The 286,450-nt window shown below is 44.7% G+C and overlaps 6 protein-coding genes, 2 long non-coding RNA genes and 2 other non-coding genes across 47 annotated transcripts; 4 read left to right on the top strand and 6 right to left on the bottom strand.

Annotated features, from left to right (window-relative positions):
* Positions 1-54,502: 54,502 nt before the first annotated feature.
* ISG20 (interferon stimulated exonuclease gene 20) lies at positions 54,503-74,236 on the bottom strand. 9 transcript variants are annotated; one of them, XM_077937820.1, is made up of 5 exons: positions 74,168-74,236; positions 73,571-73,696; positions 70,269-70,520; positions 57,717-57,917; positions 54,503-54,738 (listed from the first exon to the last, which is right to left on the bottom strand). In XM_077937820.1, exons 3-5 carry the CDS (start codon positions 70,494-70,496, stop codon positions 54,622-54,624), a joined length of 546 nt encoding a protein of 181 aa, XP_077793946.1. In that variant the 5' UTR covers positions 70,497-70,520; positions 73,571-73,696; positions 74,168-74,236; the 3' UTR covers positions 54,503-54,621.
* Positions 65,264-70,843, top strand: LOC144330089 (uncharacterized). Its single transcript, XR_013395958.1, has 3 exons — positions 65,264-65,322; positions 68,139-68,788; positions 68,961-70,843. It is a non-coding gene; the product is annotated as an uncharacterized LOC144330089 (long non-coding RNA).
* Positions 74,237-79,354: 5,118 nt separating the features above from the next.
* AEN (apoptosis enhancing nuclease) lies at positions 79,355-105,243 on the bottom strand. Of its 7 annotated transcripts, XM_077940239.1 has the most exons (6): positions 105,167-105,243; positions 104,783-104,946; positions 101,086-101,202; positions 83,411-84,014; positions 80,745-80,945; positions 79,368-80,114 (listed from the first exon to the last, which is right to left on the bottom strand). In XM_077940239.1, the coding sequence occupies exons 4-6, from the start codon at positions 83,948-83,950 to the stop codon at positions 79,878-79,880; spliced, it is 978 nt and encodes a 325-aa protein (XP_077796365.1). In that variant the 5' UTR covers positions 83,951-84,014; positions 101,086-101,202; positions 104,783-104,946; positions 105,167-105,243; the 3' UTR covers positions 79,368-79,877. The 7 variants fall into 7 exon arrangements, with proteins under 7 accessions (XP_077796364.1, XP_014998453.2, XP_077796365.1 ...); XM_077940240.1 differs by lacking the exon at positions 104,783-104,946; XM_077940238.1 differs by lacking the exons at positions 101,086-101,202; positions 104,783-104,946; positions 105,167-105,243 and adding an exon at positions 88,537-88,826 and having other exon boundaries at positions 79,355-80,114.
* On the bottom strand, positions 97,986-98,095 carry MIR7-2 (microRNA mir-7-2). The gene has a single exon (NR_032364.1). It is a non-coding gene; the product is annotated as a microRNA mir-7-2 (primary transcript).
* MIR1179 (microRNA mir-1179) lies at positions 101,715-101,825 on the bottom strand. The gene has a single exon (NR_128294.1). It is a non-coding gene; the product is annotated as a microRNA mir-1179 (primary transcript).
* LOC106999277 (uncharacterized) lies at positions 103,702-147,412 on the top strand. 6 transcript variants are annotated; one of them, XR_013395954.1, is made up of 6 exons: positions 105,448-105,563; positions 106,495-106,581; positions 120,091-120,383; positions 142,601-142,727; positions 146,423-146,529; positions 146,977-147,149. XR_013395954.1 is itself a non-coding variant. In XM_077940242.1 (5 exons), exons 1-4 carry the CDS (start codon positions 105,209-105,211, stop codon positions 146,479-146,481), a joined length of 399 nt encoding a protein of 132 aa, XP_077796368.1. In that variant the 5' UTR covers positions 103,702-105,208; the 3' UTR covers positions 146,482-146,529; positions 147,192-147,412. The 6 variants fall into 6 exon arrangements, 2 of the variants coding, with proteins under 2 accessions (XP_077796368.1, XP_077796367.1); XM_077940242.1 differs by lacking the exons at positions 105,448-105,563; positions 120,091-120,383; positions 146,977-147,149 and adding exons at positions 103,702-105,334; positions 147,192-147,412; XM_077940241.1 differs by lacking the exons at positions 105,448-105,563; positions 120,091-120,383; positions 146,977-147,149 and adding an exon at positions 103,702-105,334 and having other exon boundaries at positions 146,423-146,603.
* Positions 147,381-191,163, top strand: DET1 (DET1 partner of COP1 E3 ubiquitin ligase). 16 transcript variants are annotated; one of them, XM_077937814.1, is made up of 8 exons: positions 147,381-147,524; positions 149,571-149,640; positions 154,165-154,271; positions 154,407-155,257; positions 158,378-158,565; positions 167,713-167,904; positions 168,425-168,536; positions 171,223-171,883. In XM_077937814.1, the coding sequence occupies exons 2-7, from the start codon at positions 149,618-149,620 to the stop codon at positions 168,519-168,521; spliced, it is 1,458 nt and encodes a 485-aa protein (XP_077793940.1). In that variant the 5' UTR covers positions 147,381-147,524; positions 149,571-149,617; the 3' UTR covers positions 168,522-168,536; positions 171,223-171,883.
* Positions 191,164-203,972: 12,809 nt separating this feature from the next.
* On the bottom strand, positions 203,973-206,154 carry LOC144330086 (uncharacterized). The gene is made up of 2 exons (XR_013395951.1): positions 206,006-206,154; positions 203,973-204,286 (listed from the first exon to the last, which is right to left on the bottom strand). It is a non-coding gene; the product is annotated as an uncharacterized LOC144330086 (long non-coding RNA).
* A 618-nt stretch (positions 206,155-206,772) lies between these two features.
* MRPS11 (mitochondrial ribosomal protein S11) lies at positions 206,773-217,641 on the bottom strand. Of its 4 annotated transcripts, none has more exons than XM_015142939.3 (6): positions 217,564-217,638; positions 216,196-217,435; positions 212,295-212,393; positions 209,789-209,918; positions 207,980-208,045; positions 206,773-207,166 (listed from the first exon to the last, which is right to left on the bottom strand). In XM_015142939.3, the coding sequence occupies exons 2-6, from the start codon at positions 216,270-216,272 to the stop codon at positions 207,059-207,061; spliced, it is 480 nt and encodes a 159-aa protein (XP_014998425.1). In that variant the 5' UTR covers positions 216,273-217,435; positions 217,564-217,638; the 3' UTR covers positions 206,773-207,058.
* Positions 217,642-217,957: 316 nt separating this feature from the next.
* MRPL46 (mitochondrial ribosomal protein L46) lies at positions 217,958-225,715 on the top strand. Its single transcript, XM_001088970.5, has 4 exons — positions 217,958-218,196; positions 219,570-219,756; positions 220,480-220,653; positions 225,319-225,715. The coding sequence occupies exons 1-4, from the start codon at positions 217,969-217,971 to the stop codon at positions 225,567-225,569; spliced, it is 840 nt and encodes a 279-aa protein (XP_001088970.3). The 5' UTR covers positions 217,958-217,968; the 3' UTR covers positions 225,570-225,715.
* The last annotated feature ends 60,735 nt before the right edge of the window (positions 225,716-286,450 follow it).

The following is a 286,450-nucleotide window of genomic DNA, read 5'->3' as shown; positions in this document are numbered from 1 at the left end:
TGAACATTCACTGAGCACCCACTAGGTCCTGGAGACACGGAAGTGGTGGGATCCCCTCCTTGAACTCACAGACTAGAATGGGAGCGCAGCCTGTAGATCAAATGGGAGAGTGCTGAGTATTAAGGTCTAGGGCAGTGGTCCATCAGGGGGCCGTGAGGACAAGAAGTTTCCACAACATCTGATGTTCCTCAACTGACGCTCACTCGCTCTGGACCCAGAGTATAGGCATATCTCTGGGGGGTACCTTAAGCACTTTAGAGATGATCTCTTCACTCCTGAGCTAAGGTAAGTCAGCCAAGGTCATGAAGAGCAAGCAAGTGGGGAAACTGGAACCAAACCCAGAGACCTTAAGTGTTATCAAGTTGGTGATTCTTACCTTGACAACAGCATACAAAGTTAGTAAGGCTCAGGACCCTAAAATAAGATGGGGTGAGACAAGCACTTGGGCCTTATTGTAGAATTCTAGTGCCAACATCATTGTCTATTTCAACCTCCTTTTGGCAGGCAAGGAAACTAAGGCATAGCCTGTTCAAGTCAGTTGCCCAGGGTTTCTCAGCAAGGAAGAGGCTGAGCTAAGAGAGTGCCCAGGTCTCCTGAGTCCAGTCTAGTAACTGGGAGGCTCTGGTTCAAGCACAGTGTTGTTACTGCATACATCTCCACTTCCTAGAACTTTTCCTGGGAGGTCTTCAGCCAGACTGCCTGGCTGCAGAAAATGCTGCTGTGCTAGCAGACGGGGGTGAGCTCATCCCCTGAGGTGACGTGGCAAGAACGTGGTGGCAGCCAGGGCTTCAGCTCCCGCCTGAAATCATGGATGAAAATAGCTTGCCTGCGGTCTATTGATACCCAATACTCTATCATCAGATTGAGGAAGTCAATTAAGTGTCTGGTTTTCCTCCAGGGGCCTGAGAATTGCACAAAGGCCAGAGAACAGTGGACAACAGAAACAGGGTTTTGGTTTCCCATTCACAACTCCCCCAAAATCAGAGGCTGCCGGCTGCACTTGCCGGTCTGCAGGCAGCATTAGATGGCTCCCTGGGACTGGTGACAAGAAGCCAGCTCTCCAGTTTGAAGAACAGGCTCAGACTCAGATTGCAGAAACATCTGGCCCTCCTGGAGAAAGCACAGGAAACAGCTCAGGATGGGAGGGTCCTGGGATTGCCCTGGAACTTCCTGTGGGGAAAGGAGCAGAGGCCAGAGGACCAGGCTGGTATGAGTCGGGAGTGACTGTGGCTGATGCCAAATGAGACCTCAGGGACATCGGTTAATGTTCAGACCAGGGCAGAGGTAGGAGTGCCCAGGGAAATGCAGACTCCTCTCCTGCCACATATGAAAGGCAAGAATATGGACCATCTCCTCCCCAGCTCAATGCTGACCCAAGTCAACCAGCAAGAGACAGAATGCCTGGTGCTCCAAGCCTCCAGCCCTACCCTGCCTGCAGTCAAACTGTGCCCCTGTCCATGGAGAGTCTGGCCCTCTGTGGACTTATGTCTCATGCAGGCCACCTCATTACTCAGCCAGCTCTCCTTTCACCTTTGCCCCCATTGTCCTTTGGGGACCTAATTTTCTGGGCTGCGTGGTGATAACTGTGACAGCTCAGGCACAATATGCTGGGCCAGAAGTTTTCCATCTTGAGAATCCAACATCAGAATCACCCGGATGGCTTTTAAAATGGCCAACTAACATGAAAAAATGCTCAACATCATGAATCATCAGGGAAATGCAAATTAAAACCACAATGAGATATCATCTTATCCCAGCCAGAATGGTCAATATTAAAAACTCAGAAAACAATAGATGTTGGCATGGATGTGGTGAAAAGGGCACATCTATGCACCGCAGGTAGGAATTAAATTAGTACAAACCCTTTGAAAAACAGTATGGAGGATTCTTAAAGAACTAAAAGTGGACCTACCATTTGATCCAGCAATCCCACCACTGGGTACCTACCCAAAGGAAAAGAAGTCATTATATCCAAAAGACACCTGCACACATATGTTTATTGCAGCACAATTCACAATTGCAAATATATGGAACCAACATAAGTGCCCATCAACCAATAAGTGGGTAAAGAAAATGGTATTCCATGGTATATATACACCATGGAATGCTATTCAGTCACGAAAAGGAATGAAATAATGTCTTTTGCAGCAACTCGGATGGAGCTGGAGGCCATTATCCTAAGCGAGGTAATTCAGGAACGGAAAACTGAATACCGTGTGTTCTCACAAGTGGGAGCTAAGCTATGGGTATGCAAAGGCATACAGAATGGCATAACGGACTTTAGAGATTCAGAAGAGGGAGAGTGGTAGGGGACGTGGGATAAAAAAACTATATACTGTCCATTTTGGGTGTGTTGTACAAAATTTTTTTTAAAAAACACTACATATTGGGTACAAGGTATACTATTTGGGTGAAGGGTGGACTAAAATCTCAGACTTCACCACTATGAAGTCCATCCATGTAACAAAAACCACATGGACCCCAAATGCTATTGAAATTTTTTTAAATTAAAAAATAAAAATAGGCTGGGTGCAGTGGCTCACGCCTGTAATCCTAGCACTTTGGGAGGCTGAGGTGGGCAGATCATCTGAGGTCAGGAGTTTGAGACCAGCCTGGCCAACATGGTGAAACCCTGTCTCTACTAAAAATGCAAAATTAGCCAGGCGTGGTGGTGCATGCCTGTAATCCCAGCTACTCAGGAGGCTGAGGCAGGAGAATGGTTTGAACCTGAGAGGCGGAGATTGCAGTGAGCTGAGATCCACGCCACTGCCCTCCAGCCTGGGTGACAAGAGCAAAACTCCATCTGAAAAATAAATAAATATAAGTAAATAAATAAATAAAAGGGCTCCACATAGTTTCTGACTTGGTAAATCTGCCCTGGGGCCTGAGTATCTGAATTTCTACTAAATCTCTGGGGGATGCAGATGCTGCTTGTTCAAGTAACTGCACTCTGAGACCCATGTGTAGGCATGACTGGATGAGGCAGGGACAGCCGCCGCTAGCAGCCAGAAACGGCCTCCCTGAGGAGGCCACATTCAGCTCAGGCCTGAACGACAAGAAGGAGCCAGCCGTGCAAACATCTAGGAGTTCCTAAACTCTTCTGGGCCTGGGGTGCCAGGGCAGTCTGGTGAAGCCTATGCATCCCTTCCCAGAAGGATGTTTGTAATTGCATTAAATTAATATACATGGAGTTACACAAGAAAATCATTATCTTGAAACCCAGCTCAATCCATGGAACACCTGGTTTAAAAAAACAAAAACAAAAACAAAAACAAAAACAAAACAAAACAAAACCCTGGGAAAAGAGTATTTGAGGAAGAGGGAACCTTAAGTGCGAAGTCCCTGGGGTGGGTGAATTCAGCAGGTTGGGGGAAAAAATGCTGAGGGCTGAGCTCAATGCGTAGAGGGAATGAAGCAGAGGCTAGATCCTGTGGTGCCTGTGCTTTGGTGATGGCTGTAGTCTGTATTCCCAGTGTGCTGAACACCAACAAGGCTTTCAAATTTGCTTACCACGCCATCGGGGCAGGGTGGTGAGCAGATTCCTATTCTAAACCATCACTGTGGCTGCTGGATGGACAATGGGATGTTAGGGGGACGAGAAGGGAGGCAGGAGACCCTTGGGAGCTACTGCAGGCCTCCAGGGCATACACATAGGACGAGCGAGACCTTTGACGCAGGGCAGGGAGAGGAGCCTTCCGGGTCAAGGGGGACCTTGGAGGTATAACTGAGTGAAGCACCTATATATTGGACACAGGCAAGGAAGGACAGGTATTTGGGGTTAGTGTCTACTGCTGACTCTGTTACTAATTCACCACGTGTCCTAGGCTTAATCGCTCCGGGTCTCCGCGTCTCAGGCTCTAGTGGGTAAAAGGGGGGCTTGGACTAAGCTCCACAGTCAGAGTGCAGAGGCTTCAGTGCAGGCCCCGCGAACCCTCTGGCTGGAAGTGCTGTTTGCCCGGGAAGGGCGATGATGCCCACCGCCGTGGGCGCCCGAGTGGCTGCCCAGTCGGGTCTGCAGGCCTCGTCGACTGCGGAGGGGGTGGCGTGGAGACCTGGCGGCCGCAGCGAGGCGGCAAGGCGCCTGGGTCCTGCTACCAGCGGCCGGGGTAAATGAGAGCCCGAGGGAGCCCGGGCGGCGCGCGGCGGGCGGGATTGGCGCCGGATCCGGTCCATTCCTTCCCCTCACCTCCCCTCCTCCTCCTGTCTCCTCTCCTCCCCAGCCTTGCCCTCCTCTCCCCTCCCATCCCTCCTTTCCCCTCCCGACTCCTCCTCTCCCCTCCCTTTTCCTCCCCTCCGCCTTCCTCATCTCTTACCCCGCACTCGGCTCCTCTTGGCAAAACTGCTGGAAAAAAGGGCCGGGCAGAGGGGGAGACGGCGGCGGGCCGGCTCCGCGCCGCCAGCCCGGGCAGCGAACACTCTGGAGGAAAAGCTGCGGCCCCGTCACCCTCCCCGCCCCTGCTCGCGGGGTCCAGGGCTCCGACACCCGGTGGAGGGGGCTCCCCACACCCATTGGACACCTGTTGGCCCCCTGCAGGGAAAATGCTTTTTCCCTCTTCACTCCCACCGACCCTCAATCATGCTGACCTCCCTGAAATGGCAGACTAGCCAGGGCCTCTGAGAGGTTTCGTTATTTAATCAACAAAGTGTATTGAAAAACTGCTCCTCGCTGGCCCTATACTGGGTGGGCCCTGGGGGCGACACATATTCGGACCCTGTTCCTGTCCTGGAAGAGTACCCAGTCTAGTGGTGGAGACAGATATATAGGAGCATGAAATAAGCACCCACTGTTTGCCAGATCTTTGAAACACATGATCTATAATCCTTATGCTAAAGCCTCAAGTAGTAGTAACTCCATTTTACAGGTGAGGAGACAAAGACTATGGACTAAGATAATAGATGGATGAAATTTATATTCACAACATGTAAAACCCACAAGAGATGACTGTTTTAAAATACACGAGGATTCCTGTAAAACCACCAAAATGGCTACAGTTTAAAAGACTGAAAATATCAAGTATTAATGAGGATGAGGAGCAACTGGAATTTTCATACGCTGCTGGTAGGAGTGTAAATTGGTGCAACCACTTTAGAAGAATGTTCAGTAGTGGAGATTAAAGGCAAACATTCAAAATTCCCATGATGAACCAATTCCACTACCAACAGAATTGAGTGCTTATAGCCCCCAAAAGACACGTTCAAACATGTCCATAGAAACTTTATTCATAGTAACACCAAACTGGAAACAACCCAAATGTCCATCAACAAGAAAAAGGGTAAATAAATTCTGCATAGGCATACAATGGATTATTACACAGCAATGGAAAAGAATGACCTAACACACAACCACCTAGATAAATCCGAAAGATGCCAGATACAAAAGAGAACTTACTGCATGATTCTGTTTATATACAGATTTTTAAGAGCGAAACCAATCTAAGGTGTAAAGGTCAAAATAGTAGTTGCCTTGAAAGGTAAATGGAGGGGACACAAGAGCCTTTGAGGAGCTGGAAAGCTCTAAATCTTAACCTGGGTGGAGGTTACACCGGTATGTCCACGTGTAAAAATGAATCAAGCTCCACAGTTAATATCTTGTGCATCATGTGTAGATTATACCTTAATTCAAACAAAGCAAAACCAAGAGCTCCTTCCACTCAACAAGGAAATGATAGGAAATACAAATGTTTAATGGGCAAAGGACACACATTGGCAATTTACGGAAAGAAAAGTCCTAATAGGTAGCGAGTATGTGAAAAGATGCTCAATCTCATTAGTAACTGGCAAATATACATTGAAACAAAATACTACTTGACACCCATCAGGTTAGTAAAGCAGATGGTACCATGTGTTGACCAGGGGATGTAGGAGATGGCGGCTGGAGTACAGATGGGTGCTGGAAGCAGTTGGGCTAGCAGCCCCTGGTGATAAAGTGAGTGCACACCTTGGGACTCAGTTCCAACTCTCTGTGCTTGTGCTGGTGAGCAAGGGGACCAGTACAAGGATATGTTCACTTGGTATTATTTATGGGAGTGCTAAGTTGAAGACAACCTTGAAGTTAATCTGGGGAGGATTCAGTGAAATGTGGGAGGGTCACACTATGGGATGCTGTGCAGCAGTCAGAAGCAACAAATTTCTAATGACATATGTGCATAGATGGATCTCTAAAACACAGAGACATGGCTGGGCTCAGTGGCTCATGCCTATAATCCCAGCACTCTAGGAGGCCAAGGCAGGAGGATTGCTTGAGCCCAGGAATTGGAGACCAGCCTGGGAAATATGGTGAGACCCCCATCTCTACAAAAATATATATATATATGTTTTTTAAAATTAGGTGGGCATGGTGATGTGCCTGTAGTCCCAGCTACTCAGGAGGCTGAAGCAAGGGAATCACTTGAACCTGGGAGGTCGAGGCTGCAGTGAGCTGTGATTGCATCACTGCACTACAGCCTGTGTGACAGCGTGAGATGCTGTTACACACCCACACACACACACACACCCCCCCACCACCACCATAGAAACGTGGAACAAGTAAGTAACAGAACTAAACTGACAGCATAGTACATATATGTAAGTTACCCCATCACATACACACACAAGTTCTGTACATTTTATAAAGATATGTATATATGCAAAGGTATACATTAAACATCTGAATGTGTGCTTAAGAGAGGGAGATTGGAGATGCAGGAGAAAAATAAGGTAAAACAAAATATGATCCCATCATTCTACTTCAAGAGAGAAATGATAATATATGTCTATACCTAGATTTGTATTTGGATGTTCAAAGCAGTTTTATTTTTAATGGTTAAAAACTGGAAACAACTCAAATGTCCCTCAACAGATAAATGGATGAATGAATTACAGTATAACCGTACCACAGAGTGGCACTCCGTAATGAAAAGGAAAAACTACTGATACATGCAACAATATAGATAACTTTCCAAGTAATTACAGTTGAATGAAGAATCTAGATTGTATGATTTCATTTATAGAAACTTGTAGGAAATGCAAACTAATCTATAATGACAGAAAGCAGAAAGCAGATGAGTAGTTACCTCTGGAGTAGGGAGGGGCAGGAGGGAGGAATTATCAAGGAGTAGAAGGAAACCTTTATATGAATGCTACATTCATTACCGTGATTATGGTGATGGTTTCTCAGGTGTAAAACTCATCAAACTGCAGCCTTTAAATATGTGCAGTTTATTTATTGTATGTTAGGTAAATCCATAAAAAAAGAAAATAAGAGGAGGGCTTTGCATAACTAATGATTATAACATACCTGAACTGAAGGGTATAATTAACCCTTTCTAAGGATAGGATATAATTATATCAAAAGGATATAATTAACTTTCTGTACCTGAAAATTAATAACTAACCAAAAACAAAAAAAAAAGCCCAAGCAAATAAAGCAAAAATCAAGGCTTAGATGATGAAGTGACTTGCCCAGGCTTCACAGCTGAGATACTGGCTTCTAGAACATGGTTCTAGGAGCCTCTGCAAGACTCAGGGCTTGCATTCATTTAAAGTGCTCTACAGGCAACAACATGAGAGAAATTACCTGTACTTAGTGGGGGCAGAGATGACCACATTCACCTAATCCTTACGGGCTGTCCCTGGAAAAGCACCAAGGACTCAGAGATTGTGGTGGGGGCAAGTTCTCTCTAGGTCCTCTGCATTCAGTCTTGAAGAGAGACACCTGGACAGATAGTCACAAGGCTGGGTGAAATCAGGGAAAGCTTCCTGTAAGAAGTGATACACAAGTTCACACATGTGTTTGGCCCAGAGCAAGCCTTCCCTAAATTTTATCTATTTATTATAACTGTGCCCTCACAATATTAGAGAGAGAAGAGTGGAAAGGAACCAGGTGTTCCCACCAGAGGGAGCTGTACCATCAAAGGCAGGGGGTTATGGTGGAGAGTCACAGATGCTTTGGCTTGGCTGTGACGGGAGTGGGGCAAAGTAGAGGGTAAGTCCTGTCAGGGCTGGTTGACATTCTCCTGAACGCAAACCTCCCAGGTGACACAGGGGCATAGGACATTTTAGGACAGGGGTGATAGAGGAGTCAGAGAGTGCTGGGAAGCTCCCCCAACTATGCAGTTGACCTAGAGTCTGGACCTTGCCAAGTCTAATCTGCAGATGGCTTTAATCCATTAAGGGTTGTCCTCAATGGGTCTCTTGGCTTGCCTGACACATAGTAGGAGGCTGATATTAGATTTATCTCTTGCTTCCGCCTTTCCCAGGACACTTACAGGCTCTGCCCAATACCCACCCACAGGGCCACTGTCCATACCGAGCCATGACCAAAAAAGTGGGCAGGCAGGGCTGGGCTGGGTCAAGTGGACCCTGAGTCCTAGGAAGGAGCCAGCCAGGGACAGGCACCCCCTGGGCCAGGTGGAGGGAGGAGGCTGCTCCTGATGCCCGCCCATGAAGAAGCCACATTGTAGGGTCTTTGGGGGAGAATATATTTATTTTGTTTCCTGAGCTGTGTGAACAGTGCATGGTGCCGCCTGGATTCAGTGGGCTCCACGTGGCTGGGGAGGGATTACATCCCCTCCCAGGTGGTGTGATATAAAAAGGCCCCATTCAGCACCGGCCTGGAGGCCCACAGGCAGCCCTAGGCTCCTGTACCTTTCCTGAGAGCAGCCTGGCTCCCCCCATCTCCCTGAGGCACAGGGCCTGGGGCTGTGTGGGGGGGACATAGCCACCCTGCCTGCTTGCCTATACCTCTTCGGGTGGCGGATGCAGGGACAGCTGTTTGAGACCTGTTCTCTGAGGGTCCCTGCTCACCTTCAAGTGGGATTCCTCAGGCTGCACACTCAGGAAAGGAACCAGCCAAGGGGGTGGGCATGGGACACAAGAGAGCCACTTTGTCCCAGCCTCTCATTCTCAAAGGGCCTCACATTTAAACTGTGATGTTACCTCTGAGGGAGGTTTCACATCCAGCCACAGAGACTGGCTGAAGGAGACCTTCATCAGGTAACTTTAAATTCATGTTCATTGCTAGGCCACATCGCCTGTGGGGTCTCTGAATTAATATTTATACAATTCCTATGATGATTTTGTGAATAGCACAGTTATGTTTCCTTATGTTTTGTGTGAGTGAGTGGGAGTGTGTGCATTTGTGTGTGTGCAGAATATTAATGTATTCATGGGAAATATTTTAAAGGCACCCTGATTTTTGTAACCCTGTTTTGACATTTCCTTGTTTGTCAGTGCTCTGGGATTTTCTGGACCTCCAAGGGCCCTTGGCAAAGACTTCCTGCATCCTCAGCATGTCTGGACCCAATAGGTATAGGCAAGCAGGCAGGGTGGCTGTGTCCCTGGCAGCCATCAGCAGGCGGTGGGACTGCATCCTGGCCAGGCATCCCCGGAGTCAGCAGAGAGGCCAGGAAGGGGTCCTCTCTCAAAACTGGCTGGCTTCCCAGATGATCAGGTCCCTGGTAGCGAACACGAAGTCAAGTTCTTTCTGGGCTATTCCTTGCCTCTCCTGTGTGTCAGGCCCCCAGCGCCAAGCATGGGCTGCCTCTCACTGGATTTGCTACACCCTCTCAGCCCTTCCTTCCTCACCTTCAGAGCAGAGCTTCTCTGAGCCCAATTTGGAGGGGTTGGGAAGCCCCAGAAACCCTGGCTGCCATGGGGTCTTGGTCTCAGTGGGAGTGAGCTCACTGCAGCTATCCCAGCCCGTGGTTGGCCCTCTGCCTTCTAGTTCAGCGCTGCCTCTGCCTCCCTGAGTCACCTTGAGAAATCACTGAACCTTGGCTCTCCTATCTGCACAATGGTAGATTGCATTGGTTGGTTTTTGAGGGTCTTCTCAGTTCAGACTTTCTGGAAAATCCAGGAACCTGGATGCAGATATTAATATAACTGAGTTCAGACTGACAAACTTGACACCGGCACGTGATTATGCTGGGATGCTGGTCACTCCACATGCCCCAATGCTGTCTAAAAGGAGTTTTCTCCTGGGCATTTGCATCCATCCTCCTGGGGAGGCGAATGATGTTGGGCTGATCTATAGCCCCCTCATCCTTTCCCCTCTTTGAAAAGAACCGTAGAGGAGGCCTTGGTGCCAACATTTGGGGTAGAGGTAGGGGGTGGGGAGGTGAGGCTAAGGAGGAAGGAGTTGGGAATGGATTGCATGGGCAGGGGGTGGAGGGTGCTCAGCTCTGGAGAGCCCTGAGCTCCCAGTTGTCCATTGTAAAACTGGATCTGATTTCAGGTTATGGCACAATGTGTCACAGGAGAGAGAGGACCCATCCTGGAGGAGAAAGAGTGCCATTTGCTCCCCAGCAAGGGGAGAGCTCTTTGTGTGCCAGCATGGCCCAGCACTTGCTGTTGGTCATGATCTTGTGCTTACTGGTGAAAGAAGGGTGGGCAAGGAGTGGGGGGTGGTCTTTGAGAGGCCTGGAATACCCAGGCTGGGCATGGCTGCCTGTGCCAGCAAGCTTAGCTGAGATATGATCTTATTCTGGGCTTGAGAACAGGGCTCTGGCTTCCCTGGAACATGACCTACTCATCCCAGAGTAAGGTGGAGTGTTCTGGAAAGGATGGAAGGAGGGATGGAAGGATAAAATTAAACTGATCTGAGGGAAGAATCCCTAGTGACTTTTTCTAGATGACTAACTTATATAGTCATCTATATATAAGATGTTACCCTCAAATCTTGTGGAGCTCAAAGGGAAGGAAAATGGAAAAAAGCAAACTGGACTTGCTGTCTGGTGAATCCCAGGAGAGAATTTTGGTAAACTGTTGACAAGGGGAAGTCATGATTGAAGGGACTAAGGAAGGATTGTCTATGTTCCCTCTAGATTGTTGAGGCATCTTGCTTTGCACGGGTGAAACATTGATCCTATCCAGCCATCACATTTGCCACTTATAGTCACGTAGCCTGAAATGTCTAAATAGAGAAATAGAGCACGGGTTCTATCATGTACCATGTATCACTTACTAGTGATAGTAGGAAAGAATTGTGTGCTATATGTTAGAAGATCTAGTTTCTGGTTCTTGCTCTGGTGCTAACCAGCTGGATCATTCAACCAGAGCTCTTTATCCAACATTAGTGAGTTACTTACCACTCCTTATCTTGTACTGCTGTTTCCATTGGACTCTCCCTAACTCAACATTATCTTATACATAGTAGCTGCTCAATAAACACATTTGCTGAGAGGATGGACAGATGAATGGCTAAGTGGATGAATGACAGGTTCTGGAGTTCAGTTGCCCACCTATAAACCAAGGGATATGAAGTCAAGCTTCCATACATTTCCTCCCACCTCAAATCATCTGTGGCTATGCTGTTTTGATCTAAGCAGACTTCTTCCAAAGTTGCTTAGAACCTGCACACCTGGGCCAATCAGGCTTTTGTAGATTATTGAATGCAATATCCTTCCGAGTCATTGTCACATCTCCATGGCCTTTCCTTTATGATCGGTGAGACGATCTTAGAAGATTAGAAGACGATCTTAGAAGATACTAAGTATTTGTTGAATGAGAAAGAAATCATTTCCAATTATAATCTGACACATTTAAGGATCTGTGGCATGTGGGTCTCATGGTAGACAACACGCCACAGTGTTTGCCAGCTGTTTGAAGATTATCCTCCACAACGGGGCAGGATGTATTCCCATAGCCAGTTTCTGGTGTGACATCTGAATGTGGCTTTGCAGCTTTGGGCTTGGGCGTGTCCTTACATCGGTCAGGCCATCAACACAGCACTCGGAAGCATCATGTCTGGGCCCCTGCCACAGTGTAAGAGAGAAGCTGACAATTTGGAACATGCCCAGAGGCAAGTGGCCAGGATGGTGAAGGGTCTGGAAATGTCACAGGGGAGGAGTGGGAAAAGAACCAAGGGAATTCGCCAGAAGAGAGAGACACATGATAGCTGCCTGCAAAGACCTGAAGGGTTGTAACAAAGGGTGTGTCCAAGCTAACCTAGACTAGGGTTTGGCTTTTTCCCTACATGGGCCTCCTGAGAACGGACCTGCCAGTGGAGGATATAAGTTACAGAGAGGCCAATTTCAGCTCAGTCTAAGAACTTAAGCAGATTTTTTTCAACTGAGTTATAACAACATAGAATTGAAGGAGAGAATGGATGAGTATTGCCAGGACTGAAGGAAAGGAGATCTCATCGAATGGGTAGTTGGTCTAGATGAATTTTCAGAGCTCTTGCAGTGTGGAGCCTCCAGAATTCTAAATAATTTAGCACATTAGTATAAAGAGAAAGCTCCTTGCTTTGTCAATTTAGAAATCGTCTGCTGGTCTTCACTGTGGTTCATCTAATTCCTGGTTGGTCTCCTCTAAACACATTTCTCTATTCAGTGGTTTCGGCTTCCCAACTGAAATGACTGTAAGCCTCTCTCTTCTGTGTGTTTAACAAAAAAAATATATTTTTAATTCTTTTTTTTCAAATAAAGAGCTTAGGAGGTCTCAGGAAGACTGTACCCAAATGGAGAAATTCCATAAGAAACAAACAAACAAACAAATAAGCCTCCAAGCCAAAATTATATGGCCGTGAAAGCCAAACCCCCCCCAAGATTCAGTTTGCCTGGCTGTCCAGAAAATAGAACTTTGTCTGCCTCCAAGATCTCTTCAGGGACGATGGATTTGCCTCACCCATGACTGGACCCATTAAATTTAAATCTGGGGGCAGGGTAGGTGGGAAACCCTGCGAAGTTCACACCTCCTGAAGGTGGATGGAGAGGGAGAAACATCGTCTCCACAACAACCAGGGGCCCCACCGTAACAACCTCCCTTATACCTGGAGCCAAGTCTTCCCATAGCGACTGGGCCTGAGGGTTGCACGTCTGGGACCTCCTATCTGGTGGTTGGTGATGTCAGTGGAGCCTCTGATACAGTGATTTTCTTGGAATTATGCAGAAAGTATGGCCCATAAAATAGAAATTAATCTATCAGCTGCAAGGCTTAAAATAAAAACTGATTCACAACCGCTTTATTTGTGACCACACCACTGCCAACCAGAAGTAGCCCTCAGCTCCCACACCCGGGGCTCCATCGGTTTTTCTTTTCACAGTGGCATAAACCGTCAGAGCCAGAATGGCTCTCTGGGATCGTCCAACCCCCTCATTTTACAGATGAGGTTTCGTTTGAAGCTTAGTTCCAAGTGGACTTGGCGTCCAACAGGAAAGCGTTAACATTTTCCAGAAGCAGGCCTCGCCTCTCAGCTGAAGGCTGCTTTAACATGAAAGTCCACGTCTTGTTTGAATTAGCGCGGGTGCTCTGGGCATGATTACCAGAAAGGGGGTGAGCTGCGGGCGGCGGGGCGGGCAGTGATGTCACTGGAGACCCCAGGTAAAAGCCGTGGGACATGACGACAGTCACAAGCAGAGCCCTGTCTTGCTTAGGCAGACATTGGAGGGAGAAATGGGGCAGCTTCTTCTGGAGCCGCTGGTTCTAGGTGTCAGCCACGGCTATCAGAGGCTACACCAGAGAGGCCCCTTGGTGAGGGGCTCAGGTAGACATAGGAGCATGTCTCCACCATGTTGGGTGACAGACACAAGGGTGCTGCCTACTGGCCCTGGAGGCCAAGGGCGCTCTCTCCATCCAATGTGGGCAAAGAACTATGTCTGGCATAATTTGGGGGGCCACTTTTGCAGGGACTTGAGCCCTTTGAGGAGGAACCTCTTCTCCAGCCACATCCCCAACTCCAACAACACTGGCTCCACCACCTGCTGCATCTTGTAGGGAAACTGGAACCTACCACACAGAATAGGTGTCTAGAGGAAGGGCTCAAATTCCCTGGGATCCTGGGCTCTCTATAAACCCATAGAAGACCTCACCCGCTCAGGTTTCTTTTCTAACACTGCGCGCGTGCATGGTGTTAGGGGAAGGGAGGGGGGAATGTGGGAAGTTGTGCTGACAATTGCAAGTCTGTTCTGGAGCCCAGAGGAAAAAGTTAGTACAGACCTAAGTAAGAGAAAGAAAATTTCAGGGTTTCCAAGAATACTTAAATAATTGCTGCTATTCCGGCCCTCAGATTGGTGGTTTGTTTGAGTAATAGCTCTGGCATGAACCCTTTATACCACACTTTGTCCTGGAGGCCAGGCTGGCTCTGTCATGTCTGCAAGGGATACCCCAGGGTGCACCATATTCTGGGGGCACTCTACAGTGAGGCAAAGGAACAAAACATTGGGTCATAAGGCAAGGTGGTGAAGGTGGCATTTCGCTGTCAAGGGATGTGCTCATGGACTTACAGAGATACAGAGGCCTTCCATGGGATCTTCTCTGAGGTGTGAATTCTCTACCATACAAATGCCTGACCTATCTTATTACCCCATCAGATCTCAGTGCATATAAAGAGGGTACATATGTCATTATTTGGGGGCACTCTCACCTCGCATTAAATTTCCCAGGGCTGAGCTGGATGCCGGCTGCTTGCAGGATCCTTGTGTATTTATTCTGCCCATTGTATCTTGAGTGTGCACTGTCTTTGCATGTGTGGTTAGGTTGTGCTATGTTAGCCGTGATCTGCTCAGGCACCTCTTTCCTACCCTAGCAGAGGGAAAGATCTTTTCCAGGGTTCTCATAGGTGCAAAAGTAGGAGGAGTTCTGGGTTCTGGAGGTCAGGTTCTGGTCCTGGCTTTGCTTGGCAGTATGCTCTTGAGCAAGTCACCTAATCCCGCCAAAAAAGATGAGAACAGGACTCAGCTTGTGTCATCAAACATTGCAGATTGTGGCCCATTAGCCAGGGGCTGTGCAATCAATTTGGGCAGAGCAAATGCTCAGAGATATCTCAGGCAACCAGCATCCAGCTCAGCCCAGTGAAATCTAATGCAAGGTGAGAGTGTCCCCAAATATTAAGGACATTTGTCGCTTCTTGCAACTCTTACTCAATGTGGGACCCATTCTTGGTTTAGGCACCTCAAGGGACAGGGAGCTCACTACTTAACAGGAAAGATGTTTTCCTTGCAATAAAATAACAACTATGACTACGACGATGATGATGGCTAGCGAATATTAAGGTTTTGCTTAGTGGCAGGCATGATGCCGTTATTCATCTGTGAGACTTCATTTAATCCTCACAACAATTCTTCCTATGAGATAAGTACTATTATTATTATTATCTCATTTTATAAATAAAGAGACTGAGATTCAGATAGGTTACGAATGCCCCAAATCCCACAGTCAGGATTTGAACCTGGGCACATTTGACCCCAGAGCCTAGACTTGTAAACTCCACATGATTCTGCCCTTTTCTTACTGGGAGAGGGTCTTTCTGCCTCCTCCTGGTAGTCACACACCTGCGGAACCCTGTCACCTTCAGCATGGGCTGTATTTAGCAAATGCTTCTAACACATAGAAGGTGCCTGAAGTGAAGGGATGTCACTCCAGAGATGAGGTTACAAAAGATTGACTTCCTATTCTCTCTCTCACACTCGCTATCTCTCTGGAAGCAAGCAGCCCTACGGAGAGCCCACAAGGCCAACAGCCACGAGAGTGAGGTAGGAACCATTAAGCCTTAAGATGGCGGCAGCCCCAGCCGACACCTCAATTGTGATCTCATAGCAGATGGCATCCAACTAAACTGCACCCCAATTCCTGATTCATAGAAATTCTGAAATAACAAACGCTATTTGAAGCCATTGAGTTTTAGAGTAATTTGTTACCCTGCAATAGGTGGCTTAGCCACCTCCCGTAACATCCATCCTGGTGCCACCATTCTGAGAAACACAGACTATATTGACCTCCTCTCCTTCTTCACATGCCCTCTTGGAATGTTTTCTTTTCCAGTTTCTCATGTGTCCCTCAAGGATACCAGATGGTTTCTAGGATCTCCACCTTCTCTGGCAAATATGAGCATGTTAACATTCTCCTTAGGTGGGGCCAGACCGGTACCAGTAGTGGCGGCACCGTCACCCCCCCGGCTTCGCTATTCCTGTTTGAAGATTCCTCCTTCACTCGCCAGCTGTGTGACTTCGTGTAACTTATTAAACTTATCTAGGCTTCCATTTCCTCATCTGTGAAATTAGGATAAGATATTCCCTCTCTCACAGGGCTACCGTGAGTGAGGATTAAAAGAGATAATGTAGGCTGAGTGCTTAAAATAGTGCCCAGCATGTAGTGGGCGCTTAATAAATGCAGCTGCCACATCATTGGTTAGCATTTAGCCCCTCTGTGTTCTGTTCAAACTACTACAACAAATGTGCAAGGACAGTTGGGGTCACAGAAGAGGGAAAAGGCACTCCCTGTTTGCTACTCCTTATTCTGCAGAACACTCCACGTTTCTCACCCATCTACAGGGGCCATTTCTCCACCTCACACAAGGATTGTGGCCCCTCCTCTCCTCTGCCTCACAGTCATTGTGAAGTTAAAATGGGCAACTCATTTCTTAGGTTGGACCTACTGACAACAGACATATCACCTGGTTACAGTAGAAGTGTGTTTGCTACCGCAGTGAGTGACTAGAGATAAAAAATTATAAAAAGAAAAGAAAAAAAAAGTGTTGGAGTTCAAGTTCCCCCTCTCACTTTCTGGAACACCCCTGATTGGAATCTGCCACTTTCCAATACTGGGAGAAACTCTTGTTACTTTCCTGATTACAACTCAACAATGGCTTCCCACTAAGTCCCAGATGCTTACTGCAGTGTACCGGGCCGGGATGCCTTGTCCCTGCCGGATTCTGTGCCTTGATGGCTCCCGCTCTCTGTCTACACAGACATGACTCACTTCTCCCTGTCCCTTGCTGCTTGTTGCGGCAAGTTACCCCCACCCTCCAGCAGGCCCTGGGTCAGGAAGGAACCTCTCACTTCTTCAGGGTGCACACACCAGATCACAGTCAACTCTCTGGAAAGGGTTTTAATCTGCATATTGGAGAATACAATAGCAATCCACCTTCCCAAAGGTTTCAATAGTCACTTTCCATGTAGGGTCATACAATGGGGTTCCAAAACTACTTGAGTCATATAAACAAAAGGGGACCATGATGATGAATGTCGGGTGTCACTGTCGGGACTCAGACTCGTTGGCCATGCCCCAAGGGAATCCTCTTTCCTTTTAGAAGCCTCTGGTACTGGGGCAGTACTGCACATGTAAGCCCTGAGAGTGAGATAAGTTTACTCACCTGTTTACCTACACCTAAGATGTATGTTTTGCAGGTAATTTTCTCCAGTCTCTGGCTTGTTTATTCATCTTCTTAGAAGTGTATTTTGCCCGGGCGCTGTGGCTCATGCCTATAATTCCAGCACTTTGGGAGGCCGAGGCGGACAGATCACTTGAGGTCGGGAGTTCAAGACCAGCCTGACCAGCATGGCAAAACCCTGTCTCTACTAAAAATACAAAAATTAGCCGGGCGTGGTGGCGTGCACCTGTAATCCCAGCTACTCAAGAGGCTGAGGTGGGAGGATGACTTGAGCCAGGAGGCAGAGGTTGCAGTGAGTTGAGATCACGCCACTGTACTCCAGCCTGGGCAATAGAGCAAGACTCTGTCTTAACTTTTTTTTTTTTTTTAACTGCCTTTTTATGAGCAGAAGCTTTTAATTTTAATGAAATGTAATGTATCTTTTTTTCTGTTAGGGTTATTGCTGTCTGTGTCCTCTGCCTACTCTCGAATCATTAATATATTCTTGTGTATTTCTTCTGGAAATTTTACAATTTTAACATTTACATTTAGGGCTATAATCCATCTTGAACTAATTTGTGTGCATGGTATGTGGTATGGGTCAAGGTTTATTTTTTCGCCATGTGGATATTCAGTTCCAGCAACATTTGTTGAAAAGACTCCTCTTTCCTCACTGGATTGCATGGACAACTTTGTTGAAAATCAGTCGACCAAAAAAAAAAAAAAAAAAAAAGAAAATCAGTCGACCACATAAGTGTGAGTCCTATCCAATACTATTGTTTCATTATGATTGCAGAATGACAGAAAGATATGACTGTAATAGCGATTCTCTATAGCAACTGTCTAAACACACACTTTCAATGGACAATATGTACAGTTTTGTAATTATTCTGTTTGTTCGTGTTATTTTTGTTTTGGTTTTATTTATTGAAATGTAATTTTTTTTTTTTGTGACAGGGTCTCACTCTGTCATCCAGCTGGAGTGCAGTGGCGTGATCATAGCTCACTGCAGCCTCAACCTCCCAGGCTCAGGGATCTGTACTTTTGGTAGAAACAGGGTTTCACCATGTTGCCTAGGCTGGTCTCAAATTCCTGGGCCCAAGGAATCTGCCCACCTCAGCCTCCCAAAGTTCTGGGATATCAGGCATGAGCCACCGTACCCAGCCAGAAATGTATTTCTTATGTTCATTAAATCTAATAAAAATCTGGATTTGTATTTCAGGTCTTTATTTTTCCTAGTAATTCATGTTTGTCTTATTTTAAGAAAGTATAGGTTTATAACAGATGAAAAACAAACAAAACCCTGATCCTTCACCACAGACAGTTTGAGAAGCTCTGCTCTGTATCATACAAGGCCTACAGGATATTTAGATATTAATAAGCATTAGGTATAAAGGAATTCCATAGAAAAATACTTCTGAGAAACATTGGGCTAAAAAGTTAAGCAGGTTTTTGTATTGCAGGACTCTCTGGGATCTCAAGTGCATTATCAAATTACCAAAAGGAGAATATAGCAGGATGTGTTTCTCAGACGTATATGATCAGGGAACTCTTTCTTCATGAAGCCTCTTGAGAGACCAGTGTTCCATGGAACAACCTTTGAGAACCATCAGTCCACAACATCCCTCATGAATGGTCACCAGAGTAGGCTTGGAAGCCTCCAACAACATTACCTTGCATGGCAGCCCATCTCGTTTTCAGGCAACTTTCATCCCTGGGGGTGCTCCTCCTCTCTGGAGTGGCACAGAAGCAAACCCAATCTGTTTTATACCAGAGAGTCCTCTGCAGAGCTTGGGTCTCCTCCTCTCACATTCTCTAGACTAAGTGTCTCTGCATTAAGCTAGGTGCTCCTTAAGAGCAGGAGCTGGGCTTGGCTTGTTGAGTCTCTAATGCTTGGCACACAGTAAGCCCTTGGTAAATGGTTGTTTAATCAATGAATAAATAAAGCCTCCCTCGGTTCATACCTCAAGTTTGCCTCCATCTCCAGACCTTTCGCTGTCTTGGTTGCCTATCACTGGTGAACCATGGAGCCACACATATTGGGCTCACTCACTTCCTGTCACATTTGATCACCGATACTCATTGTTTCCTTGGATACACTTAGCTCTCCGAATCCCACAGCTCTCTTCCACATGGCCAGCTCATTCCCTCCTCAAAGCTTTTGCACAAGCTGTTCCCTCTGCTTGGGAAATAGCCACCTCTTTCTTGCCCTTCTGTTCTCAGCTGAAATGTCACCTCTACAGAGGGCCCTTCCAAAGTAACAGCCTCCTACCACTCTCCATCCCAAGACCCTGTTTTGTTTCCCCTGTAGTGCTTATCACCACCCAAAGTTACCTTGCTCTGGTGCTTGTTGATGTGTTTGTCATCTGGCACCTGGTTTCTGCACTCATCACTGGGTCTCTAGGGCTAGAACAGTCCCTGGCAGAGCATGGACACAACAGAGTTGTTTGAATGTATAACTTAAATCAGTAATCATGGAAGGGGGAATCTGTCACTCAAGACAACACAGATTCCCCTGCCATGTGTCATCATCCTATATGCTGCTGCCTCTGTTCAATCAGATGCCCTGGGGCAGAGCAAGGCTTCAAGCGACTGACCTTCGAACATAGGCTGATTCATGGAGAGCTCCCTCCAGCCGCCCAGCCTGCTCAGTGCAGCTGGGGCCTGTGAAAGAAGCCCTTGTCACCTTTCACTGTGTGGTCATTCACCGGGATTGGCTCGCCTGTCAGAGAATTTTAATTTTTTGAAAAAATTCAAACCATCTTGAAACATACAAGCCAAGCACCCAGGCACAGGTAGGAGAAGGATGAATACATTTATTTGAGGAGGCCCCTCCAGGAGACCGCAGAAAGCGGGAGCCAAGTCCTCCTCTCTGAAGCCTCAGCTTGTGTAGCCTTTCTTAGACTTCCTGCCCAAAGCACTCAGTGTATCGGTGCTCCGAGGGTAAATGAGGAGGGGTTGGGGGTGCTGGGAGCACCCAGGAGGGGCCCTGAGGATGGTTAAGGGAGCAGGAGAGAGAAGTAAGGCTGCGGTTGCTCTTGGGAGGTTTGAATGTCTGGCATTCTTGGCCCCTCCACACCATCAAGACTTTTGGATGTTTGCTTCCTGAGGATTTCATAAATCTGCCCCCACCCTCCATCCCCGAACTGCCATTGCTCAAGGCCCACCATCACACACCTGGATTGTAAAACTGCCCCCAAACTGGCCACCCAGGTTCTTGGCTGTTTTCCTGTTTTCCAGCAGGCAGAATGACAGTTCAAAAGTGAACATCTGATGGAATGACCCTCCACATCCCAATCTTAAATAACTTCAATGAAGTAGCTTCACCCACAGCAGAAATCTGACTTCTTCCCTGGCATTCAGGCCCTCCAGGTTGACCCTATCTGCTGCTCCTTCATTGCCTCCCTTTCTCCTTGCCTCACTTTTATTCTTGGGAAGATCGAGGAGCTTGTGGTATCCTGGCCACACCATGCCAATCCACGGCAGGGTAAAGGATCAGAAGTGTGAATCTGGAAGCAATGGGAGATGGAGCTGGTGGAATCTGGGAAGGCTTCCTGGAGGATGTGATATTGGAGTTATCACCTTAAAGGAAAAGTTAGAGTTAACAAAGCAAAAAAAAAGGGGAAGGAGCTTTTGGATTAAATTATTTACTCAAGGATCCCATAGATTATAAATGGAAGAGTTGATGTTACTGATGCTTGAGTAAGGTGTGAGGGGGACAGGTGGGAGGGAGAACTGAGCCTGGCATTCTAGAGGTGAGGTCTTTATGCCCACGTGGGTCAGGAAATGTGGCTTCAGGATGGCATGAAGCAAGAAGCTGGAGCAGAGACACTTCTGTAAAGCCAGGACCACAGGAGTCTGCAGCCTCAGAGCAAAGCTAGATGAGGAAAAATCAGGCCTATCAGCAATAGGAGATGACAGGGCTGCATATTCATCCTCACATGATATTTGGATTAAAAAAAACAAAAACAACACAAGTCTCCACAGGAGAAATCAAAATCTTAGGACTGCTCTTTCAAAATGTACATAAAATCTGAGGTCCAACAATCCCCAGCTTGATGTAGAGGATCGGTTAGAGTGGTAGAAGAAGCTATAGGGAAAGGAGCAGGCCTTCTGAAAGGTTGGAAGGCTTTGCAAAGCTTCGGGGGAGAATAAGCTGAAGGCAGCTGTTCTCTTACCCTGAGGCAGAGGGTGAGGAGTAGGTACAAGGGAGTGGGGGAATTTATCTAAATAGGCTTGTTTACTCATGTTCCAGAAACCCACTTTTGACCATCGGTGTGTGACTGCTCCCTGTAAGGGGGAAAAGTAATGTTAATTACCCACAGATTGTATTGGCTCCAGGTTTTGGTATTATGTCTATACTGAATAAAAGCAAGCAGCTTTAGCTTATCGGGACTGCTCACTCTTTGGCAGTCCCCTAGCCACTCTTACACTGCATACTTGTGTCTGAGTACTCCTTTCATCTGTCGCTCGGCCAGGGTCTGCGAGATGGACCCAGCAACTAATAAAATGAGTACCCAACAGGTGATTGGCCCAGAGTGCCCTGCAATGGGAGGAGATGCAAACGTACTCTGGATGGATGCTCCAAAAACCCAGGCAGCAAGGAATTCTCATGGGAAAGAGGAGTTCTGCTAAAACTGAATGACACTATCCATGAGGAAGTGGTCCACTGAGTGAGGGTCGGAGGACGAGAGCTAAAGACCTCTGATGAACAGAACGCCAATCTCTGAGAGACAGCAAAACCAAAGCCAAAAAAACTTAATATGATTAAACATACTAGAATAAGACACCACACACACACACAAAAAAAACAGATTCGAAAGGGGGAACTATAGTGCGTTGAATAGTGTGCCCCCAAAATTGATGTCTACTGAGAAACTCAGAATGTGGCCTTATTTAGTGTCTTTGCAGATGTTATAAGTTAAGGATCTCAAGATGAAATCATCCTGGATTTAAGGTCCACCCTAAATTCAAGAATCAATGTCTTTATAAAAGAAAAGAGAGAGCGATTAAGAGATAAGAGATTTGGACACAGAGAGATGAAGAAAAGAAGGCCATGTGAAGAAGGAGGCAGAGACTGGAATTACACAGCCACAGGGCAAAGAGTTTCTAGAAGCTAAAAGAGGCAGAAAGAATTCTCCCCTAGATCCTGAGAGAGAGAGCATGGCCCTGCCAACACCTTGATTTCAGACTTCTGGCCTCCAGAATTATGAGAGAACAAATTTCTGTGTTTTTTTGTTTTGTTTTGTTTTGTTTTTAGACAAAGAGTCTTGTTTTGTCACCCAGGCTGGAGTGCAATGGTGCAATCTCAGCTCACTGCAACCTCTGCCTCCCAGGTTCAAGTGATTCTCCTGCCTCAGCCTCCCAAGTAGCTGGAATTACAGGCGTGTGCCACCACCCCAGCTAATTTTTCTATTTTTTTTTTCTTTCTTTACTAGAGATGGGGGTTTCGCTATGTTGGCCAGGGTGGTCTCGAACTCCTGACCTCAAGTGATCCACTCACCTCGGCCTCCCAAAGTGCAGAGAAACAGGTGTGAACCACCGTGCCTGGCCATAAATTTCTGTTGCAGCATCCCTAGGAAACCAAGATGAATTTCTAGAAGTGAAAAATATAGTATTTTTATTTTTTATTTTGAGACAGGGTCTTCCTCTGTCACCCAGGCTGGAGTGCAGTGGCAAGATCATAGCTCATTGTAGCCTTGACCTCCCGGACTCAAGTGATCTACCTGTCTCAGTCTCCTGAGTTGCCTGGGGTCACCCAGCTAGTAAGCGATGGAGCTGGATCAAACTCAGAGCTGCCTCCCTTCAAAGCTTTTCTCCATGCCCCTGGCTTCCTTGTAACACTAAGCTTTCCACCTCACCTCCTCCTTCTCTGCCCATCTCGTACCTCTTCCATCTTTTCTTTTCCCCTCCTTTATCATCCGGCTCGTTTATCCTGAGTCCAACATGCGAAGTTGCTGGGCAGGTAAGACTCATCCACATCTGGGATGTACTTTAATGGGAATATCATTTATATGCTCACATATTAAAATGGAAAACGGACTATTAGAGAAGCCCAGGGAACCCTCCTGCTTTAGTCAGGAAATACAGGCGCAGAGGCTGGGAGCGGTGGCTCACACCTGTAATCCCAGCACTTTCAGAGGCTGAGACGGGCAGATCACTTGAGGTCAGGGGTTCAAGACCAGTCTGATCAACATGGTGAAACCTTGTCTCTACTACTAGTAAAAATACAAAGGTTAGCTGGGTGTGGTGGTGTATGCCTGTAATCCCAGCTACTTGGGAGGTTGAGACACGAGAATCACTTGAACCTAAATGGCGGAGGTTGCAGTGAGCCAAGATTGTATCACTGCATTCCAGCCTGGACGACAGAGCAAGACTGTCAAAAAAAAAAAAAAAAAAAAAAAAAAAAAAAAAAAAAAAAGTGAAGGCCCTGAGAGTGTACATGCCTTACCCAGAATCACCCAGCTGAAATTCCCATGCCTCTCCTCTAGACCCCTTCTCTGTGGCATTAACTGGATCCCAAGTTGTCTTTTAGCCTTATCTAGAAATCACAGGGTGAGGTCAGGGAAGTTGTAGGGAACAAACTGGGAGATGGACAGTGTGACACCCCCAAACCTCTGTCATAACCAGTGTCCTGCACCCCACGCCCTGGCAGTGGCCACTGGGAGGCCAGGCAGCTCCAGGGCTGCAGCCACAATGGGAAGCTGATGGAGCCTTACGAGTTCCTGGCCTTGGGACTTGCTGTGTGTTTCTCTTTCCAGCCACACTTCCCAAGGTTATTATTAGCAAAAGGAACAAAGCCCTTAATGACTGGAGGCTGGCCCAGGCTCAGGAAGCTGACCCTTAAGCTCTGTGGGTGCCTCTTCACAAACAGTTCCTCTAAACAGGGCAGATCAACCTGAGGAGGGGGCAGGCTAAGGGAGGTGCTATTGTCCTCCACCCCCACTTTTGGGACCCCTTGAGGAGGTCTGGCCCTAACTGTACCCCTCAATGGTGAACTGTCTTGGGCAAGGGACCTGGGATATTCTGTGAGTTCCAAAGGAAGGTCTCTGTCAGTCTTGTTGTGATGTCCTCTGCTACAGCTTCGAAACCCCTTCATAAAGGACCCTGGTTCTTCCTCTCTCTGTTACATTCCAGGCCCTCCCCATAGCATGGGGAAGGTTGGCTACACTCCCACATCCCTCCTGGATCACAAGATGCTGGTGGGCTGCCTTGGGGCCTCTCTGACTGATTCCCCACCAGCCATCTCCACTCTGCTGCCCCTGACTCCACCCCCGTCCTGGGTGCATCCTCAGGGTTGCTGCTTCCCAGAGATCCTGCTATAGGTGCCCTCCTCTTTCATATCCTGCCCTTAAAACGGGACCCATCATCCCTCCATGCCCCCTCCCCTAGGATGCAAAGATAGTTTCCCACGTCGGCATCCAGCCACAGCTCCATTGTTCATTTCCAACTTCCGTTACCTCCCCAGCCCGGAAGCTACTAACCACTCACCCTGTCCAGAAAAATCCCCACCCAGGTAGCAGCACTGCTCCTAGATCTTTCCAGATTTGCACTAGGATGACAGCTTTGAAACTTAAAAGCCAAAGTTTATCCTGATTTATTCTGTGGACCGTCCATGATGCTATACCTTGGAGCAATGATGGGTCCGTGTCTCCCTTCCCAAATGAAGTAGGGTCTTATGTTAAGGCCAAATTGGGGTTTGTGGAGGTGGCTGCTCCCTCTCTCCCTGCCCAAGGGGGATTAAGGGTTATTTGTCACAAACCCAAAGCCCAGGTCCAGTCCCCTCACTTTGGAGCTCAAAAGAAAGTTTAAAAACCTCACTGAGGGCCGGGCGCGGTGGCTCAAGCCTGTAATTCCAGCACTTTGGGAGGCCAAGGCGGGCGGATCACGAAGTCAGGAGATCGAGACCATCCTGGCTAACACGGTGAAACCACGTCTCTACTAAAAATACAAAAAATTAGCCAGGCGAGGTGGCGGGTGCCTGTAGTCCCAGCTACTCGGGAGGCTGGGGCAGGAGAATGGCCTGAACCCAGGAGGCGGAGCTTGCAGCGAGCCGAGATGCCACTGCACTCCAGCCTGGGAGACAGAGCAAGACTCTGTCTCAAAAAAAAAAAAAACCTCACTGAGTCCAATCCACTCACTATGGAGAAAGTGAAGCTGGACGCCAGGAAGGTGGCATGCCTTGTCCAGAGTCACCCTGTGTGCGGCAGAGTCAAAGTTGGGACCCAGGTTTCCTGGTTCCCAGGCTGGCTGTGCTTCCACTGTGGAGCTCTGCTTATTACAAGGTTGGAATCAGCATCCTCGGGGCTGGGATTACATCATATCCATCCTGAATCTACTGCAAACCTGCCTCGTTACCCCCAAGGAGGTCACTTTACCACTGGTGGGTCAGATTCCTCATCTACAAGTTGCGAGTAGGTGGTGGCGGAGACCCCCAGTTCCCCCAAAGCCCCATATTCCTTGTGTCCCTGGACTATGCCAGTCTTGGAGATTCTGTCTTTCAGATGCAAATTGGCCCCGCTTCTCCTCTCTGCTTGTTTACCTCTTGGCCTGCTGAGATCCTGTTTATTGGTTAAATCCTTCCGAATTAGACAGGCTCTCCCTCTGCCCCAGCCTTTGCCTGGCGGAAAACATATTTCTCTTTCATAAAATGTATTTCCTCAGTAACTTAGTCACTTACCAGTTGTAAAACTCCCCAGTGATTCTTTTTTTTTATTTTTTAATTTTTTTATTGATACATGATAGGTGTGTATATGTTCAGGGTCTCTAGTAATTCTTTTCACAAACAGATTGCTTGCACGTGTCTCCAAAGTCTGAGGTCTCTTGGACTTTATTATCCCTACACATTCTTGACTTTCCATTTCCTAAAAGTCAGCTCAGCAGCAGCAGCCCTCATTGTCTCACCCAGTTTGGGCAGCTCATCTTTCCTTTTGCAAACTCAAAGCCCTTTCTTTTGGGAGTGTGAAGCCACTGACCCCAAGCAGTGGAAGAGGAAATGAAAGCCCAGAGTGGGAGAGAGGCAGATCCAAGATCTTCAGCTGGTTGCATGGCTGGATCTACATTTAAGTCTGTGACTGGGGGCCAGGCGCAGTGGCTCACACTTATAAGCCTAGCACTTCGGGAGGCCGAGGAGGGTGTATCACCTGAGGTGAGGAGTTTGAGACCAGCCTGGCTGACATAGTGAAACCGCATCTCTACTAAAAATACAAAAATTAGTTGGGCAAATACAAAAATTAGCTGGGCATGGTGGTACATGCCTGTAATCTCAGCTACTTGGGAGGCTAAGGCAGGAGAATGGCTTGAACCCAGGAGGTGGAGGTTGCAGTGAGCCAAGATCGTGCCATTGCACTCCAGCCTAGGCGACAAGAGCAAAACTCTGTCTCAAAAATAAATAAATAAATAAATAAATAAATAAATAAATAAATAAATCTGTGGCTGGGTGCATGGCTGGGTCTATGGCTGTGGTGACTTCTAGGTCCACACCTGGGTCTGTGGGCGAGTCTATGGCTAGGTTCATGGCTAGGTCTATGAGTGTCTATGACTCAAGAGCTATAGGTGTCTATGGCTTATGTGGCTGGGTCCACAGCTGGATTCATGGCTGAGTCTATGGGTGAGTATATGGCTAGATCCATTGCTGAGTCCATGGCTCAGCCCATGCCTAGGTCTATGGATAGGTCCACAGCTGAGTCCCTGGCTGGGTCTATGGCTGGGAGTGTGGCTGGGTCTATGAGTGAGTCTATAGCTGGGTCTATAGTTGAGTGTATGGCTGGGTCTGTGGGTGAGTCTATAGCTGAGTCTATGGTTGGGTGCATGGCTGGGTCTATGAGTGAATATATGGCTGGGTCTATTACTGGGTATATGGCTGGGTCCGTAGGTGAGTCTATGGCTGGGTCAGTGGCTAGGTCCATGGCTGGGTCCACAGTAAGACCTGCCTTTGACTCTAGTCAACTGACCCCAGAGCCCTGGCCTGGGACTCCTGAGGATGAAATATGTATAGTGTGTTGAGTAGAGCCCAGGTGATCTTGTTCGTAGCTCCAGTTCTGCTGCAGGCTAACCTTGTGGCCTCAGATCAGTCTTGTTCCTGTTCTGAGTCTTGGTTTCCCATTTATACAATGAGCCAATGGGGCTAAGATTATAGTTTTTACTGTGTTTCATGGAGCCCTAGGATTCCGATGAAGTGTTTCCAAGACCTGGCAGGGATGGTGGAGGTTGCAAGTTGCTCCTCTAACCAGAACAGCTTGGCATCAATCAAGCTCCCTCACAAGACTTCATTTAAAAATAAAATTGGAAATTAAAAATAAAATTGGAAAGACTGGAAACCAACCATGTGTTCATCTCTAAAATCTGGCTAGCAAATTATCATACAGCCACAAAATGGAATACAATATAGTTGGCAAAATGAAGGTGCTCTCAAAATTGATTTAAAAAAAAATGTCTCCAGTATATAGCAAATTTAAAAAGCAAGATATGGAAGGATATCTAGTGTGCTAATTGTTTTGTTTTGTTTTTGTTTTTGCTTTTTGAGACGGAGTTTCACTCTGGTTGCCCAGCCTGGAGTTCAATGGCGTGATCTTGGCTCACCGCAACCTCCGCCTCCTGGGTTCAAGCGATTCTTCTGCCTCAGCCTCCCGAGTAGCTGGGATTACAGGCATGTGCCACCACACCCAGCTAATTTTGTATTTTTAGTAGAAACGGGGTTTCTCCGTGTTGGTCAGGCTGGTCTCGAACTCCCAACCTCGGGTGATCCGTCTGCCTCGGCCTCCCAAAGTGCTGGGATTACAGGCATGAGCCATCGCACCGGGTCTAGTATGCTAACTTTTACATAATAAAAAGTTAGAACTAAAAATAAATATCTGTATGTTTGATTTGCATACAGAAGCCCTGGAAGGATGCATACGAAGCTAATGTGTACCTTCCTGTGCTATCAGGTGGGGTGGGGGTGGCCAGGGGGAGAGTAGATGAAGCTGCAGGTGGAAATGAAATTTCTCAATGTATACCTTTTTATAGCACTTTGATATTCGAATCATGCACATATATTACCTTTTCAAAAAACTAAAACTTAAATTTTAAAAATATACCAAGTGAGAAAAAAGGGACAGGGGAAAATAAGCTGGCCAGGTGATCTCTAAATTCCCTTGTTGCTTTGATGAGCAGGCTGGTGGGGGAGGTAAGGAATGCCTACACATACCTGTCAACAAAGGCAGATGGGGAAGGGAGAGGCCTTGGGTCCAGGAACTGGGGAGGAGAAGCTGTGCCCTCAGGTCTGTGTGCGGGGTCTCTGGGGCTTCTGCCAGTCCTGCTGCATAAACAGCCAATGCAGATGGCCCCTGGTGCCCAAGCCTCAGGCCCTGTGCTCCCTCCCCTGACTGCCCTGGGCTCCCTCTCTCCCGGGAGTGAAGGCCAACGGCTGCCCCTCATCAGCCTGCCAGCTGGGAGTGGCCCCACCACTGGCCAGTGGGACAGAGCCTCCTCCACACAGGGCTGTCTCCAGCTGACGCCAGCCCCAGACTGTGGCCTGAGCCTCGTCCAGGGCAGAGCCCAGGGCACAGATGTTCCCATTCTCTGGCTCTGGATGAGCTTCTTGGAAAAATCATGGAGCCAGCCTTCCTCAATCCACCTTTGAGTGGAGAGAAGAGGGGCCCTTCTCTCCTGCAGCCACTGGCACCTGGCTGCCCGCCCTCGGGGGCCGGCCGCAGGCTGCTGATCCATGCGGCCCTTGTCTGTGTGGCTGGCTCCTGTCCGAAGGTCACTGCAGGGAGGCAGTCCGGCTGGAGAGCGGGCGGCAGAGGCTCCCATCAGCCCCGTCTAAAGTTCTTCATGCTCTTTCTGGCTTTTTCTGGGTGGCTCACCAACAGGAAGTGGTCTGGCTAAGACGAAGGGCAGCTGCTGCAGGACCCCTGAGTGGGACATTGCAGCCAGACCAGGACTGACATGAGTCCAGGAGGAGGGAGAAGGGGCTCTGTGTTTATTGTGGTACTGTTATGTTGCCAAGCTTTGCAGTGGGACAGACTTGCATTCAAATCCAGGTTCTGCCACAGAGTAACTGTGAAGTTATGTAGTGTACTCTCTGAGCCTCAGTTTCACCATCTATAAAATGGGGGAAGGTAAAATGAAATAGGGGTAATAAATCACCTAGTCAGACAGTTGTTGCTGAAAAAATACTGCCTATTCTTTCCCTCTGGGGTGTAAGATACAAGGTCAATGCCAGACAGGGTTTAAGACCCTGAAGCCAACTGCCGGGATTCAAATCCTAGCTTTGCCTAGGGCACCTAATTCACAAGACTGCTGGGAGGAACAAAGGAATTGAGAGTGGTGCTTGGCATGCAGTGAGTGTTATATGTTACTTCTTTTTATCATTGTTATGTCAACAACTGCCCACTTTAATCCAAACCCTTATAGGTCCTTGTGTGAGCTGGAATCCCAGGGCCTCTTCTGTCACCAGGCTGGACTGCTGAGGGTTCGTTCACCAGTTGGCCTTTTCTGGGTCAGCTTCTGAACAGGGGTTGGGAAGGGGGTGGGGAAAGCTCAGTTCAACCCTATCCCCTCAGGGTAGGGACCACAATTCCCCTCACCCGCACTTCAACCAGCATCTGTTTTTCATAAACTCCTATAGTCTTATGCCTGGGAAGGAGAGTGAATTTCCTTAGGCAACAAAGCCCTCCAAAACCACCCATCATGGGATAGGCGGATCCCGCTGGGCCTCCTTCCCACTCTGCATCTGGCCCTGCAAACCCTAGGGCCATCGCCACCTCTCAGCCCCTCTGCCAAGGGAGGTTGCTTCCCTTGTCCAGGCCACAGCCTGCCCACCCCTCCGGCTCCTGGCTTGCCACTGCTGCCAGCCGCATGCCATCTCTTAGGCTGCCTGATGACTGTGGCCCGCAAGTCCCTGCTGAGCTCAGAGCCAGTGGCCCCCCAACCCAGAACTGCCGCCACCCAGTGGCACTCTCAGTGCCAGCCTGGGACTGCTCTTTAAGAGAACCCCTTAAAAGAAAGAGCATGTGATCCTTCCTAGTGCCTCAGGCAGAAGGACGGACTTCCAGAGTATTCTGCTCCTGGCCCCTGACAGAGGCTGGCAGGGCCCCATCTTCCCATTATCCATCACCTCCTGCCCCTTCCCATGAGCTTTCTGTTCGTTCCTTCCATAAACTCAGTTTAAGCTTTGTTCTCGGGGTCAATGAAAACTTGCTCAAATATAGGTACATAAAAAAACAGTTTTCCATCTCTTCAAACAAATAAGGCAAGGCAACCACCAGCTCACTGTGTCTCTACCATTTTGGTAGGAAGCCATTACTTTTGTATTAAAACAAGACTTCATATGTTATGAGTATATTGTTATGGTCCCATTAGGGAATAGAATGAAATCGTCTGCACGCATTTCCAAGCAAAACATGAGACTCCAAAGATAAACGCTAGAATAGAAATCCACCACAGTAAGGGTTTTGTCTGTTTTGCTGACTGATGTATTCCCAGTGCTGAGAAGAGGACTTGCCACATGGAAGGAGCTTCATAAATGTTTGTCAAATAAATGTAACACAAGCTTGCAGCCTGAGCCTACAGGCTGGACATCCAGATGAGGATACATTCTATTCTTCTCCCTTTAGGAGAAATGTCTGAGAATCACTTAGCCATACATCATCTCATTTCATCCTCCTACCAAACCAACAGTGCTGTGTAAGGGGACATCTTCATGGAGGGTGACTATTGAGCACCTGAACTCACCCCCACCCCTTGATATTGAGAATGTCCCCATCGTGCAAGTCTTGGTGAAAGACTGGGCCTCACTTTCAGTACAGAAGCTTAAAAGACCAGATTAATTTTTTTTTTTTTTTTTTTTTTTTTTAAAGACAGAGTCTCGCTTTCACTCTGTCACCCAGGCTGGAGTGCAGCGGTGTGATCTCGGCTCACTGCAACATCTGCCTCCCTGGTTCAAGTGATTCTCCTGCCTCAGCCTCCCAAATAAGGTGCCTGCCACCACGCCTGGCTAATTTTTGTATTTTTAGTAGAGATGGGGTTTCACTCTGTTGGTCGGGCTAGTCTTGAACTCCTGAGCTTAGGTGATCCACCCAGCTTGGCCTCCCAAAGTGCTGGGATTACACCGTGCCCAGCCTGCAGGACCAGATAAATATTTGGCCTGCTCCCTGCAAGCAGGGCCTAAACACATACCAAGGAGCAAGTGACACACAGATACAAGCTTGGGTCAGACCCACAGTGATGTCCAATGTGCACTGCCAATGGCGTGGGACCTGAACTGGGCTGCTCAGTGCCTCTCCTTCCTGCCTGTGTTCTGAGCCTGGCCCCTCCCTGACAGATAATTCTCCAAGCCAACCAGCATTCTTCCAGTAGAGCTGCTTTCTGCTTAGGTTCGTAGAGATGTTTTCCATAGGTCATAAGAACCTTGATGTCTAAGAGTAGATGCTATTATTCTATTTTCTAGATGAAGAAACTGAGGCTTAGGGTGGCACTTATTGAGCACCTACTGTTGGCCAGGTTGTGGAGGGTTAAACATGTGAAGAGGCAGTTTCAGCACATAATAGAGGGGTGTACAAGGGGCCATGGAAAGCTGGAGTGTCTGCGGATGGCAAGGGAGGCTTCATGGAGAAAGTGGCACAAGTTGAGACTTTAAGGAGGAGGAGACCAGGTGCGGTGGCCCACGCCTATAATCCCAGCATTTTGGGAGGCCGAGGCAGGTGGATCACTTGAGGTCAGGAGTTCAAGACCAGCGTGGCCAACATGGCAAACCCTGTCTCTACTAAAAATACAAAAAGTAGCCAGACCTGGTGACGCATGCCTGTAATCCCGGCTACCCGGGAGGCTGAGACAGGAGAGTCGCTTGAACCCAGGAAGCAGAGGTTGCAGTGAGCCAAGATTGTGCCCTGCACTCCAACCAGCCTGGGCAACAGAGTGAGACCTTAAGACCTTATTTAAAAAAAAAAAAAAAAAAAAAAAAGAGGAGGAAGGAGGAAAGGAGAGAATTTTTTTTTTCTTTTCTTTTCTTTCTTTTTTTTTTTTTTTTTGAGATGGAGTCTTGCTCTATCTCAGTGGCATGATCTCAGCTTGGCGTGATCTCGGCTCACTGCAACCTCTGCCTCCCAGGTTCAATCGATTCTCCTGCCTCAGTCTCCCAAGAAGCTGGGGTTACAGGCACCCGCCACCATGCCCGGCTAATTTTTATATTTTTAGCAGAGACAGGGTTTCACCATCTTGGCCAGGCTGGTCTCGAACTCCTGACCTCGTGATGTGCCCAGCTCGGCCTCCCAAAGTGCTGGGATTATAGGCGTGAGCCACCACGCCCAGCCGGGAATCTTCTTAACATGATATGTTAGGGGTACAGCATGTTATTCTAGAGGCTAGAGTGAATGGTGCAGGGGGGCCATGACCACGGATCATGCTGGAGGAGAGGGTGGAGGCCAATTACTGAGGGGCTTTGCTTACCTTATGAATGGATCTAAATTTTGCAACCAGGCTTCCTAGTTGTAAGCAACAAAAATAGATTTTGGCTAATATCATCAGAAAAGGCTTCTATCTGAAGAGTATCTGGGAACTCACAGAACTGGGGGGGAAAAAAAAAGGCTAATTAATTGGGCTTAGAAAAGAACAGGAACCAGGAAAGCAACAATCGTTTAGTGAATGAGAACTGCTGGTTTGTCGATGTGCTGCTGCTGCAATAAGAGCAATATTTTTGCATCCTTGACTCAACCTACACAAGACTCAAAGTCTTTGGAGACAGAGACCAGTTGGTCTAGTGTAAGAAGGCCAGGAGCTCTTGATTTATGATTCCGTCATGTCTGCACACTGTAGAGAAGGAGCAGATCTCAAAGATATATTGAAGTCTTATTTCGAAAGAAAGAGAGGCCGGGCGCGGTGGCTCAAGCCTGTAATCCCAGCACTTTGGAAGGCCGAGATGGGCGGATCATGAGGTCAGGAGATCGAGACCATCCTGGCTAACACGGTGAAACTCCATCTCTACTAAAAAATACAAAAACCTAGCCGGGCGTAGTGGCGGGCGCCTGTAGTCCCGGCTACTCAGGAGGCTGAGGCAGGAGAATGGTGTAAACCCGGGAGGCGGAGCTTGCAGTGAGCTAAGATCTGACCACTACGCTCCAGCCTGGGCGATAGAGCGAGACTCTTTCTCAAAAAAAAAAAAAAAAAGAAAGAAAGAAAGAGAAATTAATACTGTGCAACAAATAGCCAACAGACTTTATCATGAAAGATATGTTTAACAAGGGAATGAGAAGTTTTTGACTTCTAAGAAAGCAGTTTAAAATAAACAATGAGGGAAGGCAAGATTGTAGGTAGAGGGCCAGTGGAAGAAAACTTCGATAATCCAGGAGAGCAATGATGAGGTCATGAGCTAAGGCAATGAAGATGAGAGCAGAAGTGAATGCAGGAGATATCTGGGAAATGGAAGCTTTAGGATTTGGAGGATAATTAGATGTGGGAGGCGAAAGGGAGAAGAGCCAAAGAAAGCTCTGGTTTCTGGCTTGAATGACTTGGGTGGATGAGGAAGTCCTGAAGTCAAGATAGAAATACGTGAGAAGGGTAAAATGGGAGTGGTGAGGCTGCATAAGAGTATGGGACATGTTGAGTTTGAAATGCCTGCAGACTGTCCAGTTGAAAAAATTAGAACTTAGGAAAGAGACTGGTGGATCATCAGCTAAAGGAGTAATTGAAGTTATAGACTTCAATAAAATTTCCCAGTGAGACAAGGCAGAGTGAGAAACAGAGATGACTGAGAAGGAAGTGCTAAGAAGAAAACGCTGACATTTAAGTGGCAGGCAGAAGAGGGATCTACGAAAGGGTAGACAGTGAGCTGGAAAGAATGAGGAGAGGCTGGTTATACAAAAAATAATAATAATAAAAGAGAGTTCCAGGAGATTGTGGCCGACATTAATATATGCTGCGGAGAAATCACACAGGATAAGCACTGGAAAGTGTTCATTGGATTTGAACATTGGAAGGTCATTGGGAACGCAGGTTAGAGCAGTTTCAGTGAAGTTCTGAGGACAGACACCAGGACATTCAGAAGGAGAAGAAAAGACAATACAGTAAATACAGGCTTCCCTGGGGTAAAGTTTGACTGTGAGGGGAAGGAGAGATACGGCAGTAGCTGGAGAGGAGCTGGAGTGATGGGAACATATGAAAGTTAAGAGTGTGCTGAGAGTGGCACTTACTGTTTCTTGACCTCAATCCAATGGAACATCCAAATATTGACTCAGGGTCCTAAAGGGGAAAATATTTTTTAATCCCTAAAACATGATAAAACGTGAGTCATGATGACAGTGAATGAAATCAGTTGTGTCTGGCTGGGCACGGTGGCTCACACCTGTTAATCCTAGCATTTTGGGAGGCCAAGGTGGGTGGATCACCTGAGGTCAGGAGTTCAAGACCAGCCTGACCAACATAGTGAAACCCCATCTCTACTAAAAACACAGAAATTAGCTGGGCATGGTGGCACATGCCTGTAATTCCAGCTACTTTGGAGGCTGAGGCAGGAGAATTGCTCGAACCTGGGAGGCAGAGGTTGCAGTGAGCCAAGATTGTGCCACTGCACTCCAACCTGGCCAACAGAGCAAGACTGTTTCAAAATAAATAAATAAATTAAATTAAAAAGGAATATGTCCATTTGTTATTAAACTATAAACAGTGCAAATTCCGGGGTCAAAATAGGAAATAAAAACAAAGACAATAAAGGTTATTATTGTGGAGGAATCTGCCAATACCAAATCAGAGTTATCTTTCTGATTTGCTTAGTCTGTTCACTTCTGAGAGGAGTATATTACTATCTTCAACTATTATTGTTTCCTTATTTAGTTCTATTCATGATTCTTCCAACTGTTGTTTCATCAAGACTGTCCAATGTAGTAGGTAGTAGGCACATGTGGCTATTTACATTTTAATTGGCAGGGCACAGTGGCTCATGCCTGTATTCCCAGCACATTGGGAGTCCAATGTAGGAGAATCACTTGATCCCAGGAGTTTGAGACCAGCCTGGATAACATAGTGAGACCTGCAAACAATTTTAAAAAAATTAGTCGGGCATGGTGATGCATGCCTATAGTCCCAACTACTTGAGAGGCTGAGGCAGGAGAATTGCTTGAGTCCAGGAGGTGGAGGCTACAGTGAGCCATGATCACACCACTGGGTGATAAAGGAAGACCCTGTCTCAAAAAATAAAAAAAAGTTTTAATTAATTAAAATTAAATCTTCAATTCCTGAGTCACAGTAGCCATATTTCAAGTGTTCAGTAGCCACATGTTGTTAGTGGTTACTGTAATGGACAATGCAGATATAGAACATTTCTGTCACTGCAGAAAGTTATTTGAGACTGCCTGGCTTTATATAATCCTGGGCTATATTGTTAGCTGCATATATGTTTTTGTTTATGTCTTCTTGGTCTATGTTCCTTTTATTAATCCATAAAATGCCTCTTTGTCCCTTATGATGTTTGTTACTTGAAATTCTATTTGTCAGAATTTAAATTTGCAACCCAAGCTTTAATTGGTTTATATTTACTCAATGCATTTTTCTCCATGTCTCTTTTTACCTGCCACACCTAAAATCTACAAATTTGTTAATAAAATGTTTCCATTTTCTTGCTGATCAAAGTGATAAAGGAATCACAGAAAATAAAAAGATATTTGGTACAAAATCACAGAAAATAAAAAGACATTTGAGCTTGTTGAAAAAAATTCACATTAAAAAATTCACGTTGGTTGATTCAGATCTATCTGATTGTTATTCAGCAACCATTTTTCTGCTTTTGTGGGCTTCTTACTGAATTTCTCCTGGGAAGTAATACAAAAAAAATTCATTTCTTTAAATCCAATCTCTTTCTGTGTAAGCTGAAAAATGGTCCACCAAAAGATATCCACATCAAATGCCTGGAACCTATGAATGTTACCTTATTTGGAAGAAGGAACTTTGTCAATGTTATTAAATTAAGCACCTTGAAATGAGGAGCTAATCTTGGATTATCTGAGTGGGTCCTAAATGCTATCACAAGTGTCCTCATGAAAGAGAGGCTGAAGGAGATTATATGTCACCAGATGCAGAAAGGGCTATGTGAAGATGGAGGCAGGCTTTGCAATGATGCTGCTATAAGCCAAAGACCCCATGGAATGCCAGCAGCCACCAGAAGCTAGAAGAGGCAAGGAATGGATTCTCCCCAGAGCCTGCAGAGAGGGGCTGGCCTCGCCAACACGTTGATTTTAGATCTGGCCTTCAGAACGGTGAAAGAATATATTTCTGTTGTTTTAAGCCCTCAAGGTTGTGATATTTGTTACAACAGCCCTAGGGAACAAATATATTCCCATAACTTCCCTATCTTCAGCCAGAACTTCAACTCTATTTTCTGCCAACGAGAAGTTGAGAAATTTCTCAACTTCTTCCAACTACAATTCAAAATATCTCTCTAGCCACCTTTTCTAACCCCTCTCCCATTGGTATGGTCAGAACTGTTCTTCCTTCCTTTTCCCCAGGCTGACGTCTGCATTCAGGATCTGTCCCATCTTTTATATTCCATGACCCTGGGCCTTCAGTCACCTTCTCTGAATAGCACTGCTTTGCTGTTGCTGTTTAAAAATAATTATATATTGGATATGTGACATGCATATAAATAATATACCAAACATCTGTATACCTATCACCTAATAAACCATTATTAATATAGTTGAAGCCTCCCATGTATTACTCCTCAATACCATTCACCCATCTCCCCCATTGCATTTTATTTGATTTTATTTTTCTATAGAAATAATACCTAAACAATTTTTCTAAAAATTAAATATCACAAGGATTATAATAAAAAACAGTGGCCTCCTGGCCAAATGCTCCACATCACACATAACTGCTACCCAAAAGTAAGCATTTTCAAACCATTTAGCTTTTTCTTCCTGTAGTTAGTTCTAATTTCTAAACAGTACCCATATGTTGATATTTCTTTGTCATCCTATTTGGAATATTACGTACTTCTTATGAAATAGGACTTCTTCCTATGAAATATGAAGAAATGGTCGGGCAAGGTGGCTCACACCTGTACTCCTAGCACTGTGGGAGGCCAAGGTGGGTGGATCATCTGAGGTCAGGAGTTCAAGACCAGCCCGGCCATCATGGCAACATAGTGAAGCTCCATCTCTATTAAAAATACAAAAATCAGCCAGGCATGGTGGTGTGCACCTGTAGTCTCAGCTACTCAGGAGGCTGAGGCAGGAGAATCACTTGAACCCAGGGGGCGGAGGTTGCAGTGAGCCAAGATCATACCACTTCACTCCAGCCTGGGCCAAAAAGCAAAACTCAGTCTCAAAAAAAAAAAAAAAAAAAAAAAAAAAGAACCTGACATCAGGAGTTTGAGACCAGCCTGGCTAACATGGTGAAATCTCATCTGTACTAAAAATACATAAATTAGCCAGGCGTGGTGACATGCACCTGTAATCTCAGCTACTCAGGAGGCTGAGGCAGGAGAATCGCTTGAATTGGGGAGGTGGAGGTTGCAATGAGCCAAGATAGCGCCATTGCACTCCAGCCTGGGCAACAAGAGCGAAACTCCGCCTCAAAAAAAAAAAGATGGAACACAAATCTCTCTTTCTTCACCCTTCCAAAATAGTCACATCATTATTTTGGGGAATTAAATCAATATTCAGTGTTTCTATTGTTATTATTATGTAAATTATGACAAAAGGGCAACATACCTACTACTTTTGTACATTTTCTCATTCTTGTTACTAGTAATTGTCTCTCTTTTTAACTTAGTTTACTATATGCCTACTATTAATTTATCTCAAACTAATAGAACCTGCTTTTGGTATGATTCCCTTTTGTTATTGACAGATATTCAGGACCCCCCTCTGCACTCTAGGTTGGCTCCTCTCTGGGCTCAATACACAGCTGTCACCTGGAGACATCCTGTCCTCATCTTCCCTGGAATATCTTACACCTTTCTCTTCTCCTGGAGTTCCTCTTTTTCGGATTCCTCCTCCATTTGGGTGGAGCATATCTTCCAATAGCTTCTTTTAAAAGACACGTGGAAGATAAATACTTGAAGGTGTAGATTTCTTTTTTTTTTTTTTTTGAGACAGTCTCGCTCTGTCACCCAGGCTGGAGTGCAGTGGCCGGATCTCAGCTCACTACAAGCTCTGCCTCCCAGGTTTACGCCATTCTCCTGCCTCGGCCTCCCGAGTAGCTGGGACTACAGGCGCCTGCCACCTCGCCCGGCTAGTTTTTTGTATTTTTAGTAGAGACGGGGTTTCACCGTGTTAGCCAGGCTGGTCTCGATCTCCTGACCTCGTGATCCGCCCGTCTCGGCCTCCCAAAGTGCTGGGATTACAGGCTTGAGCCACCGTGCCCGGCCAAAGGTGTAGATTTCTTAAAGCATCACTTTATTTTGTTTTCATATTTGATCTGTAGTTTGCTTGGGTATAGAGTTTTAGGTTACAAGTCATGTTCCTCACTTGATGCTTTTCGATGATGTAAAAATAATTTTGTTTAAAAAAAGAAATCACTTTCCCTCGGAAGTTTGAGGCATTACATCACTGTCTTCGGTCTTCTAAAGAAGTCTGGTGCCTTTCTGACTCCTGGACCTTACTGCATGCCCCATTACTCTTCTCTGGAGGCTTCTAGGGTCTTCCTCTTGTCCTCAGTGACTTTATTTCCACAGTGATGTCCCTTGGTATGGGTCTTCCTTTAGTCATCTTGTTGAGCCTCTAGGGAGCCCTTTGTCTTAGATGATCCATATACTTCAGTTCTGATCAATTTTCCGCCTCCCTGTTTTCTCTCTTCTCTTTCTAGAATTCCTATTCATCAGATATTAAATTTCTAGGTGAAACCTCTAATTTTCTTGTGTGTTCTGTCCCATTTTCTTTTTTTCTTTTAAATTTCTGTAGGTATATAGTAGGCATGTATGTTTATGGGGTACCTGGGATATTTTGATACAGGCACACAATGCATGTCAGGGTACTGGGGTATCTGCCACCTCAAGCATTTATCCTTTGTGTTACAATCAATCCAGTTATACTCTTTTACTTATTTAAAAATGTATAATAAATTATTGTTGACCATAGTCACTCTGTTGTACTATCAAATACTATTCATTCTAACTATATTTTTGTACCCATCAACCATCGCTCCTTCCTCCCCACTCCCCACAACCCTTCTCAGCCTCTGGTAACCAACCTTCTACTCTCTATCTCTCATGAGTTTAGTTGTTTTAATTTTTAACTCCCACAAATAAGTGAGGACATGCAAATAAGTGGAATTTGTCTTTCCATACCTCACTTATTTCATTTAATATAATGACCTCCAGTTCTATCCATGTTGTTGCAAATGACAGGATCTCTTTCTTTTGATGACTGAATAGTACTCCATTGTGTATATGTACCAGATTTTCTTTTTCCATTTGTCTGTTGATGGACACTTAGGTTGCTTCCAAATCTTGGCTATTGTGAATAGTGCTGCAGTGAACATGGAAGTCTGACTATCTCTTCAATATACTGCTTTCCTTTCTTTTGGATATATACCTACCAGTGAGATTGCTGGATTATCTGATAGTTCTATTTTGAGTTTTTTAAAAGAATCTCCAAACGGTTCTACATAGTGGTTCTACTAATTTACATTCCAACAACAGTGTACAAAGGTTCCCCTTTCTCCACATCCTTGCCAGCATTTGTTATTACCTGTTTTTTAAATAAAAGCCATTTTAACTGTGGTGAGATGATATCTCATTGTAGTTTTGATTTGCATTTCTCTGATGGTCAATGATAATGAGCACCTTTTCATATACCTGTTTGCCATTTGGATGTCTTCTTTTGAGGGATGCCTATTCAGCTCTTTTGCCCATTTAAAAATCAGTTTATTAGATTTTTTTCCCATAGAGTTGTTTGATTCCTTATATATTCTGGTTAATAATCCCTTGTCAGATGAATAGTTTGCAAGTATTTTTTCTCATTCTGTGGGTTGTCTCTTCACTTTGTTGTTTATTTTCTTTGCTGTGCAGACACTTTTAAACTTGATATGATCCCATTTGTCCATTTTTGCTTTGGTTGCCTGTGTGTGTTGGTATTACTCAGGAAATCTCTGCCTAATACAATGTTCTGGAGAGTTTCCCCAATGTTTTCTTTTAGTAGTTTCATAGTGTGAGGTCTTAGATTTAAATCTTTAATCCATTTTGAATTAATTTTTATATATGGCAAGAGATAGTCTAGTTTGATTTTTCTGCATATTGATATCCAGTTTTGCTACCACCGTTTATTGAAGAGACTCTCCTTTCTCCAGTGTATGTTCTTAGAATGTTTGCTGAAAATGAGCCCATTGTAACAAAAAATAAATAAAATAAAAAAGAAAGAAAATGAGTTTATTGTAGATATATGGATTGGTTTCTGGGTTCTCTGTTCTGTTCCATTGGTCTACATGTCTGTTTTTATGCCAGTACCATGATGTTTTGGTTACTATTGCTTCGTATTATAATTTGAAATCAGGTAATGTGATTCCACTAATTTTGATCTTTTTCTCGGGATAACTTTGGCTATTCTCGATCATTTGTGGTTCCATATAAATTTTAGGATTATTTTTTCTATTTCTGTGGACACTCTCATTGGCGTTTTGTTAAGGATTGCTTTGAATCTGTAGATTCATTGGGTAGTATGGACATTTTAACAATATTGATTCTTCCAATCCATGAACATGGAATATCTTTCCATATTTTGGTGTCCTCTCCAATTTCTTTCATCAATGTTTCATAATTTTCATTGTAAAGATATTTTACTTCTTCTGTTAATTCCTAGGTATTTCATTTGTAGCTACTGTATATTACTTTCTTGGTTTCTTTTTTAGAGTGTTCACTGTTGGCATATAGAAACGCTATTGATTTTTGTATGCTGATTTTGCATCCTGCAACTTTACTGAACTTATCAGTTCTCATAGTTTTTTGGTAGAGTTTTTAGGTTTTTCCAAATATAAGATCATATCATCTACAAACAAGGATAATTTGAGTTCTTCCTTTTCAATTTGGATGCACTTTATTTCTTTCTCTTGTCTGATTGCTCCAGCTAGGACTTCCAGCACTAGGTTGAATAACAGTGGTGAAAGTGGGCATCCTCATTGTTCTAGACCTTAGATGAAAGGCTTCCAGTTTTCCTCCATTTAGTGTAATATTAGCTATGGGTCTGTCACATATTGCTTTTATTGTGTTAAGATATGTTCCTGGTATATCCCATTTTTTGATGGTTTTTATCATGAAGGGATGTTGAATTTTATCAAATGCTTTTTCAGCATCAATTGAAATGATCATTTTTTGTCGTTATTCTATTGATATGATGTATCACATTGATTGATTTGCATATGTTGAATTATCCTTGCATCCCTAGGATAAATCCCACTTGGTCTTGATGAATGATCTTTTTATTGCTGAATTCAGTTTGCTAGTAATTTGTAGAAGATTTTTGCATAAATGTTCATCAGGGATATTGGTTTGTAGTTTTCTTTCTTTTCTTTTTTTAATGTGTCTTTGTATTAGAGTAATACTGACCTTGTAAAATGAGTTTGGAAGTATTCCCTCCTCCTCTATTTTTTGGAATATTTTGAGTAAGCTTGGTATTTGTTCTTCTTCAAATGTTTGGTAAAGTTCAGCAGTAAAGCCATTTGGTCCCAGGCTTTTCTTTGCTGGAAGACTTGTTATCACAGCTTCAATCTCCTTACTTGTTGGTCTATTCCGGTTTTGGATTTCTTCATGGTTCAGTTTTGGTAGGTTGTGTGTGTCTAGGAATGCATTAATTTCTTCTAGGTCTTCCAATTTATTGACATATTGCTTATAGTAGCCTCTAATGATCCTTTGCATTTCTGTGGCATCAGTTGTAATAGCTCCTTTTTCACCTCTGATTTTATTAATTTTGTTCTTGTCTTCTTTTCTTAGTCTGGCTAAAGGTTTGTTGATTTTGTTTATCTTTTCAAAAAACTAACTTTTCTTTTCATTGATCTTTTGTATTTTTTCTTCACTACTATTTCATGTATTTCTGATCTGATTTTTATTATTTCCTTTCTTCTACTAATTTTGGGTTTCGTTTGCTCTTGCTTTTCTAGTTCTTTAAGATGCATCAGCTGGGTACAGTGGCTCACACCTGAAGTCCCAGATACTTGGCAGGCGGAGGTGGGAGGATCACTTGAGCCCGAGAGGCAGAGGTTGCAGTGAGCTTAGATCATGCCACTGTACTCTAGCCTGGGGAGACAGAGTGAGAGTCAGTCTCTCTCTCTCTCTCTCTCTCTCTCTCACACACACACACACACACACACAGATGCATCATTAGGTTGTTTACTTAAAATTTTTCTACCTTTCTACTTTTTTTTGTTTTTTGTTTTTTGTTGAGACAGGGTCTCACTCTGTCACCCAACCTGGAGTGCAGTGGTTCCATCTCGGCTTACTGCAACCTCTGCTTCCCAGGTTCAAGCGATTCTCATGCCTCAGTCTCCCAAGTAACTGAGACTACAGGCATGCACCACCACACCTGGTTAATTTTGGGCATTTTTAGTAGAGATGGGGTTCATCATGTTGGCCAGGCTGGCCTTGAACTCCTGGCTCAAGTGACCTGCCCACCGTGGCCTCCCAAAGTGCTGGGATTATAGGTGCCAGCCACTGCACCTGGCCTGAAATTGTTCTACTTTTTTGATGTAGGTGCTTACAGCTGTAAACATTCCTCTTAGTATTTCTTTCACTGTAGCCAATAGGTTTTGGTATGTTGTGTTTCCGTTATCATTTGTTTCAAGATTTTTTTTTTCTTAGACAAGACAGCATGAGCAAAAAATAAAATAAAATAAAGGATTTAAAAATTTTCCTTCTTAATTTCTCATTGACCCACTGGTCATTCAGGAGCATATTGTTTAATTTCCATGTGTTTGTATAGTTTCCAAAATGCCTCTTGTTATTGATTTCTAGTTTTATTCCATGGTGATCAGAGAAGATACTTGATACCATCTCAATTTTTTTGACTTTTTTAAGACTTGTTTTGTCTTAACATATGGTCTGTCTTTGAGAATGTTCCCTGTGCTGAGAAGAATGTGTATTCTGCAGCCATTGGATAAAATATTCTGCAAATATCCATTAGGTCCATTTGGTCTGTAGTGCAGAGTAAGTCCAGTGTTTCTTTGTTGATTTTCTGCCTGGATGATCTGTCCAATGCTGAAAGCAGAGTGTTGAAGTCTCCAGTTATTATTGTATTGGGGTGTATCTCTCTCTTTAGCTCTAATAATGTTCGCTTTATATATCTGGGTGTTCCAATGTTGGGTGCATATATATTTACAATTGTTAAATCCTCTTAGTGAATTAACTCTTTTATCATTATATAATGACCTTTGGTTTTTGTCTTGGAATTTATTTTGTCTGATGTAAGTATAGCTACTCCTGCTTTTTTTTGGTTTCCATTTACATGGAATGTATTTTTCCATCCCTTTATTCCCAGTTTATGTGTGTCATTATAGGTGAAGTGTGTTTCTTACAGGCAACAGATCATTGGGTTTTTGTTTTTTATTTTTTTAAAAATCTATTTAGCCACTCTGTGTCTCTTGATTGGGGAGTTTAGTCCATTTACATTCAGTGTTGTTTGTTGTTGTTGTTGTTGTTGTTGTTGTTACTGAGACAGGGTCTTGCTCTGTTACCCAGGCTGGGAAGCAGTGGCATGGTCATGGTTCACTGAAGTCTTGACCTCCTGGGCTTAAGCGCTCCTCCTACCTCAGCCTCCTGAGTAGCTGGGACCACAGGTATGTACCACCATGCCCAGCTAATTAAAATAATTTTTTGGCTGGGTGCAGTGGCTCATCCCTGTAATGGCACCACTTTGGGAGACCGAGGCAGGTGGATCACCTGAGATCAGGAGTTCAAGACCAGCCTGGCCAACATGGTGAAACCCCATCTCTACTAAAAAAATAAAAATTAGCCGGGCGTGGTGGCAGGCACCTGTAATCCCAGCTACTCAGGAGGCTGAGGCATGAGAATCACTTGAACCCAGGAGGTAGGGGCTGCAGTGAGCCAAGGTTGTGTCATTGCACTCCAGCCTGGGCAACAAGAGTGAAACTCCATCTCAAAAAAAAAAAAAAAAAATTGTAGAACAGCAACATAAGACAGGGTGAGAAATAAAAATAAAAAATATAAATTTATTTATTTATTTATTCATTTATTTTCTATAGAGACTGGGACTTACTATGTTGTCTGGGTTGGTCTCAAACTCCTGGGCTCAAGCAATCCTCTCACCTTGGCCTCCCAATGTGCTGGAATTACAGGCGTGAGTCACTGTGCCCAGCCCAATGTTACTGTCAATAAGTAAGTACTTACTCTTGCCATTTTGTTATTTATTTTCTGGTTGTTTTGTGGTCTTTTCTTCTTTATTTTCTTCCTTTTAGTGAAGTGATTTTCTCTGGTGGTATGTTTTAATTTCTTGCTTTTTATTTTCTGTGTGTCTGTTGTAGGTTTTTTGTTTGTTTTGTTTTTCTGTTTTGAAACAGGTTTTCACTGTCACCCAGACTGGAGTGCAGTGGAAAAATCATAGGTCACTGAAGCCTCTACTTCCTGGGCTCAGGCATTCCTCCCACCTCAGCCTCTCAAATAGCAGGGACTACAGGCATGCGCCATCATACTTGGCTAATTTGTTTTCTATTTCTTTGTAGAGGCAGGGTCTCACTATGTTGCCTAGGCTGGTCTTGAGCTCCTGGGCTCAAGCAAACCTCCCATCTTGGCCTCCCAAAGTGTTGCGATTATAGGCGTGAGCCAACATGCCAGACCTGTTGTAGGTTTTTTGATTTGAGATTACCATGAGGCTTGCAAATAATACCTTACAACTTATTATTTTAAACTGATGACAACTTAACACTGATTGTATAAACAAACTAACAGAAAAAGAGAAAACTAATAAAAACGCTACACTTCAACTTTCTTTGTTTCTACTTCATCTTTGAAGGGTATTTGCTTTGCATATACTTTTCTAGGATAAAAGTTTTTTTCCTTCAGCACTGTAAATATGTCCTGCCACTCTCTCCTGGCCTATAAAGTTTTCACTGAAAAGTCTGCTGCCAGATGTGTTGGAGCTCCATTGTATGTTATTAGTTTCTTTTCTCTTGCTTTTAGGATCCTTTCTTTATCCTTGACTTTTCAGAGTTTGATTATTATATGTCTCGAGTTAGTCTTATTTGGGTTAAATCTGTTTAGTATTCTAGAACTTTCTTGCACTTGAATATTGATACCTCTTCCCCTAGGTTTGGGAAGTTATCAGTTATCATCCCTTTGAATAAACTTTGAATAAACTTTCTATCCCTCTCTCTCTCCCTCTCTTTACACCCTCTTTAAGGCCAATAACTCTTAGATTTTTTTTTTGAGGCTATTTTCTAGATCCTGTAGGCATGTTTCATTGTTTTTTATTCTTTATTCTCTTGTCTCCTCTGACTGTGTATTTTCAAATAGCCTGGCTTTAAGCTCACTAATTCTTTCTTCTGATTGACCAGTTCTGATGGTGAGAGACTCTGGTGCATTCTTCAGTATGCCAATTGCATTTTTCTACTCCAGAATATCTGCTTGAGTCTTTTTAATTACTTTAGTATCTTTGTTAAATTTATCTGATAGGATTCTGAATTCCTTCTCTGTGTTTTCTTAAATTTCATTGAGTTTCCTCAAAGCAGCTCTTTTGAATTATCAGTCTGAAAGGTCACATATCTCTGACCCTCCAGATTGGTCACTGGTGACTTATTTAGTTCGTTTGGTGAGGTCATGTTTTCCGGGATGGTCTTGATGCTTGTGGATGCTCATTGGCATATGGGCATTGAAGTATTTATTGTAGTTTTTGCAGTCTGGGCTTGTTTATACCCATCTTTCTTAGGAAGGTTTCCCAGGCATTTGAAGGGACTTGAGTGTTGTGATCTAAGTTTTCGGTCACTGCATCCATACATGAATTAGGGGGCACCCCAAACCCAGTAATACTGTGGCTCATACAGACTCACAGGGGTACTGCCTTGGCAGTCTTGAATAAGATCTGGAAGAGTTCTCTGGATTACCAGGCAGAGGTTCTTGTTCTCTTCCCTTACTTTCCCCCAAACAAATAGAGCCTCTTTGTCTGTGCCAAGCTGCCTGTGTGACACAGCACCTCTGTAGCTACTACCACTGAGACTGCACTGGGACAGATCTGAAGCCAACACAGCACTGGGTCTCACCTAAGGCCTGTGGTAATCACTGCCTGTTTGCTCAAGGCCCTAGTGCTCTATAATCAGCAAGTGGTAAAGCCAGCTAGGCTTGTGTCCTTCCCTTTAGGATGGTGAGCTCCTCTTGGCCCTGGGCAGGTCTAGAGATGCTCTCTGGGAGCCAGGGCCTTGAGTTGGAAACCTTAGGAATCTGCCTGGTACTCTATTCCACTGCAGCTGAGCTAGCACCCAAGCCACAAGACAAAGTCCTTCCCACCCTTTCCTTCCCATTCTACAAGTAGAGGAGTCTCTCTCCATGGCTACCATCATCCCAGGCCTGTGGTGAGTACAACTTGGCTACCACTGATATTCACTTGAGGCCCGAGAGCTCTTCAGTCAGCTTGTGGTGAATGATACCAAGCCTGAGATTCTCCCTTCAGGGCAGTGGGCTATCCTCTGGCCCAGGGCAGGTCCAGAAATATCAAGGCCCATAACGAGTATTGTCTGGGTATCTTTGTGGATTATTCAGGACCCAAGGGCTCTTTAGTAAGCAGGTGATGGATCCTGACAGGACTGGGTCCTTCCCTTCAAAGCAGCAGGTTCCCTTCTGGCCCAAGGTGTGTCTAGAAATGTTGTCCAGGAGCTAGGGCCTGGAATGAAGGCCTCAGGACTCTGCCTGGTGCCCTATCCTACTTTGGCTAAGCTAGTGTCCAAGTTGCAAAATAAAGTCCTCTTTACTCTTCCCCCTCTTCTCCTTAAGTGGAGGGAAAGAATCTCTTCCAGAGCTGCCTGCTGCACTGCCTGGGGCTGGGGTGGGTCGGGGAGTGGTGCAAGCACTTTCTTGGCTTCCCTGGCTGGTGTCTCACTAGGTCATTTGCCCTGCAAATCCACTGGTGCCAAGCCTAGCACAGTACCAAGACTTGCCCAGGAATTGCAGTCCTTGTGGCCTAGATTGTCTCTCAAGTTTATTTAGAACCCTAGAGCACTGTAGCCCACGATGGCAGGGCTTGCTGGAACTCAGGTTCCAACTGCTGGGATGGGAGATTTCCCTCTGGCTAGGGCTGGTCTACATGCTCCCGCCATGGGTGCCAGCTGAGTTCTGCCTGGTGTTGCTTTCCACTGTGACCAGGCAGCACTGAGTTCCAATGCAAAGTCCCACAATCACTGTTTCTCTCCCGCCCACAAGTGCAGATTATCTGTCTGTACCACAGTCTGCTGCGGGGGAAATGAGGAGGAGATGGCACCGGCAACTCAGGACTATCTTTCCTACCCTCTTCAGTGCCTATTTCAGTGATATGAAGTTAAAACGAGGTACTGTGATCGCTCACCTGATTTTTGGTTTTTATGAAGGTGCTTTTTTGTTCACTTTGGTGTTCCTATGGGGAGGATGAGCAGTGAAGGCTTCTACTCAGCCATCTTGCTCCACCTCCATCTGTTTTGTTTTCTCTTTAACTTTTTGGTCTATTTTCTAGAAGTTTTACACTACTTGATATTTTAATATTTTATTGCATTTAAAATCTCTGCTGTACTATTTTTACTTGTGAAGAACATTTTTTGTTCTTTTAATATTCCTTCTTAAGTAGTATTATTTACTTTTTGGATGTAATATATTTGATTTGTTTTCTGATAATATTAATTATGGTGTTTCCACCCCCCTTTCTTTCTTTAAAGTGTCCTGCCTGCTTTGTATCTATTCCATCTCAGTTTTCACCTACTCTTTTTTTGGGTAACTTTCAAGTAGAAACCGTCCTCGAAAGGCTGGTGATCCTTTGCTGGCTATTCATATTGAAGAGTGAGGCACTAAAAGCCTGATTAGGGGATCTGTCTTTGTGTGGAAAGGGCTCGTTGACTGTGGGCCTCACTGTAGGGTGATGGAGCAGAAGTCCAGCTGGTTCACTGGGAACCCCAGATAGGAATATCTATAGGTTTTTGCCATTGGCTTGATCAGTTTCCTCAGAGAGAAATTCTTTTGTCTCATGCCAGGAGGTTAGAAATTAACAGAAGCATTTTGGGGGCAGAGTGTGGGAAGTTGTACAGTTGTGAGGTCTCACTATTCAGAATGCCGTATGTGCCACCACAATCTCCTCTTCCCACCTGTAACTCCTGGGAACTACGAAACTGTTCTCCATTTTTATAATTTTGTCACTTAAGGAAAATTTTTTAAGTGGAATCATGCAATATATACCTTTTGGGACTGACTTTTACACTCAACATAATTATCTGGAGATTGATCTAAGTTGTTAGGTGTATAAATAGTTTCCCTTTATTCTAGTAGAATTACGTGGTATGGACACACCACAGTTTATTTAACCATTCACCCATTGAAGGACATCTGGGTTGTCTCCAGTTTTTTACTGTTATGAGTAAAGCAGCTATAAACATCCATATACAGATTTTTGTGTGAAATATGTTTTTGTTTCTCTGGGATAAATGCCCAGGAATGCAATTGCCGGGTTGTATGGTAGTTGCATGTTTAGTTTTTTATGAAACTCCCATTTTCCAGTATGACTGTTTTTGCATTTTAAACAAAAACTTAGTTAAACATAGATCTGCAGGTCCAAAGTTCTTTTCCTTCTACTCTTTGAAGATGTTATTCCATTTCCCTGCATTCAGTGTTGCTGTTGAGAAGTTAGATATCAGTCTCACTCTTACTTCTTTGTAGGTGATCTTTTCCTCTCTGGAAGCTTATAGAACTTTATTAAAAAAATTTTTCCAGCCTCTACATTACAGACAAAAGAATTTCATTTTTGACTTTCAGATTTTTAAGATTCCACTGAAATGTATCTAGATGTGAATTTTTACTTACAGACTTAGTTGGGAATGCAATGGATTATTTCCATATTAACATGCATTCTTTTGTATTCTGGGAAATTCTTGGTTATTATTTTTTCAACTATTTTCTCTACTCTATTTAGTCTTTTGGGGTTTCTAGTATATAGATAGTGCATTAGTTATCTACTGTTGCATTAAAAACTACCCTAAAACTTAACGGCTTAAAACAGCATTAAGCCTTTATTATCTTTTTTTTTTTTTTTTTTTTTTTTTTTTTTTTTTTTTTTTGAGATGGAGTCTCGCTCTGTCGCCCAGGCTGGAGTGCAGTGGCCGCATCTCAGCTCACTGCAAGCTCCGCCTCCCGGGTCTATGCCATTCTCCTGCCTCAGCCTCCCGAGTAGCTGGGACTACAGGCGCCCGCCACCTCACCTGGCTAGTTTTTTGTATTTTTTAGTAGAGATGGGATGTCACCGTATTTAGCCAGGCTGGTCTCGATCTCCTGACCTTGTGATCTGCCCGTCTCGGCCTCCCAAAGTGCTGGGATTACAGGCTTGAGCCACCGCGCCCGGCCAAGCCTTTATTATCTTGTGCAATTTCTTGAGGTCAGGAATCTGGGGTGACTTAGCTGGGTGTTTCTGGCTCAGAGTCTGTCAAAGTTGGAGTCAAGATGTTGGTCAAGGCTGAAATCATCTGAAGACTCGTATTATTTGTGCCTTATGCCCTGCTAGTGTATGCACATGAACATGTTTAGGGGGGTGGAGCCGGGGCAGGTAGCAGCTTGGGGGAAACAGCCAGCTCTTCCTCTACCTTCATCCCCAGGGCCTAGTACATCCCCCAGCACACAGGAGATGCTGAGTAAATATGTATTGAGAGGAGAACAACATTAATAACAACACAATGGTTGTTATCTTTTAAGCACTTGTTGTGTGTCCCTATAACCCTACAAGCACCCTCTGAGGTAGGCACTGACATTTCCATTCTGGAGGGACCTCAAGGCTGGAGAGGGGCTCTGGCAGAACTAAGTTCAGATCTTCCCACTCTGTTCTAGCCCTAAAATTGGGAGAATGGAATAGGAGAATGAGGAGTTCAGGACATCCAGCCCTGAAAGAGGGGACCAGGTCAGTGCCCTAAAACCAAGGGTTCCAAGCAGTGTTCCCTGGGCCTCCCCACGTGCCTGGGAGCAGAGGCCTGAAGCTTCTGCCACAAGACACACATTGCTGGAAATCAGGGTGCTGGGGCCAGGCCAGCATTTGCCTTCTCCCCCACGTCTCGGCAAAGCCACTCGAGAGTCTCTCATCCCCCAGCAGGAAAAGCATATGTTCTTTCCATATAGAGGAGAAATTGTTCCACCAGTGAGTAAGCCTCTTGGCTGCAGTGCCTGGCCCAGCCCGCAGAACACTGGACAGGAAGCTGGACTTCGCTGGTTACCACTCTTGGAACTGGGACAGGGCTGGCTGACACCCTCGGAGACAACAATGGGCCTTCGGATGGGCTGGGGGACAGTGGGGAGGCAGGGGCTGGGATGTGCCCGGAGACATTTAGCAGTTCAGGGTAGGAGGAGCACGAGTACACCCCTGAATAGAAGCACTTTTCTCCATTCTGGCTGAGATGGGCTGGAAGCGGGGAGGGACAAGGGGACTGAGAGGGGTGGGGCAGCCTTTCCAGTCCCGTCACTGGGTCAGCCCAGGAGTCTGGGTCTGAGTCACAGGTGACTCAGGTGTGCTCAGCAAGGTGGGGCCGGTTTTCAGACTGTTATTTCCAGCTACCCGAAAAGTCTATTTGATGCCTGCACAGTCAGCAGGCGGTGACTCTTGTCCCTGGCACCTTCGTTCATCCCGCCAGTGCCGCAGGTCTTTCCAGCAGCCTCGGCTGGATGGTGCATGCTGCTCTTTCCCTCAGCTCACCTGGGTCCTGCTTCTCTCTCCACCTTTTCCCCATTTGTTAAGGACCCACTGAGAGTGGGGCTTGGGGAGTGTGGGGAGAGAAGGGACAAGGAAGCCAGGGTGTAGGAATGGGTAGGGGGCTGGCTGGTGGGGGGTAGAGGAGAAATCGGGAGGGGCTTCACATAAAAGGAAAACATTGAGAAATTGAGTACATTTAACCTGGAAAGTCAAAGACTCAAGGGAGAGGATGGTGACATGAAAAGCATTTGAAGATGTGTCACAGGTCACCCCATTAAAGTGGGATTGCATTTCTTGTGGGTGTGAGCTTAAGGGGGACAAACCTTGCTATACATAAATCCCGGGCCTGCACCCTCTGAGAAGTGCTTTTGAGAAGTTGATTTTCTGTCTTTGGACACATCCAGGACAAGGGTAGATGCCTCCCAGTCAGAAAGAGTCAGGAGGTGGACTGGAGTTTAGGTCTCAAACTGGTGGCCTGTGGGCCAGACGCAGCCCTTACCATGTGCACAATGGCCAGCACTTGTGCATGGCCACAGCAAGCTGGGGCTGAGTGGCAACTGCCTGCTCCAGCAAGGCACACACTCCCTGTTCCCCACAGCACAGCTGGTCTGGTTCAGTCATTCATTTTTCAGGACTGGCCCTTGAGGCATTTTCATCTGTGACCCTTGGAGTAGAGGCCCGGAATATACCCACCTTTCTCCCTCTCTAGTTGCACCCTGTAGGCTCAGCTGGGCCGGCTGCAGAAGGAGGAAGCAGTACCTGCTAAGACGCAGGCTCTCCCGTGGGCTCAGGGAACACCAGATAGCCTGAGCTGCCTGCCCTGACTGGAACCCCAGATAGGGCTGCCCATGGGCTAGACATTACCATCTCAATAAACATCGCCTTCCTTTCTCCCATCCTCAAACCTCATCGGAATAAACCCCACATTTGCAGGCATCAACTCCAAATGTGTTGAGGAGTCTAGAGGGGCAGCCCCAAGGCAGCTCTTGATTTTTATATCAGTAGTGATGGATGCTGTTTATGGGCCCCTGCCCCTCCTGCCCCCGCCTCCCGCCCAGTGCTGGGCACCTTACATACAGACTCTTAATCTTCTTTTCAGCCCTGCGTGGCAGGAAAGCCCACACAGTGGCTGGGAATACTGAGTGTCACAGAAGTAAGACACTCGTCTGCCATGACTCAAGCCGGATCCTCAGCCCAGGTCAGCTGACTCTAAAGCTGGTGCACTTTCTAGAGCGCTCATTGCCTGTGTTTTACGTGACTGCGGCACCTGCTGCTCTCTGGGGTCCTGCCTGCCTGGGAGTGGGGGTGATGGGCACCTCCCCAGTTTTCTTTCCCCCCAGGGCATCTAAGCAAATCGGGCTGGAGATTCCCTTTGAAATGCTCTGCCTTCAGGAAAACTGATTTGTGTCTCCTATCAAGGAAGCCTGAAGCCATGGACAGAACCTTGGGCCGGGAGTCAGAAAGCCTGGGCTCACCTCCCAGGCCAGGCTGCATCATGCTCCAGCCCCTCTCTGAGCCTTAGCATCTGTGGCTGACTGAAGACTGCCTAGAGGATCCCTGGAGCAGCCCCCTAGGCATTTTTGAAGACACTGTCCCTCACACCACATCCCAAAATGTTCATTATGCAGGTTCTGCCTTCGAAGCTTTCGGGAGGACAGACGGCCCAAGGCCACCACCTGGTGGCCAATCACAGCCAGACAAGGCCAATGCACCCAGCAGCCTTGAAGGCACATAAGAAATCATAAAGCTGCAGAGGGCTGGGTCATCACCTTGAAACTCTGGGGACAGGGTGGGAGAGAACCCTGTGAGAGCAGATTGCATCTCTCCCTTCTTCCAGACATGGGAGGGGGCCCTCCAGCTTCCCAGAGGTCAATGGCTCAGATGGGAGGCATTGCCATCCTAGGACAGCTGAGAGGAAAAAAACACTTGAGTTTGGGGATCGGGCAGGTCTGGATTGGAATCTCTTGGGTTCTTAACCTTGTTCGAGTCCCTCTTCTGTGCAGTGGGCTATTTGGGACCCATCTTGCCAGGCTGTGGACCTCTCTGCCTGAACAGGGAGCCAAGGGAGGTGGCATGGGGAGAGGCTGGACCTGTGACTGAGTGCACCTTGGTGGCGCCCAGCCCTGGGGCCAACTCTCAACTGTGGCTGCACATCCTAACACCTGATGCTTAGGCAGTGCTTCTCTCAAAGCATGGTCCCCGGGCCAGCAGCAGCAGCAGCAGCAGCAACAGCAGTGGGGAACTTGTTAGAATGGGGAACTTGCACATTCTCAAGCTCCACTGCAACCCACTGGGTCTCAAACGCTGGGGGTGAACCCAGCATCTGCCAGGTGATGCAGATGCTCACTGTAGTGTCAGAGGACCATGCTCAGGTGCTGGGATGGCTGAGAAAGCACCGCAGGTGACTCAAGTACCCTAGGACCAGAATCACCTGTGGAGGTTAAAAAAAGGAACAGCTTGGCCAGGTGCGGTGGCTCACGCCTGTAATCCCAGCACTTTGGGAGGCTGAGGTGGGTGGATCACTTGAGGTCAGGAGTTTGAGACCAGACTGGCCAACATGGAGAAACCCCATCTTTACTAAAAATATAAAAATTAGCTGGGTGTGATGGTGCATGCCTGTAATCCCAGCTACTTGGGAGGCTGAGACAGGAGAATCACTTGGACCCGGGAGGTGGAGGTTGCAGTGAGCCAAGATCCAGTCACTGTACTCCAGCCTGGGTGACAGAGTGAGACTCCATCTCAAAAACAAAAACCAAACCAAACCAAAACAAAACAAAACAAAAAAAAGTTGCTTGGACGCCATTCCAGTGATTTTTATTTAGTGTAAGCACTAAACTACTAATTATTATGAAAATAACAAGAATTCTGCAGTTGATTTCTGGTCCAGACCCCTCCTCCCCGTACAGTATGCCCTCCCCTCAGAGAGCCGAGCCCCAAAACAGAGTGCTGTGACTCTTCCTGAGGTACCCTAGATCTGCAGGCAGTCCAGGGAAGAACAATTACTTATCGACACCTGGTGGGTGCTTAAGCTAGGACAGGCATGGTGCTGCGGGCTTCGCATGCAATGTCTCACAAATACCCTACGAGTTGTTAGAATTCTCATTTTACAGATAGAGTAACTGAGAAGTTCAGTGAGTCACCTTAGGTCAAACAGCTACTAAATGACAAAGACAAGATTCCAACCTACTTCTCTCTGACTCCACAGTTCATTACCTTTCCTTCCTCGTTTTACAAATAAGAGGAGGGGTGACTGGCTCAAGGTTGCTGGGGTGGCACCCTTGACATTTCCTATACCTTCACTTCAAAGTCCACAAATGCTGTGGCACCAAAATCAAGAGGAGCTGAATGCCACCCCAGGAAATAACATCACCTTTCTAGGCATAAATGCACCAGGAATAGGGCTAGAATGCAACAGCAAAGGGTGGGATTAGTAATTAAGCCACATGCTACTTAGATTCCCAAGCTGCATTTTGGACCCACAGGATTCAAGATATTAAGGAAATTGACACTTGCCCACTTCCCCAGCATAAGACTTCATTCCCTCCTAACATCACACAGAAATGGGTCCTGTCTACTGTTAACCCAGCTCGGAGAGAAGAATAAGAAGAGGACCCAGTGATGGCGTAGAGAAAATATACAGCCACTTTACTATTAAAAATGTATTTTCCAAAAGCAAGGTAGTTGCTGTCCCAAAAAGCCGAAAGCCTCTAGTCCCTGGGGAATGGGCTGGATGGGGCTTCAGTCTGACACAGCCAGGCGGGGCAGCCCTCGGCGGGCTCGGATTCTCTGGGAGATTTGGTAGAGCTCCATTGTTGCCTTCGCATCTTCCACCGAGCTGTGTCCAAGCAGGCTGTTCTGCAGACACAAGTATAGAGTGGGGACTTGGGATGAAGCTGAATTCAGAGGCCCCACGATGGGGTCTTCCCTGGTCACATCCCGATTTCCAGAGTCCCCAGGTGGGTCAGTGGGTGAGAGTCTCTTGAGATCTCTGACACTCTGGACTTAGGAGATTCAGCAGGTGGCTGGAGCTGGCCTGCCTTCAGCCCTCGGGCCAGTGGCACAAAATCCAGCCTCCTGGGAACCAGGCTGTGCCTTCAAGTCACCTGCAGTCCCGCAAGGTAAGTAGAGGCTGCAGACTTGCTGTCAGACACACACAGTGGCTCCAGCAGCTCTAACAAGGAGCTTCAGGACACCGAGGAGGGAGTGAGGAACTCCAGCTAGGGACACGGGGAAGGGCTGCTCAGAGAGAACACAAGGACATCAATAAATGGAAAGGAAAGGCTGCAAGCATTTAGGAGGCAGGGAGAGCATGTGCAGCTAAAATAAGAGACCTGAGAGGGTGGGGGCAGGGGGTGTGTGAAAGATGGTGTGGGGACAGATGGTGGGCCTGGATTTATCACTGAAGGCCTTGAATGCCGAAGTCGGGAGCCTAGACTTTATGGGGTAGTGCTATGGGAGTCAGGGGGCCCTCAGTCCATTCAAGGGAGAAGCGATGACCATTTACCACGTCTTCCATGCACTAGGCTGAAGTTAAACCTCTGAGCTGGATACGATTATTCCCCCATTTTACTGATGATAAAACTGAGGCTCACACACAAGCCAGCCAGTTGTGGAGCTAAGATGTGGATCCTGCAGAGGCAAGTACGCTGGGCAAATCCTCACTGCAGTCACCTTTCATCTCCCTTTGCATCCCCGGCTCAGCCCTGGTGTCCTGGCTAGTACCCAGCATAGGAGTCAGCGGGCTGTTGGACCTGGCTGCATTTTCTTGGTGTCCCTCTGTCGAGAGAGGCCATCCTGTTCTCACAGGGGGTCCTTTTCCAGGCACTCCAGACAGGGTGTTGGGAATACCTGGTTAGGTGGCCTAGCTCAGAAAGGCTTTTTCTCGTTGCCGTTATTATGCTGTACTGTTTTATTTTTTAATGTTTATTTTTTGGCTTAGACACTCTATCACTAATCAACAAGCAGGTAGCATGGTGGTGTCGTCCACGCTGTGCCTCTGAATACCTGCCCGTCACCATCCTTGCTTGACAGATGAGGAAACTGAGGCACAGGGAGGTTATGTGCCCTACCACTCTGTTCTATAGAGAGGGAAGCCAAGAACAGAAGAAGAATGCAGCACCAGCATCCTTTATTACCAAGTGGCGAGGTGAAGAGCCCTGGACTTGGAATCAGACAAACCTAGGCTCCAATTCCCAGCTCCCCTGCTTATAAGCTCTGTGACCGTGGGCAAGCCACTTTTCCTCTCTGGGCCTCTGTTTCCTCTTCTGTGAAATGGGCCTGATTATACCTGCCTTAGAGGATGGAATGAGAGATGCCAAGTGCCCAGCATCCTCCACAGGGCTTGGTAAATGGCAGGGTCCTTCCTTTCCTATGCAGCCTAGTCTACCATGCACGCAGCTTGGCGGGGAGCCACAGGCCTGCCATTTCACCCCCTCGAGGGGCAGTAACACCACTGCCCAACTGTGACAGCTCTACCATGTTAGCTCCTTGTGTCCTGTGGGTCAGTTCTAGTCACAGTGATCAGTAGCACCACTGTCCATGTGAGGGGGCTGGAGAGCTGGTTTCTAGGGGCATCAGTGCAGGCAGGAACTGCCTGGTGGGGTACTGAGCTTCTGGAACAACCAGGCTTAATAAGCCCAGGGACAGAGCCTAGGAGAAGGCCCTGGGTCAGGCTCAAGGCCCCAGACTGAGAACCACAGAGTGACAAGGGCTCCAGGAAAACCCCAGCCTGGCCCTTATGTGCCTCACGTGCCTCAAGGCTAACAGGCCCAGACTCAGACCTGTTCCCTGCTCCGGACGTGGTTCCTGAAGTTCTTACCAGCAGGCGAGGGGCGGGCTCCATGCTCCCCAGCCCCTCACCCAGCCTCAGGCTTTGGCTCACCCGGCCCCACTCCGTATGCCTTCTGCCCTCCTTGACTAAGACCCTCCAGGCTCTGTTCAGATCTGGTCTCCTGCCCTGCCAGCCCCATCCTTCATCCTGCTCCCAGGGCACTGCCTTTCCCTCCATCAGATACTCCCTACCATGTGTGCTGATGACCTGGTTAAGGGCCACCTCCCAACCAACCAAGAGCTCAAGGACAGAGACGGGTCTTGCTCACCATGTGTCTCTAGGATCTGGCCTAAAGCATGGAGCAGGTGTTTAACAAAGAGCCGTTGACCTGAAGGGTCCCTTTGTGCAGCCCTGGCTCTTAGTGTCTGGCCCCTCTCCCTCTGCCCTTCCCACAGGGTAAACTCCCAACGCCACACATCTGCATGCCTTTTCCTGCCGGCTTTGCCCACCAGCCAGGAGTGCTGTGGAATCAGTGCCCAGAAGCAGCAGCAGCTGGAGGTTGATGGGAACTGGTGTACAAATATACCAGTTCCCTGGCTCCTGCTGTGAGACACATCCGAGGTGAGGTGTGTGTTTTACACCATTGCTCAGAGTTCTATGGTGGGAGCAAGCTTCACTTCCCACAGGGTGACTGGCTTGATTTCAACAACAAAAGCAAACCTTTGTTGGGTGTTTCTCCTTCCCTGCCCTCATCCTCACTCTACCAGCCCAGGGACCAGGGACAGCAGGACCTACCATCAATGCCTCGGGCAGGCTGCCAAGGTGTGCGAGGGCATGAGGGAGGAGGAAGAAGGGGAGGGGACAGGGAGGGAGAAGGGGAAGAAGGGGAGGAGAGCGAGGAGGTGGGGGAGGGGGAGGAGGGCAAAGGGGGAGGGTGAGGAGTAAAAGGAGGAGGGGAAGGAGGAAGAGACAGGTGAGGAGGAGGGCAAGGAGACGAGAGGGAGGAGGGGGAAGACGAGGGGGAGGAGAGGGAAGAGGGGGAGAAGGACAAGGAGGTTCTCACCTGGATGCTCTTGTGCAGGAGGCGCTCACTCAGCACCCGCAGGGAGACACGTCTGCAGTGGTCCAGCTTGGCCTCACGCCACAGCAGCATGTCGGTGGACGTGTCATAGATTGTGTAGCGGCTCATGTCCTCTTTCAGTGCCTGGAAGTCGTGCTTCAGGTCATGACCCACCACCAGCTTGCCTTTCAGGAGCTGCAGGATCTGGCCAGGAAGACATGTGCCCACCCCTACATGACCCAGCATCCTCTGGGTGGGTCTGGGGCTGGCAAGGGAGCAACCCCTCCTTGAATGGCTGTGTGACCTTGGGCAAATTACCATCCCTCCCTGGGCTTCAAATATATCATCTTTGAAAAGAAGAGATTGGACTAGGTCCCTCCTCACACTTGATAGTTTCAGTCTGTGCCAAAAGCCTACCTGGGCTCCTTCGGGAGCTGCACTGTGTAGGAGCAATGATTAGTACGTCCTGAGTATTTCCCGGGTGCCAGACATGCCTCAAAATCCATCATGCATATTATGTTGTTTAATCTTCCCAACAATTCCATTGTGGCAGGCAGAATAATGACCTCCCAAAGATGTCCACACCCTAGTCCCCAGGATCTGTGAATACATTACCCGGCAAAGAGGAATAAAAATTCCGGGCAGAATTTAGATTGCTAATCAGTGAACCTTCGAATGGGGAGATTGCCTGGCCTACCCATGTGGGCCCAACATAATCACAAGGCTCCTTACATGTGGAGGTCAGAGTGAATCCACGTGAGGAAAACAGGCTGTTGCTGGCTTTGAAGATGGAGGGAGGGGCTGTGAGTCTAGGTATTCAGGCAACCTCTAGAAGCCAGAAAGGGCAAGGAAATGGATTCTTCCCCAGAGCATCCAGAAGAAACCGAGCCCCACTGACACTGATTTTAGCCCAGTGAGACCCATGCTGAACTTGGAAACTACAGAACTGTAAGAGAATACATCTGTGTTGCTGTGAACCACTAAGTTGATGGCTTCCTTACGGCAGCCACAGAAAACTAACAGTGAGGAGGGAGCACTGCATTTAACTGAGTTTTACAAAGGAAATATCTGAAACGCAGACAAGTAACATGCCCAGGCTTACTCCGATGATTTTAAAACAAGTTTGCAAATTCCTTGATACTCTTCTTAAAAAAAGATGGAAAAAAACTCCCCTCCCTTTGCATATGGGCTGGGCTGTATGACTTCTGACTTCTGTCTGGGACAGGAATTCTATAAGAAGTCCAGCCACCAGCCAGGCATGGTGGCTCATGTCTGTAATCCCAGCACTTTGGGAGGCTGAGGCAGGCGGATCACCTGAGGCCAGGAGTTTGAGACCAGCCTGGCCAACATGGTGAGACCCTGTCTCTATTAAAAATGCAAAAACTACACGGACGCAGTGGCTAGTCCCAGTTACTCGAGAGGTTGAGGCAGGAGAATTGCTTGAACCTGGGAGGGAGATTGCAGTGAGCTGAGATTGTGCCACTGCACTCCAGCTTGGGCGACAGTGAGACTCCATCTCAAAAAAAAAAAAAAAAAAAAAAAATCTGGCCACCCCAAAGCCACCATGCTAGAGAGACCATGCGGAGAGCCACCGAGATAGTGATGTGGCCAAGGCAGGCCAGCACCAGCCACCAGACAGGTGGGTGAGCAAACCTTCCAATGGTTCCAGCCTTCAAGGTGCCTTAACTGACGGCCTGTCCTGCTGCAGGGCACCTGCCCAAATTGCAGGTGGCTGAGCGAAATAAGTATTGACATTGTTAGAAACAGTAAGTTTTGGTGTGACTTGCCAAGCACCATTTGATAACTGGGAGTCACACGGCTAGTTAGTGGCAGAGCCAGGCCTTGAAGCCAGTGGGCTGAATCCAGAGCCTGCCTGCCACTGCCACACTGAGCCAGAAGAGTGAACAACCACTCCAGGCCTCCAGCAGCCCAGAGGCCCAGCTGTGAGTGCCCCAGCCCTGCGTTCCTTGCCTCGCCTCCCACATGGACAGCCTGCTCTGCTCTGATCACACAGGCCAGTCAACTTGCTTTCACTTGACTGCCACTGGAAAGGATGGGAAGGGGACCTGAAAATAGAACAGATGCGAGCTGTATTAGGGAAAGGGGCGGCTCGTGGCTAGTTCAGGCCCACTTTGGACAGCTTTAGGACAGCCTTTGTCTCCTTCTCTGCATGCAGCCCACGATCTTAGCGTGTGCCCCAGGAAAGAGCCTTCTGGTGGCTAACACCTTCCCCACAGCCTGCTTCTCCTTCTAGATGGCCAGCGGCCTCCCAGAACATCATGTGGTCCCTTTCACACGTTCTCCCCTGGCAACCACAGAAGACTGAGGCTCAGCGAGGAGATGTGAGTTGCCCAGGGTCACGATGCGGGAAGCAGAATCTGTCCCTCCACTGTCAACAGGCAGGGTCACCGGCCTGCCCTGCCGTCCACATGGTCTGTTTGGAGGCCTTCTCTGGACAGAGCTCATGCTCAACTTAGAGGACTGGGGAGAGTGTGCTAGAGAATGAAGGGGCGCTGCTCCTGAACCACACCAGCGCTTCTCAAGCTTGAGTGCGCTAGAGGCCACCTGGGAAATGGCGATAAAACTGAGGCTTTAAAATATGACAACAGGCACACGACCTCAGAGCAGCAGCTCAAGGGAAACTGTGTAGAGGAAACTGCGTAGAGGAAACTGCCTAGCACACAGCGGCGGGCAGAAATGGCACGGGGTGTGGAGAGATGTGGGTGTGTGGGCCGCCATGGGTCACGTGTCTTTTCTTGCTAACATCCTTTGTGCTCCTGAACAATGTGGCCTGTTTTCCCCTTCTAGGGGCTTGGCTCAGGCCCAGTTCACACAAAGCCCTGAAGGAACTCATCCACCATCCCAGAGGCAGCCACAGCTGGGCCCAGACATAGAAGGAACGAGTCATCGTGATGTGGATTCCCAGGAAACTCGTCACTTCCCGAGCCTGACAGTCTGGAGAGGGGAAGTGGGGGTCTACATGAGGCACTATGGGAGTCACCATGAGACAAACAGAATAAGAGGGAGAGGACAAGCCAAGGAAGGAAGAGGAAGAAGGGAAAGAACAGAACCATCTATTTAGCAGAGAGACACCACTCTTTGGGACAAAGACTCTGGGAAGGAAGAGACGCTGGAACTTGCTGTGTGACCTCAGGGATATCAAAGACCCTCTCTGGGCTTCAGTTTTCCCATTTGTAAGGTGAGGGTCCAGACTGGTGAGGCCTGAGTGGCCCTTTAGCAGCCAAGGCTAAACAGACTGAGGCAGGTCTGAAAAGGGAAGGAGTTGGGCATCTGCTGGAGTCGAGGGGTCGGCGAAAGGCACTGGCAGGCTGGCCTTGGGGCTGTGTGACCTGCTGGCCCCAGGATCTGCCCTGAGTCAGTGTCATGAGGCAAGTGTGTCAGACTTTGCCACTTTCAAACACAGGGGGAGGAGTCTCTCAAGTTCCTGGAAAGAACTGGGGTGGGGCTGGGGGATGGGACATTTACTGATCTCTTAGCAGCCTGGCACTGTGCCAGGCACTTTCCTTACCTCGTCATGAAGCTCCTCAATGAGATTATTCTTAATTCCATTTTACAGAGGAGGGAGCCCAGAATCAGAGAGATTAAGGGGCTTGCCCAAGTCACACAGCTAGTCAGCTGAAAGCTGCAGTGCTCTGTCTGGATCCACCTGACGCCATCATTGTTACTGTAGTTGTTATTATTAGCACAAGGACCAAGGGACAGGGCACTACCAGGCACACAATGATAACCCTACATACCATCTGACCCACCAGCAAAGCGGGGCACAGGGCAGCGTGCACCCAGGTCACACGCAGGGGAGTGCCAGGCCAGGTGCTGCCTGCACACACCTTCCGCTGCGTTTCCACTCTACTCCAAGTATTTCCCAGATGTGCCTGATGCAAAAATTCTGGAGGGCCAGGCCCTACACAGACTTACTAAATTGAAATCTCCAGGGAGGGGTGTCAGCAACTGTTTCAGGGGATTCTTCCCATCTAACAAGTCTGCACTGAATCCCACTGAGCAGTCCAGAGCCTGCTGCCTCTACCATGCATTCATTCATCCATCGTACATTAGTTCATATACCGATTCATTCATTCTTGACTGCCAGGAGAGGCTATGAGTAAGGGGCTCTGAAGAATGTTGTTCTTGCAGAGGACCAGGTCCCTTACTATCACCTTCTGGAGTGGCTCCAGCCCCAGTCTTTGCTCTTGTCCCCTGCCAAGCTCCCTTGGTGTCCCTGCCCCCGGCTAGTGCCTGGTTCCCACAAGGCCGCTTATCCTGGGGCAAATCTGGATATTGAAGCCTTCCTCCTTCATCTGGCTGAGCCCCAGAAAGACCTGCCAGGTGGCAGGGCCCCAACAGGACACTCCCACCTGTGCAAGGACTACCGGACTGGCTACAGCTGAAATCTCTCCCTGTTCACAAGCTACCATGACTTCCCTTCTGTCTGCATCTGGGTCCGCAACCACGGTGCTTCCCAGGCTGGATGCCCCTCCTTATGCTGGGTTGACATTAAAAGAGCATTCAGTCACAAAAGTGATTTACAAGTTACTAAAAATTACTGTTAGACTTTTTAAAAAGGAAAAAGAAAAACATTAACTCACCAGGTGGGACCCCCGAATGTCAGCAGTGATTTGTATCATAGCTTCCTGCATGTCCTTAGGCAAATCACTGCCCCTCTCTGGATGCCAGGCTCCAGTGCATAGATTCCCTCCTGTGCTGACAGTTTCATTTGTGGGGCTCTCTATAGACCGGGGTTTCTTAGCCTCAGCACTGTTGCCATGTGGGGCCAGATATTTCTTTGTTATGTGTGCGTGGCAGGGGAGGGAGCTGCCCTGGGCATTGTGAGATGTTTGGGAGCTCTCTGGTCTCTACCCACTAGATGCCGGCCACTGTGACAACCAGAAATGTCTCCCAACATTGCTAAATATCCCCTCTATATAATGGTCAGACACAAAGATGTCAGATCATAAGGCTTTACATTATAACATAATGTCGCCACATTACAATAAATAAAAAGGGATGGAGTGGGGGGGCCTCCACTCACATCAGTGGCCTAAAGTGCTAGCACTCCTGGGTGGACTTGGGACTCCCTGGAGCCTCCTGACCACTATGGGCTACCTTATTGCTGGCTGCTGGCTGGGCACACTCACTACTCCTTACTGGGAGGAGATAGAGAGGTAAGGGGCCTTTGAAAAATGCCTGCATAGCCAGGCGCAGTGGCTCATGCCTGTAATCCCAACACTATGGGAGGCCAAGGCGGGAGAATTGCTTGAGGGCAGGAGTTCAAGACCAGCATGGCCAACATGACGAAACCCCGTCTCTACTAAAAATACAAAAATTAGCTAGGCGTGGTGGCACATGCCTGTAATCCCAGCTACTCAGGAGGCCGAAGCACAAGAATCACTTGAGACTGGGAGGCAGAGGTTGCAGTGAGCCAAGACTGTGACACTGCACTCTAGCCTGGACAACACAGCAAGACTCTGTCTCAAAAAAAAAAAAGAAAGAAAGAAAAAAATGCCTGCATGAAACCAAGGGCTGGCCAACCCTAGACTCACCTGAGAGGTGTCACCTTGTCTTGGGGGGTCTCATCAAAGGGCTGTTAGGCTTCTGCCCTTTGGGGGCTCTCGGCACATTTAGGGGCCTGTGAGCCTGATCTGTCTTTGGGATTAAAACATTACGGATGATAAATGGGATCAAACTGCCTCCGGAGCCTCCAACAAATTGATACTCAGTGTCCTCATCCACAGAGACAAATAATGACCATTACTGGTCATTATTTGTGCTATGCAGGACATCGCCCCTTACATACATTGGACACTTAGCATTTATAGAGTGCATTCACACACACTGAGCATGGGATCTGAACACCACAGCTCCAGCTCCGGAGCCAGAACCTGAGTCTCTGCTCTACCCCTTCCTTGGACAGCTTACTCAGTCTCATACTTCAGTTTCCTCATCTGTAAAATGGGAATGATGGTACTAGTTCAGGGTTGTGGGGGGGAGTATGAAACGTGCTCAGAATAGTGCCTGGGCCATGGGGCTGAATACACCTGTACTATTTAATCATCTCTGTGTTACAGAGGATCCTACTTAGGGGAGCACAAAGAGGTTCAGCAATAAGCTAGAGGACACAGCAATCCAGAGGCAAAGCTGGGATTGGATCCCCATGCAGCCCACTCTAAACACAGTGTGCTTACTCCCTGTCCGTCAGGGTGGTGCATCACCGCATCTCGACAGCAAAGGCCAACACAAGGGCAGAGACAATTTTACTCCATGCAGCTGCCAGAACTCTTTTGTATTTATGAAAATCAGTTCAACTTCAATCCCACAAACATTCTCAAGTCACCTGTGTGCAAAACACAGGTTCCAGTCTGGGGGCAGATGAAGTGTATAGTAAGAGCTGTGGAAATAGGCAGATGGTGTGGGTGAATGGACAAGCTATGAAGTGCATCAGCAACAGCAAGGAGGGCCAGAGACCAGGGATCAGTGGGGCGGGGATGGTGGGCAGGAGTGGGTAAGTGCATCATAAAGGTCTCTTCTGGCCTGAGGCTGCCAGAATGATGGTATTTCTAGGGATGGGGATAGGAGAGACTGGGAGTTGGCTGAAATGCATGGTAGGCAATGGCCGACCTATGAGAGAAAGCAAGAAAGGCAGGTAGATAGGGGTTTGGAGAGCCTGACTGCTGGGTGCTGAGCTGGGGGAACCTTAGGCAATAGGGAGCCATGGGAGATATTTGAATGGGGGAGGCGGCGATGATCTGAGCCAGGTTTTGGGAAGTTCTTGCAAACATCAGCTGTGAACCAGGCACTGCGCTTAGGGCCACAGTCCATGTCACTGCATCTGACCCGCATGAGACCAGGGAGGAGGCACTACGAGTCCTCTTCTATGATTAGGGAATGGAGTCTCAGAAAGTTCAATAACTTGCTGACAATTGCACAAACCTATAGGTGATGGAGCAGGAACTGAGAAGCCCAGATGTAGTTCCAAAGACCTGCCTGGTCTTCGAACCCCTGCCTCGTCGTTCAGTGGCTATCAAGTGCCCAGTCTGAGCAGGGTTCTATGTCACATGCTGAAAGTGTTGTACTTCGCATAGCCTCTAACTGTGAAACAAAAGCATTTCTGCACCATATCTGGATGAAGACTGAGGCATCCAGGCCCCTAGGCCAATGCTCAAGGGCGCCCAGGGAATTGTGGTTTTACAGGTCTGGATGTACAGGGACTGGGAGAGGCCCTACTCTACTGCCTCCTTTCCACCTGCTCTGGGCTCCTCTGCCCCCTTCTGTCACTCTGATGAGGAGGGAAACTGGGGACGAGGCGGAGGGAGAGGGACATACTGCCCACCCTGACTGCTCAGTGGGAATCTGAGGGTGGGGAGCTCCTCGTGGTGTCCCTGGGCCTCCCATCAGCACCTGAACAGACTCTCACCTCTTCTTCACGTTGCCCTCCCCTTTTTGGTGACACACCAAAAGTTTTCTTCCTTTCCTAACGTTTTCTTCACTCCAATTCTCTGTCTGCCAAAGATGATGCAGGCCCTTGTAACTGCTCCCTTTTTTTTTTTTTTTTTTTTTTTTTGAGACCTATTCTCACTTTGTCTCCTAGGCTGGAGTGCAGTGGCACAATCCCAGCTCACTGCAACCTCTGCCTCCTGGGTTCAAGCAATTCTCCTGCCTCAGCCTCCCAAGTAGCTGGGATTACAGGCACGTGCCACCATGCCCAGCTAATTTTGTATATTTAGTAGAGATGGGGTTTCACCATGTTAACCAGGCTGATCTCGAACTCCTGACCTCTGGTGATCTGCCCACCTTGGCCTCCCAAAGTCCTGGGATTACAGGCATAAGCCACCACGCCTGGCCTCTGACTCTTATCATCATCTTTTTTCTCACTCCCATCTATCCTGCATGGTACTCCCATTCTAGTTTTCTTGAAACTGGTCTTTATCCTCCCATGCATTGCTCAAGAATCTTCAATGGCTCCCTGTGGCCCATTTAATTGCCTACATAGACTCTCCTCCACTTCTTTCAAATACCACCAGCTTCAGAGTCTTTCCAGAACCATGATGATATACTGTGACCATCCCCAGGGTTCCCACACTATACTGTTGATACAGGTTGAGCATCCCAAATACGAATGCTCCAGAATCCTAAACGTTTTGAGTGCCAACATGACACTCAAAGGAAGTGCTCATTGGAACATTTCAAGTTTCAGATTTTCAAATGTGGGATGCTCAACCAGTAAGTATAATGCAAATATTCCAAAGTCCAAAAAAATCCAAAATCTAAAACCCTTCTGGTCCCCAGCATTTCAGATAAGGGCTACTCAATCTGTACTTCTAGAACAGTGTTGTCCAATAGAAATATAATGCAAGTCACAGATGCAATTTTTTTTTTTTTTTTTTTGAGACAGAGTCTTGCTCTGTCACCCAGGCTGGAGTGGCAGTGGCACAATCTTGGCTCACTGCAACTTCCACCTCCTGGGTTTAAGTGATTCTACTGCCTCAGCCTCCCGAGTAGCTTAGATTACAGGCACCCACCACCACGCCTGGCTAATTTTTGCATTTTCAGTAGAGACGGGGTTTCACCATGTTGGCCAGGCTGGTCTTGAACTTCTAACCCTAAGTGATCTGCCTGCCTTGGCCTCCCAAAGTGCTGAGATTACAGGTGTGAGCCACCATACCCAGCCCACAAATGTAATTTTAAATCACCCAACAGCCATATTTCAAAAGGTAAAAAGTAAACAGGTGAAATTAATTTTAATGTTTTATTTAACCTAACATATGCAAAATACTATCATTTCAACAGGTAATCAATATAAAAGTTATTGAGACATTTTATGGCTCTTTTAAATTTTTAATTATTATTATTTTTTAATAGAGACAGGGTCTCTGTCACCCAGGCTGCAGTGCAGTGGCATGATCATAGCTCGGTACAGCCTCAAAGTCCTGGGCTCAAGCAATCCTTCACGTCAGCCTCCTTGAGTAGCTGGGACTACAAGTATGCACCACCATGCCTGGCTAATTTTTATTTTATTTTATTTTATTTTATTTATTTTTTTATGTAGAGGAGGTCCCACCATCTTGCCCAGGCTGGTCTCAAACTCCTGGGCTCAAGTCATCCTGCTGCACTGGCCTCCCAAAGTGTTGGGATTACAGCCATGAACCACTGCATCTGGCCTGTCTCTTTTTTAAAAACAAGCCTTTGGCCAAATGCAGTGGCTCATGACTTAATCCCAGCACCTTGGGAGGCTGAGGTGGGTGGATCACTTGAGGCAGGAAGTTCGAGACCAGCCTGGCCAACATGGTGAAACCCCATCTCTCATGAAAATACAAAAACAGACGTGGTGCACAGCTACTTGAGAGGCTACTTGGGAGGTCAAGGCGGGAGAATCTCTTGAACCTGGGAGATGGAGGTTGTAGTGAGTGGAGATCGCACCACCATGCTCCAGCCTGGGCGATAGAGCAAGACTCCGTCTCAAAACAACAACAAAAACAACAACACAAATCCAGTGTGGACTTTACACTTACAGCACATCTCAGTTCAAACCAGCTACACTCCAGGTCTGAATTCAGCCTACTAGCAGCATATGGCTGCTGGGGACCCCATTGGACAGCATAGTTCCAGAGACTGTAAGCCTGAGTTTGGATTCCTGAGCAGTTGTCTCATATTCCAGCTATCTTAACAGCGCAAGTTATTCAGTTTATAGGTTGAAGTGTGTCCTGCTCTCTCAAATTCATATGTTAAAATCCTAACCCCCAATACCTCAGATTGTGATTTATTTGGAAACAAGGTTGTTGCAGATAGAATTAGTTCAGGTAGGATGACGTCACACTGGAGTAGGGTGGGCTCATAATCCAATATGATTGGTGTCCTTTGAAAAAGAGGAAGTTGGCCAGGCATGGTGATTCATGCCTGTAATCCCAGCACTTTGGGAGGCCAAGGCGGGCAGATCACCTGAGGTCGGTAGTTCAAGACCAGCCTGGGCAACACGGCAAAACCCTGTCTCTACTAAAAAATACAAAAATTAGCCAGGCATGGTGGCAGATGCCTGTACTACAACTCGGGAGGCTGAGGCAGGAAAATCGCTTGAACCCAAGAGGTGGAGATTGCAGTGAGCCGAGATCGTGCCACTGCAGTCCAGCCTGGGCAACAGAGTGACTGTCTCAAAAAAAAAAAAAAGAGGAAGATAACCAGGTGCGGTGGCTCATGCCTGTCATCCCAGCACTTTGGGAGGCCAAGGCAGGTGGATTGCTTCAGACCAGCCTGGCCAACATGGTGAAACCCTATCTCTACTAAAAATACAAAAATTAGCTGGGTGTGGTGGCTCGCGCCTGTAGTCCCAGCTACTCAGGAGGCTGAGGCAGGAGAATCACTTGAGCCTGGGAGGCAGAGGTTGCAGTGAGCCGATATCCTGCCACTGCACTCCAGCTTGGGCAACAGAGCGAGATTCCGTCTCAAAAATAAAAAATAAAAATAAAAAGAGGAAGTTTAGAGACACACAGAGAGAATGCCATGTGAACATAAAGGCAGAGATCTGGGTGAGGCATCTATAAGCCAAGGTACCCCAAAGCTTGCCAACAACCCCCAGAATCTGGGAGAGAGGCAGGGAACAGATTCCCACTCACAACCTTCAGAAGGAACTAACCTGGCCGACACTTGTATATCAGACTGCAGCCTCCAGAACCCAGAGACAGAACATTCCTGTTGTTTAAGCCACCCAGTGTGTGGTGCTTTGCTATGGCAGCCCTAACAAACTAATAATCAAGCGAGCCCCAGTTTCCGCATCTGTAATATGGGGATAATAAGGTAAACAATCATGGCCAGATGCGGTGGCTCACGCCTGGGACTTTGAGAGGCCGAGGTGGGCGGAGCACCTGAGGTCAGGAGTTTGAGCGAGACCAGCCTGGCCAACATGGTGAAGCTCCATCTCTACCAAAAATACAAAAAAAAAATTAGCCAGGCGTGGTGGTGGGTGCCTGTAGTCCCAGCTACTTGGGAGGCTGAGGCAGGAGAATCACTTGAATCTTGGAGGCAGAGGTTGCAGAGAGCCAAGATCGCGTCACTGCACTCCAGCCTGGGTGACAGAGTGAGACTCCGGTTAAAAAAATAATAATAAAACAGACAAACAATAAAACAATCATAATAGCTAACTTTTTTTTTTTTTCCCCTGGCTCTGTTGCCCAGGCTGGAGTGCAGTGGTGCCATCTTGGCTCACTGTAGCCTTGACCTTCTGAGCTCAAGCAATCCCAGCTGCTGGAGTAGCTGTGACCACGGGCATGTGCCACCATGCCCAGCTAATTTTTGTGGTTTTTGTTTTTGTTTTTTGTAGAGATGGGGTTTCTCCATGTTGCCCAGGCTGGTCTTGAACTCCTGAACTCAAGTCACCCACCCGCCTCCATCTCCCACCGTGCTGGGATTATAGACGTGAGCCACTGCACCCAGCCAATAGCTAACATGTTTTTGAGTACTTATTTAGGTACTCTCGCTAGACCCTTTCTCAATCCTCACAATAACCCAACGAAGTTGCTACTACTATTATCCTTCTTTTCTTTCACTAGGTGCAAAGAGGTTGAGTAACTTGCCAATGGTACCTTAGCTGTTAAGTAATGGGAGCTGAGATTGAAACTGACCCTCTTAAGTCTGCGTTAACAGTTTCTGAGAACCCGCCTGGCAGGGCTGTTTGTGAGAAGTGAATGAGCTCAGGAATGGCCAGTGCTTAGGGGAGCAGCCAGTGCATAGTGAGTGCTCAGTCAATAGTAGCTATTGTTGTCATTTCATCCCCAGCACCTGGAGCCTGGCACCGGTTGGGTGTGTGCTGCTGAGAGGAACCTGTATTCTTCTTGGACTTCCTCAAACCCCACCATGGCGTCTAGAAACTGACGAGCTCGCCTGCCCTTCTGAGATTTCCCAGGGGTGGCTAACCCTGTTGACGCCTTTTAAGTTTTGCTTTCCACTTAGTAATTCAGAGAAACAGAAAGTAAGACCTGGAGATGATCTCACAATCAGCTAAGAGCAAGACTGTAGGAAATCCCTGGACCACAAACTCAGGATTCAAACCGAGCAGACAGCCTACTCTGGGTCAGAATGCTAGCCTGGGAGCAAGGTCCACCCTCAGCCCAAGAGGCTCAGCCGGTTCTCCAGGACTGGGAGGGCCAAAGCCTCTGGCCGGGGCCTCAGCCAAGAATCCTCTCATTTCCCCACAGGTCTCACCAGTGGCAACCTGGGGTAGAGGGAAGAATGGGGAATGTAGACCCCAAGTCACTCAGTTTGGGACTAAGTGAGTCAGATGGGACTCAGTTTCCCCCATTTTAAGACCGGCAAGTTGGACCAGATCCAGATAGATGCCCCAAAGGCAGCTCCCAGATGTGAGTCTATGGTTCTCTGAAGACAGGAAGCCTTCTCCAGGATGTGATGGAGACACCACCAGCTTTCTCCCAGCAGCAGTGTGGGAAATCTTACAAGCGGGGTCACAGGTCACAGATAGGCACCGGGGGAAGGGGCCAGGGAAGTGGGAGAGGGGTGGTTTCCGTAGTCCCTGCTGGCCTGGCCTTCACTCACCTCCAGCCTGGCCACGGCAAATGGAGTGGCCCCCACCATGTGCTGAGGGGTGACCCCGCTGACCCGTGTTCTGTAATCGGTGATCTCTCCCTCAGGCCGGATGAACTTGTCGTACAGCACAGCACCGTGGACGTTCACGAGGCTGCAACGAGCCAGGCCGCTTTCCCGGTGGGGCCCCATCCCCACCATCTCGCAGTCCATGGCCACCACCTCACGGCTCCCAGCCATGTTCCTTGGGGACCCTCAGAGATGCTGGAGAGAGGGGTATGGGGGGCGGTCTCACGCTTGGGCAAACCAAGCCTCCAGGTGTCCTCAGCCAACCCCAGCTGGCCTTACCCTCCACCCTGCCCTTTGTGTCCAACACCACCTGGCCACAGTGGAAGCTGGCCTCTTGCCTTCCCCCTCCCCCTGCCTTACCCTGCCCGTGGGTCCCAGGGCCTCTGCCCAGCAGCCTGGGGACCGGGAAGTCCCCTCCCGCGGCCTCCCCAGCTGCTGCTCCAGCTCCCGCTCTCACCTGCCTGCCTCTGCGCCCTCAGCTCACGTCTGCCTCTCTGCTGCCACTGCTCAGCTACTGCAGCTGCTCTCAGCAGTGACTCATCTCTAACTCCAAGCCGGCATCCCGACCCTGTTTCAGTTTCTGGTTTGTTATCAAGTGAAGTCAGGGGCGGAAGGCCGGGCACGTGGGCTGGGCTGCTCCATCTCCTGGGCTACCGGCAGGTGGGGAGCTCAGCTCCGGGCCGGGCCGAGTCAGGGCTGACGGAGCTGGCAGACTCCATGTCAGGGTGCCCCTCCTTTGCCCCGGCCCTCCCCCTCCTCAGATGACGCATCTGACGTTCGTTCATTCGTGGAGTGGATTGCAACATCTTTGTTTCCTTTCTCACCCTCCACCCAGAGAATAAACATCCCCAGGACTGGAGCTCAGGGAATGTCCCACAACTAAGTTCTGGGGCCTGCTACCAGTCTGATACTCAGTGGTCTCTTATGGGGACACGGAAGCTGGTTCTTGGGACATACAGGCTTTTATTGGAATGGGCAGGAGAAAGTTGTGGTGGGGGTGGCTAGCCCCCACTTCCAACCCAGGGAAGGCAAGGAGCAGAGAGGGAGCCCTTATAGGCCTCCATGGGCTCCGGATGCCTCAATGAGCTCTGCCTCCAGTGGGGCTGACACTGTGAGGGTGAAGGAGAAGCAGGCCTTGGGGGAGCCCCCACCAGCCAGGGCACACTTCCCTGGGTCCACACTTTCCCAGGCTAGGACTTTGAGCTATCAGAACAGTGCCTGCCAGATAGGGAGGGCTCGGTATTTAGTGAATGACAAATGAGTTACAACTGGGGCAGAAAGAAAATCAGCTTTCAATGAGGAAAGTGCTTGTCTTTCACTGTGGTGAGATCCAACAAGAAGCTGAGCGTTCCCCACGCTTGCCTCCTACCCCAGATCTGTGCAGAATCTACATTGATTCCTCCAACCTGATTGCCTCCCAGTGTCATGAAGATCTGTGGTTTGAAAAGTAACTTCCCTAGGTCTGTGATATTTTCAGCAAGTGGGATTTGGACACCCAACTTTAACAGACCTCAAAAATAAAACCAAAGACTGAAATATGTCTTCATAAGAAAGCATTGCTCCTGCTTATTGTTCACTGGATGCAAATTTGAGGTGTTTGAGGATTTTTGGTTCCCATCCTGAATAAGCAACTTTTGCTTTACTTCAGACTGTGTGGGGACTTTTTGCTTTTCAAATGCATAAAAGTTATCCTGATTTAGGAGGAAATGAAGTAACATTCCTGTTACTTTATAGGAACATGTACTTAAAAAGTAACCCCCTAAAGATCCAATTGTAGGTTTGATTCTACAATCCCCACAGGACCCCCAAGTGCCCCGTGGTGATCCTCAGGAACATCTTGGTTGCAACCCCTCACACCTTCACCCCCGCTCACCTCCTTGGGTCTCAGACAGAGCACATCCCACTCCTCCAATATTTTCCCCATGCATCTGTGCCTGCTCTGTGTGACCTGAGCTGCCTCTAATTCTTACCCTTTCCTGTGGAAGCCCTACCCTAGTCCTCACCTGCCTGGCCCGTGTGGCTGCAGGAGTTGCTCCCGGGTCTCCCACCTCCATCTTCATGCCCTGCTCAAAATGGTCCTTTGAGTCCTACCATATTACATTTCCCAGAATCTAATCTCTTGTACTGTTCATGATTGAGGCACTGCTCAAGAAATTTAGTGATTTCCTGTTGTCCAAAAAAAAAAAAAAAAAAAAATCAAATCTCAACTCCGACAGTTTCCAGAACCTCTTCCATCAGCCCACCAGCCTTGCCAACCTCATCTTGCATCACTATCCAATCTAAGGCCTTTCTTTTAGGTTTAAACCCACATTCAGGGCTTTGGTTTATGCACATGGTGACTTCTGTCAAACTATCAGCAGGCTGTTCTGAAACCCCCTGCATCTCCCAAGGACTAGGTCTGATGGCCAGAGGGACCAGTAAGATCGGGTTTCTGCTTCAGGTGGACGAGACAGGCAGTGCTACAAAGGTAAGCCCCTCTCCTGTGCCCTTACCACTCCCACCTCCCCTACTTCCTTCCAACCACACTGGCTCTTTCTGTCTTCCTCCAACATTCTGGTCATGCTCCTGTCTCAAGGCCCGGGCATTTGCTGTCCCCTTACTCCTGAAAGGTCTTCCAATGTGGCCTGGGGGGTCACATTGCTCCCATTCCATGACGTCTTTCCATGAAGCTATCCCTGACCTCTCTATTTAAAACCGCACTTCCTGCCAGGGTGATGGGTAGTATCTATAATCCCAGTTACTCTAGGCTGAGGCGGATTTGCTTGAGGCCAGGAATACGAGACCAGCCTGAGCAACACAGGGAGATCTCATCTCTAAAATGAAAAAATAATCCATTGTGGTGACTCACACCTGTAGTCCTAGCTTCTCCAGAAACTAAGCTGGGAGGATCAATTGCACCCAGGAGTTTGAGTTTGAGGTTATGACAGTGCCAATACACTCCAGCCTGGACGGTATAGGGGGCCCTTGTCTTTAAAAACTAAGTTTACTTCCTATCCCCCTTCTCTGGCCTTTTCCTGTGGGAATTAGCACCCTCTGAAACACTATTTTACTTGTTCATTTGCTGTTCCCCCTGCCATCTGTTTAGTCCAATGCTGGGCCCCCAGCACCTAGAACCCTGCCTGGGTCCCAGCTGAACTGTTTTTCAAGTGTATTGTGTGCTCTGATGTTGGACGCCACGCACCGGTGGCTCAGCACCCAGAAAGAAGCCTGACCCCAGTCAGGATTTCCCGGTGCTGATGCTCTACCTTTAACTGGCATCACCCACTGGCAGGCTACGCCCACAGATCTTGTTGGATCAGGTGACAGCAGGTGAGTCGCTCAGGGCAAACTTGTCAGCCTTTCAAGACACACATCCAGCTACAGCTGACTACCTGTAATGGCCGTAACAGGTGCAAGTCGGCCACTCTGTGGTCCTCTCTGGATCCGCAGCACTGGCCTGGCCTCAGGCTGAGATAACTCATACTGGAGGGCGAGAGGCACCTCTCCCCACAGGGGACATGCTCTCCCAGCCCAGCCATCTCCAGTCCTGCTGGGTATGTACCCCTAAAATGTGTATGTGTATTCCTAAATTGTGGTTGGCCCTTGAACAACATGGGCTTGAACTGCACGGGTCCACTGATGTGCAGATTTTTTTTCAATAAATATATTGGAAATTTGGGGAGAGATTTTTCAACAATTTGAAAAAACTCAGATGAATTGCATAGCCTAGAAATATCAAAGAAATTAAGAAGCTAATTATGTCATGAATGTATACAATACATGTAAATACTAGTCTATTTTATCACTTACTGCCATAAAATATGCACGTCTATTATTAAAAGGTAAAATTTAACAAAACTTACCTACTTACAGACCACACATGGCACCATTCTCAGTCAAGAGAAATGTAAACAAATGTAAAGATGCAGTCTTAAACTGTAACTACATAAAATTAACTATAGTACATAGTGCACTGTTAACGTAGCCACTTCCTGTTGTTACCGTAGTGAGCTTAAGTGTTGCAAATATCTGCTTAAGACGTGTGTGACACTAATCATCCCTGCTTCAGCAGTTCACATCCAGTACATCTGGTATCCCAGTAAGATGGAAAAAGTGATTTCTTGCAGTTTTTGTGGTGTTTTTCACCATGTTTAGTGCAATACTGTAAACCTTGAATCCCACAATGGGACCCATATGAAGTGCCACTACTGATGCTGGAAGTGCTCCCAAGAAGCAGAAAAAAAGTCATGACATTACAAGAAAAAGTTGAATTGCTTGATATGTACCATAGATTGAAGTCTACAGCTGTGGTTGCTGCCACTTCAGACAGATGGTTCATCTCATATGTAAATAAAGTAAAAAACTTACAATATCAATAAATACAGTAAATATATTTTATCATCCTTATCATTTTTTCTCTCACTTACTTGATTGTAAGAATACAGTATATAATACATATAACATAAAATATGTGTTATTTGGCCGGGTGTGGTAGCTCACGTCTGTAATCCCAGCACTTTGGGAGGACGAGGCAGGCGGATCACAAGATCAGGAGATCAAGAAAATCCTGGCTAACATGGTGAAACCCTGTCTCTACTAAAAATAAAAAATTAGCCGGGTGTGGTGGCGGGCGCTGTAGTTCCAGTTACTCAGGAGGCTGAGGCAGGAGAATGGCGTGAACCCGGGAGGCGGAGCTTGCAGTGAGCCGAGATCGCGCCACTGCACTCCAGCCTAGGCAACAAAGTAAGACTCCATCTCAAAAAAAAGAAAAAAAGAAATATATATATATGTGTGTGTGTTATTTGGCTACCTGTTATCAGTAAGGCTTCTAGTCAAAAGTAGTTTATTAGTTGAATTTTTGGGGAATCAAGTTATATGCACATTTTTGACTGTATGGGGAGTCAACACCCAATTCCTATGTTGTTCAAGGTTCAACAGTATATACCAAAGGTTGAACCATAAGAAACAGTGGGGCTGGGCACAGTGGCTCACACCTGTAATCCTAGCATTTTGGGAGGCTGAGGTGGGCAGATCCCATGAGCTCAAGGGTTCAAGACCAGCCTGGGCAACACAGAAGACCTCGTCTCTATTAAAAATACAAAAAATCAGCCAGGTGTGGTGACATGCACCTGTAGTCCCAGGTATTATACTTGGGAGGCTTAGGCTGGAAGATCACTTGAGCCTGGGAGGTTGAGGTTGCAGTGAGCTAAGATTGTACCACTGTACTCCAGCTTGGGTGACAAGTGAGACCCTGTCTCAAAAACAAAAAACAAAAAGCAAAAAACTGTAGAATATTAGCAATTTCATGTGGTTTAACATATGTAAAACTATGTTAATAGATACATATTATAAAACACATGTTAAGAAAATGAGTTAAAAATGAACTGTATACCAAAAAGCATGTAAGAAGATGCTTACTAATGATTAGGGAAATGCAAATCCAAATCACATCATCTCATACCCATTAGGATGGCTGCTATGGAAAAACAGAAAACAAATGTTGGCAAGGATGTGGAGAAACTGAAACCCTTGATCACTGTTGGTGGGAATGTAAAATGGTACAGCTACTACAGAAAACAGTACAGCAGTTCCTCAGAAAAAAAACTAACTACAGGCCAGGCGCGATGGCTCACACCTGTAATCCCAGCACTTTGGGAGGCCGAGGCGGGTGGATCACCTGAGGTCAGGAGTTCAAGACCAGCCTGGCCAACATGGCGAAAACCCGCCTCTAGTAAAAGTACAAAAATTAGCCGAGTGTGGTGGCATGCGCCTGTAATCCCATCTACTTGGAAGGCTGAGACAGGAGACTAGCTTGAGCCCGGGAGACGGACATTGCAGTGAGCCAAGATCGCGCCATTGCACTCTAGCCTAGACGACACGAGTGAGGCTCCGTCTCAGAAAAAAAAAAAAAAAAAAAAAGAATTACTATATGATCCAGCAATTCCCCTACTGGGTATATATTCAAATGAATTGAAAGGGGGGTCTTCGAGAGGTATTTGTACACTTGGGAGCACTTCCAGCATGCTCATAGCTGCATTATTCACAATGGCCAAGGGGGGAAGTAACCTAAGTATTGTTGACTGACAGATGAATGGATAAACAAAGCATGGTAAATGCATACAAAGGATCATTCAGCCTTAAAAAGAAAATTCTGGTCAGGTGCAGTAGCTCACTCCTGTAATCCCAGCACACTGGGAGGCCAAAGCAGGAGGATCACTTGAGGCCAGGAATTCAAGACCAGCCTGGGCAACATAGTGAGACCCCGTCTCTAAAAAAAAAAATAATTAGTTGCCAGGCATGGGGGCACATGCCTGTAGTCCCAGCTATTTGGGAGGCTGAGACAAGAGGAAAACTTGAGCCCAGGAGTTTGAGTCCAGCCTGGGCAGCAGTCTCTTAAAAAATAAAATTCTGACACATGCCACAACATGGATGAAGACACTGTGCTAAGTGAAATAAGCTAGTCACAAAGTGACAAATACTGTATGATTCTACTTGTATGAGCTATCTAGTCAAATTCATAGAAGTAGAAAGTAGAATGGTAGTTGCCAGGGGTTGAAAAAAGGGGGAAAAGGCCAGGTGCAGTGGCTCGCACCTGTAATCCCAGCACTTTGGGAGGTTGAGGCAGGGGGATCACCTGAGGTTGGGAGTTCAAGACCAGCCTGACCAACATGGAGAAACCTTGTCTCTACTAAAAATACAAAATTAGCTGGCCGTGGTGGTGCATGCCTGTAATTCCAGCTACTCGAGAGGCTGAGGCAGGAGAATTGCTTGAACCCGGGAGGTGGAGGTTGCGGTGAGCCAAGATCGCGCCATTGCACTCCAGCCTGGGCAACAAGAGTGAAACTCCGTCTTAAGAAAAAAAAAGAAAGAAAAGAAAAAAGGGGGAAATGGAAAGTTTCAGTTTCACAAGATGAAAAAGTCTGAGATCTGTTGCACAACAATGTAGATACAGACATAACACTATTGGACTGTACACTAAAAGCAATTAACATAGTACATTTTGTTATGTGTATTTTACTACAATTAAAAACATTTAAGTGAGTACATAGCTTCAGGGAGAAACAAAAAAGTTAAAACAAATATTGCCAGGTGTGGTGGCTCCTGTTTGTAATCCCAGCACTTTGGGAGACCGAGGTGAGTGGATTGCTTCAGTCCAGGAGTTTGAGACCAGCCTGGCTAACATGGTGAAACCCCGTGTCTACTAAAAATACCAAAAAAATTAGCCAGGTGGGTAGCACATGCCTGTCATCCCAGCTACTTGGGAGGCCAACGTAGGAGGATCTCCTGAGCCTGGGAAGTCGAGGCTGCAGTGAGCCATGATTACACCCTGCACTCCAGCCCAGGCAACAGGTGTAAGACCGTCTCAAACAAAAAACAAAACACAAAGCTTGTGCTCTGTAATAGGGCAATAAGAAATAAATTATCTGAATTCTGTAGCTCTGCTATTTTCTTGCTGCAGCCCACTGCATCCTCTTGAAAACTGCCCTCTCAAAGGCCAAAGCACCCAGCAAGGCTTAGTGCCCCAGTCCCCTCCTAAACCCCCAAAGAGCCACCCTACAACCCCAGCTTGCAAATTCACATGAAGGGCCACTTAATCCACTTTTACAATTGAGTTTTATTCTAGAACAAATGGTTTTACAACAAAGCTGATCTTAAATAGTACATTTCCCCGCTGATAACAGCGCTAGCTTCCTTCAACCCCCAGACCAAGGGATCAAAGCTACTGCTCAACTGCGTTTGACACCAGCTACCGACTTTTAAGGAATCTAGAACAAAGTCCTGGAGCCAGGCCAGAAGTAGTAAAAGCCTCAGCTAGCCCCTTCCTCTGTGCTGTGCTGACTGGGAGGGAGCCAGTGACTGGACATCTATGACCCCCAAGTTTGTGGAACGTGGGGCTTCAGCTAAGGGTAGTGTGATTTCAGCAGTGTCTCTACCTCCCTGACCCCTGTGCTGCTTTGCTCTGTCGTCACCTCCCGCACAATGTCGGGACACTGACCGGAAGTCAAACCTGTGCCTGGTGACCACAGACAAGAACAGGGATAACCATGACCCTTGCTGCTGTGTCCTCACCAAGGCCAGCGCCCCACCTGCTGCAACAGCCAAGCCAGAGCAGTTCTGTCTGGGCCACAGCTACTCAGCCTGTGGACTCAGGCGTTATCCTGAAGAAGTTGCAACAAATCCTCAAAGAATAAACAACGTTGTGGCCCCTTTTTGGGCTTAAAAAAAAAAAAAAAGGGAAAACAGAAACTCACAGTGGCTGTGGCTCACCACATGCCAGGCACTGTGCCAAACACTTCACATTTAGTGCTCATTACAACCCTATGAGGTAGGCCGTACCACTATCCCCATCTTACAGATGAGGAAACAACAGGCTCAAGAGTGAAGTCCCTCGCTTGCCTAGTATCTCAAAGCTAAGTGGCAAGCAAAGATGGGGCTCCAAGGTCTGTGTGACCTGAGTTCTTGGTTACCCAATATTTCAAAACTGTCACTTAGGAAACAAGAGAACATTTTTAGAAATAGGAGAAAACCCAACAGCCACAGTGATAGTCAAAGAGCTGAGGGGGCATCAGACCAGGTTCAGGGCCACTGCTAACTGCCAATACCCTGCCCCAGCCCCAGGAGACATACAGACTCTGCTCCCCTAAACGAGTAGCCCTGCTCTTAATAAATAAATAAAGGTCAGGCACAATTCTACACAAAGGCCCCAGAATTCAAACCACTGTCTTGTTTCTCAGGCTTTTGCTTAAGAGCCCAGTACTGGGTGGACTGGGGAAGTCCCTGATTTGGGTCAAAATAAATATGCCCGTTCTCATCCAAAGCTTACCTGCCTTCCCTCCTCCCTGAGCTGTGCCTGGGGCCTTCTGTTGCCAAGCATGTTAAGGGGCCAGTTCCCCACGAGAAGCCTGTGGGCTCTGCTATTCCACTGTAGCCTAGCAGGGAGCTGACAGGCCACGCAGAGCACGGAGTTCCTACAATGGCTGTAGCCAGAGTTCCAGGTCAGGGAGGTGGGGAAGAAATGTCTCCTTTAGGACTTAACTCTTTAACTTCAGGGCATATTTATTTTGAACCCAAAATGAGTGGAGGAAGAGGTAGGCAATAAAAGGAAGATAACTTTACCCCAAGTCATTCAGTTGGGGTAAGGGAGCTCCAGGATATTGACACCCCCACCCACCAACCCCAGAGAGGGTGATATGATTCCTTTCATTAGCACAGCATGACGACTCAGGAGATCTGAGGGGTGGGGAAGGCCACGACAACCTGGTCAGTCTGTGGACACATTCTCTACTCCTGCTGGGCCCTAGAAGATGGTCCACCTGACATCTCCATGGAGTCTGTAAAGTGCCATTAGCAAAATCACAGGAGTCAGGAGAAAGAACCAACAGCCCTGGAGAGACAGAGCCCTATGCTGTGAGCAGAGGGTGTCAAGATAACAGATGACCCCAACTCCTCTGGCCCTGGGGCTGGCTCGCTGCATCCTGCCCTGCCCTGCCCAGGAAGGAGTGCCCGCTGCTCTCCTGGCCCCCACTTCCTACTGGCCACTCAGAAGCCCAGTCAGGGAGCCCCGCCCCCTTCTCAATTCCTTCTGTCCTGTGCCTCCCTGGCTCCTCCTCTGCTGCCGTGGGCAAGGTCTTCGGGCCAGTACTGGTCCTCCATGTACTGTTCCATGTCTGTGCTGCTGTCAGGTTCTCTGTCCTCAGGGCAGGTCCAGAGGCTGCGGGCCTCCTGCTGTTCCCACTGCACCTCCACCAGCCGGTAGAGCTCCATGGCTGTCATGGCATCTTCTACTGATGAGTGCCCGTGCGGGCCCACCTGCTAACAAGAGCCAACACATCACTGCCTGCAAGCCTGGTGAGAGGCCTGTTACTCCAAGAAGCAAGGCCAGTTACCCCGGGTTCTTTGTGCAGGCCCAAGAATACATATGCTCAGAATGGAGGTTCACAGAAAAGGGATGGAACCTCAACTGTACACCATAAGCCATGCAGCTTCTCCAAGCCTGTTTTCCTCAAATATAAGGCATGCTAAAAATCTCTTGCTTCAAAGGCTTGCAGACCAGATGAATAATAAATGTGAAGCCCAACAGGAGCAAGAGGTACTGGCTCCTCATCTAAGGCTATATGTCTGGTCGTAGGGGATGGGAGACCACTCTTTGGGGATACAAGAACCAAGAGTGAGGCAGGGTACAGATCTGGAAGAGATCAGCCTAGGAGAATGTGTTCTGGGAGAATCGCAGTACACACTGGGGAAGAAGGACCATGGAGAGAAACACCTGGGGCTGCCTGTACAAGAGGGAGACCCATTTATGCAAGGTCCCTGGACCTGGACTAGGGAAGAGAGAATGACAAGGAGGCTAGAGGCACAGCCCAAAGCCTTGTCTGTGGCTCAAGTGGCATGGAAGCCAGGCGGGCCTCCCTCCCTTCCAGTCATTCTCTCACCACGCACCTGGATCTTCTTGTGCAGCAGCTGCAGGGCCAGGTCCTTTAGAGAGACCCGGGCCCGGGTGTGGAGGCCAGGCTCGCTGAGGAAGTTTGGGACATAGGTGGTATCCCGGGTCTGGCTCCGAGGGTGGACATACTTGAGGGCCTGGAAGTCGTTGTGCAGCGCGTGCCCCACCACCACCTTGCCCTTCAGGAGCTTAAGGATCTGTGAGCAGAGAGAGGAGTCAGGGAGATCCCCCCACACCCCATCAGGCTGGCAGGAGACACGCCCCGAGAACCCTTGGCCAATAGGTGCATGGATCCCTGTGGAGGGAGGCAGCACAGAGTGGGGAGATCATGAGCTCCACAGTCAACCATGCTGCCCCAAGTCTGAACCCAGACCCTTCTACTGTCTATACGCAGGGGCATACCTATGTCTTCCGCACCTGTCAAAGGGGAACACTGGCAGCAGCATTCCGTGGGGTAGCTGTAAGGACTAAAGGAGGTCATGGATGGAAGTCTTCCTGTTACCAGATACAAGCAACTCTACTGCTGGCGTTGGCTTTCCTCTCAGGCTGGAAGACGTCACCAGGCCTCCACCCCACTCTCCCCCACCCCACTGTAAGGTCTGTGAGTGCAGAGACCATGTTGGACTTATTAGTGGTGCTCCAGGGAAAGCGCCACATTTATTCTTTTTTTTTAATGCCTATCTTTTTCCAGTAGCAGAAAGCATTACATTTACTGATTTATTATTTACTTATCACAGGAGGTGATCAATAAAGACCAGCTGGGTGAAGTCAACAGAACCGTGGCTGTCACTGGTAGACACACCACAGCAGCAGCTCTTATGAGCAGTAAGGGCCATAATCCCTGTCTTCAGGACTCTGCCCCCTTGCCCTGCTGTGTACCAACTCCTCCTCACCCTCTTAACCTGCTCTCTTGCTCAGCTCTGGCTGCTTGCACATTGTGTTCCTCCCCTCCCTGCTGGGTGGCCTCCTCACACATCAGGGAGGCCACGTCCAGGGCCATGGGCCAGCACCTCCCTCCAGCCCTCTTAGCTCGGCTTAGGCTCTCCTTATCACCAGCTGCTGGCCTCCACAGCCTACCTCTGCTGGCAACATATGGTTTATCCCTAAACTCAGCTTTCATGGCAGATGGATAAGATGCATTGAGACTTTATGGTAGGGACATGCCACCATGCTGGTCACTCACCATACTGCCCCTCCCCCCGGTCAGCCATGAAGTGGAAAGAGATGGAGCACACCCTACAGTGGCTCAGAGTCTGGGCAGACAAAAAGTGGTCCTGCTCTTGGGACCACCACCCACCAGGTCAATGGAAGGGACCAAGGAGCTGGAGCGTTCACCACACACCTCCCCTCTTGTTGCTACTCTTACTGATTGGCCTCCTTGATACATAAAATAACCTCCAATCATTTCAAAGGAATGCTCGGGCCACAATGTTATGTGAAAAAGTAGGACACAAGATAGTGTACACCAGTATTTCCCAACCTTGCCTAATCCCAAGAATAACCCAGAAGTCTTAAAAAGTGGTTCTGTTATAAGGCTTGTTTAGAAAATGCAGATTTGTCTCAATGCAATTGATGTATGACACATTTTGGGAACAACGCAAATTTCACCTTTGCTTATGCATAATTTCGTCCTTGAGAAACACTGAGTGAACGCAGAAAACTGCATCCAGCTGAACTGAGCCAAGAGGGCATACACAATATGCACACAGCAACCCTGGTTCACCTGTGTGATGAGCCACACCCATCCACAGCTGGTGTCACACTTCCTGTCTGACTTCAAAGAACTCTCCTTCCACCACTTCACAGAAACTCAAGCTGCAACCTTTCTGCCTCCTGTTCCCACAAGCAAGCTTTAGGACTTTTTCAAGGTAAAGTGCCATACTTATTGGTGTATTGTGCATTTCTTAACCATTTAAGATGTGTGGAATAAGGAAAAAAAAAAAAAAAGAAGAAACAAGATGTGTAAAACTGGACTACCTTTTTTATTAGGTTTCTATCTTATCTTTGGGGTACCACTGATGTCCTTTTTAATACTGTTCCCTTCCTCCATTTCCCCTTAAGCCCTGTGGCTTTATGGTGCAAGTCTGCACAGTGTGATGATTTTTTGGAACAAGGGTCAGAGCCCTCCCCAAGCCTAACGGATCAGGGTCTCTACGGGGGGAACTGAGGACAGGGATCCTGGATTGTTAAAAAGGCCTCAGGTGTTTCCTAAGGTCAAGCATGTTTGGGAATTCCTGGTACATCAGTGTGGTCCCAACCACTAATTACATTTTTCTAAGCACTAAGAAACTAACATAAGGAAATAGGCCAAAACATGCATACCTGACCATGATGCCACTGTGGGCTTTACAAATTTTATATCAACGCATACAACTTTTAAAACAGAAAGCAAACTCTAAAACGTAAGCTGTTTATCACCTTACAGTTGGTGTAGCCTTTCTATATTGTCCTGTGCAACAGGCCAGCAATCCTTATCTGGAGGCAGGTTTGGGATTTTATTTTTATTTCCCCTATTCTAAGGAGAAGGAACTTACCGTTCGGAGCAGTTAGGTGACTTTCCCAAGGTTTCTTTTCCCCAGTGAAGCAAAGTGGTGACTCAAACCTAGGGTGGCTCTTTCCAGCCCACCACACCTCCCAAACAAGTACTCAACCCTGCCCTTACCTCTTTCTGGGCCACCTGGAAGGGGACAGCCTTGCGCATGTGCTGCCGAGTGACGCCGCTCCAGCGAGTACGGTAGTCAACGATGGGCATCTCAGGCCTGATGTACTTGTCATAGAGGACATCGCCATGGTAACTCACGATGGAACAGCGGGCCAGCTCGCTCACCCGCCCTTGGGGTCCCGTGCCCACCATCTCACAGTCGATAGCCACACACTTGCTGGGCAAGGGCCCTGAGGCTCTCCTGGGAGCGGGCCTTCTGCTGCATGGGGCACTGCCAGATCCAGCCCTCAGACACTGCTTCCCACTGCTGGCAGCCTCAGTTGCTGGCACTGCCCTGAAAGAGGTGGGCAGTAGGGAGGACCCTGGTTCTGGAGGCACGCTCAGCAGCCCCTGCTCCTGCAGCAAGGCCTTCCGGGCCATGAACCGCTGGTGCTGTCGGCTCCTTCTCTTGTGCCTCTTCCGAAGCACATCCTTGGCATTTGGGATGGTGAAGGAAGGGCACAGGCACTGAGCAGACTCAGGGGCCTCCCGGGGTACCATTCCAGTTAGCTCACTGCTTGGGGCAAGGGAAGCCAGGGGAGTAATCTTCCAATGGGGCAGCAGCCTGAAGAGAGAACAGACAGGCAGAAGGGCTGGGTGAGAGTGTGCCAGGCAACCCATCCACCCTCCCTCCCTACAGCCCATCCACCATCCCCTCCTCCCCACGGTGGGGATGCCCGAGAGCCCTGCACTGTAGCTGGTGGCTCCCAGATTGAGCTGAGGACCCATTTCACTAATAAAAGCATTCATACTGTAAACACATGCAAGTCACTGTTGTAAATACTACATGGAATCACTCGATCTGTTCAATGACCTGAACAAAGTATTATTATCTTCATTTTACAGGTAAGAAACTGAGGCACAGAGGTGAAGAAACTTGCCCAATTAGTAAAGGCCAAAGGCTGATAGGAACCCAGAATCCACACCTTCAACCTCAATCAAACCATGGCTGAGTCCAATATTGTTAGCAGCAGATTTTTTTTCTGCTGTGATTTTTAGCTAAGAAGTATCAGACTTTGACAGAGGTATGGTTATAGGAAAATAAAGGTTACAGAAACTGTATAGCCCTTTTTAAGAAATCATTTTTTGAAATATGAAGGCACAGATCCTCAGAACCTGGAGAAAAAATTTCACAGGAAGCCCGCAGTAATTGAATAGCTATATTTTTTGTAATATGTTAACCAAATGTTATTTATTTATTTATTTATTTAGAGATAAGGTCTCGCTCTGTCACCCACGCTGGAGTGCAGTGGCGTGATCACAGCTCACTGCAGGGCTCAAGTGATCCTCCCACCTCAGCCTCCTGGGTAGCCGGGACTACAGGTGCACACCAGCACACCTGACTAACTTTTTTGTATTTTTAGTAGAGATGGGGTTTCATCATGTTGCCCTGCTGGTCTTAAACTGGGCTCAAGTGATCCGCCCACTTCAGCCTCCCAAAGTACTGGGATTACAGGTATGAGCCACCATGTCCAGCCTTCAAATGTAATTTCTTTACCTGACTTTGTAATTCATTAATCACCACAGCATCTACAAACATTTAAAAGTCCTGATCTGAAGTGCTTGCAGATTTCTGTGGTGGGGTCCCACCCAGCCGACTTTAAGCCCTCGTCATTGAAACCTAGGATAAGAGGTGCTCTCGCACATTGCTGCTACAGGAAATGTCTAATGTTCCTGTGAGTTTGCAAAACCCAGCATCTTCCCAACAGCTGAGGCCATAGCTTGGAAAGCCTATCTCATTTGTTATGCCAAGTCAGTCAGTACATTTTTAACAGATCAAACAAACTAGGGCTTTGAAGTCAGGCAGAGCAGGGTTTAACTCGGCTTATTTATTTATTTACTTATTGAGGCGGAGTTTCATTCTTGTTACCCAGGCTAGAGTGCAACAGCATGATCTCAGCTCACTGCAATCTCCGCCTCCCAGCTTCAAGCAATTCTCCTGCCTCAGCCTCCTGAGTAGCTGGATTACAGGCATGCGCCACCATGCGTGGCTAATTTTCGTATTTTTAATAGAGATAGCGTTTTGCCATGTTGGACAGGCTGGTCTCAAACTCCTGACCTCAGGTGATCCGCCTGCCTCGGCCTCCCAAAGTTCTGGGATTACAGGCGTGGGCCACCATGCTCGGCCTAACTCAGCTCTCTGTAAATTACCTAAACTGCTGAGTTTCAGTTTTCAGGCATGTAAACTGATCCTACCACCCCCTCTACTGTGTGAAGAGGAAATGACACAATGTATGCTGGGGTATTCCTGTATTCTAAACAGCAGGGGCTCAATAATCACTGTTCCTCCTCCCAGAGAGGTTAGACTCTAGCCTGTGGTTGGTAACCAGCTCTTCTCAAGCCAGAGCAGTGCAACCCAGTGGGATAGAGGTTTTTCCAGAAGGACTTCTGGGTGGTGGCAGACTCACAGCCCTTTTCCAAGCCACAGGCCTTCTCCTGCCTCCCTTCCCACTCACAGTCCTCCTGCTCTTTCAGACTCAGCTATTGTTCTGCCACTAGGTTGCACAGGCCAATGCCACACTGAAGCCCTCTCGTGTCTCCACTGTGCCAAGTGCTGGGCAGCTGCAAAGGTGGATCCTGGACTCCAAGAAGTTTAGTTTCATGGTGGAGCCAGAAACCAAGCACAAAGTGTGTTAAAGGCTGAATTAGAGGTGCTAGGGAGGCAAAACAGGTTGGAGGACAATTCTCTGGAGGCTTCCTGGAAGAAGCTAAATCTGTGTGCATGTAAAACAGTAACCTTCCAGGTAGAAGGGAGAAGAATCAGTGGCCATGTTAGGGGCAAAGGCTTTAAAAAAGAGTAACCCAGGGTGGAGGAAGAGGGCCCACCAGCAGCCTGAAGTCACTAGGGTGTAGAGCATAAGGCGGGTCATGCTGGAGGCACTGCTCCTCGCTCCTCTCTCCTTTGCACCATTTCATCTTCTGCTTCCCACTCTGGTGGCCCTTCCACGAGCCACCCCTACTCCAATCTGGTGTCCCCTGAATTGGTGTCTACTGGCCAAGTGAATGGGGGAGCCTCAGAGGCACCTATGGAGGTCACTGAAATAACCCATAGTAGCCCTGACTCAGGACATTAAGTCTAGCTGGGGAGCAAAGAAATTCATCCCTCTGTGCTGAGCTCTTATAGCACAATTTGAGAATTATTACACCCTTCCAAGTCCATTGGTACACACAGTCTACCTCAGAGCTATGTGAAGGCAGGTTGGAGCCTTGATTGTCTCTGTCCCTACCCCAACAGCCAGCCTAGAAGCTAGCACGTGGCAGGTCCTCTTCAGAAGGGTGTAGAAAGAGGTCTGGAGAAGATGAGAACCTGAGCAGTAGCAGCAGAGATTAAGAGAAACGGGAAGGGGGTGGGAAGTGAGGTGAATTGCCAGGTTTGATGATACCACAGCATTTCCATAAAGACTCTCCACACTCTAGGGCAGGGCACCGCATCCCGACTTGACTCATCCAGACCTGACCCGTCCTGACTCATTCACCCTGCTTGCTCATCCCATCCTTTCCAGGAGAAAAGGTCTTTTAAAAAGGTCTTAACTGTAACCAACTTCCTCATATTGACAGTCACATCTTAGAACTGACAAATTCAGAACCTCAATTTCCTTCAGTCTAGCAATGGGAGAAAAAAGCCTAAGAAGCCCAATGCCAACCCTGCTAATAACTAATTTGGGAAAGCGGGGTGGTGGATAGTCCCCTCCTTTCTCTGTGAGGGGCTGAGGCTAGGACTAGGGTGGGTGGCTTTCCTGACCCTACTGGCAAGGTTTTAAAGAAGCCAGAAATTAAGTTATCTGAGAAAAGGTCTCTATGGCCTCCTATTTCAAGAGAGGAAAGCAGTCCTTTTCCAAACACCCTGACCTTGCTTGAGAGAAGAGAGAAAGAGAGCCCCCCCTCCCACATACTGTTCTATATTATTTTATACTCAGTACCTGTTTTAATAAGAAACGAGGAAGCGAAACCAAAGGCAGGCAGCACAGCACCGCACCAGGCACCACACCGGAAACCAGGCCTGGGCCTGCCTGACCTTATAGCCTGATAGTTAAAATTCAAACTATGACCTAGCAACCGATGTTATCCATAGATTCCAGACATTGTGTGGAAGGACACTGTGAAATTTCTTGTTCTGTTCTGTTTCACTCTGATTACCGGTGCATGCAGCCCCTGTCACATATCCCCTAGATTCTCAATCAATCACAGCCCTTTCATGTAAAATCTTTAGTGTTGTGAGCCCTTCAAAGGGACAGAAATCGTGCGCTCAACAAGCTGGGATTTTGAGACACTAGTCTGCTGATGCTTCTAGGTGATTAAAAACCACTTCCTTCACTACCTGGGTGTCTGTGGGGTTTTGTCCATGGCTCCTCCTGCTACATGCTGACAAGTCAAAACCAACAGTCATCAAGGACACACCTCTTTGGGGGCCCAAATGTAGCTCAGTGAAGCTGGAGAGAAGTTCCACTCAGATAAAACAACCCTTTCAATAAGGACAAATACAAGCCTTTCTCTAGCCTGGACCCAGCGCTCTGGGAGGTCAGACACCGGGCCTTCAGGCAGGGAGGGGGTCCCTGGCCTAAAGAAAGGGTACCAGCTGCAGAGTCAATGGAGCAAAGGCCCCAAAGGAACCACGAAGTCAGAATCCTCAGTGGCATCAGAGTCACCAACCTGCTGGCTGATCAGGAAGGCAGAGGGCAGTTCTAGACCCTCCTCTGGCACTAAATAGCTAGATGATCTGGGGCAAGTCACGTCTCTTCACCATCAACCGAGGGCTGTGAATTAGATAAGGGCTTCCCAAATACAGTTAATTACCAAATGGCATCTGATAAAAGGCTGATTTTCAGGACCACTCCCACACCGTCCTAATTGCTATTTTGGGGAAAGGGGCCTGAGAATCTACAGTTTCAAAAAGAGCGCGCACGACCCCTACCCTCAAGCCACGATTCTGATAATTGCCCAAATCTGAGAAAATCTGGCTCGATAAGGTCCCCTGTGCTGCTAAAAAGTCCAAGGAACAACGACAACAACTAAAGTCTGCTATCCCGGCACGACCTCCCCGCTGGCTGGCGTTCTCCAGGCGTGACGCGTGGGAGGCCTGATCTCACCGGGAAGGACTCGGGCGTTGGTCACTTGATGGCCGCGGCTGCTGGGCCGAGTCCCAACGACCAGCGCCGCCCCCTCTGGCCCTGGACCCCTGAGCAAAGCGAGGACTGGAGACAGGCGGCGCCCGGCCTGCTTTTCTGCCGGCCGGTGGAGCACGGTCAGCCCAGCTCAGGCGACACCGCCGCAGGCCGGGGAGGACACAACGCGCGGGGCCTGCGACCCGTGACACTCGGCCTCAGCCCGCCCGACCCCGCCGCCCCGGCACAGGGTCCTAGATCTCACCTGAAGCCCCGCGCGTCTCTTCCGGTCCGCACGTGGCGTCCAGAAAGCCGGCAGCTCCCACATGCCCGGGCAAGCCCGGCTGCCACTGCCCGCCTATTGGCTCGCTGGAGGGCAGCGCCCGCCCAAAGCCTCTTCTGATTGGTCGAGCCTGCCTGGCAGCGGGGAGGCGGACGAGAGCAGAAGGGGAGGGACTCCTGAAGAGGGCGTAACTCGTGCTGCGAGTTGACCATACTGGCGGGAAACTTTAAAGAGAAGGGAGGGGAGCCCGGCCTCCTCTCATCCCTGCCCGGTCCCATCTGTGTTCCCCGGCTCCAATCCACTCCTCTACCTGGGTCGAGATGTGGGCTTCTGTGAGCCTGGGACCACCAAAGGCCGAATGACTTACTGAGTACACCCACATCTGCAGACTGGGAACATCGGCCCCTATCTCCTCGGGTGTTCTGGGATTGAAGGAAATAATATACACAATGGGCACTAAATAAAGACTGAAAGGTTTCCTCCGTCAGCGCTGCTTTTTCATTTATTCTTTTGCAACATTTGACTCCTAAGTATTAAGTTCCTACGTGGGCTTGGCAGTGGGATGCACAGAATAAACACATAAGCATCCTGAGTTGTTTATCTAACAGCAGGGAAACAGCAAGGTTAACAGAAAATTCAGTGCAGCGTGAGGCCGGGGCGCAGTGGCTCACGCCTGTAATCCCAGCACTTTGGGAGGCCGAGGCGGATGATCACCTGAGGTCAGGAATTTGAGACCAGCCTGACCAACATGATGAAACCCCATCTCTGCCAAAAATACAAAAATCAGCCAGGCGTTGACGGGCGCCTGTAATCCCAGCTACTCTGGAGGCTGAGGCAGGAGAATCGCTTGAGTCCAGGAGGCGGAGGTTGCAGTGAGCCGAGATCGCGCCATTGCACTCCAGCCTGGGCAACAAGAGCAAAACTCCGTCAAAAAGAAAAGAAAAGAAAAATTCAGTGTAACATGAGTAATAACAAGAACAATAATAAACGGTTAACATGTATTATGTGAGCACGAATGATGTGCCAGGCAAAATATTCAGTTAATTTGTACAATGACCTTACTATTATTTCAGTTTTACGACTAAGGAAATTGACACTTAAATTAAGGAGAAACACCTAGAGTCCAAAGATCCTTACCTAAGCAGGCTGACTTCCCTTAGTTCCCATTTTGCAAGCAGAAATGGTATTGGAAAGGTACCTGTGATGAGAAATAGGCTAGGAGCTGTTTCTGATGGGAGTACAAATTTGAGGGAAGCAGGACAAGGAATGAGGTCACAAGAGAGATCAATCCTTTTACCCAGGCCCCAGAAGGCTTTGGGGAGGCAGAGGGATTTAAGTCATAGATGGTTCACCAGTGGATCTGCATTTGAGAAAACTCATTCTGGCTGCAGCATAGAGAGGAATGGATGAGGACCGGAGAAAGACGAGTGGGAGAGCGGTTGTGGAAATTTGGACGATCCTGATGTCCAGAGTGGTGTGGAGGATAAAGAGCTCCCCCTAAGTAGCATTTGAAATGACAGATTCAAATGCTACTTAGGAGTCAGCGTTGATCAGAGAACACAGAGGAAGGGGTTATAGGACAGTGGTCTTCAGGCATGGAGACTGTGGGAGGTAAATCCGGGGCAAGGAGAGTTTTTTTTGTTTGTTTGTTTGTTTGTTTTTGTTTTTGTTTTTGAGATGGAGTCTCACTCTGTCACCCGGGCTGGAATGCAGTGGCATGATCTTGGCTCACCGCAACATCTGCATCCTGGGTTCAAGTGATTCTCCTGCCTCAGCCTCCGAAGCAGCTGGGATTACAGGCACGTGCCACCATGCCCAGCTAATTTTTGTATTTTTAGTAGAGATGGGGTTTCACCATGTTGGTCAGGCTGGTCTCGAACTCCTGACCTCGTGATCCGCCCACCTCGGCCTCCCAAAGTGCTGGGATTACAGGCGTGAGCCACCGCGCCCAGTCAAGGAGAGTTTTAAGAGAGTTAATATCCAGATCCTCAACTTCCATGGTGCTGGGCCTCAGTATATGCCTGGGGTCTTTGGGGTTCAGCTTCCCTCTCCTCCTATGTAACCAGCTGTCTCCCACTTTTCAAAGGCAATTCACATTGCACCTGTTCTAAATCTTGCTCTGCTGCATTACCTTGGAAAATAAAAGTCTCCAGGAGAAACAATAGGGAAAGTCTAAATAATGTATTAATTATTGTTGAAGACGGGGCTAGAAATCCTTCTACAAGTCAGGTGGTTTCTCATTCTTTGCTTTCACCAAGATCCAAGGAGGATCTAATCATGTTCTTAGGTCATTAAAAACATTTTCTTGAGACTGAGGCTGGTGGACTGCTTGAGGCCAGGAGTTTGAAACCAGCCTGGGCAACATAGCAAGATCCTGTCTCTACAAAAATAAATAAATGTGGAGGTGTGTGCCTATAGTCCCAACTACTGGGGAGGCTGAAGTGGGAGGATCCCTTGAGTCCAGGAGTTAGAGGCTACAGTGAGCTATGATTGAGCCACTGCACTCCAGCCTGGGAGACAGAGCCTGACAGACCCTGTCTCCAATAAATAAATAAATAAATAAATAAATAAATAAATAAATAAGTAAGTAAATGTTTTGAGTATAGATAATTATCAGGAATTTAAAAGAAGTGAGAGAACTGCCAGACTAAAACCCTTCCCACTTCTCTATGGTTTTAATGTAAACAACGTTTATCAGGCTTACAACTATAAAATCAAAATGACAGACTCACCCCTGTCTCATTCTTACAAAAAGTGATTTTCATCCCTGGACTCACAAATTTATGGAAAAATAACTGGCTCAATCCATCTCCTTTAAAGATATATTTTCCATGACATTTTAATGAAGATTAATTAACTTTTATGTTTGAAGAGTCTCTCATATAATGAAATGCTATGTATTTATTTTAATCATATGTACTACTAATAATTACAACAACATTTCAATCCAGAAGGAAAAATAATTAACCCTTAGAACCTCATGGTCACAGAAAATTTTTTAGAGTTAACAAGTTCAAATTTATCTACATAATTGTGTGACAGAAATGTACAATAGGGTGCTTCATAAAATATTACCAAGGATGAAAATACATTATGCTTGGATAAAACTCCATAGCAGAAGCTGAATGGGAAGGAAAAAAGAATGTTGCATATTACGTCAAATAAAAAAACAAATCCAGATTTCATAAAGAGAGATTTTATTTAAAAGGATGATTTTGGGGTGGGATGAGGGTGGTAAGACTCTCTAAACAGGGAGAACACTCAGGCCATAAATCTACAAATTCTCAAGGGGTAGGCAAAAAGGGATTTCCTTTTCTAGGGAGGAGTAAGCCAGTCTAGAAAGAACCTGGTGTAGGCAAGTGGGATGAACGAGAGTGACAGGATGGGGCAGTAGATCAGAGATTGCTTTATCCTGAGGCCAGCCTGTTCTCAAGGTTGCTGTTACAGAGGGATTTCATGCTGGTTTAGGCTGAGGGTGGGCCAAGATTCAGAGGCCTTGGGGAAGGACAAAAGCTTAACCAAAGTTTTATTAATGAGCATTTTTTTTCCAGCTGATCAATGGGCCAAGCCGTTCACCTAATCACTTATGAGGCAAATGGGAACTGGGGGTGTCTGTATCCAGTCTGGTAACAGGGTATAGTGGGGAATCGCCATAGAGGGGAATCCATGAGTTTTATCTCAGTCATATGGGGAAGGGTGTTTCTTTGCAGTGAGCCATTTCCAGAACCCGAGAGGGTGGGGTTGAGGTGAGGTTTAGGGGTGAGGGGTTAATCATTGCTTTTCTCTAGGAGCACAGTGCTTAGGTAAAACTCAACATTGTCAGAAATAGTTTTTTCATGTACTTTAAAAATGAAGGCCGGGTGCTGTGGCTCACGCCTGTAATCCCAACACTTTGGGAGGCCAAGGTGGGTGAATCACCTGAGGTCTCAAGTTTGAGACCAGCCTGGCCAACATGGTGAAACCCTGTCTCTACTAAAAACACAAAAATTACCTAGGTATAGTGGTGGTCACCTATAATCCCAGCTACTCAGGAGGCTGAGGCACGAGAATCTCCTGAACCCTGGAGATAGAGGTTGCAGTGAGCCAAGATCATGCCACTGCACTCCAGCCTGGGCAATAGCGCAAGACTCTGTCTCAATAAATAAATAAATAAATAAATAAATAAATAAATAAATAAGCTAGGCAAGGTGGCACATGCCTGTAGTTCCAGCTACTTTCGAGGCTGAGGCAGGAGGATCACTTGAGGAGAGCAGGAGTTCGAGGCCACAGTGCACTATGATTGTGCTACCCTCCAGCCTGGGCAACATAGTGAGACCCCACCTCTACAAAAAATAAATAAATGAAAATGAATAATATTTGTATCAAATCATTATGCTATTTAGAGTCCATTGCATTCATTTAATGACATATTTTTAAGATGTCCATATTTACAGATGCTCCGTGACTTAACAATGAGGCCATGTCCTGATAAACTCACTATAATTCACGAGTTGAAAATGCACTTAATCCATCTAACCTACCAAACATCTATAGCTTAGCCTGACATACCTTAGATGTACTCACAACATTTACATTGGCCTAAAAGTAGGGCAAAATCATCTAACACAAATGCTTTAATAAGGTACTGAATATGTCATATAATTTATTCAAGACTGTACTGAAAATAAAAAACAGAATGATTGCATGGGCACTTGAAGTAAGGTTTCTACTAAATGTGTATTGTTTTTGCACTATTGTAAAGTGAAAAAAATGTTAAATTAAGCCATTGTAGGTCAGGGACCATCTATACTTACACTTATCATAAAAAAATTGCTAAGTGAAAAAACTTGATGTCCCAAGTATTCAGTAAGGGTGGTCTCACGTTGGCATCTTGACTGTAGATGGTAGTACTCATACCCATTCTTTCTTAGGGAAACCACTAAACTCACCCTCCAACTTCTGCTAGCTATGTGACTTTTGGCAAGGCTCTTGACCTCGCTGAACCAAGTCAGCCCTTCCCTTCTACCCAGAGGCTGCCTCTGGATTGAGTAAAAATGTCTCCTCCTAGGCCGGGTGCGGTGGCTCACGCCTGTAATCCCAACACTTTGGGAAGCAGAGGCCAGTGGATCCCAAGGTCAGGAGTTTAAGACCACCCTGGCCAACATGGTGAAACTCCATCTCTACTAAAAATACAAAAATTAGCCGGGCTTGGTGGCATGTGCCTGTAATCTCAGCTACTCAGAAGGCTGAGGCAGGAGAATCACTTGAACCTGGGAGGCAGAGGTTGCAGTGAGCCGAGATCGTGCCACTGCACTCCAGCCTGGGTGACAGAGCAAGACTACATCTTGAAGAAAAAAAAAAAAAACAACTCCTCCTTCCACAAAGACGAGGGCTTCTCTATAACAGAGCTTGTTTAGGCTGGAGCCTGGTGGGGAAAAACCCGTGATCCAAGCTCTGACCTCACAGACCCCATCATTTCCCCCTCCGCATTTTCAATCTGTAAACACTTGAGACAGGATTTGACCTATTTTGCATTTACAAATCATCATGCTACAGTCAGAGTGCCATTCTTCCTGCCCTGTGTACTCATTTTGAGGACTTTTTGGGGTACTGTGGGGATCCCCATGGTGCTGGGCCAGGCGCAGACTTGAAAGAGAGTGTTGATCTGCTCAATTTTTAGAGCAATTGTTCTCCATGTGTCGTCCTAGCCCAGCAGCATGGGCATTTACCTGGGAGTTTGTTGGACCTACTAAATCAGAAAATCAGGGTGCGGGGCCCAGAAAGTCAGGGGATGAGGCCCAGAAAGTCAAGGGGTAGGATTAAGAATATTAGGGGGTGGGGCCCAGCATTTTAACAAGCTGATGAAATAGCTAATCCTGAGGCATGCTGAAGTTTAGGATCCATTGTGCTGGAGAGTATGAAGCTGACAACACTTCCAGTGCTAAATGTGAATAATGTACTTGTTTTATTCACACAGCTCCCCCCTCTCTTAGCTCTCTTGATCCAGCAGTAGCTGGACTTTGGACCTACCAGGACACAGCCTGGCACTGAGACAATTAAGGTACCTTTGTACCCTCCCCCAACTCCTGAGAATGTCCAGGATTCTCAGACCCAGACTAAGTCTCACATGGCTAATTTTTTAATGGAAGATGAGGGATTTGATCCAGGAGGGTTTTATTCTCTGCGGTTGCTTGCTCCATTCTAGATAGAGTTCCCTCACATATAAAATTAATCCTTCATTCAGTGGTCCCCAGTCTTGACTCAACATGCTGAACTGTAAAATACACAGATGCTTGGGGTCACACCCCAAGATTCTGATTTAACTGGTCTGGGGTGGGGCCTGAACAGGACGGTTTCTAAATCTCCCCAGGTGTTAGTAGTTTGTCGCTGAGACTGACAATTGCCGCTAAAGTGGAGTTACCTAAAGCTTCCAGCAGAGGACGCTGCCTCTCTGCCCATCCACGGAAACGTGAGCAGGGAAACCTGACAGCTGCAGTTGCGATGGGTGGGGCTGGAAATCAGGCTGCTTCCTAAACCTGGTTGATGCAGTTAAGGCGAGGAGCCAGATGCCCTGACCCTTGATTCGCCGACGCTTTTGTGTTGAGACTCCAAGAAAGTTACCTTAAAAAGTAGTAAGTTAGGGCTGGACGCTGTGGCTTGTGCTGTAATTCCAGCATTTTAGAAAGCCAAGGTGGGAGGATCACTTGAGCCCAGGAATTTAAGACCAGCCTGAGCAACACAGGGAGACTCTGTCTCTACAAAAAATACAAAGATTAGCCAGCCGTGGTGGTGGGTGTCTGTAGTCTCAGCTGATCGGGAGGCTGAGGGAGGAGGATTGCTTGAGCCCAGGAGGCTGGGGCTGCATTCAGCCTAGATCACACCACTGCACTCCAGCCTGGGTGACAAAGCCAGACCCCATTTCAATCAATCAATCAATAAAAACAGTAGTAAATTGTCTATTTTGCTGAGTGACCAAAAGATAAGTCACAACCTCTGCAGGCCTTGATTTTAGCATTTTTAAAGTGGGGAGGGATTTGATCTATATTCATTCTTTCAATATATATTGAGCCCCCTGAAATGGGCAAGATACTGATCTGGAAGGGGAAGGATACATATTTAAATGGGATAAAATTCCTACATGATAAGGGAGACTAATAGAAAGATGGTGGTTTCCATTTGTTCCTATTTCAGGATTGCAGACTTGTGGGTGCCCAAGGCTGGTGAAGAGGACAACCATGAAAACTATGAAAGAAAAGGCAGAAAAGACCAATATTGTGTATATATCTATGCCATTTTGTATTGTGACACTTCACTTGCCTACTAATCATAACAACCTAACAAGGTAGATGTGATCAATTCTGTTTTACAGTTGAGGAATCTGAGACTCAGAGATGTTAAGTGACAGACTCAAAGTCACACAGCTCGTAAGCAGTGGAGCCAGGATTGAAACTAGGATGTGTTTGACTTCAGAGCCAGGACTCCCCCCACCACTTAACACAAGCTCTCGTATCCATCCCTCAAATCAGGAATGCACCCCACTTCCCTCCCCAGATGCTTGTTTCACTGAGGCACAATCTCTCCCTGTTCCATCCCCACACCAGCCCCAGATGCTGAGGGCTGCCCAGAAGAGACTCACCTCCCCTCCTCTCCTGTTCTCCAGCTCTGCCCTTCCTGCCCAATCTGGGCTTCTCTCCCACTGTGAAGGACAGACACCTGCTGAGTGACACCAATTTGCAGACTTCTGAAGTGTAAATGAGATTTCTAATAGGACTGGCTTCCCACTGGCTTCAGGCAGGGTTAGCAGTAAAGGGAAATTTAAAAGACTGGAAGTGCAGAAGAAGAGAGCCAGTTTGGAGGAGAGGGAGCAGCAGAAGCAGAGGCAACCACAGTCTCTGGGTAGAAGTGAAGGGCTGACTTGGTTCAGAGAGGTCAAGTGCCTTGCTAAAGGTCACACAGCTAGCAACCGGAAGAGGTAGAATGAGCTCAGCTAATGGCTGCAATTTTCGCATTCCCTAAATGAGTACAATCTCCAACCCCCAACTTAAGTTTGTAATATGCTTTAGTGTCCTCTGCTGTATGGATGGAGGAGGGTGGGAATATACTTAGGAATAGGGAGGGCATTTGGATTTGTTGATTGAAAAATGAATCTCCACTGAAAGTATCATCACTGTGACTCAGTGCTCAACTTAAGGCAAGGTACCCCCCAGGCAGAGGGATCAAGAAAGGCTGGGAGGCCAGGCAAGGTGGCTGATGCCTATAATCCCAGCACTTTGGGAGGCTGAGGTGGGCAGATCACCTGAGGTCACGAGTTCGAGACCAGCCTGGCCAACATGGCAAACCCCTGTCTCTATTAAAAATACAAAAAATCAGCTAGGCTGGTAGCATTCACCTGTAATCCCAGCTAGTTGGGAGGCTGAGGCTCAAGAATCACTAGAACCTAGGAGGTGGAGGTTGCAGTGAGTCAGGACTGCACCACTGCACTCCAGCCTGGGACAGAGTAAGATTCTGTCTCAAAAAAAATAAAAATAAAAATTAAAAAAAAAAGCCTGGGAAATGCTTTTTCTGATCACTAATTCTAATTGTATTCCTACCACAGTGGGGGATGGCCCCCAAGCACTGGACTGTTTTTCTCTTGGCCATACCTCTGGATGTCGCAGCACAGAGGCATGTACTAAGACCAAGAAATTCCATATACACAAGTCCACTCCCTCAGTTGTGGGGCAGGCACCAGACAAGCTCTGAGCTCAGGTGTGCCCCCTTGCTGCCAGGTGCACCGAACATCCGGCAACCTCGGTCTCCAGTACATACCTCTTGGTACCTGCGTATACTGTGGCTGTCGGGCCACAGACAACAAGGCCCTGGGTGTGGGGTCACAAGATGCCTCCATTATAGATGCCCCAAAATGATTGTTGGGGGAATTAGTAATTAAGGAGGGTTTTTCTCCCCCTGCCCTTCAGGCAGTGGTATGGAAGCAGTCCACTGTTCCCTGAAAACAGAGACCCTGCCCCACTTCCCTGCTCACACCATAGTTTGTCCGTGTTTCTGGAAGAGTCTGCCGAGGGGTGTTCAGGGTGGTTACCAGAGATGTTTTCTAGGAAACACAAAAGATACAAAAAAGAACACGAGGAAGGATAGCAAAAAAGGGGGGCTCCCCCCATTTCCTGCACCCCGCTGCAATGGCTGGCACCATTCGGCAGACTGGGATTTGTTGTTGAGCGCAGTAAGACAACAACAAAATCACTAGTCTTCCAGACGGGGCCAGCCACTTCACTCTGTATCCAGGCCAGTTCTGCAAGGCGTTCGAGGACCACCCCCCTCCCCTTGCCACCAGGTCAGGGGTCTGGATGCTCCTTCAGGCTAGGCGTTGTCTCTGCTCCTATTACCAAATTCATCTCCTCTGAACACCTCTCCTCACCTCAAAATTCCCTGGAAAAATTATTTTATTTCTTACTTTTCCCTTTTTTCCGGAGTGTTCTACTTTCTGTAATGGACATAGTTGTTTTGTTTTGTTTTGTTGAGACAGGGTCTTGCTCTGTCACCCAGACTGTAGTGCAGTGATGCAATCATGTCTCACTCCAGCTTCGGTCTTCCAGACTCAAGTGCTCGAGTGATTCTTCCATCTCAGCCTCCCTAGTAGCTGGGACTACAGCTAATTTTTTTTTTTAGTAGAGACAAGCTCTCACTATATTGCCCAGGCTGGTCTCAAACTCCCGGCTCAAGTGATCCTCCTGCCTCAGCCTCTCAAAGTGCTGGGATTATAGATGTGAACCACTGCACCCAATTTGAGCATACTTCCTTTACAAATAGGGGAATTATTTTTAAAGAGAAGCAGGCAGGTGGCTCATTTCTCTCTTTTCTTTACTAATCATGAAGCACTGAACCACCATGGAGAAGGGAAAGTAGAGCTCGGAAATGGTGAACCCTCTCTACTGGTGCCTCCCACTTCTGGAAGCCTATGGGCATGGCCCATGGTGAAAATTCTTCCAGTGGTTACTGAGCCCTGGAAGCATTGGAAGTACAGATTCAGAATGAAGTCAGAGTGGTGGTGCTGGGGTAAGCAGAGCAGGAAGAGAGGAAAAGGGGAAGTGGTTGTGGACAGGAGGCTGGTGGAATCCTGGCCCAGTCATCCCCTTCCTGCAGGCACAATGCTGGGCTCCCTGGTTAATTTCCCTTGCAGTGTGGCCCTGGTGGAGGAGAGGCAAAGCCCCTGCTGCCTGGGCCAGCCTGTAATTGCGCTGGCAGGGCACATCCGCTCCTTAATTAGCAAAAGCCACAATATCCTGGTGGCTCAGAGAGCATGGCCCTAATTGTATTTCTGCAGCAACTGAAGGATAATTACCCTTCCCTATTGGTGCTGCTTTTAATTCTTTCTCTTTTTAATTGTGAGTGCTTCCTCTTTAGCCCACCCTTCCATCCTTGGGTTTATTCTCTCTATCCAGAATGGGGGTGGGGGCTTGCCTGGTGATGGAGACGCTCAGGAGCAAGGGCAGTTGGGGGAGACATAGAGAAGACTGGCAGTACCCAGCTCTGAGTCCCAGCCCCTTGCAGCAGTCAGCCTGAGACAGGGCACAGTTCTGCCATGGGTCTGAGAAAAACCAAGAAGTTCTTTTGTGGAAGATGTAAGGGAGAGGTGTCCCTCCCCCAGAGGCTGTTATGACCCTCTTCAGTCCATCCCCCAGTGAGGTGCTGGCTCTGAAATTCCCAGCTGCCGAAAACTGAGACCTCCTTTCCCCATCCTTTAACCTATCAAGAAACAGAGATAGATGTGTGGCGTTTAATTTCTTTTACAATGATAATAATAATAAAAAGCCCCATGTCTCTTTGCCACTGTTGAGAGAGGGTTAGTCCTTCATCCTCACATTGTTTTAGAGACAAGGACCTGAGTGTGCCATTAGAGAACAATGCTAAGGTAACCCCTTAGTTAATAGGAGAGCTTAGCACCCTAGGTATTTCTAGGAAAAATAGCCCTTTCTTAGGGAGCTGGCAAATAAACTTCAAGAAGTAATAGATAAGCTAAAATGCACCACAAAGAGAGTTTGGAGAGAACCACAGCATCTCTCTGGATGTCACCTTGCAGGACTGACTGATCTAGCTTACATGAGCAACCCTGGCTCTAAAGCCACCACCCAAACCACTGCCCTGCTAGAAGCTCACTATGAGAGCAGGGACTCTTGCTCATTATTCTTCCTGGTGCCTCGCATGCAGCCTGGCCTGTGATAAATGAAACTGGTTGGCAAAGAAGCAGAGTTCAGAGACACAGTGGGACTGTGAGGTGTGAACAGGGTAAATCCATTTTCGTTGGCTTTTTCCTTACAAAGCCAATGAAGATGAACTTGCACTGACTTGACTGTGGCCCTAGTTTTCAAAATTCTTTAATTCTGGGCTCTATCTGAATTGGGAGAACAAGCAAGCAATAAAAGAGGCTGCTATAGTCTCAAAGAAATGTATCTTGAAAAAATGACCTGCCCTTGAGCCCACCAACTTCCACTCCCCACTTCTAATTTCTTTCCTCTGAATTTAGAGCTGTTCCCTTAGCAACACTTGTTTCCATGGTTTCCTCCATTACAATGATCCCAAACCCCTCCTCTCTTTTACCTCATGACAGTAATGGATGATGGGGATCCTCAATGTGGCCACTCCATGTTACCATAGTAACAATTAACTGAGCCTTAATTTATCTTTTGTGAAGAGGGCTAGGGAATATGAAGCTTTTGATTTGGAGGGGGAGGGTCCAGGTCTAGAGCTACCATTCTCATAAAGAAGAAGTTAAGCTATTTGTCTTAATACTAGCCAGTAGGATTTAGTTCAAACATTTGTTCAGCCCTACTTTAAGCACAACTGAGTTTGAGGGAATCAAAGGGCTACAAGACATAGCTCCTAATATCGAAGGGCTTATAGTCTAGCACTAGGGCTCATGGTACTGCTGACCTCTGGCACAGATGGGGCCAATAAAGAATATGGCTCTTGACAGCACCATGATGATCAGGCATCTATCCACTCCCAGTATCCCCTCCTGCCAAGAACCAAAAAAAGACTGACTGAAGTGGTCTGTACTCACGTTAAGGCTTCTTCCAGGCTGTTATCAGAGAGTTTCTGTCCTGAAAGGGAAAGAACTTTGACTTCCCCTCTTTTTAGGGAAGTGGGGACCAATGCCAGCATCCCTGAGTAAGACTATTCGGTGCAGGAAAAAAGAGAAAAATAAACAGACTTGCCCATTGCCAATGCGACAAAGGACTGGGATAATCTCCAGTTCCAGGATCACCATCACCTACCTGCAACAAGTCTTCCTGGGAAGCGATGAGTCAGCTCTTACACTGAATTAGAGAGTCATTGTCTCCATCCATTCAGTTTTCTATTTGTCACTGAAAATTCGGGCCGAAAGCGCAGCTCTGAAGAATGAAAGTGGAAAAACAAACAAATAAAAATCAAAGTGGAGAGGACACCAAACACCAAACACAAAACACCAAAGCTGAGAGCTGAGCAGCGTGAATCCAAAAGCTGAGATATCCATTCTGCATCACACACAATGCAGCTCTTCCAACTTCTAGCTTTCCATCTTCATCTCCAAAAGTTTTCACCAAATCTCTAATAATGAGGGCCAATTATCTACTTTTAGGGGAAATCACAAAATTCTCTGGACCCTCAGTGTGCTGGTAACAATAACCTGCACTGACTTGGAAAGATGATCACAGTATCTCCTAAAATGAAGGGGAAAAAAGCCATAGGACAACGTATAAGGCAGGTACGTTGAAGTAAGCTACGAATAGATAGGTAAAAAAAGTCATCCTTGCAAGTCAGTGCAATCTGGATTAGCCAAAGTCAATTGCAGATCCTGAGTCCAGTACTCTGAGTTCTATCCTTTGCTACTGGATGGAACTAAGGCAGATTCAATCCTTCTGTGCACCCTGCTCACTCAGCTAGTCAGAAAAGGATAAATGGCATCCTCTTATTGGTTGACAAGGCAATACACACCAACCAATGAAAGAATGCTTCTTCCTTTCCAGCCAATAAGAGCTCAGTTATCTTCTTGAAAGGAAAGTAGACCCTTTGTCCATAAAGAAAATAAGCAGAAAGTGAATAATAATTTAAAAAAAAAATCAACTGTTGCTATGGGACATTACTGATGTAATCAATGATAGCTGCCACAGAGAATTCATAAAGGAAAGCACTTCTTTGGGAAGAAAAGTACAAAAAGCAGACCAGCTGTCTGGTCTGGTCTAAAGGGAAGTTTCTATAGTAACATGTGAGAGAAAAGCATTTTAATGTAAATACCCCCAAAACTATCAAGTCAGTTCACTGAGGGAATTTTTGACCTTTTAAACTTACGCTGAAATTACAATGATCAAAAATTTTTACATTAATAATAAATGAAGGAAATGGAGAGAAAAGAAGAGAACAAGATGAAAAAAGAAAAGACATGTGTGTTTACTGGTGCAGGGCATCACAGATAACCATATTATAGTTATTGCCTGAAACGGAAATATTCTCCATTCCTGTGTTGTCAAGTAATACCTCAGTTTAAAACAAAGTTCTTTTTGTTGTTGTTGTTGTTGTTTTTCGGAAAAGAGAAATTTCATGGCTCTTAAACAGACATATTTGAGGTGAAATAGTGCACAGAGCACAGGCTGTTCTGGTAACTTGCTAGCAATTTCCTCTGAAATCATTCTGAGAATGTTACAGCTGCCTTTCGAAAATTATGAGTGAAATAATTTCCTACTCAGATGTTTCAAATGAACACAGGCAAGGCAAGGCTGACAGGTGAAACATTGATTGACAGTGTTTGTCAATCAAGGGAAACAGAAAAACTCAGAGGGTTAGAAGCTTCAGGTGCTATATTTGCTAATTATGAAGGCAATGCTGGGGAGGAAGAAAAGAGGAGAGAATCTTGAGGAATCAAATGAGAGTGATGCTAGTGTCCATTTGCTAAGGGAGACACATTTCCCTCTGCCTGTGCTTTCTATGTGGTCTATGGGGCAAGGTGAGAAATGAGGGTAATCCAGAATTCAGCCCCCTCTCCCCTGAGGGGAGTGGTTTAGTGGGGGGAGGGATGACTCTTAAACCAGGGAGAAAGCTTCTCTCTATAGTAGACACCCTTGGACAATTTCCTTGTTTCCCTCCTGTTCATTCATAAAAAGCAAATTTTTTTTCTCATTTTAAGGGGGAAAAAGAGAGGGTGGGGACAGGAACTCAGCTCCTCCAGTATAAAGGACTAAATGAAAAATATAAAAGCCCAAATTGTAAATCCTGGAGAAATGAAGCCAGTGGGGTGGAGCGGGGGAGGGGAGGACTGTAGTGGTGGCAAGGTAAGTTGCTTTGCTATGCGCCTTGACTTAAAAGAAAAACAAACAAACAAACAAACAACAAACACCTTCCAGGATTTCCCCAGACGGGGCCTTATGCGGGATCAGTGCGCCTCTCACCTAGCCCGGAGAAGGCAAGGGCTCCCCAGGAGATATTTTAAATAATCTAGGTCTTCATGGATAATCAGTGGCCAAAGCCCCTCCACCCACCGTAACCAAGGCAACAGGAGGCAGAGGCTGCGATTGGTTGCCTGGTAACCATGCTAGTGCCTGAAGCCCTGTCCGTTCTCTTCCTCCTCCACCTCCGTTTGCCCTTTTGTGATAGCGTCTCTGCCTCCGCGGTTCCCCTTCTTGGTCAAACAATCATCTTTGCTCCTCATACAAAGGTCACTTTGGGCTCCTTTGGGTAAAAAACGCGTACCTTGATGTTCTTTTTGGACAGATTTCATCCACGCTTGAGTGTTGAGACCTAGATAAAATGTGCTTCTTACCTCGGCTTCAATATCTTCTCCCTCCACCCCACTCTTTCCCTTTCACTCATTCTCATTAAGGCGTACAGAGAGCGCGGGGAGGAAGGAAGGGAAAAAAGGGGAGAGAGCGAGAGGGAGCGCAGGGGAGCGCAGGATTTAAATGTGGCGATTTTTCACGGAACACCAGAGCCTGGGGCTCGCAGTAGATCCTCTGTCCCGCTTGCCCCTTTGCTCACCGCCTGCAATCGTTCCTCTGCTCCCAGCACCATTGCCTGCATTTGGCGCCAAGTTTTTCCACTGGTCGTAGCCAGGGCGAGAGAGAATGCTCTCCTAGATTCCCACACCTAAATCCCTGGAGAAATGAGGAAGATGAATCGCGCCTTCTTCCACGAACCTGTGTCACCTCCCGACCTCCTCCGCGTGGGATCAGGGCCGCGAGCGCAAGTGGCATGGGGCTGGGAGGCCGAGCCGCGCGCAGGCACAGACCATCGGCACCCTAGGGTCGGGGCGCTGTCCAGCCTCTGGTGCTGAAGCTGGAGGCTCGGATTTGCTGGGGGAGGGGCTCCAGGGACATTTAGCAGCCTGATTCTGAGCCAACTCCAAGCGGGTAGCGACTCGAAGGAGGTGCGCTTGGTCCGCCGAGTGGAAAGGCTATACACTAGGAAGCAACCGCATTAGACGCTCTCTTTCAGCAGATAGGGCTCCCCCAGGGCGCAATCCCCGGCGCCTCTCATTCCCCTTGCTGGAATTATTTGCCGCAATTGCGGTGGGTAGGAAGAAGGGCCCTTTGCACTGGGGCGATTACCCAGTGGTCTCCTGGTACTTTTCACATTTTTTCCTGCGGTTCTGGGCTCTCTGGGTGCTGTCCGGCAGAGTCCCCGGACTCCTGGCGCTCAGATTTGGTGGCAGGCAAAGCAAAGAGGAGAGGCTTGGAACGCGGAACCCAGCTGCTCTTCTGCATGCAACAAGTCAGCTGCGTCTAGAATCAGGGGCGAGAAGCGCGGGAGGAGCGGCGGCGGCGGGCTTGGGGCGGCTGGGTTGCGAGAGCCTGCTACCGCGAGGCTGTGGGACAGTCTCCTACTGGGCGCCGGACCGAGCGAAACAAACTGCAAGCCGGGTTTCCGCGTCGCCCCGGGCGGGTACTGGAACGAGACGCCCCCACACCTCTAGCCCGCCCAGCATCCCCCAGGAGCGCTGACCTGCTGGGCTCCAGAGTCGCTTTCCGTCCTCTTCATTTTGGCATGGCACATTTCGCGGGTGCCAAGCCTGGCCGCTCGCTTCCCCGGCCCTCCAGAGCAGCCTCAGGCTTAGCTTCCCGAATATCAGCTCCAGTCGGCTGCTCCTCCAGTCCCAAGCCCTTGACCTGGAGGAGAGAACTGGACGGGTGACCTCGGCTGGGATTTTACCTGGCATGGGTCGCCACGGCTAGGGAGGAAGACCACTTGCTCTCCGCTTCTTTCTGGAAGAAAGCCCCTCACAACCCAACTCTTCCCCGCAAGAGCCGCAGTGCAAGCAGCAGCGCAGTGCGGAGGAAGTGATGGGGTTTGAGGAAGCTGTTTGTGAAGTGCCCCTTGAATACTTGCCTCTCTGAGGCCGTCAGTCCTGGCCGGGCCCATAGTCCTGGCATGGTCCCCCGGGTGCAAACACAGTCGCCGCGGCTGCCGGGCCAGGGGAGAACAGCTGTTTTAAAGCCGAGACCAACCCACGGGTGGCCTGTCAGGGCCAAGGATGTTCATGACGTCATCCTGAAGGCAAGCGGAGAAAGCGAGTGTGTGTGTGTGCGTGTGTGTGTGTGTGGAGGGAGGGGAGAGTCGCGCTTCACATCAAACGTCCCCTGTGGCCATGGCAACAGCTTTGGGAGAGCGGGTGCCAGTCCTCAGGCCAGCAGCGGGCAGCCTGCCACTCCTGCCGGGGTCCAGCGCTCCGCTGGGGTAAGGTCCGGCATTGGTGCTGAATCCAGTTGCGCCCGGACCAGAAGAGGTACCAAAGCCAGTCCCGTCCCGTGCCCGGGCTGGTCATAGCGGGTGGGTGGCTGCCTGGTCCCAGAGAAGAGGCTGGGGGGACTGCAGGCGTCCGGAGGCAATTAAGAGAAACCTTCATTTTCACAGGGCCATTTTCTATTCTTCTACCACCCCACCCGGGCAGGTTAGACCCGGTTCACCTGACCGCTCACAGACGTGTTCTCACTCACACTCGACCGACGCATGCTGGAGCAGAGCACACCCAGGCAGCACCCACGCAGGACCCACCCACCTGCCCGGTTCCTCGCCTGCATACACGACAAACTGAGGCTTCAAAGCAGCCGTGAGAGCTTCAGAAAATGACAAACCCACCACGGATCCAGTGCGCATCTAGAGGGCGCAAACTGGTGACCAGCGAACTAGATGGGACACAAAAATGTTTGTGAGGTTCCCACAGTATTTTAAAAATTTGAAGTACTTGTCAAAAAGATTGGAAGAGTTCGCAGAGAAATCTGGGTTTTCCGTCTCTCTCTCCCTCTCTCTAAAACGATATCCTTGTCATGGCCTTTCCATGTCTCTTGAATAGGGGCTGGCATTCTGCATGTAGGGAGAAGCCCTGATCAGTGTACACAGGACTGGGGTCCGGGCAAACGTAGGCCCTCTTCTCCTTTTCGTCAATATCACCAAGTCCATTTATCATCAATCTTATCCTTTTACGTTTTTTTCCTACAGTAAAGAGGAAAGTGTGGCCAAGAGCAGTGACTCACGCCTGTAATCCAGGCACTTTGAGAGGTAAAGGTGGGAAGATCACTTGAGTCCAGGAGTTTGAGACCAGCCTAGGTAACACAGTGAGACCCCTGTCTCAAAAAAAAAAAAAAAAAAAAAAAAAAAAAAGAAAGAAAGAAAGAGGAAAGCAAAACTGTTTTTTGTCTCTGGCTTGTTCCCTGCAGGCCCAGCCCTGGACGGACACACAAGCATCTGTGCTGCCCACCATCCAGCCAACACAGGCAGCAGGATATTTCCTTCTAGTCAGACTGGTGAGTTTTTGTTTTGTTTTTTGTTTTTCACTTTCACATTTCAAAATATGCAAGTATTTGAGAAATATTTTTTAAAATCATAGTTTTCATTTATCACTCAGATATTTGATCATGTGGAACTTTCTTTACATTTTTTAAATGTAAGGAATAATATCTTATTCATAAATACGTGGAAAAATAAAAGAAGAAAATATTTTAATTACTCTCAGACTCACCCATTCTTATGTAAATGTAACACTGTTTTGCATTTTTCTGGTTGGCAGTCTGAATACAGCTGTAAAATACATTCTTGTGAATGCAATGAGCCAACCAACATACAAGTAAAAAGCACCACCAACTGGGTCATATAGTTGTGTCTTATGCATACTCTCACACAGTCACATTTACCAGTTCATTCATTAAATGTGCATTTTGAATATTGTACATGCAACAATATGGAAGAGGGATTATCTTTTTTTTTTTTTTTGAGACGGAGTCTTGCTCTGTCGCCCAGGCTGGAGTGCAGTGGCCTGATCTCGGCTCACTGCAAGTTCTGCCTCCCAGGTTCACGCGATTCCCCTGCCTCAGACTCCGGAGTAGCTGGGACTACAGGCACCCGCCACCATGCCAGGCTAATTTTTTGTATTTTTAGTAGAGATGGGGTTTCACCATGTTAGCCAGGATGGTCTCAATCTCCTGATTTCGTGATCTGCCTGCCTCGGCCTCCCAAAAGTGCTGGGATTACAGGCATGAGCCACCGTGCTCGGCCAGAAGTGGGGTATCTTCTTTCTCCATTATCAGTAGACTTCCCCCTAAGGAAAAACAGGTTCTTATTTATAATGCACTTGCTCTCTTAGCCAAGCGTTTATCTCTCGCTGAAAATCTGTTTGGTCTTTGGCCTGATTGGCTCCTTAACACAGGACATTTTTCTTGCAACTGTTCCATTTGTGAATCTTAGAGCTCTAGGCCGTAGAGGGAGTGTAAGTAATACTATTAATGCTCCATTCATTATCTCTATAAAGCACTTTAATTTTTCACTGAGTATTTTACATGATGTATCTCGCTTGATTCTAGAAGCTGACCATTTTATAGATAAAGAAGCAGAGTTCAGACTGTTTAATTCACCTTGAGTTCCCAGTGCTCCTTCTGCTGGAAAGACCCACTGTCTCCCTTATATGAGTCATCAAAATTATTTGGTAAATAGTTAAGACAGTTAGCTGGGTGTGGTGGTATGCATCTGTAGTCCTAGCTACTCAGAATGCTGAGGTGGGAGGATCACTTGGGCCAAGGAGTTCAAGGCTGTAGTGAGCTATGATTGCACCACTGCACTCTAGCCTGGGCAACAAAGAACTTGTCTCTTAACACACACACACACACACACACACACACACACACCCCGAAAACAAAAAATAAACAGTTAAACAGAAAATTTATAAAAGTGAAAAGCCAACATACACAAACATTTGCAATTTTTATGCTTTATTTAAAATAGAAATGTAAATTATAAAAGGTGGAGTACCATTTTCCACATACTGAATTGACAAAAAAATGTAAAAACCTACTTCCCAATGTTGGAGAGGGTATGGTGAAATAAGTGCTCATACCTATGGAGGTTTCAAGTTGGTTAAATTCACTGGAAAGCAATTTTGCAAGTTGTATCAAGGGTCATAGTGACCAGCCTGGGCAATATAGCAGGACCCTGTCTCTACAAAAAAAAAAAAAAGTCATAAACACTAATACTTTCACACCCTTTGGACCAGTTCTTCTTTGGGGTATCTTAATAAAATAATCTTGGCCTGGTGTGGTGGCTCATGCCTGTAATCCCAGCACTTTAGAAGGCCAAGATAGATGGATCACCTGAGGTCAGGAGTTCAAGATCAGCCTGACCAACAAGGAGATACCGCATCTCTACTAAAAATACAAAATTAGCAGGGCGTGGTGGTGCATGCCTGTAATACCAGCTACTTGGGAGGCTGAAGCAGAAGAATCACTTGAAACCAAGAGGCAGAGGTTGCAGTGAGCCAAGATGGCGCCATTACACTCTAGCCTGGGCAACAAGAGCGAAACTCTGTCTTAAATAAATAAATAAATAAATAAATAAATAAAATAATCTTTAATGCAGAAAATGCTAGACATGTAAAGGTGTCCATTGTCACATTAATATTTTTTAAAATGGAAGCAACGTAATATCCAACTCTAAAATTAATATTTATGTGAAACATGAGCCAAGAAAATACTCATAATGTTAAGGAAATTAGCAGAACATAGAACTGTCTTTACAGATGTCATTAAAGTAAGAGCTTTAGAAAGCATACATACAGAAAAAAGAGAACAGAAGTACATCAAAGTATGATAAAGTTTCTGTTAAAGAGATCACAGGTGACTTTTAAATGTTTTCTTTTTATCATGTTTTCCAAATTTTCTGAAACATGATTAGGTAGTTTCTATAATTAAACTATAGTATGATACAAATATGGGAGTAGATGGTATTTATTAGGCATCTATTCCTTATTTGGCACTGTTCCAGATGGGCATAATCAGGGCAGGTGTGGAGACTGGGTTTCAGACCTGTGCAGGTTGCTGCAGATCTTGCCTGGGGTATTAGGTGACCATGAGAGAGTTTGACCTTATCTGTAAAGAGCTGATAAGTGGCATTTGGTTTTTACTTGACTCAGATACATCATCAGCCCAGCTGCCCTTGTTCTCCTCCTCAATAAGCTTGCTTCTGTTCCTGATACCTACTTTCTGACCACTTCCTTCTACACATCAAATAATAATGAAAACAATAATAATATTTCTTTTACATTTTTAATAGTACTTCACATTTTTCAATGCTCTCCAACACAATGTTTTACATAACTTTATAGCAACTACTACCAACAAATCCCCACTTAAATTTAATTACCACAACTCTGTGAAATAGGTGTTATTTTCTCCAGGTTTGTTTATTCTCTGTTTAGGTGCTGTGCCAGAAGCCACACAGCTGATAAGTGGTGGATCCATCTTGAATTTGACTTCTAGACACTCCCTTTCATAAGACAGTGGGAGTTTAATCATGGATAACAATTATTCTTTGGATTAGAACTTAATTGGAGGACAGATTGGCAGCTCAGCTAACCTTACTGCCATCACCATTAGACAAATAAAGATAAATCTGTACACTACCAGTTTCCTCAATATTCTCATGCATTCATTTCTTGGAATTGACAAACCATGGACCAGATGTCAAAAGATTCTGTGAGGGTCAGGCATCTTGGAGACGTTACTGAGTTTTTAGATGGGTTGACATTTTAAAATGAAGCTTTTCTGGAAAGGAGATTGGATTACAGGTGCTAAGAAACTTGCTTGCTATAGATGGCTAAGGAGGCACCTGTCTTGTGCCAACAACCAGACACCTCAAATGTGGAATTAGAGAACAGTGCAGTGAATGAAGTCATCACACTCACTTCCCACACGTTGGGCATTCTAAGGAACTTTGGATCTCTCATCTTTCATCCCAATTGTGTCGCAAATATTTCTAAACATTTGCCAGATTACCAAGAGAGCTTTAAAATTTAATTTCAAGGACTAACCAAGCACCTGATGGATTTTGTCGTATCTGAAGACCAGAGAAGGCTGTTCTTTAAAAAGAAAACATAATTTTGGCAATAGTGACACCAGTTCAGAAAGAAGTTCTTTTAGGATTTTGACTCTACTTACCTCTAGGAAATTAAAATCCAATAATAGAGAATTATAAATATCTTTGGTTCTTGGTTCCTGGAATACTTTTAATGGCCAAAGTAACCTGGGCAATTCTAAAAGTAACACAGAGCTATTCTTAAATAATATAATCATCTTAAGAAATGATAAATTCATAATTTGCTCCAACTGTGAAAAACTGTGCACATTAGGTGATCAGGAGATTTTTTAAGGTCTCTCTTACAATTTTCCATTGAAAGTAGAGATTTTTAGACATTTAAAAATCCAGCTATACACCAATTGTGAAAGATATACATAGTCAAATGGACACAGACCTTGAATGTCAAGAGTTAAGAAAAAATTATTCTAGACATTACTACCCCAAACCAACCTTGTATAATAACTAATGTAGAATTTAAAGTGAAAAGCATTAAATAGGAACATGTTATAATAATATTAATGATAAAGAGAATAATTGGCCAGGAAGGTATAACAATTCTAAGCCTGAATACATCAAACAACACAGCATCAAAATATAAAAAACAAGGCTGGGTGCAATGCCTTGTACCTATAATTTCAACACTTTGGAAGACTGAGGTGGGAGGATTGCTTGAGACCAGGAGTTCAAAACCAGCCTGGGCAACATAGTGAGACCCCATCTCTACAGAAAGGAAGGAAGGAAGGAAGGAAGGAAGGAAGGAAGGAAGGAAGGAAGGAAGAAAGAAAGAGAGAAAGAAAAAAAAGGCAGGTTTGTATAGAGAAATAAACCAAAACCACCTACAATTAATTATATTGAGATATTTTAGTATACCTGTATCAGAAACTGACAGATGAAGCATTAAGATATTTCAAGTATTCGTATGAATATAGACAATTTTAACTATACGATCAGTAAATTGATTCCCCATCCCTCTATTTGTGTGTGTATGTGTGTGTATCTGCACTCAACAAATAAAGAACACATATCCTTTTCAGGCACACATGGAATATTTGTAAAAATTGTTAAATACTACTTCATAAAGAAAATCTCAAAAAATACCAAATAATCAATATGATTTAGATAAAATCAGAAATCAATATTAAAAGCAGAACTCAAGACTGAAAATATAAGCAAAGGTACCTCAGTGTTGTGTGGGAAACAAACAAAAAAAAATTAAATTAAAAATATAACCAAAGGAACCCATATATTTGAAAGCTAAAATAAAAATCACAAACAAAACAAAGAAATGACTAAGGAAAAACTAACAAACAAAATAAAACCCCACCTTTCTAAATACTTAAGAATAAAACAAAATTTAAAATGGAAATTTAAAAATAATTCAAACTAAAAAACAATGAGAAGAGAGAATCGCTTGAGGCCAGGAGTTCAAGACCAGCCTGGGGAACATAATGAGACCCCTCCGTATCTGAAAGAAGGAAGGAAGGAAGGAAGGAGGGAGGGAAGGAGAGATGGGAAGGGAAAGGGAAGGGAGGGGAGGGGAGGGGAGGGGAGGGGAGGAGAGGGGAGGGGAGGCGGGGGAAGGGAAGGGAAGGGAAGGGGAGAAAGAAAGAAAGAAAGAGTTGCACTATCTCTGCTCACTGCAACCTCTGCCTCCCGGGTTCAAGCAATCCTTCCATCTTAGCCTCCCGAGTAGCTGGGACTGCAGGTGTGGGCCACTCTGTCAGGCTAATTTTTAGTAGAGATGGGGTTTACCCATGTTGTCAAGGCTCGTCTTGAACTCCTGGGCTCAAGCAATCTGCCCGCCTTGACTTCCCAAAGTGTTGGAATTACAGGTGTGAGCCACTGCACACAGTAGACATAGAAAAGCTTAATAGACCTATAACAATTAAATTGGTAAATCTTAATAAAAGTATAGCACCCTCTGCCCTCAAACACACAAATTGTCATTTCAGATTGTTTTATACACAAATTCTACCATAACTTCGAGGAACAGATTATCTTTATGTTACCATACAGAAAAAGAAAAAGGAAAGAAATAGTAACAACAAACCACAATAAATATTGGAAATAAATGTATAGGCCAATCTATTTATAAACAAAAATGTAAATAATCCTAAATAAATTTTTAGTAAGCTAAATTCACATAATAAGCAAATAAGTCTTAACCTAGGATTCTAATAATTTTTAACATTTAGAAGTCTATTCGGCCGGGCGTGGTGGCTCATGCCTGTAATCCCAGCACTCTGGGAGGTCGAGGCAGGTGGATCACCTGAGGTCGGGAGTTCGAGACCAGCCTGACCGACATGGAGAAACCCCATCTCTACTAAAAATACAAAAAGTAGCCAGGTGAAGTGGTGGGCACCTGTAATCCCAGCTACTCGGGAGGCTGAGGCAGGAGAATTGCTTGAACCCAGGAGGCGGAGGTTGCGGTGAGCCGAGATCGTACCATTGCATTCCAGCTTTCGCAACAAGTGAGAAACTCTGTCTTAAAAAAAGAAAAAAAGAAAAAAGAAAAAAAGAAAAAGTAAAAGAAAAAAAAGAAATCTATTCATGTAAATTAGCTTGACTTTAATAGAGTAAAAGAAAAAATAAAAGCACTGAATAAATCTAGAAAGCATTTGCTAAGATTCAATATTGATTTAAGATAAAAACTTTAGCCAATCTGGAATGAAAGGAAATTGCCTGTCCTTAACAAAAGATATCTATTCACAGTTAGTATCACACTTAACATTGGAATATGAGAAACATTCTCTTTGAAGTCAGCAATGTGACTGTAATCAACATGCTACTGGATGTGCCCATGAAGATACCAAGTTTTCATTTCAGATAATGTGCTTTTACTAGAAAATGTAAGAAAATCTACAGATAAATGCTATAAGGTAATAAGATTTTTTTTGACAATATCAGTGTTCAAAAATCAATAGCACAATTGAGAAAATCAATGACACTGAAATTAAGTCTTCTAGTTAGACAGATCAAGACAAAAATAGAAACTTCAAATGACTTAAAATCAGGAGTGAAAGAGGAAACATTACTACCAATCTTACAAAGTAAAGGAGAATATGAATAACATTATAGGAGAATATGAATATGAATAATCGAACACTGACAGATAACCTATACAATTGGCAGATTCCTATATAACACAAAAATTACTGAAATGGACTCAAGAAGATATAGAAAATCTGAACAGATCATAACAAGTAAAGAGATTGAATAAGTAATCAAAAAACTTCCCACAAAGAAAAGCACAGGGCCAGATAGTTTCGCTGTTGCATTGTACCAAACATTTCAAAAAGAATTAACACCAATCTTTCATGAACTCTTCCAAAAAATAAAACAGTAGGAAACATTTCCAAACTCTTTCTCTGAGTTGAGTATTACCCTGATATCAAAACCAGACAAAGATATCACAAGAGGAAAATACTACAGAGCAACAGCCTTTATGAATATAAATGCAAAAGTCCTTACTGAAATACTAGAAAACTAAATCCAGAAATATATCAAAAGGATTATGCATCATGATCAAAAGCGATTTATCCCAGGAATGAAAGGTTGTTTTAAAATCTAGAAATCAATCAAAATAACACTCCATATTAATAGAATAAATGACAAAATCCAGACAATCAACTCAATCCAGACAAGAAAACAGCTTTTGACAAAATCTAACACCTTTTTGTGATAAAACACTCAATAGGCGTTAAGTGGTGACTCACACCTCTAATCCTAGCAATTTGGGAGGGTGAGGTGGGAGTATTGTTTGAGCCCAGGAGTTAAAGACCAGCCTGGGCAACATGACAAGATCCCGCCTCTATAAAAAATTTAAAAAATTAGCCATGTGTGGTGGTACATGCCTGTGGTTCCAGCTACTCTGGAAGCTGAGGCAGGAGGATTTTTTGAGCCCAGGAGGTCCAGGCTGCACTCCAACCTGGGTAACAGAGCCAGACCTTGTCTCAAAAAAAAATGAAAACAAACAAATAAACAAAACCAAACAAAAAAACAAAAAAACAAAAAAAACCCCTCAACACTCTAGGAATAGAAAGGTACTTCCTCAACCTGATAAAAGGCATCTACAAAAAATCCATAACTAACAACATATTTCAAATGGTGAAAGGCAAAGTTTCCCCTTAGATCAGGAACAAGAAAAGAATGTACATTCTCATCACCTCTATTCAATATTGTTTCGGAGGTTCTATCCAGGGTTGTTAGCCAAGGAAAATAAATAAAAGGATTTTGAAAGGAAGAAGTAAAACTTCTCTGTTTGCAGATGACATGGTTTTGTACATGGAAAATACTAAGGAATCCACAAAAGAAACTATTAGAGCTAATAAATTCAGCAAGTTTGCAGGACATATAAAATATATAAATCAGTTTTACTTCTATATACTAGCAATGGATAATCTGAAAGTGAAATCAAGAAAACAATTCCATTTGTAATAGCATCAAAAAGAATAAAATACTTAGGAATAAATTTAATGAAAGCAGTGCATGCAAGACTTGTACATTGAAAACTATAAAGCATTGCTGAAATAAATTCTTTTTTCATTAGTGTCTCAGCAAAAGATCTAAATAAATGGGAAAGGTATCCCATGTTCATGTATTGGCAAACTTATTGTTAAGATGACAATACTCCCTAGATTGACATATAGAGTGGATACAATCCTAAATCCCAACACAATATCAAAATTCCAGCTGCTTCTTGTTTTATTGTTGCACAAATTGACATGCTGGTCATAAAATTCATATAGAAATCCAAGGGACCCAGAGTAGCCAACACACTGTCTAAAATTAAAAATAAAGTTGAAGGACTCACACTTCATAATTTCAAAACTTAATGCAAAACTAGAGTAATCGAGACTGTGTGGTACTGGCAGGAGGGCAAACATATAGATCAACAGAATAAAATTGAGAGTCCTGAGATAAACTCATACATCTATAGTAATTGATTTTCAACAAAGGTACCAATTCAATCTGGTGGGAGAAGAAGAGTCTCTTCAATAAATAGTGCTGGACAACTGGATATTCATATGCAAAAGAATAAACTTGGACCCGTAGTTCACACATATACACAAATTTACTCAAAATGGATTGAAGACCTAAATATAAGAGCTAAAATCGCAGAACTCTTAGAATAAAACATAGGTATAAGTCCTTGTAAACTTGGGTTATGCAATGGTTTCTTAAATGTAACTTTTAAAGCTCAAGCAACCAAAGAAAATATTGAAATTAATAAAAATTAAAAACTTTTGTGTTTTGAGGACTCTACCAAGGAAAATGAAAAGATAACTTACAGAATGGGAAAAAGTATTTGAAAATCATATATCTGATGAGGGTCTAGGTCTAGGATCAAGGACTAACAAAGAACTCTTACAACTCAATTATACAAAGACAATCCAATTAAAATGGGCAAAGGATTTGAATATACAGTTCTCCAAATAAGATACACAAATGGCCAACAAGCACATGAAAAGATGGGCAACATCACTGTTCATTAGGGAATGCAAATCAAATCTACAATGAGATAAACCCACTAGAATGGCTATAATTTTTTAAAAAGGACAATAACAAGTGTGGGTGAAGTTGTGGAGAAACTGGAACCCTCAGATATTGCTGGTGAGAATGTAAAATGGTGTAGCCACTTTGGAAATGTTAACTCGAGTTGCCATATGACCCAATTATTCCACCCTTAGGTACACACCCAAGATAACTGAAAACATATATTATACAAAAATTTCTAAACAAATGTTCATAGCAACATTATTTATAATAGCCCAAAGTGGAAACAATTCAAATGTCCATCAGCTAATACATGGACAAGCAAATATTTATCCTGATAATGAAATATTACTCAGCCATGAGAAGGAATGAAGTTCTGATACATGCTGCAACATGGATGAACCCTGAAAGTACTATACTAAGAGAAAGAAGCCAGATGCAAAAGGCTGCATACTGTATGGTTTCATTTATGTGAAACTATTTATCAGAATAGTCAAATCTATAGGAAGAAGATAAGTGGTTTTCAGGGAGTAAGATGAAGGGGACATGGGGAATGACAGCTCGGGGTTACAGGATTTCTTTTCAGGATGACAAAAATGTACTGGAATTAGTAGTGGTGGTTGGCCAACCTTGTGAATATATTAAAAACCACTAAATTGTATACTTTAAAAGGGTGAATTTTATACCATGTTAATTATTTCTCAATTTGAAAAAATTAATAACATTCCTGAGAAACACCTAATTAAAAAGATAACTTAATAAATGAACTTACAATATCAAGAAAAAAGCCAAGGGTAGTGGCTCACGCCTGTAATCCCAGCTCTTTGGGAGGCCGAGGCAGGAGGATTGTTTGAGCCCAGGAGTTTATGATTAGCCTGGGCAACATGGTGGGACCCCGTTTCTATGAAAAAAAAAAAAAAAAACGGAAAAAAAATGAACAAACAGAAAGAAATTAGCCAGGCATGGTGGTGAATGCCTTTGGTTCCAGCTAGTTGGGAGGCTGAGGTGGCACCATTGCACTCCAGCCTGTATGACAGAGTAAGACCCTGTCAAAAATTAAGAAGGAAGGAAGGAAGGAAGGAAGGAAGGAAGGAAGGAAGGAAGGAAGGAAGGAGAAAATAACTCTTAGGTAACTAGGAATAAATCTAACAATGATTTGCTACAGATTGAGGAGATTCTAAAATTTTATTGAAGGCCATAAAAGAACTTCTAAATAAATGGAGAGGCATTGCATATTTGTGGATGATGGCAATGACATTACAATGTTAACAATAATTCATTTTATGTCTTGTTAGACACAAAAAGCACAAATAAAAATACAAATTTAATTAACATTAAACTTAAAAATTTAAGCAGAGGCAAAAGATATAAATTAAGTAAAATCAAGTTTAGGATGGGAAAAGATATTTACAAGTGTATGATCAACAAGGAATTAATATCTAGAATACCTAAAGCATTTATATAAATCAATAAGAAGAAGACAAAAATATTGAAAATTGAAAGGTTATGACCAAGAAATCCACAGAAAAGAACACTCAAGTGGCCGATAAACTAGTGATTGAAGCACAGTCTGACTAATCGTGAGGACAATGCAAGTTATTATTATTTTTTTAACCTTTCTTTCATAGGTTATTGGGGTACAGGTGGTGTTTGGTTACACAAGTAAGTTCTTTAGTGGTGATTTGTGAGATTTTGGTGCACCCACCACCCAATCAGTATACATTGCGTGCTGTATTTTTTTTTTTTTTTTTTTTTGAGACAGAGTTTTACTCTCATTGCCCAGGCTGGAGTGGAATGGCTCGTTCTCGGCTCACCGCAATCTCTGCCTCCCTGGTTCAAGCGATTCTCCTGCCTCAGCCTCCCGAGTAGCTGGGATTACAGGCATGTTCCACCACGCCTAGCTAATTTTGTATTTTTAGCAGAGATGGGGTTTCTTCATGTTGGTCAGGCTGGTCTTGAACTCCCGACCTCAGGGGATCTGCCTGCCTCAGCCTCCCAAAGTGTTGGGATTACAGGCATGAGCCACCACACCCAGCCCCCTATTTGTAATCTTTTATCCCTTGCCCCCTCCCACCCTTACCCTGCAAGTCACCTTAGTCATTGTATCATTCTTACACCTTTGCATCCTCGTAGCTTAGCTCCCACATATCAGTGAGAATATACGATGTTTGGTTTTCCATTCCTGAGTTATTTCACTTAGAATAACAGTTTCCAATCTCATCCAGGTCGCTGAAATGCTGTTAATTCATTCCTTTTATGGCTGAGTAGTATTTCATTATCCACTTGTTGATTGATGGGCATTTGGGTTGGTTCCATGATTTTGCAATTGTGAACTGTGCTGCTATAAACATGTGTGTGCAAGTATCTTTTTTGTATAATGACTTCTTTTCCTCTGGGTAGATTCTCAGTAGTGTGATTGCTGGATCAAATGGTAGTTCTACTTATAGTTCTTTAAAGAATCTCCACACGATTTCCATAGTGACTATACTAATTTACATTCCCACCAGCAGTGTAGAAGTGTTCCCTGATCACCACATCCACGCCAACATCTTCTGTTTTTTTTATTTTTTAACTACGGCCATTCTGAGCAATGCAAATTATAACAAGCAATCACACTCATCAAGTTGGGAAAATTAACAGGACTAATAATTCGCCAAATGTTGAATTTTCACCAATTGTTGGTGAAAACGTGAGGAAACAGGAATTCGTAGACATCTCTGTTGGAAGTATAAATTGCTGCCATCACTTTGGAGAATAATTTGGCAATATCTAATAAATTTCAAGGTGTGCATACCCTTCAAACAACCCAACAACTCTTTTTCTAGATACATGCCCTAAAGAAGTTTTCAGCCATGGTCACCAGGAATAATTTGCCATGAACAAGAATGTTCACTGCAACACTACTTGGAAATAGTAAGACATAGAAACAGCTCAAATATCCACTGATAAGAAAATGGATAAATAAATTATGGTTTATCTATGTAATAAAACACTATAATTCAGTGAAAAAATACATTGATCAATTAACTTGCAGCTCTACATGTATCCAGTTGGACATCTAGAAACATGTTCAGTGAGAAAAGAAAAGTTATAAAAAGATTCACAAACTATCATATGACTATACAAAAGTAAAGCAAAGTAAAGTATGATACTGATACAGATCATTATAGGTAAATACAGATGAAGTAAATTTGTTGTTATTTTTGTTTGGCTTTTTGTTGTTGTTGTTGTTGTTGTTGTTGTTGTTGTTTTGAGGCAGTCTCTCTGTCATCCAGAAGGGAGTGCAATGACTCAATCATGGCTCATTGCAGCCTTGACCTCCCAGGATCAAGTGATCCCCCACCTCAATTTTTTGATTTTTTTGTAGAGACGAGGTCTCGCTATGTTGTCCTGTCTGGTCTGGAACTGCTGGGCTCAAGCAATCCCCCTGCCTCAGCCTCCCAAAGTCCTAGGATTACAGACATGAACCACTTCACCTAGCCTGAAATAAATGTTCAATAACATGGGTTGAAGGATATGTATCAACTTCAGGAAAGTAATCACCTCTGGCAGGGAAGGGAAGAAATGGGATGGTGACAACTGTATTTGTATTGTTTTATTTTTTAATATTTATTTATTTAGAGATGTAGTTTCACTCTGTCACTCAGGCTGGAGTGCAGTGGCACGATCTCAGCCCACTGCAACCTCCGTCTCCCAGGTTCAAGTGATTCTCCTGCTTCAGCCTCTTGAGTAGCTGGGATTACAGGCATGCACCACAACACCTGGCTAATTTTTGTAGTTTTAGTAGAGACAGGGTTTCTTCATGTTAGCCAGGCTAGTCTCGAATTTTTGACCTCAAGTGATCCGCCCACCTCAGCCTCCTAAAGTGCTGGGATTACAGGTGTGAACTACTGTGCCTGGCCTGACAACTGTATTTGTATTGTTTTATCTTTTGCTAAAAAGCATCTGAAGCAAATACATTAATAGTTGTTAAAACTGAGACGTAGATATGTGGCTCTCTTTTGATATTTTCTGTATTTTATATATCTTTGAAATATTTAATAATTTATTCTAAAATGTAAATACAATCTTTGTTTTGTTTGACAGTAGAAATTGATGTTTGATACTGGGGAGTCCTTTAACCTCTCTCGCATAGGTTCTCCTTACTCAAAGGGGAACAGTGACCCTTCTTTTTCTATCTGATGGGATTTTGGTGAGAATCAAATACACTGATACACAAGAGAGCACTTTGCAAACTATAAATTCTTCTTAATGCGTGATACTTTTGTTATCACGTAAAATGAAATGGCAAAAAATAATAATAATAATGAGCTAAGAACAGATCAATCTGAGATTTACAACTACAGCTCACACTAATTTTGAATTAGGTTATAGATAAAGAAAAGGTACTCAATTTCCCCTTCATATTTCCCCAGGGTGTTCTAAACCATGCAGATAAAGGCCACTTGCCCAGGAAGGGGAAGCAAGAAGGTCCTGGTTTCACCGTGAACACAAATGACTGTTTTGGCAGTCTACCTTACTATCCACCAGACTAGTCTTTCAGAGAAAATGCCAGAGGCAGCAACTGAAAGCAGCTTGTAGGAGTCATCAGTTAGTCACCGAAGCAAATCATTTGAGATAAGATAAAGGCGAGCTCTTGACATTCCTGGGACAAGAAGACCTGCCCTGCGAGACTGTGAGCGGCTCAGCTTCTCCTACCCTGGGGAAGGTAATTGATGAGTTAATTAACATGCGCAGCAGATGCATCACTGTCAATAGAAGATGAACTGCTTCTGGTCCTCACTATCATTACTAAGATGATCTCAGCCTTTCAACTTGGTTGGGAGAAACCAATTTCCTGGGAGAAATCTCAATAAAATTGTTTTCCTATCATCAGGTGGAAATCTCGTTAAGTGCTCCAAGGACCCTTGGTTTTATGGGTTTGTTTTTACAGCCCCCAGCAGCCTTGGCTAGGATTTCATTCTAAAATAACATTTCCTCTCTGTAAAAAATGTCTTGTTGCTCCAGGCGCTGGGGCTCAGTGACCCTCATGAGTTTCTGACTGCAGGAGGCCGAGGGGTGAACTGGAGGTTTGCAATTTATGTCAAATATGCACACAGGGACACACAGTTTGATCTGTCCCTTCTGCCTCCTCTTTTTTCCTACATTACTCTCTTAGAAGATGAGATGATGACTCCTGCTGTGACTATCCTGACAGTACCCCCATTCAACAATTCAGAATTAGCAGTAGATGTATAGTAAATTTGTTTTTTTCCTTTTAAATAGACTTTATTTTTTTCTTAGAACAGTTTTAGGTTCACAGCAAACTTGAGCGGTAAGTAGAGTTTCCATTACACTCCCTACTCCAACACATGCACAGCCTTCCTCCATTGTCAACATCCTACACCCAGAGTGGTACATTTGTTACACTGATGAATCTACATGGACACATCATTATCACCTAAAGTCCATAGTTTGCATTAGGGTTCACTCTGATGTTATGCATTTTATGGATTTGGACAAATGTATAATGACATGTATCCACCATCATAGTACCCTACAAAGTAGTTTCCTGGCCTTAACAATCTGTACTCCACCTATTCATCCCCCACTCTCTTCCTAACTCCTGGCAACCACTGATCTTTTTCCTGTCTTCCTATTTCTGCTTTTTCTAGAATGTCATACAGTTGGAGTCTTACAACAGGCTACATACAAAGGCTACAGCCTTTCCAGATTGGCTTCTTTCACTTAGTAAAACACACTCAAAGTTTTTCTGTGTCTTTTCATAGCTTGATATCTCACTTCTTAGGACCTGATTATTTGGTGCAAAATCATATTCCCTTGTCTGGATCTACCACAGTTTATTTATCCTTTCACCTACTGAAGGACATCTTGGTTGCTTCCAAGTTTTGTCAATTTATCTTTGGGTAAATAGTAAGGAAAATGATTGCTGGATATATGGTAAGAATATGTTTAGTTTTGTAAGAAACTGCCAAACTCTCTTCCAAAGTGCCTGTACCATTTTGTATTAACTACCAGTAATGAATGAGAGTTCATGTTGCTCCACATCCTCACCAGCATTTGTTTTTTTCCGTGTTACGGATTTTGGTCATTCTCGTAGACATGTAGTGGTATCTCGTTGTGTTAGTTGGTACTTTCCCAATGACGTAGGATATGGAGAATCTTTCCATGTGCATATTGGGCATCTGTATGTCTACTTTGGTGAATTGTCTGTTCAGACCTTCGGCCTGTTTTTAATCAGTTTGTTTTCTTATTGTTGAGTTTTAAGAGTTCTTTGTCTATTTTGGATAACAGTCCATTATCAGATGTGTCTTTTAAAAATATTTTCTCCCAACCTGTGGCTTGTCTTCCCATTTTCTAACAGTGTTTTAGACAGAGCAGAAATTTCTAATTTTAATGAAGCCTGGCTTATCAATGATTTCTTTTCTTTCTCTCTCTTTTCTCTCTCTCTCTCTTTCCTTCTTTCCTCCTTCCCTCCCTCCCTCTCCCTCCCTCCCTCCCTCCCTCCCTCCCTCCCTCCCTCCCTTCCTTCCTTCCTTCCTTCCTTCCTTCCTTCCTTCCTTCCTTCCTTCCTTCCTTCCTTCCTTCCTTCTTTTTCCTCACTCTTGTCGTCCAGGCTGGAGTGCAATGGTGTGATCTCAGCTCACTGCAACCTCCACCTCCCGGGTTCAAGCAATTGTTCTGCCTCAGCCTCCTGAGTCACTAGGATTATAGGCGCATGCCACCATGTCTGACTAATTTTTTTGTATCTTTAGTAGAGACAGGGTTTCACCATGTTGGCTGGGCTGGTCTTGAACCCCTGACCTTGTGATCCACCTGCCTTGGCCTCCCAAAGTTCTGGGATTACAGTCGTGAGCCACTGTGCCCAACCACAATGAGATATTTTATGAATTGTGCTTTTGGTGTTGTATCTAAAATGTCATCACCATGTCCTCACCATGTCCAAGTTCATAAAGGTTTTCTACTATGTTATCTTCTAGAAGTTTTATAGTTTTGCATTTTATATTTAGGTCTGTGATATTTTTTGAGTTAATTTTTGTGAAGGCTATAAGATCTGTGTCTAAATTCACTTTTGTTTTTTTGCATGTGGATGTCCATTTTTTCCATCACCATTTGTCAAAAAGCCTATATTTGTTCCATTGTATTGCCTTTGCCCCTTTGTTAAAGGTCAGCTGACTAAATATATGCGGGTCTACTTGGGGGCTCTCTATGCTGTTCCACTGTTCTATTTGTTTATTCTTTCTCTGATACCACACTGTCTTGACTATTGCAGCATTAGAGTAAGTCTTGAAGTTGGGTAGTGTCAGTCCTCCAACTTTGTTCTTCTTTAAGATTCTGTTGGTCATTCTGGGTTTTTGGCTTCTCCATGTAATGTGACAGTTTCCCTATTATGGCCAGGTTACTTAAGGGTGTATGTCTGTTGCCTGAATCCTGAAGACCAGGTGATAAGCCAAGGCCATGGTGCCCAGCTGAGGAGCAGGTATGTCTGAGAACCCAAACATCTTGGAGAGTGTTTGAGAGCCTACTAAGGAAAATAGTCCCATCCCACATACACAGTAGGAAAAGAGTCAGAAAATTAACTTAAAAGCACCTTATGGATGGGAGTTCAGCACGAATCTCTGAAGCTGCCCTGCTGCCATCCAGGAGTGCCTCACATGTAAGTCTTGATAAACTCATCTACTCACCAAACTGGACTTTTCCAACCCATTCTTTGGTCTCTTGGCTCTCTACCAGTTTAGGGGAAGGTTTTTAAAAATATGATTTGGGGTTTTCCTTATAATACTTCATATATATATATATATATATATATATATATATATATATATATTTGAGATGGAGATTTATTTATTTATTTATTTATTTATTTATTTAGAGATGGAGTTTTGCTCTTGTCACCCAGGCTGGAGTGCAATGGCACAATCTCTGCTCACTGCAACCTCTGCCTCCTAGGTTGAAGCGATTCTCCTGCCTCAGCCTCTTGAGTAGCTGGAATTACAGGTGCCTGCCACCAAGCCCAGCTAATTTTTGTATTTTCAGTAGAGACAGGATTTTGCCATGTTGGCCAGTCTGGTCTTGAACTCCTGACCTCAGGTGATCCACCTGCCTCGGCCTCCCAAAGTGCTGGGATTACAGGTGTGAGCCACTGCACCTGGCCTCATATAAATTTTAGAATTAGTTTGTTGATATGCACAAAATAACTTGCTGGGATTTTGATTGGTATTGCATTGAATTTATAGATCTACTTGGAAAGAATTAAAATCTTGGCAATATTGAGTCTTCCTATCCATGAACATGGAATATCTTTCCGTTAATTTAGTTGTTTTGTTTTCTTTTGCTTTGTTTGTTTTGAGCCAGGGTCTGGTTCTGTCACCCAGGCTGCAGTGCACTGGTGCAGACTTGGCTTACTGTAATCTCTGCCTCCCAGGCTCAAGTCAACCTCCCACCTCAGCCTCCCAAGTAGCTGAGGCTGTAGGCATATGCCATCATGCCCAGCTAATTTTTGTATTTTTTGTAGAGATGGGGTTTTGCCATGTTGCCCAGGCTGCTCTTGAACTCCTGAGCTCAAGCCTGCCCATCTTAGCCTACCAAAGTGATGGGATTAGAGTCATGAACCACCTTGCCTGGCCTCCATTAATTTAGTTATTTTAAAAATTAATGTTTTCAGCGTTTTGCAGTTTTCCTCAAGTAGATTATATATCCTTGACATCCTTGCCTGGCTCCTGATGTTAGTGGGAAAGTTTCTGGCTTCTTATTAAGTAGAATGTCAGCTGTAGGTTTTTTTGGTAGATGTTCTTTACTGGTAGAGGTAGTTTCTCCTCTATTCCTACTTTTCTGAGAGTTTTTACCAAAGATTTTATCAAAGTATTTTACCAAAATATTTCATTTTGGGGGTGCTAATGTAAATAGGTGTTGGATTTTGCCAAATATGTTTTCTGCATCTGTCAATATGGTTGTGTGGTTTTTCTTCTTTAGCCTGTTGATTAAGTGGATTATATTAATTGATTTTTGAATGTTGAACTAGCCTTACATACCTGAGATAAATCCCATTTGGTCTTGGTGTATAATTCTTATTATATATTGCTGGATTCAGTTTGCTAACAATTTGTTGAGGATTTTTGCATCTATGTTCATAAGAGTTATTGGTATGTAGTTTTCTTTCTTAAAATGTCTGGTTTTGGCCGGGCGCGGTGGCTCAAGCCTGTAATCCCAGCACTTTGGGAGGCCGAGACGGGCGGATCACGAGGTCGGGAGATCTAGACCATCCTGGCTAACACGGTGAAACCCCGTCTCTACTAAAAAAAAAAATACAAAAAACTAGCCGGGCGAGGTGGTGGGCGCCTGTAGTCCCAGCTACTCGGGAGGCTGAGGCAGGAGAATGGCGTGAACCCGGGAGGCGGAGCTTGCAGTGAGCTGAGATCTGGCCACTGCACTCCAGCCTGGGTGACAGAGCGAGACTCTGTCTCAAAAAAAAAAAAAAAAAAAAAAAAAAAAAGTCTGGTTTTGGTATCAGAGTAATTTTGGCCTCAAAGAATGAGTTAGGAAGTACTCCTGCTGATTGTATTTTCTGAGAGAGATTTTAGAGAATTTATGCAATTTCTTCCTTAAGTGTTTGGTAGAATTCATCAGTGAACCCATCTTGGCTATTACATTTTATTAATTTATTTTTAATTCATTTTGACTAATATCATTGCTACCAACTTTGTTTAATAGTAATAGTCCCTTATAACTGTATAAAGTAATAGTACTTTATAACTCATTACCAGAGTGGGCAAAACAGGTTACATGATTTGTGGGGCCTGGTGCAAAATCAAAATGGGGCCCTTTGTTTAAAAAATATTAAGAATTTTGAGATGGCAATAATAGAGAATTACATCAAATGTAGGGCCCTTCTAAGCATGGGCCCTGCATATCTATAAAAGTCAAATGCCTTGAAGCCAACCCTGACGGTAGGGTCCAGAAAGTGAAGCCTAACAGGGATGGGAAGTCCTTTTGAACTTAGGAAGGAACTAGCATTTATTGAGCATTTACTGTGCCTGGCACATTGTCATAATAGGTGTTTAATGAGTATTTATTAAATAAATTCTAGTGAATTCTCACAACCACTCTATGAGGTGCATACTATTTCCCCAATTTTACTGATCTAGCATCTGAGGCTTGGAGAGGTAAGGAAATGTGCCTAAAGCACAATGCTAGGTACCAGCAGAGTGACAATTCAAATCAGAATTTTCTGAGTTTTAAGGCCATACCCAGGCCAAGGCAACATGCTGAAGATTGTGCCTGCAAAAGCTCAGGGGAACTTCTGCCTGTGGAAGACTCACGGAGAGCGGTGATACATCTGAAAGCTTTGGGACTAATATGGAGGTAGGTGCTGTAGGGGGATGGAAAGACCAAAGCAGGTCAGTTAAGTGGTGGAGGAAGGTGCTTACAGGTGTAGTGGAGGAAAATAGTAATCAATCTGGAAGCCACAGGACACGCTCTGTTATCTGCCGTCGCCTTCAATTTCTTCTTGGAAGAGGTGAATTGTATATTCTCTACTCATAAAGCCTCCCACCATTACAGTCTCTATCGGACCTGCCTCCAGACAACCAATATGCCCTGACATAATGTCTCCCCAAAGCAGAAATGTTCTTGGATCGAGCTCTCTAGAGGAAAGTGCTTTCGGCCTTACATCTCAAAAAGGTTGGGTTTCTTTACCCTGTCCCAAGCTCCATTCCTTTTTCCCACCCTTGGAATGGAGAACTGTTGCGACTCAAATAGAAAGGCCTTTGGTGGGGATGGTTTTGCTCTCCCTCACCTCTAGGTCTGAGTTCAGTCTTCCCGTCATATATTTCTACATCACTGTGGGATTTTCCTCCACATGGGTCACATGGTGCTTAATTTCCCTGTTTACTTGTCTGTGTTCCTAGCTGGCCTGAAGCCAGCATGACATCAGGGATTTTACGTTTTGTTCAATGTCATATTCTCAGCACATAGTCATGCCTGGCACACAGGATGCACTAATAAATGTTTGTTGGATACTGAATGAATGGGGCAAGGGACTCTCCAAAGGCTTTCCCAGCCTCATAGTCATCACTGTAGTGATTGTAGGTTCAGAACCCTGATTTCTCGGCAGGTGGCCAGCAGATCATACCTCAGATTTGGTCACATGTTAGCTGAACTCCTAGAAGCTGATGAAAATGTATGGATTTATCAGAAATATAACTTCCAAGGAGACCAGGCACAGAGATCTTCCAGTCCAAAACATTTTCTCTCTGTATGTAGTTTATATACTTGGTTGGAAAATTTTGTGTAAGACATGGAGCTTTCCATAAAGAAGTCAACATTAAGAAGTCTGAACATTTATCTCCACAATTGGATAAAACTCCCAGTAGGCTGTCATTTCCTGGAGGTAGGACATTGTTCACCAAACAGAGGTACCTAAGGCATTGTTTAATTTTGCTTTTCTGACTCTTTTCCTCTCTCTCTCTGTCTCTATTTTTTAATGTGTCACCAACCTCCCTTCTGTTAACTCTTCTTTCGCTTTTTTTTTTTTTTTTTTTTTTAGATGAAGTCTTACTCTGTTGCCCAGGCTGGGATGCAGTGGCACGATCTTGGCTCACTGCAACCTCTGCCTCCCGGGTTCAAGTGATTCTCCTGTCTCAGTCTCCCGAGTCGCTGGGATTACAGGAGCATGGCACCGCGCTTGGCTATGTTTTGTAATTTTACTAGAAACAGGGTTTAATCATGTTGGCCAGGTTGGTCTCAAACTCCTGACCTTAGGTGATCTGTCCACCTCGGCATGCCAAATTGCTGAGATTACAGGCATGAACCACCGTGTCCAATCTCTTTCACTTTTTATTCTTAAATAATTTTAGAGTTATGGAAAGTTGCAAGAATAGTAGAGAGAATTGATGTGTGTTTTTCAGTTTCCCCTAATGCCAAGTCTTTACATAACCATAGGTCAATGTTTTTTAGAAATAGAGACGGGGTCTCACTATATTGCTGAGGCTGGTCTTGAACTCCTGGGCTCAAGAGATCCTTCCACCTTGGCCTCCTAAAGTGCTGGGATTAATTACAGGCATGAACCACTGCACTCATTATTTAATTAGTCCCCTGTTGATGGATGTTTAGTTAGCTTTCCATTGTTTTGTCTCTCAATGACATGGGAATGCATTATGTCACCATAAAGGTGCAAGTATTTATTGTAGGGTAAGTTCCTGGAGGTGAAAATGCAGCCAGAGGGCATGTGCAGTAGTAATTCCCACAGATGTTAATGCCATCTCCTTATTGAAGCTTTACTAATCTGCACTCTCATCAGTAATACAAGAGGAAAGCCTTTTCCCCTTATTAACATAATGCACCATCAGATGATTTGCTCCTTGCCAACCTAATCAGTGAAAAATAATATCTCAATGTAGTACATTTAAGTAATTTTTATTGACATATAACATAAAGAAATACGGACCAGCTGGGCACGGTGGCTCACGCCTATAATCCCAGGACTTTGGGAGGCTGAGGCGGGCAGATCACGAGGTCAGGAGATCGAGACCATCCTGGCTAACACAGTGAAACCCCGTCTTTACTAAAAACACAAAAAATTAGCTGGGCGTGGTGTCGGGTGCCTGGAGTCCCAGCTACTCGGGAGGCTGAGGCAGGAGAATGGCATGAGCCTGGGGAGGCAGTGCTTGCCGTGAGCTGAAATCATGCCATTGCACTCCAGCTGGGCGACAGAGTGAGACTCCATCTCAAAAAAAAAAAAAAAAAAAAAAAGAAAGAAATATGGACCAAAAAAACCCCCAAAAAACAACAAAAAAAGAGAAATATGGACCAACAAGTATATGGCTCCATTCATTTCCACAAAGTGAATTAATCTATAACAGCACCCAGATCAAGAAATAGAATTTACCTAGCCTGGCATGGTGGCGGGAGCCTGTAATCCCAGCTACTCAGGAGGCTGAGGCAGGAGAATCGCTTAAACCCGGGAGGCAGAGGTTGCAGTGAGCTGAGATCGTGCCATTGCACTCCAGCCTGGGCAACAAGAGCAAAACTCCGTCTCAAAAAAAAAAAAAAAAAAAAAGAAGAAGAAGAAGAAATAGAATTTACCAGCACCCAGAAGTCTTCCCTTATCCTCCCACTCTCTGGCCCTCAAAATAAACACTCACCTAACCTTTAACACCTTCAATTATTTTGGCTAAAATTCCAAACTTTATGTGAATATAATCATCCATGTGTCCTCTTCTTTCACTCAATATCTCAGTGAGTTTTATTTTACAATTAAGTTTATTATGAGTGCAATTGAATATCATGTCATATGTTTTATTTTATTTTATTTTTTATTTTAAAATTATTTTTATTTATGTATTTTTTATTATACTTTTAAGTTCTAGGGTACATGTGCATAACGTGCAGGTTTGTTACATATGTATACTTGTGCCATGTTGCTGTCATATGTTTTAAAAGCCATATCTTTTTTGAGAGACAGGGTCTTGCTTTGTCCCCCAAGCTGGAGTACAGTGGTGAGATCACAGCTCACTGTGACTCATAGCCTCAAACTCCTGAGTTCAAGACATTCTCCTGCCTCAGCCTCCTGGGTAGCGGGGACTCCAGGCATGTGTCACTATGGTTTTTGTTGTTGTTATTATTTTACAGAGATGGGGTCTCACCGTATTGCCCAGGTTGTTCTCAAACTTCTGGGCTCAAGGGATCCTCTCATCTAGGCCTCCCACTGTGCTGGGATTATAGGCATGAGCCACCACACTCAGCCAAGAGCCATTTTCCTAAATTCTCTTTTCTGTGAACTCTCTATTCATATCCTTTGGCCATATTTCTCTTGGGCTGGTAGTCTATATTCTTATTGATTTATAGGAGATCTTTATATATTAGGAAATTCATCTTTTGTCTGTGATATAAGTTGTGAATATTTTTTCCTAGTTTATCATTTGCCTTTACCCATGGTGGTTTTTGCCACATTAAAAAAAATTCCTAGGTGGTTGAATGTATTAGTTGTTCGGGGTTTTTGAGGTTTGTGTCATATTTCGTAAGGCTTTTCCTATGCCAAGATTATTTTTTAACTACCTATAATTTACCTAGTTTTTGGTTTACATTTACATCTTCAAACCAATTGGTTGTCTTTCATTTCTTTCTTTTATCCTCTAGGAAAACCAGAAAAGATGACTGTTTTTCATTTCTAAGTAAATTGTAATTTTATTTTTAAATTTTCTCCTAACCTGATAGTTATTTAGGAGAATATTTTATTTTTCTAAGCAGATGATAATTTGGTTATCCTTTTAAAAACAATTACTAATCTTAAATATTATTTCAGCTGGGCGCGGTGGCTCACGCCGTTAATCCCAGCACTTTGGGAGGCCAAGGCAGGTAGATCACGAGGTCAGGAGATCAAGACCATCCCAGCAAACACGGTGAAATCCCGCCTCTACTAAAACTACAAAAAATTAGCTGAGCATGGTGGCGGGTGCCTGTAGTCCTAGCTACTTGGGAGGCTGAGGCAGGAGACTCTCTTGGACCTGGGAGGTGGAGGTTGTGGAGAGCTGAGCTGGTGCCACTGCACTCCAGCCTGGGTGACAGAGTAAGACTCTGTCTCAAAAAAAAAAAAAAAATTATTTCACTGTGTTCAGAGATTGCAGCTCTTTATGACTTTTGATTTTTATAATTTATCCAGTTTTTCTTTGTAGCCGATGGCAGAATCAACTTTTTGAGAGTGTTCTCTGTATACTGTTTGTGCGTATGCACGTAGTTTTATTGAATTTATGTGTGTTTTTGTGTGTTTATGTCATTGCCCATTCAGGCTGCTATTATTTAAAAATACCATAAACTAGGTAGCTTAAAAACAACAGAAATCTATTTCTCATAGTTCTGGAGCCTGGAAGTCCAAGATCAAGGTGCTGACAAATTCAGAGTCTGGTGAAGGCCCTCTTCCTGGTGAATAGATGGTGCCTTCTCACTGTGTCCTCATATGGTGGAAGGGGCAAAGGGGCTTTCTGGGGCCTCTTTTTAAGAACACCAGTCCCAGTAATGAGTGCTCTGCCTTCCAAAAGACTTCACCTTCCTGAGGCAGGAGAATGGCGTGAACCCGGGGGGTGGAGCTTGCAGTGAGCCGAGATAGCGCCACTGCACTCCAGCCTGGGCGACAGAGCAAGACTCCGTCTCAAAAAAAAAAAAAAAAAAAAAAGACTTCACCTCCTAATATTGTCACATTGGGGGTTGGAGTTTCAACATGCAAATTTGGTGCAAACATTCAGACTACAGCAATATATATGTATATGTGTGTTTCTATATGTATATATTGTGTGTATACATATACATATGTATATGTATATGTACATATATAATGCGATTGCAATATATATTTGTATATGATTAAGTTTGATTGTGTTATCAAATCTTTACTTATTTTTGCTTACTTGATTGATATATATATAGCAAAAATCTTCTACTATGTAGATTTATTAACTTCACTTTGTTTTTCTATGGATTTTTGCTTCACATATTTTAAGGCCGTATTCTTAAGTGCATATGGATCCATTATTTTGACATACTTTAATTTTATATACAAGTTAATACATGAACTCATTCTCATTGTTAAAATGCAAATGATACAGAAATGCAAATGAAAAATTATTACTCAGTGCTATGTACATTAAAAGAACAATGAGATGCCATTTTTCACAACAGTTGGATTGGCAACATTTTTAAAGATTGAAAATAGTCAGTGATGGTAAGTGTGCAGGAGAAGTAGATACTCTCCTGTGTCGTTAGAGTGGAGTTCTTAGAACACTACTGGCACATGGTAAAAGTGCAATAAATGTTACCTCAACACAAATGCAACTATTGGGAGGTGACATTGAAAGTTTGGTAGAGACTAGCACAGTGTTCACCTAAAAAGCTTGAGTTGCCCTACATCAAATCCATTCTGCTGTGTCCCTGTTTTGCCTCCATGTGAAGAAAGTGCAATCTAAGTCATTGTTTCCTCTCCCAGCGATCAGGGCTGTGCAGAGGTTCTGGGTTGTTTCAGATGCCAAACTACCAGGCTGGTCCCTCTGTAGCTCCACAACTCCACAGGCTTCCCTGGACTATGCACTGTGCCATCTGCATAGCTCCTTCTCACCAGGGGATTCTGTGTCACGTGTGGGTTAAGGAACACTTGGTGAGGTCAGGAGCCTAGGTGCTTACACCCATCTGACATCTCACCATCCCCTTTGGAGCACTGCCGGTCTTTTTTCTTTTTTTTCTGAGACGGAGTTTCATTCTTGTTGCCCAGGCTGGAGTGCAATGGCATGATCTCGACTCACTGCAACCCCTGCCTCCTGGGTTCAAGCAATTCTCCTGCCTCAGCCTCCCAAGTAGCTGGGATTACACACATGCGCCACCATGCCCAGCTAATTTTGTATTTTTAGTAGAGATGGGGTTTCTCCATGTTGGTCAGGCTGGTCTCGAACTCCCAACCTCAGATGATCCACCCGCCTCGGTCTCCCAAAGTGCTGGGATTACAGGTGTGAACCACTGTGCCTGGCCAGGTCTTTGAGCAGTGGAGACTCAGAGACCTCTGTCTCCTTCCTAGACCCCAGAAAATCCTGCTTCTCCAACTTCACACTTCTCTTACTCCACCTTCCAAGACTCTTCACACAATTCCTTGTTCTGTGGCTTAACATTTTACAAAAGAGGGGAAGGGCTTTGCTTACTGACTGCTTCTGCTTTCTGTCTTGTTCCAAAGTGAGGAAGGGCAAGTTCTGCCCAGCAACTAGAATTGAGGGGGCAGGAGGGAAAACTAAAGGCAAACAGATAAAGTATAATATTTCAATATATTTTCCTGCCACAGCATGTGTTATTATTATTCTACCTGAAAGAATAACACCACTTTATTCTTTCCCAGCTCCCTTTGAGTATGCCTCTCCAACACACACACACACACACACACACACACACACACACATGCACACACATGCGCACTCCCTTTAAAAAAGACTGACTAGAACTTTCTCGCACCTCTTGGTGCAGCAGGGATCATATTCAATAGCTGCTAACTAGGCTCTCTTGCCCTGTCGCTCTCGAGTTTGTCTCTCCTGTAGGATCATCAAGGTTGCCTGGCAACCACCAGCAGGTCGGCCTTTCACATGGTTTCCTTAAAGAAAATGGCAAAGCTCTCGTTCCTGTTACAGTCCAAGCAATGCCTAATTAGTGTGAACCGGGAATCAATCGGAGAGGAGAGCGGGGGCTGGTGCAGGATGGTAAAAGGGTGTGAAGCACACAGAGGAGGGCCTGTTATGGGCACTTGGGAGCCGGTGCGATAATAGCCATACTTTCCTAAGGGTCTGTGTCTGAAAATCGCCCACTGAAAAAACCGTCATTTCATCTCTTGCCACCTCCGTGATGAAAATGGTGCAGGGCCCACAGCAAAGGGTTGCTTTTTAGGCTGATATCTGAGCTACCATTGAAGGAACAGGGGATCTTTAACCTGCACGAGGCTCCCTTCGAGGATAGGGGACACGAATATCTTCAAATATTTGGATGCTGAGAGTGCAGAAAAGGTATTAGACTGCTTCTGTTTGGCATGAGAGGGAAGCAAACGTGGGCTCACTAGAAAGGAGTGATTTTGTGAATGTAGGTGGGTCATGAAGGAAAGTAAATTCACTGCAGTACAGGCAAGCATGCTGGAAAAGGGTGTGCATGGGTGAGTCTAATGCCTTTGATGTGTCCACCCAGCACAGACAGGCTCTGGAAAACCTCACCTTGGACTGGTTTGTATTCCTGAGTGGACACAAATAGCACTGGGTCTGCCCCACTGTCATAGTTCAGGCTGCTATAACAAAACACCATAAACTGGGTAGCTTATACATAACAGAAACTGATTCCTCACAGTTCTGGAGGCTGGAAGTCCAAAGTCAAGGTGTTGGCAGATCCAGTGTCTGGTGAGGGCTTAATTTCTGGTTCATAAATGGAGCCTTCTACCTGTGTCCTCGCATGGTGGAAGAGGCATAGCAGCTCTCTGAGGCCTCCGTTACAAGGGCACTAATCTCATTCATGAGGGCTCCACCTGCATGACCTAATCACCTCCCAAAGGCTTCACCTCCTAATACCATCACACTGGGGATTAGATTTCAACAAATACATTTTGGAGGGGACACAAACATTCAGACCATAGCACCCACCCATACCCTGTGCTCTAAGGAACCACCACTCCCTGGTCCCCATTGGCAAGCATTGAGTAGCTGTTGATGTCCTTTGCATGCACCATGGGAATTCCAACCCAGTGTCTCCTGAACCCACAGGTATGGTTGGGGCCATGCTGCTGCTGAGGGCATTGACTACAGAGTCAGGGTTGGGATGATCTGAAAGGATGGACAGTAGAAAGGAGTGACTTACTCTTGCTGCAGTGCCTGGCAGCAGCTTCATGGGTCAGGTCAAGGCATAAAAGCAGGACTTCTGCAGTTGAAATGAGGAGCCAAGGCCAGGTGCTGTGGCTCACACCTGTAATCCCAGCACTTTGGGAGGTCAAGGCTGGTGGATCACCTGAGGTCAGGAGTTTGAGACCAGCCTGGCCAACATGGTGAAACCCCATCTCTATTAAAAATACAAAAAATTAGCCAGGCATGGTGGTGGACACCTGTAATCCCAGCTACTTGGGAGTCTGAGGCAGGATAATCACTTCAACCCAGGAGGCAGAGGTTGCAGTGAGCTGAGATTTCACCACAGCACCCCAGCCTGGGCAACAAGCAAGACTCTGTCTCAAAAAAAAAAAAAAAAAAAAAAAAAAAATGAGCGGGAATCCTGGGGTGGGTGAGAGGAGGTGGAGGGAGAGGACTGGGTGCCAAGCAACATCAAAGTTTATTTCAGGTGCTAGGTGTGACAGGGTAAGGTGAGGACAGGGGAAGCAGGAAAAGCCAGCTATTACATGGTAATGAGCATTGCCATTTGGTGTGTGTCTTCGATGTGCCAGGTGTTGCCATTTAATCATCTTAATTGCAACAACCAGTAAGACAGGCAATATCATCCCCACTTTGCAGGTGAGGAAACTGGGGAGCGGAGAGACCAAATAACTTGCCCAGAGTGATGCAGACAGTGGCAGGGTCAAGATGCAAATACAGATGTGCCTTTCTCCAAATTCTACCTCTTTTCCGCCTTGCTGCTGCCTTGCCCTGAGCAGCCAGATATCCAGCCACTAAGGTTACAGTGTGGACGCATAGCCTGGGCCCCTTGGTTGCGAGGGTGGTGTTGCTACTTTTGAGAGTTTAGTGTCACTCAATTGTGCCTTTTGTTTTTAAAAAACAGATTTTATTTATTTATTTATTTATTTGAGACCGAGTCTTGCTCTGTTGCCCAGGCTGGAGTGCAATGGCACGATCTCTGCTAACTGCAACCTCTACCTGCCGGGTTCAAGCAATTCTCCTGCCTCAGCCTCCCAAGTAGCTGAGATTATAGGCATGCACCATCACACTCAGCTAATTTTTGTATTTTTAGTAGAGACAGGGTTTCACCATGTTGGCCAGCCTAATCTCAAACTCCTGACGTCAGGAGATCCACCCGCCTCGGCCTCCCAAAGTACTGGGATTACAGGCGTGAGTCACTGCACCCGGCCTATTTTTCTTTTAAACTTATTAATAGGATAAGGAAGAGATAGCGAGAGAGTGTGAGAGAGAGAACACGGATAAAGGACACTTAAGTGTAGAGCTTGATGGTGTTTTATAAATGTATAACCATCATCTGGGCCAGGATACAGAACATTTCCAGCAGCCCCAATTGTGTTTTTCTTAACACAAATCAGAACTCAATTGGAACAGCTAAACATATACATTAATGGGTCACGTGCTGTCAGATAGCGCCTAACAAGATCTGCTAACGTAGGTACTGTGCTTTCTCCTCAAATGCTATGGTTTCCAGAGCCCAGAAGAGGGGATGAGGTGATTGTATTGGAGATAAGATTCTGAAGCCCAGCATTTGAGATGATTAATGATCCCCGGGCTGCTGCTCCAATTTAGTCTGATATGAAGAGAAGAAAAAGCTGTGGTTAAATTTCCCTGTTCCAGCCCCACTACTACGTTGCTCTGTTATCTCAGCGAGGTCAGAATCAACCTGTGTTTAAACTCCAGGGAGCCTTAGTGGTGGCCCCTAACTCTGCTACATTGCTGCTAGGGAGCCATCTCTCAACAAAGTAAAGAAGGATTTCTGAAGTGTTAACTGGGGACCCAGAATGCTGCCTTGCAGCCCATGGGGCTTGGTGGGGGGGACACTCATTCTCCCCAGCAGGTGTTCTGGGACTCCTGCAGCCCACTGCCTTTGAGGAGGTGGGCAAAGAGGCCTGCGTGGCCTGGTCTAGAGGATAAAAGTGCCAGATGGCCGGGCAGGTGTTCCGGCTGACTTAACAACCTTATCAGATGCACTGTGGGGCCCAGCCCCCAGCAGATAGTAATAATTTGTGAAGGTGGCAGGGGAAGGCATCTGCACTGCTCCCGTCCCTCCTCCCACCTCTTCAGCTTGCCCCATGTTGGTGAGAGGGCATCCAGTGGTTCACAGCAGGTGACTGTCCCTCTGCCACTATCATGCTAGGTTTCTGGCAGAGGTTGCTGGCCACATCCCTAGAAGGACCCTGGCTGTCTGTCTCCCAAGCTTGCCACTTATAGACTGGCAGGGGAATGGATTCTGGCAAGTCACCCCATGGCTGGCCACACGGACAGGTTCCTGGGAGAGTTGCCAGGGTGATTGACCTTACTGTGGTCACACTGAATGGCACTGACATTCCCAGGTACCTATACTCTGCTCTGGCCTCATGTGCTGGACCCAGGCCTCCAGCATTTCAGTTTTGTCACATCAGAGATGCTCAATGGGGTGGAGGAAAGACAAGAATAACTCTGGGTGGCCTCACTGATAGAAGAGGTGGCCAAACTTCATGCCTAATTACTGTGGGTATTGGTAACATACCACAAACATCAACTTTCTATTCCAAATGCTCATCCTAGCCATCTTGAGACAGAGGTCAGCTGCTTTATAAATATACCTAAAATTATATCTTTTTCCTGTATCCAGCCATTGATGACTAGGAAAACGATGTCCCCAAGGCCCAGAATCTCCCCGGCACCCCTGCTCCCATAAAAGACAGAAAGGAGCTTCCAGGTCAGGATGTTACCCTAAACACATGTGGTTTCTTGCTGCCCCTCTCAAAATTGCATGGTAAAGGCATGGACATACAGAAGGAAGTGGACACATAGTGATGAGGAACACAGGAGGAGAGGTCAGAGGGCAGAAATCCATCAGTAGTACTGAGCCAAAGTAGCTGAGTGCTCTTGGTGCTGCAGAGGACATAGTTGTCACATCCCCAGAAAAGCTCCAAATTCAGAGCCAAATGAAAAGAGTGACCAGCTGCTTAGCATCTCTTCTAGGCAGAAGTGTAAGAGCTTGTCTGGAGACCAGCAGCGTGGACTCCTAGTGTGTTTGATGGTACTCTAAAGCAGTGGCTCTCAAACTTGACCACACGTTAGAATCCTCTGAAAGCTCCAGAATACCCCAAATCTATTAAATTAGCCTATCTGGGGATGGACCCAGGACTTAGTATTTTTAAAACTCCTCAGTTGAGTCCATTGGGCCGCCAAGGTTGGGAACCACTGCCCAGGGTGCATTCTTCTTTCAGGCATGAAGAGATGGTGAGTTAGCCTGTTCCCTGCCTGCCACACTTAAGAGAAGCCTGCTGGCCAATAAGAGGGGGCTCCTTGGCTGCACTTCCTGCTGTCCCTCCCCAGCCTGGCTCTCCTCCCCTGGAAACGTGGGCCAGTCTCTGGGCTCTCTCACCTTCCTGACTCCACCCTTCTTGTCTGTCCTCCCACTGCTCCTGGAATGATCTTCCTAAGAACCAAGTCTAATCCTATCACACCCTCACCTTTCACTCCCTGCAGAGCAAGTCCTAGCATAGAGACTCTCCTAAAGATTCCTAGAGTTTTCTTTCTAACCTAATTCCCTTCCTCATCCCTATATTCCAGTCAATCTGAAGACAAGGGCTCCCCTTGTTTTTGCTTATGTCTCCTTCCCTCACCCCATAGCTCCAGCATTTAGCCAGGTGACCTTCGCAGGGAAGATGTTCACATAAAGGGCTTACTGAGCTGGATTGAGTTTAGCAGAACATAATGTCTCTGGGCAGCAGAATGAAGGAAACATAATTTGTCCTCACTGAGACAATGGCCATGAATGACCTTGTTTTGAGGGAGAAGGGAAATAACAAGCAGCTTGAAAACAACATTTTTCTAAACCTACCATTTTTTTTGCTGTTATTCATGTTTTAAATTTTACATGTTTTAAAAAAATTTTTAAATTTATCTTTTAAAGATAGGGTCTTGCTCTGTTACCCAGGTTGGAGTACAGTGGTGAGATCATAACTCACTGCAGCCTCCAACTCCTGGGCTCAAGCTATCCTCCCACCTCTGCCTCCTGAGTAGCTAGGACGACAGCTGTGCACAACCATGCCCAGCCTTCATGTTTTATTTTAAATATTTTAAATATAAATATCTGTATTTATTTTTACTTTTTTTTTTTTTTTCAGACAGAGTCTCACTCTGTCACCCTGGCTGGAGTACAGTGGCACGATCTCAGCTCACCGCGACCTCCCCGTCCTGGGTTCAAGTGGTTCTTCTGCTTCAGCCTCCTGAGTAGCTAGGATTACAGGTGCACACCACACCACTACACCCGGCTAATTTTTGTATTTTAGTAGAGAAGAGGTTTCACCATGTTGGCTAGGCTGGTCTTGAACTCCTGACCTCAGGTGATCTACCTGCCCGGCCTCCCAAAGTGCTGGGATTACAGGCATGAGTGACCGCGCCCAGCCTTTTCCCAGTTATTAAAATAAGCTCATTACAATTTTTAAAAAATTGTGTATAAAGTAGAGTGAATCTCTCCCTCTTACTCCTCCCAGCAATAATCACTGTCAACAGATGAATGTATAAGCTTGCTGGCTTCTTATCACTCACATGCCATGGACTGAAGGTTTGTGCCTTCCAAAAGAAAATGGGGCCTTTGAGAAGTAATAAGGTCATGAGCGTGAAGTCCTCATCATGGGATTAGTGCCCTTATAGAAAGGGAACTTGCCCATGGGCCCTCTCACCACCACCACCACTGCACCCCACCTTGCCCCTCATGTGAGGACATAACCAGAAAGAGAAAACCTCACCAGCACTGAATATGTGGAAACCTTGATCTTGGACTTCCCAGCCTCCAGAACTATGAGAAATAGATTTCTATTGTTTAAGCTGCCCAGCCTGTGGTATCTTATGATAGCAACCTGAGCTAAAATGGCCTGTACATTTTTCCCCTTCACTTTCCTCACTTAACAACATATCATGAATAATTTTTTCCCAAACAACTCAGACTCATCTCACACATTTTAAACACTGATTGATGTTCCACCTTCAACAACTGTACCATTTCCCCTTTGGTAGATGGTTAAGTAGTTCCTATTGTTAGCTATAACATTTTTAGTTTGTAAAAATAATGTGGAAAATGTAAATCATAAAAACAATTTGAACTCCTGACCTCATGATCCACCCGCCTTGGCCTCCCAAAGTGCTGGGATTATAGGCGTGAGCCACTGCACCTGGCTAACATGGTGAAACCCCGTCTCTACTAAAAAATACAAAAATCAGCCAGGCATGGTGGTGGGTACCCATAGTCCCAGCTACTCAGGAGGCTGAGTCAGGAGAATTGCTTGAACCCAGGAGGCAGAGGTTGCAGTGAGCCAAGATTGCACCACTGCACTCCAGCCTAGGCAACAGAGCGAGACTGTCTCAAAGAAAAACAAACAAACAAACAAAAACAATTGTTTAAACAAGCAACAAAAGAAACATCAGCCACAGTCTCTTACCCAAGCATGACCATTTTGTACTATTTCATTTTGGCATGGTTCTTCCCATATGTTCTTGTTGACATTTTGTATATGTGTATTTATTTATTTATTTATTGTTTTAAACTTTTAGGTTCAGGGATACATGTGCAGGTTCATTACATAGGTAAACTTGTGTCACAGGGGTGTATCGTATGGATTATTCCGTCTCCCAGGCAGTAAGCATAGTACCTGATAGTTATTTTTCCTGATCCTCTCCCTCCTCTCACCCTGAACCCTCAAGTAGGCCCAAGTGTCTGCTGTTCCCCTCTTTGTGCCCATCTGTTCTCCTTATTTAGCTCCCACTTATAAGTGAGAACAGGTGGTTGGTTTTCTGTTCCTGCATTAGTTTGCCAAGGATAGTGGCCTCCAGCTCCATCCATGTTCCTGCAAATACCATGTTCTTTTGGTATCTGTTCAGTTTGGGTTCTACTCTGGCACTTATTTCATCATAAACTTATAAAATGTTACGCCTTAGTTTTCGCCACCATTGGCTTTAATGTCCCCTGAGGGCCTTCGTGAAGTTTCTGAGCTATTCCTGGCTGTGGGACATGTTGGTTGTGATGGCATTTTGGTATGGATGGTTCTATTCCCCTAAGTATTGTCACTGTAATTTCTTTCAGGGTAATAGTCCTTCCCCCTAAGTTGCTTTTCTTTTCTCTCTTTTATTAGAAAATAAACTTGTTTTTTAATGGGGAATGGGAGAGAGGGCGGTCTGGGTAGGAATGAGGGTAGGGTGTCCATGGGCTGAGTCAGCTTCGGACTCCTGGTTCTGATTCTGCAGCTCATGTATGGTGTCCTCGCAATCAGGCAAAGTGGCCACGCCATAGCCCACAGTGCCCAGGGCATAGCAGCTAGAGGATTCCAGGAAGTAGGCGGGCAGTCACCACAGGACCTCCCATCAGGACAAGGGCAGCTCCAGGCCCAGGGGCACCCATGGTCAGGATCAACCAGGTAGAGCCCAGGATCACTAGTTCCCAAAGCCACTGTGCTAATTTCATCATGGTCACTGTTTGCCCTGCATCTCCCCAAGTTGCTTTTCTATCTCATCAGCAACCTTCTTCAAAACCTGCCACCCTTATCTGTCATGAGATTAGAGTAAGAAATTTTTAAAAAATAGAAAAGAAAGAAAAACTTGCCTCTGAAGTGCAATGCATCTTCCAGAAGGTGCTTGTGCTTTCTCAGCTACCACCCCCTCCTACTGACTCCTCTCCCCATAGCCATGCATCAGGCCCCACTAAAGACCCCTTCTTCTTAAAGACTTTCCCAAACTGAGGAGCATCTGTGCTGGGCTTTCACCTGCTGTATGCATCCACGTGGCCCTGTGCTTCCTAACCAGCACTTTCCACATTTCATTCTGTTTCATGGTGTGAGTTACTCACCACTGTATCCTCAGCAGGTGAAAGGGAGGACATGAGGGACAGGGAAGGAGGGAATGCCCTAGCTCCTCCCAGGGCCTCTGGTGGCCTGTGGCCTGCAGGTGAAAGGGAGGTCAGTCCTGTGGTAGTCATCCTCATTAGCCTCCTGCTCTTACAGCAGGTCCAAGCTCCACCATTCTTGGGCTTCCAGACCCCAGGAGTAGGGTGGTGTCTCGGGGGAAAGCTTGTGTCTTGTAGGTGGGCAAGCTACCCCCACTCCTCTGGCTGCTCCAGCTGCCCCCATTACAGGGCAGCGCTGGTTGGGGCCAGGAGGGACTGTTTGTTCAATTCTTACAACACAGGGGCTATTACCAGCGGCGCTGGAAGGGAGGAACAGCTGTTCCATCTCCCGAGCCAGTTCCAGCCCCCCTTACCTGATCACCTCCCTAGGTTTTATCGAATCTCTGTGTCTCACAATTACCTCTAATTTCATTGCCTTCATTGCAAAGAAGAGTGCTTTTCCCTGCAGCTAAGATTTTCTTATATTACCCCGGCTTTGCCTCTTCAGCCCCCAGCCTCTTCCTTCCATTCCCAGCAAGCGACATGAGCAGTCATTTTCTGAGACTGGAGCTCTGCCGCACCCCCGCACTGGCCACTCACACCTCAGCCATGCTCCCCTGTCCTGCCCCTGAGAGCAGAAAGCAGAGAGTGGAGGCCCTACGGCAGGAGCCCCCAGTTTAAGGAAAATGCTGCACAGGGCTTTGCTCTATGGTTCAAGCAGCTACTCCCTCTGGAAAGAAGGTTTTGATGTGCTTCCTCCTTCTCGTTCCTCTCCAAAGACCCTCCTTCAACCCTATATCTCAGGCAGATCTAGGAGGTGAGGACCAGACTTCAGGACTGGCTTATTTCATTCATCCAACAAATAATTGTTAGATCTCTGATATGTGCTAGCACTGGACAATCAAAAACTACTTATTTAACACAGATTTTATTCTCAGCACAGTGTCTCATACTCATCCCCTTCCCTGAACATGAATAGGTGCCAGAGGCAGTGCGAAGAGGGTATCTGATAAAGACTGAAGGCTGCAGGGTCACCAAAGATAAAGAAAAGACCCTCCCGGGCAGTGAGCACTTAGTTGAGGGCATAAGGGGAAGGTATGTCGTCAAACAGTGGTGCTCAAAGCTGCAGTGTGCTATGATAGGGTATAACTGTAGACATGGTACCTGCCTTTGAGAAATTTCAAAACTAGGGCTGGGCACAGTGGCTTACTCCTGTAATCCTAGCACTTTGGGAGGCCGAGGCAGGCAGATCGCCTGAGCTCAGGAGTTTGAGACCAGCCCGGGCAACATGGCAAAACCCCATCTCTACTAAAAAAATTAAAAAATTAGCCAGGCGTGGTGGTGTGTGCCTGTGGTCCCAGCTATTTGGGAGGCTGAGGCAGGGGAATTGCTTGAGCCTAGGAGGCAGAGGTTGCAGTGAGCCGAGATCACACCATTGCACTCCAATCTGGGCAACAGAGTTCCAAAACTGCCTGGGCATAGAAGCAATCATGCATTGAATACCCAATCAGGTCCAGGACTGACGGAGGCAATAGTCATCCTTGCTTTAGAGATAAGAGAAATGAGCCTCAGAGGCTCTCTCCCTTTCTCCTGTTGTGGCCCACCTGACCCTCTGTGCTTCAGGAATGCCAAATTGTGCTTTGTTCTCTGCAGATACTATGCTGTTTTACATCTCACTGCCTTTTCCTGTGCAGTTCCTACTGCCTGGAACACTGTTCCTTCAGCATCTTCTACAGCATCTATTCTGGGAGTGCTAGGTTAAGTGCCCGTCCAACTGTTGGTGAGTATCTCTCAACTAGACTGCAGGCTTCTCGGAGGCAGAATCGTGACTTTGTCACACTGGTCCTGCCACACTTGGCACAGTGCCTGCTGCAGAGTCAGGGTTCTCAAATTATTGGCTGAAGAGAATAAATATATGTACAGACGCGTGTCTTAAGCAGCACAGCTAGCATGAGGCAAAATGGGTTTTGAACCATGGTTGCCCCTCACATAAGGCACCTTTGTGTGCATTAGGAAAAGACTCCCCCTCTGAGTGAGTGCACTGCAAAAAGGCAAGTCTTCTGGGCAGACCAGCTGGGAAAAGGCACTCTTCCCTTGGCTGACACAGCCAGGTCTCCGGGCTTGGCTGAGCCAGTGAGTAGATTTCAGCCCTGACTCATGCTTCTTGGGCATGATGACCCAGCTCAGGTACAGCCTGTTTGAACTCAAGTCAGCTTGATACTGAAACCCACACTTTTCTTTGCCATGTGAACAAGAGCAATGTGCCCTCAAAACATTTTCAAGCCAAGAAAAAGCTCTGTGTGTGTGTGTGTGTGTGTGTGTGTGTGAGAGAGAGAGAGAGAGAGAGAGAGAGAGATTGATTTTTGGCAAGAGATTTTTGCTATTTTTGGTAAAATAGCAAAATCCCCAAACCGCTGGTGCCATGTTACTGTGGGCTCAAATCCACATACACAAGTAAGATTCCATACATACATAAGATTCCATACATAAGTGAAATTATGTGGTATTTGTCTTTTTGCATCTGTGTAATTTCATTATAAGTATTATATCCTTAAGGTTCATCCATGTTATTGCAAATGACTGATTTTTTTTTTCCTTTTTAAAGCTGAATAGTATTCCTTTGTGTATAAATGCCACATTGTCCTTATCCATTCCTCCCATAATGGACACCTAAATTGCTTCCACATCTTAGCTATTGTGAATATTCTTTTCCCCCAAATCAAGCAGAACAATACTCATCCCTTTGCCTGAGCACAACTAGGTGCCAGAGGCAGTGGGAAGAGAGTATCTGAGAAAGACTGAAGGCTACACGGTCACCAAAGATAAAGAAAAGTCCCTCCTGGGGCAGCAAGCATTTAGTTGAGGGCATGAGGGGAAGGTATGTCTTCAGATGATGGAGTTCAAGGCTGCAGTGTGCTATGATCATGCCTGTGAATAGCCATGGCACTCCAGCCCAGGAAATATAGTGAGACCATGCCTGACTCTAAAAAATTTGGATTTGAAATCTGAAGGCTGCAGAACTGCAAGTAGAAACTGAGCATGTTTTGCAAACAGCAATAAAGGATTTAGCATGAGGAAGTGAGCCTTGCAAAGCAAGTATAGGGTAGGGGATCCACAAAAGGGTCAAGTGAAACTGTCTCAGTTTGTGTATCTGTAAAATGGGGATGACACTACCTACCTCACAGAGTCCTCACAGATGAAATTCAATAATATAGGTGAAATGAGTAGCATCTGGCATATGGTAAACATTTACTAAATGGTGATTGCAATTATTTTGATTAGCAGATTGGTGATGACAATGATGATGATAGGAGTGTAGTTGTTGGTGGTATAATATTTAGGGTAATGAATGTCTGCCACTAAATGTCAAGGTGAGAAGAGCTCTGCTAACCTCTTCTAGAAAGGGAGAAAGAACAAGAGCCTCTCATCCTGCTTTTGTTCCCATCCGCTCCTCTTGTGGCTAATGCAGATAGCGAGCAGAGTTGCTAAAAGCCTTGGCAGAAGAACCACAGGAGGACTGAAATGAGCGGAAAGAAAGCTCTCCAGTCCTTCGGCCCCCGCTGCCTGTCACTCCATCTTCCCAGTCCTTGGGGCACCCTGCATGAGAAGGATGGAGGAGGCAGGAGCATGGGGGTACAGTGGGGGACTTAGCGTTCTTCCTAGGGTGAGATGACAATGGAAGGGAGGGCGAGGAATGAGAAGTTGGGACAGTTGAGATGGATGCCAAAGGGTTGTGGAAACAAAATGTGTCCTCAGGCGTGCTTGAAGCCTATACCACTGATGCTATCCATTTGTACAGAAGATTGTTATTTAGCGTTCCACGAACATTTACTGAGTGCTTATGTACATGTCACTGTGGTAGCTTGGGGATCAGTAGTCACAAAACAGAGATGGTCTCTGTATTTGTGGAGCTGACTTAACTTTTAGCCCAATTTAAATACTTGATTACTTTTTGAACAAAAGCAGCCACAGTTACTTAGGCCAAAAACCTTGGGATATCCTTGTCTCTTTTCTTTCTCTCACACTGCTGATCTAATCCACTGGCAAGTCCTATTGGCTGTATCCTCAATATGCACCCCAAATCTGACCGTTTCTCACCACCTCCACCTCTATCACCCCAATACAAGCCACTGCCTTCTCTTGCCTAGACCATTGCTGTAGCTACTCCTCTGCTCAATGCCCTCCCTGGCTCCTTATCTTACTCTGAATTGAAGGCAAAGTCCTTGCAGTGACTCACAATGCAGTCATCATCTTGCCTCTGATTGCCCCTTTAACCCTATTGCACCATGGTAGCAATAAGAGCTGGAAAAATGAAATGAAATCCACTTCCTGGAAAAGGCAAGGAGGGAAGACAAGCTTCAGTCTCCTTTATCACTAGCAGATTTTCCAGGAAGCACAGTGTGATGGACTCTTACATGGGACCCTGTCTTAAACTGACAAATAGCAAGAACAGTAACGAAGGTCAGAGTATTTTAACGACATCATTAGAAATATGGTTAAAAATTAAAGATAAACCTCACACAGGGAAAAAAATGTTTGCAGTCCCAACAAAAGATCAATATCCAGAATATATAAATAGCTCCTGTAAATCAATAAGAAAAATAATCTCAGTGGAAAAATGGACAAAAGATTTGCAAAGGCAACTCACCTGCCTTTACAAAAATGAAAATAAAAAAGGAATAATCTCTTGGTGAAAATACTTACAAGCCAAGGATCATTAGAGAAGAGAAGGCATAGGCCCTATTCTATTCTCCTGTTATCACCATGCCGGGAAAAGGGCAGTGTGGGTCTACATGCCAGCAGAGGAAATTCTTCTTATTGTTTTATCTTCATGTAGGTCAACCATGAGTGTAAATTTATCTACGAAGATATACACAAGCTGCTTCAGTGCCAGGGAGGCTGGAGGAGAGAGTCCTTTTTGCTGTTATTATGGAAAATTTCAAATGCATACAAAAGTAGAGAGAAAAGTACGATGAACTCAATGTCCCAGAATACTTTTGGCTTAAACCCTACACTCCTCAAGGAAAGGCTCCCCCACAAGAAATCAGAGGGAAGTCCCACCTTCCCCATGGTGGGCAGGGGTGGGCAAGGGTGGGCTGTGGAGGGGTGAGAGGGTGTTGGGCTGAACGTTGAAGAGCAGCAGCATCTGACAGGCTGAATGGAGAAGTGGGAGGATTGCAGCACACTCAGGGCTGACTCCACAGACCATTGCAGTCACAAAGCTGGGGACAATCTGACAATTAGAACTGTTCTTTTTGTTTTTTAAAATTGAGACATACTCTACACAATTCACCATTTAAAAATGTACAATTCAGAAGGTTTTAGTATATTAACAGAAGTGTGTAACCAATGCCATTATCTAATTCAGTACATTTTCATCACCCCAAAAAGAAACTCCACACCCACTAGCAATAACTCCTTATTCTCCTTTTCCCTTACCCCCAGAAACCACTCATCTACTTTCTGTCTCTACAGATTTGCCTATTCTGGATGTTTCATATAAATGGAGTAATACAACACATGACCTCTTGTGACTGGCTTCTTTCACTTAGCAGAATGTTTTCAAGGTCCATCATGTTGTGGCAAGTATCAGTACTTCATCCTCTTTTAATGCTGAATAATATTCTATCGTATGGATATACCACCTTTTGTTTATCCATTCATCTACTGATGGACACTTAGGCTTTTTCCATATGTTATCTACTACAAATAATACCGCTATGAACATTTGTGTCCAAGTTTTTGTGTGGACACGTTTTAATTTCTCTTGGTTATATACCTAGAGGTACTTCTGGGTCGAATGGTAACTTCATGTTTAACTTTTTGAGGAACAGCTAAACTGTTTTCCACAGTGACTGCACCCATTCCCGCAGCAGCATATGGGGCTTTTGATTTCTCCACATCCTCACCAGTATGTGATATCTTCCTGTTAAAGATATTATAGCCATCCTAAGGGGTATGAAGTGGTATCTCATTGTTTTGATTTGCATTTCTCTGATAACTAATGGTGTTGAAAATCTTTTTGCTAGGGAAGCAGGAACCTACGAAAGCCAGAGTGACACCATTTTAAAATCAACTCCATCTTAAAACTAGCATGGCAAATTCCTTGCTAGTCGGAGATGATCAATACAGTCTCAGTCTTCAAGGCGCTCGCTATCTAGAAGATAACAGAGTAGGAAGTTTCTCAGCATCTAATCAATAGGTGAAAAATCAATTCTATTCATATTTTTTCAAATGTGCCCAGCAGGTGCAGAGACACTGCCATTGGAACTCACAGAGATGGCCAGGTCAGGCGCCATTTTAATTTTTTCCTTCGGAGCCACGGAGCCTCTACGGCTTCGATCCTTCCTCCGGGCACCAGGGTGCGCTGTACCATCTCTTGGTGTCGGCTGAACAGTGCCGCGCTCTCCCTTACTTCCCTTCTTGCTGGGCCGCACTTCCGGTGACTGGCGGAAACGGGAACCTGCAGCCGCGGGGGCCAGAGTCCTGGGGCATGGCGGGGGCGGGGCAGGGGGAGGCGCGCACGGAACAGGCTGGGGCGTCCCTCGCCCTGGCTCTTTGAGCCTGGACCAGACAGGTGAGGACTTATCATTTTTGGCCCAGCCTCCAAGCCCGTCAGACCCTCCCCGGCAGGCTCCTCCCTGCATGACGCTGATACCCAGAGGCCCCACGGCCCCCTCCCTCCCTCCCTCCCTCAGAATTCTCTTCCCATTGAGGCCCCGCCCCAGGCTTTTCTTTCCGGGGGCGCCCCTTTGGGTTTGTGTGCCCGCCCCTTGGCATCCCCTTCTGGTTTAGAGGCCGTTGCAAGGAATTGAGGGACATGTGCACCTTCCCCCATAGGGAAACTGAGACCCAGCAAGGGTAAAGGACTTAGTACCACACAGTGAGTTTAGTGTCCCAATTCAGTCAGGCTTTCTTCTTTCATTCCATAAGGTACCAAATGTGCCAGCCCCAGTGCTAGGTTCTGAGAATACCAGATGACCAGGGTAGACCTGGTTACTTCCTGTCTGGAGGGTACAGGTTAGCAAGGGAATCAAACATTAAACACAACCATGCAAGTGGAAGTATAAATACAATTGCGATGATTACTATGGAGAAGACAAAATATAATAATGGGAGGCCTGTTTTAGATAAGATGGTCGGGGAACACTTGCTAAAGGAGACCGCACTTAAGCTGCAACTTGAGAAGTTACAGCAAGGGCAGGGGAAATGCATTCCAGGCAGAGGGAGTAGTCTCTGTGGATGCCTGAGTTGGCACAGAACTTCCCGTTAGATAGATCCAGTGTTCAAGAAGGGAGACTTACCATGTGTCAAACACTGTGATGAGCATACAGAATATAGTGTTTGCGTATTGGTCGGTCGAACATCACCATCTAATGAGGGCCGTAAACATAAGTAAGATCTTCATCTCAGCTGCCCAGCTCTGCCTTTGTAGGGCAAAAGCATTATGTAAATGATTGGGTATGGCAGGGTTCCAGTGAAATTTTATTTACAAAAACTGGGAGGTGGGGGTCAGGCGTGGTGGCTCATGCCTGTAATCCTAGCACTTTGGGAGACCAAGGCAGAAGAATCACGTGAGCCAGGGAGGTCCACGGTGGTGCCACTGCACTCCAGCCTGGGCGACAGAGTGAGACCCCAAAAAAACCAGGAGGTGAGAGGTGGGCTAGATTTGGGCCGAGGGCAGTAGTTTGCAGACCCTTGCTCTATTCTAGATCAGTATACATTTTAGGTCCTTGTTCAATGCATGTAACTCCAATATAATTGAAACGAACGTTTTACAAAACAATGCTTGCTATTGCAATATATGATAGCTTGATATTTTCTATTTTCTTGTATTTCATTTTTTAAAATGTCAGACTATTCACTAAATTGATTCAAGGCCCTATTAATGAGGTGTGACTAGCAGTTTGGGAAACTTGCTCAGTCATGGAGGTATGTACATTTTTAACTTGACTGGGTATTATATATACTTATATAAGGCATTTGGAACCTTTTCAGAAGGAGACAGAATGTGAATAAATACCTCATTTTATGTTTTGAAATACAGATTGGATGCAATCCCTCCCCTGCTTTGCAGTCTTTTTCTAGGCCTCTCTTATCACTCACTCTGTGCTTCCTGTGCTCTAACCACTTGAAATTGCTCGTTTCCCAAATGTGCCATGTCATGCTTTTTTAAAATGTGTCTTTTATGTACCTTTTTATCTGGTTTGTTCCTTTTTTTTTTTTCTTTGGAGACAGAGTCTTGCTTTGTCACCTAAGCTGGAGTGCAATGGTACAATCTCGGCTCACTGCAACCTCCGCCTCCTGGGTTCAAGCAATTCTTCTGCCTCAGCCTCCTGAGTAGCTGGGGCTACAGGCGCCTGCCATCATGCCCAGCTAATTTTCGTATTTTTAGTGGAGATGGAGTTTCACTATGTTGGCCAGGCTTGTCTCGAACTCCTGACCTTGTGACCTCCCCGCCTCAGCCTCCCAAAGTGCTGGGATTACAGGTGTGAGCCAATGCATCTGGCCTGTTTTTCCTCTTTTACTTTGTTTAGTGTATTATTCTTCAAGGCTATGCCAATTGTTGCTCCATCAATTCATTTTAACATATTTATGAGCACTTAACTGTCCCTTCTCCTAGGTGCTGGGAATACAGCAAGGAATTAGACCAGTTCCCTGCTCTCTGGTATGGGGGGACAGATACTAAAAAGGTAAACAAATAACTTAATTTCAGAAAGAGATAAAGACCATTAATGAAATAGGGTGTATCAGTAGATTCGTGTGGGCAGAAGTAAGGTGGCTGGGGAATATTTCTGAGGAGGTACTATATTAGCTGAGACTTGAATGATGAAACAGAGTCAGATCTTTCAGCACTTAAAAAATGTTGTTCCACTTCTTTCTGACTTCCTTGGTTTCTGATGAGAAATCTAGACATTTGAATTGTTGTTCCTCTATAGGTGATACATGGTTTCTATCTGGTCACTTTAGAGATTTTTACTGTGTATCTTTTAGTTTTTTTCCATTTTAGCTATGATGTGTCTGGACATGGATTTCTTTGGATTTATCATATTTGGGGGTCGCTAAACTTCCTGAATTTGGGGGGGTCTCTGAACCTTTTGAATTTAGGATTTATATCTTTAGCCAAATTTGGGAAGTTCCTCCCTTCCTTCCTTCCTTCCTCCCTCTCTCCCTCCCTTGCTTCCTGTTTTTTTTCCCTTCCTTCCTTTCTTTCTTTTCTTTTCTTTCTTTTGACAGAGTTTCACTCCGTTACCCAGCCTGGATTGCAGTGGCATGATCTCAGCTCACTTCAGCCTCTGCCTCCCAGGCTCAAGTGATCCTCCCACCTCAGCCTCCTGAGTAGCTGTGACTACAGGTACACACCACTGTGCCTGGCTACTTTTTGTATTTTTAGTAGAGATGGGGTTTTGCCATGTTGCCCAGGCTGGTCTTGAACTCCTGGGCTCAAGCAATTTGCCCACCTCAGCCTCCCAAAGTTCTAGGATTATGTACTCTCTCCAAAGATCAGGGTTAGACCTTTTGATATTTTCCCTAGGGCCCTGAGGCTTTACTGACTTTTTTTCCGTCTTTTTTTTTTTTTTTCTTTCTCGTCTTTTGTTCACTTTGGATAGCGTATACTGATCTATCTTCAGGGTGACTGACTCATTTCTGTGATGACTTCATTCTGCCCTTGAGCCCATCAGCGAGTTTTTTATTCTTTTTCAGAATTGTTTTTAAATTAAAAAAAAAAATTTTACTAGATTCTATGGAAGCTAGAAGAGTTTTGTATGCTGGTTATTGCTTTTCAGCTCTAAACTTCTTATCTGGATCTTTAAGAAATATCCAGCTGAGTTTCTCAGTTTCTTAGCTGAGACTTTGGTTTTCTATCATTTCAAGAGTGTTTGTGATTGCTTATTAGAACACTTTTATAACAGATACTTCAAAATCTTTCTCAGAGAATTCTAACTTTTGTAGCATCTCAACATTGGTGTCTGTCAATTGTCTTTTCTGGATTGAGTTTTTTCCTAGTACTTCATATGCTGAATTATTTTGGATTGTATCCTAGACATTTTGAATATTATAAGATGATAGGGCCTGTTTAAATCCCAAGAGGAATGTTGGTAATTTTTGGCTTGGTAGGCAGTCTACCTAATTAGCTTCAGGGAATTTGCAATTTGCAACTCCCTTTCTTTAGGCTATGATTCTAATGGCAGATGAATTTTCAGAAAATCTTTGCAGTGCTATTTGGATCTGTCCCATGCATGTGACATTCAGTGGCCAGTCTGAGATCTGGGTGGTGATTATTTCAGATCTCAAAGCCTTTAGTCTGATTTGGACCAGATCCACACATGCGCAACTTCATGATGTTACTTTTCTGCGCTCCTCCCCCTCTGATATCTCCTCAGTACCTTCTGGTTTCATTGGGGTCTCCCTTTTGATCTTCTGATGACAAAACTGGGACTTTAATTACCTTCCTTGCAACACACTTGCTCTCCAAGCAGCAGGAGGACCGGGGGGGGGGGGGGTGGGGGGGGGCAGACAGCGTTAACCTCACTGCCCATTCAATGGTACTTTATTGTTAGCCAATTAGTTTTTCTCGTATGCCTGTCTTATGCATTCTGTCTAGGTTTTATAGCTGCATTTTTAGTGGGAGAGAAGGTGGTGTTTGCTTATTCCTTGTCTGGCAACAGCTTTATAACTTGAGTTTTTCACTAAATGCCGTTGACTTTTATGGCCTGAGATTTAACTTTGATTTGAATCAAGGTATAATAAAACATTTAGAAGACTATGCCATATAATAGATGCCCCATAAATATTAAAGCATATTTTTATTGTGATTTTAAAATAGCATAACATTTACCATCTTAACCGATTGTAAGTGTACAGTTCAGTAGTATTAAGTATCTTCACATTGTTGTGAAATAGATCTTGAGAACTTTTTCATCTTGAAAATCTGAAAAGTCTAACCCATTAAACAGCACCTTTCCTTTTCCCCTCCTGCTAGTCCCTGATAACCACCATTCTTCTTTGTTTCTGTGAATTTGATTCTTTTTTCTTTTTTTAATGATAAGCATTTTAAATTAAAACAGGTTTTTTTTTTTTGTTTTTTTTTTTTTTTTTTTTTTTTTTAGAAATTGGGTCTTACTCTATTGCCCAAGCTAGACTCAAACTCCTGGGCTCAAGTGGTCCACCTCAGCCTCCCAAGTAGCTGGGATTACAGGTGTGTGCTACTGCACCTGGCTGTTGAATTTGATTACTTTTGATACTTCATTTAAATGGAATCATACAGTATTTGTCTTTTTGTGATTGGCTTATTTGACTTCATATCATGTCCTCAAGGTTCAATGATGAATTTTGTCAGAATTTTGTTCCTTTTGAAGGCTGAATAATATTCCACTGTATGTATATACCACATTTTGTTTATCCAGTCACCCATCAATGAACTTTTGGATTGCTTCCATCTCTTGACTACTGTGAATAGTGCTGATATGAACATGGGTGTGCAGATATCTCTTAGAAATCTTGCTTTCAGTTATTTTGGATTTATACCCAGAAGTGGAATTGCTGGATCATATGGTAGTTCTAATTTTTTTTGAGGAATCTTCATACTGTTTTCCTTAGTAGCTGTACTATTTTTCAGTTCCACCAACAGTGCACAAGGGTTCAGCTTCCTCTATGTCCTCAACGACACTTGCTATTTTCTTTTTTTTAAAAAAGCAGTCATTCTAATGGGCGTGAGGTGATATCCCATTGTAGTTTTGATTTACATTTCTCTGATGATTAGTGATGTTGAGCATCTATCTTTTCATATGCTTTTTGGCCATTTGTATAGGAGAAATGTCTATTCAAGTACTTTGACCATTTTAAAATTGGGTATATGATTTTTTGTTATTGAGTTATAAGAGTTCTTTATATGTTCTAGATATTAACCCTTTATCCAGTATATGATTTGCAAATATTTTCTTCCATCCTGTAGAAAGCCCTTTCACTCTGTTGATTGTGTCCTTTGATTACAGAAGTTTTAAGTTTGATGTATTCCCATTTGTCTGTTTTTGTCTTGGTTGCCTATGCCTTTTGTGTCTTATCTAAGAAATCACTGCCAGGTCTGATGTAATGAAGCTTTCCTCCTGTATTTTCTTCTAGTAGTTTTATAGTTATGGGTCTTATATTTATAAAGGTCCTTGACCTATTTTGGGTTAATTTTTGTATAGGGTGTAAGATAGGGTCCGACTTCATTCTTTTGCATGTGGCTATTCAGTTTTCCCAACACCATTTGCTGAAGTGACTATCCTTTTTCTATTGAGTAGTAGTAGTACCTTATCAAAGATTGTTTAACCATATATGCCAGAGTTTATTTGTGGGCCATTTCATTTGTCTGTCTCTGTCTTTATCCAGTACCACACTTTTTTGATTACTGTGGTTTTGTAATATATTTTGAAATCAGGAGGCTTGAGTCCTCTTTGTTCTTTTTCAAAATTATTTTGTGTATTTGGAGGCCCTTGACATACCATATGAAGTTTAGGATGAATTTTTTATCTTTGTAAAAAGTGCTATTAGGATTTTGATAGGGTTTATATTGAATCTGTAGATTATTTTGGGTAATATGGACATCTTAACAGCCCAATAAATATTTTTTGCTGGAATGAATACACATTGAATATGATTTGTTTGTTTGAGATAGAGTCTCACTCTGTTGCAGTGTTGTGATCATGGCTCATTGCAGCTTCAATGATCCGAGCTTAAGCAGTCCTTCCACTTCAGCCTCTCAAGTAGCTAGAACTACAGGCATGTGCCACCATGCCTGGCTAATTTTTCTATTTTTTTTGTAGAGACGGGGTTTTGCCATGTTTTCCAGGCTGGCCTTGAACTAGTGAGCTCAAGTGATCCACTTGCTTCGGTCTCCCAAAGTGTTGGGATTACAGGCATGAGCCACCGTGCCTGGCTGAATGTGTCTTATACTGTTCAAATTTGCAGTTGTAGGTTTTTTTCTGTTGAACATTCCCCACAGCTGAGCATACTTGGAAGGTATTCCTAGTGAACTAGATCCTTCCCTTAGACCTGTTTCTAGACTTAGAAATGTTAGGACCACTTAAAGGGAAGCAGTAATTCCAGTCACTGTCATCCTGGGAGCTCCTAGGTTCAGGATATAAGAAGAGAAATCTGTTTGACTTGTATATATTTATATTTTGGTAAATTTTGTTTCATTTTCTTGACTTCTGCTTTACTTTTCTGTTTAGAGATGTGATAATGGATCATCATGTTTCTACCATCAGGCCTCGAAGAATCCAAAACCAAAATGTCATTCACCGCTTGGAGCGCCGGCGGATCAGTTCAGGCAAGGCAGGTACCCACTGGCACCAAGTCCGAGTGTTCCATCAGAATGTCTTCCCCAACTTCACAGTTGTCAACGTTGAAAAGCCTCCTTGTTTTTTGCGTAAATTCTCACCTGACGGACGCTACTTTATTGCTTTTTCTTCAGACCAGACATCTCTTGAAATCTATGAGTACCAGGGCTGCCAGGCAGCAGAGGACCTACTGCAGGGATATGAAGGAGAAATCCTGTCCAATGGCAATGACCAGCGGTCAGTGAATATCCGGGGCCGGCTCTTTGAACGCTTTTTTGTCCTGCTGCACATTACCAATGTTGCAGCCAATGGTGAGCACCTGAACCGGGAGTGTAGTCTCTTCACTGATGACTGCCGCTGTGTCATCGTGGGCTCAGCTGCCTACCTCCCGGATGAGCCTCACCCTCCATTTTTTGAGGTATATCGGAACAGTGAATCAGTGACCCCCAACCCACGGTCCCCTCTAGAAGACTATTCCCTCCACATCATTGACCTTCATACTGGCCGCTTATGTGATACACGCACATTCAAGTGTGACAAGGTGGTCTTGTCACACAACCAAGGGCTGTACTTGTACAAAAACATCCTGGCCATCTTGTCTGTGCAACAACAGACCATCCATGTCTTCCAGGTGACTCCTGAAGGCACTTTCATTGATGTGCGGACCATTGGCCGCTTTTGCTATGAGGATGACCTGCTCACTGTGTCAGCTGTTTTCCCTGAGGTACAGCGGGACAGTCAGACAGGCATGGCCAATCCCTTTAGGGATCCTTTCATCAATTCCCTCAAACACCGGTTGCTGGTGTATTTGTGGCGCCGGGCAGAACAGGATGGTAGCGCAATGGCCAAGAGGCGCTTCTTCCAGTATTTTGACCAACTGCGGCAGCTGCGAATGTGGAAAATGCAGCTTCTGGATGAAAACCATCTGTTTATCAAGTACACTAGTGAGGATGTAGTAACACTGCGAGTCACAGATCCATCACAGGTATGAGGTGCACTTCTGCCTTTTACTTGTCCAGTCTCCTTGACAAAATGGGAAGGTTTCTCTGTTTATAGCCCACCCCTCAGAAATAGACATTTCACGTAGTCTGAGTTGATATCCTAGGGCCCAAACTTAAAATCAGCTCCATTTTTCTCTGGTCATATGTATTTATCTGGACAAATGGAAGCTAAAGTTCAAGTCATTGACAGGAAGATAGTCAACTCTGATTACTACCCTAACTCTTCTGCAGAGCATTTTCGGTACTCATAAGATGGAAGCCCAAATGCTACAAGGTCAAGGTTTGGACTACTTATGGATAACCTCTCTTGATTTTGTAAGATTGTGCTTATTGGTCTGGCCGTTTTAGTAATGGCAATGAGAATGAGTATACGATACAAAAAAGAAAATTCTCTAAGTAACCCCACTTTCGTCCTTAAATGGTTCATAATTTACTTCTCCATAAAGTCCTATTTATAAGGTAACTAACAGGTGCACTCATTTGGCGGAATTAAGTTCTGTGACTTTACCCTGACCTTGCCCACATGCTGGGACATAGCTTGTAGAGCAGTGAAGAGATCAAAAAGAAGCCAAAATTGATGATCCATGAGGAGAGTCATCAGGACAACAAGTCTTAAAGGTTTTTCAGTTTAGGGGAAGAATGCCTTTCTTTCAGTAAGGGGAAGAAGCATTTCCCAAAAGGGAATAAGGTGATATAAAGAGCACAGAACTGCTAAGATTTGGGGGTTGAAACACTATATTGAAATTCAGGGTAATTTGGGCATTTGTCTTTGAAAACCTCTCCGCTTCAGTGTTGACCAAGTTAGAGAACTACCTTGCTACACCTTTGTCTCCCCAGTTCTCCTGTTTGCAGGTTGTCTCCTTAGACACTAGTTTGGAAATTCAGAACAACCAGCAAATCAGTAAATCATGAAGTCAACTGAGTTTGGTATCTCTTTTTTTTTTTTTTTTTTTTGAGATGGAGTCTCACTTTGTCACCCAGGCTGGAGTGCAGTGGCACCATCTCGGCTCACTGCAAGCTCCGCCTCCTGGGTTCACGCCATTCTCCTGCCTCAGCCTCCCAAGTAGCTGGGACTATAGGCACGCACCACCACGCCCGGCTAATTTTTTGTATTTTTAGTAGAGATGGGGTTTCACCGTGTTAGCCAGGATGGTCTCGATCTCCTGACCTCGTGATCCGCCTGCCTCGGCCTCCCAAAGTGCTGGGATTACAGGCGTGAGCCACTGCGCCCAGCTGAGTTTGGTATCTCTTACTGACCTGTAGCTGATTTCTGCCATTAACAGATTCTGTACAGGGTATCATGTCCTATAATCTCACCAGTTACCTGTGGTAAAATATCTTCTAACATTTGCCTTCTGAATTGTAGTTTATGTGTTCTAAAAAAAAGTACGGGAGTAATATGGTTAGAAATCATTTTTTGTGGATGTTTTTTCTTCCCTATCAATGATGAAGTCACCCATTGAGCAATCACAGGTGAGCATCTGGTTCGTCTTATGTATCATGGGATATTGCAGTGAAGTCCTTGACTTCTCTATCCTCCTGTTCTTTACTTCCCAGTCTGCCTTGGAGGGAAGGCTAGTAAATGTTTGAGTAATTTTATATCCATGTAATTATGAGAGATTCTGGTGAAGCCCTGATAGGATCAAAGTGTTGTCCAGGGCTATAGAAAGGACATGAATCAATCTTTATTTAGGTTTGAGCTATAATTGCCTTTTTATTTTGGAGGTAGTAAGTTGTCTGTGACTGCTGCCTTTGAGATTATTGTTTTCTTCTTTGCTAAAAGGTGGCCTAGTTGTTTCTGTTAGCTGCAATAAGTCGTAGCTAGCGACATAACTAGGGCTCTATGCTTTGCTTATACAGTTTGTAACTCTAAACCCAATCTTTCTGCCCTAGTTGTCCTCTGCACTCCTCCCCCAGTTTAATTTGATAGGTTCCAGTAAGATTAATAAGTAAAAAGTACATCCAAACACAAGGCCTTGGTAATATTATGAGTATTATTCTCAGGTTACCCTCTAGCCTCTTTAATTTACAGCCAAATTTAATTTGCAGGTGACTGCAAAAGCCATGTAACATAAGCTCTGAGAAGCACTAATTACTAGTAAAACAGGTGGGTCGAGTGGCTCCAGAAATTGGTAATTGAGATTTAAACTCAATCATAGGAGGCTGAAGTACTAATCCTAGTGGTCTGAGAACTTCTAGAGTCCTGTCAGAAGTAGATGATTCACAATGCTACATTCACTGTAACAAAAATTAGGGGTTCTTGGAACTTCCTTGTTAGGCAGAGCACAGCACTGGAAGTTTAAAGGAAGAGGGCTAGCCACCGAGGGCCCATTTAGAAAAAGCAGTAACTCTGTCACCTATGGCATTTGAATGCTTTTCAGGTTCCCCCTCTGATCTTAATTGCTACAAATCTCAAATGTATTTTACAAATGCTCTTGGCTGAAAGAACATTTATGAAGAAGAAAGTGGAAAATGCCTATCTGATTTTTCATTTGTTCAGCAGTACCTTGCTTGTATACAACTTGCCTGGGCAGTTTAGAACAAGATGTACTTAAGATGTCTCTCTGCATGTTAGAAATATTAAGAGGGAAAAATAAATACCCCTAAATTGAACTTTCAACTGTACACATACAAGAGAAAATAATTTGCCAACAGGCAGCCCCAGGCTGCAAATCACTTTCTCAGCAGGAAAGAAAATTAAATCTGGCATTTTAAGAAGTGCTTTTTATCTCAGGGTGGGTTGGGGAGCAAGTAGGGAATAAACATTTGGAAGGAAAAATACTGAATTTGCACAGTTTGAAATGAAAATTTAAAACCTTTTTATACTTATATGCTGGCCATCTCAGTAATTCTAGCAGCACAGATACAGTGGGAAATCTGGCAACGTTGAGGCTCTCAATTGATAAATCCCACGGTTGCTTCCTATTTTCCCAGAACCACTTGGAGCCATGTTTCCACCTCAGTGGTAAAGCTGAGGTGTTTGCTTGTTGTTGTTGTTATTGTTTTTGGAAAATTCATGCCTTGAATTTTCAGCCAAGTGATAAGTTTCCTAGGCATGGCATTATACTCAGCTGTCCTATACCTCTCTCTCTTTTCTTCTGCAGGCATCTTTCTTTGTGGTATACAATATGGTGACAACAGAGGTGATTGCTGTGTTTGAGAATACGTCAGATGAGCTTTTGGAGCTCTTTGAGAACTTCTGTGACCTTTTTCGTAATGCTACCCTGCACAGTGAAGTCCAGTTTCCCTGCTCAGCTTCTAGCAACAATTTTGCAAGGCAGATCCAGCGCCGGTAAGCTGCTGTACCAGACTCAACAGTCTTATTTTTTTTTAGAAAAATTGGTGTTAGGCCAATAGCTATTGTCTCTAGGAAACCGTCTCTTATTCTGTCTGTCCACATAGCTTTGGTCAGTCTGCCTGTTATAACCCCTTGTTTCTTCCTGAACTTCTTTCTGTCTCAGCACCTGTGGAATTATTTGTGCGTTGTCTGTGATTCGTTCTAGACTGCATGTGAGCTGCAGAAAGATAGAGGCTGTGTCTTCATTTATTGCTGTGTCCTCAGTGGTACACTGTCAAGCACTTATGTTTATTGAATGAATAAGGAAATAATTTTAGAACTTTTGGTTAAACATGATATGTTGAACACATGTATTTATCTTTGCTCCATCCCTAAGTCCCACTAAAATGACAATAAAGGAAGGTATAAACCTATAAGAACGAAGAGAATAGGAGAGGAGACGATGGGAGATAGGACATATTAACAAAGTTTTAAAAGCTGAAAAGCCAGGGAATGAATGAGAACTGACTTAGCGTACCTCGGAGAGCAGAAACTCAAGGCTGCAGAGCTTAGTCATCAAGAAACAAGCTGCCTTACACCAGAGAACTCAGGAAAGGGTCAGGAAGTTGGAGGTCCCAGGTGCCTCTTAGTACTTCTGAAGGTATCTGTGAGGTAGGCTGAAATGAGGAGGATTGGTAGAGTTCTTAAAAGGAGCAGTCAGACCCTCTAGATCCCTTTTCTAAGTCTACATAGCTAAGTGACTATCTCTTCTACCTCTGCAGAAGGCTGTAAGTTTATTCTCTGAGCAGATTGAACCAGATGGGCTCTGGTCTCAGGTTTATGAGGTATATTTAAAAGTAAGGATGAGACATGTTATACTAAAAACAGGAATTAGGTGAAAGTTGACATACGGAAGGGTAAGAGTCCTACCCCCCTTCCCAGATATGGCATCCACGCTTGAACCCTCCAGGCAGGAGATTAGAGATTCTTCCCTAGGAAAACTGACCAACACAAAGAGGAGACTTACAGATATTGACACCTGGAATGCCTTTACAAATCACTTAGGTCACGCTAAATATATACCCCCCAGTCAGCAAGGCCCTCCTATGAACCAGAGCTTCTAATAATTGCCGTAGTGCATTATTATGAAACAAATGGTTCCTTTGGGCCAAGGGCCTAAACTAAATCCTGCTTTAGTTAGTGCCTCATCATATTTCACATACTTAAATTGTTTCCCTTACTTTAGGCAGTAATGGAAAAATACCTGTTCTGGGTCCAAAGATGGATCAGACCACAGTGAGTGGATGAATGAGAATAAGCATTACTGCCACTGGGAAAAACAAATATGTTAATGCAGTGGCATCATATTTATATAAAGAGATAGTACTCGATTATAGATAGATGGCTACTGAGTTCAGACAACTGTCTTGCGTTTTCCTTTTTCTTTGGTTCACACAAATCTTCTGCCTTAGTATCTGTTCAGTATAGAAGAATTTTTATATGCAGAACATGAGTCAGATTTTGCTTTTTTTCATTTTGGGATGAATTTTCTTTTAAAATTTGCTTCAAAATTAAGCAGATAATTGACAAGTAACAGTCTGAGCGTGGTGGCTCGTGCCTGTAATCCCAACACTCTGGGAGGCCAAGGCAGGTGGATCACTTGAGCCCAAGTTTCAAGACCAGCCTAGGCAACATGGCAAAACCCTGTCTTTACAAAAAATGCCAAAATAAATAAATAAATAAATAACTGAGTGTGGTGGCGCATGCCTGTAGTCCCAGCTACTAGGGAGGCTGAGGTGGGAGGATTACTTGAGCCTGGGAGGCAAAGGTTGCAATGAGCCATGAGCGCGCCACTGCACTCCAGCCTGGGTGACAGAGCAAGACCCTGTCTCAAAAACAATAAAACAAAAACAACAAAAGATGGGTGCACTCAGTCAAGACATCAAAGAAGTCACTAGATGATAAGCTCCATGAGGGCAGGGATTTTGTCTATTATGTCCACTGCCGTATCCCCAACACCAAGGCCAGTGTCTGCTCTGTGGGAGGAGCTCAGTAGGTATTTGCTGAATGAATGAAGTTATCCAGGAATTAGAAGAAATTGTTTTCCAAAAATTATTTCAGAATACATCTGGAATTAAACAAAATTACAGAAAGCTCCAGAAAAAACTGAGGGGACAGGTTGTATATTCTAGCTCAGTGATCTTAAGAATTTTACTTTACCACCAAAAGATTTTGAAAAATTGGGGTACCCTCACATATTTTTAAGTTGATTTTAAAATTTTTTTTCTGTTACTACTAAATTTAATAGTTGTAGAGGATGATATTTTCAGTGTATATTAAACATTGACATTTAAAATAACACTTTAAAATATAACAAAAGGATGCTAATTACCATAGTAATTTGGTATTCAAGTATTTTATATGAAAAATTCGTGGCAAATTATACCCATAATTGGGAATTTTACATTGCTTCTTCTGATTCTCAAATTTGTATGTCTATTCTATGTCCCCAACACAATTGTATGCTAACATATTTTGTTGACCACTAATCATACTTTGCTACATTGAAAATACAATGTATATATAAATTGAAATTTTTTTTTTACTTCTTGTGAACACATGGTTCTAAATGCTAAATTTTATAGTAATCTTTTCCCAGTAATCTTTTGGTAAAAATCAATGAAATTGGGACCCTTATAGGTCAAAATAAATGTTCAAGAATAAAAATAGACACCATGGATCATGAGTCATTTAAGGAAAGCCTTTATCCTAAAAGAGACCAACACAAAACAAACAGAATAAAGAATAAAGAGTAAGGAAACAGGCCTGGCATGGTGGCTTATGCCTTTAATCCTAGCACTGTGGGAGGTTGGCGTGGACTGATTGCTTGAGCTCAGGAGTTCAAGACCAGCCTGGGGAACATGACTGGTCTCCCAAAAAGCAAAAAAATTAGCTGAGTTTGGTGGCATGCACCTGTCATCCCAGCTACTTGGAGGGGCTGAGGCAGGAAGATTGCTTGAACCTGGGAGGCGGAGGTTGCAGTGAACTGAGATCAAGCTACTGCATTCCACAGTGGGTGACAAAGACAGACCCTATCTCAAAAAAAAAAAAAAAAAAAAAGAAAACAATGTTACATTCACTGAAACAATTTAAAGTATAAAAACAGGAACATTCTAGCTGGGCAGGGTGGCTCATGCCTGTAATCCCAGCACTTTGGGAGGCTGAGGCAGGCGGGTCATGAGGTCAGGAGATCGAGACCATCCTGGCTAACACGGTGAAACCCTGTCTCTACTAAAAGAAAAAAATACAAAAAAAATTAGCCAGGCATGATGGCAGGCACCTGTAGTCCCAGCTACTCGGGAGGCTGAGGCAGGAGAATGGCGTGAACCCAGGAGGCGGAGCTTGCAGTGAGCCGAGTTTGCGCCACTGCACTCCAGCCTGGGCAACAGAGTGAGACTCCGTCTCAAAAACAAACGAACAAACCAAACAAAAACGGGAACATTCCTAGAACAATGAGAAACTTTTGGAAATTTAAAATTTGTTAGATGTGGTGGAGGAACTCTCCAAGAAAGTAGAGTAAATTGATAAGAGAAGGGACATAGAAGAGAAACATTAAAAAAAAAAAAACCAGAGTATCTGCCTAGGAGGTCAAATATCTGGCTAATTCCTGAAGGAGCAGTGGAGAACCTAAAGTGGAGAAATAATGGGATAGTTTCCCAGGACTGAAGAACATAAATTTTTAGATTGGCAGGACCATCCAGTGCTGGAGCTGGCTTGTACTGGCTCATGAGATCTGACTGTTAAACTTTCAGGAATTTTTGCAAGCTGATTGTTACACAAAGTCGTTATTAAGAATTATTTCCAAATTATTTCCTATTTTACTGTTACTTAGGCTCTTGTGGTTTTTGCATCTATTTTATCTATATGGTGTAAATACTATATAATAAGGTGCTACTGCTCTTCTCTTGGCAACTGCACATTGAGTAATGTCACATTGGTACCTTGGCAGGAAGATTTACACCACAGAAATCAGCAAGCACTACAAATCATGGCTTTTTTCCCCTGAGAAAAATTAAACCTTTATCAGTGCACCACTGGATTCATCTAGTATCCAGTATAGTCAATGAAAAAGACCCACACCGAGAGGCATATCATCATGAAATTTTGGAACATTGGGGATGAAGAGAACATTGTGAAAACTTTGAGAAAGAACATACATTTCACGTGTAAAAACAATGTCATCATAATGACATCAGACTTATCAATAATACCGAAAGCTTGAAGTCATTAAAATCATGCCCTCAGAAGTCTATGAAAAGGGCGATTTGCAATTTAGAATTCTGTCTTTTTTTTTTTTTTTCCCTTTTTGTGGAGAACGGGGTCTCGCTATGTTACCCAGGCAGGTCTCGAACTCCTGTGCTCAGGCTATCCTCCCGCCTCTGCCTCCCTGAGAGCTGGGATTATAGGCGTGAGCCACCACGCCCGGCCACAATTTAGAATTCTATATCCAGATAATAGAGTGGAATGGAGACATTTTCAAACCTGTGAAGTCTGAAAAGATTACCTCTCATGTACCTTTTCTAAGGAAGCCTATGGAGATGTACTTCAATAGACCACAAAAGAATGGTATGTAGGAAATAGTCTGACACTGGAGAGAGGCAAAGAGAGTCCTGAGGATAATGATAAAGGGAATTTGCAGAATGACTGTCCACCTGTCAGACCATTTGGAAGCATGAGAGTGGAGGAGTCCAAGAAGAATGTGTCCAAGGAAAAAAAAAATTGTTAGAATACTGGTAAGTTTGAGTATATTAAGAAGAGATTGTCAGTTTTCCTAGTAGAGTTGTCGGCATAGGCTTCACTGAGAAGGTGGTGGTTGAGAAAGCTTTTGAAGGAAGTCAGGGGGCAAGCCATGTGGATAGCAGGAAGAAGAATATACCCAGCAAAAGGAATAGCATATCTAAAGGCCCTGAGGTGGATCTGATGCATTTGAGGGACAGCAAGAAGGCCAGGGTGGCTGGACCGGAGTGAGCAAGGGGCAGAGTAGTTGGAAATAGGGCCAGAGACCTGATTTGGGGTGGGGAGGTAGGCGGATACATAGGGCCATTCTATAGTCTTGGCTTTAACTATAGATGAGGTAGATTGTGTCATGTTTGAGCAGAGGAATGACATAGTCTCACTTATGTTTTAACAGAGTCACTCTGGCTGTTCTGTTAAGATTAGAATGTAGGCAGATAGGGTGGCAGCAGGGATACCAGTTAAGAGACTTTTGCAGTGATCCAGTAAGTATAACTATGGCATTCTGTTTCCTGCCACTAGGATTTAAGTTCTTTACTGTCCACTAATGTATCCTAAGCACCTAGAAGAGTGTCTGGCACATACCAAGTCCTCTGTGATTATTTGTTGTTTAACGGTGGTGGCTTGGATCAGGGTGGTAGCATTGGGAATAGTAAGTAATTATATTCTCAATGTATTTTGAAGGTTAGAGCCCAGTGGATTAATGGAGGATGGTCTATGGGCTATGAAAGAACAAAGTCAAAGATAATTCTAACATTTTTGGATTGAACAACTTGCAAGAGAGAGTTGTCATTAAACTGTAAACCTGTTGGTAGAGCAGGTTTAGGGGAGAGGATCAAAAGTTCTGTAAGTGGAGGTGTCTCATAGTTTCTCAAAGGAGTGTTAGCTGTGTCACAGCCACCTGACAATTTTCAGTACAATAGGGACTGAAAATTAACTTATTGGAGTTAGCAGCATCGAGGTCATTGGTAACCTTGACAAGAGTAGGTTTGAGTAAGATGGTAGGGGTGAAAGCCTCTTCAGGGTGGGTTTAAGAAAGAATGGGAGGAGAAAAGTTGGACAGTATGGAACAGTGTTTTGAGGAGTTTTATTACAATGGGAGCTGAAAAGTGGTGCATTAGCTGGAGAGGTAGGTGGTGTTAGATTTTGTTTTTGTTATTTTTTAGATGAGGGAAAAATGGCATGTTTGCATACAGATGGGACTGATCCTGTAGAGAAGGGGAAACAGTTTAGGAAAGTGGAAGAACTGCTTAAGTGTATGAGAGGGGCTGGGTTCTAGTGCACTGGCAGATGGATTTGCCTTGCATGGGAGCACAGAAAGTTATATATGTACAAATGTTGGGTAGATGTGCTGATGGGAGCTTTAAAAAGTTATCTTCTGCCAACTTCCATTTGTCAGTAACAAAGTAAGTGATGCCATTAGCTAAGAGTCAGCATGGAAGAGGGGAGATGAAATAGTCGTGGAAGAGCGTGGGAGTCTGGAAGGACTATGGAAATGTAATACGAGTGCCCTGCAGCATTAAGAGCCTACATAAAGTTCATGGCCATAAGTTTAAAGTGAGCATTGTATGTTTTTCTACAGCCATGGAGAAAACCAAGTAGTACAGGCAAGGAATAGGCAAAGTTGAGCTTAACTGGAGGTTGTAGTTTTTCTAAGCAAGTACCATAAGATAATTTAAGATTGTTGAGGATGTGTGCAATGGATTATTTAGTGATTTCATCTTATGTGGAAGGAAGGAAGAGAGGATATGATGAGAGTGTAGGATGGCAAGAAGTTGATAGAATCAGTGGATTATAGGTCCTGTAGGGGTTGAAGGATTGCTGAAGTTGGGATGAATAGAGGGAGTGAGCCAGGAAGATGGGAGAAAAGATGGTTGGAGAGCGTGACGGTCTACCCTGTGACTAGAGAGGGTTTGCAGTCGTTGGTAATGGTGAGGTTGAGGGTGTGACTGTGGAATAAGCAGTTGAGGTTGAGAGGAGGTCAAGGAACTAGTAGGAGGCCATGGTGCTGTAAAGAACATCTCTGAGGATTTTGAAATTACCGAGAATTAAGAGAGGTATGGCGGGACAGAGTGACGCTGAGGCAGGAGCTAAAGTGTGAAGACATCAAAGGGAGTGACTGCTTTTAATCAGTGGGGAGCATGGAGAGAGGAGGTGGTAGGTGCTGCAGAGGAAGAGGAACTGCTTCAACCTGTAGATTATCACAGATGCTTTGATTTGTGGTCATCACAAAGCTGTGAACCAGCCCCCATCATTTTACCTTTGAAAGCCAGCGAGTCAGTGAGTCAGGCAGGGCTAAGGTGTAGATGAGATGGTGCCAGATCTTTGCTGAAAACCAAAGTGCCCAGGATCTTTTATTTCAGCTCAAATGAAAGGGAAAAAATAAGCTCTATTTGGCCCAAGATTTATTTTTATGATTTATACTGAGGCTGTGAAAATTACTGTCAGGAGGAGTAATGGAAAAGCAGTGTTGCTTGCTAGGCTTTCTTTAGGGGGAGCGGAAAAGTGTTCATGTCCACCTAATACCGTAGGTTAATAGTGAAAATAAAAATTACCCTCAACTAATTAATCTTTCTAGTCTCATGAAAGTTAGGAACGCTGAAGTTTTTTTATTCCATTTGTTTCAGGGATGAGATATTATACTTTTCTCCCAGACTAAAAAAAATTTATATCCCCTTGATGGTTGAACCGTATGATATGCTTGAATATAGAGGTTTAAAATATATATATACTGATAGACAGTTGACATTCTTTCTACGAAGGTGTAGGAAAGTGAAAAATAAGGAAAAACTTCAAAATGTCATTATACGACTATTAACATTTTAATGTGTTTCTGCCAGTCTTCGCTTTAAGTGTGAGTTTTTGTTTTCTTTGTGTTTTTAGCCATATTACATAGACAGTATTGTATCCTACTTCTTTTATTTACAGATGTGATAAACATTTCCCGTTACCATATAATCTTTGAAAATGGTAGTTTTCCATTAGCTTTTTATTTTTTCTTCCTCTATAAACAGTGCTGTATGAATGTGCACAGAGATTTTTCTGCATGTAGGAGTGATTCCTTAGGGCAGATTTCCAGAAGAATAGAAGTACTTGTCAAAGAGTATTAAATTTAGTTTTGTGGCCAGGCACGGTGGCACACGCTTGTAATCCCAGCACTTTGGAAGGCTGAGGCAGATGGATCGCTTGAGGCCAGGAGTTGAAGACCAATCTGGGCAACATGGCGAGACCCTGTCTCTACGAAAAAAAAAAGTTAGCTGGGTGTGGTGGCACGCACCTGTGTTCCTGGCTACTTGGGAAGCTGAGGTGGGAGGATTGCTTGAGCCCAGGAGAGGTGGGGGTAGCAGTGAGCTGAGGTTGTGCTACTGCCCTCCAGCCTGGGCAACACAGCCAGAACCTGTCTCTAAAAAAAATAAAATAAAACTTAGCATTTGTTACAGTCATGAGAAATAACTGCTTTGTCATTATTTTCAAAGATAAGTGAGATATATGACTCTCTATGTCTGTTACTGTTCTTCTAGATACTGGTGTTTCTGCAGGAGTATAAGTAGCTAGTTTCCAAATTTTATTTAAACAAAGAATGGGTAATTTATTTGTGAAAGGCTTGCTGGAAGTGGGTGATCCCAAGAAGAGTCAAGGGCTGCTTCTGTTCTCTATAACTCCTTCCTAATTCAGTCTAAGGCAATTATTTGGGGAAAGTAAGTTCTTGACCTTTTTCAAACCCAGTTGAGCTGTTATTAGAAAAGAGTAGAAATAGTTGTCATAAACTAGTTATACTCATTTCAAACTTGTTTGTAGAGTCTTTGTTAACTTCTAAAGTAGGGCCGGGTGTGGTGGCTCATGTCTGTAATCCTAGCATTTTAGGAGGCTAAGGCGGGCAGATCAGTTGAACCCAGGAGTTCAAGGCCAGCCTGAGCAACATAGCGAAATTCCATCTCTATAAAAAATACAAAAATTAGCTGGGCGTGGTGGCATGTGCCTGTAGTCCCAACTACTCTGGGGGCTGAGGTGGGAGGAACGCTTCAGCCAGGGAGGTCAAGGCTGCAGTGAGCTGAGATCACACCACTGTACTCCCGCCTGGGCAACAAAGCGAGACCCTGTCTCGAAATAAAAAAAACCCAAAACCCAAACACATTTCTAAAGTAATTTGTTGTTTTCCATTTTTAGTTATATGTTTTGCTTTTTAAAAGTATTTGTAGCTGGCCAGACTTGTAATGTGTGAGAGAGAGTTCTGTCTTAATTCATTACCTAGGCTTTAATTTGTATTTAAAGAATGAGTTGTTCTTAGATATATATTTGTCAATTTAAAATCCAAGACACCTTTGTGTACTCACTAACAAAGCCTTCCTCACCGGCCCTTTTGTTTAGGTTCAAAGACACTATTATAAATGCCAAGTATGGAGGGCACACAGAGGCGGTACGCCGGCTGCTGGGTCAGCTCCCCATCAGTGCTCAGTCTTACAGCGGTAGCCCCTATCTGGATTTGTCTCTCTTCAGTTATGATGACAAGTGGGTATCTGTCATGGAGCGGCCCAAGACTTGTGGAGATCACCCAATCAGGTACAGTGTCACTGCTATAGCTACAAACTGCTCAAGGGCTGAAGATGGCCTGCTTTCTTTTCTCTTCTTCTGGACATCATTTGATTGTGACTGTCTCCACTTGTACTCATGGGTAAGGTTGAAAGGCAGGCTATTTCTATAATGCAGTGAGTGCTACGATCATTTAGGTACTAGTCTCATAAATTATTCCTACTCTTTGCTTCTCATCAGAACATCTAATTCAGATAAGTGTTGTCCTCTTTTAAAGGTATCCAGGGTAGGAAGCTGTACTTTCCCATTTAATAATCTAATACGATTCCATAATAGTTTTTGTCATTGAGACTTTATAATTATGTATCTAACACAGATTTTATCCTGCCATGTTACCTAATAGAAAAAGTAGCAGAGACAATTTGGGGAACTGCTGACAGATTTAGAAGAAACTCATGCTTCCTCACTTGGAGGAATTTTGGAATGTAGACTGCTGTGTTATTGTTAGAACTTTGAAACTGACGTCTTACAAGAAATTCTTTCCTCACAGAAGTCTAGTTCACAGACCCATCTGTCTCTCCATACATGGAGCCTGTTCTGTGTGCTGTAATAGTATTAGCGGGAGGAGCTGGAATTACTCTCACTAGTGGAGTTACCTCAAGGTGGGTGTGTTCCTGGAGCTCTAGGCTGGAGCTTGGAAGGTCTTTGTCACATAGAAACAGTGGTAGTTAGATCTTTATGATAGATATATTTCATCATCCAGCCTCCTTGTGTATTAAATGGGCCTGTGTGACATATTCTGTATAATTAATCACCATTTATAATATTTCCTTTGGGAAATTAGAGTCAAGTTCCAAAAACTAGTTAATATTTTTATTTATTATGGAAAGTTGTATATGGAAAAACATATACAAAAAGTAGAAGAGCGTAATAAACCTTCATGTACTCATCACCCACTTGAACAGTTACCAGCTCGTGACTGCTCCTGTCTCACCTATTTCCATCACCACCACTGCTCCCTCCCCTTCCCACCACTGTCTGAGGTTATTTTTAAAAGAAATCCAAGTTATCCTAGCAAAACAAGTAACACTATTACCCCATCTCTAAAAAATTAACAAAAAATCTTTAATATCTTCAAACATCTAGTCAGTTTTTATATATCCCTGTTGTCTTACAGATATTCTTTTTATGGTTAATTTGTTTGCATCAGATCCATACAAGGTTCATGCATTGCATTTGGTCCCTTCAGTCTTTTTTTTTTTTTTTTTTGAGACGGAGTCTCTGTCTGTTGCCCAGGCTGGAGTGCACGATCTCAACTCACTGCAACCTCTGCCTCCCAGGATCAAGCAGTTCTGCTGCCTCAGCCTCCCAAGTAGCTGGAATTACAGGCGCCTGCCACCACACCTGGCTAATTTTTGTATTTTTGTAGAGATGGGGTTTCACCATGTTGGCCAGGCTGGCCTTGAAATCTTGACCTCAGGTGATCCACCCACCTCAGCCTCCCAAAGTGCTGGGATTACAGGCATGAGCCACTGTGCCTGGCCCAGTCATTTTTATTCTGTAGGTTCTTCTTCCCCCTTTTATTTTCTTTGCAATGAAATTATTGAGGAAATTAGGTTGTTTTTCCTCTAGTGTTCTCCAAATTCTAGATTTTGCTCATTGCATCCCTGGGATAGTATTTACTATATTTCTTATTTACCCATATGTCCTGTAAAGTGGGAGTGAGATTTAGAAACTCAAACAACCCACTTTAAATTACAATCCCTTTGTGTTTGGGGATTTTGGGAGTAGGGCTGTGTGTTTTTTACAAATAAAAAAGATGGGCCTCATCTAATACGAGTCAAGTACCATGAGATACATTTCTCTCTCCTTTCTGACTTTCCTACTTTTCTAATTGGAGAAGATGAATCTAAAATTTGGCAATGCTATTGCTCCTGAATGAAGGGGTTTCTCTTATAATTCTTTATATTTTTAATTTAAAATGAGAAATACAAGGATATTAAGGGCATTTGAAGACAGAATACCATTCCTCCAATGTCTTTACTGTATAATCCAGTCTGGTCTTTGTCAGTGTGCATATTTACATTTACACACTTGTAATCACAGCATCATTTTTTGTAGTCTGTTTTTATTTTATAAACATTATTTCATGTTGTTATTACACATAGTCCTCACAATTATAGTCCTAATGATGGTGTATTCTATCAAATAGACGTACCATGATTTATTTAACTATTCCCCCATCACTGAGCATTTATTCTCTTTCTGTATTTTTACATTAAAACAAATGCCATAGCAGTCATCTTTATTCATGTACTAGTTACTTCATTTAAATCAAATTCTGAGGATATAAATTCTTGGATATGGGATTATTGAGTCAAAAGGTATAAATATCTTTAGGTCTGCTTATATATTGCATTTCCAAAAGGAGATTATAGGACTCTTTAATTCAGGGCTTTTTATTTTCTAGAATCCTCCCTGCCACCCCACCCCCACCTGCCTCAGCCATTCAGCCTCCACTCACTAATCATCAGTAGTTCTCCAAACCATAGGGCATTTATTTTGCATATGGTAAAGGCATTTAAATACTAGGATGGATGGAAGCATCTTTAGTCTCACATATTAGATGAAAAATTAAACACTACTTAGTATTTTGTTTCTGAGCATGAAAAAGAAGAACCTTTTAAAAGAATTTATTCTTAAATATGAAAAACTCAAAGGTGAGCCTAGATCCACACTGTCCAATATGGTAGCCACTAGCCACATGTGGCTATTGAGCACTTAAAATGTGGCTAGTTCAAGTTGAGATGTGCTCAAGTGTCAAATACACACCAGATTTCCAAAAAAAAAAAAAGAGAAATATCTCACTAATAGTTTCATATTGATTATAGGTTGAAATTACAATATTTTGGATATATTAGAGTAAATAAAATGTATTATTTAAATTTCCTCTTTTTATTTTTATTTTTTTCAGTATGGCTACCTGAAAATTTAAAATTACACACGTGGCTTTCATTTCATTTTTAGCCCTGGCCTAGACAATCTTGAGGCAGGAGCGTCTGGAAGCGGAGAGGCTATAATTAGGACTGTAAAACTGAGTCATCTCAGGAAAGAGAAATGACCAGTGACTCAGTGCAACATAGTAAAATTTATAATCACTCTTCGCTAAATGAGCTGATCATACCAAGGTGATTTTATAGTTCTGATAACCTGGGGCTGATATAAGAGGAGATTTCATGAATAAGGTAAAATAATGACTTGTCACATTCCCCTGCTGTCTAGATTTCTGTTTGATGGTGAATATCAATACTTCCCCTCTTTCTCTGTCTCTGTCCTTGTTCTTTTTAGGTTCTATGCCCGGGACTCAGGCCTGCTCAAGTTTGAGATCCAGGCGGGGTTATTGGGCCGCCCCATCAACCACACAGTGCGACGCCTTGTTGCCTTCACCTTTCACCCTTTTGAGCCTTTTGCTATTTCTGTGCAGAGGACTAATGCTGAGTATGTCGTCAACTTCCATATGCGACACTGCTGCACGTAGGTGCCTCACCAGAGCCAAGTTATCTGGTCTTCCAAGACTTTGCCACCCACTTATCTCAGTGGACTCCAAAGCAAAAACTCCTGACTACTAGCTCTGTTAGTTCCAGCCTGCTATACCTCAGATGGGAGAGAGCCAGAGAGAAGAGTGAGGGTGGCTCAACCTAAAGGAATTTTTAAATTGTATACAATACTGCTACTGATTGATATAATATCCTCTTACATTTTCCCTGTGGGAATGCCCAGCATTAAGTAAGTCCATTTCATTTTTGCTTTAGTTTGCATTTGATTGCTATGAAGATGAAAGCATTAGACTTTTACCCCCTTCGTGTCACTTCTTTGGCATTATGGTTTGCATCTGAAAGCAGTTAAATCTTGTTTACTCATGAGAACGATGTACATCCTTTCCATTTAACCCATAAGCACGACTATCTTTTTAAGAGAAAAATAAAGCCATGGTATTTTTATACTTAAATATATATGCTTCGATGACTGCTTTATGTACCTATCATACCCAATGCTTTTCAAGTACTTGGGTTCCAGGAAGGACTGTAAAAGATATGGGAGGCCATAGATGCAGCAGCTGTTCCTGGGAGAACTAAGTGGTAAGCACCAGCAGGGAAGACAGTTATCTGCCAGGATTGTTTCCTTCCCTCGGGTTTTCTCTTAGTAATTGTCACAGCTGGAGGAACTAGGTGTAATTGCACATCCTCATGTGGAAGCATGCTCCCATCTGTACCATCTGTGTCATGCAGGTGGAAGAGTGAGCAGCTCTCCTTGGCCATGGCAGAAACAAATACTGTGTAGCACGTACTGTAATTTGGGTAGTGGGAGCTGGCAAGCCGCAGGTGTCCCTACAGAGACCAGACTGGCTGTTCCTGGATGGCTGAGCCATCACAGCCATCCCACAAACACCTGGTGACCCTAGCCACATCCTCTGTCACATTCTCAACTCTTGCCAGCCTGTTTATGTTTCATCTGCATAATGTATCCATCAGTAGTGTAGTAGCCTTGTTTAGTAACATCTGACTTTGAAGGTAGCTTTGAAATGTTGGGTTCCAGAGCAGACTGTGAAAGGGCCATGGATGCAAAGAGCTGAACCCTGTATTTCCTCTGCCATTCAGACTGACTTTCTTTGGGAAAATAAGAAATGTGATATGAAATCCTGAGTCCCACCAAAAACAGGTCATCTAATTTCAGTGGGATCAAAGTGGAACAGCTAAATTCAGTCTCATTCAGTATTCAGTGCAGGATTTGAGCACCTACTATGAGTCAAGTGGAAACTGTGTCAGGATGCCAAGGATGAGGAGAGAGATAGACAGATTATTATAATACAGTACAATAATAGCTCTAATTGTGTTTCCCTAGGGACAGTGGAGAGAGATGAAGGAAGGGCAGAAAAAGAAAAATATACTGGGGAAGAGCACTGGAGTTGGATCAGTGGGAGTGTATTGTAAGACCAAGGGTTGAAGACGTTTCAAGGAGAGCCCCAGCATATACAAAGGCATGGAAGTATGAACATGGTAAATAAGCAAATACAGCTGCAGCGTACACTGGGGCGAGGGAGACGGGGGAAATGTGACTGAACAGGTAGACTAAGGGGATATTGGAAAGAGAGGTCTTGTGCAGGTTGCTAGGGTTTTATGTAGTGGAAGGCATAATACGAATTTCACAAGGTAACTTCCAGCAGTCTAGAAGATGGCTTGGAGGGAATAGAGACTAGAGGGAGAGGCCAGGTGAGTCAGTGGTGGTCATCCAAAGAACAGGAGGGTGTGAATGCTGCCACTGGGCCCCTGGATGGATGAAATACTTCATAGATCATGAAAAATACAGGGTTGCAAAGCATGATGATTCTAATTATGTATTAACAATATAGATGCTTGGCCAAGTGTGGTGGCTCACACCTGTAATCCCAGCACTTTGGGAGGCCGAGGCGGGTGGATCATGAGGTCAGGAGATCAAGACCATCCTGGCTAACACGGTGAAACCCCGCCTCTACTATAAATACAAAAAATTAGCCGGGCGTGGTGGCAGGTGCTTGTAGTTCCAGCTACTCAGGAGGCTGAGGCAGGAGAATGGCGTGAACCCGGGAGGTGGGGCTTGAGTGAGCCGAGATTGCACCACTGCACTCCAGCCAGTCTGGGGGACAGAGCGAGACTCCATCTCGAAAAAACAAAAACAAAAACAAAACCAACCAAACAGTTGCTCCTCAACTTACGAGGGAGTTATGTCCAGGTAAACCCATTGTAAGTTGAAGATACCTGATAATGGGTTTACCTGGGCATAACCCCATCTTAAGGACTTGACTCAATGTGTATTGCTTTTGCAGTCTTGTAAGTCAATCAATCCTGAGTTGAGCCATTATTAAGTTAGGCACTGGCTGTAATTGTGTTCTTGTAGTGTACTACCCATTACCCAGGAGAAGTTGTGTTACATGTTTGTGGGGCCAAACTAACCTTTCTTCATAGAAACACTTTACCTGCAGCTTTTTCTTTGAACCAGGTAGTTTGATTGAACCTGAGGACCTGGCAGAGTGGAAAGGGCATGGAGTGTGAAGTCATTTAGGTCTCATTGGGAATCTGGGCCCTTCTGCTCATTCATGTGTGATTCTAGGCCAGTCTCCTATCTTTTCTGAAACTTTATTTGCACTTTCTTCCACCTTAGTCGTACATTCCATTGGTCCTATCTTAGATCTTTTTATCACCTCTAACTGCCCACCTCTAAAGTTTCAATTTCATAATCCATACACCCCACTCTGACCACTCCCTTTTAGCTTTTCACCTTATTCTCTTTACTACTTCCACTACAGAGGATCTTAGACCCCACTGAAACCTTCAATCCCTGACCCAGGTTAGGATAAGGTTAAACTGCTTTAGCTAAAAGACCCCACAATGCAGTGATTAAACAAGAGAGGAGTTTTTTTTTTTTTCCCTCTCTCTCAGGTCACAGTGCAAGGCAGATGTTCAGAGTCAGTGAGTGGTTCTGCCACACACAGCCTGAAGGACCCAAGTGTCTTCCATCTTGTTTCTTTGCCATTCACTGTGGCATTGTCCTGAATTGAAATAGGGAGAGGATGAGTGTGGAGGAGACTCTCCATTAGGACCACACATCACTCCCCTTCATGTTCCACTGAAGAGGTCCTCACCATATGGCCACTTAACAAGCAAGGGAGCTTAGGAAGTGTAGTGTGCCTGGCCAGCTGTGTTTTGTGTACTCTTGCATTCAGAAGAAAAGAGAATGAGTTTTGGTGGACCACTAGCCTTTGCTGGGATACCAGCATCTTCATAGCTGTTGTCTCCCCTCAGATCCTCTCTTCTTTCCTTATTCAGGCTAGGTTGCACGATCTAACACCATAATCACTCCCTTAACTTCCTTGCTGTTCTGCCTCCTTCATGCAGATTTTGAAAACTCTCAACTCCCTACATTTCTGTCTCTGAACAGCTGAAAATAACTGCAGAAAAATCATGTCTATTCTTAAATTCATGACCGCAGACTTAAAATGGGCACTCCTTTCAGCGTTGTAAGACTTTCCTTATTTGTTTACTTGCCAACTCTCTGAAATTGCTGTTTTGCACCTTTGCCTCTCACTTCAAAACCCCTCCTTCAGTAGGCCAGGCTTGGTGGCTCAGGCCTATAATCCCAGTGCTTTGGGAGGCCGAGGTACAAGGATTGCTTGAACCCAGGAATTCAAGGTTCCAGTGAGCCTCACTGTACTCCAGCCTGGGCAACAGAGTGACACCCTTTTTATTAAAAACACATTAAAAAACTTCTCCAATATCTCAGCTGGTCATCTTGCCACTTGGCAGAAATTGAAAGAATCAGGTGGGAACTCCCCTTTCTTTACCATGTTAGCTATGGCTTGCATCTGTACTTGTTCCCTGCCTTACCTCCTGTTGCAGCAAATGGAATAATCACTGCTTCTCTAAAAGGCAAGCCCCTCTACCTGTCCACGGGATCCTGTTTCCTTGTGGCTTTTCAAAAGACTCTGGTCTTTGTTCCTGCAATTATTTTCTCTATCTTGCATCATATTTCTCTTGATAAATCATTTTTGTTATTAGAAGATTTTTTGTCTTTAAAAAGTCCTGCTTTGACCCCTTATTCTCCTTTATTACTGCTCATTTCTCTGCTACCCTTCATAGCAAAACTTCAAGAGTTGTCTAAATTAAATGATTTCACTTCCCTGTGGCCCATTTCCTCAACCCACTCCAGAGAAGTTTCTGTCCCCACCACTCCTCTGAAACTACAGTTGTCCAGGTCACCAGTGATTTCATGTTGCCAATACAGTGGTCACCTCTAGTCCTTCTTTTCCTCAACCTCCCAATATTGGACATAGTTGATTTGTCTCTATAGCAAGAAATACTTGGTTCTCTTGTTTCTAGGACAGTATATGTTTTTTTTTCTGCCTTATTGATTGTTGCTTCTTGGTCCCCTTTGTTGGCTTCCCCTTGTTTGCATCTATTAAGTTGCTTTCAACTGCAAAACCAGAAAATCCAAAATTTCTGGCTTCAACAATAAGGAAATTTATTGTCTCACAGAATTGGAAATCCACATGTACAGTGAATTTCAGGGTTGTATGCTGTAGGTCAGCAGTCCCCAACATTTTTGGCACAAGGAACTGGTTTTATGGAAGACAGTTTTTCCACAGGTTGGGCACAGGGGAATGGTTTGGGGTGATTCAAGTGCATTACATTTATTGTGCACCATGTTTCTATTATTATTACACTGTAATATATAATGAAACAATTATACAGTTCACCATAATGTAGAATCAGTGGGAACCCTGAACTTGTTTTCCTGTAACTAGACATTCCCATCTGGGGGTGTTGGGAAACAGTGGCAGATCATCAGGCATTAGATTCTTATAAGGAGCACGCAACCTAGATCCCTTGCATGCACAGTTCATAATAGGGTTCGCGCTCTTATGAGAATCTAATGAATGCCACCGCTAATCTGATCAGGTAGTAACGCGAGCCGCTGTGAATACAGATGAAGCTTCACTCACTTGCCCACCACTCACCTCCTGCTGTGCGGCCTGCTTCCTGACAGTCCATGGACAGGTATTGGTCCATGGCCCAGGGGTCAGGGACCCCTGCTCTAGGTAATCAGCCATGTCATCGGTGAGCCAGGTTCTTTCCTCCTCTTCCCTTCTGCCATCCAGAAAATCAGCTTCATCCTAAGGTAGATTCTTTTTGAGTATGTTCATAGGGCACTGGATGGTGGAAATGTGGGATACGTGTTTCTTCACTGACATCCTCAAAAAAGAAATATTCCCGGAAATCTTTACCTCATTGTACCACTGACCTGAATTAAGACACATGACGTTCCATGCAGACTAGTTTTGGCCTAGGATTCTGGTCTCTAGCAAAGAGTATGGGACTATCGTGATTGGTTTAGACTGCTCAGGGGACATCCCTAGAGTGAAGTTGGATATGTGGGAGATGGACAGAACAGAGGGGGATGGAAAAAAGAGAAATTGAGAATAATTCCTAAGTTTTGGGGTCAAATAAATGGATAGATGTTGAAGCTATATGAGAAGTCTTGGAGGAAAGACAGGTTGGTAGGGTGGGGTTGGGGTGGGTGGAAATGTGTTTTTTTTTAGACATACTAGTTTTGAAATGCCTATTAGATATCCAGATGAGGATGTTTTAAGTCATGGGATGCATCAATTTGGAGCTCAAGAAAGGAGTCAGGTCTGGAGTTATACTGTTAAAAGACATCAACATATAGTTAGAATTTAAAACCATGGGAATGGAATATGTAGAGTAAAAGAGGTGAGGATCCAAGGTACTGGGGCACTCCAACAGCTGAAGGAGAGTAGAGGGGAAGCACTCACTTCACGGAGTACTTGGCCCATATTAAGTTATCAATGCCTTTGTTTTTTTGTATATTAGTTTTATTCCTAAAGGATTTAAGGCAGTTCTTAGTCAATTCCAGTGTCTTCTCTTCACAAATGTCTGATGGATCTCAAGAATCTGGAGAAATAAGTTCTTTGGAACCAAAATGTTAAGCAAAGCAGGGACAGACTTTCAGATCCAGATTCTTCCCTGAACCTCTCTCCTCCCATCCCTGCTTGGCAGGGAGCTGACATGTCAGCTATCAGTGCCAAGCTGCTCTGGACCTTGAGAGAAGGGCTCCATTTAAGGGTAGCAAAACCTCTTTCATTTGGAGCCTTGCAGAGAAGCACAGTATAAATGAGTGAAAAACCTAAATTAGATAATTTTTAAAAGAATGGTAGCTTCATTATTTTCAAGTACACAGAGTAACTTAAACTCAGTCATGAAGTGTTCCTTTGTGGAAGCCCTTAGGACTTTCCTTAATGAGTAGATTATAATTATTGGTAATCAGCATAATGGTTCTCTGCAATGCATGCTTTGAAAGCAATTGAGCATATTAACTGATTTTGATGTTCCACAGGGCAATTTTGTTTACAGCATTTATCTGCTCAGTATATATCCTTTATAGCTATAACCCTCTGTTTGGAAAAAAAAATTCTGAAGTCTCTCTCCATCAGGCAACATTTGATTACCAGTGTAGGAGGCAGGGAGATACTTAGTAGGACTTGGATTCTTTATCCATAGTGCCTGATAGAATTATGGGAATAAGCTTCATGTGAAGCCTGGTGCAAACCCTGGCTCTGTCACCTATGATGTACCCCTGGGCTTGATGCAAAGAATTTTAGTGAGTCTGTTTCTCCTCTGTAAAATGGGGATAATTTCTACTTTTCAGGATTGATGTGAGCACTAAATGAGTACTAATTAAAGCTCTTGATATAATAAGTGCTCAGTAAAATGCACCCTGCCTTCTCCCTTCGCTGTAAATCTCTTGGCCTGTTTGGGACAATCTCCTGCCTCTTTAGTGTCACAGGCTACTCCCAGCCCGGGTTGTACCTCTTCATTTCCTACTGACCAACTGACATAAGCTTGCCGCTTCTCTAGGCCCAACCCCTGCCCACCCATGGCAATTGAGGTGGTGCCATTCTCTTGCCATGTATCACCTCTGCCCCTGCATACCCAAGTCTGAGGAGACCAGAACACCTCTAACCTGCTTTGCCTTGCCACCAGACACATTGGTTAAAGGGAGCTTTGTTTGCTGAAGGTTTGTTATTGATGTGTTGTTGATGGCTAACATTTATTAAAAGCTTACTTACTATGGGCCAGATGCTATGCCAAGCACCTTATATAGGAAAGTATTTGCATTTCATGAATTTTGAGATGCAGTTTTTGAAACTGGAGTGTATCTTAAAGTTGGTGTCTTCTTAGTGTCAGCCAGGCAGCAGTTGCAACATTGCTGTTCTCGTCACCTGTGGATGTGCAAACTGGGCGTGCTCTTCCCATTGTCATCATTTTTGTTGAGTAATGTGCATTGTTGATAACCACATATGTTCAATGTAAGTGCTTTTTAAGATACCTTCAAAAAGATTATACTGTGATTAGGTATTATAATAAAAGGTGGTTTTGTACTCAGAAAGGCAGAGCAGTGGGGTTAATTTGATATTAGTAAAGCACAGATTTGCCATTGGAGGAATGAACATGATTTTTTACAAAGGAGGAGTTGTTTTTTGGAACTAAGAAAGAGACCCACTAGTACATGAAGTTTTACTGAAATGCTGAGATTCATGCAAAAAGATTGCCTTTCAAACAGCAAACAAGGCGCAACTAAAGGAGAAATTGACCCATCCTTTGGAATAAATGGAAGAAGTTTTAGTGTAGTGAGAGGCCTAGTGTAACCAATTCATGCAGAGCACAGAACTGCTCATTGAGATGTGAATCGATTTGTTAGATGCTTCCTGCTGACTTTGAACAGGAGCTGATTAACTTCCAGGGACATGTGATTCAATATAGAAAAAAGTGAAACTAGAGGTTAAGTCAGATAAGAAACAAAATCTGAAAAAGGCCAAAAGCACTTTTTGAATACATATATCTCAAAGGTACTGGCATTTGTCTTAATCAGCCGTGGGAAGGCACACGGGAAATGACTGTCATGAAGAAAGAAATTTGGGGGCCGGGCGCGGTGGCTCAAGCCTGTAATCCCCGCACTTTGGGAGGCCGAGACGGGCGGATCACGAGGTCAGGAGATCGAGACCATCCTGGCTAACACGGTGAAACCCCGTCTCTACTAAAAAATACAAAAAACTAGCCGGGCGAGGTGGTGGGCACCTGTAGTCCCAGCTACTCGGGAGGCTGAGGCAGGAGAATGGTGGGAACCCGGGAGGCGGAGCTTGCAGTGAGCTGAGATCCGGCCGCTGCACTCCAACCTGGGCGACAGCGAGACTCCCTCTCAAAAAAAAAAAAAAAAAAAAACAAAAAAAACACAAGAAATTTGTTATACGCGTAGATCCTTAGAAATTGAAGGCCTGGTATGCCATGCAGGGCCTGGGTAAGCACCTGGATTGGTCTGGAGGCAGAGGGAGCAGGTGAAAACATGGATAAGAGCCTATGTTGTGGTTTCAGCAGAAAGGAGTGTGCCAGACAGCAGGTAAGCAGGTTTGGGATTGACGAATTTGAATTTTGATGGGCCCTGGGGTCTAGGTGCTATCCCTAGTTGTCTGGCACCTGGCCCTGGGGTGATTGGGGCTGAGTGTGAGAGTCCTATAAAAAGGTGCTTGGGGGTGTGGGCTCTGAATTGGTTGGTTTGCATATGAAAGACATGTTCCCAGGCAAGTTGTGTGCTATCTCCAGGAATTAGCAAACTCTGGGAGGGGCAGTCCAGGGTCAGGATGGCCGGAAGATGTCAAAGCATCAGAAAACAAAAGGCATGGTTAATATAATATAAAAATGATTCTAAGCAATAAGCATTGTCATGGTTTAATTTGTTCTTAGAGTGACAGATTGTGGTAGTCAGCCTCTAAGATGGCCTACAGTGACCCTACCTTCCATATTCATGCCCTCCCATATTGTATCATGGTTGGTTGGCATGACCAATAAAACACAGCAGAAGTGATGATGCACCACTTTCAAGGCTTACTTATAAAAGACATTTCAAGGCTAGGCTTCTGCACCCAGCCCGCACCTCCCATCATTCAGCCGCCATATCACAAGAACACACAGGCAACCTCCTGAAGAGACCTCCTTGCTGAGGAACTGAGGCTTCCTGCCAATAGCCATGTGAATGAAATATCTCAGAATCCAGTCCTTCTGCTTCATTCAAGCCTATAGATGACAGCAACCTCATCAGAAACTCTGAGCCAGAGCTGTCCAGCTAAGCCACTCCCAGATTCTTGACTCTCAGAAATTGTGTAAGATAATAAATTTTTTTTTTTTTTTTTTGAGACAGGGGTCTCCTTCTGTTGCCCAGGCTGGAGTGCAGTGGCATGATCATGGCTCACTGTAGACCTCCTGGGCTCAAACAATCCTCCCATCTCAGCCTTCTGAGTTGTTGGGACCGCAGGTATGTGTCACCATGCCTGGCTAATTGTTTTTAATTTTTCGTAGAAGCAGGGCTTTCCTATGTTGTCCAGGCTAGTCTCAAACTCCTAGGTTCAAGCGATTCTCCTACCTTGGACTCCCAAAGTGCTGAGATTACAAGCGTGAGCCACTGCGCCTGGCCAGTAAACGTTTTCAGCTGCTGAATTTTGGAGGTAATTTGTTGTGTAGCAATGTATAGCCAACACACACATAAATAAAGGTGGCTTTTTGCAATATGGCATCCTCTGAAAAATGCAGTATTCCTATTTTGTAGATAAGGAAACTGATGTCAGAGAGATCATGCAATTTGCTAAAAGTAACAATACAGGTTAATGTCAAGTAAACTTCAACCTGGCCTATGTCAGAATTCATTTAAATCTCTGAATTTATTTAGGTCTAAACTGGTATTTTACTGATTTCCAAAATCATTAATAGGGAAATTTGTTATTTTTGTGTCTTTGTATTTGTCTTCTTCCTTGTAGGGGGATGACTTAGCAAAGTATTTTTTATTAAAGGTTGACAATATATCCCACATGATTTCTCTTTCTCCTGTGTTTTTCTTTAATTTTTTTTTTTTTTTTTTTTTTTTTTTTTTTTTTTTTGAGACAGAGTCTCGGTCTTTTGCCCAGGCTGGAGTGCAGTGGTGAGATCTCAGCTCTTGCAACCACTGCCTGCCAGGCTTAAGCGATTCTCATGCCCCAGTCTCCCAAGTAGCTGGGATTACAGGCATGTGCCACCACACCCAGCTAATTTTCATATTTTTAGTAGATACTGGGTTTTGCCATGCTGGCCAGGCTGGTCTCCAACTCCTGGCCTCAAGTGATCCGCCTGTCTTGGCCTCCGAAAGTGCTGGGATTACAGGTGTGACCCTGGCCTCTTTCTCCCTCTTAACACTAGTCTGTTAGTTGACTTGTGTGTTTATTCATGTGTCATACATTTATGGAGGACCTGCTAAGTGCCAGGGACTAGGAATAGAAGAATGTGTAAATCACGGCTCTAACCTTTGCCTTTCTAGTCTGGTAATGTCTCTGAATGCCAGTCTTCCTCTCTTAGAAAGAAAGAGGTGCCTTGTCCTCTCAACTGTCCCACCATCAGTGAGGGAACCAGGGAACCAGTCTTTGAGTATGGAGTTAGCAAGAAAGCTGAGTGTTGGGCGGCTTTTCTTGTGGAAGCTCACTGCTTATCCATGTCGTGTTTCATTAATTCTTTGATGCTGAAGTTTCACCTCCTGCAGGGAGCATTTGCAGCGCCCCAGGCGAGTTGTCAGCAGTCGCTGCCTGGCAGTAGCACACATTAACTCTAGTGAGCAGAAGTGGGGCTCGCAGGCTCCCCACACTGCTGCACCTTGAGCTGCTCTTCCTGGCCCAGCTCGTTCTGCTTCCTGGGACCCAAGATCTGGTCTCCAACTACTGTTTCTCTTCTAAGTGTAGTCATTAACTTCTCAGAGTGAGAAGAAGAGACTGAAAAAACAGAGAGTCTCCTAGTTTTAATTAATTGTTGAAAGAATAGAGAGGCGCCTATATTTCTACTGAAAGAAAGGAGAAGTTCGGGAATGGGAATGTTCTGAACAGAAATAAAAAGTGAATGAAAGGTAATCTTTAGATTCAGTCTCTTTGCCCTAGTCTTTAAAAGTTTCTGTTGGGGGTTACAAAGTTTGAAATCTGTCTTAAGGAGGGATGTATTACTCAAAATAAATTGCCTCTATCATTCAGTGATATGATGGACTGTGGAGACTTGGAAGGGGAGGATGGGAGGAGGTGAGGGATAACAATTACATATTGTGTACAGTGTATACTCAAGTGATAGATGCACTAAAATCTCAGACTTCACCACTAGTTCATGCATGTAACCAAAACCACTGGTACCCCAAAAGCTACTGAAGTAAAAAGCAACAACAACAAAAACAAATTGACTCTAGCTTGTTTTCCTTTCAGATCTTCTTTTTTAAATGTCATTCTGGCTAAAACAATTTTTTTTAAATGTCTATCTGAAAAGTGATTGTCAACCCTCAGGGTAGGTTTGGGATGAGATTGATGTAGTAGCCATGTCAGAATCCTGAGAGGGATATCCTTCAGAAAGAAAAAAAAAAAAGGCCAGGCGTGATGGCTCATGCCTGTAATCCCAGCACTTTAAGGAGGCCATGGTGGGCAGATCACCTGAGGTCAGGAGTTCGAGACTAGCCTGGCTAACATGGTGAAATCCGTTTCTACTAAAAATACAAAAAATTAGCCAGGTGTGGTGGCACGTGCCTATAATCCCAGCTACTCAGGAGGCTGAGGCAGGATAATTGCTTGAACCTGGGAGGCGGAGGTTGCAGTGAGCTGAGATCGTACCATTGCACTCCAGCTTGGGCAACAAAAGTGAAACTGTCTCAAAAAAAAACAAAAACAAAAACACCTCAGTACATTTTTTATTGGGAAAATGCAAAATGCACACATTTTCATATTACAAACCTCAGAGAGTTTGAAAAGCAATCTTGTCTGAGGAGGTTATGCAGAAGGCAGTGATTCATAACTGGGGTACATCCCCTCAAAAACTTAGAGGAACATGAGGTTTACCTGGTTATCAAATGAGAGGATAAATTTTAGAAGGTTAAGAAACATGTTAGAAAAATACTGAGTTTCCTAAAAAGGCAGAATGGAGAAAGCTGGAGCCGGATGCAGGAACATTTCTGTGCCTCTCATGATCAGAGGATTCAGGGAGAGGCAAGCAACAGGGGCCAAGGTCAGAGAAAAACAAGTATGCAAAATGGACCTGTGATGATAGCCAGGCTGCCGTTGTCTTCTGGGTTTCTGTTTATAATTCTGCAGTGAGAAAGCCCCTTCCGGGGGTAAAAGTCCCATAAAAATCCCACAAGTGAAAATTTGTGCATGGCAAAAACCAAAAACAAAACAAAGTCAAATGACAACACCTTTAGCAAAGGATTGATTTCCTTACTACAAAACATCCTATAAACATATAATAAAAATATGAACACTACAAAAGAAAAAAATGGATGATGTTATTAGCAGAGTGTTCCCAGAAAAAAATAAATAAACATGGTCAACAACCACATGACAATTGTTTATAATATTTATTTTTCACCCATCAGATTAGCAAGGGTTAAAGATGTTTGATGACCTAGTATCAACAAAGGTGTAGGGTGCTGTCACCCACTGTTGGTGGGAGAGTAAGTTGGTTCAGATTTCTTGAAAGACAAAAAAGCAATATGTTAAAAAATACACATAACTTTTAACCCAGTTAAATTCTAACTCTGTGTCATTACCAAAGGTATCAGGGAAGAAAAAAATAATAAATATGTCAGGGCAAAACATTTGTATATGTGAACAAGACATGTTCATTGCAACTTTTTATGAAAAAGTGGGAACTGTTAAATGTGCATCAGTAGAAAACAGACTACATATATTGTGAAACAGCCATACAATGGGATCTGATAGAGCTGTTAGAAGTAATGAGGCAAATCTGTACATATTGATTTGGAAAGCTCTCTGAGACATGAGTTGAACTGTGTTTAGTATGATGCTATTTTTCATATGAAGAAAAAACAACTGTGCTGAACTTAAAGTCAGTATACATATAAATACATACATGCTTGTAGAGTCAGAATGCTTTTGAAAGGACATAAAAGACTATTAATGGTTTTCTCTGGAAAGTGGGCATGGAAGTGAGGGAAGATAGACATTTCCCTTTATCTTTGTAATTTTTTTTTCACTGTGAACATGAATTAAGATTTTTTTCATTGTAGTAAAAAACATAAAATTTATCATCATAACTATTTCTTAAGTGTAACACCACTGCGAGTTCAGTAGTGCTACTGAAGTACATTCATGTGGTTATGCAACCAGTCTCCAGAACTTTCACCTCGCAAAGCTGGAACTCCATACCCATTAAACAACAACTTCCCGTTATCCCTCCCCACAGACCCTGGCAGCCACCATTCTACTTTCTGTCTCTGAATTTGATTACTCTAGTGCCTCATATAAGTGGAATACTAGTATTTGTCCTTTTGTGACTGGCTTATTTCACTTAGCATCATGTCCTCAAAGTTCATGCATGTTGTAGCGTGTGTCAGAGTTTTCTTCCTTTTTTTTTTTTTTTTTTTTTTGAGATGGAGTCTCTCGCTCTGTCGCCCAGGCTGGGGTGCAGTGGCGCAATCTCGGCTCACTGCAAGCTCCGCCTCCTGGGTTCACGCCATTCTCCTGCCTCAGCGTCCCAAGTAGCTGGGACTACAGGTGCCCGCCACCATGCCTGGCTAATTTTTTTTTTTGTATTTTTAGTAGAGATGGGGTTTCACCGTGTTAGCCAGGATGGTCTCAATCTCCTGACCTCGTGATCCACCCGTCTCAGCCTCCCAAAGTGCTGGGATTACAGGGTGCCCCGTCAGAATTTCCTTCCTTTTTAAGGCTGAGTAATACTCCATTGTGGGTAGGTACCACATTTTGTTTATCCATTCATCCATCAATAGACACTTGGGTTGCTTCTACCTCTCGGCTATTGTGAATAGTGCTGTGATGAACAATAGATGTGTAAATATCTCTTGGAGAGCCTGCTTTCAGTTATTTTGGGCATGTACCCAGAAGTGGAATTTAATGAGATTTTCTTAAAAGTATTTAACAGATGAATTCACCTGCAGCAGTAGAAGTGGTATTAGGTAGACACTCTGTGGGCTAGTTGAACTGAGTAGTCTGAGGCCAGATTTTCTTTACCAGCCTTCCAGGGGTTTAGCAATTTCATTCCTGCCCCCTGAGCCTTTCCTTTGCGCAGAGACAGGAGTAGGCTTAGCAGGCTTGGGAACCAGCTGCTCCCATCTGCATTAATTCAGCACATTTCTATAGCTCCCTGAAGGAGGAGATGCTGCAGCAGCATTTAATTAGTGGCCAGGAACATGCTTTACCAAGGACACGACTTATTTCTCAGCCAGCTGCTGCCTGTTGCTCCCTAGCAACATGAAGTACTCACATCTGATTGCTCTAAGGCCCTTTGTCTCCAGACGAGGGGGTGGCCAGTTCACCTGCCGTCATAGCCTGGGGTGGAGGCAGGGGTGTCCTTGGGTCTGGGGCTAATTCTTCAGAAGAGAGTGGTCTGAACTTGTTATTCCTGCCAGCTGTGGTGCTGAACCTCTTGATCCTTGAACTGCCTACTGGTGGTTCAGGTGCTCCACCACTCCTCTCCTTCAAGTTCATGATTAGAGCAGACAGAATGTGACCAGCTATTACACAGACATGTGTATTACACACAGCTATTACACAACATGGCCTGGAAAAGTCCACTGGGATTTAAAAGTACAACTTTGAGGAAGAGGGAATGATCTCACCCCCAGTTGGGAGGCTTGCCTTTCAGGATGGACTGGCAGAGGGAGGTATTGGAGGCCCTGGCACCACACCACCTTGTGCAAGGGGAGCAAGGGGAGCTTCAGCCTCACCCTAGGTGGCTGGCTAACTGGCTAATTAGGGTCCTTGGAAAGAGAGAGTGGGATGGCAGATATTCAAAGCAGCCACCACTATGTGTCTGAACTTGTCTTCCTCACCAGGTTTAAGAGATGGCTGCTCAGAGACTAGACTTCAGACCAGGCTGGTTCCTCCCAAGTGCTTCTGCAGAGGTTGCAAACTGGAGGCCTTGAGATGAGGTGCTGCACACTGACATGCTTTATTTAGTATATTTGCAGTTTTGAAGTTTTTAAGAATATCCTGCTTTTTCATGTTGCTGTCAGGAAGCCCAACAGTCCCACATGCCAATAACTGGGGCCCCCTTTAGACTGAGCATGTGTGCTTTCCAGCTTGTACAGTCCCCTCATCATTCCTTCAGCTCTGTTTGAGTGTGAGACTCCTGTGCCCTTCTCTAGCCACAGTGGTGAGCATGGCTGTGTCTGCAGGGGCCACCTCATATTTATTCATTCATTCCACAAACGTTTATTGAGTTTCTTTTGAGTATCTGGCCCTGAGCTAGGCACTAGGCTAAAAAGGTCAATACGGTGTGGTCTTTGGATTCCCTGAGCTTATAGACCAGGTTCAGAGACAGACAAATAAATGGGCTGGGGGGATTAACTGAAATCAGGTGACAGAGAGGTGCACAAGGGTTGGGGGAGCACAGAGACCTTGGGTATCTGACCTAGACTTGGGGGTTGGGGAAGGCTTCTGGCAAAGATGTCACCTGAGTTGAAAATTCTGAAGGATGAGAGGAGTTAGCCCGATGACAATAGGGGAGAGGTGGAGGAATGGGAAGAGAAGGGTGTTCCAGCCAGAGGCAGTGAGGTGTAGATGCATGGATGCTCAACAGAGTTTGGCATGCTTGGGGACCAGCAAACAAAACCTTACCTAAAGCTAAGTGCCCCCGTTGGGGTGGCCAGGGAGGCGGTGGGGAGCAGACCTTGAAGAGCCTTGTCAGCCTTCTGAGCTTTTGCGTTTAGAGAGCCCTTGAAGAGTTTAATTGGTGAAGCCATTTGTCAGATTTGTGTTTTCAGATTACCCTGGCTGCAGAATGGATTTGTTGCAGGAAGCAGGGAGGTCTAGAAAAGAGGCCTTTACAGTCACATAGGAAATAAATCATCCATGCGTAGGAGACTCCTGAACTCCTCCCTCCCACCCTGTAGGCAATGGAGACCTGATGAAAGGGAGGAACAGACTTTCAGAGGTGCAGAAACTGTCCTAGGTTCGGCTCCTGCTGTTTGCATTCAGCCCGCGTTCTTATTGCTTTCTCTGCCCACTTTGTTCCTGCTTCTCCCACCCTCACTAGCTTCTTATAACTGGCAGCTGGACTTGATAATATCAGCGGAGGCTTGGCACAGTGCTGGCACACTCAGTGCTCAATCAGGGACAGCTATTGTTGGACAACCTGGCTGGCGGAGATCTCAGCTTCTGTCCAAGCTGCTGCCTCTCAGACGGAGCTCTCAGTCTGCTGGTCACTATTGCATGTGTCCTGTCCCAGCCCAGGGCACCATCCCCTCTACACTGACCAGGTCTCAGTGCCCTGTGCCCCAGGGTGGATGGTCAGGAGTGCTTGTGGGTTGGCAGTGGCCAAGGGATGGGGAGGATGGGATGGATGGGCATGATACAGAGAGTGAGCAGTTGTACATGGGTGGCCAAGGGAAGGACAGAGTCAGAGGTGAGTTAGCAAGTGGGGGAAGATGGTGCCCAACCAAGACTGGGGAGCCACGAAGAGGCCAGTTGGGAAGGAAAGATGCCAGACACGATTTGTGGTGCTCACGAGAAGATACCCAGTGGGAACATGCATAGGAGAGGCAGGTAATGAACCTGGAGAGCCAGACCTCGAGACTGGAAGTCAAGCTTGAGGAGCCAGAGGCAGAGCATGCAACTGGAGCCGCTGAGTCACCCAGGGGAGTGTTTTGAGCAGTAACTGTGTGCCAAGCATGGTGTTCTCACTCTATTAACTGCTTAAATCCTCCCAGCAACCCTGTGAAGTCAACCAGGAGGTATTTCTGGACTGCTCAGTTACCAGCCCTCAGTTACTGAGTGGAAGAGTCAGGATTGGAGCTTGAGTGGTCTCTGCTTCTGAAGCTTCTGTTGAGAACTGTCATGTGCCTGCATTGCTGCCCTCTCTGGGCACCTGTCCTAGGGAGTTGTCAGACATTTCCACCAATCTAAATGACAGCTCTGTGAAGGAGGCAATAATATTCCTGTTTTCAGATGAGAACATTGAGGCTCAGAGACTTGCCCTAAATAACACACGGTGGATGTAAAATCAGGATTTGAATTGAGTCTCTGATTCTGAAGCCCGAGCTGTTGTCATGAGCACATGCTGTCTTTGGGGCCAGGTTGGATAGTGAAGGAGGCGAGGACCCCTGCAAACCTGAGGCAGAGGAGTTCTGTGACCTGATGCCCAGATGAAGCAGAGGGGAGGGGAGTAGGAGCGAGAGAGGGAGAGTGCCGGAGGGACAGAATTCGTCACACTCGCCAAGGGAGGGAGGCTGGTGAGTTGCCTAAGATTTGGTCTCTAGAATTCTGACTCCATGCTTCCTCAGCTATCTGACCCTGTTGTATTATCTCAGCCTCAGTTTCTTCATCGATAAATAGGCATCATAATACTGACTGCTGAGTGTTGTGTTGAGGATGAAATGAGAGACTGCATGTCTGGCCAGGGTCTAATGTGTAGTGAGCCATCCACAACAGAAAGCACTTGTCAAGTGCCAGGCTAGGCTGCCCTCTCCAGAGAGCCTCTCCTTCAGTCAGGGTGGGCACAAGTGCATGTGTGAAGGGTTAATTTGGCATTTTCAAGTCATTCTACCCATAGTGAGAAAGGACAAGCTTTTTCCATTTCTGGAGAGACTATAGGAGATGACAGCCCTCGGTCTGGCTTCCATTCCAACTGCTGCTTACTGATGAAGTGAAAATAGGAAGCTACCACCTCTCAGTTCTCCTGCTGTGCAGGCAACACTGGCCTGTCTCAGCCTGCAGACACCTGCTAGGTGTGTGTATTTTATATTGTGTGAGCCACAGAACAACAGGAGTCTGGCTTGGGGGTGGAAGTGCAGAGGAAGATGGTGGAAGGCTGTGTCCTTTCCACAACTTCTTCAGAAAATACAAAAGAGCGGCTGGGCTGTGGCCACTCAGTGCTGCAGGTAGCACAGAACCGCAGGCAGTCTCACACTGCAACCTCACACTGAAGCAGTGCTTGCAGGGTCTCCGAGGCCAACTAATTCAGAGGCTCCCAGCAGTTTCCAGTCCAGGGCCTCGGTTCGCCCATACAGTGACTTCAGTGGGCTCACCCCCATGGTTCTACTTTTCGGACCCTTTGAGTGACGTTGTCATTTGATTGGTTCCCATAGCATTCGAACCTCTTTCTGGGTTTGTGCGGTCCTACACTTCCTGAGTTCTAACTGGAAGCAAAGGCCAGCCTCCCTCACGGGGGCATTGCTACTGAGGCTCTGCCAATCAGCCCACCTGTGCCAGACTTCTGGAGCCAGCTGTGCAACACACATAGCCTGGGGGAGCTCCCTTTTCTAGGGCAGCGGCCCCCAGATACTAGTATTTTAGTACCAAAGTTGAGTTTTCCAGATGACATCTGGAAACAGCATAAAAAATTATTCTACTACTGGAGTGATGAGAATTAGGCAAAAGGATTCCCACTGTATAGACTGGGAAACCAGTAAGAGAACAAGGACAAGGGAGTCACTGACAGGGTCACAATTAGCATGCAGGCCTTTCATTTTATAGTCTTGTCACTAGATTCTTAAGGTCCATTCATAGTTTTCAGGACACTTTCTGAAGAGGGTTCTAAAGCTATTCCTTTGGGCCTCCTTAGAGTGCAAACAGATGAGCTGAAGGCCCTGACTGAGTTAAAGCAGGCGTCTACAAGCCCCACCCAGGAGGAGTGCAGGGGAGCTAAGAACAGTGAGCACTTCTTGGGCACTTGAACCAGACACTGTGCTAAAATTCTTTGTGTATGTCAATTATGATCCACTTAACTCTCTGAAATGCCTACTGTTACTGTGTTCTTCTTATAGATAAGGAACTCAGGCACAGAGAAACTAAGTAACCTTCTGAAAGTCACAAAGCTGGAGCCAGAATTCAAACTTAGACTTCAAGTTTGTGGCTCAGTCATCTTTACCCTGCTACGTGAGGCACTGGGGAAGGGCATGGAGTAGGGAAGGATAAACGTTTTATCTGGAACTCACACTGCATGCAGGTGGCCAGCCATGTGGGAAGGAGGGAAAATCCCCATCTGAGCCACAGATCCAAACCAGAAGAAACTGAATGAGATGCTCTGAGGGATAAGGCCTGTCTTAGAGACATCCTCGCATCTACGAGAGTGGGTGGCAGATGGGCAGCCGTGGAGCCCAGCCCTGACCAGCTGCTGTTTGCAGGGGAGAGCTGCCTGTGTACCCCTGTGGTGAGTGTGTGGTGACAGTGGGATTAAGTGTACCCAGCAACCGTAGGGACCATTGGTGGAGACGCACGGTGGGCCCTTCTGCCTGGCCCTTCCCGCAACTCTGAGTCCTGGATGCTTAGGGCTTTCTAATCTCCATCCCCATGGCAGTGGGATGAGACACAACCATTACTAAGGCCTTGGAATCTCCCACCTCTCAATGGCCAGGCGGTTCACCCAGCAAGTGTCTCCTAATCTGAAGAGCTGGGAGAGCAAAAGATTTTATGAACTATTAGAGAACCCCCTTCAACCTCCCTTCTAGAAAGGAAGATGTAAACCAGTACAATGGGCCTGTAGTTGGTACCTGAAGTGAGTGATCTCTTTCCTCCCCTCCTGTCAATTCTGCTTCTTCCATGTTTTCTACATCCCCCATGATTTGAGTCTTCTGATTCCATTTGTTATGTCTGCCTTCTGTTTCCTGCCTCATTTCACAAAGGATTAGATGCCCCTCTCAACAATACATTCAAAATAATACAATAATAAAGTAAATATTTGAATAATTTGGAGTCAGAGGAATATATAGTAAACCCCTGAGGTGGACGGAATGCCAGGATTTCTTAGTGACCCCTTTTCAGAATACCGCTTCTGGAGCCATTCTGGTATGTCTCAGAATGACCTGTGGGACACATTTTCTTTTTTTTTATATTATATAAGCAGTTTATTCAATGCATATTTATTAAGCACCTATTTTTTGAAAAGAAAAAATATCCCTTCTTTTCTAAATTCTTTTGTCACATTTTGGAGATACCACTATGGTCCTTTCAGAATCAGACCCTGGTTAATGTTTTGGGTTCTAGATAACACTGTAGAATCCACCCCATATATCATTTTAGTCATTCATCTTGTTGTTAATTCAGAGTTCACTTATCATTTTGGGATGGTTCTCCAGAAACATTCTAGAAAACCATCTTAAAAATCACATTTTGTAATCCACGCCAGTGTTGCCATGCCGTTTTCTGGAACATGGCTGAATCTGGAGCTGGGCGTTTGCTCCTCTGCATTGTGGGGTGGGTCAGGACAGCTCTGGGCAACTGACATGGTTAGAGGTGAGGCCCCCACTCCAGCCACCGCCATAGACTGTCCTCTTCAGTGAGGCCCTCAACACACATTTAGGACCTACCCAGCACTTTCCTAGGCCCCAGCTACAACAAAACCACAAATCCTGCCTTCATAGAGTTACATTCTAGCCAAAGACAAAGAACATAAGAAAACTAATAAACGAGTGACATGATCTGACTTGTGCTTTAAAAATAACACTGTGAGGTAGGTGGATCGCTTGAGTCAGGAGTTTGATACCAGCCTGGCCAACATGGTGAAACCTCATCTCCACTAAAAATACAAAAAAGCCTAGCCAGGCGTGGTGGCATGCACCTGTAATCCCAGCTACTTGGGAGGCTGAGGCATGAGAATGTCTTGAACCTGGGAGGCAGAGGTTGCAGTGAGCCGAGATCGCACCACTGCACTCCAGCCTGGGTGAAAGAGGGAGACTCTGTCTCAAAAAAAAAAAAAAAAAATCACTCTGGATGTTGGGGGCAAAATGGGGCTGTGCTTGGAGGATAAGGTGGTTAGGAGGCCAAGGCAAAGGGCCAGGCACGAGTAGGGTGATGGCAGGAGAAATGGTGAGAAGCGGTCAGATTGGGTTATATTTTGGAGGTTGGGCCAACTGGACCAGTCAATGAGCTCAGCACAGGGGTAAGGAAAAGGAGTCAATGACTGCAAAGCCTGTTGGCCTGAACTGAGTGAGTGGTTACCTTAGGTAGGACTGGGTCAGAGGAAGGATTTTCTGGGGATGGGATGAAAACCAAGAGTTGCAGTTTTGCCATGTGGGTTGAGCTGTTTATTAGACATTCAATAAGAAGATCTATATATTTCTAGTGATCAGTGACCACTTTACTAAACCTGAGCTGGGTGTGTCAGAGTAGAGAGGGTGGACCCACAGGAACAGGCTGCCAACCCCACAGCCTATGACCAGAGCAACCTGGAAGACCCCCACCCATGGCAACTTACTCTAGTTTTATAAATTCACTCATTCATTTGACACATTCAACACACATATTGAGTGCCATGCTGGATACTTTCAATGTGCCCTGCAAAGGCACAAGTTTATGGCATAATCTAAATAAATAGATAACGTATTCTTTTCTTTTGCCATATTTAGTGCCATAACTTTTGAAAAAACACAAAAGCTGGCTGAGTGAATGGATCAGTTTATAAAATACAGTTAATAAGGCCCATGAGGCCTGGCTCCCATTGCTAGGCCGGTGGGAGGACACGTGAACTCGGAGCCCTTTTATTCTGTGCCTCTGTCCCTCAGGCCACTCTCTCCAGGCCACCATCTCACTGCTGTCCACTCTCCATTCTCCAAGTGTTGCCATGCTTCTGATCACAGCCCTGCTCAGGACCCTTAGGCATGCCCCAGCCTCCTCTGCAGGCCCTTCACTGCCTGGCCTCAGCCCTGTTTCCAGTCCTTCCCCTTAGCCTGCACCTGCACTGACTCCACCCCATCCTGCCCGGATCACTCAGGAGGGCTGTTTCCTGGCTCCTGGAACACAGCCAGTGCATTTCTTTGCCTTCTCCACATCACTCACGCCATGCCTTCTGCCCACTTGTTGCCACAGAAGGCCTAGCCCAGCAGCTGCCACCCTCAGAGGACTTCCTTTCCTGCCTGGTCCCTGTCCATCTCCACCCCCAGCACAATGACTGCTGTGCTCCTCGGTGCTCCTGAGGTGCTGGTCCTTCAAGGAATCACAAGCCCACCTAGGAAGCACTGCTGCCTTCTGCCTGGGAGGCTGGACTTCTCCTTCAGTCACAAGGTGCAGAGAAGGCAGGTGGCCCGTGTTCTCACTGCCCAGCCAGCTCTGTGTGCAGTTAGGAGCCAACTCACTGTGCACTCCTGGAGGCTGAGACAGGGTCGACAGTCTAAAGCTGTGCTTTTCAGCACGTCCAGGGTAGGGTTACTGCAAAGGCCTTTCCTGGAACTTGCTAGAGGTGCAGACTTTCCGGCCCCAGCCAGGGCCCACTGAACCAGCACCTGCATTTTCACAAGGGTCCCTAGGAATTCATGTGAACAGCCGAGGATGAGAAGGGCTGGTAAGAGAAGGGCTAATCATCTCCAGACAGGACTTAATAAAGGACAGCAAAATGAATCCAACAGTGATCACCCATTCCAGGCCAAGTAAGAGATTAGAAATTGGAAAAGGTGTATTGCGCCAGTCAGGCTCTCGGTTGCAGGAAACAGAAACCACCCTGGCTATTTCAGGTGGAAAAGGATTTGTTACCGGATATTAGGTGTTTACATATCCTTGGAAGGGTCCAGAGTGTCCCTGCAGATGCCCTAGGTTGCTGCTACCTTGGTCCCCATCAGGGAGACAGGGCTTTGGGAGGGATTGTGGGGGTGGGTGACCTTCAGCTCCTTGACCCCAATGGAGAGGTTGTCATGGCCACTGTCACAGCCACCTCTCAACAGCCATAAAGTTGCTATGGAAAAATCCACCATCTCCCCAACCAAAGCGTGGGGAGTAAGCAAATGCTTTACTAAAAAGTAGAAAAAACCCCAACAAACCAAGGGCAGGGGGTGGGGGTGGGGCATGAGGATGGTCTCTGCTGCTCTTCTTCCAATTCTTGTGCAAGCACAACTAGTGAGACACCATATACAGCCACAGCTGCTTTCCCCTGCTTGGAAGTCAAGCGATGGGCAGCTGGCTTGTAGAGTGTGGAGCCTGTCACAAGTGCAGGATGGTGTCTCATGATCTGGCTGGAGGCTTGCTGCGCTGCAGAAAACCTGTGAGCCTACTCCATGCCACTCTAAAGCAGACTTTAACAAGAGAGTTCTTGGGAGCAAAGCGCTGATGGTGACTCATGTGACTTGGTTGGGGCATCACTGTGCAGGTAGATAATGGAGCATGCTTCTTCATGCTTCCTCCAGGAGACGCCTGGAAGTGGAAGGCTGGATGAGCAGCCTGTATGGTAGGGCAAAGAGAGAGGGGCAATGGCCAGGTAAGTTATGCTGCCAGCAACTGGTGACCCCCGACGCTCCTGCAGCTCAGTGGGTACTGTGAAGGGAGCTGGGCTTGCGCCAACATTGCTGGTACCCCTCTCACCTAATGGGGCTCAGGGGTCCCCCCAGTAGGAGGCTGGATGGGGTGGGCCACAGGGCAGGAGCTGAGACAGGTGAGGAGAGGCAGTGCAGAGTGCTCAGGCTTGTCAGGGAAGGGGTTGTGTTTGGGTTCTCCAAGGAGCCGACCTGGAGACAGCTCTGTGTTGGAGATTAGGGAAGTACCCCAGGATCAATGCCTGTGGGAAGAAGAGGAGGAAGCGGGATCAGGCGGAGGAAGAAGGTGAGTTGTGCTGCAGGCCCCTGGGGGGTTCAGTTGGAGCCAAAAGTGTCAGGGATGTCCCCTGTTGGTGGACATGCCATTGGAAGGGTGTGGCCTGGGCTGTCCCTGGGGCTGACAGTGCTCCTGGTAGCTGGGCGATAGGTGCTTCCATGAGGAGGTCTGAGGCAGTACAACTCCATATCCCCCTCAGAAGAGCCTGGGGCAGAGGTCTCTGCATGGATGAATGGGTGGGGCAAGTCTCCAAAGAGCTCACTCTAGGGCCCTTGAAAGAATCCCCCTGGAGTAAAGGAGGTGTGACTGCCAGGGTTGGCCAAGAGAGCCCCACATATAGCACCTGCTGAGCAAAACAACGTGAGTTCTCCCCAGTTCCATCTTCTGCGATCCCAGACCTGGAAGAGCCTGAAGATGAGGAGGGAAAGCCGCACGTGGGTGGTGAGATTGAGGTTTTATTATAGACTTGACTGGACTTTTAGGTCCCTGAACAAGAGTCATAACTATCAAATGGGATTTATTCTTGGAATTAAAAGTAACCAGGTCAGGCGCAGTGGTGGCTCACCCCTGTAATCCCAGCACTTTGGGAGGCCAAGGCAGGTGGATCATTTGAGACCAGCCTGGCCAACATGGAAAAACCCTGTCCCTACTAAAAGAAGAAAAAATACCAGAAAGCCATGGAGTCTCCCTGAGATGGAGCTTCAGGAGTCTAGAAAGGGTGATGTGAGGAAGCTGATTGGAGGCAGTGATGGGAGAAAAATAAAGCGTATCTTGTCAGTACTCCAAGTTCAGCCCGCTACTGAGTCTGTACTCACTGAGGGGTTGGGATAGGGTGGTTATGTCCTTGTGTGGCAGGGAGCAGAGGAGGTGGGGGATGCTGCACTTTTGGTTTGTCGCATCCTGGGAGGCTTTGGAGTCCACGTGTGACCCAGTTTTCTGCCTCTGTCTGAGCGAAGTGAGCTCCGATTAGAGAGGGTGTAAGAGCTCTAAATGACTGCAAAGTTCTTTTCAATCAGACAGAAAATAGGTGAGAAATGCATTTCCGTTAATGCCCCAATTATCCCACTCCCAACAGGACAAAAAATGTGCTTTTGCCTGCTCCCAGGGACAAGACCACCAGGATCCCCTGTGTGTCCTTTCCCAGAGGCAGCCCGGCTGGCACAGCTGAGGGGGCTGGAGAGGGGTCCTTGCAATGCACTGAGGCTTCCCCCCTGGCTTTCAGAGGGCCCAGGATCAGGCCCAGGCGAGTCCCATCCCTGAGACAGGGCCCACACAGGCTCTGCTGGTGGCGCCCCTGCAGCCACCTCCGTGCTTCTCACCCCTCCTCCACCCGGAAATGGCACCTTTGCCTCTGCCATGGTTTGGATGTCCCTCCAAAACTCATGTTGAGATTGAATTGCCATTGTGACAGTATTAAAGGGTGAGGCCATTAAGAAGTGATTAGGTCATGGAGTAGATTGTTAGAAAATCCAATTTTGCCCTTGCATTCTTTCTCTCTCTTTTTCTTGTGCTCTCTTTCTCTCACATGCCCTTTCTCTTTCTCTCTCATGCTCTCTCTCTCTCTCTCTCTCATATCCCCTTTCTTGCCCTTCTGCCTTCCTCCATGGGATGACACAGCACAAAGGCCCTCATCAGATTTGGTCCCTCAAACTTGAATTCACAGCCTTTAGAACTGTAAGAAGTTACCCAGTCTGTGGTATTCCATTACAGCAGCACAAAAGGGACTAAGACAGCCTCCCAAACCTCCCTAGAATCTGCCCTGCCTGCAATCCTGCTTGCGGCTGTTTTCTGCCAGACTCATCTCTCACCTGGATCCCAGCCATGACCTCCTGTGGGTCTCCCTGACTCCAGGTGCCTTTAGTTCCTCCATCCAGTGACCCAGACCCCAGCCTGCTCTTTCTAAAACACACTCTGACCACGGCACAGCCCTGTTAAAACCTTTCAGGGGCTCCCACTGCTTACAGCCTGCAGAGGGCCCTCCTGGTGCCCCAGTAGTATAGGGCCCTTCTGATGTTACGAGGCCACCAGATGCCTGGTTGTCCCTCCCTCTCTCATCCCACCTGCAGTCACCCCAGCCTTGCCCATTTTCCTCTTCTATATCCACCGCCCCCAACTTCTCTCCATCCCCACTGACTTCTCCAGCATTCTCTCCTTCCTCTATTAGATTCCTGTGGCTGCTGTGATAAATGACCACAGGCTGGGTGCCTAAAACCACAGACATTTGTTCTGTCACAGTTCTGGAGGCCAGAAGTCCCAAATCAGTATCATTGGGCCAAAATCAAGTTGGCAGCAGGGCTATGCTTCCTTCAGAGGCTCTAGGGAATGAAACCATCTGTACAGGGTTGACAAAAATTGCCCGCCCAGTTCTGGACAGAAATATAGTTAGAATTAAGCATTTATCAGGATGCACTTTGGCCCTCTTCCTTGTTGCTAAAAGTCATGTAGCACTGGTTACTGACCATTTGCATCCCCATCGTTTCTACAGATAGGATTTCTGACATTAGGATCCTGAGACTATTTAACAATTGATTGCATCCACGTTGTTCCTATAGACAGGATCTCTGACATTAGAATCATAGAGTTTTTGTGTAAAGATGGCTTAAGATATTTTCCAGGCCATGAATTCCAGGAACCAGTTTGAAGACCCCTACACAGAAATGGGATCGGCATGAGAATTCAGCTGTTTCATCTCCTTGTCCCATGACTTCACCCTGCACTCTTCCACCCATCAATGATCTCCACACTTTGGCCCACTCCAAGACTCTTAAAAACCCTAGCCCCAAACTCCTTGGGTAGATGGATTTAAGGTTTCCTCTTATCTTCTCATTCAGTGACCCTACGATTAAACTCCTTTCTCTACTGCAACCCTGGTGTCTTGGCATATTGACTTGCTGTGCACATCGGGCAGCGAACCATCACAGTTTCAGGAAGAATCTGTTCTTGCCCCTTCCAGCTTCTGGTGGATGCTGGCATTTCTTGGCCTATGGCTGAATCTCTCCAGTCTCTGCCTCTGCGGTCACATGGCCTTTCTTCTTCTGTCTGTGTAGTCAAATCTTCTGGCTCCATTTTACAAGGATACCTGTGACTGCATTTAGGGCCCACCAGATCATCCAGGATAATCTCCCCATCTCAAGAGCCCTCATATTTCTTTTTATTTTTTTTTTAAGAGATGGGGGTCATGCTATGTTGCCCAGGCTGTACTCGAACTTCTGGGCTCAAGTGATTCTCCTGTGTTGGCCTCCTGAGCAGCTGGGACTACAGGCATGCACCACCGTGCCTGGCTTTCAAGATCTTTAATTTAAGGCTGGGCCTGGTGGCTCATACCTGTAATCCCAGTACTTTGGGAGGTCGAGGAAGGAGGATCGCTTGCACGCTACCCTTTGTTCATGCCACCTTCTTTGCTGCAAACTCCCCCCATCACCCCTCATAACCCATAGTTGCCTCCTAACTCTTACTCTGATTTTGAGCTTGTGTCACCTCCTCTAGGAAGTGTTCCTTGATTCGTCTTCTCATCACCACCATCACACACACACACTCTAGGGCGCTCTCTGTCTCTCTCACTCACTCACAGGTGTCCCTGTTCTGTGGTGGCACCAGGTGGTGTCACAATGGACTTTTTCTGAATTTGTCTCCCCAGCTAGCCTCCTAGGCTGCTCAGGCCAGTTACCAGGGCTTAGACATCCTGAATCTGAGTGTTGATAGATGCTTGAGGAAGGAGGGAGGGAAGAAAGACTCGAGGGATAGACTTCCCAATCATTTGGCATTTTCATTTCATTTCATTTTTGGCTGCAATTTTTTTTTGAACAATTGGGCTTTATCTACAGTTGGATGAATTTAAGGAAGTAGGAAGATGGGTGATTGGCTCCCATAGCTTTTCTGATTAAAATTACAGGAAAAATATTTGAAAATAATTAATAATTATAACAGCAGCAACAAGATGGCCATGCATCTGCATTCACCACTGTGCTCCCCACCAGGGCCCCACAGAATCAGCCAAGGCCCTGTGAGGATGGAAGCTGCCACCTTAGCAGTGTGAGGATCGGGAGGGCAGGGCAGGAAAGGCAGGGCCAGCCTGGATGACACTCGCTGTGCCCGAGCAGAGTACACAGTTGCCTTACAAATCCCCCTGCCAGTCCTGTGGAGGTGGGAGTAGCTGAGGCTCAGAGAGATGCAGCCATTTCTCCAAGGTCACACAGTAGAGCTGAGATTCAAACCCTAGTCTTTGTGACTCCAAAGCCTAAGCTCTTCTCAGCCCAGCAGGGTAGAAGGAATGGGCAACCGAGTAGGGCGGCAGGTGGGGGCCATGGGCAGGGAGCAGGCCTGGCCTAGAGTCCAGGGGAGAACTAATTGGATTTCCAGGGGCATAGAATCTGGCTTGTGTAGTATCCCTGAGGCTCTCCCTCAGAGCAGCTTAGTGAGTCAGGATCCAGGCTTTCTTTCCAGCCACGAAGGAGCTATAGGCTCCTTAGATGCTGGAGCTGCGTCCCACTCAACCCCCTCATGGTCCTGAGGGAGAAACTGAGATCTGGTGTTGGGGAGGGAGTGTGGCCTGACAGCCTGCATGCTGAGTCTGTTCTCAAGCTGGGTCTAGACAACAGGTGTCCTCCCAGCCAGGGCCCCCTGTGACACCACGCTGCCCCTCAGTTGACATTTCTTTTTAGTTCAAGGGGATTACGCAAATCCTAGGTGGTTAAGCTGCCACAGGGCACTATGGAAACAGATCACCCTGCTCTCTCTGCCTCCTCCTCCCGGCCAAGCAATAATGACACTGAGGCTGACTTTTCTGGCAAGACTTGTGATGCTAATTTGGGAGCATGTGCATAGTTTGATTTGAACCTGGGTGGGCAGCGGGGAGAAGCCAGATTAATTACGAGAACAAATTTGAGAGCCAAATCAGATGTCTTCCCCCAAATACTGGACCAACAATGGAGATGGGGAGTATTACAGGGTCCATGTGTGTCCAAATATATACTAAAAAAAGTATGTGCACATTTCAGCAGATGGTTTATGTAATGCCTGACTGCAGCGTCTATACATTTTTTGAAAAACAGTTCTTTATTTTAATTGGTTCATTAATTAATCTGAATAAGTAACATCAATATGGCACCTACCTCTAAAGATGAAGAAGGTAAAGAGTTGAGTCTGCTTTCCACCTGCTACTCTGTCACCCAGTTTCCCGCCCTGGAGCTGAGCACACTGCCAGTTTGGGGTATGTCTTTCCAGATACTCAATGCATACACAAACATGTATGTACACATCTTTACTCCTTTTCTACAAAAATTAGCAACTATACTATGCACTATGTTCTGCCCCCACTCGTTTTTCACTTAGCAAGCATCTTGGCGTGTTTCAGGGCTAACATTCCATTATACGGATGTACTGTATTATAATTTAACTAGTCCCCTATTGATGGACATTTAGGTTCCAATCTTTTACAGTACCTTCAAAAATATCTTTGCATACTTGGTACACATTGGAAAGAATATCCATAGCTTTGTGGTCCCATACTCACTGGCCACATGTGGCTATTTCAAAGCAAATTAATTCAAATTAAATAGAATTTAAAACGCAGTTCCTGGTCACATTTTAAGAGCCATGTGGGACTAGTGGCTACCATTCTGGCAAGGAAGATATAGGGCATTTCTGTTGGGCAAGCAGTTCTAGTGGACCTTGCTGTCTCTATGTGGTACATTCCTAGAAGGGAATTATGAAGCCACAGGTCTTCGCATCTTGTGTTGACAGATATTGCCAAATTTCCCTCTGAAGAGGCTCTAGGTATTTACCTTCCCCCAGTAAGAGCTGAGAGAGAGCACACGCTCTTTTGTTTCAGAACAATTGGTGTAGAATGTTGGAAAGAACACAAAACGTTCCCTGTGTACTGATTCCAAGGACATTTTGTTTCCATTGTCGGTGCTCACGTTGCTCACATCAGACACTGCTGTTCCCAATTTACAGTGGGCATGCCTGTCCCTGGGGTCCCACACTGCTGTCTCCCTCAGAGGGGAGATAGCCATCTGGCTGAGGTCTGCTTCTCCATGGCTCTAAGCCTCTTCTCGTCTCCTCTGCATACTCTGACTTGATTCATCATGGTGCAGGGCAAACTGCTGATCCCATTTATTCTCCATCACCACGAGACAGCCTTAACCAGAAAATTCAGCACCCTTGGCCCAACCTCTGTTTCTTCACCTCCCACTGTCTCTGACCCTCCTCCCTTTGGTGAATCATGACCTCCACGTGGCTAAACCTAAGGGGCACCTCATCTGGTAGAGTTCCTATCAGACTTCTGGACAGCAACCTGCACTCTGACTAAGCCCTCTGTCCTGCCTCCTTCACAGTCTCTCCTGCTTGCATTTATGATCTTGGCCATCTTCTTTTCCTTACTCTGTACAGTTTTCCTGGGTTGTCTCGTCCCACTATGCATTGATTGGCATCTCTGCATTTGGGGAATGATGCTAAGGCATTTAGCTTCTATGTCCTTGATGACTAGTAAGATTAAACATCATTTCACAGTTTTTGAGCTTTTGAAATTCTTCTGTTATAAAGTCAGGGTGGAAGCAGAGTAGATGATGGGTATTAGACAGATTCCAATCCAGTTTCTGGCTCCTGTGGGGCTCTGGCCCCCAGAGGCTCTTCTGATTATCCACGCTCTGGGCATCTTGTGTCCACGGCTGCTGCACTTTCATCGCCCCTCCCTTCCCACCATGGTCCCTACACCTTCAGTCTACTGAGGAGACACAGCGTCTCATCACCTTCATTTCCCCAGCACTGTGCACGCCCTCCCTACCTCCCACCCAGTGGACAGGGATAGGTGTCAGCATGCTCCCACCTCCTCAGCCCCTCCAGGGATATTGTTCCATCACCCCCATTTGACAGCCCTGCTCTTCTGAAGTGTGTACAATCTATTACTTCCACCTTCCTGAACTCCTGGTCTGCTTCCTACACTATGGGCCACTCCACTTTGTTTGAGGACTTTGAACCTCATAGACTTCTCTATCCTTTTCCCTGACATGCTCTTCCAGGCTTCAGCATCAAGGTAAGTTTCTTTGTCCACATAATTACTTGACTTAAACCTCAGTGACTTATAGTTCGACTATTTTAGACACCCATGTGCCTCACTTCCTCTCCTGTGAATGAGCTCTCTCTTGAATCTCTAACTCTGAAGTTCCTGTTGACCGCAGCTGTCTACACACCCACCTCCCTTTGTCCATCCCATCTGTGGAGTCTGCTCTTTATCCTTGGTGTGACTGCAAGTTTTTGGTTTTTTTTTTTTTTTTTTTTTTTTTTGAGACGGAGTCTCGCTGTGTCTCCCAGGCTGGAGTGCAGTGGCGTGATCTCGGCTCACTGCAAGCTCCGCCTCCCGGGTTCACGCCATTCTCCCGCCTCAGCCTCCCAAGTAGCTGAGACTACAGGCGCCCGCCATTTTTTTTGTTTGTTTTGTTTTGTTTTTGAGACCCAGTTTCACTCTTGTTGCCCAGGCTGGAGTGCAATGGCTTGATCTCAGCTTACTGCAACCTCTGCCTCCTCGGTTCAAGCGATTCTCCTGCCTCAGCCTCCCGAGTAGCTGGGATTACAGGTGCCCACCACCATGACTGGCTAATTTTTTGTATTTTTAGTAGAGATGGGTTTTCTCCATGTTGGTCAGGTTGGTCTCAAACTCTCAACCTCAGGTCATCCGCCTGCCTCAGCCTCCCAAAGTGTTGGGATCACAGATGTGAGCCACTGTGCCTGGCCTGACTGCAAGTTTTAATGACCCCTTCCTTTCCCTGTAATCCTCTGGTAAGCTATTCTCTCCATCCAGTCTCCCTATCCAGTTCAAACTGCATGACCCACCATGCCAACTCAGTGGGAACCGGGAACCTGACCTCTCACCCCTCAGGCTTGCTTGTGTTCTGAGCTCCTGAGGATGCTCATTCGCCCATGGTTCCTCTTGTACGCCTTCTCCTCCACAAAGACTTCCCTTCCGGCCCTGAAGCTGAGGGGATGGGTCTTTCACTCCAACGCCAATACCATTTGTGCCTCCTTTTATGGAACTCCATTCTAACTCAGCCACATACCTGTCCTGCCTCCTCAGAGTGTGAGCTCCAGAGTATGGACAGCTCCAGCTCCGTTCTCCCAGTGCCCGGCCTCCATGTTTGTGGCTAGCCCATGTTGGCTTAATTTGGTGATTGGATAATTTCTGCTTTGGCAAGAGATAGCTTCATCACCTTGGGCTGATAGTACCCAGATTTAAAAAGCAATGTGTCTTTCCAGAACAGGAGAAAATGAGTAGAGAAAAAGAATAAAGCCCAGCAGTAAGGTATATATGCATTTTCTTTTTTCTTTTTAAAGAGACATGTCAGAGCCAGGTTGCAGGCAAATACAGTTGGGAAATGCTTTCTCCCAAGGTGCCAGTGAAATTCTGCTAGCATTCAGGGACTCTAGTGGTAAACAGGCTTATTTTGGCAGTGACCGTACATCTCGGTGTCAGGTGATAGCCTTGGCAGAAAGATGTGAAAACATCACGTCTATGCTGAAAGGAAAGAAATTGCGTTTTTTTTTGCTGGTGTAGGATAGGCTTTCCTTATGTAGCCAGTCCTGTGCAGCCAGCTTCAGAAGCAAAACTGCAGATGCACCCATAGCAATAATCTGAGGCTGTGCTGCCAGAAGACAACAAAGTGTGTCACACAAGCTGATGCCAACACCCTGCTTGCACAAATACTTGGGACCCACATGCTGGGCTTTGCATCTTTCCACCTGTGGGAAATGCAAGCACACGTTCCACCTGTTTCCTCAGGAAGGAGAGACCTGCTGCTGAGAGGGGCTGCAGCAGCAGGGACAGGGCAGTCCGGCATGTTAGGTAAATAATCACCGCCTAGATTGGTCAGCCTTCGGTGAAGGTGACGTTGTCTCTCACAGGGGTGGGAGGGTCAGTCTTTTAGAGGCCAAGACAAATGATTAAGAGACAGTACAGTTTAAGACAGCACCAGCTTTATTGGCCACTCAGAGCCTGGAAACAACACTGTGCACCGAGAGCTTACAATAAAGGAACATGCATTTTCCAGTGCATAGTCAACAAGGTGGCCTCCCTTGTTGCTCCCGGGGTTGCGCCAGACATCCATTTCTGGGCCCAAGACCATTGATCCTTAAGGGTCCTCTGTCCTGTCTGCGCATGTAGGCTCTGCTGGGCAGGATCTTCCTTTCCAAAGCCCTCTTGTGAGTAAAATAACATTTTTGAAACAATAGTGTGTAGATCAGGTGCAGTGGCTCACGCCTGTTATCCCAGCACTTTGGGAGACTGAGGTGGGAGGATTGCTTGAGACCAGGAGTTCAAGACCAGCCTGGGTGACATGGCAAGACATTGTCTCTATAAAAAATACGAAAATTATCCGGGTGTGGTAGCATGTGCCTGTAGTCCCAGATACTCAGGAGGCTGAAGCTGGAGGATCGCTTGAGCCCAGAAGTTTGAGACTGCAGTGAGCCATGGTTGCACCACTGCAATCCAGCCTGGGTGACAGAGCGAGACTCAAAAACCAAAACCAAAATAAAAACCTATGGTGTATGGAGGACTTTTAGGAGCCACAGAAGACTCCTGTGCTTGCTATCCTCCAGGTGCCCCTCCAGATCACTCTGCAGCCTGGGAGGCTGAGCCTCCAAGTACCACAACACTGAGTTCCCTTCCTTTTGGGATCAGCCAAGGGAGACCCCAGCAAGGGACTATAGGGTAGGAACAGTCAGGCATTTCTTCCCTCTCCCTCAGGCCACGGTTTTGGCAGAGCTGCACTCTGCTGCTGTGGCAGCTCCTGCCAGGTTCTAGGAACTGTTCTTCCCCTGCCTCTTCTAGCCTAGGGTGGCAGCTACTTTGTACTCCACCTTATTTCCTGAACCTTGCCCATGCCTCTGCAAAGAGCTTTCATTGAGCTTTTCTCTTAAATCTTGTGAGCTGTTTCCTGCTCAGGCCCTGACTGATGAACTGTCTGATTGCTATGGGCCCTCTGTCCACCAAACCATATCAAATCACAAAGTGTAAGTTTTATTTTTTAATTTTTTTTGAGATGGAGTCTCGCTCTGTCGCCAGGCTGGAGTGCAGTGGCGCAGTCTTGGCTCACTGCAACCTCCGCCTTCTGGGTTTAAGCGATTCTCCTGCCTCAGCCTCCCAAGTAACTGGGATTATAGGCACCATGCCCAGCTAATTTTTGTATTTTTAGTAGAGATGGGGTTTCACCATGTTGGCCAGGCTGGTCTTAAACTCCTGACCTCGTGATCCACCCGCCTCGGCCTCCCAAAGTGCTGGGATTACAGGCGTGAGCCACTGTGCCCGGCACAAAGTGCGATCTTCAAATGCACCATGTTTTTATGCATTGTATTTATACGTAGTTTTGCGGTGAAACAGTCTAATTCCTTCCGACAGTGGCTTTGATCCAAGAAGCCTTCGGTTGGGCTTCTTTGGTCACTGGTCACAAGATGACCTTCACAGGTCCTGCTAAAGATTAAAGAGAAGGCAGTAGGGAGGCATTTTTCCTTCTAAATTCAGGTCTTGGTTCATGATCTTCCTCCTTTCTTTGCCCTAACACAGCCTCTTGCCTATTTAAGGGGCATCTGTGTCTTTTCCTATACTGAGTTTAGGCAGATCACAGTGCTTAGCTGGCTGGACACAGAAGTAAAACCCCACAGTGCCTTCCCCTTCTGGTCAGCAGGCCCTTCCTGCACTCATCTGGGAGGAACAGTGCTTTTGCGTACTTGACCACTCCTTCTCAGCTTCTGGTGATACTCTTACCTTTGGTCTTCTCTGCCTGTGGAAGAGGGGCCTCTCTGGTCGTGTCTCTAGAGCCCCCACCTTTGGCTTCTGTGCCGTATCCAGGAACTCTAGAGCCCCAACAGAGGAGCAGTCAGTCCTGCCTGGGGGTGCTGAGTTGCACCCCACTGCCAGCACTACCCAGGTTCCTTATCAACTTGCTTTCTGCACTTCTAGATTTGGGCTCTACTCAAGCCCATCCTGCCATCCACCCTATTTTCTAGAGAATCATCAGGTTTTTTTGTTTTTTTGTTTTTTTTTTTTGAGACAGTCTCGCTGTCACCTGGGCTTGAGTGCAGTGGCACGATGTCAGCTCACTGCAGCCTCCCCCTACTGGGTTCAAGCGATTTTCATGCCTCAGCCTCCAGAGTAGCTGGAATTACAGGCACACGCCACTATGCCTGGTTAATTTTTGTATTTTTGGTAGAGATGGGGTTTCACTATGTTGCCCAGGCTGGTCTCAAACTGGACTCAAGTGATTCATCCGCCTTGGCCTCCCAAAGTGCTGGGGTTACAGGTGTGAGCCACTGCTCCTGGCCAAGAATCATGTTTTACACAACTCTACCCTCCCCGCTTTTAGGGCACTCTCTCATTAGTGCTGGGACTGCTGAAGCCCATGGAGTGTAAACGAATGCCACTTTAATGTGGGGAGTCTGACCCACTTGTAGAAAATCCTGTGTTTAGGGCTAACTTTAAACATGCCCATAATGGTGAAATCTATCAGAATCCAGAGGTAGGTGGCAAAAAGCTCTCAATCTGGGCCAAATTACAAGTCATTAATAAGAAAAGTTACTAGTATTAGCTCTGGAAATCTTGGGTAAGGGGCTAGATAAGAAATATCTGAAACCAAAGGTGTCTGGTAAACAGCAACTCACATTTACATTTTAACCCTTTCATCCAAGGTCTCACCTCAAATCACACTCTCTTTTTCAGGAGGAAGTAGGAATTATGTAACTCTGAAACAAAAATCTCAAAATTATGACAGATGGTACAGATATTTATTTTCTCTGAGCACAGGTTGGGTCTAGGCCACGGCTGCCCCTGTAGCTCCCCTCTTGTAAGAGATGCAAAGCTTACTTCTGGGCACACCCATCTCCAGCTGGAGATGCAAGCAAAGGCCACTGTGTAAGGAGGCAAAGCTCTCCCTTACTGTTTGAAGGACCTCTAACAAGCATATGCTGGAGAGAGCTCTGACAGGGAGCATTTTACAAGGTCCCACTGGAGCTGAGGCTTGAGGTCAGGTCCAAGTGCAAGCTTCCTTCCCATCACAGCCTCCGAGCCTTCCTGGGGCGGCAGCCGTTGTGCGGGATTGGGGTGTTGTCTGTGATTGAGATCACTTCCAGGCCCCCCATGGTCAGTCCGTGGATGGCAGACTGGAAGGAGCAGAAAGAAAAGTAGAATGGCATGGTCCCAGAAATGATGATCCAGTGTCTCTAGGCAGGGTTCGGAGAGGGATAGGGTGGGGTAGAGAAGGGAAGGGAGGGGTGACATGCCCACTGGCTTTGATACCTATAATCCCAATCCTATTCTACTCTCACAAACGTCTCCACCCAAACCCTTTAGCCAGGTTTTCACTGTCCCCCTCTCAAATCATACCCACCACTTTCCACGTTGTGCTTTACAGTCTGAACAAAGACTTCCTGTAGATCTTGGCACACCTTGGGTATCATACTTCTGTAGCTTACTTCGGCAGTTTTCTCTGCCTGCAATGTCCCCCACCACCCACTGTGCCTCCACCTCCCTAATACCTCATTATTCCTGCAAAGTCAGAGAGATGTCACCTCTTTGAGGAAGCTAAAGATTATCTGTGCTAATGATCATCAGGAAAGATTATCCTTGCTAGGTACGGGATCCCCTGATGGGCTCCCAGCACTCTGGCACATGCTTACCACGGCACTCACCAGTCTGTCCTGAGGGATTTGTTTGTGACAGTTCCCCCAGGAACCACCTTCAAATTCCCAGTCTATGGCACACAGCAGGCACTCAGTGAGTGTCTGATGAATTATACTAAGTGATCTAGGCTTGCTCTGAGGGGCTTAGTCGATTATATAAACCACCGATGGGAACTTCAAGCAAACATGGAAATCCACTAAAGGGTGTTTTCTAATCTCTCTGTACTCTGCTCTCAAGCCCCAGATTCTCACTTACTAGGAGGCACACACACTACGGAAATCACTGTAGCTTACCAAGCGTCCTGGCCCCAGGCCTTTCACCACAACTCGGATATGGGTCACACCTTTTTGTGTAGCTTTCTGGAGAGAAGCAATGAGTGGTTAGTGCCCCGGAGAGAGAACTACTGCATCCAAATCTCTTGTTACTGCCTCCTAGAGCAAGGAGGGGTATGAGCTCAGGGAAAGGGCACCCAGAGAAGTAAACAGGGAGGCAAAGGGTAGATGGCTATAGTGGAGGACAAGCGCCAGCAGAGAACACAGAATTTGGCAGGTTGCAGAATTCACGTGACTGTGATCTGTTTAGCCTAGGACAGCACTGCCACCTAATGGAGATTTCTAAATGTTGCTCAGGTTTTTCTCAGCTGGGCACATGCAGAATTTCAGACCATGAGGCAACACCCTAGGCTTCAAGGCTGAACCTAAATACCCACTTCAAAAGTATTGTTTAAAATCTCTAAGTAGTTAGAGTTGAAATTTTCTTTCTTGATAATAAAGGCAGTTCATTACAAAAAGGGAAAATACACAGAACTCACTCATGACCCACCATGCAGAAGCCACTGTGAACACTGACGTACTTCTTTTCATAGTATATGATCTGTCCATGGTTGGGCATTTACAGCATTTTGATTTCTGATGATAGTACATGCAATCAGTATTTTGGGGTGCCTTGCCTTGTTTGAAGGTCAAGGTTTTCCTTCAGGAAACACATCTGGTTTGGCAGTCTGAACATTTGTAAGGCCTGTGCTATAGTAGAAATTGTGCAGGCTTTGGTCTCAGACCAATCTGGGTTCCGATGAATGAACTGAATCGGTGCATGGCTCTGGGCAAGTCACACACTCTGAATCTCATATGGCTTATGAAAATGTGGATAATTCTGAGGGTCTCTGAAGATTCAAGATAATAAATGTAAAGTGTCTGGCACATGTAGATGCTCAATAACTATACCAATAGCAGCACCTTGCCGATTTGCTTCTAAAAAAGGTCTACAACAGTTCATACTGGAACTGGTATCGTATGAGTCCTCACGATACTATATCCTCTCCAAAGAGACTATCGTATCTCCCCCAACCCCAAACCATGGGTCTTTATTTTTATTTTTTTTCTTGAGATGGAGTCTCACTCTGTCGCCAGGCTGGAGTACAGTGGTGTGATCTCGACTCACTACAACCTCCACTTCCCGGGTTCAAGTGATTCTCCTGCCTCAGCCTCCTGCGTACCTGGGACTACAGGCGCGCACCACCACATCCAGCTAATTTTTCCATTTTTAGTAGAGGCGGGGTTTCACCATGTTGGCCAGGATGGTCTTGATCTCTTTGCCTGCCTTGGCCTCCCAAAGTGCTGGGATTACAACTGTGAGCCACCGTGCCCGGCCTATTTTTAAATTTTTTTGGAGATAGGGTCTCTCTGTTGCCCAGGCTTTAGTGCAGTGGTGAGATCATAGCTCACTGCAGCCTCAAGCTCCTGGGCTCAAGCCATCCAGCCTCAGCCTCCCAAGTAGCTGGAACTACAGGCAGGTGCCACCACACCTGGCTAATGGTTTTTAAATTGAGGGGTCTTTGGTTCTCAAGCTTTTGGTATCTTGGCTTTTACATCCTAGAATGAACGAACAGGGGCTTCACCTCTAATGAAGCTGAGAGAAAGAAAAAAGAGGAGCCTTTCACATAAAACCTTTTCAAACCAGTGCCCCAATGTCAGGGCATCTAAGCTGCCATGACAAACCCTTGCTTCTGAATGGGTAGTATAATGAGGATTCTCCACTCAGTGATGAGCTATGCAGAAAGCAAACACACGCTACAGAGGGAAGCCGAAGGAACACACACTTACCGCCGCTGCGGCTATGCCTGCTGTCTGTGCTGCGATGCCTGTGCCCTTCTTGGAATTCCGAAATCCCTCTGTGCCACAGGAAGCACGGGCAAGGGGCTCATTACTGGCAGAGACTACCTGGATCTGTGTGCTGAGAAAAGCAGAAGAAACACACAGGATACCACTCTTCTTTAGGGAAATAAGAGAGAGCTAATCTATGCCCCTAGAAGCCTGGGTGAGAAAGAAAAAGGAATTCAGTTGCTTCTACTTTGAGCTTATCAGATGAACATGTTTTGAACTCCTACAAGAAGTATCAGGAAAGGTCAGAATTCTCCCCTAAACCTGACTGAAAACTGGTAAGTCACATAATCTAAAGGGTGCTCCATAATCTGAGAGTAGTTACAAGTATCGCCCAGAAAATGACTTTATTGGGGAAAGTTTTAAATATACACAAAAGTGAAGAGAATAACATATGAAATCTGATGGACCCATCAACCAGCTTCAACAGTTATCAACTCTTACCCAATTCAGTTTCATTTATAAACCTTGTTCCTACCCCACTCCCCTCACCAATGGATTATTTTGAAGCAAATCCCAGACCTATCATTTTGTCTGTAAATATTTCAGTATATAGCTCTAAAAGGACTCTTAAAAAAATATTAGTAACATTACCATATTGGATGCTTTTTTTTTTTTTTTTTTTTGAGACAGAGTTTTGCTCTTGTTGCCCAGGTTGGAGTGCAATGGCATGATCTTGGCTCACAGCAACCTCTGCCTACTGGGTTCAAGCGATTCTTCTGCCTCAGCCTCCAGAGTAGCTGGGATTACAGGCATGCGCCACCACGCCCGGCTAATTTTGTATTTTTAGTAGAGACAGGGTTTCTCCATGTTGGTCAGACCGGTCTTGAACTCCCGACCTTAGGTGATCTCCCCGCCTTGGCCTCCCAAAGTGCTGGGATTACAGGCGTGAGCCACTGTGCCCGGCCTCATATTGGATACTTTTGATGCTTATGACACTATATTTCATGATCAAAAATTATTTTAAACAAGTAAAATTTTCTCTTTGTTTCTATTTTTTTGTGAGACAGGGTCTCACTCTGTCACTCAGGCTGGAAGTGCAGTGGCATGATCACAGGTCACTGCAGCCTCCAATTCCTGGGCTCAAGCCATCCTCCCACCTTAGCCTCCTGAGTAGCTGGGACTACAGGTGCATGTCACCACGCCCGGCTAGTTTTTGTATTTTTGTAAAGACTAGGTCTCACTATGTTCCCCAGGCTGGTCTTAAATTCCTGGCCTCAAGTGATCCTCCCAAAGTGATGGGATTATAGGTGTGAGCCACTGCATCAACCCACACCTTTTTCCTAATCGTCTCTAATAAGTTAACTTATTAATACAATTAAGATTATGCCTTAAGAAATCCTCAGATATGCTTTCGATTTCCCCTTTAGTCATCGTCATTCTATTTCTGGTCTGGAGAGCTCTGAGAGCTCACAGAAGGAGGCAGGAGAAGTGACTAAAGGGGAGGCCCGCTGGAGTCAGCCCTGAGCTTGGGTCATCCGCTTGTTTTCCTGGGTATGGCTCTGCCACTCCCCCTACCAGTTTCTAGGGTTTTCCATACTGAATAGATGCATAATTGCTTGTCTCTGTGACAGCCTAAACAGTGCTGTACAGAGTAGACCATAGACACTTAAATGCAGAGTTAGCCTATGTCCTTATTAGCCTGAAAGGGGGAAAAAAAGGAAATCCAATTGCTGTCACTTTACGTTTATCTGACAAATGCTGAAATGAATCCTAGAGCATTTCATCTGTGCCACACACTTTAGCCCATGACTCTAGTCTCTTGTGCTGGTCTCTAAATTGCTGGGTGGGTTGGCTGTGACCAAATGCTGATCTCATTTCCAAGTGGGGGCCAACTTGCAAAGTTGTCACTAATACCAGAAATGCTTCTGTTGCCAGCATATGTTTAGGAATTCCCTTGGCACTGCCCCCGTCTGTAAGCCACACAAGAACACTAGTCTTGTCACTTTAAACTCACCATCCACATTTAGCTCTACAAGGCAGAGGCCAGTGCACAGTGGCCCACAGTAAGGACAGTATCTATTTACTCGTTTAGATTCTGGTTAGTGTATTAATAAATCATATTAATATCTTGAATCGTATTTCTTTTAATTTATATATCATCCATTCCCTATCAGCAACATTTAATAAACACCTTCATGGTGGGACCATATGCCCCTAATACACTTCTTCCAACTATTGAGCAAAACTATTCTCAAGGAAAGCAAAGAAATCTTATAACTAGGAAATGGCCACCGTATGTCACATTTTCACGAAACTTGAATAAACTTTGTAAAGACAGCAGGTGGTTCCTCAAGTGAGGAGGAAGATGCTGCTCTACACTGGCGCCATCATGCAGCACTTAGCACCCTCACTTCTACCCCAGGGTATTCAGGGCCAAGCTTGACTTTCCCTTTGAAGCAGAAAGAATCTCATGCTAGACCTGCCCAGTGTTTCCCTTCCCACTTACTTGTTGTAGGATGCTTTAATGTGTGCAATTGGGATCTCCTCAAATTTCTTTCCCGCCCACCTCAGAGAGCTCTCCTCTCCTGGAATGGGAGGGTAAATGCTGCAATTAGAAGAAAGATTTTATTTAAAATTATCTCAACTTTTTAAAAGTCAAAGAAATACAACACATGGTTAAAAAACAACAGCTCTCTGCCCCCTGCTGCTTCTGAAGTGGCTGCCCCCACCATTCCTTTTCAGTCCTTCTGGTGCCACCACTGCATCTGTGACTACCGTGCTTATGAGGCTGTTTCTTGACTTGTTGACTTCAGACACATCTAGGGACTTTCTGCTATGAGAAGAGATTTTAATTCATACTCCCCATCTTCCTTGTCCCTGCTAGTATACCCATATCATTATTTTCAGATCTTTTGTAGGTTCCTCTTCTCACAATTTAAAAAATAGTCAAACCTGTTTCTTGTTTCATCAACCATAGATAGCCTCTGGACTTTACTTTATAAAAAATGAGACAAAAATAATACTCATATCATTACCATTAAAAAAAATCCAGAATCCCCTGGAATAAAGGACAGCAAACCTTTTCTGTAAAGGGCCAGATAGTAAATATATTAGGCTTTGCGGGCCAACAGGTCTGTCCCAATTACTAAACTCTTCCACTATATCCCAAAAACAGGTATAGACAACAGTAAATTAATAGGCTGTGTTCCAATAAAACTTTACTTACAAAAACAGGCAACTGGCCAGATTTGCCCAGTGAACCATAGTTTGCCAACCTCTACCCTAGACCAGTGGTTTTCAATGCAGGCTGAACATCAGCCAGCTGTGAAGCATACAGATGTTTAAGCTTCACCCTGGACTTCTGATTGGGGTCTGGAAATCAATGTTTCAAATGTCCCAATAGAATCAGATGTGAACACATTGTCTTGCGTTCAAGATCTTCCACTGTCTTAGTCCAAGCTGTTTTCTGGCTATTTCTAGCTAAGTACTCTTTATTTTCAGATGGCAAAAATTAGGTACCAATAGGGAAATAGGGTTAGTAAGAGAAGCCAAGCCTTGGACCTAGGAGATCTGTCTCAGTCTAGAGCTTTCCTCACCAAGCTATGATTTTTTTTTTTTGAAACGGAGTCTCGCTCTGTCGCCCAGGCTGGAGTGCAGTGGCCAGATCTCAGCTCACTGCAAGCTCCGCCTCCCGGGTTTACGCCATTCTCCTGCCTCAGCCGCCCAAAGCTGTGATTTTTAAAATTTGAACGCACACAACCATCCTTCAGCAATGGAGCTGGAAATAAACTTGCTGTTCCACTAGGCCTACACACATAAATCAGATTCATGTTTGTACCCACCACAGCCACTTGAAATACAATAGATTCCATTTTAGAAATTATATTATAATCTGAGGGCTACTCTTACCCCAGCCCTACCTGCTTTTCTAGAGGTATTTTAAAAGGCAAAACAAAAACACACTGGTATTCAAAGGTTACAAGTATATTCTTTCCTGTGGGTTTGACCTTATAAGTGATTAGAACTGCCTGGCAATCGTACAGCACATCCCCAGTTCAATTATCCTTCCATTCTCCTAGATGACTCTTATACCTTCTTTTGTCTCCTCTAACCTCCAACTCCCTGCTTCCTCACTGCTGAGCGGATGACCTCTATAGGTGAATAGAAGCAATCAGACTTTCTTCCAGCTCCCACTACCGAACATCTGTGCCCCCAGCCTTTGTGCTGTCTCCTGTTACAGTGCTCCACTTGTGTATTAGCCCCTGAAGGACGCTGTTCCCACAATGTCCCCACTCCAGTATCACTTGTTTTTTCCCCTGTATACTGCACTACTCCCAATGGCAAAACATATTGTTACGTTCCAAACTGAAAAAATAACAAAACAACCCTCCAAAACCTCTTGAACCCACCTCCTGGGAGCTACTGTCCATTTCTCTATACCCTTAGAGCAGAACCCTCTTAAGGAACTTTAAGGTACTGACTATACTTGCTGTTTCTTCCTGTCCTCTGCCTCTATTCTCCTTGAACCCATTTCAATCAGATATGAGCCCCTACCATTCCACCAAAAATGCTTTAATCCGACTAACTCCACATTGCTAAATACAATACGCAATTCTCTTATTGATCTAGCAACCTATCACATCAGCAGCATTTGACACAGTTGATCTCCCCACTTTGAGCGAAATTAAAAAACAAATGATCTCTCCTGGTTTTCCTATTATCTCTCTGGAAGTTCCTTGTCTCTTCTGATGGTTCTTCCTAATCTCCCAAATCTCTAAATGTGAGAGTGCTCCAGGGTTCAATCCTTGAACCTCTTCTCTTCATCTACATTTACGCTATTAATGATTTTGTCATCTCATGGTTTAAATATCTCTATGATGTCTCCCAACTGTATATCTCTAGCTAAAATCTGTCCCTTAACTCCATTTCTTTTTTTTTTTTTTTTTGAGATGGAGTCTCGCCCAGGTTGGAATGCAGTGGCACAACTTTGGCTCACTGCAACCTCTGCCTCCCGGGTTCAAGCGATTCTCCTGCCTCAGTGTCCTGGGTAGTTGGGATTACAGACTCGCGCCACCACACCTGGCTAATTTATTTATTTTTAGTAGAGGCGGGGTTTCACCATGTTGGTCAGGCTGGTCTCAAACTCCTGACCTGGTGATCTGCCTGCCTCGGTCTCCCAAAGTGCTGGGATTACAGGTGTGAGCCACCACACCCGGCCCTTGAGCTCCATTTCTAATGGTCTACATTGTATCTCCACTTGAATGTTTATTAAGCATCTCAACAACCCCCATCCAAACTCCTGCAGTCTTCCCCATCTTAATGACAACTCCATCTTTCCAGTTGTTTAGCCCAAAAAATTTTGGGGTCTTCCTTTGCTCCTCTCTTTTTCTCACACTGTATATTAACAAATCCTGCTTGTTCTACCTTCAAAATATGTCAGACCATTTATAATACCTCCATGGCAATAACCATGGTTCAAGCCACCATCATTTCTTGTCTGGATTATTTCAATAGTCTTCTAACTGCTTAGAGGACTCTTCCCAGCTTCCATTCTTGCTTTCCTATGGTTTAATATCAACACAGCAGCCACAGGGCTTACAAGATCTTGTCAGCAAGATCATGTCAACCCTTTATTCAGCAATTTCCATTGGCCTCCCATCTCATTCAGAGTAAAAGCTGAAGTCCTCACAGTGGCCGACAAAGTCCTACAGAATGTGGCTATGCAGGCCTGCTGGACCCCCACCTCCCCTTTCCAACCATTATTCTCCTACATTTTACTTGTTTTCTATTTACTGTCTTCTACCCACTGGAATTTAAGTTTTATGAGGCCAGGGCTTTTTGTCTGTTTGGTCAGGGATATATCCCCAACACTCTGAACAGTGCCTGGCATTGTTTAAGAAATGACTACAACAGAATCTTGGTTTAGATCCTTTCAGCAGCTCCTCACTGTCTTCAGTGGAGACATTGTAAAAGCTCCAGTGTGACAGACAAGACCCTTGACATTCTGATTCCTTCTTGTCTTGTTGGCCTCATCTGCCATCACATACACACCTGAACACACCATAATTTTCTTTTTTTTTTGAGACGGAGTCTAGCTCTGTTGCCCAGGCTGGAGTGCAGTGGCCGGATCTCAGCTCACTGCAAGTCCCGCCTCCCGGGTTCACGCCATTCTCCTGCCTCAGCCTCCCGAGTAGCTGGGACTACAGGCGCCCGCCACCTCGCCCGGCTAATTTTTTTTGTATTTTAGTAGAGACGGGGTTTCACCGTGTTAGCCAGGATGGTCTCGATCTCCTGAACTCGTGATCCGCCCATCTCGGCCTCCCAAAGTGCTGGGATTACAGGCTTGAGCCACCGCGCCCGGCCCACACCATGATTTTCATACCACATGCCTTTACACAGATGGTTACCTTTGTCTCCAGTGACCCACTTCAACTTGTCCAGATGAACTCCCATTCGCTTCTGAGCTCCATGTTCTTTTCTCCATGGTCTTGCCTGATTTCCTCAGGAATGAGACACTTATTCTGTTTTTTTGTTTTTTTTCCTTTGAGACAGAGTCTCAATCTGTCACCCAGGCTGGAGTACAGTGGCGTGATCTTGACTCACTGCAGCCTCCGCCCCCCGGGTTCATGCGATTCTCCTGCCTCAGCCTCCTGTGTGGCTGGGATTACAGGTGCCAGCTATCACGCCTGACTAGTTCTTGTATTTTTAGTGGAGATGGGGTTTTGCCATGTTGGCCAGGCTAGTCTCGATCTCCCGACCTCAGGTGATTAGCCCACCTCAGCCTCCTAAAGTGCTGGGATTAAAGGCATGAGCTACTGCACCCGGCCAGGAGTTAGGCACTTATGTTTTCATACTTCCAAAGAATGCTTACCTCTGTTATACTATTGAGCAAATTATGGTGAAAATGTTTGCATGTATGTCTTCCCTCAAAGACTGTGAACTACTTGTGGGGAGGAATGATCTTTTGTATCTGTATTCACGGCACCTAGCATCGTGTCTCACTCATAGTAGATTCTTGGTAAATGTTTGTTAAATGGATGTGAAGTTAAGTGGATGTGTATAGAGCATACAGAGGTGGTGGCACTGGTGGGAAGCAAGATGCCAGTTCCTAGGGCTGAGCACAAAATACACCCTGGACCATCTGTAAGATGTGCAGGAGCATCTGTTCCATCGCTAGCGCCCTCCACCTCCCCATTTTGTGTTGGAGGCAGGGAAGGTTGTTAGTCTGAAAAGATCTCCATCTCAGAAGGAAAGAACGCTGATACATGTTATGGACATCTCACATTCACTCATTGATTTAACGAATGTTCACTGAACGTTTACTCTGTACTACGGCTTATGTGCTCCTCACCACCTCTCTCAGCATTATCCGCATTTTTAGATGAGAAGGCTAAGGCTCAGATTTATTTGCAGAAGGTCCCACGGATAGCAAGTGACAGAGCTGAAAATTCACTGGTTCTGACTCTGGAGGGTGTCGGGCAAGAGGCAGGGGTTGCGAGTCTCCAGAGGGCTGGTCCAAGTGGGGCTCACCTGAACCTGGTGTGGCTGGGAGCCGCCGCCTTCTCTTCAACTTCCTGCTTGGCCGCAGCGTCTTGGAGCTGCCGGGCGTCTGTGTGGATTGTCCGGGCTGGCGTCCTGGCCACGACCCTGCCGGGAAGAAAAGCTCGGTGAGGACCACAACCTAACGGTCACTGGGGCTCGGGTGGCTCAAGGGACACGAGTAGGAGCATAGCCCTGGAGTTGGCGGTGGGCTTGAGAGGGCAATCATTTGTTACCCGGTTGTTTGGGGCCAAGTCCAGGACCGCAAGAACCACGACCCCACGTTTCTTACAGCCTGCATGACTTGAATTGACCCCAGTCAGTTTCCGTCGGCAGCGTCCGTCATAGCTGCGCCGGCGCCGGTACCATGAGTGTCTGTCGGGGAGGGGACAGAAGGGAAAGTCATCATACTCTTCATCAGGTCCACTCAATGTTTTTATTTCCATTTAAATGCTCAATAAGACTTTCATTGTGGTTCACTAGGGGATTCTTTACCGTTTTTAATGTTCTGAGATGTGGGCTCACCCCTCCATATGGGAATGGTTCGTTCTAGCAGTTCCGGGACTGAGCTCGCCCCTAGTTTGCCGCTCCCGCTGCTGAGGGCTCCCTGGGAGCCGCGGTGCATTGTGGGAGATCGAAAGATGGCGGCGCCCGTAAGGCGGACGCTGTTAGGGGTGGCGGGGAGCTGGCGGCGGTTAGAGAGGCTCTGGGCCGGTAGTCTAAGCTTTCGCAGCCTGGCTCTTGCAGCCGCACCCTCAAGGAACGGATCCCCATGGCGCCTGTTGGGCGCGTTGTGCCTGCAGCGGCCCGCTCTAGTCTCCAAGCCGTTGACCCCATTGCAGGAAGAGATGGCGTCTCTACTGCAGCAGGTGGGACTGAGATGCAGGGTTCAGAGTGACGTTTATTCTGCGTGACTGAGCGAGTAATTTCACCTCTCTGAACTTAAGTATACGGTACTTATCCGCAGAATAGTACCTATCTTACTGACTTGATTTGGTACATAGATGTTCAACAAAAAGTGGTTTCTTTTCATTGGCCGTCTTTATTGTCACCTTAGGCAACTCTTTGGAGAGTTACTTCTTGTTCATGCAACACAGTAGGGATCCTGTGGTGAACAAGAATCGGTCTCTGTCACTAGAAGTTTACAAGTCTGGAGGGAGAAAGTGTTTGTGATTGTGATGAATGTTAAGAAGGAAATACAAGAGGCGGTGGGCACATCTGTAAGATGCCTATGATAAACCTGCTCTGTTTTACCTTATGGGGCTATCTGTGTGAGGGGCAAGTGAGGAAGCATGGGCAAAAACAGTATAGTGGCTGTGAGGGTGTGAAGTCGCTACAGAAAGGGATTGAAGGGTGATATGTTTCCTCAGAATCCGAGATGTTTTTGTCTTGGTCTGTTGAGAACGATAAACTTCTCTTCTGTGCTTTTTGCTTGATTTATTCATTTATTTGCTCGCTTGACAAATATTCGTTACTCACCCTACAGATATTCAGTGTGCCCATACTATGCATCAGAGAGTATGTTAAGTGATAGAGATGCTGTAATGAGTAAGGCAGAAGTAGCTCTGGTTCTCACAGTACTTCAGTCCAGTTGAGTGAGAGGATCAGTCAGTAAGCAAATAGTCATACAACGAAATGCAGACCCTGATAAGTGTTGTTAAGGAAAACACAGGGCACTATAAGAGTGTTTAACAAATACATCACATTTTGATTTTATGGTGAGTGTCAAGGAATGTTTCAGGCTTTCTGAATACAGGTTTTTCTCTATATGAGAAATATCTCTCTGAGACAGTCCTATTTAAATTGAAGTCAGAAGGATGAGTAGGACTCTCCCAGAAGAAAGAATGTGAGGAAAAACATTCTAGGAAGAAGGAACAGCCTCTTGAAGGTCCCTGAACAGGAAAGTCCTTGGTGGGTGAGATTCTGATCAAAGACTGACATGACTGGATTGTGGTAAGTGAGCAGGCATTGCCCAACCCAGCTCTCTGTTTTTGTAGCAGTCTTCACCCCCAGTGATATTCTAACATTTTTGGCAAATTTAACTCAAGCCCAAAGTTCAGAGGACCTTTTTTTCCCCCTCTGTTTCCTTTCTGCATGGTGTTTTGATTGTATATCTGGTTATGTTGGGTGATAAACTTCTCAGCCTGCCAAGTGTGGCATATCTCTATTTTATTCTTCCTGGTTTTTTTTCTTTTAGTTTTGCCAGATTAAGGTAGTTTTTTTGCCCTTTTAATTTTCCCAGATTGAGATAGAGAGAAGCGTGTATTCAGACCATGAGCTTCGTGCTCTGGATGAAAACCAGCGATTGGCAAAGAAGAAAGCCGACCTTTATGAAGAACAAGATGAACAGGATATATTGCTGGTGCAAGATTTGGAAGACATGTGGGAGCAGACTTTTCTACAGTTCAAACTTGGAGCTCGCATAACAGGTTGTGATCTTTTTAGGCCAGCAAGAAGGAAGGGAAAAGGGGTATTTGGGTTCCCAAATAAAAGACAGTTGCTTGGCCCCTGCTTTGTGTTTTAAGTAACAAATAATTTCATATTCTCTTCTCTGTTGCTCACATCTACCATAATGTGACTTTAAAAGTCTGTCTTATTTTCGAGTGAGAGGTAAGGGTATTGGAATAGACTTTTCTCTCAGTTAAACTTTGTGAATGTTATCTGTGTTTAACTCCAAGTTTGAGACTGAGAATGGGGCAATTGAAGCCTTTTTCCACTAATTCCTGTGTTTTATGTGAAATCCCTCTTAAAGCGGGAGATTGAGTTCTGTTTTCCTTGTTTCACAGGTGAAGACTGAAGAACAGAGAGAGTAGGGGCTAGTTAAGTCAGTAATAGTATAAAAACCAATGAAGTAGTTGTGTTTGAATTAGTATGATCATTGTTTCTTTTTTGAAGACTCAAAATATGGTTTGCTATTCAAAGAAGTTTACCTCTTGATTTCTTACCTTTTAGTTTCCTCAGGATTGTGAGACTCTTCCCTGGAAGAGGTCAGAGTGGAGGTCAGAGCTAGAGAGATGGGTCAGAGGTGTAATTTGGTTCTAAGCTCTTTGAGGGCAAGGATTGTGGATCTTAAAGGAAGATTGTAAAACTCCAGGCTTCTTGGTTCTGGCAGATCACAGTCTTCTTACCTCCTCTGACCCCGTTTGCTGTAGAAGCTGATGAAAAGAATGACCGAACATCCCTGAACCGGAAGCTAGACAGGAACCTTGTCCTGTTAGTCAGAGAGAAGCTTGGAGACCAGGATGTTTGGATACTGCCCCAGGCAGAGTGGCAGCCTGGGGAGACCCTTCGAGGAACAGCTGAACGAACCCTGGCAACCCTCTCAGGTGGGTTTTCTGCCTTCCTCTAAATTCCGCAAAATTCACTTCAGACTCAGCCAGAGGATTTACAGGCTGACTGGGGAATTGGATTAAGGGTGGGGGTGGGAAGGTTAATGGAAATTTTGAAGTTTATAAAAATGTCAGGCAGAAAAACCCAGGTAAGGATTTTTTTTTTTTTTTAAAGACCAGGTGAGAATCCTTTGTTCCACTGAGATTTTAAAATTTAGTACATTCAAAATTGATATTTCTACCATTTTCTCAGCTTGCTTGTCTTGTCTTTGCAGCACTGCTTATTGGCATCACTGCTTGTCTGTTCACTCAATTTGAAACGTCAGAATTATCCTTGACCTCATTCCTACATCCATAAGTCCTTGAGTCCCTCGTGATCTGTTCTAAATAGTCCTCTCTTTGTTCTAACAGCTTTAGCTGTGACCCTCTTCACTTCTCACTAGACTAGGGTTTCCCATCTTTGGCATTATTGGTGTTTGGGGTTGGATAAGTGTGGGGAGCTATTCTTTGCGTTACAGGATGTTTAGCAGTATCTCTGGCCTCTACATACTAGATGCCAGTAGCACTACCTCATCCCCTGACCCCACCCCCAGTGCAACAACCAAAATATCTCTAGACATGGCCAGATATTACCCGGGAGTAAATTACAGTGGTTGAGAAGCACTATACTGAGCGATTGAATTAGAAGCCAAGTAAGTTTAACCTTGGTTTTGTGGAATGCCCTTCAATTCTGCCAAAATGAGCTTTCTGAAACACAAATCCCTTGTCACTTCTCTGCATAGAATTCTTAAAAGGTTTCCCATAAAAATTCTAAGTGTCAAGCATGGCCTGCAAATCTTATTTGCCCTGATCCCAGTCTCATCAGTCTTCTGTCTTGCTGTTCGTTAATGTAAAATTCAAGTTCGAACTTAACAAACCTTTTGCATTCCTTGAATAATATGGTCTTTCATGTGTCTCTGCTTTGGGGCCTGCTGGTCCCTTATGAAATACTTTACTCCTTCCTGGCCTGACTGCTCAGTTTTTAAAACAGCTTTTACATTATATGTTATGTGGTGAAACTTTTCCCGAGCCTTCAGGAAGACAGAGCTACTCCTCTCTAAGCTCCCATAGCACTGGTGTGTGTCCTTATTCCATTTATGCAACAGACATATAGGGTCTCAGTGATGAACGGTACACTACCCTACTCCCTAGGAGCTTGTGTTCTAGTGGAGAATACATTCTTTCACTTATGCCATTGCACTGTAATTGTTTACTAACACATTTTTCTCCCTAGTCAGAATTTTGACTTCCTTGAACATATGGGCAGTATCTGTTCCTCGCTCTGATCGTAGCTTTCAGCAAAGTACCTGGCACATAGGCATTTGTTGAATGTTGACTAAATGGATTTTGTGGTGCACAGCCACTTTACCTGCCCTCCCATCAGCACAAGTACCTGCTAATGAAATGTCAGCAGCCAGTGTGTGTTCCCTTGACTCCCAAGGGGCCTGTGTGGCCTGCAGGAGAGACATCAAGACACAATGGAATATGGTAGGAGAAGAGGTTGCTGCTTTCTCAGTCTCCTCAGCCATCACGTAGGAGTCAGCAGCTGAGTTTCTTGTGAGGATCATTGTGTTTAGGTGCTCAGCCTCTCTTACCGTGGAACATTCACAACTGATCCTTGCTCAGCGCCCCCTTCTGTTTGCAATGTGGAAAGGGGTTCCACCTGAGCACTATGCTTTCCTTTAAACATTGCCATTGTAATAAATAAATGTAAAAGAAATATATCAAATATATTAAAAGACGTATTTATGTTTAATAGATGCATATAAAATAGTGTATTGACTTATTACACATTTACTAATCTGACAATATAAAATGGCAAAGAAAAGCTCTAGCACTTTAGGAGCATATACTGTATATTGAAAAAGTGAAAGTGCACTCCTTTCCTCCCCATTGGCTCCACACTTCCAGTATTTCTGCGAGATGGAATTTCTAGAGGTAGAATTAATGGTTCAAAGGTGTGCACACTTCAGTTTTTGGTAAGTGCAGCCCAGTTGCCCTCCAGAATGTATATAACAATTGATGTTTTCCAGGAGTGGTGTCTGAGAGTGCCTCTTTGTGTAAACCTCACCAACGTATGAAATAGTCGCTTTTAAAATTTTGCTCATCTAGTGAGTCAAAATGTTCTCTTTAAGATTAGCATTTTCCTGTTTGCTAGTGAGATTCACTATCTTTTCATATGTTTATTGGTTGTTTGTACTTTTGTGAACTGCCTATTTAGATCATTTGCTCATCTTTGTAATAAGCTGTTTTTTTCTTTTTAGTTTGTTTATGTTTTTAATCCATCTCTTCCAGATTATAGAAAAGTAACATGCATTTATGGAATTAAGTTTAGAAAATTCAGGGAAGTGTAAAGAAATATGCCAGTACAATTCCACCACTCACAGATACCCACTGCTAACATTTTTTATTTTATGTGAGCTCACACTATCTATAAATTTTTCATCTAATGCTAGTAGTGTTTTTTTTTTACTTTTTAATATGAGAAAAGCAATTCACGTATGTGGTAAAAAAATTACCAGTGTCTAGTAAATGTAGTGTAAGATGTAATTTTCCTTTTTCAGAGGCAACCTCTATTAATAGTGTTTTTCTGTATCTCTTCAGAAATTCTCTGTGCGTATACAAATGCATAAATGTTTTGTTTTCTTTCTTTCCATATAACGGGAGCATGTATGTACACTGTTATGTGCCTTCCTTTTTTCTCATATACACTTTTAAACATCTTTTCAGATCAGCCTATTAAGACCTATCTGAAGCTTTTTTAACACCGGCATACTATTTTATAATATGTATGTACTGCAGTTTGTTTAGCCAGTCTGTTTTTACAAACAAAGCTGCAGTGAATATCCTTGTACACTCATCTTTGCTCATATGGGCAAATTAGTATATCTGGTAGGATAAAAGTCTAGAAGTGGAGTTGCTAGGTCAAAGGACATGTGCAATTAAATTGACACCTCTCGCCAATTAATAGCAGTTATACTAATTTATAACCCCTCCAAAATATGTGTGAAAGTACAAGTTTTTTCCTTATCCTTCACAAGCAGTGTACAGCTCAGTTTTTGAACTTTCTACTAATAATGATATATACTGTTGTTTATTTCTTTAAATTATTAATAAGATTCAACACCTTTTAATGTATTTATGGGCCAGTGATATTTATTTTCATGTGAGCTTACTATTCATGTGCTTGGTTCATTTTTCTTTTTAATTTGTTGGTTTTTTTCCTCATTGATTTTTTTTCTTTTAGAGATGGAATCTTGCTGTGTTGCCCAGGCTGGCCTTAAACTCCTATTCTCAAGCAGTACTCCTACCTCAGCTTTCTGAGTATCTGCATTGATTTTTAAGTACTTCTTATACCTTAAGATATTCCTTTGTTGAATGTGTTGAAAATATTTTTCCTAGTTTGTCATTTTATCTTTGACTTTTTTTGTGCTTTGTTTTTCCTTGCAGAAAGATTTAATTTTTATGTAGACAAATATAAATCTTTTGTTTTTCGGGCTTAAAAATTTTGTTTCTTTCTTAGAAAGGCCTTGCCCTCTCAAATAATATGTTAAGGTTTAAGAAAGCATCCTACATTTTCTTCTAATGCTCATATGTTTTTATTGTAGTTAGAAAATACGCCCAGCACTTCGGGAGGCCGAGGCAGGTGGATCACTTGAGGCCACAAGTTCAAGACCAGCCTGACCAACATGGCAAAACCCCGTCCGTACTAAAAATACACACAAAAAAATTAGCTGAGCGTGGTGGCACATGCCTGTAATCCCAGCTACTCAGGAGGCTAAGGCATGAGAATCCTTTGAACCCAGGAGGCAGAGGTTGTAGTGAGCCAAGATTGCACCACTGCACTCCAGCCTGAGTGACAAAGCAAGACTCTGTCTCAGAAAAAAAAAAATACAGAAAAGATTGGAAAATATTAAATGTCCATGAAATAACCATCCAGAATGAACAAATTTTTTATGAAAAGTGAAAATGTCTATGTTAAATCTTTGATCTATATGGTATCAATTTTAATGTGAGGACTGAGCATGGGATCCAGCTTGGTTTTTCCTGTCTGGCTAGTCAGTTCTTCAGATGCCATTTAGTAATTAGTCCATCATTTCCCCATCCTTTGAAATGCTGGGGTTATTAACCCTTAGTTATAGATTACAGATATTTTCTACTCATCCGTTTTTGTCTTTAAGTTTGTTTATGACTTTTTTCACCTGGTAGGAGTTAAAACTGGGGTCCTTTTTAATGCTTTCCATGTGACACCCTTTTTAAAGGTGGATGAACTTTGTTTTACAGACCAAATGTCCTGGTCCTTCACCAATAGACAGTGGCTGGGCTGAACGTAGGAACTAGGTGCTCTGACTCCCAGGTGTGATTGTAACTGCATTGCTGACTTTCAGTCTAAAAACAGTAGCTTGGCACATGGGAATGAACCCATTGAATCTGGCTCCATGGGCCAGGAAGCATTTGGATTGAGAGGGGAGGAGGCTTTTTTCAGGAATGGCTCTAGTCCTATTCCTAGGGATTGATTTTACCTCAGGGCCAGATCTTGCAGAGACCCCCTATAATTTTGGGAGCCAGAGTAAACAGATGTTTGTATCCTTACCGGTGATTTTTCTTTTCCTCCTTCTTCAGAAAACAACATGGAAGCCAAGTTCCTAGGAAATGCACCTTGTGGGCACTACAAATTCAAGTTCCCCCAGGCAGTGCAGACAGAGAGTAACCTCGGGGCCAAGGTGTTCTTCTTCAAAGCACTGCTATTAACTGGAGACTTTTCCCAGGCCGGGAATAAGGGCCATCATGTGTGGGTCACTAAGGACGAGCTTGGTGACTATTTGAAACCGAAATACCTGGCCCAAGTTAGGAGGTTTCTTTCGGACCTCTGATGGGCTGAGCTGCCTGTGGACGGTGCTCAGACAAGTCTGGGATTAGAGCCTCAAGAACATTGTGTGATTGCCTCACATTTGCAGGTAATATCAAGCAGCAAACTAAATTCTGAGAAATAAATGAGTCTATTACTGTGTTTGTCTCAGCTGATTTGCCCTTTGATGGTCCAGTGAAGAGAGCTGTGTCTTTCCATTTTTTTCCCCAAGGTGATAATTGAATACTGGATTATATTACAGTGCCTCACTGACTTACTGGGCCCAGGAAGAAAGAACAGAAGGAAATGAATTGACTTCCCAGAAGCCTTGAGTTCTGTGAAAGCTTCTCTAAGCCCTTGGGAAAAAACTAGTTCTATGTAGTTTCTTAGCCATTTCCAGTTTGTTTTTCCTTCCCTCTGTGCTTGATATGAAGGTGTTTTAATCTAGCCTGGGAAATAATCCTTCCTTCTTTCCCTCCTTTCCTAAAAACATTTTATTTTAAAAAGAATTTAGTCATGTCTTACCTTTTTGGAAACAGTCATGTAAAATGTGCAAGGTTAGTTTATCTCCGTTCTACAGATGGAGGAATCATGGCCAGGCTGTGACTTAGCCCAGAGTCATACTGCATGTGCCTGTTGGTGCTAGAGGAGAACGCTGACCCCCTGCCCCTCGCCTCTTTGGGGCTTGGCTCTTCAGTGTGTTGCTTGGGTCCTCACTGGTCCCCAGTGCCTGGCACATACAAGGCACTCAGTAAACATTTGTTAAGTGAGTGGAGGAGCATGGGGACCTCAGGCATACCTTTGTCTGCCCAGAATAGTGGTTTTAGTCTGCAGTCCTGGATTCCCATGAGATGCTTCCTGGTTTCCTCTCAGATGGCCTGGGTTAAACGGGCTGTGAGCATGTGAAATGGGATTTCTCTGCATCAGCTGCAGCCTTATGTTCTTGCCCAGGGTCGGGGAAATTGCTTTCTGTGATCAAAATTGAGGGGCCTAGTTCTGATATTCCTCTGCCAATCTTTTTCCTCCTGCATGTGCTGTCTCCCCCACATGACTGAGGGGAGATGTGCCCTGGCATAGGCGCTAGTGGTGAGCTGCAGTGGCACCTTTGGAGTGAAGCCTGGGTGCAGCCACAGGGCCAGGATGCACATTCTGGGTTTTGCAGTGACGTGTGTGTGAAACGTATTGCATATTCTTAGGGCCACGGGCACCTCTGACCTAGAAGGGAAGGAATCACCAAAGTGAAGTGGTGACTATTTTCATGACCATGCCATGCGTGTCTGTAACAACATTGTTTTTTTTGGTGGGAAGTAGCATATATGCAATTGGGAAATGGTGTCAGGATGACCCACAATTATGTTAGATTTTCTGCCGAACATTAATATTTTTAAATGATCGGGGACAAAATTGAATAGCTTAAGAAAAAAGCTGAAAATTTTCTAGAAGCACCTTCCTTTATTGCAAGTAGGGACTGGTTTAGTAGCTTCTAGAAGCACTGCTAGCCTTTGCATGATGTTCAGCTCTCAGGGGAAACTGTGAGTGGAATGGAAGAAGCTGTGAAGACACCTCACCCACCTTGTTTTAAAAAATTGATGAAGAAGGCCCTGTCCTGGATCACAGTTTTAATTTTGATGGAATGCATCTCTGCTAAGATTACATCTCAAAGGACCTACATCTCAGGAAGCAGTATAAGCCCCAGGATTTAAGGCTGCTAGGGACTGGTGTACAGGTGGTGGGGGTACTGCATCTGCATCATCATTAGGCTTCATTCTCTTTTGTTATTGCTCTGGTTACAGAATTCCATAGGTTTTGAGTGGTCTTCCCCAACCCCCTTTGCTGTTATTTTTGGAGTGTGATATTGCAGAATGCAAGATTTTTAGCATTATAGTATAAATAACTATATTTGCCGAGTGCCAGCTTGAATCTTCTACCGGCTGCCAAACATGACCAAAAAATTGTTTCTAGTGTATCCTTTGGGGGAAGATTGCCAGAGAACAAAATAAGAGGCGATGTTCTCAGTGTGGGAGGAGAGCGTAATGTGTGTGGTGCTGTGGGGATTAGGAGTTCCAGTTTGAAGTGTGTTTGTACAACCTAAGAGGAGAAATGCCACTGTGTGTGTGTGTGTGTGTGTGTGTGTGTGTGTGTGTGTGTGTGTAACATGTACAACAGACCACCCAGTTCACTGTAAGGATCCTTTGGTTGTTAAGGTTTAGCCTCCACCTCTTGGTCCTTGTTTTCCCAAATGATTTCCAGTCTCCTGGTTTTCACCTTTGCTGGTTCTACAGAGAAAATACTGCCCTGCTTACAAACTTGTTTTCATGGTAACTTATTTTTAAGGGTTACTTCCTGCTGGGCCTGTTCCATGCCTTGTATGTCCTTCTACACTTAACACTTTATAGGATAATTAGTTGTTAATCTGGCTCCTGTAAAGGTTGAATATCCCTTATCTGAAATGCTTGGGAGCAGAAGTGTTTCAGGTTTCAAATTTTTTTGGATTTTGGGATATTTGCATTGGTACATAATGAGGTATCTGGGGAATGGGACCCAAATCTAAACATGAAATTCATGTATGTTTTATATGCATCTTATACACACAGGCTGAAGATAATTTTATATAATATTTTAAATAATTTTGTGCATGAAACCAGATTTGTGTTAAGTACTTGATGTGTGGAGTTTTCCACCTGTGGTGTCTTTGAGGCCCTCAAAAAGTTTTGGAGTTTGGAGCATTTTGGATTTTGGGGTTAGGAATGTTCATCTGTACCTGTTGGACTTCAGAAACTGTGTACTAATTAGCTCCTTTCCCCATGAGCACTGGACTTGGGGTCAGAAAACCTGGATTTGAATTTTTATGACCTCAGTTAAGTTACTGCTACTGTTGATGACAGTGTAGTGACTCCTGAGTGCCAAGAGCCGCGTGAGCACCCTTACTTACAACCTATGTTGTTATTTAAACCAGCAGGGCAGGCATCTTTATCCCTACTTTATACATGAGAAATAAACTCAAGTTAGTTAGCTTACTTAGAGTTACTTCCTAGTAAGAAGTGTGGCCAGAATGCAAACCTACACCTGTATACAAAGGTAGTTCTTTTTTTTTTTTTTTCCGAGATGGAGTCTCGCTCTGTTGCCCAGGCTGGAGTGCAGTGGCCGGATCTCAGCTCACTGCAAGCTCCGCCTCCTGGGTTTACGCCATTCTCCCGCCTCAGCCTCCCGAGTAGCTGGGACTACAGGCGCCCGCCACCTCGCCCGGCTAGTTTTTTGTATTTTTTAGTAGAGACGGGATTTCACTGGGTTAGCCAGGATGGTCTCAATCTCCTGACCTCGTGATCCGCCGGTCTCAGCCTCCCAAAGTGCTGGGATTACAGGCTTGAGCCACAGCGCCCGGCCCAAAGGTAGTTCTTAACCTTACCTTTCTCCATCTATAAAATGAAGATGATACTACTCAGGTAATGTGATAAGTTATGTGAGAGTACTTAGCACCATATATGGCTTGTTATAAACACTCAGTAAATGTTTCCCTCATTCCAACATACTTAGGCTCCTGAATTCTCCTTCATTTAGCTGTAACATCTTTAGCTTTTACAACTCCCATTCTCATCTTTTCTAGGTTATACATTGTGGCAACCAAGCATTTCTGACCTATTTGGAAAGGGATGTGAGTAATTTGGACATTAATGGATTCCATCAGCTGATCTCAAAATGGGTGTGTGGCAGGTCAGTCCCATAGCCAGCCGCAGCCAGCTGGTTGGGCATGTTAGCTCTGTCCCACCCTGGGCCAGGAAATCCAGAGCCACTGTTAGGCACAGGCTTATGGGCACTAAAAACAATGGATTTGCTGACCCGTTCTATTACCCCAACGGGAAAAGGAGTGCAGCTGAAAGGTCAGCAGCGCAATTATTGAAAGCTCACAGATCGCTAAGCTTCAAACACACATAGCAAGATAAAGCCTGTTTGCCTGAAATCTCAGGGTAGCCTCAGCCTCTGCCCTTCTCCGCTTTATTTTCTAGAAGCCCATAGAGCCTGTCACTTTAGGCTATCAGTCACCTTTCACCTGCCTTGGCATTTCGGTGCTTAAAACAGGGAGTGAAGGAGGAAAGTGTTCTCTCTGTGGCCAGAATAGGTGCTGTTAAAGGTTCAGGGATAGGTCCAGATAGTTGAATCACTGCTGTAGCTGAGGGGCTGGGGCTGGGAGGTCCCCTGCAAGTCAGGAGGTAGGCACTGCCAGGGAGGGTCTTACTAGCCTAGAGCAAGGCATAGGTGCACATGTGCACACATACATCCCAGCCATCCTAACCTAAGCCACTCTGAAGTGGGCCTGAGAAGCTGGCCCCAGGTTTTATTCAGAGGCTTTGGCAGTACAAACAGAGCAGTGATTGCCCAAGTGTCAGATACCAGGCCCCAGGTAGCTGCTAAGTGGCTAAGGTGGGTAGGGGAGAGACTCCCAGGTTCTCCTTTGGCCCAGTAGGGTAAAACTTTCCTAATAGAGTCAGATGAGGGCACTGAGGCTAGGGCCTTTGGGGATGACAGGGCTAATAGACAAAGTTGAGAACACCCTGGGTCTAAGGGGTTTGGGACACACCTCCAGGTCAGAAAGCCTTGGGGTAGATCAGGCTGAGAAAAGGAGAGAGAGGATATCCCCAGACCGAGAAACCAGATGGGGGCCCAGAGTAGAAGGCAGGGCTTTATGACAGCTGGAGTAGGCTCATACACATGAGCACCACAAGGTGGCAGGGTTTGCCTGGCATCTGCTCTTCCGGAAGTAGGCTGTCTCTGGAAACCTTCACAGCGCCTGGCCTTAGGCTGCTGCCCTTGGAGAAGCTTCCTATCTCAGGCTGAGCAGAGTCCCCGGAGCTGGCTTGCAGCCAACCAGGATAGATGTGGGGCACTCATGGCCATCCACCTCCATGCATCAGCTCCAGGGAGTGCCACAGATAGATGCTGTGCCCTTGGAAGGGGAGGGGACCCAGACTGCCATGTGTTAGGACCACTTCATGTAGCCTTGTGCTAGGCCTGCATGTCCACAACATAATCTGACTCACCTAAGAATTATGCTGGTCCTGTGTGGCATTTTTAGATCCGCAGACAAACTTGGAGAGGGGAGGAGATCCTGTGAAGATCTCAGTCTATGCTTGGCAGAGCCAGGATTTGAACCCAGAGCTATGTGATTCTAAAGCCACCCATTGTCCCATGTTGCCTGGACCCTGCCTTTGGATCATGGAATTCCTGAACTGGTCATGGAGGAGCAATCTACTGCAGGCTCATGGACCCCTTGGAAAGCCTGAACTGGGGTGATTTGTGAGAACATGAAGAGGATTGATGTGGAGAACAGTGAGGCTGAAGGGATTGAAATTATTTGAACTTGGAGAAGAGAATGATGAGAGTCATGGTTTTTGAGTGTGTATATGACTTACACAGAGGATGTCGATTAGTCATCTTGGTCTGAATTAGAGGAAGTAAGCAAGCTTTAAAATGCAACAGTAGGAATTTTGAGAAGTTACACATGGGAAGAATTCCTTGACATTTAGGATTATTAAATATTAAACTGAATTTTTTTTGAAGATGCTAATTCTTAGTACAAAAATCAACAGTTAAAGCTCAATTTGGGAAAGCCAATTGGTAACAGTCGGTGAGAATCTCCATGAGTATTAAAAATAAAGAACAAATGTCATTAAAAATAAGGTCAGTTCTAAATAGTCCAATAGATTAGTCTTTTCCAGTTTGTCAATCACCTCACCACATTTTCTACAAGATAGTAAATCTTGATGACAAGGAAAAATCTCAGAGAGAATTCTTGAAACATCCCGGTTAACCCTTCAACAAATATTTGTGGAGGAGGTTGCTTTACAGCCAAGTACTCGGAATAAAATGGAGATCAAAATACTCTTGGCCAACATCTTCAGTTTAGTGCTGAGGGTGGGGGTGGAACCACACCTGTCAACAAGCCAAAGGGAGCTGCGCTGTGCACCAACCCTGTGAGGGCCTCAGAGCAGGCCTCAGAAGAGGGGAGGGAGTCAGGGAATAGAGGAGAGTGGGAATCGCGTGCACAAAGCCCAGAGAGGCCTAGAAGAAGCTCTGTGGGGCTGGAGTGCAGTGCACATGGGAATTACTTTACAGTGTTTTAAGTTCTTAACTGTCTAAGACAGCTCACGAGTAGTTTTGTCTGAAGGCAAGAGAATGAGTTCCATGATGTCTTATGCAGAATCACATCTTACCTGAGGGGTGGATTCTAAAGTCACTGTATAGGTCACAAATCATCTATGACTAAAGTTACCATGGAAATATCCTTTAGAAATGTAACATATTGGTGACTGGCCAGGCCTCTCCGGGAATCCAACATGGCCAGTGTTTCTTGTAGAGGTGGAACCAATCATGATTTATTTGGATGAGCACAAGATTAACCAGTTGGCTTGTGTTTAGGGGCTGTGATGTAGAAAATACTAAGATTCCTATCCCTGTCCCTGAAGGGCAGTTGACTGCAGGTCTGTGCCCCATCCCTCAGAGGGTTGAATGGAGTGGTTTGGGAGAATATGAAAAGGATTCTGAAGTACACCAAATACGAGATGTTCGCACAAAGACAGACATTCAAAGTCCTAGATGGAGTCTCCTCATCCATCCCAGGCTAACTCCAGAGCAGGAGCCCATGAAAGAAAATAGTGGATGAAAATGCCTCCACTGTTTACAGTGTTATTTGTCTCACCTTTAAAATTCTTGCTGTAATAGTTTGAATTTATAAAAATCAAATGTGTATATGATGGAATTCTGTAGACTCCACAGTATTCCTTTGGTTCCTAGTAGTTTCTGTAGCACCTTGCACACTGCCATCCACAACAGCTAATTATCCAGCAATGAAGCTTGTATTTTAACGCATGCGTGCAAGGGAAGCTTAGCCTCAAGGGTGGACAAATTCCTTTTTTTTTTTTTTTTTTTTAAAGGAGAGAGATTTGGGTTTTGGAGAAGTTGTTAAGCCAGCAATGGGAATGATGAATGATTAAGTGATTAAGTTGGGTCATTCTAGCCTCAGCGAATAAGAATATGTGATTATGAGTAATGATTGTAGACTTTTTGTTGGGCACATAGATGGACTATGAAACCAGACCCCAAAATTTTGCTGGGCCATGGCTGCATCAATACAGTAAGAATTTAACTTTTTAAGGTGGCTACTTTGAAACTCATTTGGATGAAGAAGTCTGTTTATTAGGGGTAAGTTTAGTATGTATTTCTGTCCCCAACAAAGACAAATGGCCACATTTCCTTCCATGGATATAGGGAACATTTCTGTGCACTCTATTCTTCTGTTCTTCCATCCCTATGTCTTCTCACCAGACTCTCTCTCTCACTCTCTCTCTCACACACACACACACACTCTCTCTCTCTGTCTCACACACACACTCCCTGACACACACACACACACACACACACCCCTTGGATGAATATCACATCACACAGCTCTGAACATTCACATCACACACACACCTCCTGAACATTCACAGCACACACACACACATCCGCCAGGAGCTTTAAATATTCTCATCACACGCACACATAGCCTTGAATGTTCACATCACACACAAACACTTGGGTGTTCGTTCCTGTCACACACAGGTATAAAGCTTGTTATCCATCTGATACATACATACCCTTGAACGGTCACACTAAAACACACACATGCACACTCTGAAGACATACCTTTGAGGCTAATACACATGCTTATTCTTGAGCATTCACATCACATGTAGGCTTGAACATGCACCTCACACACTGGGGCATTTGCCTGTTGCTCTCAGATCCATTCCCTAGCCTTTCCCTGCTGTGTTTTGCAGTGCGTATGTCTGTGTGTGCATGTTGGGGAGGGTGCTAACCACTGCAAATTACATTTCTTAAACATTTTTGCCAACTGAATTCCACCTGGATTTGGCCATAAGAGGTACCAACAAGAGACTGAAAGGAGGAGCAGCCAGGTATTTCTCCTCATCTACTCTGGGCCCAGCTCTGCTGGCAGCTGCCTTCATGATTCAAATTTCTGCAGGTAGTCGAGGCTCCTGGGAGCACCACGTCTTCCCCCAGCCCTGGGAATGGCAGTGACTTCTAACTTGCTAATCTCTGGGGTGTCCCACCATCCTCCGTTTTCATTTTTCAGTCTTTCCAACACCTTCGTAACTAGTTCCTTATATTAAACTCCCTCTTCTGAACTACCTGGCATGGCCGAGTTTTTCCTAATTGGACCCTGACTGATGCTCAGCCAGCGCCCACAGCTCACCTTATAATTTTCTCAACTCTGACCTACAGCCTTTCCTCTGACTGTGATCAGATTGTTATTGGACCAAATCCTGGTACAGAGTTTTCAGTATTTGTTGAATGAATGAGTACAGTGGCAACCCCCGCCCGCCCACCACCAGTCCCCACTGTTCCAGGATTTTTCTAGATAGAGCTTGTTGCATCCCTGAGTCCATGAACTGAGTGGCTCCAGGACATCTTCATCCCTCTCCAGATGGATTACAAATGACAACAGTGATGACACTGGCCGTCTTGGGCAGAGCCTATTTGGAGAGTGGAGGGTGAACCCTCAGCTGAGTCAGGCCCTTGTGGAGACTTCAAGGGGCATCAGGCATAAGCAGATTTTGCAATAGTAGACCAGATGTGGTTTCAGAAGCAAGGGGACTATCACTGCCTGGGATAAACAGGAAAGAATGAGGTCATCTCTCTCCCCAAAAGATTAGGTGCATGTATGGTCTGAGGATTGGTCCTCAAATCTAAATTTCTAACTTTGAAACTGACTTGGGCAAGCTGCTCTCTGCCTCAGCATTCATGCTTATAGAATTATGAGGTGCTATTACAGATCACTTATCCCTGTTTGCAGAATGCCTAAGGAACTGTTTGATCTTGAACAAGTTATCCACCCCTATGTGGGCCTTGGGTTTTTCACTGACAACATAAGAAAGTTGCATCCACAATCCTGGTAGGGACTGCCATTGGCTGATAGATGTTGGCTATCAGGGTCAGTCCCAGGCAATACCTGTGGTGTCCACAGGGAGGCACCACACACAAATGTATACATGTCCCAGACCATCCAAGTCGAAAGCTGTGCTGCGGGTCCTGAAGCCCAGGTTCCCCCTTCCCTCACACCTCCTGGCATGTGAGCACCACTGAGTGGCCATCTGCCTATTACAAATTGAGTGAAGGCGTTGAAGGCCACTGCAAACAGGCTGCTATATTGGGAGGCAGAAGTCACCAACCAAGTCATTAACACATTAGGGTGAGCTAATGGGATTAAGCAGAGTCATGAAGAGGCTGTGGGAATTCAGGAGAGGTAAAATGTGAAAGGGTAGACAGAGCCAGGAAAAAAGGTAGTAACAGCAACATCCTATCGTTTTCCCATGTATTCGGTTTAACGTACTTTTGTTTTGAGTAGACTGAGAGGCTAGATTCTCTCTGTGGTCTGGCATCCTAATTTTTGTGACCCTCAAAAGATGCTAGAAGAAAGCAGGGTTGTATAAACCTCGCTAGGAGTAAGGGTGGTGTGGAGCTGTGGAAGGGATATGCATGGCCCCGCCTCGCTCCTGTGAGTGGCAGAGCTGGGACTTAAATCTAGTCCTCGTGAGCCAGGGGCCAGGCTCATGAAGGGCACTTCTGGGTACTGGAGACAGCCAGTAGAGTGGGGCACCTGCCTCAGGAGGGTCTTGGGTCAGCAGCTCCTGACGTGTGACAGGGAGGCAATCCAGGGCTTGTGCTCACACATGGCTACATGCAAAGCAAGGTGGACTCCTTAAATCACCTGCCTCCACCTTCTTGCTTTACATTTGGGGATAACCAGGCCTAGAGACAGGGAGTCACCTGTCTTAGACCTCACACAGAGTGGAGGCAGAGGCAGGAGACTCCAGGAGTCCTGATTCCCAGCCTGGGCTTTTGCCCACATGCCATGTGGGGTCTGCCTGGCCCCAGCGTTTCAAATCCCTGATGCTTTCTGGGAGCCACCGGGAGCCCAGGGTCTCCTCCCTGTGCTCAAATACCAGGCTTCCGAGGAGCCAGCGCTACCCTGGGGTCAGCATCTCCTTAGCCTCCTGGCAGAGCTGCTTGGCTTTCAGACGCCCTGTCCAGTAGAGCAGGGATTACCCAGCATGCTGGGCCTGCGGAGGCGGAAGAACCAGGCTCTTTGCTTTGCACAGCCCTCCCTGGGATTACAAGATAATGCATATGAAGAGACATTTGCTCATCCAAGTTCACGGATTATGTGGAAATCAAATTGTAGTAATCTCCCTGGCCATCTGGTCTTGATGCCTCTAGCCAGGATCTCCCAGAGGCCTGCTCAGGCCCCCGTGCAGGGTTGGGGCAAGGGCCGGATGTGCTTTTGATACCTGGAGCCAGGCGAGCATTTTCCAAGGGGCCTGGAAGGCTGGGAGGGTTTATACCCCCAGTATCAGGGAGCAGACGGCAGGGCAGGGCCAGGCAGCTAGAGCCAGGAGGCAGAAAACCATCAGTTACCAATAATACTACATGTGGACGGTCCACATGTTAATGAAAACATAACCTTGCGTTTTAAAAGGCATCATTAGGCACATTTCTGGGGTGAGGGTGTTGGGAGGGGAATTTTTCTCAAGATTAGGTGCACACATCTCCCATTCTCTTGAAGAAGTGAGGCCTGAGCAATGGAGTGTGTTTGTGAAGCCCTGGGCCTTCCCTGGTTCTGAGAAAAGGGAAATCAGGTTTTCTGTAGCTGGTAATTTGGGCTCTGCATTCATGACCCACTGAAGCTTTTGAAAGGGGAAGAAGAGAAGAAAGGCAGTGCTATGTGGGGTGAAGTATGTGGATTCGGGCTCCAGGGTCCAGTTTGGATTCAGCTCTGCCACTTAGTAGCTGTGTGACTTTGGGCAAGTCAGTTCATCTTTCTGTACCTCAATTCCTCATCAGTGAAATGAGAATACTAATAGGATGTACCTTGTGGGGTTGCTGTAAAGGTTAAATGAGTGTTTATATTTAAAGCCCTTAGAGGATTGCCTGTCACCAGGGTTCCTGAGTGCAGAGACTGTCCTGAGTGTGAGTGGGTGCAGCTGATAATTGAGTCATTACTAGCTGTGTACAGGTAAACAGGCTCTTGGAAGTGTGGGGGTGGGGTGGGGTGTTGTTTTTGTAGCACTTACTTGTCCATCTCTGTGGTGCAAATATTCCCACCATGGCTGATTTTTGAGCCACCATTATGGTGTCACTAAATGCAGAATTCGGAAGAAGTGTGCACAATTGACTCTCAAGAGTTGGGGTGAGCTGATTCCAACAGAGCTCTGGCCCAGCACCCACTGGTGTGATGAGGTTGCATAATCAATGTTGAAAATGTTCATTCTGGCTGGTCAATGCCTTAAGAGTCCTCCTACTACTTTGCTAGTCATGGCTTCTGCCCTAGTGATCTTCCCAGACTTCCTACTGGTCCATTAACTGAGACAGTTATGAAGAATCTGCTCCATGATTTGGCCAGTATCAGTTCTGATAGGTCAAGGCTGTGCCAGACCAGCAGATAAGTTGTATGAGTATTACAAGTCTGCAGCCCCAAAGGTTCCAGGTCAGGAAGCTGAGTGGCCCTGGCTTGTGGATGTGATGCCTGGCATACCGCTGTCAGCTAATCTGTGAGATTCCCTCCCTGTATTGTCACCCAGCCCAGCCACGAGACAAAGGTAAAGCCCTGTAACTGGACTCTAAACTGAGGCAAAAAGGTGTCTACCACTGTTAAAATAGAGTTTGCACATGATTTACTCAAATGATTAAAAAATGTAATCAATATGACCTACTTCACCAGCTTGGAATGCAAATACCATCACGTTTCTTTTAGTTTTTCCAATTAATTGCTTGAGTAGTCTTTATGATTCAGAAGTTCAAGCTCTCTCTTTTAAGGCTTCTGCCCCACTGAATTATCATTGGCTTAGTATAAAGGAAGAACAGTTTCTAAATGTGAGCCAGAAAACAAGAGTCTGATTAGTCCATTAGCTGGCAGTCTGAGTTGGGTGGCTGCCGTGGTACTCTCATTCAGGACTCCCAGCCTGACCAATGTGCCAGGGTGGTTGGACCTGGGCAGTATGGAGCCAGGCAGGGAGTAGAAATGAGTGTGATGGGCTGGGAGTGGGCAATAGAGAGTGGTGGGGTCTGTGTTGAAGTGACATGTACCTTCCTCCAGCCAACTGTGGCCATGTGGGAGTGTGAGCCCTCTGTTGGCTGATTTTCTCATGTTTTCCAAAGAAACCAGATATGTATAGGGTTTTATTTTTGAGGCATAATTTACATACAATAAAGCATACAAATCTTAATGCATCTTTACACAAGTATACATTTTATATGTGTAACCACCATCCGTAATAGAGAGATGGACCATTCCACCACCCACAAAGTTCCTTTGTGTTTCTTTCCCAGTCAACAGTTAGCCCCCTCCCACAAAGGTAACCACTGATCTCTTTTTTCTTTTTTTGAGATAGAGTCTCGCTCTGTCACCCAGGCTGGAGTGCAGTGGCGCAATCTCAGCTCACTGCAGCTTCTGCCTGCTGGGTTCAAGCGATTCTCCTGCCTCAGCCTCCCGAGTCACTGGGATTACAGGCATGCACCATGATGAATGGCTATTTTTTGTATTTTTAGTAGAGACAGTGTTTCACCATGTTGGCCAAGCTGGTCTCGAACTCCTGACCTCAAGTGACCCAGCCACAAAGTGCTGGGATTACAGGCATGAGCCCCCGTGCCTGGACATGTAACCACAGATTTCTATAGCCATAAATTAGCTTTTTCTGATCTTCAACTTCCTATTAATAAAATCTTACAGTCTGTATTCTTTTGTGTCTGGTTTCCCTTGTGCAGTATACTTTTGAGAGTTTTCCATGTTGCATGTATTCGCAGTTTATTCCCTTTTATTGCTGAGTAATAGCAAATATCACAATTTGTTTACCTATGCTCTTATTGAAGAATATTTGGATTGTTTTCACTTTTGGGCTAGTGGAAATAAAGCTGTTACAAACTGTCATGTATGAGCCTTTTTTGTGGATACATGCACTCACTCCTCTTGGATACATATGTATGACTAGTATTGCTGGGCTATAGGATACGTATATGAAACTTGATTAGAAACTGACAAATTTTCTTTTTTTTTTGAGACGGAGTCTTGCTCTGTCACCCAGGCTGGAGTGCAGTGGCCAGATCTCAGCTCACTGCAAGCTCCTCCTCCCGGGTTCACGCCATTCTCCTGCCTCAGCCTCCCAAGTAGCTGGGACTGCAGGCGCCCGCCACCTCGCCCGGCTAGTTTTTTGTATTTTTTAGTAGAGACGGGGTTTCACCGTGTTAACCAGGATGGTCTCGATCTCCTGACCTCGTGATCCACCCGTCTCGGCCTCCCAAAGTGCTGGGATTACAGGCTTGAGCCACCGCGCCCGGCCCAAATTTTCATAAAGGTTATATCAGTTTATATTCTCACTAGCAATATATGAGAGTTCTAGTGCTTCTACATCCTCATGAGCACTTTTGGCCATTCTAGTGGGTATGTAGTGGTACCTCACTGTGGTTTTAATTTGCATTTCACTGATGAATACTAAGATTGACCATCTTTCCATATATTTATTGGCCATTCAGTATCTTCTTTTATAAAGTTCCTTTTAAATTCCTTGCCCTTCTTTTTCCTTTTTAATTGAAATGTCTTTTATTCTGTTGTATTTTATATCTATGTATTATAGATATGTTTTATTTGGGTTATGTTTTGCTGATGATTTCTGTTTTAATCCATTGTAGCCAGAGAACATACTCTTTTGAGATTTATGAAGACTTGCTTTATGTCCCAGCATATAGACTATGTTGGTGACTGTTCCATGTGAATTTAACAACAAGTATGCTTTGAAGTTGTTGAATATTGTTTTCTATGAATATCAATTAGGTCAAGGTAGTTGATAGTGTTCAAATCTTCTGCATACTTGTTTTTTGATTACTTGTTCTATTCATTACTGAGGGGCTGTGTTAAAATCCTCAGCCATGGCTGTGGATTTGTTAGGTTCTCCCTTATGTTAGTTTTTGCTTCATGTACTCTGAAGGTCTGTTGTTATGTGCATACGCATTTATGAGTGTTAGGTCTTCCTGATGAATTGATCCTTTTATCATTATAACATGTCCCTGTTGTTTCTGGTAACACTCCTTATCTCGAAGTCTATTTGTCTCTTATATAAATGAATATAGCCACATCAACTTTCTTCTGATTAACATTTATATGGGACATTTTTTCTCAATCCGTTTACTTTCAAACTGTGTCCTTATAGTTCAAGTATGTCTCTTGCAAACAGCATAATTTGAGCTTGTTTCTTTATCCAAACAGAAAACCTCTTTTTTAAAAAAATTTAAGTGTCTGGTGTATTCACAGTTAGTATAATTAAGGATATGGTTGGGTTTAAGTTTGCGCTCTTACTGTGTGTCCCATCTCTTTTTATATATTTGTTCCTTGTTTCTGGCCTTCTTTTGAATTAATCAGGCATTTTTTTATTATTATACTTTATTCCTTTGTCGGCTTTGAAGCTGCACTTCTGTATGTTATTTTAAATGTATATTATAGAAATTATAATATGCATCTTAACTTTTCACATTTAATAAATCATGTAATTAGTATTAATTACCGTAATACAATTCAACAATTTGTGAATCTGACAAAATATGATTCCTTTTATTTCCTCTCCAACCATTTGTACTATTTTTCATACATTTTACTTCTAGACATGATATTAGCTTAACACTTCAATGTTATTTTTTTGCTTTAAATAGTAGGTATATGTGTATGTATTTGCAATACCCCTTTCCTGTGCTCTTTATTCCTTCCTGAAAGTTTTGGCCTCCATAATGTTCATCAGCCTCAGGAGCTTCCTTCAGTGTTTCTTTTAGTTTAGTCTGCTGGTGGTGATGATTCTCTTCTGTTTTTCTGAAAATGTCTTTATTTTGCTTTATGTTTGAATTATGTTTTCACACTATATAGAATTATAGAGTGACAGTTTTTTCCCTTTTAGGATCTCAACAATATAACTCTATTATTTTCTGAATTCCATTGATTCTGTTGAGAAGTTTGTTATAAATCTGTAAATCTCATGGTTATTCCTCTAGATTTAATGTCTCTTTTTTCTCTGCTTTGAAGATTTTTTTAATCATCTTTAGTTTTTAGTGGTTTAGCTAAAATATGCTTAGATGTATTTATCTGACTTGAGATTCACTGAGCTTCTTGAATCTGTGGGTTGATATGTTTCACAAAATTTAGAAAATTCTGGGTCATTATCCTTTCAAATGTTTATCTTGCTTTAATTATCTTTCTCTTCTTTTTGGACTTCAGTCATGTTTATATTATACCGTTTGATTTTTTTCCCCACAGTACTCTGATGGCATGTTCTGGGTTTTTAAGAATTGTTTTTTTCTGTGTGTGCTTCAGATTTGCCATTTTTTTTTATTGGTCTGGTTTTGAGCTTACTGATCCTTGCTTTGTCCAGCTCATTATTAAGTTACTTCTTCATTTCAGATATTTACTTTTTTAGGTCTGAAATTTCCATTTGATTCTTCTTTAAAGTTTCTGCTTCTCTGATGAAATTATCTTTTTACTCATTATATTCATACTTCCCAATAACTTAAAATATTGGTAATTGTTGTTTTAAATTTCTTGCCTGTTAATTTCATTATCTGGGTCATCTGTAGGTATGCTACTACTGACTTTTTCTCTTGATTACAGTTGTAATTCTTTGCATTTATTAGAACTTTGGATCACAAGCTAGACATTATATACAAAAGCAGGGTAGAAACTGAAGTAGGTAATATTTACCTACAGAAAAGTCATGTCTTTTCTTCTTTTAGCAGCAAAAATAATGGTTTCATTGGTTTCAAAAATGTCTTGTGGATGGGATCAGATCCCAAGGGATCTAAATAGTAACTGATTATATGACCCCTCTTTCTCTCCCTCTTTGGTTTCCTGCCTGCCCCCAGATTTCTATTCTGTGGGAGAGCTCTTGCTCTGGTTTCTAGCCCAGGTCCATAAGTTACTGCATACTCAATAGAAGTCCCCTGGGGGAGAACTGGTGGCTAGTGAGTAGCATCTACTTTGAGGGCTCAATCAAACTCCAGTCTGTCATTCTCAGCAATCTTTAATTCAGCAGAGCACTCCAATCTATTGCAGGTGTGTGTCTCTGTCTGCCCATATCCCAAGAATAAAAGCAGCCATAAGTCTCTATTCCATTATGAAAGGGTTCTTTCTCTCTAAGATTTAGTTTATTTAGATTTCTCTGAATCCTCAGCTCTCTGCTGGGTTTACAAAACATGATTTTACAGTTTATCTGATGTTTTCTCAGTGTCATAGTGGGAGTAATTGTCTTTCATGACCTTGTGTATACTAACTAGAAGCCCAGATCACTGTTCTTTTAGTGTAAAATAATCTCATTTTCAAGATAGCAAAAGGAGTCAAATATTTAAGAAATATTATGCAGACCAAAGGAAATGCTTCTGTGGGATAGGCTGCTTTTAGCCCATTGGCCATAAGTTTGTGGCCCTTAGTAAAAAAATAATTTACTATTATTGATAATAATTATAATATTTTTCTTCCTTGAAAAATGATTAGAAGTTTTTGTTAAGATCTGCCTGTATGAAGAGAGCATGCCATGCTTGGAGTTTTTCACATCTTTCACAAGTGTTGTGATAGGGGAAAATGTTAAGAATCTGCTGGATAAGTCGGGTGCGAGTCCCAGCTACTTGGAAGGCTGAGGCGGACGGATTGCTTGAGCCCAGTTCAAGGCAGCCTGGGCAACATAGTGGGCTCCATCTCTACAAACAACCAAACAGTCAAGCAAACAAGCAGCTTGCTAAGGCCGTTGGTGCTCATAGTTGACAGCCCTCTAACTACTTAAGTCCAGTTCTTGGATTGTAGCAAGTCTTACCTTGAGTGCAAAAAGAATGGGATCTCCTGGTGGGGAAAAGAGAAAGAACGAACCCTGAGGCTGCCAGGGCTGTGTGTGTGTGTGTGTGTGTGTGTGTTTGTGTGTATGTGTGTACATGAACTTAAAGAAACTAATCATTCCAGGAGTCTAAATTACCAAGGTCAACATAGTACATAACCCCAGTGCTCTGGATGTTATGCCAAGTTGCCCTCTCTCCAAGTCCAGTGAGAGCCTGAGGTGTCAATCATGATGTCAGATAACCTAACAGGTAGTAAACAGCTCAAAAAAGTACCTAAAAGGCAGCAAATCAGCAGGACCTGATGGGAAATGAGGTATACATAGTGCAACACACTTGATTTCAACAGATCTTACCTGCTATTAATAAAATTGTATTTTCTCATCCATTTTGTTGTGAACAGTTAATCTTATTCTTCTCAAATAAAACCTATAATGAGCCCAATAATCAAACTCTTGAGAGAGTGAATCATTCTCTAGGATTTGAAGTTCTGTCAAAAGATTTCCCCTGGGGCTTGTAGCTGATCACTGAAAAAAACAATAACTCGTTCCTCTGAGTACAGAGGGCAACGTGGGGAGTGAGAGGTGAATAGTATTCCAGTTCACTGGGATGCTTGTCTTGGTTACAGACTTCCTACATTGGGCCAGATAGTGCTCATTATAGCTCGTTGGTGCTGCATATCTGGAACTTCTCTTTGTCCAGTTAGTTGCAGCATTTTCTTTCCTCCAACTCCTAGTCTTTTTTCTCCACCCTCGAGCCTCTGCCCATGTTTAGTGTGTCTGTTTCATGTCAGCTTTAGAGTTTATTTGATTGTTTCTCTAAGGTTGGATAAGCAGTTCCTTTGTGGCTTCTCAGATATCTTACATTTGGTTGGCCATTTTTACCCTTCTTGAAAATTTAAAATCCTCAATTAATTAAATAAATGAACACAACCACATACCTATTTTGATTAAGTGGATTAATGCTCAAAAACAATGCAATTCTTATGAATATTTTTATGCACTGTGTTAAGAGAAAAGAGCGACATGCTTAATGAGGCACTTTGCAGACATTCAAAGGTTAATTTAGAGGATTAAATAAATATTGGGAAATGCACACAGCTCTTATAAACACTTTTATATACAGTTCAAAATAGGTTGACACATATTTAATAGCAATGCTGTAAAAATTCTAAATTCAATTTAAAAATATTAAGTAAACAAATGCTCCAAAATATATCAATTTTTTCAAAGGCAGTAACCGAAAGGACAGGCATGTTTTCAGTGGTTGGAGTAGTTATTTTAAAAATGCAGGCTCAGCGGAACCTTGGAGACACAAACCTTTGGATTTTATGTGTCAATAAATGATGTTCAGAACTCAGCTCAGCCCTGGCCCTGGCCTTAGTAGAGGACTAGAGTGTGTCGGGCGCTGGGGGCTCTGGCAGAGGATCAGTCAGGTTGCCTGGCAGCACATTGCTCATCTCAGCATTTATTCCTGCCCCTAAGGCTCTGTGTCCCCAGGACACATGATATGGGAACAGGACTATCTCCAGATCCATAGGAAAAGAGACCCTGTTGGCCATCTTAGTGGATGGGAAATAGTTTATTGTGGCTGAATCTCTCTGGGCTAGGGTAGCAGGGACCCAAACCCTGGTGCTGGTGTCCTCTCCTTTCTTGACTGCTTGGTGGCACAGTGGAGAGGAAAGAGCCCATAGTTTAGGTTGAGAAGTCCTGGGTTTGAGACCCTGCTCCAACACTCACCAGCTGGACAAGTCACTTACCAGTTGACAAGCTACTTAGCTTCACTGATCTTCCATCTTCATACCTGTAAAATAAGGCTAATGATGCCTTTCTGATAGGGCTTTGGGAGGATGAAATTAGAAAATGGATACAAAAGTGCTTGGTAAGTTATATAAAATGCTGCATGCAGTGCTCATTGTGATTTTTTCCATTGCAGATATTCAAATCAAGAAGCAGGTACTAAGCACTTACTGTGTACCAGGCAGGCCCTGTATTAGGCATTTCATGGGGCAGAATGATGAACAATGAGAGCACATGGACATAGGGAGGGGAACAACATGCACTGGGGCCTGTCGAGGGGTGGTAAGGGAGAGAGAGGATCAGGAAAAATAGCTAATGCATGCTGGGCTTAATACCTAGGTGATGGGTTGATAGGTGCAGCAAACCACCATGGCACACATTTACCTATGTAACAAACCTGCACATTCTGTACATGTACCCTGGAGCTTAAAAAACAAATCCTCCCCTCCTAGGAGGATAAGATATGTCAGCATGTAGCTGAAATGGAGGTCTTTTCCACCTGAATTGACATCTGCAGTGAAAATGTCCTCTTAGCGATAGTCCCAGTTTAGGATAACCTGCTATGGTGATTGTGGGTTATTTGCTTTCCAAACATCCATTCCTGATTTTCCTGGTAATAGCATCTGAGAATCCACCTCTCTCTCTCTTCTCTCTCTTCTCTCTCTCTCTCTCTCTCTCTCTCTCTCTCTCTCTCTCTCCCCATGTGGTTGAATAGGATCCACCCCTGGCCCATGGGTTATACAGTAAGGTTCAGACTTACAAAACCAGAGCATTCCATTCTCCTGCTGACAGTGATTGGTTCAGGAACTAGCACATAATTCAAGGGAGACCAGTCAGAGCCAATGAAATTCAATTCTAGGTTTTTTGTTTGTTTGAGTGCTAGGAAAGCGGACTCACACTTCCTCATAGGACTTAAACCTGGAGGTATGTGGTGGAGCTGCTGCAGTCATCTTGTGGTTATACCAGGAGAGTCTTCCTGAGAATGAATGCTATCCAGAGAAAGTGGACCTTAGAGATAATGAACCAGGTTTTGGTGATTCTCTTTGAGCACCTGTATCCAGCCATGCCTGAAGCCAGACCTACCTCTGAACTTTTCAGCTGCCTGTGGCACTGAATTATCATTTGACTTGTGATGATTTTCTGGGGTTTCTGTGCCTTATGACAGAAGTGCTTATAACTCACACCAGCATGCCCTGAAGAATCCCCCAAGAGGCTCCTTGGAGACCCTGTAGAGAAGACCACAGAAAGCAAGTATTTTACCTTCTGGCTGCCCCCACACTGCTCCAGCTCCTCCATATGCATACTCACACCTGCTGAAGACCATGAAGCAACATCAGGACCAACATCTTTTAACAGGACACCAATCTTCTGCCCAGCCAGATGTATCTGTCTTATGACAATGACCCAGCCCTTTCTCTCAAGTGGCACCAGGCCTGAAAACTCTTTCCATTGTAGTCTACTGCCCTCTCCCTTCCCTCTTTTAGGCAATTCTGGCCTTATCTAGAGAATCTTTTCTAACTAAGTAGAAAAAAGCATGAACCATCTTCCTTTTCACATACTACCCCACTGGCCCTGCCTGAGATGTCCCTCAGCCAAGGAAGCTCAGAGCTGGAAGGGCAGACAATTGAGGTCATCTAGTGCAGGAGGAGGAAGTGGCTTGTCCACCTTCACTTGGCAAGCTAGTTTCAGGGTCAGGATAAGCAACCAGGTCTCTGCGTTTCTTTTGCCCCTATGGGACACGTTTTGTTTACATTCTGTATTTTTGCGTTGCAATACGTCAGATCCTGTTAGACCCGCATGGTCTATGTTGGCGTATAAGCACCTAGGGAGCAAGAATGCTGGTATATGGTCTGGGTCAGTGGGAGGCACAGGATGGATCTGTGTGAAATCTGGACAATTGCTCCCATTGCGACCCAGTTGAAATCCTGACCTACCATAGGTCATTCTCCCTTGGATTCATGGTTCCTCCCTGGGAAATAGGATTGATGTCTCATTTTCATTCCCTGTTAGAGTTTGCTGGAAGATACACTCTCGAAGTGCTTGGACCATGAGGTTTTAGAGAGCCAGAGCTGGTCTGCAGTGGCTCTGTGAGTTTGTATCTCTGCCTACACACTCTGCTTATTCATCTGACAAGGCTCCCAGCAGCTGGAAGGGCAGCTCTCTCTTCCACGCTGATGAGACCGGGAGTGGACATATGATCTAGTTTGATCAGTTCCTTAATCAGATCAATTCTTTTAAGAATTCGAAATTAAGACTCTGAGAGAGAATGAGTTGGTGAGCTGGAAGGCTGCGCTGGGGGGCCCTGTGGAGTTGAGGCCAAGTAAGCCTGGCTCATGGAAGCCACGGAAAGCCTAAGTTATGGATGAATAGAACCACAGCACCTAGATGATGCCCTTCTACAGAGAGAACTGGAAACATGATGGAGTTACCAGAAAGAGGCGGGAGAGAGGGAGAGGGAGGCACAGATGCCTTTCCGGCTCCTGTGAGAATTACTTTCACTTCGTGCTCAGTATCTCCTCGAGTTTATCTGGTAACCCTTTAATAAAACTCTTTATTAGTTGAGCTAATTTGAAGGGGTGAGGGGGAGCAGTGTCCCTGTTTCTTGCAGCTGAGTGATGCTTGACTAAGACAGTGTCTCACACGTGCTGCCTCCCCAGGTCCTTGCAGCAAGCCCTGCATGTTTGTTGAATGTGTACCTGTGCCCCTTGGGGCTGTGTGACTGTGATGGAGGTACATTCAGCAGTCCGGTGAGCCCAGGGCCCAGGCCCAGAGCTGTAGACACAAATGCTGTCTCACCTGATGAGGAACACTGGGAAGGGGTGAGCCACTGGTGGGTGTTTCTGGGGTGTTTACAAGGGAGGCTTAGTTTCAGAAACAGAAGGCCAGTGGCTCTAGAGTCTTTTTCAGAACCCTGTGGAACACGACTGCTCCCTGTCTCCAGCATTCTTACCTACCCTTTTTGAGTCCCTATGCCTCCCTTTGTCTGACCCCAGGTTCTCAGGATACTCCCTGGTTCCCCTTGGGGCCCCTAATCAGTCTTGTCCTGGTTCTTTGAGTCTCAGTTAACTGCAATCTCATTCTGTCTCTCCTCCTTCCCCTTCTTTTCTTTGATGTTGAAACCTGCATACCTAGCAATGGGAGAGTCTATAATACAAGTGCAAATACTCTGATTCATCCCTGTGTCCCTGGAGCCAGCCTAGCTTCTCACCTCCAGTAGCTGGTACCCAGCCCACCCACAGGCCTGGGACTTTTATCTCATATCCTGTTTAGTGCCCTGCAACAAGGTAGGCACTTCGGAGACATTTATGGAATTGAATTTGGGGGAATCTACTTGATAGAATAGGACGCTCTACTAGAGGGCCTCGGCAATCTAGGAGAACTGTAGAGCCCCAAGGCCCTGGGGCAGTGGAGAAGGAAGAAAAGAAGTCTGAGAGACAAAGAGGGCTATGGGAAGAGGGGGAAGTCACCAAAGGCATGTTTTGGCAACTGAATTAGGGTAGTGCCATTGGTGTAGCAGAGAAACTCAAGATTGCAATATCTTAAAACAATAGAAATTTACCTTTTGTTCAGGCATGAGTGTGATATGGGTGCTTGGCAGGTGGTTTCCATGTGGTAACTCGGGCACTCAGGTTCCTTTCCCTTGTAGTTCCATCATCCCTAGGACCTGCAAGTATTTTTCTGGATTCTGTACATCCAGCCAGTTGTGTGTGTGTGTGTGTGTGTGTGTGTGTGTGTGTGTATGAGAGACAGAGAAGGAGAGAAGAGAGAGAGAGAGAGAGAGAGAAAGAAACCTGCATAGGAGGCTTTCAAGGGCCAGCCCTGAAGGTGACATCTTGAAATTCTGCTCACCTTCCATTAGCTAGAAATTTAGCCTTATAACTATTTTAAAATGTAAGCTTTATGATTGTTCATGTACAGTGAGGCCAACAGATCAGGAGGCGATTACCAATGAAAAGAGAATTTGTTAACTGACAGTTCCCAATAAGAAGGGGGCATGCCATGCCATGCAGGGCCACATGTGGGAGGAGGCAGAGGGAGTGAAGGGAACTGTGGGAAAACCTTCACTGAGGTTGTCTGGGGAAGGAATGGCCAAGACAGGGTAAGTAGGTTGAGAATTGGCTAGTTTGAGACTTGGGGTAGCGGAGTAGGGGGTAGGGGCTGCCCCTAGTTGTCTGATGGCTGGCCCTGGGGTAAATAGGGCAGGGAAACAGTGTACCACAGTATGAGAGCAGGCGTTGAGGGTGTGGGCTTTGGATTGGGTAATTTGTGTTTGAAAGTTGTACTCTTGGGAGGGTCACTATCTCTAGAAATGTGCCAACTCTGGGAGGCGCAGTTTCCCCAGGTCTTGGATGTCAAAACATCATACTAAAAAACCATGACTAATTCAATAACCACACTGAATTGCAAGAGGGGGAGGAAATATAATCTAGTTGTGTGCCCAGGAAAAAAGAGACACTCAGTTCTGGTGAGCTTATTTAGTGTCCACCACAACAACTTAACAAAGAAGAGAGAGCTGAACATCTGGAGCTAGAATATCTGTATGGAACTCCTGACCCCAGAACATGTAGCTGTGGAGGCTTGGATGAGTCACTTTTCCTCTCAGCAAATTAGTTCCATTAACTTTCAAAAGGGGGAGAATCCTCAGAGCTACATCTCATGGCAGTTGTGAGAATCAAATAAAATGTACAAGATGCTCCTGGCAAACTCTAGAGTGCTGCTCAAATGTTAACTGGTGTGTGTGTGTGTGTGTGTGTGTGTGTGTGTGTGTGTGTTTGTGTGATTTTTCCAAGTTTGCAGGGGTCGCTGTGCTTCTTCCCTTCCTCTTGGAGTTGGAGCTCTGCTGTCATTTAAGCACAGGTCCCGCCTCTGGCCCGCTTGGAGTAGGACCAATGAAGCAGCTGCAATGACTTGATTCCCTAAAGCCACATGCAGGGGCTCGGAGGGTCTTTACAGGGATGGCTCAGGATTAACAGATGTGGTTGGGGGATTTCATGCCATCTCCAGCTGGGAACACATGCGGCTCAACAGGAAAGATGCTGATTAGTGACTCTCACAGTGCTTTTAAAAAATGTTTCTTTTCCCCATTTGAAATCAGTACATGTTCACTAAAGAAATAGAGTTAAATATAGAAAAATACAAAGAAAAAGTAAAGGCATTCCTAGAACCACCGCGCAGTCATTGGTAACATTTTGCTTTTGCTTTTTTCCCCTTTTGGTATTTTCCTCCTGTGAAATGGCTTTTAATTCATTTGTTCTTAATCAGAAATTCATTTTGATACATAGTACATACAAAATTCAAGTTACAGAGGATTATGCAGTGAAAAAGAAGTGTGCCTCCCCTTGCAGCTCCCTTCCTGGAAGGCGGCCTTGGTTACCAGTCCCTTACGTTCCTTTCCAAAGTTAATCAATGCATATATAAGTATATGCATGCATATTTTTAAATTTTTAAACACATTCTAGCATGATATACACCCTCTTCAATAACTTGCCTTTCCACATAACAATATATGTTAGAGTACACTCTTATCGGTTCAGGAGAACTGCCTCATTCATTTTAAAGGCTGTATAATATTCAGTTGTATGGACTATATCACAATCTATTTAACCAGCCTGATATTGAAGGATAGTTTGTTTCCAGTCTTTTAGATTTTTAACGATGCCACAATGAATATTCTTATACATATGTCATTTCATGTATGTGCAAGCCTATCCATAGGATAATTTTCTGGAATTGCAATTGCTAGATTAAAGACTCTGCACATTTTAAATATTATGGTTTATTGCCTCCATAAAGGTCACATGCATTGAAAGTGCATATGAGTGAGAGTGTCAGTTTCTTCACATTCTTGCTAACAATCTGTTATTAAGCTTTGTCAACTTGGCTAACATAATAGGTAAAAGTGGTATCTCATTTTAATTTGTGAATCTTTTATGTGTTTAAAAATTCATTTTTATTTTAGTTACTGTTAACTATTTTATCTTTTCCACATTTTCCTACTGAACTCTTGATCTTATTGATTTGTAGACACTCTTTATATATAATAGAAATTAGCCTTTTGTCTTTAATATGTGTTGCAAATATTTCCCTCCATTTGTTACTGTTCTTATAACTCTCATTTTTTTCATAAAGAAAACTTCTTGTGAAGTTAGCAGTGTAATCAATGTTTTCTATTAGAGTTTCTGGGTTTGTATTGTATGTTTTAAAAGGCCTTTCTGGCTGGGCTCGGTGGCTCATGCCTGTAATTCCAGCACTTTGGGAGGTTTACATGGGAGGATGGCTTGAGTCCAAGAGTTCAAGACCAGCCTGGGCAACATAGCGAGACCTTGTCTCTACAAAATAAATAAATAAATAAATAAATAAATAAATAAATAAGTAAGCAAGCCGGGCATGGTGGCACATGCCTGTGGTCCCAGCTACTCAGGAGGCTGAGGTGGGAGAATCACTTGAGCATAGACAGTTGAGGCTGCAGTGAGCCAAGATCGTACCACTGTACTCCAGCCTGGGTGACAGAGTGAGACCTTGTCTCAAAAAAAAAAAAAAAAAGAAAAGGCAGTGGGGGGTGGGTGTGTGGTTTCCTATTTCAACTCCAAGAATGTAAAACCTTCTTTCAGTTCATGAACTTCCAAGGTTCCTTAACCTTGCTTCCATCAGGAATTTATTTTGGGGTAAAGAATAAAGTTGTGATGAAACTTTTTATTTTTTTCTAACTAGAGACTCAGTTTATCCTAATATCATTTAGTGAATCCTGTATCCTTTGTTCTACTGATTTGAAAGGTTGTGTTGATCATGAGCTTGATTTTTCACTTATATTTGAATATGTTTCTGGAATCTAAAATCTGTTTCATTGGTGGGTTCTCTAAAGGAGATAAACAGACTGAGTGGGAGTGATCAGGGAAGGTCTCTGTGAGGAGGTGATATTTCAGCTGAGGTCTGAAGGATGAGCAGAGGAATTACTCTGGCTGAGCGTGGCAGGGTGGCAAGGTCTTTCAGGAGGAGGGAACAGCATGTGTGAGGGCTTTGCTTTAAGGGCTGACATAACCAAATACCACAGCCGAGGTGGCTTAAGCAACAGACGTTGATTTTTCACAGTTCTTGAGGCTGGGACTTCAAGATTGAGGTGCCATAGGATGGCATCCTAAGCCAGTTTTGGGCTGGGTTTCCTATCGCTTACAAGCAAAAGAGTACTAATTTTCAGTATCAGAACAAAATGGTAACACTGTGAGCATTTATTCATGCAGTGCTGAAATGCTAGCATTGCTTTCTTGTGAAGCCTTCTCTCCTGGGCTTGCAGACGGCCACCTTCTCACTATGTCCTCACGTGGCCTTTTCTCTTAAGTGGGTACCCTGATGCCTTTTTCTTTTCCTCTAAGGGCACTAGTCCTATTGGTTTAAGCCCCTTCATTTAATCTTAATCACTTCCTAAAGACTGTTTCTCCAGATACTGTCACATTGACAGTAAGGAATTTGGCAGGGAGTGGGCATAGATCAGTCTGTGTCAGACTAGGTGCATCAGAGGAACTGACAGGGACAAGTCCGGTGTGGTGGCCTCCAAGTCAGGGAGCAGGTCATAGGAGATGAGGCTGAAGAGGTGAGGAAGGAGCCTAATCAAGACTTACGGGCCATGTTAATTAAAGATTGTGTTCTTCATCCTATGCAATCAGGAGACTTTGAAGGGTCTTAGGCAGGGGACATGATCAGGTTTATATATGTGTTTTTATATGCCTCTTTTAAAATGCTTAAGATGCTCGTTGAATGTATGAAGACACTAGCTGTAAGCTTCATCCTGCGGGCCTCTGAAGGATGGGGAAGAAGTGTGCACGTTTTCTTCACTCTTTAGGTTTCCAGCACAGCTATCAGACTCTCCCTCTCCCTCTGCCTCTCCCTCTGCCTCGCTGTGCTGAAAGCAGTGAGATCTGCGTATTAGCCCACAATTAGCCTTTAATTAGAAAAGCATGGCTTTGCCTTCACAAAAGGCCAAATATCTTTTAAAACGGAATCACTTTAATTGAATAAATCTTTTACTGGATAGTTCTGAAAAGTCTACTTCTTTCATTACGAGCCCCATCCGGCAAGGCCATTTGAACATGCTCGGTTAATAGAGCAGTCACTGGAGCATGGTTTTGAATAGGGTTGTTTGATCATGCAGGGTAGCCCAAGTCTTGGCCAGCAAAAGGCTCTTCCCCGATGCTCTGGGCTTCCTTTGTGGGTTCTCTCAAGCACTGCTACACAAAGCGTGGTCAAGGACCTGTAACATCAGCAGTGATTAGGAGCTCACTGGAAATACAGAGTCTCAGGCCCCATCCCAGACCTCTTGAATCAGAATCTCGGGGGGTGGGGCCAGGAAATCTATGTTTTAAAAATCTATGTTTTAAGCTCTACAGGCAATCCTAGGCACACTAAGTCTGCCTTCAGAACCCAGAGGGCATCTACAATACTTTGTCCCATCAGACTGTCAGATAGAGGGTCCGAGGCAAGCCACCATCACCTGGAACTGCCAATCAGATATTCACTCTACAAACAGTTATGGAGCAACTATGGAACGCCAGGCATTTCCTGGGACTGGGAATACCTGATAGTCCCTGTCCTCTAGGAGTTTAGCCTCAGGATTTTTTTTTCTTTTTCTTTTTTTTTTTTTTGAGACAGACTCTCATTCTGTTGCCTAGGCTAGAGTGCAGTGGCACGATCTCAGCTCACTGCAACCTCCGCTTCCTGCGCTCAAGCGATTCTACTGCGTCAGCTCCTGAGTAGCTGGGATTACAGGCATGCACCACTACACCCAGATGATTTTTGTATTTTTAGTAGAGATGGGGTTTCACCATGTTGGCCAGCCTGTTCTTGAACTCCTCACCCTAAGTGATCCACTCGCCTCGGCCTCCCAATGTGCTGGGATTATAGGGGTGAGCCACTGCCCCTGGCCAGATTTTTTATTTTTTATTTTTTATTTTTATTTTTTATTTTTATTTATTTATTTATTTTTAATTTATTTATTATTATTATACTTTAAGTTGTAGGGTACATGTGCATAACGTGCAGGTTTGTTACATATGTATACTTGTGCCATGTTGCTGTGCTGCACCCATCAACTTGTCATTTACATCAGGTATAACTCCCAATGCAATCCCTCCCCCCTCCCCCCTCCCCATGATAGGCCCCGGTGTGTGATGTTCCCCTTCCTGAGTCCGAGTGATCTCATTGTTCAGTTCCCACCTATGAGTGAGAACATGCGGTGTTTGGTTTTCTGTTCTTGTGATAGTTTGCTAAGAATGATGGATTCCAGCTGCATCCAAGTCCCTACAAAGGACTCAAACTCATCCTTTTTTATGGCTGCATAGTATTCCATGGTGTATATGTGCCACATTTTCTTAATCCAATCTGTCACTGATGGACATTTGGGTTGATTCCAAGTCTTTGCTATTGTGAATAGTGCTGCAATAAACATACATGTGCATGTGTCTTTATAGCAGCATAATTTATAATCCTTTGGGTATATACCCAGTAATGGGATGGCTGGGTCATATGGTACATCTAGTTCTAGATCCTTGAGGAATCGCCATACTGTTTTCCATAATGGTTGAACTAGTTTACAATCCCACCAACAGTGTAAAAGTGTTCCTATTTCTCCACATCCTCTCCAGCACCTGTTGTTTCCTGACTTTTTAATGATTGCCATTCTAACTGGTGTGAGATGGTATCTCATTGTGGTTTTGATTTGCATTTCTCTGATGGCCAGTGATGATGAGCATTTTTTCATGTGTCTGTTGGCTGTATGAATGTCTTCTTTTGAGAAATGTCTGTTCATATCCTTTGCCCACTTTTTGATGGGGTTGTTTGTTTTTTTCTTGTAAATTTGTTTGAGTTCTTTGTAGGTTCTGGATATTAGCCCTTTGTCAGATGAGTAGATTGCAAAAATTTTCTCCCATTCTGTAGGTTGCCTGTTCACTCTGATGGTAGTGTCTTTTGCTGTGCAGAAGCTCTTTAGTTTAATGAGATCCCATTTGTCAATGTTGGCTTTTGCTGCCATTGCTTTTGGTGTTTTAGACATGAAGTCTTTGCCCATGCCTATGTCCTGAATGGTACTACCTAGGTTTTCCTCTAGGATTTTTATGGTATTAGGTCTAACATTTAAGTCTCTAATCCATCTTGAATTAATTTTCGTATAAGGAGTAAGGAAAGGATCCAGTTTCAGCTTTCTACTTATGGCTAGCCAATTTTCCCAGCACCATTTATTAAATAGGGAATCCTTTCCCCATTTCTTGTTTCTCTCAGGTTTGTCGAAGATCAAATGGCTGTAGATGTGTGGTATTATTTCTGAGGACTCTGTTCTGTTCCATTGGTCTATATCTCTGTTTTGGTACCAGTACCATGCTGTTTTGGTTACTGTAGCCTTGTAGTATAGTTTGAAGTCAGGTAGCGTGATGCCTCCAGCTTTGTTCTTTTGACTTAGGATTGTCTTGGAGATGCGGGCTCTTTTTTGGTTCCATATGAACTTTAAAGCAGTTTTTTCCAATTCTGTGAAGAAACTCATTGGTAGCTTGATGGGGATGGCATTGAATCTATAAATTACCTTGGGCAGTATGGCCATTTTCACGATATTGATTCTTCCTATCCATGAGCATGGTATGTTCTTCCATTTGTTTGTGTCCTCTTTTATTTCACTGAGCAGTGGTTTGTAGTTCTCCTTGAAGAGGTCCTTTACATCCCTTGTAAGTTGGATTCCTAGGTATTTGATTCTCTTTGAAGCAATTGTGAATGGAAGTTCATTCCTGATTTGGCTCTCTGTTTGTCTGTTACTGGTGTATAAGAATGCTTGTGATTTTTGCACATTAATTTTGTATCCTGAGACTTTGCTGAAGTTGCTTATCAGCTTAAGGAGATTTTGGGCTGAGACAATGGGGTTTTCTAAATATACAATCATGTCATCTGCAAACAGGGACAATTTGACTTCTTCTTTTCCTAACTGAATACCCTTGATTTCTTTCTCTTGCCTGATTGCCCTAGCCAGAACTTCCAACACTATGTTGAATAGGAGTGGTGAGAGAGGGCATCCCTGTCTTGTGCCAGTTTTCAAAGGTAATTTTTCCAGTTTTTGCCCATTCAGTATGATATTGGCTGTGGGTTTGTCATAAATAGCTCTTATTATTTTGAGGTACGTTCCATCAATACCGAATTTATTGAGCGTTTTTAGCATGAAGGGCTGTTGAATTTTGTCAAAAGCCTTTTCTGCATCTATTGAGATAATCATGTGGTTCTTGTCTTTGGTTCTGTTTATATGCTGGATTATGTTTATTGATTTGCGAATGTTGAACCAGCCTTGCATCCCAGGGATGAAGCCCACTTGATCATGGTGGATAAGCTTTTTGATGTGTTGCTGAATCCGGTTTGCCAGTATTTTATTGAGGATTTTTGCATCGATATTCATCAGGGATATTAGTCTAAAATTCTCTTTTTTTGTTGTGTCTCTGCCAGGCTTTGGTATCAGGATGATGTTGGCCTCATAAAATGAGTTAGGGAGGATTCCCTCTTTTTCTATTGATTGGAATAGTTTCAGAAGGAATGGTACCAACTCCTCCTTGTACCTCTAGTAGAATTCAGCTGTGAATCCATCTGGTCCTGGACTTTTTTTGGTTGGTAGGCTATTAATTGTTGCCTCAATTTCAAAGCCTGCTATTGGTCTATTCAGGGATTCAACTTCTTCCTGGTTTAGTCTTGGAAGAGTGTAAGTGTCCAGGAAATTATCCATTTCTTCTAGATTTTCCAGTTTATTTGCGTAGAGGTGTTTATAGTATTCTCTGATGGTAGTTTGTATTTCTGTGGGGTCGGTGGTGATATCCCCTTTATCATTTTTAATTGCGTCGATTTGATTCTTCTCTCTTTTCTTCTTTATTAGTCTGGCTAGTGGTCTGTCAATTTTGTTGATCTTTTCAAAAAACCAACTCCTGGATTCATTGATTTTTTGGAGGGTTTTTTGTGTCTCTATCTCCTTCAGTTCTGCTCTGATCTTAGTTATTTCTTGCCTTCTGCTAGCTTTCGTATTTTTTATTTTTAAATAGCGTGAAGGGAGTCATTTAAGAGAGAAGTCTGGAATTCCACGGAAGCACAGAGGGGCGCATCTGAGGTGAGTACGTGTTTTTTCGTCACACAGCATCAGCTCTCTCTTCTTGGGGTAGTGTCTTATGCTTTGGGGAAATTACCTCTTTCCCACCTCAATCTATGTTTCAGAGAAAGCTGAGCTTACCCCAGGCTCTCCGGTGATGCGGCTCATGATGCAGGACTCAGGGGTTGCTGATGGCCACAGCAGCCCACTGGAGCCGATAGGAGGCAGCAGGACTTCTGCAGATTTCTGGGAAAGCAGCTCCTTCCAGCTCGATATGAGGTTGAATGGGCATGAGGTCTGGAGCTGCTGCAGTCCCTGGGTGACCCCGAGGGATGGCCTATCCAAGAATAAAGGGGACCCATGGAGGAGAACTGAGTCTGGCTGAAAGACTGAGCCACCCAGGTCCTGGTGATATTGTTCATGCCCTTGAGCCAAGCTAGGCCTGAGGCTAGCCAATGCGCTGGAATCTTCATACATGGGAAGTAACGGATTCCCTTTTTGCTCAAGCCAGTTTGGGGCTGGGTTTCCTATCCCTTACAACCAAAAGAGTACTGATTTTCAACGTCAGAACAGAATGATAATACTATGTTTGAAGATTTATTCGTGTGTGCTGAAATGCGAGCATCAATCCTGATTTTTTGTTTGTTTGTTTGTTTTTTGAGATGGAGTCTCACTCTGCTGCCCACGCTGGAGTACAGTGGCGTGATCTCGGCTCACTGCAAGCTCTGCCTCTTGGGTTCAAATGATTCTCTTGCCTCAGCCTCCTGAGTAGGTGGGATTACAGGCGCGCGCTACCATGCCTGGCTAATTTTTGTATTTTAGTAGAGATGGGATTTCACCATGTTGGTCAGGCTGGTCTGAAACTCGTGACCTCCTGATCCACCTGCCTCGACCTCCCAAAGTGCTGGGATTATAAGCATGAGCCACCACACCTGGCAATACTGGTTTTTTAAAAAGAAGTATTTAAAATTCATTTAAAAATAATGGGTGATACTAAAACCTTAATACCTTTCAAATACAAAATACGTACAAATGTGGAAAAATAAACTAAAAGTTTTAATTAAAATGTTAACATTGAAGAAACATTATGATCCTAACATCATTCTGACATTGACTGTCATTCACCACCACCAGCCCTGCCATTTCATCTCATTATCTTCTGGTTCTGTTAGCGGCTCCTCCCATTGTCCCAGTTAGGCCTATGGGTGGTTAAGGTTGCCCTCTGTTTCTAGTCCTATGTATAATGCTGTCTCTTTTTGGTTTCCCTAAACCCTGCCTTTGAAAATAATCACTTTGTTAAATTCTTCTCAACTATCTAGTTTGAGTGTTTCACTCATTTTCTGATACGTATCTCAACCCCCAAACAAAAACACTCATTACAATCAGAAAACAAGAGTGCTAACTGATGCACCATCTAAACTAGCTGGGGATGAGGTGATCAGGGAAGGTTTTCTTGGGGAGGAGTCAGGCACTAGTTTGGAGGGACAAATAGGAGTTAGGCAGATATTTAGTGATGCAGCTCATTCCTCCAGACTGAGTCCTGGACTCACCTCCTCCAGGAAGCCTTCATTGATCTGGTGGTGGGAGGAATTGGGAGACGACAGGGAAGACATTCCAATGAGAGAGAGCAAAACTGAAGCCTAGGGAGGCAGCAGGGGGCTGAGAGCTGCAGGGGTTTCAGTGAGACATGAAAGTAGGCCATAAGGAAGAAGTGGTGGTAAATGGAAAGCAGGTGAGGTGGGCAGGATCCAGGACCCCACTTTGCCCACTGTGGCAATGTGTTTTCTAGCATCTAGTCCAACTGAGGATGATAGAGCCCTCATCTTCTGCTTGGATGTTTGAGTTGGTGGTCATCATCGTGGGAGTGGACTGGGCATGGTCAGTCCAAGGATTTCCCAAAAGCACAGGAAGATAGGAAAGAAACTATGTGCCACGTACTTTGCTGGGTGGTCTTACAAAGATCTCAAGTAGATCCTACCAATGATTTATGAGGCAGATGTCTTTTGGATTCACTTTAAATACAGGGAAAACTGAGGCTTTCAGAAGATAGATGACTTTTTCAAGCCATAACTAATAAGGAATGAAAGAGGGCTTCAGACTGTGGTTTGCCTCTAAAGGTCAGGGTCTTACCTTAAAAGGCACAGTCTTTTAAAGTGTGTGCATACATGTGTGGGTATGAGCATGTGAGTGTATATGTGTATGTGAGCAAGTAATCATGTGCGTGTGTGTGTGTGTGTGTGTGTGTGCACACACATAGGCAATACTTTTCCAGATACAGGTGGACAGAACAGAAGCCCTTTGTTCCAGAGAAGAGCAGGCTGAATGGCACTTTTCCTGAATCCTAGGGTTACTCTATAGAAGAGGAGGAGGATGCTAATAAATGGAAGTTCTAGGATGGCCGACTTCACATTCCTTCCTATTAGGACCAGTCCATGCTGCTGAGTCAGGAAGGATCTGAAAGGGCTTGAGCCTGGACCAGGTGGTCAACCATTGCAGGGGCATTGTAGGAGAAGCCTCTGCCTTGAGAGGGGCTGGATTAGATGGCACAGAGGGTCCCTCCCAGCTCTCATACATTCCAATGACTGTCAAGGGGTGACCGAGGTTACCAGTGAGTCCCAGGACTCTGGCAGGTAGGGTGGGTATGTGGTATTAGTGTGTGGGGGCTCAGGGCCTTGTTGGTGAGTGTGCATGGTGAGTGTGCATTCAGGGGTTGACAGGAGCCACAGGCTGGGTCTCACACTCACAGAAGGATTCAGATGTGGGCTTTCGATATTGTCCCCAAATGAGGTTACATATGCAGTCCGAGAGATAAGCTGACAAGACGGCGAGGGGAGGACATTCATCATCCAGCCCTAAGCACAATGCATTCCCGAAGCCCGCTGCTGCCTGCAATGTCCTAAGAATTAATTGTTCATAAATCCTATAATTATTTTGTGGATAACACAATTATCTTGCATTTAAAACATATGATGGTAATTTGTTAAATGTAAACATTTAAAAGAGCTACAAATTTTGAAACACGGTTGTAGCAATCTGTCATGCTTGAACATGCTGGAAACCTCAAAACGGTAAGTGATCTGGGTCTCTCATGACTTTTGAGGACCCCAGGGTGTGGGTGTTCATGGATGCTTATTTGAGTGAGTATGGGTGATAGAGTGCATTTGTGGGGCTGTGGGGAGGTGTTTGTGTGTACATAAGGATTTGTGTGTGTTTATGTGTGTGTGTGTCTCTGTGTTTGTGTGTGAGAGAGAGAAAGAGGGAGAAAGAGAGAGAGTTTACATTCTGCAGGGGGATCAGGATAGGTTTACACACTGCTGGGGACCATCTGTAGCTTGTGGGGACTGAGGGTGGGCCACAGGGGAGGAGGTGCTGTCAGGGCACTGCAAATCTAAGACATCAGGGGCATAACTTGATTTGGAGATTTGGCCCGAATAACCCTCTCGAAATAGAAAAATCAAGGACCCAGCGTGGAGGCAGCCTGTCTGGGCTCGGGCTGGTAATGAGGACTAACAAGGGTTGATGGAGCCTGGGAGCGATGGGCGGAGATGGCCCCGAGCTGCCTGGCACCCTGGGGCCTGCAGCCATCCAGGGCTGCCCGGCCCAGCCTAATGCTATCAGCCATGGAGATTCTCTGTGATAAGGGTTGAGAGAAGAGGAGAGGGCAGCCTTGCCAGCCATGGAGGAAGGACAGTGGGCTCTGCACAGTCTTCACAGGAAGCTGCTCTTGTGGGCTGGCAAAGCTGGGATAACTAAATGGAACATTCTAGAGGGTACTCCATTAAGTCCCCACTAGAGCAGGAGGTCTTAGCTATCCTTAAAAATACATTACCTAATACATGTTCATTTTAGGTAATTAGAAGATATAGCTTGTCATAAAGAGAAAAGAAACAGCTTCATCCAGAGGTCACCACTGTACACATTTTGCTGGGAAGGAGCTTCTTGGGAACCACAGGTGGGCGTCAGGATCTAAAGACAGGAGGAAAACCACAGTGGACAATTTCTCAGGAAGGGGCCGCATTAGGAGAGGACGTGGCATCTTTCCATCTGTACAACTCAGCCATTTTCCTCTGGGCTTGAACTTGATCACCGCTTCATCGGTTGAGCCCTAGAAAACGTAGTTGGCTTACATTTAGGGGACAGGTAAAAAATACACATCTTGAAACATTAGCATCGTACTCAGCATGGGAGGATGCTCACATTCTGAAAGGCAAATCAGAACTGCGAGGGACTGAAATTTCAGCATTCTTGTGTCCTCATCTCACTCATGTGTTCAGTGAGTGTCAGGTCAGATCTCCTGCATGATTCAAATTATTCTCTCTCTTTCTCTGTCTTCCTGCCGCCAACCCCCACCACCCCACACATTTTCGGGAGTGCACAGTTTAACTCAGAGAAGTTAAAGGAATGCATGATGTAACTATTACGTATCTTTTCAACCTTTCCTTATGCACACGAATGCATCTACAGGTTTGATTGACAAAAACAGGATCATAATGTACATGCTCTTTTCATTTATTATATCCTGGCTCTTCCTCTGTATAATATCTGTATCATCATTTTTCTCATTTTACTCTTAGCATGCCACTGAAGAGATAATACCATAATTTGTGTAATTATATAATCAATTTCTTATTGCAGGGCAGCTACTTTCAAACTTTTGTTATCCCAATAATTGCTGCAATAAATTTTCTTTCACAGGAATCTTTGCTTTCCTAACCATTTATTTTCCTAGAAGAAATTTTCTCAGTGAGGAATCCTGTGTCAAACATATTTACAGTTTAAGCCTTTGGTCACAGCTCACCAGCTATTTTTACTCTTACCTAGGGAAGGGGGGATGAGCTCAATAGCCTAGAAAGAGGTGGATTGATCTTATCTGTGTGGTGAAGGGCATTTGACAGAGGCCCCACTCTCACTCCACTTGTCTTATGGCCATCCATCAACCTCAGTTACCCGTATTTGCCCTTCATCCATGGGATAATTTCCCCCTCCTAACCAGGATGAGCTAGGCTCAGTTCATCTCTGATTTCCTTGGAGCAATAAAGATGATCCATTACATTTGTGGAGTACTTTACAGATTTCAAAGTGGCTTTATGAGTTTAATCTTGTTGAATTTTCACAAGGCAGGCTTTATTGGTTCTTCGTTTGGCAAAGAACGGCCTAAAGGAGGTTCAAAAAAGTTAAGGGAGATTCTCCAGTTCACAGACATCGGACCTGGAAACCAGACCTTCCGAATTTTAGTTCAACAAAGTGAAAGTGCCACTGGGGTCACAAGGCAAGAAGAGTCAGGGACTCAGCTGCAGGCTTTCTTAGTCACCACTCTACCAGAGCCCAGGGGAGGAGCCAGAACTCGCTGTGTAGTGGACCGCTGTTGTTTCTACCGGCCCATCATTCCTCCTCCTTTTCTTTGGTAACATCCTGATTTTAGCTTGAGGACTACCCTTAAGTAAGTGGTCACTAGCTTGAAGCATATGCTACATTTTGTAGGGCAGAACCTCAGCCTCACCAGGTCGTTTCTCCATTCTGTAAGGCCAGTTGCTTTTGGGTGATAAACTACTTGAAACGGATCTAGTTTCCCTTTCAGACTTCATTCTGGTCTGACTGTTCAGGGGATGCGTATTACCTAGGCCTGGCAATATTCAATCTCATTGGCCACAGCAATCGATTCAGTGATGGATATGTGACCCAAACTGGGTGAATGAGATTCAGTCCAGGGACTTTTTTTTTCTTGATGATTGGAAAGAGAAACTCTCTTTCCACTGGATTTGGAGCTCCCAGGGGCCACTATAAGGGAAAGAACCTACTTGAGAAGGAATCCAGTGCAGAGAAAAGCTAGGTCTAGAAACGGAAATGGATATAGCAAAATTCTGATGACACTATTCTGTCATCTGGAAATTCTGCAGATGCTATGACATACTGCTCAACTCCTATGAAAACACAAACTGGACCTCCACTGCACCGAACTTTTGTTGTAGCACCTGCAAAACTGCCTAAGACCGCATACTTGTGTGATTCCACTAGTCTCACTGTTTACCTCACTATTCTCCCTTCTGCTTTCTAAGTTTTGTGCTGATGTCTCTGATTGAAAGAAGCTAGTTTTATGTCTGTACATTACTGAAAAGGGAGGCTGAGAAATGTAGTCTTTTTTAAGATGGTATCTTGGAAAGGTAGGATTTACACTGTGGAAGTATTAAAAAATTTGAGATGTCACTACAGTCCACCCCTTTGCTACATAATGTCAACATATGTGTGCCCCATTTTAATGCTTGTATTACCAGCCATAATAGTAACAGTAACCTGTGCTTGCCTGAGAGAATACAATGATCACTCATATAAAAGAAAATGCACTCCCCAAAGGAAGGACTCCAAGTTTCATTGTTTTTCTGTGGCATCCAGATCCAAGTTCAGGTTTTCTGGGTGATATTCATTTCTCCTCTAGCTCAGTCATAATATCATTGGTATTCTGTAGTCTGTGGACTAGGTTGTAAGATTAAGTACCACCCACACAGACTACATAAAATAGTGCAGAAAAGTAAAGAGAAATATAATAGTAAAATGTATTAAATAGACATAAATACACACATGACACAGCAAACGAAGAAGAAAATGTGGATAGCAAATGTCTATGCTGCAGAACTTATTTTTCTGCAACTCACCATGAGGCTGCAGTTGTTATTTATAATGTCCTTTTCCTACCCATTCGTTTTCCCTTTGTCTTCAGCAAGTGAGCCAACTGGGCATGATTCTTTATCTAGAGGGATGATCCAAACTTTATTCCTGGGGGATCTGAATGCTTAATTGCTCTGCTGTTATGGGATTGAAAGTTACCTTCTGTTAACTCTTTTTTTTTTTTTTTAAATTTTTTTGGAGACTGAGTTTTTCTCTGTCATCCAGGCTGGAGTGCAAGGGTGTGATCTTGGCTCACTGCAACCTCCAGTTCACTGCAACCTCTGCCTCCTGGGTTCAAGTTATTCTTGTGCCTCAACCTCCTGAGTAGATGGGATTACAGGCATCCACCACCACGCCTGGCTAATTTTTGGATTTTTAGTAGAGACAGGGTTTCACTCTGTTGGCCAGGCTGGTCTCGAACTCCTCACCTCAAGTGATCTGCCTGCCTCAGTCTCCCAAAGTGCTGGGATTACAGGTGTGAGCCACCCTACCCAGCCCCTTCTATTAACTTTTATCACCAGACATGGCAGTTTTAGAGGTGCCCCAGAGAATCTCTTGGTTTACAGAAATGGTCCTTTCTGCCCCCATGTGTGACAGCAGTCTACTTGGATAATCTGGATCATTTTGTCAACAGGGGATGATAAATATCAAATGTCTGGGTGGGAGTCTCAGGTTCCAATTCAGTGGCCCCATTATTGTGTCCTCTGGTAAAAGTGTCCCTCTCATGGGTTCAAAGGCTTTGAACCAGCAGAGCCCAAAAGTCACAAAAAGCAAAAATATAGCAAGTTGTTCATTAGGTATCATTATGAGAGAAGATACTCCTTTTTTTTTTTTTTTTTTGAGGGGGGGATGGAGTCTTGCTCTGTTGCCCAGGCTGAAGTGCCAGTGGCACGATCTCGGCTCACTACAGCCTCTGCCTCCCGGGTTCCAGAGATTCTCCTGCCTCAGCCTCCCCGGTAGCTGGGATTACAAGCACACGCCACCATGCCTGGCTAATTTTTGTATTTTCAGTAGAGACAGTGTTTCACCATATTGGCCAGGCTGGTCTTGAACTCCTGACCTCAGGTGATCCGCCTGCCTCAGCCTCCCAAAGTGGTAGGATTACAGACGTGAGCCACCAGATATTCTCATTTTTACCTCTTATTTTTTGGGGGCAAAACAACAGTCGTTCACTTAAGACATATGCTACATTTTGTAGGGCAGCACTTCTACCTCATCAGGTCCTGTCTTCACACTGGACAAGGGGTCACTCCTCTGTTCTCTCAGGCCAGTGACTTTTGGATGATGGAATACATGGGAAGACCAGTTCAGGTTATACACATCAGCCCGCCCCCATACTTCTTTTCCTGTACATCTGTTCCCTGGTCACAAGCAATGTTGTGAGAGATGTCAATGTTTTGAATAAGGCATTCAGTAAGTCCATGAATTCTGTGGCTTTCAGAAATATGGTGGGAGAGGAAGATGTATTAGTTTGCCTTAGATTGCCGTAATAAAATCCTACAGACTGGGTGGCTTAAACATCGGATGTTTATTTTCTCATGGCTGTGGAGACTGGAAGTCCAAGATGACAGTGTTGGCAGGTGCGTTTCTTCTGAGGCCTCTGCTTGGCTTGCAGACAGTTACCTTCTCACTGTGTCCTCACGTGGCCTGTCCTCTCTGATGTGTCCATATGTCCAAGTTTCCTTTTCTTCTAAGACTGCCAGTCAGATTGGATTAGGACCCACCCTGATGGCCTCGTTTTAACTTACTTTGGAGATATAGACCTGTTTAAAGTCTATATCTGGCTGGATGCAGTGGCTCATGCCTGCAATCTCAGCACTTTGGGAGCCCAAGGCAGGCAGATCGCCTGAGGTCAGGAGTTTGAGACCAGCCTGGCTAACATGACGAAAACCCATCTCTACTAAAAATACAAAAATTATCTGGGCGTGGTGGCAGGTGCCTGTAATCCAGCTACTCGGGAGGCTGAGGCAGGAGAATTGCTTGAACCTGGGAGGCAGAAGTTGCAGGGAGCCGAGATCGTGCCATTGCACTCTAGCCTGGGCGACAAGAGTGAAACTCCATCTCAAAAAGTAAAATAAAATAATTAAAATAAAATTAAAAAATAAAGTCTGTATCTCCAATTTTACTGACATTCTAAGGTACTAGGTCCTGGGGTTTAGGGCTTCAACAAATAAGTTTTGGGGAGACAAAGTTCAGCCCACAACAGAAGAAAAATCTGTATCTAGGATAAGTGTCTATTGGGGAAGGACTGACTCCAATGCGATCAGTCTACTCAATAGTAATAGGCTGTTTTCTCAGAGATATATCTCTCGTACAGGCATCCCAAGTGGTCATTGCTACTGGCAAGTTATGTGCTCAGCAGTGGCAGTACCCTGGTCATGGGAAGTCCATGTGGTTGAGTCCATGCATAAGGTGCAGCTTTGTCACTATGGCCATGTTTTTCAGAGCCCTTAGAGCAAACATGGAGATGATTGAGGAAAGACTCCCTGACACCCATAGGACAGCTTATTTTATTCACCCAAATATTGTGAGCTTCCTTTTCTGCAGAAAACACAAAGTATTCTCATACTGTTTATTCTGAGAGGTTTATCATATCTCCTCCTCTCCAATACTCCTTGTCAACAGTCTGCCAATCTTGGTACCTCCAAGTCTGATCAAACCATTAGCCATTGCTTATGAGTCCTGGAGGATTCACACTGCAGGGAATTTATCTTTCCAAACAAATTGGAGCATGAGATATCCCCTGAAAAGTCTTCCCACTGGGAGATATTTCTTTTATTCTCTGTTCTGTTGGACTACTTCTATGGGGACTTATAGTCCACTTGAATCTGATGCTTCCATATTGTGCAAAGCCATCTAAAAATCAGGTGCTTGGCAGAGCATGGTGGCTTATGCCTGTAACCCTAGCACTTTGGGAGGCCAAGGCAGGAGGATCACTTGAACTGTGGAGTTCAAGACCAGCCTGGGCAACATAGTGAGACCCCGTCTCTAGAAAACTTTTTTTAAAAAATCAGATAGTAGTTTTTACCTTTTTAGTCAACTGGTCATATGGAATTCCTCTTCAGGATATAGGCATAAATTGAAGAAGAGATAGATAGAAATGTGGAAAGAATAGACACCCTGGGAGGTGAGCCATGTGATTTTTACAATCTATTGGATCTGCTATATTTATTCATTACATATCACTTTCATGTAATGATGAAGTGCTCTTGGATACACCTTAATGGTGGTTGACAATCCCCTATTTACTAAGGGCAGGCCAATTGCAAGGCTACTAGTTTTACTGTGGTTGGACATTCCATTTCTTCCAGGGCCAATAACAAGCCAGGAGCTGTTTCTCAAGAGTGTGTTTGCCTACCTAAAGGGCACTGATTTGTTTGGAAGCCCCAGAGGCCCTAACTGTGGTTCTTGTACTGGGGCTGGCCATAGGCTCTACATGGCTTTCAGTCAGGCACAGATCTACCAAGTCATGAAGGCCTAGTCTCAGCATCAATAGTCTACTGCAGAGCCTCTTCTTGCTCTGTGTCTCACACAAAGCTGGCAGCCTTATGGGTTACTTGGTAAATGAGCCTGGAAGTTCAGTCAAATGTGTCATGTTGCTTCCAAATCTAAAAAGAACTGTTGGCCGGGCATGGTGGCTCATGCCTCTAATCCCAGCACTTTGGGAGCCTGAAGTGGGCAGATCTCCCGAGGTCGAGAGTTTGAGACCAGCCTGACCAACATGGAGAAACCCCGTCTCTGCTAAAAATACAAAATTAGTCGGGCATGGTGGTGCATGCCTGTAATCCCAGCTACTCAAGAGGCTGAGGCAGGAGAATCGCTTGAACCCAGGAGGCAGAGGTTGTGGTGAGCGGAGATCGTGCCATTGTACTCCAGCCTGGGTAACAACAGTGAAACTCTGTCTCAAAAACAAAACAAAACAAAAGAAAAGAAAACAAAAAACTGTCAAGCAAGGTGCAACAATGTGACTTTCATTTTGGCATGATATAAGCCAAACTTTGGACCCCAGACACTTCATGAAGTAGCACATTCCTGAATTTTTATGAAATTTATCTCTTATAACCTGGTAAACATGTGTTTCTCCAATCCAACCAGACGACTTGGTATGTATTGTTCACCAGCTGCTATCAGTATGATGTCATTAATGTAGTGGTCCCATGTGATATTCTATGGAAAGATGTGATTATCAAAGTCCCTGCAGACTAAATGTTGCACAGAGTCTGAAGTTGATGTATTCCTGATTGTGGAGGCCAAAGCAACTCCATCTTGGATACTAATCTGCCATGTTGGCATCTGATTAACTCCAGTTCCAGGAAAACCTCTAAGATTTCTGGTTTATCTATTGTTCCTTGTGCAAGAGCACCTACTTACCATAAATCCTGCCCTTAGGTCGAAACAACCTTGATACTTCAATTGTCTTACACATCCCTTCAGAGTCACACTTTCCCTGTGGTATATAAGCCCTGGGTCTGGGGAATAATGGTGCAGGGATCCACCATCTTGTCTTCCTACTGCCTGAGACATAGACATGGCTTCTGTTAATAAGTCCCTGTTAAATGTTTGTTTCTAAGAAACTAGATTTGTCAGCCTCTTTTTTCAGCCTCTCAGCTTCCTTGGACTTTGAGGATAAGTCTGCATAGGTCTGTCCACAGCAGAACACTGATATAAGAAAGTGAAGGTAAAGATATATTGCTCTGCCAGGTAAAAGCAAAGGACTTCTGGAATTCTTTGTTTATTGAGATAGAGAAAAGTACGTCTTTGAGATCAGTGACTCAAATACTATTTGCCAGGGTCATGCTTAATTGCTACCCAGTAAATATAACACATCTGGAATGGCAACTTCACTTGGGGGTCATTAAACTTACAACAACCTACTGTTTAAGATTTATCTATTTTCTACAAAGGGCAAATAAGAGAATTAAATGGGACTTCCACCTTTCAAATATTTGATAATGGCATTAATCCTTGCAAAGGCATCACGAATGCAGTAATGAATGTTTGCCTTTTTTTTTCAGTAAAGAGAGTTCTAAGGACTTTCACTTGATCTTTATTCCAAAATAGCTTTTACTCAATGGGTCATACAGTGAGTAAGCATGGGGATTTTGTGGTTGTGTGTTACTCACTTCACCTACACAGTCATGAACTGGTGAAATAAACATGGTGAGACTCATAGCTAACTTCATTTAACCCTAGCTTCAAAATGCCTCTATCTTAGCAGTAGAGCGTAGTGATGTTTTATGTTGCCAGGGATTAGTGTTAGCTCAGAGTCAGGGTCAAGTAATCCCCCCAATTCTAGGTATTCCTTTTTTTTCCCAGGTACAATTATTCTGAAAAGTATTTGCATGTGCCTTTGGTAACAGTCAGGTGAAAGATTTATAGTACATGCTTGTGATGTTGTTACATAATTATTTTTCAAGAGTACCCCATCTCCAATGAAAAGGCTCCGACTTTTTTAACTGATTCTTGTCTGGGAATTGAGTGACAGGTAGTGAGTCTCTATAATGATGGTTCAGATCAACCTTCTGCTTACCAAGTCTAGCACTTTTTTTTTTTTTTTGACAGGCACATCATGTAGAACCTTAGGGGGTAGCACATTTATTCAGTCATAGAAGCTTCATTATCTCCAAAGATCCATATAGGTAAGATCATTCTGTTTGTTATTCTGGCCCTGCTACCTGTTATGGTAACCACATCTTCTCTGGTAGTTGAGTACATCCACTAGACTTTTGTCATTCTGAGTTTCCATCAGTCACTTAAATCTAGGAGCTCATTACAATGGCAGTATCTTCTACCCTTGCCCTCTACTTATAGTATTTAGCTATGAATGTGATTTTAAAGTATGCTGGTGCTTCTGTTATCTATGTATTTCTCAATCTTATGGTGAAGAGACTGTCTTCTGAAATTCTCAGGGGTTGTTTTTGGGGTGGGGTTGTGAACACATGATAAATCTGCTCTTAAATTCTTCTCTCTTCAGCTTAATTCTTTCCTCTATATTGTACCAACTTCTTTCTGGCATTTTAACTTCATATAGGGTACTGTTGACTCTAGTTTTTAATCCACCAACCAAGTAAATAAATAGAACACTTCACAGTAGCTTGAGTCAGTAGTTTGAACCTAGAATCTCTGGTAGGTGTTCACACATTGAAAATGAAACCTGTTTTAAAATTATATTCTTTTCTCCCTGTTCCAGGCCTATGAGACTGCATTCCCACACAAGTTCCTTATAAATATTGTTTTAATTTTTAAGTTAATATACCAGAAAAATGGACTTTTTTGGGGTGTATAATTCTGTGAGTTTTAACACACATACGGATTTGTGTAATTACCACTGCAATCAGTATACAGAATAATTCCATTACCCCAAATACTCCCTTGACCTATCTCTTTGTATTTACACCCATGTCCTATTCCTAACCTTCAGAAACCATTGGTCTATTCCCTATCACTATAGCTTTTCCATTTTGAGAATATCATATTAATGGAATCGTACAGTATGCAGCCTTTTGAGACTGGCTTCTTTCGTTCAGCACAGTGCATTTGAGATTCATGCACATATATTGGTGTGTATCAGTAATCCTTTCCTTTTTATTGCTGAATATTCCATTGAATGGTTGTACAACAATTTGTTCACCCAGTTCCTCTTTGAAGGACATTTGGTTGTTTCTCAATTTAGGTGATTATGAATAGAATACATATATAGACATTCATCTACAGGTTTTTGTGTGAATGTAAGTTTTTGTTTCTTTGGAGAGTGGGATTTATTGCAACACTTGGAGCGGGATTGCTGGGTCATACGGTAGGTGTATGTTTAGCTTTATAAGAAACTGTCAAACTGTTTCCCAAAGTGAATTTATTATTTTGCGTTCCCATTAACGATGTATGAGAGTTTCAGTTGCTTGCCATTCTTGTCAGCATTTGATACTGTCAGTTTTCTATATTATGTTAGCCATTCTAATAAGTGTATAGTGGTATCATGTCCTGATTTTAATTTGTGTTTTCTTAATAGCTAATGATGTACATCTTTTCAAGTGTGAATTTGCCACTTACATATCCTCTTTGTCTAAGTATTTTGTGATTTTTGAAGTTGGGTTGTCTGTTTTCTTACTGTTGAGTTTTTCAGAGTTAAGAAAAATACATTCCAGATAGAAGTTCTTTGTCAGATATGTGACTTGAATGTATTTTCTTCCAATCTGTATCTTGTTTTTTCATTTTCTTAACAATACCTCTCACAGAGCAAAAGGTTGTAATGTAGATAAACTCAACTTTTTATTTTATTTTATTTTTTAAGGATTGTGCTTTTGGTGTCATGTCTAAAAACTTTTTGCTAACCTAGGTCACAAAGATTTTTTCTTACATTTTCTTCTAAAAGTTTTATAGTGTTAAGTTTTACATTTAAATCTCTGATCTATTTTAAGTTAAAAAAATAAGCTGTGAGGTTTAGAATGAAATTAATTTTATTTTGCACATGGATATCCAGTTGTTCTAACACAATTTGTTGAAAGAAACCCTTTCGCATTTAAGTTGGATCTGCACCTTTGTCAAAAATCAGCTTTCCCTATATGCCTGCTGATTCTTCTAGTCTCTTTATTTTGTCCCATTGACCTATCAGCCTGTGCCTTCACCAATACTATACTGTCTTGATTACTGTAGCTTTATAGTAAGTCTTCAAATTGGTTATTGTAATTTCCACAACTTTATTCTTTATAAAATTGTTTTGATTGTTCTAATTCTTTTGCCTTCCATATCAATTTTAGAATTAGTTTGTCTACATCTATAAAAGTTCCTGCTAAGATTTTGATCAGAATTATATTAAAGTGTAAGTCAATAGCTTTATCTTGTTGGATCTCCAAACATCCATATAGGTAAGTTTATATGTAAACTGCTATATATTCAATTCTGCTATTGAGCCACCCAGTGAAGTTTTAATTTGTGTAATTGTGTTTTTCAGTTTTAAAATTTTTTATCTGGCTCCTTTTTATGTTTTCTATTTCTTGGCTGAGGCTTTCTATCTTTTTACTTTGGCAAATCCTTACTTCTTAAACATTTCTGTAATAACTGCTGTAAAGTCTTTGATATTTCCAACATCCGTGAGACATCTCCACATTGGCATCTGTTGATTGTCTTTTCCCATGTGAATTGGGATTATTTTTGCTTCTTCTTATGCTGAGTAATTTTGAATTTTATTCTGATTATTTTAAATATTATGTTGGGAGACTCTGGGTCTTATTTCAATCCTGTGGAGAATGTTGATACTTTTAGCAGGAAATTGACCTAGTTGGGTTCAGGCTGCAACTTCCAACTAACCTTCTGTGAGTTGTAGTTTCAATGCCAGTTGAGTTTTCAAAGTCTTTGTAGCGTTCATTGATTCTGTTTCACTTGTGTGTCACCCAGTGGCCAGTCTGGGATCTGGGCAGTGGTCTATCTTGTGACTCGGTTTTTGGTATGCAGTTTAGCGTCAGATCTACACATGTGGAGCTCAAGGGTGAGCCCATAGTTTATAAACAACTTTATAGGATTACTTTTCTGAGCTCTTCCCTCTCTATAATTTTTATGGGATTTTCCAGGTCCCTGGTATTTCTCCTTTTGGTCCTCTATCCAGAAAACTGAGGCCACAGACACCCTCACTCTGTCTTGTACTTCCTGCAACTATACTTACATCTGGAACCAAACCATGGAAGGAAAAAGAGAGACAAACAACCTTCAGGGCTTGCCTCACTCTCTTGGGTTTATGACTTCTCAAATTGGAGATGAAGATTCCCTTCCTCAAAGTTTAAGGGTCTGAAGAAACCCTGCTATCACTTCCTGTTCTATCCCTATGAAATTGCCTGGAAGTTGGAGCCTGAGAGAATGGTTAGAAGAGGGAAATACAGGAAAGAAAAACTGGAGAATTTTTCTACTTTCTCTGAGCATTAGAAGTTCTCTCTCTCGCTCTTTGAGCCAGAGCCAGAGGGCTCCTCCTTGAGAGCTCTCTGTCCATGCCTGGAATTTACTTTTAGGATTCTGACTCTCTTGAGTCTAGGCTGGGGGATATCAGAGAAAAATGAGAATATTCACCATCAGTTCAGTGGTTCTTTGAGTTCTAGTCCAATTTCCCACCTTCTACTTTTTATTTTATTTTTATTTTTTATTTTTTTATTTTTTTTTTCAGAGACAGGGTCCTGCTCTGTTGCCCAGGCTGAAGTGCAGTAGTGTGATCATAGCTCACCGCAGCCTTGAACTCCTGGGCTCAAGCAATCCTCCAACCTCAGTCTCCTAAGTAGCTAGAGCTCAAGTCATGGGCCACTATGCCCAGCTAATTATTGTTTTACATTTTTTTTGTAGAGATGGGGGTCTCACTTTTTTGCCCAGGCTGGTCTTGAACTCTTGACCTCACATGATCCTCCTGCCTCAGCCTCCCCAAGTGCTGGGATTACAAAGCATGAGCCACTGCACCCAGCCTGCTATTTACTTTTCAGAGATCCCAAATACCTCCCTGCACTCGGTCCAGGTTTCATATGTATAGTCACTGGGAGATACAGAATACAGTGTGCTTACATCATCTTACCTGGAAACAGAATTCCCTCCCCATATTTTTGACAATATACATGGTAAAGTCCTGCATTTCTTTTGATGTATTGGCCATCTTCTGCCAAGCATAACTTTGTAATTGGCCTCCTAGAGAATACTCTGATTTGACCCTCATGATAGGTCTGGAGGCAATGAGAGGATAGATGTAGGTCCTAAAGAGAATCCTTAAAATGTAACTATCTCAGGTAAAGTAATTACAGGGTATTTACACAGGGTAGAACCAGCTTCATGACACAGAGAAAGAGGAAGCTCAGTGGGTTTTGGAGATTAGGGTCCTAAGGGCCATCTGGATTTTCCAAAATATCATTATTCCAGTTCTTTGGGTCTTCGTTTTCCCAACAACTGTCCTTTCAAAAGACACAATAGGGCTTTGGGTTCAAACACTAATGTCATTTGACAAACCACCAGATTCTGAGTCTGATTTTAGTTATATCAGCCCTGCTGGAGATGAGATTCATTCTTTCTCAGTAGTTGTAGAAACTCCTTGGTTTTCTAAACATACTTTGAGCTGAAAACTTAAAACCCCAGCCTTTCATTTTTATTTTCTAAGCTTACTAGTGCAGTTATACATCAGTAGTTTACTCCCCGTCCTTGTATTCCTCAGGCCTTTGATAATGTTCTACAATAGCTGCTGCTCTGACTACCAAAGTCTTCATTCTATATTCTTCATTTCTGGTAGACAGAGGTTATTTAAGAAACGAATTTGTCACTAGGTGTTTTAGAGTAGCAATATCACTTTCTTTATTGAAAACTGGATCCTCGCCCTGTCAGGTTAGACAGCCTATTAGTCCTGGGGTCTCATTTCCACAAAGGTCTGTTGTTCCTTGTATCGTCTGCTATTTTTGCTCAGGGTTCAATTGCAGACAACAGAATCTATTTTGCCAAATTTAAGCAGAAACGGAGTTAAAATGGTATATGTGGAAGTCAGAATTCTAAAATGGCTCCCCAGATTCTTCTCCCATCGTATATATGCCTTGTCTAATCCCTCTCTTGGAGTGTGGGCAGAACTTTGAATATGACCAAATATCCTTTGGTTATGTTACATGATATGGAAATAGGAATTTTGTAGTAATTAAGATCCCTAATCAATTTACTTTGATTAATCAAAAGTGAGATTATTCCAGGTGGGTCTGACCTAATCACACTATGCCTTAAAAGATACAAGAAGAAATAGCAGATGCTCTTCTGTGGTCCTTAAAGGAACAACCTGTCATATTGCAGAGAGGGCTATGTGGCAAAAATCTAAAGGTGGTCTCTAGGAACTGGTTGGGGTCCCTGGGTGATAGTTAAGAAAATGGGGATCTTAGTCACAAGGCCACAAGGAAACTAATTCTGCCAACAACCTGAGAGACCCTGGAAGTGGGTCTTTCCCTAGCCAAGTCCTTGATGAGGATACAGGTAGGTGATGTCTTCATTTCAGTGAGACCTTAAGCAGAGGAAGTAGCTCAAGTGTGCTGAACTCTTGATCCATGGAATGTGTGAGATCATAACTGTGTGTTGTTTTAAGCTGCTAAGTTTGTGGCAATGTTTTATACAGCAATAGAAAATGAATACAGTATGCTAACAAACTTACAGAATTTCTAGAAGTTCCAGGACCCAAGTTTGAAAGCCACAAAGCCAGAATTGACACAGTTAGGAGATATGTCCAACCATACAATGAGACTTATCGCTGAAACCCTGTTGCTGCTTCCACCTGAAGCACACCATTCATCAAACCAGGGATCAAACAAACACCACGACTAAAAGCTATCTATTTCAATAGGGCTCAGAGAACATGTTGTTGCAATGTTGTTTTCTCATCTGTGAAAGAAAAATAACCATGGTATTTACCTAAATAAGTACTTATCAACAAGTAGTTACAAGGATGAAATAAAATAAAGCTTTTAAAGCATTCGAGTAGTATACAGCTCTTGATGTTCTGTATGTGTTCGTTATTATTACATCTACTCAAGATGGACTTTCCCAAGGCCATGAAACTAGTAGGTAGCTCAGTGGAGACTTAACTTTGCATCTTTCTACTATCAAAACCCATTCTTCTTCTTCTTCTTCTTTTTTTGAGACAGAGTTTCGCTCTTGTTGTCCAGGCTGGAGTGCAATGGTGCGATCTCGGCTCACTGCCACCTCCATCTCCCGGGTTCAAGTGAGTCTTCTGCCTGAGCCTCCTAAGTAGTTGGGATTATAGACGCCTGCCAAAATGCCCAGCTAATTTTGTATTTTTAGTAGAGATGAGGTTTCTCCATGTTGGTCAAGCTGGTCTCGAACTTCCGACCTCAGGTGATCCACCCACCTCGGGCTCCTAAAGTGCTGGGATTACAGGCATGAGCCACTGCGCCAGGCCCCATTCTTCTTTTTATCTCTTCTTTTTAGCAGAAAGAGTGATCCAGAAACTCAGTTTGAAAGAAACTTTGCCAATTTTCCATTCTTAGCCTCTCCCAGGAGAGAAAGATCCACCTCAAAGAGACAGAGGAAATCTTGCATAATAGAGTATGAATGTTTTATGAATTTGGTCATCACTGAGTAAACTAAAGGGTCAATAACATACTCATTAATAAGTGTGGCATTTTGTTTGGAATTCTGAAAATGATCGGACTCTACACAACCACTTGAACTCATGAGGACTTGTTGAAATTCCCCAGATCAGCTTCCCTGCTTTCATAAGTGTCCTTGTTTCCTGACTTCTGCCTCTGGTGTCATAAACCATTTTCCAAATATACATCTCTTTTTCTCCTCTATCAATTGTCTGGAGTTCTTCTCTGCCTGTCATTGGGAGGAAAGGGTGTGAAAGTTTGGAACTTCTGCCTTTATTGGCTATGGAAGACGTGTGTGTCTGTGTGTGGGCATGGGCATGTGCATGGTGTGTATGGGGGTGGAGAGTGAGGCAGATGGTTTGGTGATGATGTTATAGACCCTCAGAACTGATGCAAAGGAGAGGAATTCTGTCCAATAAGGGTGCACAGTAAAGGGGCTAGTGAAGCTGTATCTAAACCAGGGGTAAAATGACTAATGGTATCAAGAAGGAATATAGTTAGCCATGCTCAGAAATATAATCATCATGAAAGTAAAATATTTAAAGGCAAGATGCTAATTTAAAATATATATATTAAAGGTGGCAGTGATCTGGGATATTTTCCCAGAGACCCATGGATGGCCAGTGATTGTGGAGAGGTCTTGGAAGCTATTCATGTAGTCAGGATTTAAGCAGCATCTAGGTCAGCATAAGCCCTAGGTATTAGTCGTAGCCCTTGATTGTAAACAACAGAACTTGCTCTGGTTAATTTGAACCAAAATAGATTCACCTGGAAGGATTTAACTTCACTTTGTACAGCAAATAAATGACAGAAATCTGGAAAGCTGGGTTTCAAGTGGTGAGATATATGGACCACTGACTAGGATGATGCTCGATTTGTATAATAAAAATATTTCAAGAGAATTCTGTCTTCAGGTAAAGGCAGAGGACTTTATACCAGATAAACTTTCCCACTGACAATATTAAATTCTTGGCAAAATGCTGAAAATAATTATTTGAAGGCACAGTAGAGTGAGAAAAACCAGGGGCTACTACCCATGAAATAAGGCAAATACCCTAGGCAAAACCCACATTTGTCTGACGTTTTCTTGAAGGCATTCCCAGTTGAAGCAATGTATGGGAGTAGAGCTAAATCAGAATACAGGATTCCTGGCTGGTTGTGGTGGCTCACACTTGTAATCCCAGCACTTTAGGAGGCCGAGGCAGGCCAATCACCTGAGGTCAGGAGTTCAAGACCAGCCTGGCCAAAATATAGTGAAACCCCATCTCTACTAAAAAAATGCAAAAATTAGCTGGGCGTGGTGGCACACGCCTGTAGTCCTAGCTACTTGGGCAGCTGAGTCAGAAGAATCACTGGAACCCAGGAGGTAGAGGTTGCAGTGAGCCAAGATCACGCCACTGCACTCCAGTCTGGGCAACAGAGCAAGTCTCCGTCTAAAAAAAAAAAAAGAAAAAAAAAATCTAGAATTCCTAATGGACTGAGTAGACAGAGTGACTAGAGTGGCTGTAAATTGAGGGGGTGAGTATCCAGGAAAAGAGAGAGTCATCTGAGACAGAATGGGGTTCACCTGGCACTCAAAAATCTGCATAGATCTTTCCTCAAATCCTTAGCTGACACCTACACTGTGAAGACATGGGGCAAGACTCCAAGGAACCCCAGAAGAAAGTCCCAGGGATCTTACTAATCAGATGTTATAGCAACTTCCCAGGGTTGTGGACACACAATTTAGAGTTCAAGTTTTGGCAAGTTAGGGAGGCTCAGCAAACCTTTCTGTTTAAATGCCAGAAGGGCCACACCCTAGGAGTAAGGATCATATGCAAGGACTAAGGACTACTCCTTAGGATGAGGGAAAAAACAAAAAGACCTACCCCCAAAAAACTTAAAATCAAGACTCCACAAGATTGAGGTTATCTGCCTATAATTTAACTTCTTGCTAGAACAAAAATCAATACTCTTCTGAGGAAGACAACAGCATCCAGAATCTCTACAACCTATCATCCACACTGTACAGGATATGATATGACATGAGAAGACACAGGAAAATGGGACCTATAGACAAGAGAAAAACCAGTCAATGGAAGCATACTCACAGCTTGTCCAGGTGGCAGTTTTAGAACGTGAGGACTGTAAAATAATTGTGATGAATACATTGAAAAGTCTGCAGGAAAAGATGGACATGATGGATAAGGAGAAGGCAAATTTCAGGAGAGACATAAAAACTATGAAAAAAAACCAGCTGGAAATCCCAACACTAAAAAATGGAATATACAAAATAGAAGTTTTATTGGATCAGATTAACAGCAGATTAGACAGAATAGAAAAGAAGATGAGTGAATTTGAAGACAGGTCGATGTAAATTATTTAAACAGAAACAGAGAGAGGAAAAAAATGGGAAAAAAAGAATAGGGTTCCAATAACTTTTGAAAGGAATATTAAGGAATGTAGAATATATGTAACTGGTGTCCCAGAAATACAAGGATCATGGAAATACAAGGAAATATAAGGAGCATGGGGTAGGGAAAATAGTTGAAGAAATATTCCCACAATTTTCCAAATTTTATCAAAAACAGCAATTTGTAGATTGAAAAAGTAGAGCAGACCTCAAGGAAGATAAATACTAAGAAAGTCATACACGGTCAATCTAATAAAATCAATAGATTAGAGAAAAAATATTAAAGGCAGTCAGATAAAAAGTCTGAAAAGGCAGCATCCAGGGCATAAGGGTAAGAATAACAGCAGACTTCTCATGAAAACATTCCAGAAGAGAATGACATATTTAAAATCAGAAAGAAGAAAAAACTGTCAATTGAGAATTCCATATCCTGTGGAAAAATTTTTCAAAAATGAAGACAAAATAAATGAAAAAAAAAAAAAGGAGGCAAAATAAAGATAGCAGAGAGATGAAGGCTAAGAGACCTACACTATATGAAACGCTAAAGGAAGTTCTTGAAGTTAAGGAGAAATTATACCAGGTGGAAATTTGGATTTACAGGAGGGAATGAAGAGTACAGGAAGTGGTTAAAATATGGAAAATATAAAATTATTTTAAGAAGTGTTTAAAAGACAATTATTATTATTATTATTTTGAGATGGAGTCTCTCTCTTGTCGCCCAGGCTAGAGTGCAGTGGCACGATCTCGGCTCACTGCAACCTCCGCCTCCTGGGTTCAAGCAATTTTCCTGCCTCAGCCTCCCAAGTAGCTGGGATTACAGGCACATGCCACCACGCCCGGCTAATTTTTGTATTTTTAATAGAGACAGGATTTCACCATGTTGGCCAAGCTGGTCTTGAACCCCTGACCTCAAGTGATCCGGCCCCCTTGGCCTCCCAAAGTGTTGGGATTATAGGCGTGAGCCACTGCACTCGGCCTAAAAAACAATTCTTTAAGGTGAAAATAATAACAATATGTATTGTAGAGGAAAGGAAATATATAGACAGGAAAGAATAAGTACGAAGAAAAATACATGACAACAATAGTACAAAGTTTGGGAGGGGTAAATGGAATTTTAATCTTAAAAAGTTTTTATATATGAAATAGCATAATTCAAGGTAGACTGTGATATGTTAAGGACGCGCATTGTAATCCTAAGGAAACTACTAAAAAATAATGCAACAAGATATAAGGCTTGAATGCCAATGGAGGAGATAGAATGGAATATTATAAAAATCTGACTAACTCAAAAGAGAGTACGGAAAGGAAGAAAAGAGAAGCAAAAGCACAGGCCACAAATAGCAAAAAAATAACAAGAAGATAAACCTACCATATCAATAAATTTGTTAAATGTACATGGATTAATACTCCAATTAAAAGATAGAGATCACCAGAGGAACAACAACAAAAAAAACACAAGACTCATTATATGCCATCTACAAGAAACTCCCTTAGCTCTGAAGACATAGACAGATTGAAGGTAAAAGGATGGAAAAATATGTAAATTGTAAACATTTAGTATAAGAAGACTGATATAAATAAATTAACATTAGACAAATTAAAGGGTACTACAGAGAAAAAGAGAGTCATTTTATAACAATAAAAGAACCAATTTGTCAAGAAGATATAGCAAGTCAAAATGCTTATGCATCAAATAACAATCTACAAAAATACATGAAGCAAAAATTAATGGAACTGCTATGGTGTGAATGCTTGTCTCCTCCAAAACTCAGGTTGAAACTTAATCCCAACAGTAATGATATTAAGAAGGTGGGAAATCTGACTATGATATTTGAGAAGTGAGACCTTTGGGACTCAATTAGGATTAGATATGGTCAAGATGGTGGGCCATTAGTGGCTTTATAGGAGCAAAAGGAGAGACCTGAGCTAGCATGGCTTGGCCGCCTTTCCATGTGATGCCCTGTGCCAGCTTAGATTCTGCAGAGAGTCCCCACCAGCAAGAAGGCCCTCACCAGATGTGCCCCCCTTGACCTCAGCCTTCAGAACTATAAGAAATAAATTCCTTTTCTTTACAAATTACCCCGTCTCAGGTATTCAGTTATAGCAACAGAAAACAGACTAAGACAGGAACTAAAGGGAGAAAATGAAAAATCTACAGTTATAGTTGGAGATTTTAATATTATCTCAACAGTAATTCTTAGAACCAGTAAATAAAATATCAGTAAGTATAAAGAAAACCTGAACAATACTATGAACTAAATTGACCTAACTGACAATTATAGAAAAGACCCACCATCTGTAGAATTATACATTCACATTCTTTTCCAATGGATATGGAATGTTCACTATGCTCAAATACATACTTGGCCATAAAACTAATCTTGATTAATTTTAAGAGATTGAAATAATACAGAGTATATTCTCGAGCATGATGAAATTAAATTAGAAATCAATAATGGTAGGATATTTGGAAAATCCCCAAATATTTGGAAATTAAACAACATACTTCTAAGTAACCCATAGGCCATGGAAGAAATCATAAAGGAAATTAGAAAGTACTTTAAACTAAATGATATTGAAAACATAACATGTAAAATTTCTGGGATGAAGATAAAGCATCATCGCTTGAAATGATCATACTAAAAAAAAAAAAAATGATTTAAAATCAATGCTCTGGCTTCCACCTTAAGGAACTAGAAAAGGCATAAACTAAACCTAAACTTAGAAGTGAAAAGGAAATAGAGCTAGGTGCGATGGCTCATGCCTGTAATCCCAGCTACTCAGGAGGCTGAGGCTGGAGGAGCACTTGAGCCCAGGAAGTTGAGGCTGCAGTGAGCTGTGATCGTGCATGCCACTGTACTGCAGCCCAAGTGACAGAGAGAGAGACCCTGTCTCAAAAAATATATGTATTAAATAAAAAAGAAAAGGAAATATTAGAGATAATAGCAGAAATCAATGAATTAGAAAATAGTCAAAGAAAATGCAGATGACAAAAGAGTGAACTTGAATACAAATGAATAGAAATTCTGTAACCTGAAGTAGAGAGACAAAAATGATTGAATAAAAAGGAGAATAGAGAATCAGGGACCTGTGGGACAACATCAAAAGGTCTAACATCAGTGGAATTGGCATTCCACAAGGAGAGAAAAGACAGCAGAAAAAAAAAGTTTGAAAATATAATGGCAGAGGAATAAATGTACAGATTGAAGATCAGTGAACCCCAAGGATAAATACAAAGAAATCACATTTAGGAAAATTACAGTCAAACTTTTAAAAACCAAAGATAAGGAGAAAATCTTGATAGCAGGCATAGAGAAATGATCCACTACATGCATAGTGACAATGATTCAGATTCCCACTGACTTCTCATCAGTAACCATAGAGGCCAGAAGATAGTGGGAAAACATCTGTAATGAGCTGATTGAGAAAAAAGGTCAATTCGGAATTCTTTCTCCAGTGAAAACATTCTTCAAGAATGAAGGTGAAATAAAAACATTCTCAAATAAAAGAAAATGGAATTCATTGTCAGTAAACCTGCACTACAAGAAATGCTCAGGGCACCTTTTTAGGGTGAAGGGAATTGACATCAGATGGAAATTCAAATCTTTAGGAAGAAATGAAAAGCACTAGAAAGGGTAACTCTCTGTGTAAATGTACAAACCTTCCCACAAAGAAAACTCCAGGTCCAGATGGCTTCACTGGTGAACTCTAACAGGTATTTGAGAAAGAAATATAGCAGTCTTACAAAAACACTTTCAGACAACAGAAGAGGAAGGAACACTTCCCAACTTGTTTATATCAACATGAACAAAGACATTAAAAAGAAAGAAATAAATTACCGATACCTGTCATTAATATAGAATAAATATTAAAAATATCAAATCCTGAGGAAAATATTAGCAAATTGAGCCCAGCAATATATACAAAGAATAATATATCATGACCAAAAGAGGCTTATTTTGAGGAAGCAAGATTGCCTTGAAAGTCAGTCAATTCATCACCTGAACAGAATAAAGGAGAAAAACCATAGGAACAACTCGATAGATGCAGAAAAAGTCAGAGCTGCCCATTTGGGCAGTTGATGTCATCCACAAGAGTGGAAAATCATGGCCCTTCACCTAATTTCCAGATTTATATCAGTTCATAGTTCCAGAGCTCATTGATTGAAGGGAATTGTGACTTTCAGGGAGCACAGTAAGGTTCCCACTTAACTAGAAATTGCAGCTACCATTTGGCAATGTTGGGCTCTTAAAGTCAGTGAAGCCAATAGGAAAAGAAAGGAACTACTGGGTAGGGGATAACCGACTCATTACTATGAGAAACTAGGTTTGCTTGTACATAATGGGAACAAGAAACTGTATGTTAGGAACTGAGAAGATTCACTGGGGGCACATTATGCTGCTGCTTTACCAGTGGACAGTTCTAACAGAGATGATTCTACAGGGTCAAGGGAACCAAGGATTTAGACCCCTTGGGAATGAAAGTCTAGGTCTTCCCACTAGAGAAGCAACACAGCCCAATCAAAATGGTTGCCAGATGAGGGCACTGATGAATAGCAGCTGAAACAACCCCAGGACCAGTTGCAATGGTACAGATGTAACAAGTTTGGCTTGCTAGCTAGCCCTCTGCTGTGGTTTGAATATGTCCCCCAAATTTCATGTCAGAAACAATCTCCAAATTCATATGTTGATGGTATTTGGAGGTGGGGCCTCTAGGAGGTACTTAGGATTAGATAAGGTCATAAGGGTGGGGCCCCCATGATGGGACTGGTGGCTTTATAAGAAGAGAAAGAGAGACCTGAGAAAGAGTGGACATGCTCTTGCCCTCTCACCATGTGATGTCTTCCACCATGTTATGACACAGCTAAAAGGTCCTCACCAGATGCTGATGCCTTCATCTTGGACTGTCCAGCCTCCAGAACTGTGAGTTAAATAAACTTCTTTTCTTTATAAATTATCTGGTTTACGGTATCCTAACAACAGAAAATGAACAAAGCCACCTTCTTTAAGTCTTTTTAGGAGAATGCATATGACACCACCTTGAATACTTGGATTTGCATCTCCTCTTGAAGAGGAATGGAAGATGTCTTTCTCTGATATGAGATCCATATATTACAGATGGCTATGGGTAGATGCGAAGGCCCAAGGGGTGGACTGTACTGGATTCAATTTGTGTGCCACCCCAAGTCCATGTGGCCACATATTCTTCTATCTCAGCCTTGGTCACTTGTCTTGCTTTCCAGTTGAGCAGCCTTAGCAAGAGCTCACACTGTTGTTCCCACTAAAGCCAGACTGTTGTCACTGCTGTTAGCACTGCTACAGATGGAGGATCCTAGCAGGTAGTATTGTATAACCAGGACAGATTGGAAGCTATGCCAGTGCCCTGGACTCCCAGAAATTCGGGCTTCTCTTGAGGTTGCTTGAAAAGACCAGATTACATGTCGTAGAAGAGCAATGGAGTACATACTTTATAGAGTTGACTTTGACCAGTGGGAGCTGGGACTAATAAAGAGGCAGCAAATAATTATTTTTCCATTTATCTTCATGAATGAACAATTAAGAGACGGAACAGATGAACTGTTAAGATCAGAAGATGATCTGCAGGACTGAACAATCAGTTGCACTTTCTCTGAAACAGCCCCTTTTTGTTAAACATCCCACTTTTATTTTCTTTTCCTCTTTCCCTGCCTCGGTCTCTTTTTCCCTCAATAAATGCTCCCCAATAAAGCGTTAGCCTGTGAGTCTCTCCGCTGGGCAGGCTCTGTCCTCCAGGAAACCCAGGTAAAGACAGGTGGTAAGGATGACATCATGTCGTTGATGAGGATGCTGATACAGTTGTGATGAGGTTGGTGAAAGTGGTGGTGGTGATGGAGAATGACAGTACTGAGGTGACAACGAGACAAATGGTGTTGGTAATGACTTATAAATGTTTTATAAGGCTGGTGAAAGTCTGAGAAGTCTAGGGTTATGGTCAATTATGTTCACTCACATTTGGTGTTTTTCTCTGTAGTTCACTCTCCTAGGGAAGGATTATGTATCCCCATCCTTTTGAGTTGAAGCATGACCATGTGACTTACTTTAGCCAGAAAAGCTGTAAAGGCAGTGTGTGCTTTGGCTATGTTCACTTTTCTTCTGCTGTGATGGCAGCTGTCTCTAATGGAGGCTGCTCCTTCCACTCTGTTCTTGGGGCAGAACTATGATTGACCCATGACAGATATTCAGCTTGAGTGGGAATAATCCTTTGTCACTGAAAGTCCAAGAGATTTTGGGAAGTTTGTTACCAGAGCATAATCTAGTGTATCCTGATTTAGAGGAGGGAGAAGAAGTCTGCCTGGGAAATGTGCCTTTGGGATATTAGTGATAAATGGGAAAAATGACTGCCTCAGAAAGTTATATTCTCTTTTGAAAAAAGCTTCTGGATGGAAGTTTTGGGGAGAATCATAGTCCATTTTAATCTGGACCGAAGAGAAATGAGGAAAGCTACCTTCCTGGGTGACAACAGCCATTCAGTTATTCCACACTTGCACGTCTATATTAGTGAGGCTCTTCATGGGCTTAGGAAGTTCTGCTGAGTTCTCAAGGAGTGGATTCATATACTTACTGGCTGCAGTGGAGCGGAAAGGGAGGAAGATGGGGTCGTCAGGCGGGGGAGTGTGGCAGCGAGTCTTTCAATGCCCTTGAATCCTGCTTGACTAATGCAATCAGCTATGTGAGGCAGGAGCCAATTCTCCCCACCTTCCCCCACTAGCCCATAGGGGGTTCCTGCTAATGATTAGCTCAGGCTGATTCTCATTAATGCTCTTTATTTACAGGGAGATGAATCAATTATGGAAAGTATGGTTTTCTTTTCTTAGTCGGTTTTGTGCTTCATTTTCGATCTGCTGGTGTTCCGGGCAGAGTGCAGCGCCCCGACCTTCTCAGGGTGATGAGTCTGGTGAGAAAATGAAGAGGGTGTGTGTATTGGTGGCGGGTGTGAGGGATGGAGGGATACAAGATGGCTTCATTAGGAACAGTCAAGGGGTGGAGACTTGGAGGGGAAGGATCTAATTGAGTGTGCACCCTCCTTCATGTCCCCGCCTTGCCCAGAATATGCAAATCCTGATTAAAACCAGGAGCTGAGAGAGACAGTGTTGTCTCCAGAGGACTGCTGTGATCCTTTGCTAAGAGGAATAAGCACAACTTACACTAGCTTGCAGAGTGTGGGGCTGCCTCCAAGTGTGTGCTCATGCTCCTCGACCTACATTTTCTTTGTCTTTGTAATTTTGTGTGTGTGTGGAGGGGGGGTGAGTGCATGAAATCAGCAAGTATGTGAATATTCCTACAGTCAACACCTATGTACTGAGCACCTACTGTGTTCTACTCTATTAGGGAAATGGCTGGAAAACAGGCAGTCATGACCCTATTTCCTCACAGTCTGGCGAGGAAGACAAGAGTTTGAGCAATTAAAGATGGAATAGTGCATCTAAAAGAGCTTCAGCTGGGGACTTAACCTTGCCAGAATGATTAAGGATTAAAGAGTGTTTAAGACGAGACCTGAGAATGGGTAGCAATAATTAGTGGTAGTGAATGCATTTATGCAAAATATATACTTGTGTGTACGTGTGGACGCACATGTATACACAGGTGCACACAACAGATATACACACGAAGTAAAATTCTAGGTAACTGAGTAAATAAATTAGTCCACAGAGAAAAAAATTTCATATTGCCAAGTTTATCATCCATTAAACACTCAGATGATTTTATTGCCAACAAATTAGATGTTGATTTTTAGAAAATTATATATTCCCCTGCCCTCCTAAGCAGCGTAAGTATCGCTTTCGTCATATTTCAGGGTCGTTCGCTGTGACTCGTGCCTGTACGATGCTTAGAGAGAGTGCTTCCTCAGGATTTATTTGGGGGTATGTAATAATTTTATCCCACTGAGATGGCTTCAGACTGCTTTGCTTTTTGAGTTCTTATGTCTGCTTTTTATAGTTTGCTGTCTCTTTCTGTGCTCTCGGGCTGTCAACTGTCACTTCCTGCAGCTGTCAGTAAGCCTGGCGTTGGCAGGCCTCACCACTATCAGCATCGGCCCCGCCCCCAACACTCACACGCTCAGCAATTCCATTCTGATCAGGTACTGACTCAGTTGGCTTGGCTTATCCAAGCTGTAAAGCAGCGCTCCTTAAAGTGCAGCCCCTAGCCCAGCAGCTGCAGTTCCACCTGGGAACTTGTCAGAAATGCCAGTTCTTGGGCCCCATCCCGGACCTGCTGAATCAGAAACTCTGGGGGTGGGACCATGTATTTAACAAGCTGTCCTGGTGATTCAGATGTCCCTAAAGTTTGATAACCAGTGCTGTAAGGAGGGATAAATAGGGCCCAAGCGAGGGCTGTGTTGCTCTCCTTTGTGCAAGCTGCGTGTGCTTTAGAGCATCAACCCTGCCTATGTTCTGTCCAGTTAAGGAGTCTGTGTTCCTTCCTGGTTCTGGGCTGTGTTCAGTGTGATTGGATTGTTTCAGGATGTAACAATTGTAGGAGGATGAGAAGCTGGGTGTGTGAGTCTGAGTGCCTGCAGAACAAGAGAGAAGGATAGAAAGATAAAGTTGGGGCCCCCAGAGAGAGCTATGGCGTATGCTCAGCTCCCCAGCGCTTAGCTGCTGGAGTTTCTTACATCTTGGTTCCAGAGCCCTGGCCTGAACTCTCCAGCCAGGAGTCCTGGTGGTCTTCAGGTGGCAGAAGGGTCTTCTGATTCCCTCTTGCTCTCCCACACATGAGTAGCTGCCAGGGGCCCAGGCTGAGTGTCAGGAACACCCAGAGAGGCAGCAGCTGCCGGTGACGCTGCCAGAGACTGTCCAAATGGAGTTCTGAGGAGGGACAGCTAGGATATGTGTGGGAGCCTCTGAGATGCATGGATTTGGGTTTGTAAACATGGGCCTGTTAAATTTAGGGTGGGCCACGGGCTTAGGGA

Source organism: Macaca mulatta, chromosome 7 (genome assembly GCF_049350105.2).
Source record: "Macaca mulatta isolate MMU2019108-1 chromosome 7, T2T-MMU8v2.0, whole genome shotgun sequence".
Classification (NCBI taxonomy): domain Eukaryota; kingdom Metazoa; phylum Chordata; class Mammalia; order Primates; family Cercopithecidae; genus Macaca; species Macaca mulatta.
This window is presented reverse-complemented; position numbering and strand designations above follow the sequence as displayed.

Excerpts from the sequence above, each read along its gene's own strand:
- LOC106999277 (XM_077940242.1), top strand. The coding sequence starts at position 105,209 with ATGGTCCCCCGGGTGCAAACACAGTCGCCGCGGCTGCCGGGCCAGGGG. Across the intron at positions 105,335-106,494 it reads TTCATGACGTCATCCTGAAG|GCCCAGCCCTGGACGGACAC; the intron begins GCAAGCGGAGAA and ends TGTTCCCTGCAG. Across the intron at positions 106,582-142,600 it reads ATTTCCTTCTAGTCAGACTG|ATACTATGCTGTTTTACATC; the intron begins GTGAGTTTTTGT and ends TGTTCTCTGCAG.
- ISG20 (XM_077937820.1), bottom strand. The coding sequence starts at position 70,496 with ATGGCTGGGAGCCGTGAGGTGGTGGCCATGGACTGCGAGATGGTGGGG. Across the intron at positions 57,918-70,268 it reads TTGCCGTGGCCAGGCTGGAG|ATCCTGCAGCTCCTGAAAGG; the intron begins GTGAGTGAAGGC and ends CTTCCTGGCCAG. Across the intron at positions 54,739-57,716 it reads TCCTGCACAAGAGCATCCAG|AACAGCCTGCTTGGACACAG; the intron begins GTGAGAACCTCC and ends TTGTGTCTGCAG.
- MRPS11 (XM_077937795.1), bottom strand. The coding sequence starts at position 217,628 with ATGCAGGCTGTAAGAAACGTGGGGTCGTGGTTCTTGCGGTCCTGGACT. Across the intron at positions 208,046-209,788 it reads CAGGCATAGCCGCAGCGGCG|AAAGCTACACAAAAAGGTGT; the intron begins GTAAGTGTGTGT and ends GCTTCTCTCCAG. Across the intron at positions 207,167-207,979 it reads GCCTGGGGCCAGGACGCTTG|TCTGCCATCCACGGACTGAC; the intron begins GTAAGCTACAGT and ends TGCTCCTTCCAG.
- AEN (XM_015142964.3), bottom strand. The coding sequence starts at position 83,950 with ATGGTACCCCGGGAGGCCCCTGAGTCTGCTCAGTGCCTGTGCCCTTCC. Across the intron at positions 80,946-83,410 it reads TCCAGGTGGCCCAGAAAGAG|ATCCTTAAGCTCCTGAAGGG; the intron begins GTAAGGGCAGGG and ends CTCTGCTCACAG. Across the intron at positions 80,118-80,744 it reads TGCTGCACAAGAAGATCCAG|CAGGTGGGCCCGCACGGGCA; the intron begins GTGCGTGGTGAG and ends GGCTCTTGTTAG.
- MRPL46 (XM_001088970.5), top strand. The coding sequence starts at position 217,969 with ATGGCGGCGCCCGTAAGGCGGACGCTGTTAGGGGTGGCGGGGAGCTGG. Across the intron at positions 218,197-219,569 it reads TGGCGTCTCTACTGCAGCAG|ATTGAGATAGAGAGAAGCGT; the intron begins GTGGGACTGAGA and ends TAATTTTCCCAG. Across the intron at positions 219,757-220,479 it reads ACTTGGAGCTCGCATAACAG|AAGCTGATGAAAAGAATGAC; the intron begins GTTGTGATCTTT and ends CGTTTGCTGTAG.
- DET1 (XM_015142940.3), top strand. The coding sequence starts at position 154,175 with ATGGATCATCATGTTTCTACCATCAGGCCTCGAAGAATCCAAAACCAA. Across the intron at positions 155,258-158,377 it reads GAGTCACAGATCCATCACAG|GCATCTTTCTTTGTGGTATA; the intron begins GTATGAGGTGCA and ends TTTCTTCTGCAG. Across the intron at positions 167,905-171,222 it reads TGTGGAGATCACCCAATCAG|GTTCTATGCCCGGGACTCAG; the intron begins GTACAGTGTCAC and ends TGTTCTTTTTAG.